We start from the raw sequence: 212,298 nt of genomic DNA on the forward strand, positions 1-212,298 counted from the left end.
GAACTTGCAATCCAATGCAAAGCATGGTGGTGAGTTTGTGACATGGGAGCTGTAACTTGTCAAACTCATCTCATCTCATATGGGGCTACTAAACTTGTTAGATAGCAATAACTTTTAATCCCTGCTGAACTGGGCAGGATTCCAGTTCTCTTCATTATTATTTTAAGTCTCCTAAGTGGTGTTTTTCTTAAACCCCCACCTTCTGAAATCATGTCAATACATCAGGATCTCAAGCTTTCATTTTAAAGTAGGAAGTTTCTAGCCCTCCTGGTTGAGGAGAAAAACATGAAAATGCCAAGTTCCCCCTAAAGGCTTAAAAACCACAACAAAATAACAACAGGTTTATTATTGTTCTTAATTGCTCGTCACGTTTAAGGCAATCTCATAATTTCTTGGGGCCTAGCTCCTGATTTTTTCAATGGTTGTGGCCGGCAGTGCTCTGTCGCTTACTATTACTGTCTGATAGTGCAGCCCTTTGCACTAAGGTCTGCTGTTGCCTGTGCACCAGTGAGGCAGGCGCATAGGTTAAACTCGCTCATGAGCTTGTCAATCTGTTTAATCCCCCCACCAGCAACGGCAAGGCCGGTACAGAGGCCTCCCCCCTCCTGCCAGCCCTAACCCCAGCAGCAGGAGAGGAAGTAGAAAAAACTACATTACCCAAGCTGCCTCCGCCGCCCTGTGGCTTCCCGCGGCCTCTCACATGACCGCCGGGCGGCTGCAGCATGGCGGAAGCAGAGGAGAAGGTAAAGGCTGTGCCAGCGCAGCGCGCGCTGACATCTGCACAGTGGGAGCCCCAGTCTTTGCTCCCGGCGGAGGAGTTAAACTAGGGGAGCGGAGAAACCACCGTGTTTTCTAGCCCATGAAGGGGAACAGAGAGGCTTCTGGGGGGCAGCAGCAGGGGGTGGGGATTAGGGGGAGGGCTGTGGGGGGCAGCGGGAGGGGGTTGGGATTGGGGGAGGGTTGTAGGGGGCAGAGGCGGCATGGGGATGGGGGGAGAGAGAGGGGGGAGGGTTGTGGGGGGTGGGAGAGGGTTGGGGGAGGGCTGTGGGGAGCAGAGGCAGTGGGAGGGGTGGGGATAGAGGGGCAGAGGCAGCAGGAGGGGTGGAGTTTGGGGGAGGGTTGTGGGGGGCAGAGGCGGCGTGAGATGGGGAGGGTTGTTGGGGAGCAGAGGCGGCATGCGATGGGGGAGGCTTGTGGGGGGCAGAGGTAGCAGGAGGGGGTGGGGATTAGGGGAGGAGTAGGAGCTGCAGGAGTAGAATTGGGAATGGATGTTTGTGGAAAGCAGAACTGGAGGGCTTTGTGGGCAGAAGGGTGATGTAGAGGGTTCGTGCACAATTTTGCTGCCTATTCTGTATCTACTCTTTTTGAAGATGCCAGCACAATGTGATCCTGAAGGCATTTAAAGCTGAGGCTGAAACCCTGTTAATCTCTGTCAGAGGTTCAGAATCAATATTGTAGTCTCATTCATTTTCACATATGCATAAAAATAGCTTAAAGTCCTGAATTAATGAGCATGAAATCACCAGCCCCACTAGTTTGACTTCTATAAAGCTATTGGATATTAAATATCACTCATTTATTAGTTATATCAAATTCTTATTGAGTTTGGTGGCTATGATTTTGTCAAAGTTAAGTTCTTAGTAATATTTTATGAGGAGAGAATATTACCGTTTCTTAAATTATTTTAAAGAGATTATTATTGGTGAATTCTGGGTTGGACCTATTCTTAAATGTTATATACCAACAATTTGTTTTAAATTACTTTTATAATTGGTCATATTACCCTATATGAGAAAATCCTCTTCTTGGGAATTGTATTGTACAGGGAAACCTGTCTTTAGAGTTTGTCCAAAATTTAATCTCTTTCATGGTCATTCCATGGTATAGACTAGAGCTGTGCTTCCTTTAAATGTTTTATCTTTTTTTTTAAAGCAACTTTTATATTCTGAGGGCAAAGAAGGAGGTGTGTTAAATCTTCGAATGACAAAACAAATCTTTGATAGTCATTAAGGTCTTGATCTGGTGTAGTGCACTATATTGGCAGATCCAAGAATTTAGGAAGATCCAATAAAGGATTGGACATTTTATATGTATAACAGGAATATCCAGAGTTATCTTAATAGATAACTTTTGGGGGGGGGGGAAGGGGAAAAAGATACTAAACTTCATGCCTTAGAATTTAAGGCAGTCTCTAACTATTGGATATCCGGGTGAAACCTAATGGGGCGGGGAGGGGTGGCGGCAGATTATCCCATGCCTGCCTATTGCAGGGTTCTTGCACTTTAGAATTATCTGGTAGTGGCAGACTGGGATTCTGGACTAGATGGATTTCAGGTCTTATCCGTAATGGCAATTCAAATGTTTCGATCCCTCTGCATGCCTGGAGCCCCTTTGAAGTGAGTCCAGGGGTCAGCATGTGCTGAGCTCCTGGCAAGATTGAGGCTGAAGAGCCTCATTCTGCAGTTCTATGAGTGAAGCAGTTTTAGAATTTAGTATGTGACTCAATAAAAAGTGGTAATCATTACAGTATTAGCCTTTCAAATAGTGTAATAGGCAGTATTCTATGTGTAGGGTCCAGTCCTGTCAACATTTAAGTGTATAGTCGGTGGGATTACTCCTGTGTAAAGTTATGCATTTAAATGTGGGCAGGAGTGGGGCCTAGTTTTAATGTAATATTTTACAATAAACCCTGGCAGGTAGGCTTTAAGGCAGGATCTTTGGAATCTGGGGGCAGATGTAATAATGTCAGGGTAACGTGTGAACGCACAGCTGATTGTTACATGCAGACTGCTTCACTTCAGAGGAAGATCAAGAATGCAGAGGTGGAAGAAAGAAATAAGTCCATCTGAATTGGTTGGGAGAGAGATTCTCTTCTGGAAAATGGGGAACAAGTATGGGGGAGAGTGGGATATTCTCTGGAAGGCAGCTGAAGTTTTGGTTGTTCTAGACCACCTTTTAATATACTTGTTACATATAGTACTTTTCAGCTCAAAAGGACTCTGTCTATGGAACATTCTTTGGGGTTGGTTCCTGTATGTGAGACAAGAATAAAATAGGTTTAAGAAAAAGTTTCCCAGCCCAAGTATAGCAGTTTCATATGCTATAAATATAATTTGTTTAAAGCCTTCAGAAATTTGGCTTTTCCATATCTTCTCCACTGCCACACACACGCTTTCTATCAGTATGTAGGGCATAATAAAGCTTAGGAGAAGTATTTTTCCCAGGATTTACTTCCTAACTATGGAGAAATTTAAATCCTCTGAAGGAGGCAGGTCCTACTGTTGGTATTTATCAGATATGCACCTCTTCTACAATGTTGTGGATTTTGTTGGTCGAGGCAGTTTTTTTTTGTGTTCTTTCCATTGTCTTTGTCACTAAAATCTATAATTAGTGCACCTCATGAAGGCACAGTCAAATATAAAAGTATCATTAAAAATCCTTACTTTTTAAATTAATGAAAACCTTTTGATTATTAAAACACTCTGATTTAATTCTTTGCATTTCTCTCCTTTTGGACTATCATATGAGAGTGGTCGTTTCACTTTTGCTTATGGTCAATTTCGCATGTAGAAGATGCTGTGACTTATGTTTGGGTTTCCCTACACTGGAGAGGAACTATAAATAGTGTGTGTATGCAGGTGAACTTTCATTGGAATTTAGGTTTTGTGATTTTTCTTCCGTACCTATCTAAGTTACAGGCCTAAAGTCAGTTGACAGCATCTGTTTTTAGTGTAAAGGGAAAACCCTCCCACAACAATGTGAATGGAAGACTGCATTTGGTGAGATGCATTGCCAGGCTTGGCAAATCAGAGATTAACTATACAGGTTAGGAACACTTTTAAATTTCCCCAGTTTTCTCATCTGTGTATCATTTCTCCATTCTTAGGCTTCTTGAAAACCAGCATCTGCCAATTGGCTGAAATATACAACACCACTGCTGATTCCCCCCCCCCCCCCCCCTCGAGTGTGACAGTTGATAGTTATTAGTTCACTGTTTTGGGATTCTGGTCACCTACTAGTCACTCAGCAGGGATTTTCTGTTCACAGTTAGGAGACTATTTTAAAAATAAAAAATAGAATTCAGGATAATCCTCTTGGTTCATACATTTGAAAAAACCCATCCCAACAAAACCACATTGTAGTCATGACTGTGGTTACTATTCCAATTTTACTTGTGGGAATGGGAGAAGTCAGGCAGAAAGCTTTTCAGAGTAGCTCCCTTGCATCGTGAGTTAGCAGGGTACCTGTCAATTCTAAACACCCAAAAACACTGCCAGCGTCCTATCAGGTGATGCAGAGTCTGTTCATTAGCTTCCCAAATCAAGATTTCCTTTTTAATTTTGAACTATGACTTGAACAGAGAATAAACAGTTGCACCCGTTTAAGGACAATATTTTAGAGATGGGCCTGTCTGTAGTGAATAAAGCTTGGAAAGGCAGATGACTGTAAGCATGGTAATGCCTTGTATGGAGTCACTAACAGTAAATGGAAATGTGACTTTTTTCCCCTCTCTAAACGGTTTTGCTTGGTTACTAAAAGTGATCTTCAATCATGCAGAGAAGGCATTTGTTATGTGCTTAGAGGTTACAATAAGCACATTTTTATAGCACAAAAATAAATAAATGTGACCAACAAACTAAAGATGAAACACTGGTAATCATCAGTATTAGATTTTCTTTCCACTTCATCTCTCTTCTCATTGTCTGTAACTTTGTCTCTCGTGAATGCTGTACCTAAATATCTTGTCAAAATATTACTTCATAAGATTTGAAATACTTCTTCTCTTTTGTTCGTTCTTTGTTTATATCATGGGCTGTTGTTAAAATGCTTACGTTCACTGTCAGCATATTAGTTGTAACCTTTTATTGCTATTGATAACTATAAATACGTTAAGTAAATCTTCGTTTTGCTGACCTTTTTGAGGAGACATGGCATCAGCAGATTTCACCAGTGGACAGGTGAGAGATTAGCAAGAGTAGGCTCTTCTCTTTTTTTTTTTTTTTTTTTTGGTAGGATGGTAAGATTCATTGTCTTGAAAGGCAGATGTTTTAAAGGCACAGTTTCTTTGAAGGTTTGAGCAAGCACTCTGTCTGAATTGTGCATAAGTGGAAGAGGAGTTGTTATTTAATATGCATCATCATTAGAATTCTCTGGGAAGCTGTTTTAAAGAGTTAACCAGTTCAAAATAAGCCAATGAATTAATGGGCGAATAGTGGCTAAATACAGAAGTTGGCCTGTGGATCACTTGAGCATGCAGTTCTGTCCCGTGGGCCGAGATGCTGGAGATTGCTTTGCAAGATTGATTGCCCACTGCTGGTGAGGGAAAGCCTTTCACAGGTACCTGACTATTGCTTAGAGTCTTAGATGATGCACGTTTCTGGAATGATGTGGTATTAGTTACTGTCTGCTTTAGGGTAGCCAACAGTAGCATCACAGCCAACCAGTGCCACTGACTGTCAGTGTGGTACCAGATTACAAGTCCTAAACACAGAATGGGTATGGATAAACAAGAAAATCAGAAAAGATAATCATTTATCTGTAACACATTCAGAATCACTTGAAACTCTATTGACCTTTTGCCTCTAATAAAAAGACTTGTAGAATTAAAGAAGTAAAGATAATTATCATTTCTCTGCACACACGTTAAATTTTTTTCTTCATGCTTTTTTTATCGCTTTCAGGAAATCAGATCTAACGAAGAATCTACGGATGATTCTGAGGTAAGACTGTGTACAGGGGCCTCATGGTTGTAGTGTTTAAACTGCATTGTTATCAATATGCAGGGTTTTTTGGGGTCTTGTTTTTTTTGTTCGTTTGTTTCTATTTTGGCAGCCGCTTATTTACAAGAGAAGCTGTGCTTGTGTTCTAACAGGTAGTTTGAGCTGCGGGCAGATTAATAGTGAAAGTGCATCCTTTTAAAAAAAATAAAAATGCAACTTGATATTAAAGCCTGGGATCACAAGATTTTAATAAAGTGAATCATGTTAGAAGGTAAAACTTAAATTCATGCATTTCTGCTTTGAACAAATGAAAATGTGATTGACAATGTCATTTCTATATATTTAATGATTTCACAGCCTGAATTTAGTCTTAGTTTATTCAGCACATGTTTGCCAGATTGTATTTTGAAAAAAGATTGGCCTATTGACTTAAAATGTTTGCACCATCCAAAAAATTTAAGTATTCAGGCGGTGTTATTGGGTGAGCAAAAGAAAGGGAGCTGAAATGAATCCAAGTCTTTCCTCCTTACGCCAGTTCAGTACATCCAAACTTAGTTCTTGGGTGCGACTGCGGAAGTCCAATGTACAGTACTTCAATTTTTGCATTGTATGTAAACACAAGGGTCAAACTGGGGGCAGGGGAGGGGAGTGGAATAGGTGGCAGTGCTCTCCCAATAGGGTGGTGGACAGATGCTATCATGTAAGGCATTGCCTCGGCATGTAGACTAGAACAAGGGTGACCGTCACCCATTATCAATTAGATAGCTTAAAGTGGCTCCCAAAGCTCAAAACTAGAATGAAATGGTGATGATAGAAACATTGCTCTTCACCTAGGGGTGTTAACTGCACTGGAGATTGGTATCTAGGGTTCAGGCATTGGCTGTGATTAGGCTGTCTAGTCCCCTAGTGGATTTTGCTGGTGGTCCTGACTCCCCTCTTGGGTGAGTTTGTAGTTTGTAGTCCGGGGGGGGGGGGGGGGTGTGAGAGCGAGAGCTTGAGTCCCCTGTGCTGGGTTGAACTCTCCTTCCCTTGGTGATTGTGGTGGCTGTATTTATCCTGGGCTGGATTTTCTCCTTCTTTCCTGGCTGCAGGGGTTGCTATGATATTTTCACTCCTTGGCCTCAGCAACCTCCTACCTCCTCCTGCTGTCCCACCCCCTCTGCCTGCAGTTTCAGCTGTTGCAACCCCAGCTTGCAGCTACTGTTGAAGCAGCTACCTGAGCCAGGGCTTTCATGACTCAGTCTTGGGCAGCAACACTCTGGAATCTTGTCACCCCTGGGTCTGATTGGCCTGTGATAGTGATGGGGATAGGCAGTGATGAGCTGCCAAAATCTTAACAACCGATTCTCTCCTCACCCCACGAGGGGGTCATGGCCCACCCCTGGCCCCCCGGGGATGCCTGCCCCATCCAACCCCCCGTGTTCCTTGACCCCCCCCCGACCCCTGCCCCATCCACCCCCCTCCCCTGTGCCCTGACTGCCCCCAGAACTGGGCTGGAGGGTCTCGTCGGCCACTGTAGTGGGTGCCCACCCCGCCCCTAAGAGCCAGAGGGACCTGCCGGGGGGGCGAGGTGGGGAGTCCTGGCGGTGCTTACCTGGGGCAGCTCCGAGGAAGCATCCAGCAGGTCCCTCTGGCTCCTAGGGGTGGGGGAGCAGGGGGAGCGGCTGCTCCCCCCACTGATCACATCAAAAGTGGCACCTTAGGCGCCGACTCCGTGGGTGCTCCAGGGCTGGAGCACCTACGGGGAAAATTTGGTGGGTGCAGAGCACCCACCAGCAGCTCCCTGCCCTGCGCCCAGCCCCGGCTCACCTCACCTCTGCTCCGCCTCCTCCCCTGAGCGCGCCGCCCCGCTCTGCTTCTCCGCCCCCTCCCCCGGCTTACCGCGAATCAGCTGTCTGTGCGGGAAGCCTGGGAGGGCTGAGATGTAGGCGGCGGCTTCACGCTCAGGCCCAGGGAGGCGGAGGTGAGCTGGGGCGGGGAGCGGTTCCCCTGTGCCGTGCCCCACCCCACCCCCCGGGTTACCTGCTGCGGCGCGGGCGGCCCTCCTCGTGCCCCCCCGCCCCAGCTCACCTCCGCTCTGCCTCTGCCTCTGCCTCCGCCTCCCTGGGCCTGAGCGCGAAGCCGCCGCCTGCTTCTCAGCCCTCCCAGGCTTCCTGCACAAACAGCTGATTCGTGGGAAGCCAGGCATGAGGTGGGGGGGCGCGGAGAAGCAGAGCGGGGCGTCATGTTCAGGGGAGGAGGCAGAGGCGAGCTGGGGCCAGGCGCGGGGCGGAGAGCTGCTGGTGGGTGCTCTGCACCCATCAAATTTTCCCTGTGGGTGCTCCAGTCCCGGAGCACCCATGGAGTCGACGCCTAAGGCGCCACTTTCGGCCAGTTGTTAAATTTAGAAGCCCTTTTAGAACCGGTTCTAAAATTTAACAGATTTAAAATTTTAGAACAGGCTTCTAAATTTGACAACCGGTTCTAATGAACCGGTGCGAACCGGCTCCAGCTCACCACTAGGGATAGGGCTGCATGGGATGTACCTCAGCTATGTGCTGATGCCACCCATTATGTACAACAGTAACCTGCTCTCCATTGCTGTCTTCAGATTCCGTGACTTCTTTGACCTCTGTTTCATAATCGTAGCCTTACTAATTGTTGAAGGTGGAGCTGGGCAAAAAACAGGCTGCAATTTTTGTCTATATTTTCAGTTTTTCCCCTTAGTTAACTTTGGTCCAAAAAATTGTCAAAATTACTCATGTCAAAATCTTTCAACCAGCTTGTGACAGTGCACCTTTATGTTAGTCTATAAATACACAGAGTAATACGCACCTACTTTTCAGTCCTATTGAGAAGGTATGACAGGACCTAAAGGATCAAATCCTAATTCTGGTTCCTACTCAAGATAGTGAAGAACTACTCAAGATAGTTAAGTCCAAAGCAGACTGTGAAGAGTTACAAAAAGATCTCCTAAAACTGGGTGACTGGGCAAGAAAATGGCAGATGAAATTTGTATTGATAAATGCGAAATAGTGCTCATTGGACAACATCGTCCCAACGATACGAATAAAATGATAGGGTCCAAATTAGCTGTTACACTCAAGAAAGAGGTACTGGAGTAATTGTGGATAGTTCTTGGAAAACGTCCACTCAATGTGCAGCGGCAGTCAAAAAATGTCAAAAAAGAATGTTGGGAATCATTAAGAAAGGAGTAGATAGTAAGATAGAGGCAATATGATCTTTTCTATATAAATCCATGGTACGCCCACATCTAGAATACTGCATGCAGATGTGGTCGCCCCATCTCAAAAAGAGATATTGTGATTGGAAAAGGGCAACAAAAATGATTTGGGATATGAGGAGAGATTAATAAGACTGTGACTTTTCAGCTTGGAAAAGAGATGATTAAGGGGGGATACGATAGAGGTCTATAAAATCAGGACTGGTGTGGAGAAAGTAAATAAGGAAGTGTTATTTACTCCTTCTCATAATGCAAGAACTTGGGGTCACCAAATGAAATTAATAAGCAGTGGGTTTAAAACAAACAAAAGGAAGTATTTCTTCACACAACGCATAGTCAACCTGTGGAACTCCTTGCCAGAGGATGTTGTGAAGGCCAAGACTATAACAGGGTTCAGAAAAGAATTAGATAAATTCATGGAGGATAGGACCATTAATGACTGATAGCCAGGATGGGCAGGGATAGTATCCATAGCTTCAGTTTGCCAGAAGCTGGGACTGGGTGACAGGGGCTGGATCACTTGGTGATTACCTGTTCTGTTCATTCCCTCTGGGGTACCTGGCACTGGCCATTGTCGGAAGACAGGATACTGGGCTAGGTGGACCTTTGGTCCAACCCAGTCTGGACATTATTATTCTTTTGTTCTATAAGGACACGTGATGTGTTGTCTTTAAATATTTAGCTGTTACAACAAGCCTGGAAACAATATCTAAAATGTGCTGGAGTGAACTAGTGAAACATATCCATGTTTCCTGAAGGTCCACATCTTTGACTAAACCGTTTTCTATGATCATTCAGGCATAATTATCAAATGATATATGGTGGCCCTTCAGATGCATGAAGACTACGTGTGGTGAATTGCTGCTTTAATTCTCTTGATGTGAAATGTATATGGTCATGGATTAGTTTGTCCATATCACTGTGTTTTCACTCTTTTTTTTTTTTTTATACTAAACATAATACATTATGAGATTAGGAGTTGGTATTGATAGGCAGTGTTATGTAGTGGTTATAGCAGAGGACTGGACTCACTGAACCCATGGCAAGATTTACCTATGTGACTAGGGCAAACTATTTTAATTCTCTGTGCCTTGGTTTATACATAAGTGTAAAATGTATAACATGTATTACATTGATTTATTATAGGCAGTTACCACTATATTCATAACAAAATTAATGGCAGACAATTGATGTTAGCTTCAATCCCTTTGAGATTCTTGGACATAAGGGGCAATTGCAAATGATGAGCATTGTTGTCGGAGGAAGTAAGGTGTAATTGCCCATGTTAAGCTTTAAGTTCTTGCAAAAATTTTCTTCTGTAGTGTGGAAAGGGTGAATGAATAATCATAGAATCACAGAGTTAGAAGGGACCGCATGTCCCTCTTTGAACAATACCTTCACCTTCCCACTCTGAATTGAGTGCACACAAGGAAAAAACTCTCTTCTGTTAGTCCTTACTGTGACTTCACAGCACCATCTTGCTGTCTTTTTTTCTATTAGATTGTAAGCTTGTTGAGACAGGGACTCTCTCCATTCTGTGTGTCTGTCAAAACTGAGCACATTGTCTGCTCTTAACAAGTGATAATATAATGCTAATAATTTTCCCACTTGCATAGTCTGCTTTGAGTTACCTGTTCCTTTATGAATGTTAAGATGTTGTTTGTACGGAATCAATGATAGAGCGTCACAATGCATCTCAGACGTGTGATATTTTGCAAAAGTGACTGTTTTGCCTATATGATGTCGCGCAGCTCTTCATTGCAAATCTGGTTTCCACTGGTCCCGTAAGTTGAATTCCTGAGGCCATTTAAATGTGTTTATTGTTTTCCAGTTGTTTAAATTAGAATGTCTAAAGCACATAGGTATAAGTTAGTAGAGGTCGTGCATATCTTTGTATGTTCAGCAAACCTTTCAGTGATGATGGTGGTAGTTGTTTGTGTCACCACTATGCAATTGTAGCAGATCTTTCTTGGTAACTACACTACAGTTTGCTCTCTCTTTCATATCCTTACATATGATATGGGGTATTATGAGCTTTTACTTATCATGTAGACAGGCTACTATTTATTCTCCCATGATATGGTGAGCAAACAATATATCTAAAATGGTATTTTAATTCTCGGGGGAGCGGGGAGGAAGTACTTTAGCTGCAAAGTATTTTCACAGCAATCTTGAAGCACTGACATCTATTTTTTTAAACTTCTGTCATTTTTTAAAATGGCACATGTGATGTACATCATTTTCCCCAACCCATAAAACAATCAGGTGTGCTACATTTTAGATCGAACAGGTTTATTTCACAGAAAAGTTCTAGATACGATGCTACTTCATGGGTGTATTTAACATTATTTTACAGCACCTAGAGTTGCGTATTAGGGCTGTCACATTTGATGAGGCCTTAAAAAGCAAACAAACAAAAAAGAGTATACTGACCTTTGACTGTTCATAAACCGTGGAGAAGAAAGTCTGAATAAATTATGTACAGCATGAAGCGAAATTTCTCTGTTCTTAATATTACTCTTCCTTTCTGCAGTGTACCTGTAAGTGGTTACTTCTACAACTGAGCTTGCTTTTTCCAACCAAATCTTGATTAGATTTTGGTATCTAATTGGCAAAAATCTTCTCACGTGTTTGTTAGCTTTATATCAATGCTTCTTAACAGATCTGTGGTACAAAGTTGAGAGGTAAATGTACATTTTCCTCGACTTTTTGAGTTGAGTATGATACTCAGCTAGGATGTCCCTTGGCTTTGCAGTTTAGTTCTCTATTAGCAAATCCTGTTACACTGAATGATGTAATGTACCATTTTAAAAAAAAAGAGACTGTGATACTGCACTAGTTCTCCCTGATAGCTTATAGTGCAGAACCCACACATGGATCTCTTTTGGATCTTCTCTTCTAAGTAGAGAGTCTTTTTACACTTGTTTTTGAAACTTCCAAAAACTGCTTTTGTGCAATGTGCCTACTTGAACTTTGTTTATATTCAGTTCCCTGATGTTTATCACTCTGGACCTCAATACTGTTTTGCATTGTATCACTATAGCCAACCAGTAACAAGGCTTGATAGCTGAACTACCTCATAGTATCTGCATAATGTGACATAGTCGTGGGGCAATCTATGGCATTGTTGTGAAATCTTGTGAGCGAATGTGGATTTTACTTCTGCCACCAGTGTATGTCTGGTGCACAAAATAATTATACTTATCCAGTACTTACATATATTTTTCCATCAGTATAGATTATCACTGGTCTGCACAAGGGAAGTAGCAGATTTGTCAGTTAACTTGATGATACACACATTATAGAGGTGGGCAGAATGATTTGGAGCACCATACTGCAGCTTAAGAGACCTTCAGTTCCTGTCTTAACCACAAACTTTCACTGTGACCTTGGGCAAGCACTTCAACTACATTCCATCTGTTCCCCTCTGTAAAATGAGAATAATAATTTCCAGCCTTATAGGGGTGTTGTAAGGATTAAAAAAATCCAGTGATCATTGTGAGTTGCTCAGATACTGCTGTGATGAAGATCATATAAGTATTTCAATATCTGAGATTAGGAGCTTCCTGTTGACCTATTGAAGTTTGGATATGTTGTTGTTTTTTTTAAAGTGTATTCAGACTCGTATCCAATCTTATTTTTAAAGGAATTGTTGTTGCAATAGTGTTATAAACCTTTGACTGCATTTTGTGCATGCCTGCTAATATTTACATGTCTTCCCATTAAACTCAGAAAATGGATAGCTAATGAGGGCTGCTGATGTACCTCTGTACTGAACTTCTTAGGGCATGGCTACCCTTACAGATGTAGAGCGCTGTGAGTTAAACCAGCTCTCGGAAACAGCAGCAGGGAAAGCGCTGCCATGTGTTCACACTGTCAGCTGCAAGTGCAGTGGCATGGCCACATTTGCAGCACTTGGAGAGGCATTGGAAGTGGTGCATTATGGGCAGCTATTCCACAGAGCACCTCTTCCCATTCTGGCACTGTGGTTTGTGGGAATGGGAAGGGGGGGTGCGGGGCATCCTGGGTCCTGCCCCAATGCCCCGTGATGCATCACTTTGCATCCCAGCAATCCCTGAGCTTCCCTCCACATTTGGCACCATAGAATCATAGAATAACAGAGTTGGAAGGGACCTCTGGAGGCCATCTAGTCCAACCCCCTGCCCAGAGCAGGACCAATCCCAACTAAATCATCCCAGCCAGGGCTTTGTCAAGCCTGACCTTAAAAACTTCTAAGGAAGGGGATTCCACCACCTCCCTAGGTGACGCATTCCAGTGTTTCACCACCCTCCTAGTGAAAAAGTTTTTCCTAATATCCAACCTAAACCTCCCCCACTGCAACTTGAGACCATTATTCCTTGTCCTGTCATCTGCTATCACTGAGAATAGTCTAGATCCATCGTCTTTGGATCCACCTTTCAGGTAGTTAAAAGCAGCTATCAAATCCCCCCTCATTCTTCTCTTCCGTAGACTAAACAATCCCAGTTCCCTCAGCCTCTCCTCATAACTCATGTGTTCCAGTCCCCTAATCATTTTTGTTGCCCTTTGCTGGACTCTCTCCAATTTCTCCACATCCTTCTTGTAGTGTGGGGCCCAAAACTGGACACAGTACTCCAGATGAGGCCTCACCAATGTCGAATAGAGGGGAACGATCACGTCCCTCGATCTGCTGGCAATGCCCCTACCTATACACCCCAAAATGCCATTGGCCTTCTTGGCAACAAGGGCACACTGTTGACTCATATCCAGCTTCTCGTCCACTGTCACCTCTAGGTCCTTCTCTGCAGAACTGCTGCCTAGCCATTCAGTCCCTAGTCTGTAGCGGTGCATTGGATTCTTCCGTCCTAAGTGCAGGACTCTGCACTTGTCCTTGTTGAACCTCATCAGATTTCTTTTGGCCCAATCCTCCAATTTGTCTAGGTCCCTCTGTATCCTATCCCTACCCTCCAGCGTATCTACCTCTCCTCCCAGTTTAGTGTCATCTGCAAACTTGCTGAGGGTGCAATCCACACCATCCTCCAGATCATTTATGAAGATATTGAACAAAACCGGCCCCAGGACCGACCCTTGGGGCACTCCGCTAGATACCGGCTGCCAACTAGACATGGAGCCATTGATCACTACCCGTTGAGCCCGACAATCTAGCCAACTTTCTACCCACCTTGTAGTGCATCAATCCAGCCCATACTTCTTTAACTTGCTGACACGAATACTGTGGGAGACCGTGTCAAAAGCTTTGCTAAAGTCAAGGAGTAACACGTCCACTGCTTTCCCTTCATCCACAGAACCAGTTTTCTCATCATAGAAGGCAATTAGATTAGTCAGGCATGACCATCTTTCAACGGTTTTTGTACTGCATGCTCTGTCTTTCCTTTCGGTCTGCGGGACTGGATCCCAAACTTGTGAGGAATATGCTGATAGGTCTCGCCAGCACGTCACGAATTGCAGTCAGGTTACTCCTTAAGCTACAAAGTGACAGTGAGGAGTCCAACGAGATTGCTTGTGGCATTTACGGATATGCTCACCACAGTGGAATGCCGCTTTTGGACTCGGGAAACAAGCACTGAGTGGTGGGATCACACCATCATGCAAGTCTGGGATGATGAGCAGTGGCTGCAGAACTTTTGGATGAGGAAAGCCACTTTCATGGGACTGTGTGCTGAGCCCCTGCGACGCAAGGACACGAGATTGAGAGCTGCCTTGCTGATGGAGAAGCGCGTGGCTATTGCAGTCTGGAAGCTGGCAACTCCAGACAGCTACCTATAAGTCACTAACCAATTCAGAGTGGGAAAGTCGACCGTTGGAATCATGTTGATGCAAGTTTGCAGGGCCATTAATCGCATCCTGCTCAGAAGAACCACGACTCTGGGCAATGTGCGTGACTTGGCTGGCTTTGCACAAACGGGTTTCCCTAACTGCAGAGGAGCGATAGATGGGATGCATATTCCAATTTTGGCACCAGACCACCTAGCCTCCGAGTATGTAAATCGGAAGGGGTATTTCTCGATGGTTCTCCAGGTGCTTGTGGATCACCGTGGGCGTTTCATGGACATTAATGCAGGCTGGGCTGGAAAGGTGCATGATGCAAGCATCTTTCAGAACACAGGCCTGTTCAGGAAGGTGCAAGCCAGGACTTTCTTCGCAGACCAGAAGATCATTGTAGGGGAAGTCGAAATGCCCATTATGATCCTTGGAGACCCCGCTTACCCTTTAATGCCATGTCTCATGAAACCATACACAGGGAGCCTTGACAGCAGCAAGGAGCGGTTCAACAACAGGCTGAGCTGGTGCAGAATGACTGTTGAGTGTGCTTTTGGCCGTTTAAAGGGCCGCTGGCGCTGTCTGTATGGGAAGCTGGACCTGGCCGATGACAACATCCCCACAGATATAGCTGCATGCTGTACCCTCCATAACATTTATGAAGGGAAGGGTGAAAGCTTCACTCAGGCATGGACCATGGAGGTTCAGCACCTGGAGGCTGAATTTGAATAGCCAGAGACCAGGGCTATTAGAGGGGTCCAGTGCAGGGCTGTAAGGATTAGGGATGCCTTGAGGGAGCAATTTGATGCTGAAAGCCACCAGTAATGTTTGGTGCCCTGCATGGGAGTGAAGTGCAGTTGTTCCAATGCTAGTGGGCATCTGTGTTTGCTACGTATGATGCACTGACTTGCGTGCCTGTTGCTTTCCTGGGCTACGCTATCTTTTACTTAATGCAATAAAGAATGTTTGCAAAGCCAAAATATTAATTTATTGAAAAGAAACACATGGGAAAACACATGGCATGACATAGCTGTGCTGTGTGGGAGGAGGGAAGGTAATGGGGGGGAATGGGACAATCACAGATTTGCGTATGTCCTGTTATCATATTCAGCCTTCCTGTCCGGAGTGCCGCGCAATGAGTGCTGCACTTCAGGCTGGCTAAAATGCATGATGATGGGGGTTGAGTGCAGTGGGTAAGAGTCGTAATTTGCAGGGCTGGGTGGTGAACCTACAGGTGTTGGAGACCGCTGGTGGTGATAAGAAACCGGATGTTGGAGAAAGTGGGTTGGCGGTGACATGGGGACACAAGGGAAAGAGTTTTGGGACAAGGGCTGCGGGATGAGCGGGGGCGGCGGGCATGGATCTGCTCCATCTGGAGTGCTATGAGCGCCTGCATCGAGTCCGCTTGGCATTCCATAACGCTCAGGACCTGCTCCGTGGTTTGTTGCCGGTGATCCCCATTCTGCTGGCGGAGCCTCCTTTCGGTCTACCACCCCTCCTGTACTTTTTGATTTTCAATAAGGGACTGCTGGATGACTTCATGCAGAAGGTCTTCCTTGCTTCTTTGTGGACGCTTCCCGATTCTTTGCAGCCTTTCGGCCGTTGATAACAAGGACTGCTGGGATCTCAAGGCTGCATCTGTAAAGCCAAAATGCAACCCTTAACAGAGGCATTGTTCACACTAGACAGAGCAATGATTTGGCTGAACTTAAAGGCAAGCACAGTGCACACAATAGCAGAAAGTGCCCATCCCAAAGCAAGCGCACATAACCCACAAGGGCCCTGAAATAGCAAGTAAGCAGAGGGGCAAGGGGGACTGATTGTTTCAGGGCCGTACTGTCCTCTGGGGTTCTGTGCCTTGGGGAGAGCCAACAGCTGCAGGGGGCCCCTATACTGAACAGTGTCCCCACATTTTCCACAGGATGAGTTCATCCTGGAAGATATCTCGCTGCTGAGAGTGACTTGGGAAGCAAGGGAGGGTCTTCTACTACAATGCAGCTTCCGCCCTGGCCCTTATGCCACTTGCTTGTGTGCAGCAGTGGTCCCCCCACCCCTCATGGCACAGTGGTGCGGACATGTTAGCCTGACTGGGATAAGGAGCATAGAGCTCTGCCAAGGAACCTCCGCAAGCGGATTGCCCAGCTTCTGCATGAGACCTTCGATGAGATCACTGAGGCCGATTACCGCGATGTGAGAGAGCACATCAATGCCTTATTCTGCATCTAGGCATGCACGCAGCCCTGACCCTTCTTTCTGCAACCCTCCTCGCCCCAAGAGCCCGCGCCGAAGAACTCCCTTCCCAAAATAAAAGCTGTGTACCAGGCACCTCCTCTGCTGCTTGTTCTTCCGCAAGCACCGTCCGCTTCTGACTGGCTTGAGAACAGCACCTGGCTGCATGCATCTAAGGATGCTGGGCCGTCCTCTGACTCTGGGCCCCACTCCTCCTCAGCACCCATCACTCCCGCTTTTCTCCTCCTACCTTGTTGAACTCTGGGCTGCTACGGCCTCTGAAGTGTCCATGGTGCTCTTTGGAGTGGAGGTGGGGTCGCCCCCAAGTATTGTATCCAGTTCTTTGTAGAAACGGCAGGTCATGGGGGCAGCACCAGAGCGACGGTTTGCCTCCTGCGCTTTGTGGTAGGCATTCCGCAGCATCTTCTCGTTAACCCCGCACTGCAGAGCGTCCTGACCGTGGCCCCTTTCTATCATGGCCCTGGATCTCTGCCTGTAGGTATTGTAATTCCTACTGCTGGAGCGCAGCTGGGACTGGACAGCTTCCTCCCCCCAAACACTGATGTGGTCCAGCACCTCGCCATTGCTCCATACGGGGGATCACCTGGCACGTGGAGGCATGGTCACCTGGAAAGTTGTGCTGAGAGCACTCCATGCCTGCTGAGCAACCAGGAAGGGGATTTTCAAAATTCCCAGAGAATTTAAAAGGTGGGTCTGACAGTTGATCACCTGAGGGCACAGCAGTAGAGTTCAAAGTGGCTAGAACAGGGATTATGGGACACTTCAGGAGGCTGATCAGAGCACATTAAAAAACCAGGGCGTCCACACTGGCACTGCGGCCTTCAGCCGGGGCGCAGCAAGTGTTATGCTTCTCGTTGAGATGGATTACCAGGGGTGCTCCAGCCGCGGAGTCCGGGTGCTCTATGTGCCTTGCCAGTGTGGACACCTCAGGAGTTAGGGCACCCGGAGGGAGGGATAGCTCAGTGGTTTGAGCATTGGCCTGCTAAACCCATGGTTGTGAGCTCAATCCTTGAGGGGGCCATTTAGGGATCTGGGGCAAAAATTGGGGATTGGTCCTGCTTTGAGCAGGGGGTTGGACTAGATGACTTCGTGAGGTCCCTTCCAACCCTGATATTCTATGATTCTACTGCATTCCAACTTGCAAGTATAGCCAAGGCCTTAGTCTCCTAGATTACTCTGAACTGATCCAGACCTAATTACAAATGTTTCAAGGAAACACAGTATTTCCTAACCCTGCTGCGTTCCCCACCAAAATATTCCCTAAGCACAGGGCATCAGGCACAGATGGGCTCTTCCACTATTGTTGTCGTTAAAGCGACACCATCAACTTGACAAAAAATGAATTAAAAATAGATTCAAATACTACATCAGACTACATTGCGTCTTTGCCGTTTCTTGTATTTCAGCTCCTTTTGTCTGACAATTTACTGTGTCCCCTTTGGCAAGCCACTTCGCCTCTCCTACTCCATCTGTAAAAGGGGGTTATATTAGGGTATGTCTACACTACCCATGTTACAGCATGGCTGTGGCAGCGCTGTGACATGGGCAGTGCAGACATGCTTTATCGCTGGGGTAGAGCTCTCCTGGCAATAAAGCACTCTCTATACTGGCACTTTTCAGTACTAAAACTTTCATTGCTCCGATGTGTTTTTTCACACCCCTGAATGACAAAAGTTTTAGTGCTGAAAGTGGCAGCGTAGACATAGCCTTAGTCTTCCTTTTTTCTCCTCCAGTTCTTTGAGATCTACAAATGAAAAAGTACTGTATATGAACTTCTTTAAAAGTTTTTATATTTTCTTTTTCTCTTTCTCTCTCTCACACGCTCACTAGCCAGAGAGAGCTCACTTCTTCCTGCATACCTAAAGTGAAACGAGCCATTTAAATAGGGTGCGGAGAAAGGGAAGGTATGCAATAAAAAAACAACTCTGTTAATGAGAAAATGTATCATGCAAATAATTTATCAATTTGAGTCAGTGGGATGAGCATTGTAAATAATGTATTGACGTTTAAATGGAATCTTTTCATACATTAATTTTAAAAACATGTTTTCAGTGACTAGTGACTAAGATTATAATATGCATCGTTCTAGGATTGACTTCCAAGAAAAATGGGTTACTGGTTTTACTGCTATATTCTTCTAATATCTGCTGTTCTTGTGTGCAAAATTAGATACTTCACTTAATGAGCTATTAATATTAAATAGAAGTGCCAGTTCTCCTGTGTGTTTTGGAATATATAAAAGGTAAAAATACTGCCTTGCATGTTACATAAATTAAATGCAATTGAAAAGCTACTGTGTCAACAGTGTGTGCAGATGTGGCCTTCCCAAAATACTAATTCATTGATGTGGATGGAGCAACACTGAATTTTCTTTTTCAATAATTTCCTAACCAGTTTCACATTTCAGCGAGTTGATAAAAGAAACTTCAAAAATGACTGTTCCCAAAATTGCACTGTAGGGTATTCATATGCAGTAGATCACAAAATGGCAACAGTTAGTGCCCAAGTAGTGTTCATAGGGGAAACAAATGGTTCTGTTGAAATTCCTTACTCAGCAAAGGGGAAATACAAATGGAAAGGTGTAGTTTCATTCAGATTTGAATTGTCTTAGGCTTTTCCTTCCCTATTGGAACTTGTCTGGGATATCAAAAATAAAACAAGCCATTTTATGTCACTCTTATGTAATTAGAGTAACTAGGATTATTGTGTGCAGTTGAAGTGGTTTTATAATTCCCACTGGCTTGGTGTACACAAAACTTCAAGTGAGGAAAAAAAAATAGCTGAAGTGAAACCAAATACTATTGTGGACTATATTTTTTTTACATGTCACTTATGAGGATTGTTCATGTGCAGTATGTCTTCTGTACTTCTGCTTCACAACTTGGCTTATGTCCAGAGTTGTAGGGGTGAATCTGGAATTGGTGTTCCACACATATTGTGAGACTTTCTTTATATCATGGCAGTCCTGAAAAGAAAATTGCGGTGTGCTTTTTCTTTTCATCTGTGTATTATTTCATCCTGGGAATGCAACCATCTTAATATTTATTCATGGGCAGCCATATCATTGTAATTCCTTGCTTTAGTATACCTACATTTTCCCAAAGAAGCCAAAGGATTAAATAAATCCTCATCAGATCCATAAGAAGAAAAGATTTCGCACACCAATTTTCCTGACAACCTGATCCATATTTGCCAAAGATTAGCATGTTGTTGGTGATTTGGCTTATGAAGAACCATACTGGGGTTGCACAGGAGGTGATTCACTTCATTTCCTTACTCAGAAAAGCAGTGTATCTTCACCATAAAACTGTAGAGGTCAATATTTTTGGCAGCATAAAATACAAGGGTGACTTCATGGGTTGGTAACCTCAATCTGAGCACCTCCATTCCATTTTATAGCAGTAGCCATATTAATACAAAATTATTCTTCTACAGGTCAGAAGCTTGCAAGGGTTTTTAATATTTATTTCAAATTCATTTTTAACCAGCTTAGTCCACATGGGGAAAAAAGGTGCTGTGTTGTCAGCCCTGGAGAGAGGGAGAGAAAGTTGTCTTTTCTTTGCCTGTGGAGTAGGTATAACTGGGGCAGTAGCATACGTTTCTTCACACTGTCTTGCCAGTGGTTCTCAACACTTGCCTAAAGAATCCCTTCTGCTGTTAAGAGGAGGCTTAATGTTCAGGGGCACTCATTCCTTTGTATCTTTGCTGAAGCTGCCATCGAGGTTGTTAGTTGCGGTGGAGTTCTTCTGTGACGTGGCCATCTGTCAGCTAGGAACTGGCTTGATACCACAAATTCATTTTGGTAAACCAACAGCCATCAGATGGTAATAACTTTTTGCCAGTATCAGCCTGATCTGAATTTGAACTGATGATTCAGATGAAAGTCTCTGTATGCTATTGCTAATCCCTTAACTCGCCCAGTCATTCCTTCCCTGCTTTTTTAAAATTTTCTAATCACGACAGTTTGATTTTTCGTCTCTCCTCCCCCACGTCTGACCAAAAGAAATTATTTCTTTCTTTGAAATAGGTTTACCAGTGTGAATGGGTTTTGCATAGTCTCATATCAGTGTTACTCCCCAGTATATCTGCAGGCTGGTCCCCCACTACCTCTCAACATTTTACCTTCAACTTGATGAGCAATAGAATAGCTTACTTTAGAGCTTATTCCAGTTTGTTGCTTGGCTGTCCAGCAAATTAGGGTTCTGAACATGAAAGGCCACTAAATGTCTATTTTTCCTGTCTAAAATTCTTTTATTTATGTACATCATAGCAATATTTCTCTGACTGAATTGAGAAAAATTGACAAATCATTATCCTAATCCTGACAACACAGCTTCACCCTTCATAAGCAGAGAAAGCCCCTCGGTCTTTTGGACAGGAACAAAAAGTCTAGAAGCTTTATCCTAACACAGGACAGGTGATTAAAAGGGTGATACGTAGTGATTTAGCTAGCAAGCATACATCTTGACAAGCTGGAAATCATACCTCCAGCATGAAGTGTCCACGTACCCTGAGTTGCAAAGAACCTCAAAACCATGTTGCACATCCCAGTACTGTTTTTGAGGCGATCACTTATGACTGCAACATGTTAGTGCAACAAAATGCTTTATACCTAGCAATTAATTTCCAAATCCCTTTACAAACATCAATATGCAAAGATTAGTGCCACATCACTATATAACTGTGTGTGGCATCCTCACCTCTGGTCAGTTTTGTTCAATTTTTGAATTCAGTAGCCAAACTGTCAATTATTATAGGGGAACAGGTGCAATACCCTCACCCACATCATCTGATTCCTTACCTAGAGGAGTAAAAATGCTATCGTAAGAACATAAGAACGGCCATATTGGGTCAGGCCAAAGGTTCATCTAGCCCGGTATCCTGTTTTCCGACAGTGCCTAATGCTAGGTGCCCCAGAGGCAATGAGCAGGTAATCATCAAGTGACCTATTCCCTGTCTCTCATTCCCAGCTTTTGGCAAACAGAGGCTAGGGACACCATCTCTGCTCATCCTGGCTAATAGCCATGAACTTATCCTCCATGAACTTATCTAGTTCTTTTTTGAACCCTATGATAGTCTTGGCCTTCACAACATCCTCTGGCAAAGAATTCCACAGATTGACTGTGTGAGTGTTGTGTGAAGAAATACCAGGGGTGAAAGTGCGGTACTGGCCCATATACAGCCCAGGTTAAAGTGCTGCCACGGCAGCACTTTAATGTCGTTACCCTTTCCCTCTCACACTTATCCCTCGGTGGCCCTGCCAGTAGGGGGAGGCAAAAGGGGCAATGATGGAGGAGGCAAAAGGGATAACTTTTTTTTGGCCGCCTATGGGGGGGCGGGGCCAAAATGGGCAGCTGCCCTGGGGCTGGCAATTTAAAAGGGCCCGGGGCTCGTGGCTGTCGCCACTACTACCACAGCAGCGTCCGGAGTCCCGGACCCTTTTAAATCGGCGGCAGGAGCCAGGCAGCATGGATGGGCTGGCTGGGGGAGGCTGAGATACAGCGTGGTCTCGTGGACTGAGAGCAGTGGATTCATTTCAGTTCTGGTACTGACTCCCTCTGTGGATGTGGTCAAGACATGTAGTCCAGCATTTTCAAATCTGATAGACTCATAGATAGTAAGGTCAGAAGGGACCATTATGATCATCTAGTCTGACCTCCTGCACAATGCAGGCCACAGAATCTTACCCACCCACTCCTGCAATAAACCTCTCACCTATATCTGAGCTATTGAAGTCCTCAAATCATGGTTTAAAGACTTCAAGGTTCAGCGAATCCTCCAGCAAGTGACCTGTGCCCCATGCTACAGAGGAAGGCGAAAACCCCCCAGGGCCTCTTCCAATCTCCCCTGGAAGAAAATTCCTTCCCGACCCCAAATATGGCGATCAGCTGAACCCTGAGCATGTGGGCAAGATTCACCAGCCAGATATCCAGGAAAGAATTCTATGTAGTAACTCAGATCCCACCCCATCAAGCATCCCATCACAGGCCATTGGGCCTATTTACCATGAATAGTTAAAGATCAGTTAATTGCCAAAATCATGTTATCCCATCATCTCATCTCCTCCATAAACTTACCGAGTTTAATCTTGAAGCCAGATAGGTCTTTTGTCCCCACTACTTCCCTTGGAAGGCTGTTCCAGAACTTCACTCCTCTGATGGTTAGAAACCTTCGTCTAATTTCAAGTCTAAACTTCCCAATGACCAGTTTATATCCATTTGTTCTTGTCTCCACATTGGTACTAAGCTTAAATAATTCCTCTCCCTCCCTGGTATTTATCCCTCTGATATATTTATAGAGAGCAATCATATCTCCCCTCAACCTTCTTTTGGTTAGGCTAAACAAGCCAAGCTCCTTGAGTCTCCTTTCATAAGGCAGGTTTTCCATACCTCGGATCATCCTAGTAGCCCTTCTCTGTACCTGTTCCAGTTTGAATTCATCCTTCTTAAACATGGGAGACCAGAACTGCACACAGTATTCCAGGTGAGGTCTCACCAGTGCCTTGTACAACGGTACTAACACCTCCTTATCTCTACTGGAAATACCTCACCTGATGCATCCCAAGACCGCATTAGCTTTTTTCACAGCCATATCAGTCATCCTGTGGTCAACCAATACTCCAAGGTCCTTGTCCTCCTCCGTTACTTCTAATTGATGCGTCCCCAGCTTATAACTAAAATTCTTGTTATTAATCCCTAAATGCATGACCATACACTTCTCACTATTAAATTTCATCCTATTACTATTATTCCAGTTTACAAGGTCATCCAGATCCTCCTGTATGATATCCTGGTCCTTCTCTAAATTGGCAATACCTCCCAGTTTTGTATCATCCGCAAACTTTATTAGCGCACACCCACTTTTTGTGCCGAGGTCAGTAATAAAAAGATTGGTCCCAAAACTGATATCTGAGGAACTCCACTGGTAACCTCCCTCCAGCCTGACAGTTCACCTTTCAGTATGACCCATTGTAGTTTCCCCTTTAACCAATTCCTTATCAACCTTTCAATTTTCATATTGATCCCCATCTTTTCCAATTTAACTAATAATTCCCCATGTGGCACCGTATCAAATGCCTTACTGAAACCTAGGTAAATTAGGTCTACTGCGTTTCCTTTGTCTAAAAAATCTGTTACTTTCTCAAAGGAGGAGATCAGGTTGGTTTGGCACAATCTACCTTTTGTAAAACCATGTTGTATTTTTGTCCCATTTACCATTGACCTCAATGTCTTTAGCTACTTTCTCCTTCAAAATTTTTTCCAAGACCTTGCATACTACGGATGTCAAAATAACAGGCCTGTAGTTACCCGGATCACTTTTTTTTTTCCTTTCTTAAAAATAGGAACTATGTTAGCAATTCTCCAGTCATATGGTACAACCCCTGAGTTTACAGATTCATTAAAAATTCTTGCTAATGGGCTTGCAATTTCATGTGCCAATTTCTTTAATATTCTTGGATGAAGATTACCTGGGCCCCCTGATTTAGTCTCATTAAGCTGTTTGAATTTTGCTCCTACCTCAGATATGGTAATATCTACCTCCATATCCTCATTCCCATTTGTCATGCTACCGTTATCCCTAAGATCCTCATTAGCCTCATTAAAGACTGAGGCAAAGTATTTGTTTAGTTATTGGGCCATGCCTAGATTATCCTTAACCTCCACTCCATCCTCAGTGTTTAGCGGTCCCACTTCTTCTTTCTTTGTTTTCTTCTTACTTATATGGCTATAGAACCTTTTACTATTGGTTTTAATTCCCTTTGCAAGGTCCAACTCTACTTGACTTTTAGCTTTTCTCACTTTGTCCCTACATGTTCTGAGCTCAGTAAGGTAGCTTTCCTTGCTGATCCCTTCCTTCTTCCACTCCCTGTATGCTTTCTGCTTTTTCTTAATCACCTCTCTGAGATGCTTGCTCATCCAGCATCGTCTACAACTCCTGCCTATGAATTTTTTCCCCTTTTTTGGGATGCAGGCTTCCGATAGCTTCTGCAGCTTTGACTTGAAGTAATCCCAGGCCTCCTCTGCCTTTAGATCCATAAATTCTTCAGTCCAATACACTTCCCTAACTAATTTCCTTAATTTTTGAAAGTCAGCCCTTTTGAAATAAAAAACCCTAGTCGCAGATTTATTTTTGTTTATCCTTCCATTCAGTTTGAACTGAATTAGCTCATGATCACTTGAACCAAGGTTGTCCCCTACAACCATTTCTTCTATGAGGTCCTCACTACTCACCAAAACCAAATCTAAAATGGCATCCCCTCTTGTCGGTTCAGCAACTTCTTGATGAAGGAATCCATCAGCTATTGCATCTAGGAAAATCTGAGCCCTATTATTATTACTCGCACTTGTCCTCCAGGATATATTTGGGAAGTTAAAGTCTCCCATGATCATGCAGTTTCCATTCGTATTTACTTCATTAAAAACATTAAAGAGGGCTCTGTCCATATCCAAATTAGATCCTGGCGGTCTACAGCACACCCGATAGATACCCATATGTAGTGGTGACGTGCACAATCCTTTGTCCAGCTCTGAGTTTGCTGCCACATTTTGTGGTGGCCTGGAGTCCTTTCAGTTTTTGCAGTAAAAAACTGTTTTGCAGGCCTATCCCGCCTAGGCTAACGCTGTGCCATTAATACTGTTGGCAGAGCTGGTATCTGAATTCCTATGAATGTTGCTCTTAGAAGTGGTACATGTGATTATAAGACCCTACTCCTTCCAAATCAGCTGTGGGAATTTTTTCAAAGACCCACGCAAACCTACTCAATGCTTTCCCTAGAAGCGAGCATACAGAAATTATTTATACATTTGTGACTACTCAAATTAATATGCCTGATACGGGACCTTGAGCTGACCAAAAAGTAAGGTATTGCCTAGATAACTGAATTCTGCTAGATACGTTTAGCTGAACATTGTACTTCCATATAGAGAGGAAGGCAAGTAATTCTCCCTGGATACTGTGTAAAAGTACAGAAGTCTTGTAATCTTTTGTAATCTGTTGAAGAATTCTTGTGACAAATGAAGCTCCTGTGAGCCAGGTCACAAAGGCTATGTTTTATGCACTCTGCATAACCATAAGAAGCTCTCTGAACCTTTGTGCTAAACTGAGAAGAAGTGGGGAGAATAATTGAAGGTGGTAATTCTGTGGTACAGTGATCACTATTTTAAAAGTCCAAAACTTGTCTACGGATGTCTTTATTCCTCGATATTGTCCTCTTTTTGGTTTTAATAGGATTGCAGTGCCTAACTCTTCCTTCATATTCTTTAAGCATTAATTAATCAAATGTTCTGTATGAAATCATCTTTTGATTGACTCCTATTTAGCTTGAAACATGGCATTTTACTGAAGTTTCTCATTCCGATGTTGTGAAATCGGAAGTTATCTGAAAGATAGTCTGGTGAGAGTTGGCGGTGAGAAATTACTTTTTCCTTGTCTGGGGTGCCCTGCTAAAAAGTGTGTGTCACAGCAAAGCATTTTAGCAAGTAATTTTAAGCATGTGCATTGTCACATTATAGTCACTTCAGTGAGATGAGTTGTGTGCTTAGTTATGCATGTGTTTTAAATCCATTCGGATCAAGGCCTAGAACTGTAGGGGCCACTGTATTATTTGGGATCCATTAGACGCTATGCAACAAAGAGAAGGGTGTTGATTAAGTTTATTTCCGTGAAAGGCTTTATTTGCAACATGTAGGTAGGCTTTGAAACTCATAATGACAAATCATACAGGAAGGATGGGAACTTCATTGTCAATGTCCAATACACAATTAGGGTATCCATAACCAGTAGAGCATATAGTCCATGTGACACACTATCCTGTGGGCAAACCCTATGCTGCAGGAATGAATATTCACTAATGTAGTAACTCAAGAAACTGCCCACAGATTCTCTCTTGAGATCATCTTTGTGAGGACCTTATGTCAGTTTTCACTGAATATTGGGTTCTATTGCAGTCCTTCTTGTAGGCATTGCTGGGAAAGACTGATTCAGAGTATCTCAAGAGAGTTAGGTAATGAATCTAGTATTGAGAAATCTGAGTGATGTCTTTCTTTAACTAAACTGGCCTTTTAAAGACTTACTGACACCTTTTTAGCTTGCTGTAGTTTGATATAGTTTGGCTCGTGAAGAGTTGGTCGTCCACTATATACAGACAGATTTGAAGAATGGAAAGAGGGGCATCTTCCCATTTCACTTAAGGAGCTCCATATTAACAAAGGATACAGCTCTAAAGAGAAGTTCTCTTTTGGTCTTATTAGTTAATTGTGTTTGTTTCGTGTATGGCTTTCAGTAGGAAATATTCAAAGATAACTGGAAAAGATCTTTATAGCATATACTGGGTGTTTTCATTCTCAGAATTAGAAAATCTAAGGGAAATGGAACAGCGGAAAAACCAATGGAAAATATTTTTTAAAATGGTGTTCCCTGTGGTTTACAAATTGGTAATTAGTTAAGCTGTAGCATGGCTGTTCCAGCTTTTTTTGTTTTACTTCAACCAAGATTTCAATATCTCATTTGCAGAGCGCTTCAACATTTTTCTTCTACTAGTACATTTTTTTTTTTTTTTTTTTTTACCTTCTAACTTTGGGTATTTTCAAGTGCTGTTTGAATAATACTAAACAAATGCATTTGACAAAAATTTCAAAACTCTGATGTAAGTGTTCCGAAGTATTAGTTCTCTGGGTAACAAAAATGTGAAAAACATGTTAAGCTACAATACAAGTAACCATGATATAAAATTTATTTGCAAATGTTTGAGAGTCCTAGGATGGTTTAAAGGACTTGTCTTTTAATTAAAAGTGCCATACACTTAGTAAAAATCCATGTTAGTTGAGAAATTGATTTTTTTTTTTTTTTTTTTTTTTTTTTTTTGGGAAAGATGAGTTTTCTTGTATGGGGTAAATGTCACTCTGTTCATATCTTAGCTTTGCTGCAAGTCAGGACTTGTACTATTCCACCAGGTTGTCATAGAAACGCAGCTAACTGTCATCTCAACTCAGGCTGCTGATGGTTTTATTTGTAGGTTTGCAGGATTATTAAAATTTAACAAAAAATATTGATTTGCTTTTTATTAATGCTGGCTTGTGTTTACCTTAGAAGTTCAGGCTGCATAAAAGCTTTTCCTGATAAGAAAATATTTGTAAGATGTTAAGCTCAAGTACATTAAATGTGTTTGACATTTTCTCTCTCATTTAGAATGTGATAGTCTGTGGCAATAGAGTAAACTTGTATTTTTTTTACAAATCATTTTTCATTACCTTTTTTTACAGTGAGGCAGAAATTTTTCAAATTCACCTTTCCCCTGACTTTTACTTTACATAAAAGATACCTGTCAGGAAAGCATGAAGTGGGCACATCATTGTGGCTAATGTTTGAAGTTTTCATTTTATATACATTTTTGTGAAGCTTGGCAGAATGCTTCAGTGCACTGAGTTTTTTGAAAGAATATATATTTTTATATACATGTGCAGGAGCAATTATTTAGTTTTCACTCCTAAATAAGACAGGCAAAACTTATTTACAGTAACACTCTCTAATGGCCCGTGGATGAATGCTTTTATGCAAAATACTTGAGAGACTAGAATTAACTTTTCACATTGGTGTCCAGACTTCAGCAACATGTGGAATCTTATTACAAAGGCTATTTGCCTAGAATTGAATTTTTACTTCACATATTTATGTCAGGATGCACAGATCACTGATGCATTTCAAGTGTAGTCTTTGTAATGATGTAAGAAATACAGTAATGTATTAATTGTTGTAAAATATATAAATAAAAAGCACTACTTTTTTCTTGCTTTTTACAATTTTCATCTGTTAAGGATTTGGAAGCACAGGTAACTTAGCAGACTCTTATATACAGCTCTCTAATTTGACATTGTCATTCTGACTGGTAACAACTTTGTTCAGTGTTGGATTTACTGAATAAAATTTTCTTGCTGGACATTTTGACATTTCACTTCAGACAACTGTGTCATGGCTGTTGACATCCCTATATTAATTCCTTTTGTATTCAGCCATAAAACTCTCTAACAAATTTTAAAAGAACCCTTTATTCTAGCATGTATACAGTAAGTTGGTGGTATGAAATATTGAATTTCTACCAGAGTTTCATATTTTTATTGTGTTTTCTGGAAGAGAACATATATCATGATAACATGTGAGATAATAGTTTAAACAGTCTCAGTAGTTTAGTATATTAAGTAATCATATTGGCTTTTAATATAGCAAAAGACTAGTTTGTTTTTACTTGAAGAAAGGCTTAAATAAAATTGTTGGTTTTTTGTTTCTCCACTGGGAGTTAGCCTTTATACTCATTAGGCAGGAAAAAAGAGCACATCTATAGCACCTTTTGTCTCAGGCTCTCATTATGCTTTAGGAATATTAATTGAACCTCCTACACCCCTTTTTGAAGTCCATATTAGAATCATTTCACCCATCAGTGGGGTGGAACACCGGATCTGTTTTAACAGTGCACAGCAATGATACACATCAATTTTAGGACAGAAAGTGAAAAAGAATACTATATCCAATATGTATACACTAAATACTTACTTTTGATAGTGGTGTTCTCATTCTAATTGAGAATAGGGGGGTGTCATTGTAGATATATTACTTCATAGTGAGGATGCTTTGGAACATATAGTATCAAATGAAGCTATTAAATATAAAATGTATCCATCTGAAATATATATAAAACTGCAGTGTAGCATTTTGGTATAAACAAACACCCTAATACTGTATTGCACCTTGAACATTCATTTATAGCAGGAACGCAAATAGATTGACTGTTTGTTTTGATCAGCTAGCTTTCTTTCTCTCTCTCTCTCTCTCATCTAACCCTTCACTTTGTGTCAGTTTTATGTGCCTTTCCTCAGTCCTGAATGGTGGTTGGATGACTACATAGTTTGTTTAAAGGGTAACAACAGGATAGGTTTGAGGTCCTAGAAACGTGCTAGATCACAGTTTATCCATGTGAAAGTTACTATGTCCAGGTCTGTTTCTCAAACAGTTTTGCAGCAACATTTTTACTTTTTGTTTGAACATAAACCCCATTGACATGTCTTATACAGGTAACACATTCCTAGTAGATATTTTTATTTTTATTTACAGCGTTTTGTGTCTGTCCTTCCTACCGAGGTGCAGCATCTTGTAAAGGTCTTCAAGTTTCTTGTAATGTGCATGCTTCAACTCGGAGCTAAAAGTGGCTACAGCTGCATATTTTATTTTTATCAACTTTGCCATATCCATACTTTTTTTTTCTTAATTGGGAATGAGTAACTTTATTTAACAAAGTACCCATGTACATTTTCCATGCTTGTTATAAATCAACTAAGTGCCTCTTACAGTTAAACTGTATCAATTTATTTATTTACAGTACTGTATTTAGTTGCACCCAGAACTCTGGTACCAATAATTGGAATGTTACGTATAGTGGCTGTTGTTGAGAGATCATAGAGAACCATCTATGGCTGTTGCTGTGTGATAGTATTTGGGGATCTGTAAGTATTTGGTATGTTAAATTAAACTTAAAAAAAACTCTATCTTTTCCCTCCCTCTTCCCCAAACTCTTAATAACATAGGAAGATGAGAGTGAAGAAGAACCCAAGCTGAAGTATGAAAGGCTTTCTAATGGAGTGACTGAAATTCTCCAAAAGGATGCAGCCAGTTGCATGACCGTGCATGAAAAGGTACCTTTTTCTTTTTTCTGGGTGGGGATATGAAGTAACTGTTTACTTGTTTTTAAAATATCTGTCTGTTTATATGTTATCTCTCTCAAAAAAGTTAGAGATTTATGTTAAGGAACTGACAAATCTGAAGATCGTCTCAGCTAAGTACAGTGCAAGCAACTGTAATATGAGTTGTCTTAATAGTAACCTCTTGTTGGACAGTGTTTCTCTCTCTCTCTCAGGTGGTAAGAGGTAAGAATTCCGTATTTTGTAAGGTGGAATGTTTATATGAGTTACTGTGAGATTTAGTTCTAATTAAAAACTGTATCATAGGCTAGGATCAAGATGCAGTCCCAAACATACTTTATCAAGTAAAGAACTCAGCACCTTTTGAATCATTCCAAACAAATTCAATCCTGCCAGGGGCTGATTTAGTTGGACAGGGTATCCATCTGTGGAAGACAATTGAGGTTTTATTAATAAAACAGGAAAGTAATTAAAATACATTTATTCCTGATCCTTTACAAGTAGCCTAGGCTCAGTAAACTCAGACCGGGGGTGGGACTCAAAACCTGTACTAATAACAGTCTAAAAGACGCAGGAGCAAAAGAACACTGAAGGTAGAGGGGCTTGCACTGATGGGAATAAAAGTACAGGTTTGTGAGATGAAGATGGAGTGGCAACTTCAGCTACGATTTTTGTAACTATGTGTCTGTTCATCAACTAAACAGTTTTTTTTCTTTTTCTGAATTTACTTGTTTTTAATATTAAAATATTAAAGACCAGGAGCTGTACATTTGAAAGTGTATGACTGTAATGACTCCTATCAAAAACGTGTTGTAATATATTACAAAATATAATATATACAGTTGTATTTTTTTAATTTATAATTTTCTGGCAGACCATAATGGCTGCTTACCAGCTACCATTGGGGTGTCTGTGATATGTTGTTTTGTTATCCATTCAAGATTACGACTTGTGCAGAGTGTATTTTTTCTTCAGAATACTGGTGCAGCTGCTCAAGAGGCCCATTTTAGGGTAGTTAAAGTTCATGTTTTAAATTTAAGTTAAATTTAACTGTATGAATGAAAAACAGTGAGTCTCTCTTTTAAACATTAAAGACTTAAAATCAAACAGATATTTTGAAAATTGGAAAGAAATTCCTCCTAGTCTGGGATCATTTTTCAGTCTTAAGTGAATTTTTAAACTCAACTGATTAAATAGAATTTTATATATGGAAATTTCCAGAATACCAACCTTAACTATAGGGTCACAAAGCATGACACTACAGTAAGGCTGTTTTAAGTATCCAAACGCTCTTAGATTTCTAGCAAACTAGATACACTATTTATGAGGAGGATCAATATTATTAGAAGCTAGGGGATTGGTCTTTTGGGAATTGGTCTGTTACAACAGAGAGCCTAAAAGCAAAGGTAGAGCGTAAGCTCCTTTTTTTTTTTTTTTTTTTTCCCCCCCTTCCGGGGGTGGGGGAAAGTTAAGGGAAACCATACAAAAGGGTTGACACAAATGAAATTATAGTCGTATTATACACATACTTCTAATTAGAACAATTTGACTTTGTTGGGAGTCCCAAATTCTGGCTTATATAGTCAGAGTAATTTCTCCCCGGAATTATTTTTTCTTTCAATGCTATAGCATCATATTTTCACCAGGCTTGCTGTCTGCACTGGATGACTAATCGTCCTGGCACCTGGTGCATTCAAGCAGGCCTGTGCAGTGGAATAGTCATACCTAGTTATGTCTGCACACCTGATGTTTTATTAACCAGTATTGATTTTTTTACCCGGAGGACTTTTTTCTTCCTGAAAAAAGGCAACCTTGCAGGAGTGAAAGGCATTGCAGGGGATGAATTTCTAATGAAACCCTTCTTTCCCTTTTTTTTTGACTCCTCTTTAATGTAGCTTCATATTTTAAGTGCCTGAACTGAAATTTTATTTTAAGCAATTCCATTTTGATAAATCCTTTTAAGCCTTGACTTTCTGTAAGGTTATTTTTTAAAGATTGTGCTGCTTGAGTGACACGCTTAGTAGTGCTTGTAAATTTGAGCATTTCATTATTGGTTGCAATGAAGCATGCTCACATGCAGTGAAATACAGAGAATTTAGGAGCCTAGGCCATTTGAGTAATGTTAAATAGAAAAAAAAAAAAAGAAAGAAAAGAAAAGAAAAACCCATCTGTCATATATCAAGTAGTACTGAAGTTTCTGCTGGTTTGTTTAGGATTGGTTCACACAGTTCAACTAACAGTGGCTCTCCTGGAATCATTTGCCCTTTTACATCTATCAAATAAATGTGTAGTGCTGTTATGTGTATTTGTTGAGAAATAATTTGTCATAATAAGACTGTCATAGTATAAAATGGCTGGTGAATGCATGCATCATTAAATGTCAGAATATCACAGTGTCAAAGAAAATAAAGAATCAGGATAATATTAAGTGCATCAGATCTTTAAATAGCTTTCGATGTTATGGTATTCTGTGTAATAAGGGCCTAACAATTGGTAGCTTTGTTTTTAAATATTTATTGTATTGGCAAAGAAGAATTAAAAGTAAACAGCTTCTTAATAATTTCCATAGCTTTATTTTCAAGTGTGTGTTACCCTTGCTTTCACACTACATTTTTAATTTGCTGCCACAGTCCATCAGGCAATACGTACAGAGTGCAAACATACCATTAGTTGTCAGTAGATGAGGGTTCCCATGACTCATTCTGACAGCTAACTTGCACGATCACAATAATATGGGCTTCAAGCCCTGTTTTATTCTTTAGGTGCATCCAAAATAAGCTTCGTCCATAGAATAATTTCTTTTAGGGTGCTGTTAAAAATTAATCTACTGAATATCCTGGAGTTCTTTACCTGGTGGGATTTTTTTTTTTAAAGTTGCAATGTATTTATTTAATCAGTCTCTTTTTCTCTTTTTCTTATAACAGTTTTTGGCACTGGGCACACATTATGGCAAGGTTTATTTACTTGATGTCCAGGGAAACATCACCCAAAAGGTTGACATTGTAAGTGAAACATAATTTAGAAAATTTTATTGCGATGCAAAATATTATGTACCAAATAGTAAATAAGGTTATTGCTCTCAATACACCTGAAATTTGAAAAATACATTAAAAAAACTCCTACTGATATGAGAGGATGAATACAAAACATGGAAAAAAGACAGTATAACACATGGTCTTATATGGACACATCTAAGATTGTAGGATGTGTTCATCATTACTACAGACAAGGAAATACATATTTGTGATTGTAATTAACAATAATCATCTACCTCCTCTAGAGGCTCTTGACTTCCTTAAGGTATTAGCCGACTATTGTTGATTGTTAGTATGTGTGCTATCATCTTATCAAGATGCCAAAAGTAATTGAAAATTGATTGATTGCCTTGCTAGTTCAGTTTATCTACTGCAAATATATAAAGCTAATATTTTATGTGAATGTTTTGAGGCTTAGGCTCTTAAGGGATTGTATTGATTGAAGGAGAAGAGGCAGACTACTTTTTTAATTTTTTTTTATTGTTTCTGGAATCATTGAGGATGAATGAAATGTTGAATTTAAAGCTGTGTTCTAAGGTATTAAATGCACATTTTTAAAGTATGGAGGGTTTGAGTGTGTGTGTTACTTTCTTTTTGCTTTGTTTTATTTTAGTAAATTTTTTGTTTCTAGCATTGTCACAAATTCCAGTGGGCAGACCTCACTTTTTCAAAAGCAGCGTCAGCTCTTGTCAAAGTATCTATCACAAGATGGCGACATGTTTGCAAAATAGAACACATGTTCTGAAGCTGACACAGCTAGCTGCACATGAAAGGTGAAAGGTTATATTTTTATATTTGAAAAATCTAATTACACAATTGTTTCCAAAAAAATAAAAACCACCAAAAAAAAATCTCCTAGGAACAGCCTTTGAAGGAAATTTTTATACTATAGTGGTCAGATTGACAGTGACCTTACTTGAGATTCGTGAAAGTCAAGTTAACTTTTTGTGCTCCATCAGCCCGACAGCATTTAATAGATTCGTAGATTCCAAGGCCAGAAGGGACCATTGTGATCATCTAATCTGACCTTCTGTGTAACACAAGCCATAGAACTTCCCCAAAATACTTTCATGGGAAGAAGGGCTTTGCCGGCTTCCTTCCATGTTCTGATTACTTTACACAGGTGCTATTTGCCAAAGACACACACTTGTAATTTTACTCCAATCTGATTTATTTGAGGCAGATCAGAATTTTATCTATCTAAAACCCAATTTCTTCATTTCTAAGGTATGCATTAAGGGACTGATCCAAAATCTATTAAAATCAGTTAGTGTCTTTCCCCTAGATTCAGGCCTGAAATGCATCTGCCTGATAGTTATATTTACCCCACAGATAGACTCTGTGCGTTACATGCCTGAAACACTTTCTCTTGTTGCAGGTCTCCTCTTCACCCCCAGTCCTACAACTAGTGATCACTAATGCCCCAATCCTACAAGGTGATCCACATGCCTGCATAAAGCCCCATTGATTTCAGTAGGGTGCACTGCATGGGCATAAGGGCTCATCTGCACAGATCCCAGGCAGAGTCAGAACCTAAGAATAAGATGGATGCCCTATCAGGAAACAGAGGCAAAAAAACCCCAGTCCCTCAATGTGTATGTATGTTGTTTGCTTTATAACATACAATGCTAGCCACAGCTACTGTTTTATGTTGGTTATAGTAAAGTTAAGGTAGGTTACTTAAGCATTTCTATTCTAAAATCCCTTTTTTTCAACTTGCTTATAATTCTCCTAAAATTTTACTATTCCAGGTTGAAGTTTTCCAGGTCTTGTTTATTTGTAAGGATGATTGGTTCTGTTGCTCTTGGGGTCGAGCACAGTATATGTGTGTGTGGGGAAAATAAACTGTGCCTGTTCAGTTTTATTATCTTTAATTTTTTTCAACTTTTTTTTCAGCAGCTGTAATGCATCAGTAGTTTAGAATAGAAAGCTGAAGTTAAGTAAGGTTTAGGAAGATGAGGGGTCTTTTAAGATTCTGATTAAAATTGTTCTTGATATGACAGAGTGATGAGGGTTCAAAATTGTAGTGTAATATAATGCATTTTATTAATCACCAGGCATTCTAAAGCAAAGAGGGCTGCATGTGTGTGAACTGTCGCAGTTCTGAAGTACCCTTCCCAAGCTTACTGTACAATCCCTTGAATGCTGTTTCCCAAGATGGAGAGCGGCAACTACTGAGGCAGTTTGTCCTCATTGATGTGCCTCTTTCCATGCCAATATCACTGCCATCCGGCCTAAACTGTGTCTGAAGTCACTAGATAACAGAACAGAGAGACACAACCATCAGATGGGGAAGGAGCCATGACAGCCTTCCTTCCCCTTTCTTTTTCCCTTTGTCTACCATTTTGTCCTGCACAGGGTTGTGAAGAGAAAAAAAATCTTCTCAGGAAGGAGAGAGTCACACAGTATCCCCCAATCATACCCTTCAAAAGCCTAAGATTTTTTTTAAATGCTCTGCAGTTAGGAGAGCTAGTTAACTTTGGTTCTTGCTGGGTTCTGTCTCCAAGGAGTAAATCGGCTGAAGGCCTGTTACAGTGAATGGTAGAAGTTATTATTTGAAGAAAAGGATTGTTCAGGTAAGTAGGATAAGGTTTCTCATGAAAGAAATGTTACTTCAGATTGTTGCAATCTTGGAATCATTTGCAGCCCTGGCAAATTAAGAACTTCAAGACTAAAATTTCACACACCTTTTTAAAAAGTTCATTTTTTTTTTTAAGCATAGCTTCAGATTTCTCCTTTTAGTATAGTTAAAAGGACACCAACAATTCAAAGTCTGTCTGTTTAAAAGAAATGAGTTAAGTAATTTCAGGTACCATCCATGCCCTTAAATGTCTCTGCCATTTTTGTGGTTTTACAGCCAATGTTTTACTGTATCTTAAAAATATTCTTCTCTTTCACTGTCACTGTGTGAAAGACCTACACAAACAGGGAAAATTGATTATCAGGAGAGACCGTGAAAATGACCATAGACAAAATATTGCCAAATGCAAAAAATAAATTGGGGGAAGGGGGGAAAAAAAACCCACCTCACCCACCTTGTGTCTCTAGATTAAAGTAATTGTTTTTTTTTTTTTATTGGACCAACTTCTGTTGGTGAGAGAGACAAGATTTTGAGATAACGCATTATCTCATTTATAGTGATCTTAGGTTTTAATGGTAATGATAGTAGGTAAAGATATTTCAGACAGACTTGACTATATTGCTTTAGGACCAAAAAGCCCTCAACCCCGTCCTTTAGTTTAACTAAGCTAACCACTGTTAGGAAAACTCATTCCTGGGTTGAAAGAGGAAAAAGTAGTCCAGAGGGTGTTGCCACTTAGGCCTGGTCTACACTACGGGGTTAGGTCGAATTTAGCTGCATTAGGTCGATTTTAAAATGAATGCGTCCACACAACCAACCCCATTCCGTCGACTTAAAATTGACTTCTGTAATTCTCCCCGGCGAGGGGAGTAGCGCTAAAATCGACCTTGCTGGGTCGAATTTGGGGTAGTGCAGACGCAAATTGACGGTATTTGCCTCTGGGAGCTATCCCAGAGTGCTCCATAGTGACCGCTCTGGACAGCACTTTGAACTCCGATGCACTAGCCAGGTACACAGGAAAAGCCCTGGGAACTTCTGAATTTCATTTCCTGTTTGGTCAGTGTGGCGAACTCAGCAGCACAGGTGACCATGCAGTCCCCCCAGAATCTCAAATGAGCTCCAGGATGGACCGAAAGGGAGACACTGGATCTAATTGCTGTGTGGGGAGAAGCATCTGTGCAGGCAGAACTCTGATCAAAAAGAAGAAATGCTAATATATTTGCCAAAATCGCACAGGGCATGGTGGAGAGAGGCTACAACAGGGACACACAGCAGTGCCGCAGGAAAGTTAAGGAGCTGAGGCAAGCCTACCAAAAGACAAAGGAGGCAAATTGGTCGCTCCAGGTCAGAGCCCCATACATGCCGCTTCTATGATCAGCTGCATGCCATTTAGGAGGGGACCCTACCACTACCTCATCACTGTCCGTGGACACCTGCAAGGGGGGAGTCTCACGCAACACGGAGGAGGATTTTGTGGATGAGGAGGAGGAGGAGAATGCGCAGCAGGCAAGCGGTGAATCTGTTCTCCCCGGCAGCCAGGACCTTTTCATCACCCTGGAGCCAATACCCTCCGAAGGCAGGATCCCCGACCCTGAAGCCCTGAAGAAGGCAGCTCTGGTGAGTGCATATTTGTAACTACAGTACAGGGTTTAAAAGCAATAGTGTTTAATGTTTGATTTGCCCTGAAGAATTGGGATGCATTCGCGGCCAGTACAGCTACTGGAAAAGTCTGTTCACATGTCTGGGGATGGAGCGGGAATCCTCCAAGGACATCTCCATGAAGCTCTCCTAGAGGTACTCTGAAAGTATTCTGGAATCATTGCAGAACAAAGCATGGCAGCAAATGGTCCTGGGTTTTGGTCACATTTGAATGGACGTGCAGATCCCTTTGAAAATCTTAAACAGAGTCTGCGGATGCCCAGGGTGCACAGATCATAGAATATCCGGGTTGGAAGGGACCTCAGGAGGTCATCTAGTCCAACCCCCTGCTCAAAGCAGGACCAATCCCCATTTTTTGCCCTGATCCCTAAGTGGTCCCCTCAAGGACTGAACTCGCAACCCTGGGTTTAGCAGGCCAGTGCTCAAATCACTGAGCTCAAGCAACATTCGGTCTATATCTTTCTGCGTTAGCCTCAGGAGTGATAACATTCATGGTCACCTGCTTGAAATAGGGGAATTTTTGTAAGGGAACAGTAAAAGGATCCCGTTCATGCTGGGCTGTTTGTGCTTGGCTAAAAGGGATCATCCCAGAGAATAGCCACACGGTGGGGTGGGAGGAGGTGTGTGCTGCACATCCACCCGAAAACCGCAGCCCCTCCTTTTAAATGTGAAACTGAACCCATTGCTTGCTATGGGAAAGGATGGCACTGCAGTTTGAAACCATTCCCACATGTTATGCATAAGAAGCCAACCCCGCGTACCCTTTGCCTTACCATGGATGCATGGAAACCGAATTCTGTTGCCCAGCCATGTGTGGTGTGTCACCATACCAGCAGGCGCTCAATATAAAAGGCAAAATGCGACCCTGTACCTAAAGCACATGTGCTGACTGCTGTGAATTGTTTGATTCACTGTGAAAGAGTCTCCCTTTTGTTCTCAGAAATGCATCATCTTAAATTTTACTCTCCCTTTATATTTCCCCCGGTGCAAATGTTTCTAGGCTCCCCCTATCATCTCCGTCCCTGAGGTTATTGCAGATTAGAAGGCAAAAAAAATGCACTCACGATGACTTGTGTTCCGAGCTCATGCAGTCCTCCTGCAACAGCAGCGGCATGCAACAACCATGCTTGCTGTGGTATGGTGTCTGCAGGAGAGCAGAGTTGCAGCGGAAGCGGTGGATGACGACGGATGCCACAAGAATAGATATTTATACAGAACGACGAGAGGACGGATGCCACAAGAATAGATATTTATACAGAACGACGAGAGGACCTGCAAGGTGGATTCATGGCATCAGGAGAGCAGAGTTGCAGCGGAAGCGGTGGATGATGATGGTTAGCAGTTGTACTGCTCCGTCTGCTGACAGCAACACCCAGGACACAACAGGAGTGGTGACGCTGAGCTGAGCGGGCTCCATGCTTGCACGGAAAAAAGGCACAAAATGATTATCTGCCGTTGCTTTCATGGAGGGAGGGGTGACTACTGACATGTACCCAAAACCACCCACGACAATGTTTTTGCCCCATCAGGCATTGGGAGCTTAACCCAGAGTTCCAATGGGCAGCGGAGACTGCGGGAACTGTGGGATAGCTACCAACAGTGCACCGTTTCGTAAGTCGATGCTAGCCACGGTACTGAGGACGCACTCCGCCGACTTAATGCGCTTAGTGTGGACATACGCAATCAACAGTATAAAATCAATTTCTAAAAATAGACTTCTATAAAATCAACCTAATTTCGTAGTGTAGACATACCCTCAGACTCCTCTGAAAACTGACAGGTAATTTATGTGATTGTTATGCAAAATAAATGAGAAGTTTCCTCACAGTTTTCCCTTGGTACTCTCCATTTTCCCAGTCCCTTTTTTTTCCCTTTCTCTCCTTCCCAACCTCAGGAATATATGCATATGGGAACCTAATTATCTACATTCCGCTTTTTTCTGTTTCATAGTGATTAAAATTGATGTTGATACAAAATGTGAGGCTGATCTTGGAAGACTGGACTCTTGCAGTATGGTTTCTTCTGTTCGTTTAGCTTTGTCAAACTTGCATGAGATGTGGAAAGTACCTTTGCAGAATCTCTACTGACTAATGTTGATTATGTGCTTTCGGTTGAAAACTGAAGTAATTCGGTACCTTCCTATAATACTTTGCAAATTAAAACCAGGCAGCTCTAGAAAGTAGCTGGGCTCTTTGCATTCTTCCTTTATGTGTTTTTTTTTTTTTTTTTTTAAAAACTCCTACGGCTCTTGATTCTGTAAGGTGCTGAGTGGGGAAGAAACTTTCCTTCTCGGCAGGTTATCCCATAAACCATGAATGTTGGCTCTGATTCTGTGGAGACTTAAACATGTACTGTACTTTATGCTCTGGGAGTAATCCCATGGAAGTCAATGGGAATACTTAGTGTGTGTAATTTTTAAACATGTGCATAATAATCTTTGCAGGATTAGGGCTGGAGTTTTCTACACCATCTTCCTGAAGCATCTGGTACTAACCACTGTTGGTGATGGGATACCTTGAGGTGAACAGGTGGTCTATTCAAGTTTGCAATTCCTGTGTTCCCAGAAAAATGAGTAGAGGGAATCCAGTAGGCCCCAACAGGTTTGGAGGCCTTCAGCCAGGGGGGATTAAAGGAGAGGTGTTTTCTTGGTTTAGGCCCTGCATTTTGGTGATCTCATAATTGCTATGCTAATATCCTGGTACAGACCCCTTCTCCTCACCTAGGATGCCTTTGCTTTCACCAACATGGCTGTTTTTGTTGGTGACAAGCACTTATGATTAACTGATATGCATCCTCAAATCACATGCATTTGACAAACTGGTGTTCTTTTGTATTAAGGCTCAGTGCATTGAGTGATATGAAATGCGTCAACCACTTTGAAAATTGTGACTAAAAGGCCAAAAAAACCCCAAACACTGATAACTCCACTGACAAAGGATTGTGCAGAAGTGATTTACAGCGTGTTAATTCCAAATGCCTCTACATCTTTGTTTTTGTCTTAGACTGCCTACAATTGATTAATATAATTATTGCCTCAACTGACATCTTGTGGATTAAGGACTTATAGCTATGAGGAAAGCTGTGCAAACATTTAGTTAAGTAACAAATCAAAAACCCTTTTGGGGGCAAAAATAGATGCCCCCTTTCCCAGGTGTTTTAATAAACATCATGTTTAAAACACATATGGTAACTAGTCTTGGCTTGTGCCAATGAAGTCCTATGCCTAGCCTGTATTTCCCCCTCTAAGAGCCACTTTATAAGTAGGGTTGGTTTTTAATATTATTTCAGAGGTGGTGCATGAATGCAGAAAACAAATTTAAATAATGTTTTAAGGCAGTCTTTTGGTAGGAAGAATTGAAATCTTTTTAGCATGTAACATTTTGGAGACCATCAAGACTGGAGAAATTTTTTAAAAAGCATGAAATATTTAAGAGACACCCCTTTTGTTGTAGAATTTTATAAATGCATATTTCACATCCCTTCCAGGCTGGGTCTTTTTATATATATAAAATGTAATTATTTTTAGGTCACCTCTATAAGACATCATATCTATATAGATATAGATATATATATAAAAATTGTTAGGTCAAGACATCATATATATATGATGTCTTGACCTAACAATGATTTTTAATTAATCAAGGTGGCAGAACAAAATAGTAAATATATTGTCTCTTGCAATATTGAAAATTCAAAGGTGATTTTGTTTTAGTTATAGAATAGTTACACTTAGTCCTGCTAAACTTTCAGCATCTCCTGGCCAATAGCTGGTTGTCCTCCTTGCTTTGAGGTATGTCAAATGTCCTGCCAACATACCTGATGTCTCAGTAGGTTGTGAACAAATGCTGCTAAGGCTTTTGAGGATAACGTGAGGCTTCAGTTGTCTTGACACAGCTTTGAAAGAACTTCCTATCAACAGAGAACCCAACTTCAGCAATGAAACAGCAGTGTTTGCTGTGTTCTAGATGCAATTGCTAGGGATGAAATAGAACCCAACCAATGGCGGTAAGGGACATAATGCAGCATTTTTCTCTGAGTAAGATAACTTTTAACATTTGATTGTATAATCATAGAATCATGGAAGGGACCTCGACAGTCCCCTGCACCATGGCAGGACTAAGTATTATCTGGACCTTCCCTGACAGGTCTTTGTCTAACCTGCTCTTAAAAATCTCCAATGATGGTGATTCCACAACCTCCCTAGGCAATTTATTCCAGTGCTTAACCACCCTGACAGGAAGTTTTTCCTAATGTCCAACCTAAACTGCCCTTGCTGCAATTTAAGCCCATTGCTTCTTATCCTATCTTCAGATGTTAAGGATTAAAAATTTTTCTCCCTCTTCCTTCTAACAACAATTTTCAAGTACATAAAAGGTTATGTTCCCTCTCAGTCTTTTCTTCTCCAGACTGAACAAACCCAATTTTTTCAATCTTCCTTCATAGGCAGGGGTGAAAGTAACTTACCGGTACACCGGAATCCTGAGCAGGGGCGGGGCCTCAACCAGAAGACGTGGGACCTTTCAAGATTTGAAGGCCCTGGGGCTCTGGCTGTGGCCTTTAAATCACCCTGGAGCTACCAGCTGCAGAGGCGGCTGGGAGCTCAGGGGCGAATTAAAGGGCTCTGGGCCCTCTAAATTACCGCAGGAGCCCTGGCACTGCTACCCTGGGGCGGCAGGGCTCCGGCAGTGATTTAAAGGGCCCGGGGCTCCCCGCAGCGGTTGGAGCCCTGGACCCTTTAAATCACCGCCGGGGAAGCCGGTCCAGTCCAGCACGGTGTACCAGCCCGTACCAGCTTACTTTCACCTCTGCTCATAGGTCATATTTTCTAGACCTTTAATCATTTTTTTTTTTTGCTCTTTTCTGGACTTTCTCTACATTTGTCCTGAAATGTGACATGCAGAACTAGGCATAATACTCTTGTTGAGGCCTAATCAGCGCAGAGTAGAGTGGAAGAATTACTTCTCGTGTCTTGCTTGCAACACTCCTGCTAATACAGCCCAGAATGATGTTTTGCTTTTTTTGCAACAGTGTTACATAGTTGACTCCTATTTAGCTTGTGATCCACTGTGATCCCCAGATCCCTTTCTGCAGTACTCCTTCCTAGGCAGTCATTTCCCAAGAAGATATTACTCTGAATGGAACTCTTATATTGTTTTAGTTTTAAACTCGCAAAGTGTCACTTGTTTTGATAAGCTACTTAAAATTTTCTGTTCATTACTTTATCATTTTAGTTGGCATTGTCAGGCTGTGAAAGAAGATTTAGTGGTGCAATGAAATGAAACAAAAGAATTTAAGGTAAAGACCAATTAGCTGGAAAACCTCTTTTGTAAAGGTCTCACCAGAATTTCCTGGCTACTTTGCAATGCATAGCAGTGTACATATGGATGTGTGCTTAATCTGTCCTTCCAAAAAAGAGGGTGATCTGCCTTTTTATTTTTTAAGGAAAATTAATACAAGTATTGTATTTAAACAAGATTACAGTTGTGACATAAACTAATTGCCCTTCCAGGACTCAACTTTATTTCCTCTCTAATGTGAATTAAGGGCAAGCATCTGGCTCAAGCTGAGTTTTCTATTTTCTTATTCCTCAGACATCACAGCTTTAAGTCCCTATCCTGCTCCAATTTAAAGCAGTGGGAAAACTCTTAGAAATTTGAGTGATTGAGGATTGGCCCTTAATGTAGGGGATGTTCTTGTTGGATTTTAAAGAAAATCTTTTTGGACTTTGATCTTAAGACTATCAATTGTATGATAACTAGGGCTATATGAATAATATAGAACATCTATTTAAAACACTTCTGTAGTGACTTCAGATGATTCAAGTTTGCTAAAAACCTAGGAGTGACTTATATACCTTTTTATGAGTATAGGTTTTTTCCAGTGCTAGAAAGAGATAGGGAAAGATCATAGTTTGTTCTTATTGGTATTACCTAGTGCCTAGGAGCCCTAGTTATGACCAAGGACCCCATTGTGCAAGGTGCTGTACAAATAAAGAACAAAAAGATGGTCCCTGGCCCAAATTTGGACGTTTTATCACTGGTGAACTCTAATATTTTTCAAGTGGTCTGGGGAGCTGTTGAAACTTCTCAGTCTTCAAGTGATTCTTCCTGATAGTTTGGCCCACTACAGAACCCTTCTAGGACAGAAGTCATTACCACCCTGCCCTTTTCATATTACTAGATAGGAGGGGGATCTTAGCTGGATGAGGCAGAACAGGTGATGTCCACTGGACTGTTCTAGGGTTTAAAGAGGTTCTTTTGACCAATGAAGGTAAAAACAAAAAAGCCCTTATGGGTATTCTGCGTATCATCTTCATGTAATTCACACGTACTTTTGGAATAAATGTTGGAAGTAGGAGAAGCAAAGAGATTAGACTGACATGGGGGTGGTTGCAGGCTGCGGGAAGGATTTATTATGGATGTAAAAATCTTATGTCCAAGAAAAGGAGATAAACTGTACCAATACAAAAGAAGTTGGAACCTTGGCATCAGAGTGTTTTTTCATTTTTTTCCACCCATAATCTCATCATTGTTTGTTCATTTGTTTGTTAGTTAGTAGGAGCCAAATCAGGGGAGGGTCTGTGCTATAGTTGCTGCAGGCAAGGTTTTAAATTAGGATTGGCAGAAGAACTGTTCCTTGAGAGTATCTCCGACTTAAGGTGGGGTCCACAATGTGAGAAAGTGTCGGAACCACAGTTTTATGGCATTTGTAATTTGAAGCCAATGTGCAGTATTCCTATACTAGTATGGATTAAAACAAAGAGCCTTATAAGGAAGCCAGATTACGATCAGCAGGATTCTTTAGGGTTTTTTAATGTAATTTGACTGACATAGTCAATTCTATGTTCTTTTTATTATTATTGCTGTTATATGCTTAGTTTTTAGTAGTTCACAAATTTAAGTAAAATAACAAAAAGTGAAGTGTATCTTTTGTTCAAATACATAGCTTGCAGCTTACAATAATTGTACTGTTTTTAGTATATAAAGATGTCAAATAGCGTCATCTGGGTTTTTTGCCAACTATTAAAAAGTCTAATAGTGTGCCTACATTCATCTCTTAAATACTGTTGGCCATCATGTGTCAGCTTTTTTGTGGTGTCCAGATTTTTGCTAACAATCATAAGTAGTAGCACGTATTTTACTAGTTAAATTAATCTAAATCAGATTGTGAAGTCTGTCTCCTCTCCCATTGATTCCATTCTACCATATTTTCCTCCTTTTATAGTTTTAACACTCCTCTCACAGTGTCTGTCTATACAGTCTGCACACCTTCTCCTAAAATGATTATCCTCCTCCTAAGACTAAATTGCCTTTTCTCAAGGTTCCTCCCCCACTCTGAACTCTAGGGTACAGATGTGGGGACCTGCATGAAAAACCTCCTAAGCTTATCTTTACCAGCTTAGGTCAAAACTTCCCCAAGGTACAAAATATTCCACCCTTTTGTCCTTGGATTGGCCGCTACCACCACCAAACAAATACTGGTTACTGGGGAAGAGCTGTTTGGACACGTCTTTCCCCCCAAAATACTTCCCAAAACCTTGCACCCCGCTTCCTGGACAAGGTTTGGTAAAAAGCCTCACCAATTTGCCTAGGTGACTACAGACCCAGACCCTTGGATCTTAAGAACAATGAACAATCCTCCCAACACTTGCACCCCCCCTTTCCAGGGAAATGTTGGATAAAAAGCCTCACCAATTTGCATAGGTGACCACAGACCCAAACCCTTGGATCTGAGAACAATGAAAAAGCATTCAGTTTTCTTACAAAAAGATTTTTAATAGAAATAGAAGTAAATAGAAATAAAAAAAAAAATCCCCCCTGTAAAGTCAGGATGGTAGATACCTTACAGGGTAATTAGATTCAAAACATAGAGAACCCCTCTAGGCAAAAACCTTAAGTTACAAAAAAGATACACAGACAGAAATAGTTATTCTATTCAGCACAATTCTTTTCTCAGCCATTTAAAGAAATCATAATCTAACACGTACCTAGCTAGATTACTTACTAAAAGTTCTAAGGCTTCATTCCTGGTCTATCCCTGGCAAAGACAAAAAATAGACAGACACACATACCCTTTGTTTCTCTCCCTCCTCCCAGCTTTTGAAAGTATCTTGTCTCCTCATTGGTCATTTTGGTCAGGTGCCAGCGAGGTTACCTTTAGCTTCTTAACCCTTTACAGGTGAGAGGAGATTTCCTCTGGCCAGGAGGGATTTTAAAGGGGTTTACCCTTCCCTTTATATTTGACACCTTTCTACAGCTATTTGGTTACTGCTCAAACACGCATCACCCCATACTTCTCCTGACACAGTGTCATCTTCCTGGAGCCTCAATCTGACTGAGTCATGACTTTTCTATTGGGTCAGTTTCTTGTATTGGTTGTATAGCAGTTGAACTCTCTTTGCCATTTCTTGATCCAGTCGGAGGCGCTGTATTAGAGCTACCTAGCATGCAGCTCAACGTGGTTGAATAGGACTGCCAGGGGAACTTGCTTATGCCACTTCTTAATAAGCTGGCAGCTCCTACTTAATGACTTTGGTCTTCTGTTTGGTAGTATAGGAGGAGCTCTGGGTGGTGATGGTGGAAAATGTATTAAATCCAGTTTCCTTTTAAGGATTACCCCAGAAATACAGTTAATTCTCATATTATGAGAGAATGCTAAATTTTAAGTAGATTACAGATGCTATCTTAAATATAGATAGCATAAATATAGATAGATAAATCAATTAGAAGGGAACTCTCTCGCGCGCTCTCTCTCTTTCTCTGTTTTTTTGGTATGTGCTAGCAAAGCATATAGTAACTCAAAAAATGTTTAACCCAATAGAAGACTTTTACTACTGTTCTACTAAGTAAATTTACATATTTCCTTTTCAGCCTCTTGATCTTTCCTTTCCTTAGAACAAAAATAACAGTGACCGGTTGTACGCAAAGCACAATAACCATCAGACCTATTTGTTAGTGCTCTTTTGTTTTATCACTATCCAGGTTCACTGCATAAGTTATCTGGATTTATGCTGCATCCTGTGACACTTGAAAAACATTGTACTTAACTTTTAGTTATTAAAATTATAGGCAGTTTTTCAGAGACCAGTTGCCAAATACAACATTTTTCAATGATAGGAGAAAGTTAAGTTTGAAATTATAAATTAGTTGTTATTTTTTGAAGAAACTTACACAAAGAATATTTATACTTTCCTTTCAGTTTTGATTTTAGAGGGAAAAGTATTTCCAGAGGGTACTAATCTACCTTTTTAAAATCCCTTTATTTAAAGTAAATACTACAATTGAAAATGTTGTTTTTAAGGTAAAAGATAACTATGAATGCATCTTTACACTCCCTTCTCCTTATGCTTTCCAAATAAGCTTAGTTCCTAAAAAATATAAGCTGCTAATAGGTTGCTGTACATCTATCAATTGTTAATATTTGAGAGACCACCACTTCCCAGCATAACTCCTTTCTAAATTTAAGAATTGGCTGGCAAAAGGCATTTGTTTAATGAGTGACCATCTCCTCTCTCCACTCCTGTTCGAACCCCGATGCACCTCCCCTGCTGAGCTCCGTCTTGGCCAGTGGAATGGTCCAGCTACAGCATTCCCTGTAGTCGGAGTTCAGCCATGTTAGGACTCGCACAGTGCTGTCTTTTAACAAAGAGAAGACTTATTACATAGATGTGCATTTTCTAAATCCTAACAACCTTTAAAAGCATAGGGAGGATTTGGACAGGATTGGTTCTTAAGAAGCTAGTATACTGCTGATTTCCAGAACTGTTTTCCTTTTGTTAAACTGCATCTTATATTGGAGACAGCCATTTTCCTGCCTAGATAAGACAGGGTCCTGTGTGTCTATACACCAAAATCAGAAGTTTCCTTGTCAGAATTATTCAGAGTTCTGGCATTAATAAAATATTATTTGCATTAGGAAATGTTTTCCTACTTAGAAAGTAAAAATCAACTGAATCCTTCCTGGAGGACAGTGCTTGTTATCTAAGGTGACATTAATGATGGGGCTGAAGCCCTTTGTTTCCATTTAAAAAAAAAAAAAAAGAGGACTGTTCTTTTAGGAGTAAAAAAATGACATAACAGGGACATAACACGATGAACAAAACATGAAGGGAAAACTAAGATTTTATTCCCACAGGGGGTAAGGTATTGTTGATCATGAACTTTGCACATCTAATTCAGTTTCCCTTCTGCAAGATGACTTATTTATTTAAAAAGACATGACAGGGTGTATGGTTGTTTTTTATTGTAGCCCCGATAGAATGCTAAACTCAGACAATTCAGATTGGTCGTAGGTGTTAATGCCCTGAACATGACTTGTATAGCAACAGTAGCTACTTTCAAGTTGGTCCTTGACTGTGGCACTCAGGAGGAGGCTAATCCCTTCCACCCCTGTGTTCCCGAAAGGAAATAAAGAGGAGAGAAAAGTTTTGAAAATTTGTATCTTTTCATTTCACTATTCTGAAATGCAATCCTTTGTCTCAAAACTACAGACCAGCTGGTATGGATTACTAAGAGTAAGCAGGCACTATATGACACTGGAGTTTTGAAGATAGAAAAATAGATGATACATATGTTGGGTGGGGAAAGGGGAAACAAATGGAGAATGAGTTTTTGTGGTTTGTCAGTGCTAAATAAAGTATAGTGGAGGTCCTTTCCCTACTATGCCTGATATTGAAATAGAACCTCTTTATATGTAAATGCATTGGAGAAATTATTTGGGATCAATTCAGCTTTACATTTAGTTTTCTCTGTCACAGTTAAGATACTGCACATGATGATATGCCACTTTCAATAGGCTACAGTGCGCTATATGATTCAGAGTCTCGTCTCTTATGTGAGTGCTCTCTCACTCTTCACCACCTTTTTGGTCTGCAAATGTAGCTTAGTATCCTTCTGAGAATGAGAAACGTGGCTTGATCATCACTTAGGATCTCTCTGCCAGACATGGTGTATGCTTTTCGGATATGACTACAAACCAAAGGAAACTCCAGAATTGCCCCTCTGGTGACCAAACAATGTAGAATTTCTATGGACTCAACAAGCAGGAAGCTTGAAATTTGTTTTCACGTGTCCTTTTAGTGCTTATTTGTGCAAATATCTAACTGCCAATAACTGAAAATATATATGGGAAATTGCATTTTATTTGTAGCCAGTGACCTGAGTTTCAGGTTGGATTGACTCAGTGCTTGGATATTTTTTATTTTGAAATACATCAGGAGGATTTCTATTTATTTTCCTTTCAGATAAGAGAGAGACTTCATTCCTGTATAGTAGATCTGCTTCTGCCTGATTCAGTGCTTATAACTCTCATTGACTTCCGTGACAATTGGAGCAGGCCCCTAATCTACAACTCACCTTTAGAAAATGACTTACACAGATCGTTGCCCTTAAACCTATCCTCCTATATTTTAATGGTTACATTAGAGACTTGTTTTGGGTTTTTTTTTTTTCTTTGCTGGGTCTCAAAACTTCCTGTTGGTGAAGATCTTGAAGCCCTCTGTGTAGTTGGCAATGTCAGTGCGATACTGCACCCTCTCTAACCTCCAGTTCATATATCACTAAATCTTGGAAAATCTGAGCTAGCTAAACTAAAAATGACTATGGTTTCAGTCTGTCCCCAGTCCTGTGAGGTGCGGAACATCCTCAAGTCCTGCTGAAGTTGGTTAGTTTTGAGGGCACTCAGCACTTCACAGGAGGCGCTCGGCACTTTTCAGGCTCCGGCCATAATTCTCTATGGATCGCTCTAATGGGGCAAAATATTCTGTGCTTTCCAGTGACTTCATTCTGATTTTTTTTTTTAAAGGTGGGTGTTAAAGCTTCAATTTCTCCATTTTTTTGTGTTTTATACCTTTATCGGAGATGCATGTCTGACAAAAGTGCATTTTTGTTGTCATTTTGCTTTTTGTGGGAGGTAACATAGCTATTCTCCTTCCTCAAATGTGGGCATGCCACATGTAAACCAGTTGGCTGAAGATTCAGTTTATTCAAAAGCGATCATTGAAAGGTGTATCTTCCAAAATTGTTTGGGGTTTCTTCCAAAACTCTTGTTGTTTTGGTACATTTTTACATTCTGATCAGGAAAGGGCATCTTTCTCTCTCCTACCTCCATTGCTATCTACTAACATAAAATATCATAAAATATCGGGGAACTAGTACTAAGCCACTTGTTGATTCTTCCAGTGGTTCAGACATTTAAAACTTAGAAATATTTCAAACTCCTTTCCCCAGACTTCCAGTTTCTAATTTGGGTTTTGTTTTTTTTTTAGAAAGTTGGGAAGGAGGAGGATTTTCTATATAACCCTTCTGTTTTAAACTGCTTTTTCATAGAACTGGAAGGGACCTAAAGAGGTCATGTAGGCCAGTTCCCTGCACTTGTGGCAGGACTAATTATCTAGACCGTTCCTGACAGGTGTTTGTCTAACCTGCTCTTAAAAATCTCCAATGATGGAGAATAACAGAAACCATCACAGAAAAAAAATCTCTAGTTTTTCTTGTATGCTGTGAGCTGGGATTAGGTGCAATTGATGCAGTTCCTGAGGTGGGTGTAGGGAGAGATGAGTGTTTTGTGTTGCTGAAATGATCCATAAGCAGGGATGGCAAGCTCTGTAAGGGAGTTCTTTCTACTTTCTTTTGCCCAAACAAGGGGAAAGAGTAGATACACTGGGAAACCTTCAGAGTAGCAAGATTGGCAAGAGATTGAGCAGTCTACTAAGGAAAGGAGTAAAAGCCCCATTACTTGGTGACATTTTAAGACTAGACTAGACAGAGCACCCGAAAAATAATAGCTGGAGAAAAATTCTGCACTGTGATGTGAACTTTGACCTCATACATCTCTACCATCAGTTACTTCTCAAATTATGGATAAACTGTGATTCATAGGACTTCTCAGACTTTCCACCCCCGTGGTAAAATGCTAGACAATTCTATGGAATACTTAAATGGGGTAAGGATTGCAAACGTAATCATTAGCCCATTTCTCCAAGTAACTTGAGTCCTCCTCAGAGGTATTAGAGCTGAGCTTCTGCTAGTTCACAAAGTGCAGTTCCTAATTCAAGAGCAGATCAGGAAATTAACATTCTGAGATGAAGACTTACTAAAGTTGACCATAATGGGATACCATTATTCTAATGAAAATAATTGGAAGAAAGCAGATTCAGGACTGTTCCTAACTTTTATGGATTTATAACTTTCTGCTCTATATTGGGTCGTCTTACCTGCTCATATCCTTGATAGCCAGTAACTTCCACTCAGATGTTACCAAAGTCCCACATCCCCTCACCACACCTCTGTTTTGAGGCCTTGCTTCCTCTGGTGACTTCTCTGTATAATAAATAGGATAGCCAAGAAGTAGAGCTAGATTTAGTGGATTTAATCTTCAAACCAACCTGGTGGCACTGAAGTTAGACCATGGATGGGAAATCAGGGCTTATAGGTTGGATGTCTTTATCTGACGCAGCGCTTCTGGAAAGATGTGGATTTATGCAGTTGTATAGGTCACATGGGCCTAAGGCCATCAGTGTTATAATAGATGAAGGACTTCATTTTGGATCTGTCAGAAATAAGATGGAAGCCGAACTCTGCTAGAAATCAAGCGTCAAGCTCTCCAAGTGGATTTATTTCTGATAGTAGTGCTTTGTTTTGTCATTCCTAGGCAGACATACTGATTGTCTAAATCTGCTCCAGATTTAGAGAGATCCCTTGTTTAATTTTAATTTGGATAGTTTTTTGTGCCCGTGTTTGACAAAATTAAGGAATTCACTGAAATGGAAAATATTGAAATCACTATAGGTTTTTCTGTCCGTCTCACTCTCCCCTAACCCATACTGAGATTTAGACAAACATTTTCCTATTCATCCTGTCTTAGATTTAGGCAAACATTCATGATCTTTTTTTCCCTCTGTCTGCAGATAATTCCCCTCCCTACAGAAGAAATAATGGCTTATATTGAGTTATTCAAAACCCCAAACACTGCTACTTTTTTTTCCTTCTAACAATACAATTTATGAGTTTTTATTTGGAGAATGAAGATGCAAGAACTTTACAAGAAACACACTTGAGCAAATAGTCTCACTTTTTTACAATACCTTAATTCCAGTATTATTGGATATGGGTTTAATACATTTATTTCAGATTAAAATTTGAATCTGAAAAATTCAACATACTACTTTCTACCAGTAAAGAACTTCTTATATTTGTAAACCTCATATTTCAAAGTTCATGTCACTGCATGAACTTTCTCAGATTCTATCAATTGATCGATTTATTGATTGAATGCAAGGTTCTACCTTTGCTGTAAATTATATTGAAGCCCTGACGTGGCATCAGGATTCACTAGTGTGGTTGCCTGTTCCTGTGCAGAGTCACAGAAGTCAATTTTCAGAGTAGCAGCCGAGTTAGTCTGTATCCACAAAAAGAAGAGGAGTACTTGTGGCACCTTAGAGACTAACAAATTTATTTGAGCATAAGCTTTCGTGAGCTACAGCTCACTTCATCGGATGCATTCGATGAAGTGAGCTGTAGCTCACGAAAGCTTATGCTCAAATAAATTTGTTAGTCTCTAAGGTGCCACAAGTACTCCTCTTCTTTTTACAGAAGTCAATGACACTCTAGCTACGTAATATTTGCTCTAGATAGCCCAGTGCATCAAGACTTCAGTGCGGGTGTATAAAATGCATGGCTTTGGATTTTTCTTCTTCTAACACAAGTTTTTCAGTACAAGACATTTGGGTGGTATGCGTATATCCTTGGGTTCAGCTCAACTTACTTAGAAAAAGTTGACAACATTCCAAACTCTGGGATTAAATACTGATCTGGTGGGGGAAAGCATTATTTCTCACTTTAACACACGGGGTGCTTGGTCTCTTTCTTGGAATGGCGAGAGAGTCGTCCAGATTTCCTCCCTTTTCTCCTCCACAATCACTTCACAACCTGGAAAGGCACCCAAAAGGGGGGAGCTTTCTGACAAGGTACACTTAATGGAGTTCCTTCCGTAGCTCTCCATTAAGGTTACGTAATTTGGTCAAATTGCGCCAGTAGAGAGAAGTAATACTTAGCACTTATACAGCCATATTTATGTTTAAGCTGCTTACAGGCATGATCTAACTAATCTTTACAACACATTAGTTGAAGTGCATATCAGTCTCCTTTATGAATGGGGAAACCAAGGCAGTACCGTGAAATGCCCTACCAGAGCTAGCTTTTTCACCCTGCACAGTGCACAAGGTTTGTATTTCTGGACAAGTATTTCTGGATGCTTAATGGCATCATAACTACAGATGCATTTTGAGGGGGGGTGGGGGGGTTCCTTATTAATCATTTACATTGTGCTAGTGCCTACAGGCCTCAACCAAGTTTGGAAACTATTACAACACAAGTAATGGTTGCTATCCCAAAGAGCTTAGTGTGAAAGTGGGTTGGCAGTTACCAGATTAAGAATTAGGATTTCTGTAAATTGCAGGAAATGTATCCATAGTTGGTATTATATAGGCATCCTAGTGCCATGGTGATAGCCACAAATATAAATTATTAAAGTAATCAAAAGGCACCAGCAGGAGACAAATTGATTTTTGTTTTTGAAGATTAAATCTCAGCAACTAGTTGAGGGTTGGCTGCGGATACAGGAACTGACCGTTTTTTTGGAGGGGGGTGGTTTGCCCGTTTAATGGTCTTGTGTTAGCTCTGTAGTTGATGCTTGGACCCAGAAATGATAATCCTCTTGCATTGCAGAAAGAACTATGAATACTTTTCTTTTGGAAGTGTTTATATGGTACTGAACCTTGGGTTAGGTTGTGTTTTTGTTAAGCTATGAGTGGCTTAAGAAAAATATTTTTAAAAGACTGAACGGAAATGCCACTTATCTCTGGTGTATTATCAATGGAGGCCTCTTAAAGCTCATTTTACTTTACCATAAGTATGATCGAACACTAGATTGCTTTTCACACCCATAATATGTGTATTGCTTGCTCAGTACCCGTGGCTAAAAGGCATGAAGTCACAGACAACTATTAAAACGTTTAGATTCTAGCTTGTAAATATTGCATGTCTCACAGAATTCAAGTGAAAGCCAGTCTTATGTTTTTTTATTCATTCCACTTCATATCCATGGGGATGCAGCATTTGTGAAAGAATCAATTATCCATTTGTTAGTCAGAGGAGCTTTACAAATTATACATTAGCAGATTGATTTCTCAGGTTCACCATTGAGGGACTGATAGTATAAGGTGGGATGATGATGAGTGTCAAGGGAGAAGGAGTTGCCACAAAGAACACAATTAAAAGAGGCTTTCTGAATGGCCGTGAATTTATTCCTAATTGAAGAGCTGACATAATCCATACTAAGTGTGTTTATTTCAGGCATTTTACATTAGGTAATTGATTATCACATGAGGAGCATTTGTTGGCAGTTACTTGACTTTCTTTCCTTCAAATTTATGCTTTTCAAAAGCCTATATTATATAGAAGATGCCCACTGGCCTTTTTTCCTTTTCCTAAACTTTTTTTTCCCATTAAGGTAACATTTTTTTTGTTCCATCGTGTCAGCTTGGCATTTATTGATTTTGAACAGTCAAACTTACTTACATTGTCCAGCATTCCAAACATGTCTCCATCAGAAGGAAAACTGCAGCTAATGGAAATTCAGCTGAAGACTCTTCCTCCTCCTGCATGGCAACTAGCACACTTTCTTTATGAAATTCTGATTTTTGTTTTGGGGTTAATCATTTTAGTCGAGTTCTTCATAACTGGAGTGGATCCTCCTTCCTGCCAGAGTTAAAACACACTGCTTTTTGTTCCATGTTTTTAAATGTTTGGTTTAACATCACTTGTACAGTACCATAAGTACGCTTGGTGTTTCACAAACAAATAAGTCATGGTTCCTGTACCAAAGGGTTTACAACCTGAGGACTTGATTCTGTAAACACTTACTATCTGTCGTACTTCAAAAGCCTTGTGCCCAGTATGTTTGCGGTATAGGGCCCGAGCCCTAATAGAATACCTTTACTATTCACTGAATAATATTGGTATTACTAGTTTGTGGATTTGAACCTTGCTTCCATTGCTTATAATGTTTGGATTTATAAAAATAAGAAGCAGCTTATAGATTACTATTTTAATTTTCTTCTCTTTTGAAATCCATCCACTTAAAAAAAAAATACCATAGAGCCCACTTGGTAGTCTAATCTTCCTTTCAGATTTTAATGAGGTAGCAAATAAATGTCTATTTCCTACCACTGACTAGCTCCTCCTCTTTAACCTTTATGTTGAGCAAAGGTGACAGATTCTGTATAGGGAGTTTGTTCCCTTTCTGCTTTAAAAACTTGTCATTAATGCCAGACCAATAACACTGCTGCATTCACCAGTTGAAATCAGGCTTAAACAAGTAAAGGACGGGAGCTGTACCTATGTGGTGATGGCTGAGTAAATAAAGACATGTGCATACAGTGTTTTTATTTTATTTCCTGGTCTTTTACATTTGTGACTTTTTTTACTCCACTATAAAATTTAATGAAAAAACTTAGGAGCAAGAGGGGAAAAATGTACAACTTTGTGCATTTCTTGTTTCCTGAAAAACCAACATTCTCTACAAACTGTTGACGGAATATGAATATGGCTAAATGCAAGTTGAGCCTTGGTTGGTTGGTACATTAATACAGTTTATAAGGCTTCTGATTTAAAAAAGATGAGTTGGAGTTACTTTTAGAAGTGCATCAGTTTAGATAACATATGAAGCCTTTTGCTATCTAGTCTGAATTCAAGAAGTGCTAGGTAACTCTAGGTTAGTTTTGGATGGTTGACAAGTAGAACATAGCTTTGGCAATTGCAGCTTTGACTATTAATGGTTCTGGATTCTCAAGTTCCCTGTGTTTTGTGTAGGATATAAAATTTTTTAAACTCATGGGTAATTCTTTATTTTAAGAAGTGTGTTTAATAGTCAAACATGAGTATTTAAAAAGAATACAACATTTTGAGGTTCCATGTTTATCACCGCTCACTGACCTCAAGGTTACAGTTGTTGAGATTACAAGTAAGGAGAATTTTCCAATGGCCGGCACCACAAATTTAACTTGAGCTTTGAAAAAATCAGTCCACGTTCTTTCTGCTTTGTGCATCATCGCCAGTTATAATGTTTTTGCAGTTGAAACTTAGCTGCCAGTTTGGTTGACAAGCAGCAAGTATATCTGATTTTGATTACATCCACTTTGATCTTCTGTCCCTGTAGTCTCTCTGTAGTGCAAATAACAATAACATTTTTTGTCATGAAAGCAAACTGATAATAAAAGACACACAAAGCAGGCATGTTGAGTAATAAGATGCTGGTTTTACACAATAACACCCTTAACCATAACCTCACTTTTATTTTCAAATGTTAATGGCTCCAAAGCACAGTGTAAAAATGTGAAGATGTGGAGAACATTGCTTAAGCGAAAGAAGAGTCCAAATGCTGCAAAGTAACCTTGCAAACTTCTACTCACACAAGGCGCTTACGTTAAAGATATTTGGCTTGCTAGCCACCTATTTGGTGCCCTCTAAGCATGCCTTTGAAAGCATGCCTTGCATCCACCCAAATGTGTCACAAGTGTTTTAGCTACCAGTTTGCTTTGAGCAAAACTGATTAATGTGTGATACTCCACCCTACCTTATTCTACCCCTGCCATGCTCGTGTGGGTGGAAATTGCTGACACCATAGCTATGCAGAGAATTGTTTCCTTACCATCCCACAATGCACTTGTCACTGCTTATGTAACATATCGGGGCTGTTTTCTGGACTCCACTGCCGAGAGCAGATATGTACCTGTAAAAATAGAGCTGTGCACACTGTGGGGTTCGGTCACATGCTGTTTTCATATAGTCAGATGCCTCTGAATCTGTTGGTGGCATGTCCAGGAGAAGACCAGGTGCTGCCAGCTGTCATGAGGCAGAGATGCGGGCACAGTTGGCAATGTAGGAAGATAGGAGGTACTGGGACAGCTGAATTCATTCGTTACAATTTAATCTATAACCAGGTGCCTGGCAATGGCTAAGGTGGATATTCTATCATCAAAGAGATAAGGGGATTGAAGGTCCTTTGTAAGAAAGCTGTGACAATAACAGTAGGTCCAGTTCAGGACAGAAAATGTGCCCCTTTCACAACACACTGGACTGAATCTTCAGTACCTACTTCCAGAAAGCCAGAGATGTTTCTGGGTAGCACAGAACATGGAGGAGGCCTGAAGTGGCATTTCTTAGGCCTTGTCTTTAAGCAGAGGAAAAGATGACTGCTCTTCTCTTGCTGGTAACTGAGCAAGAGAGGTTTAGAAAAGCAGTCTCAAGGCTGAGTTAAGAGAGGAGAGGATGTTCCTACACTACTTGTGAAGATGCCAGAGACCAAGGGTTTGCTGCAGTGGTTCTTCACTCCCCACACTTGGGACAATCAGCTATGTGCGATACTTGAGGATAACTTTCACCAGCTAGAGCACAGCTTAGGGCCTGGACCACAACAACACAGGTGGGAGCAAGTTGTTATCGAGACCTGCAATGAGTGGTAGTGGCTGCATAATGTAAGATAAAGGAGACTTTTTTGTGTGCTGAGAGAGCCCCGGCATTCCCGTGCCAGTCCACCAGAGTGAGACCGCAGCTCCCCGTGGAAAAGAGTGGCAATTTGCCCAGTAGTAGTTGGCTCCCTGGAATAGTTGCCCATTGATTTGAGCACCAGTTTGGGTTTAGGAAGCCCATGGGGAGTGACGTGGTGGAAGTTTGTATGGCAATATATAGTGTGCTGCAGGAGGAGATGTTCAAGGTGGCCAGTGTGCCAGAGATCATTCAGAGTTTTGAAACAGTTGGGATTCTTGAACTTAGCTGGAGCTGTTGATGGAACCCCTGTGTCCATTCTGTATCCCCACCCTTCCCTAGCCCAGTTGTATATTAAGAGAAATGGGTGCTCCTCAAAGGTGGGTGATGTGGCCTTCACAGGTCAAAATGGCTGATGGACATGTACATAAGGTAGGCAGGCAAAGGATATAATGTGAGAGTTTTTGAAAACTGAGGCAGTAAGGGACTCTGATCTCACCTGACAACATTGACATTAATGGTGTGTTTATCCCCATTGTGAATAGTTGCATGTCCCTTAATGAAACCATTCCCAGATTACATAAATCTGGAGAGATACTGATTCAACTCTGTACTCAGCAGATGCAGGATAGTGATGAAATTTTTGGGAGACTGAGTTGACAGTGGAGATGACTCTCCTTGAATGACCACGTTAGTGATTAATGTAGCAATTATCATACTTCCCTGTAGTATTTTGCAGAACATATATGAAACCAAAGGTCGTGTCTTCTATGCACACAGGAGCGAGGAGGTAGAGAGGCTTGCAGCAACCTATGCATAGCTGGATGGATAAGTTATTGAATCTGAGGCTGTTACTTAGAGCAGCCTACGATAGGAATGCTGACCTAACCATAAATACTCTGTGCAGGTGATTTCCAAGGTAATGATAGAGAATTGGGGATAGGGTAGTGAACTGAATGTCCCAGAGTTTGATTCCTTTTCCTCATAATTCCTTTAAGCTTCCCAAAGGCTCCCAGAAGGCCTTAAGATATCTCCTGTAGACTGCTGAGCTAGGAACTGTGATATAAGACAGTGTAATTATAACAGCAAGTGTGGACACACAACAACACTGTATCTGAAATAGCATGACTGGCATTAGACACACTACATTACTGCTATCCTGGTAGTGCAATTACAAATGGTTTCCCTTTTCTAGTGTAGACACTGCTAAGAGTTAGGTTATTTTTTTTTTTCTTTTCACAAGTGAGTACAATATACTATTCCTTTTTACATCAAGTTCAGCATTATAGTAAGTGTTTGAGTGTATTTTGTGTGTGGGCTATTTTAAATTTTCATGACAATTTTGAAAAATCTTTTCAAACATGTAAGGGATCTTGAAAATGGTAGGTGAAGATCCTCAGGTGACACGAGCAGAAATGAGACATTTTATTTGTAACTTTGGCAGTACATGGGATTGTGATTGGCATAGTGCACAAGCAAGTTTTAGATACTTGAGTATAGTCAGATGTGCTCTTATTTGTTGGATTGAAATACTCTGGAGCATATGTATGGGGTTAAATATTTGTACTCAAATGATGTTTAACAAGTACTTCTGAAGGGAAGGGCAGACGCTTCTGTTAAATTACTTGCAAAGTGGTGCTGTGTAATCTCATGGGCTGCAGATAACCATTTTGTTCTATCATAAATGAATGGTGAAGATAATAACATCACCATGACTTAATCGTGAAGGCCTCTTCCAAAATTATTTAGTAATGACAAGGTTTAGGTGAAGTAGTTTTGTGTTGTTTTGCTTAAATACCTTCTTCTAAGATAGCGTGAAAGGTAAAACTGAAAAAAGTTAAAACAGAGATTTCTAGGGAGAAAATAATTTCTATTATCACCGTGGACCAAACTGGAACAACTGAAAATTCTTACGATGTAACATTCTTCAACATGTTCTTTAAAAATGTGCTCGAAGCCAAGAGAGACTCATAATGAGTATGTTGTACAGGTTCAGAACTATGTACAGGTATCTCATTTTACATATATCTCAAGTCCCTGCAGTAGGTAATAAGGAAAAATGTCAGGTTTCTGGGTTAGGCACAAGGCTAGAAACAAAAATGTATTTTAGCACTGGGGTAGAAAGACCTTCTTTTTTATGTTTGTTGAACTCATGTAGCTAAAACACTGGAGAGATTTTATTGCTTAAATTCTTGCGGGGGAAAGCAAGGTATTTGACCATTGATGCAACTTTTTCCTCAAAGTTTACATATTCTTTTTATAGAGCCCAGTGAAGATAAATCAGATCAGCCTGGATGAAAGTGGAGAACATATGGGCATCTGCTCGGAAGATGGCAAGGTACAACTAAACCACTTAAATATTTAAAGAGACACCAGGCAGTGTTTGTATACTAAACTTTAGATCCACATGATAGCTGTGCAGTAAATACCTATGTTAGAAGTCATTTGATCTTCCATTTCCGGAATTGGGCTCACCTATGAATACTCATAATTAAAGTCAAATATATTTTGCACAAACGTGCCTTAGGAAAAGTAATTACAAGAATGTCAATAATGTAACTGGTATTAAGCTGATTAACAGCTGTTGTAGGAGGACATGTCACCTTAATCATTACTGCTGTGCCAGTTATACTTCAGTGACTAGTCTGCTGCTCCTGCAAGACAGTAGTTTAATGCCTTTCTGCTATAAATCCACAAAATTGGATTTTGTGGCATGATTTCGGTGGGCTGCTAGTTTTCATTTTCACACGTTATGAATGTTTCTCTTGAATTATAGAATCTTTTGATAAGCAATCATAGTTTATCAGAAGAATAAAGTGTCTTACAATGGCCACATTAAATAAATGCAAAATCAATATATGTACAGTCCTAAAAAACTGGCACCTACTTCCTAGACTGTGGACATATATCATTCGTACAGTGTATAACTAACAATTATCATTGCTTCCCTGAAATGTTGAGCTATGACATTCAGTGGTTTTAGTGATTGATTTTCCACTTATTAGAATGTCTTTTTTGTTTTTTAAGTCACTGGCAGTCTCTTCTAATGTTGGTTTGCAGGGATAAAATTCTAATGCACATGGTGTATTTAAACTTCTTGAAAATAATACTGCTAGTAGACACAGTGCATTAAAAATCAGTTCTTAATATCTGTCTCACTTGCTGAGTATAACATGGTTTTCCCTAATCTAATTTGATGGGGTTTGGTGATCCTAATCCACTGATCCATTAAGGATCAGTAAATTAAAACTAATGTTGGCTCTTGTGATAGGAAAAAGAGGAAACAAATCCATTTAATTTCTATTTACTTAAAAAAAAATGAGTTTTGCTTCTCATGCATGGAACCAGCTTATATATCCAAGCCTAGTGTTTCTCAAAGATATCTTGATGTTAGTATCTTGACCCAGTAATTGGGATACTAGTGCCTATCAAAAAGGGCTGTGGAATTTTACAGCCTGTGAGAAACTCAGGAAGGGTGATGTAATCTAAGCAAGATAATGGAAGGGTCAGTAATTGTTTAAGGGTAATCCTATATGTTGTGCTAGTATGGTTGGGTTTGAATGTTTTTGAAAAGAAAAAAGAACACCCATTTGTAAGGACTCCTGTGATACGGCTGTAAATTAGAGTTGAAATAAGAATATAACAGAATGCGGCCTCAAATCATACAAATGTGATTCACTGAATTAATTTCAATAATTATAAATTAAATTTTAGGAATCTGCAGACATACACATACTGTAGTCTGAATATTGGGTAAACAATTATTTTCTAATGTGTATTGTAACACAAGGCTTTATTTAGAAAATGTTTATTACTTTGGAAAATGAATTATGTTTTAACCAGGAATCTAGGTCAAGCTTTTGGTCCTGTGACTCCAAATGGTCATTGGCAGATAAAATTATGTAACACATAAAAGACAGTATAAGCCTCTGTCTCACAATCCAGTTCTGCTTCTGGCACGTTTCTAGTTAAGTGTTGAAATATGGAGCAATGTGCATAGGAAAAAAAATAAATCAAACCACAGACCATCTATTCAACTTGCTTTGCCTCTTTCTCACCATTTTACTTAACACTACTCTTGTCCCTCAGCAGTGAGGCAGTATGGAAAATACGACTACAACTATTATTATTATTTTATTTTTGTGACAGTAGGTTTTAGAATCTTCAACCAAAGTTAGGGGCCATACATGTAGCAAAAAATAGTCCCTCCTCAGAAGGCTTTGCTATCTAAGTTCCTGATCCTACAAAGGCTTAGACACATGCTTAACTTTACGCACTGAGAGTCGTCCCATTGACTTCAATGGGACTGCTATCATTGTGCAAAATTAAGCACATATGCAATTGTTTACAGGATCATAGGTAAGTAGACAAAACAGACAAAGGTGTGTCCGCCTTGTCTTTTACTTCGATAGTAAGCTCTTTGAGGTCAGGAGTTTCTTTTTGTTACTTGTTTGTACAATGCTTGTCATAATGTAAGCCCGGTCCATAGCTGGGGCTCCTATGCACTTTATTATCACATTATTATCATTGTTTTCTCTATTTTACGTATGGGGAACTGAGGCACAGAGAGATGAAAGTGACTTGCCTAAGGACACATTGGAAGTCTGTAGCAGAACTGGAAATTCATTTTAGTTTTCCTGAGTCTTAGTTTCCTGAGTCAGCCAAGCTTCAGCTAGTTTCCCATAGCACCAACCTTTATAGGAGACCTGGCTAGAAAGTGTTTATAGAGCTCCATCTTCTCCCGATTGCTAATTGTGTAGGTACAAAACATATATGCAGATGATAAAATCAATAAACATATTTACCAAAAAGTTTGATTCTGTTGAATCAGCTTCAGTTATAGAAGAGAATGCAACAAAGAACAATTTCTGTGGATTTTGAACCAGCTATGGAATCTCTATAGATTTTGAACCATCTACAGTGCCTCAAGTATTCTTTATGAATTAATGAACAGGTATAGTCTTATAGGCAGTCCCCGGTAAAGATCTTTGCATAAGGTGAAGAATGTGTTTTCTCCAGAGAGGCGTCAATCTGCACAGAATAGAGGAGTACGATTCATTTTCTGAAGGAAGATTTTGAGATGAGCTGCTTTGTCACTTATGTATTCCTCTAAATGACACACTTTATTTTTCTTCACCATTTTTCCTTCCTTATTTCTCCCACCCTCAACCTGGCATTGGGCCAACCTTTGTGACTGAGGAAGGGCATGGGCACTGGCCCTGAGTTAGTCATAGAAGTCAGGGGAGAGCAATGAAATATTTCCAGGCCCACCTGACCTGGTATCAGTGAGCATTCTAGAGCTAGAGTCTCAGACTTGAAACCCATACATAAACCAACGAACAATTACATCTGGAAGCACTGGGTTGTCAATCCAGTCCTTTTTACCCATTTAAGTATAAGGGATACTTAAGGCCCAGAAAGTGAGTCTAAAATCAGATACAGAGATACTGTGTGTCTATAAAATCAGATACAGAGGATCTGTGAAACATAATGGCCTCCCATTGTGGGATGCCTTTTAGACTACCTAAAAATGTGATAAACTGAGTGGAGATAGAAGGTAGAACTGGATAAATCCAATATAGCTTTGTCATTTGAAAAGAATCACTTTCTCTTTGTAGAATAAAAGACATTAAGGAGTAATAAACTGATCTGTGGTGTCCCCTGAGTAAATATAATACACGTTTTATAATGTGGGGTTATTTTCCCTTTAATTTACTGGATCCATTTTACTTCCAAATTCTGAAAGAATATAAATGTTGAAAACATGTATCACTGTGTGCATGGGCAACACAGTGCTACATATTTATTGGAGCTGTTATAATTCTAGCAGCTACTGCTGATGTTAATTTTGGTTATTCAGTTTTAATTCATTTTAGAAGCATGCTGGTGTGTGGGTTGTTTTTTTTTTTTTTAAATAAATATATAGGATGATTTTTCAGATGGATAGATTCTCATGTTTTAACCTCTTATTTTTCCTCCCTTCTCCTTGGTCTCCTTCCCTTCCTCTGCCTGCATCTGATTATTTTGTTTACTCTGTTGAATCTGAACGCTATGCCAATTGACCAAAGATACCTCCTGCCCAAAATAACCTCCATCCCCAAAGATTATTGTAGCTGTAGAGTCAATCTCAGTTTGAATATCACCTAGTCGTCTCTACCAGTGGTCCCCAAACTGTGGGGCATATCCCCTCAGGGGCACAGAGGAATGTTCGGGGGAGGGAGGGGTGCGCAGCGGGGCCCAGGCCAGCCCCCACAGGGGGTGGGAGGGAGCACCACCCAGTCCTGCTCTGTGCCAAGCCACAGCCCCGCTCTGCCCCCATCCCAGCTCCGGCCCTAGCCGCAGCTCCACTCTGCCTTCTGCTCCGCCCCCAGGCCAGCTCTGCCCTCATTCCCTCTCCGTCCCCCAGCTATGCCTTCAGTCCAAGCTCCTCTGCTGAGGAAGCCTTGGCTGTGCAGTAACGGATTGGGGTCGTGGACAGATTGTGTTATTGGTGAGGGGGAGCGTAACAGGAAAAGTTTGAGCACCGCTGGTCTGTACAGTTCACTGGCTGACTTCCACCATCACAGACTTGTGGTGCTTCTCACTGTCTCCAAATAATGTCCAAGCCTCCGGAGCAGTAGCTTGGCCCCAGTTAATACGTGACACACTCTTTTTAAGGCTGGTTGTTATTATAGACTGCATATGCAGTAATGAGTAATGCACTGACTTGGCAACTCTGCTGAGGAAACAGGAGACAATTTGGGTAGGGAGAGGATGAGATGCCATTAGTTCACTTAGTCTGTTAAACGTACAATTAAATCAAGGTCTGCTTAGCTCCTCAACCAACTACTGGTTCATATGGCACTGTTTTCAACCCATCTTGCAGTTATTTAAAGCACAGTTGACTGCATATGGGTGCACAAATACAGTATAGCTGAGGTTCAGTTCGCAATGGAACTGATACTCAGACCCAATATATTGAGCGCTATGTGTACTCTCATGCTCTATTTCCAGGTACTCTCTAGGGACCTTATCACTGTAATATCTGAGGCTATGTCTGCACTACAAGCCAGAGGTATAATTCCCCTGCTCGTGTACATGTGCTTACGCTAGCTGTCATTGAGCTAGTGCACGAATAAATAGCAGCATAGCCGCAGTAGCACGGGTAGAAGAGCGCAGGCACGGCTGAGCTGTGCCAAGTACAACCTCCCCTGAAATGGGTGGATATGTTCTCTGCATGGCTCAGCCTTGCCTCTGCTGCTGCTGACTGTACTATCGCAGCTGTGCTGTTTTTTATATTCATGCTATCTTGATGAGAGCTAGCTCAAGTGTATGTACAGGAGCGAGGGAATCACACCTCTAGCTCTTAGTGTTGTCTCGTAGCATGAGTAGATCTTCCTGGGGACATACTGAACTGAAGTTCCTTTGGCCCGTCACTGGTGGCTGTCCAGCTTTATTCTAAAAATCCTATTACTTTTTTCTGAAAGATTCCTAAGGGGCAACGACAGTCATAAAAGACGGAATTGGAAAAAGCCAGTGAGAGAACTGAGTCCATTTCCTTGAAAATGCAGAATAAAATCTGCTGATAGGGTTATGTGTCTTGGAAAACTAGGGTCTGATGTCCAAGTCTGTATGTACGCTGTTGCTGCTCGTTTGCCTACACAGTGATTGTTAAATATTGCTGTTGTTTGCTCCCTGTTTGCAAGATAACCACATCCTGAGCTAAATAAACTTGGACTAAGTTAATTAGCCCGAACAGTGTATAAGAAAATGCCATGGTCCAGAAGAGCATCTCTTGAACAGAGCGATAAATATATTTTTACTGGAGAGCTCAGAGGCTCATTCTACTGTTGGCATATGTGTCCTGAGCATCTCCTTCAGCCCTCCACTTGAAATGTATGGGGGTCTCAAGTGTGTATAATGCTTGCTAGAAGCACAGAGGAGAGTCCGTTACAGCTTCTGGCCCCCAACTCTACAGAGACTAAATACAGGTTTCAGAGTAGCAGCCGTGTTAGTCTTTACCCGCAAAAAGAAAAGGAGTACTTGTGGCACCTTAGAGACTAACAAATAAGCATCCCCAAGTACACATGCACCTTTCTTCTCTTTCTCTAGAGAGGCCGGGATAGTACCACTTACACAGACTTAAGATAATGTTTTTGAAATGTTTTCATTTTCCATTCATTCCATTTTGTGTTGTCTTTATCCACATTTCTCCAGGAATATTTTTCACTTTCATTCACATGGTCATTGACACAATTATTTAGATAAATCTTTTATCTTGCTGTTTTGTTCTTTCTTCATTAAAAAAATCATTTATGTTGCATTCATGGCTTTGATTATTCTCATCTATTTAAAGAGAAGAAAACATTTTTCTGTTTTTAAAACCTATCAAACATCTTTAAAGTTATGAATGTAGTTTTGTTTGTTGCCATTGTATTTAGTGTGCTTGGCTCTGATTGAAGGAGAACATTTATAGTATATAGTTGCAACTGCAGTGGTGACTATTAAATAGCATTTATCAACAGTTACTTCAGCACACTAGAAGAGGAGAGGTAACTTTTCACAGAAGGAATTCCTAAGTGTAAGGAGAAAAAGCATAGTGCTGCCGGATGCTTTTAGAAAAGACCATGAAAATTGTGGTGTTTAGGGCATGTCTAAGCTACACAATTAGGTTGACTTAAGTTTGGTTGACCTACAACCACCACAGTAATTAAATCAGCTGTTCATGTTCACGCTACCCGCCTTCTGCTGGCAGTGCGCGTCCTCAGCAGGAGCACTTGCACCAACTTAAGGGGGGCATTGTCTGGGCTGACAGCCCAAACAGTCTGCTGGAGCCCTGCCACCCTGGAGTGCTGGGCCTGTCAGCCTGTTGCCCTGGGATGACCTCTGGAGCCGGGCTGCCCAGGCTGGCAGGGCTGACAGCTCGGGCTGTTAAAGGCCGCAGCAGTCAATATAAGCAATGCAGTGTTTACATGGGCGTTGTGTTGACCGAACGACATTGACCTAAGAGCTATGCCTCTTGCAGAGGTGGAGTTATTAGGTCGGTGTAGTGGGCAACTTACGTCGGTGGGAGCAAAGTTGTCGTGTAGACGCTTACAGAGTTAGGTTGACATAAGTTGCCTTATGTCAACCTAACTCTATAGTGTACACTAGGCCTTAGATTTCATGCTAGTTTTGCTTTATAGTCCAGAGGAGATTTTTAAGACTTGAAGGATTCTAAGAAGCATCTCTGAAGCTGAATTGTATTAACCTTTTTTTTTTAAAAAAAAAAGGCACTTAGCTTTTCAGAAAAGAAAAGCTTTTAATATATGTTCCATTGGGTTTTATTAAGAATATGTGAATGCTTTTCATATCTATTAGATTAGTATCTGTTTTAACAGAAGTGATCAGCCTAAAGCAAAAAGAACTCTTATTTCTTGTGGTGCTTGTAAAACCTAATTGCAAAGAAGCACTCTGGTACTGTTTAGTTTCGTAAGATACCTTAATGGAATCCAAGGAAGTTTCAGATGACCCTGAATTGTTAAGTGTACTGCATTGTTTTAATAAGCATGTTAGGGATTAGCATTTTCATTCACCTCCCAGCGTGAGTGATTATTATGTGATTTTGATTTTAACTGTCTCTTTAGGTGCAGGTATTTGGATTGTATTCAGGAGAAGAATTTCATGAAACATTTGACTGTCCTATCAAAGTAAGTACTTATTTAATCCTTAACAAGTACATTATTATTGCTTTTAATAAAATAAGGGTTACACTGATTCTGTTGCTAAAAAATACTAGTTCTTTGCCTTAATGTTATTTAAATCTCTAGAAAATAGTTATCTATCCCAGTCCAAAAGCTTTTGAGCTGGTTAGGTTGGGGGAAAGCTGATCTAGATTTTGTACAGTCTAGAGTATTATTGATGTTTTTTAAAATACAAAAAGCAAAGCATGAGGGGGAAATTGTAAGGTTTCAGTTGTTTCCTGTCTTAGCCTATTCCTCTCTTTGTAGATCTGTGATTATAAATTTTGATGGTTCTGATAAGTGCTAGGTCAGTATTTTTGAATGGATTAGAATCTTAAATCTATCCTGGAATCAAGTGGTGGGTGGTGATTTCCCTTACTACAGAGGGATCATCATTAGGACACCATCAGTTATGCCCCCTTATCGTAGACCAATTGGCTGTCGTCAGAGAATAGCAATAGTAGGGTTGCGTGAAGAGCCAGGTGGCTTTTTCTTGGCGGGAAAGAGGGCAGTTCTTTTGGTGTATGATTTTCTTTTATGGAAGAGAACCGTGATAACATTTTTCCAACAATACTGAGTTTTGGCCTCTTGGGAGGTACCAAGCCATCTTAATGCAGAAAGACCCATTTTTCATCTCTATACCTGGTAAAAGAGGTACAGCTGTAACAATCCATAATGGGTAAAGGTTGCATAGTGTGACAGTTGATACAGCATCAGTGTTGCAATTTAACAAATAAACAAATACTTCAACCATTATACTTTTTCTCCCCCTTTAAACACAGATTGTTGCTGTCCACCCTCAGTTTGTAAGATCCCATTGCAAACAGTTTGTAACGGGAGGAAAAAAGGTAAGCTATCTCAATATTATAGATGACTTTTTACATCTTGTCTTCCCTTCCTCTTACATTTATGGATTCCTCTGTTAAAATGAATAAATATAAATATATTAAAAAACCCCACTTACTAAATGTATCTAGTTGAAAACCTAGAAGAGAAAAGCTATTTTTTCCTTCTCTTTATCCATTCTTTCAGAAAAACAAAAAAAAATACATAAGATTAAGTCTTGGAGGGAAAAATTAGCATTTTTTTAAATGTGAAGGACATTTTAATTATTTAAAAGCCAGGACTAAGAGAAATAATAATAAAAATAGTTTTGTGTTCTGACAAAATGTTGATGAGAATAACTGGACTTCATGGGCCAATTTCTCTTCATACCTCCAACCCTTTCACATGAAAAATGAATTTGGCTCATAGTGTTATCTTTTGTGGTATATATTATTTTCTGGCTCTGTCCCTTTCCTGGGTCATAATACATTTGTCCTTTAAGTCAGTCTTGGGTTTTCATTTTTGTGCTTTAATGGAGTACGTAATCACTTGTGAGAGAGAATTTAGGCCCCTTAGTGGTAAACTTTGTGTGTCAAGGATTGACTTTTTGTCTCTTTTGTAGCCGTTGGTTCCAGGCAATTTGGTCTTTCTAAAGTTAATACTAAGATGTTTCATTCCTCACCTACCAAATAATGTAATTTTGACTGCCAACATCATTGTCCATAAATTCCAGAATTGACCCTATATCATTCAGTGTACATCTTAAGGTAAAACAGGAAAAAAAATATTAACAGTGCAACATGTGGTGATATTAGTTACATTCATGTAGCCATTTATTGTGACCCTTTCTTTTGAATTAAAAAATGAACATTGACAGTTTTAGATTCATCAAACCGAATGAACTGTATCTGCTTTGCCAGATGGCACAGCAATTCCAGTGCTACTAATAACCTCTTTTCCATCCGCAGTACAATGTATTACTACTAGTCATTATTTAAAATAAATAAAATAGCTATGATGTGAATGGTTAAGCCAGCTTTAGCTGGCTGGCCAGAGCTGGTATTGCACTTTAGAATAGTGATTTCCAAACAGCACCCTCTACCCTAGCAATGCAACCTTAATCCCAGGTTGGTGCAGAGTGAAGGTTGGTGGTGTGGAGGGCTTGGAGAATGAGCCCCCTCCGCACTTAGCGTGCAATGGCAGCTCGTGTTCCACAGGGCTGGGCCTGGCTTCCCACTCAGGGAATTGCAACTTAGCGCATAGGGTCATAGTGTCACTGCAGGTTTGGCATGGATGCCCTTCCAGCCAAGTTCAAGTGAATGGTGCTGCAACCCTGTGCTCCCTGTCACAACGCCCAGAGCGGAGAGCCGGAGCCAGGCCCAGCCCAACAGGGTCAGTGTGTGAGGTGGGCTTGGTCTCCAACCCTCTCTTCCCCCTGCCCTCCTGGGCCTCCCCTCTACACTGGGCCCACAAACCATCTAGAACCTTCATGTGACCCACTGGTCACAACCCACCATTTAGAAACCACTGCTTTAGATAATGCACATCAATGGATGTCTCTCCCGGCAACGAAGTTGTCAAGCCTTTGAGTGGTGGTAATGGTGATGCGGAGAGAGAAACTAAGAATTCATCAAATCAGGAAGCTCTGTCAGGTGGTAAAATAACTTGGATTCATCTGATGCTGAACGGAAAAAAACATCAGGGATTTAACACATCTCTTTGGTTATCTTTGATTACTTGACAGGCTGTTTTATATTCTGCCCTCGGGGAGATGGTATACTGATTCCTAATGCATGCCCATTTCCCCACTCTTCATTTTTTGCTGAGAAAAAACTTTCCTCTTCAGGAAAGTTTAACTGATATCTTAGCGTATGATATTTAACATTATAATAATAAAAAAAACCTAGAAATTTGTAATTTTATTCTATTAGAATATTTATTTTTTTAAAACCCTGTAATTAAACTTAAGATTGTGGCCCAGTACAAAAAATGCAGTCACATTGTGCACTTAGTCTTTGCAAAATCATACCCAGATCTGTAATGAGATCTGAACAGACAGGCCCCTACACAATTGGGTTAGAGCGGAGATGGCATGCAATACCAACACTATTAGGTTCTGCTGAAACTAATGGGACTACCCTTTCATTTACCCCCACCCTCCAAATCTAGCCTTTCAGATGTGAAGAAAACCATTTTAATATGACCAAATGCGGTGTTACCTGTCTGAGTAGCATCTTGAAATAATAGCTTTGAAAATCATGAAATGCCCCCATCCATCCCTGCAGGATTTTAACTCTGGTACCTAATAATAGTTTATATGCTAACATTTTTAACTGTTTCACTACTGATCATTTGAGCAGAGATCCAGCTATTGAAGAAGGACTCTACATAGAGTACTCCCACTTTTTTCATTCTCTTCTAGTTGCATTATACATAGTCTTGAAAGGATTAGGTTTCTATCAGTAAATGTGGATAAATGTTGTTTTCACCATACACACACAAAATGAAAATATTTCCATAGAGAATTGAAATTTACAGGTAGGCAAAGTAAGAAAAATGATGCTTGAGAACCTATTAGATTTTGACTTCAGGCCATTTATTTTGTATATTTTAACATCTAATTCAGACAATTTGTGTTTTAATAGTTATAAAGTTTTAACTTTTTGAATCTCAGTGTCTGCTGTCATTAAATAATTGTCTGACCGCTACCCATTGACTGACTACCCGTTCATCATTTCCCTCAACTGTGAAAATTTAAATAGATGAAAATAGAAAAATAGAAAAGAATGCTTACAACCCATAATATTGCACAGCTGTGAAAATTTAAATTGATAAAAAAATACAAAAATGCCTAATATTATAAATTATAAAACCATAAAAATCCAATTCTGCCAAGCCTGATTATTCATATAGTCATTTCAGAAAGAGTGAAGGCTGTTTACCATTTGAATGCTTGCACCTATTTAAGGTGTCTGCAAGCCAGTGCGCCGAAGCCAGATATTTTTCCCATAATCGTATCGGTGGGGCTGAGCGTGTGCCCTGTGTATGGTCATGCTGCTAGCCAAGGGCATAAACGAATGAATTGTCCTGAACACTCTCAGTTCCTTCTCACTATCTGCGGACAGTAGTTGGAGCATGTGTCCTTGTTGTACTCTTTCCCGTTTTGCCTTTAGATAAAATGTTTCTAGATTTTATTGTTGTATTGGTACTCATTTTAGGAACATTTTTGTTTCATTTTGTTTGAGCTTTAAGCTTGAACTGGGGCATGCCTAAGGCCCCGGGTTTTAAGCTCTGTTCTGAATGTAAAAAATCTGTACCTGTCAGTGATCCTCACTCCCGCTGTTTTAAGTGTCTGGAGAAGGACCTGTGAGGCATAAGTGCCCTATCTGTAGGGGGGTTAAGGACTAAGAGGTGGAGGGACATTTGACTAACACATCCTAATGAAGGCAGGTTGGTGCCCATCCTTGGCACCTAGGTGTTGGTACACAGGGGTTCAGACTCTACTCCATCTCTGAGCATACCACCAGGTTTGGTGACATCTCTGTGTTGTTGAGAAGATACGATTCTCTGTCTCTATTACTGCACAAGCAGCAGCAGAAGTTGAACGCTTCAACCTCTTCTAACCAGAAGAGGCCCTCTTCTTTGAATGCTAAGCCTCTGACAGAATCAGACAAGAAGATGGATACCAAGTTTAGAGCTAAGCCAACTCCAGATAGGTGCTCCCTGGTACCACATTCATTGTCTATGATGTAGAATCATTCACTCCACTGCTACATGAGATACTGTGGAGACTGACTCCATTGCTGGGACCTCCTGTGGCAGGGGTTCTCAGCCTTTTTCTTTCTGAGGCCCCCCCTCCCCACCCCCCAACATGCTATAAAAACTCCATGGCCCGCCTGGTCCACAACAACTCTTTTTCTGCATATCCAGTAGATTAAAAGTCATGGCTGGCATTAGGGAATAGCAAGCAGGGCAATTGCCTGGGGCTTCATGCCACAGGTGGCCCGCAAAGCTAAGTTGCTCAAGCTTCAGCTTCAGCCCAGGGCAGTGGGGCTTGGGCTTCAGCTCTAGGCCCCAGTGAGTCTACCACCAGCCCCGCTCTCTGGTTTATTTTGGCGGACCCCCTGAAACCTGCTTTCCCCCGCCCCCCCGCCCACCATGGGCCTTGGACCCCTGGTTGAGAACCACTGTCCTGTGGCATCAATGTCATCTATGATGCATCTTAAGTTCTCTGTACCAAAGATGCCTGAGACATTTGCGGCGGTCAGGGGCTTCCTTTGCCTATCATTTATGGACTCACCACTAATGCAGAATGAGGTTCAGGGACCAACAATTCCTGCTACCTGAGCCTTTGGTACCAGGATCATCCTCTGCACCTATTCACTCAGCGCTGTTATAAACTGGGCACTTGTTGGTGTTTTTGGGGACCAGATGCTCTTCAGTGCAACAGGGCAGACATTTGGTACCTTCAACAGCAAAGCCACCAGTGCTTCCTGCAGTACCATCTATTTCCCGTCAGACCAGGTCCTGGTCTTCTGCTACTCTCCCCAGAGCCACACCACCTTGGCCTTCAGACTGTTTACTATTTAGAGTCAAAGATGGCATCTTACATTCATTACAGAAGGTTTTATGCTTCTCCCCATTCATCCTTGCACAAGTCAAGTTCTCAGCATAGTTATTTGTCATAGAAGCAGGTTCAGGGAGACGATGTCTCAAGGCTGGGCTCTGGTATCATATGAGGTACAACAGTGGCCCTTTTGGAATCCTTTCCTTAAATCCTCATCTCCTAGCAGCTGCATTTCTAAGTCAAAGTCACTGTCAAGGCACCTGGTATGTGTCCTGGTACTCCGCAAGCAAGGAACCTTATTCCTCCTGTGCCTGCCCCTTCTGGTACAGAGGTTCAGGGGTCAGCAGAACAGATTAATGCAGATTAAGGAAGCTTAACACTTCCTTAGCTTCCCTGCATGAGGTCGTCATCTCTGAATCATCCTCTCCAATTCCTCATGATTATAAGACATACCAGGAACTTTAAGTAGGGTAGCCACCTCCCTGGGTTTACAGGTGAAACAAGTTCAGGATAATTCACACAAGTTAGTGGATATTTTGCATACTGCAGGACCTGCTACAGTGGCTTTACCTATTAGAAGGTCATCTTGGAGCCTTACAAAAACCTTTGGCAAACTTCCTCCTCTCTGATGCCCACTGCTGAAAGGACTGAGAAAAGATATCCGTTTCCTTCCCAGAAGCATGAGTGTTTGTTTTTATTTGCACCCAATCTGAGGGCCTCTGGTAATGACTGCTGTGAATGAAAAGGTGAAATGGGGATGACCTATATCTGCTCCCAAATACAAAGATGCAAAGAAATTGGATTTGTTTGGGAGAAAGATGTATTCTTCATCAGGATTGCAGTTTAAAATTGCAAACCATCAAGCTTTGTTGGCTCACTGTGACTACTCTAACTGGGCTTCCATCTTGAAATTTATGGACAAATTGCCAGATGATGCTAAAGTGGAGTCCAGAATACAGCTGACTCTTGGCTGCTCAGTGGCTAACTCCCCAGGAAGCTGTTTCCTTGAAGTTTAGAATGTTCTCTTAACTAGCATGAATGCTTAGCTTAGAAAATGGAGGAGGTTCTCTGTGGTCTCAATAGAAAAGTAACTCTCCTTCACAGGCTCCCATACAGTGTATTCTGGTTTACCTGCTTCACCTGAAGGAAAAAAGAAATCTGCCAGTTCCCTGAAAGTTAATCTGGCAGCTTTCTCAGCATTTCATCCTCCTATAGAAGGAAGGTCTGTTTTTTCCAGCCCTATGACTGTTAGATTCTTAGAAGGATTGGACAGGCTCTTCCTTCCTATAAAAGACCATACCGTCCCAGGATCTAAATTTGGTACTGGAGTTTTAATAGGGCCCCCTTTTTTAAGCTTGTAGATACTTGCACCATTTTTCGTGTCTCAAAGAACGTGGCATTCCCAGTGGCTATTATTTTGGCCAGGAGCAGCAGAACTTCCAGCTTTGGTTGCATATACGGTTTTTAAAAATAAAAATACAGTTAGTTTGTGTCCCCACCCTACATTTCTCACTAAAGTAGTGTTTGACTTTTCATCCAAATCAGCCTATATAGTTACTAACCTTTTTTTCCCCGAAACCTCACTCTCATAAAGAGGAGTAAAAATGCCATACTTTGAACGTCCAGAAGGCATTAGCCTTTTAACAGGTCAGGATTAAGCAGTTTCAAGTGTCTCCACAATCATTTGTCTCCTTTGCTGACAGGATGAAGGGACAACCGATCGCTGTGTGGAGGCTCGCCTATATCCATCTGTGTTATCTGGCTAAGGTTCTACCGCCTCAAAGAGTTTTAGCACACTCTACGAGAGCACAAGCAGCCTTGACTGCTTTCTTAGGTCACATACTCCTTAGTGACATTTGCAGGGCTGTGACTTGTTTCTTTGTTCATACCTTCACCACTCATTATGTTCTGTCCCAGGCCTCAAGGGATGATGCTAGATTTAGGAGAGTGGTTCTTGTTTATGTAGACTCTGATACCTTCCTCCATGTGGAACTTCTTGTGCGTCACCTGATGTGGAATGGACATGTGCAAGCACTCAAAGAAGAAAAAAGTTACATAACTGTTCGATAACGGTTGTGCTTCGAGATTTGCATGACCCCTCCATGACCCACTCTCCTTCCCCTCTATTCTGGAGTCTCAAAAAATACAGGTTTTGGGTGTGAAGGAATTGGAGGGCGGGGTCAAGGTGGCTCCATCTCTTTATACCCTCAGCTAGGAACACAAATGTGCACAGGGTGCGTGCACCGCCTGATGGATACTGCTATGAGAAAAAGATCTCTGGCTTTGGGTCCTCTGGCATACACACAACTGAAGTAGAATGGACATGTGCAACATATCTTGAAGAACAACAGTTATTGAACAAATATGTAATTATTTTTTGTTTTTTCCTTGAATGTTTTGCTTGCATTGGTCTATCCCACTATCCACTATTTTAGTAGCGTTTCAGAGTAGCAGCCGTGTTAGTCTGTATTCGCAAAAAGAAAAGGAGTACTTGTGGCACCTTAGAGACTAACCAATTTATTTGAGCATAAGCTTTCGTGAGCTACAGCTCACTTCATTGGATGCATACTGTGGAAAGTGTAGAAGATCTTATTATATACACACAAAGCATGAAAAAATACCTCCTCCCACCCCACTCTCCTGCTGGTAATAGCTTATCTAAAGTGATCACTCTCCTTACAATGCGTATGATAATCAAGGTGGGCCATTTCCAGCACAAATCCAGGGTTTAACAAGAACGTCTGGGGGGGAGGGTAGGAAAAAACAAGGGGAAATAGGCTACCTTGCATAATGACTAAGCCACTCCCAGTCTCTATTCAAGCCTAAGTTAATTGTATCCAATTTGCAAATGAATTCCAATTCAGCAGTTTCTCGCTGGAGTCTGGATTTGAAGTTTTTTTGTTGTAAAATAGCGACTTTCATGTCTGTAATCGCGTGACCAGAGAGAAACCTACTGACCGCTATTCCTACCTACATGCCTGCAGCTTTCACCCTGACCACACCACACGACCCATCGTCTACAGCCAAGCTCTGCAATACAACCGCGTTTGCTCCAACCCCTCAGACAGAGACAGACACCTACAAGATCTCTATCAAGCATTCTTACAACTACAGTACCCACCTGCGGAAGTGAAGAAACAGATTGATAGAGCCAGAAGAGTTCCCAGAAGTCACCTACTACAGGACAGGCCTAACAAAGAAAATAACAGAACGCCACTAGCCGTCACCTTCAGCCCCCAACTAAAACCCCTCCAACGCATTATTAAGGATCTACAACCTATCCTGAAGGATGACCCAACACTCTCACAAATCTTGGGAGACAGGCCAGTCCTTGCCTACAGACAGCCCCCCAACCTGAAGCAAATACTCACCAGCAACCACATACCACACAACAGGAACCCAGGAACCTATCCTTGCAACAAAGCCCGTTGCCAACTGTGTCCACATATCTATTCAGGGGACACCATCACAGAGCCTAATAACATCAGCCACGCTATCAGAGGCTCGTTCACCTGCACATCCACCAATGTGATATATGCCATCATGTGCCAGCAATGCCCCTCTGCCATGTACATTGGTCAAACTGGACAGTCTCTACGTAAAAGAGTAAATGGACACAAATCAGATGTCAAGAATTATAACATTCATAAACCAGTCGGAGAACACTTCAGTCTCTCTGGTCACGCGATTACAGACATGAAAGTCGCTATTTTACAACAAAAAAACTTCAAATCCAGACTCCAGCGAGAAACTGCTGAATTGGAATTCATTTGCAAATTGGATACAATTAACTTAGGCTTGAATAGAGACTGGGAGTGGCTTAGTCATTATGCAAGGTAGCCTATTTCCCCTTGTTTTTTCCTACCCTCCCCCCCAGACGTTCTTGTTAAACCCTGGATTTGTGCTGGAAATGGTCCACCTTGATTATCATACACATTGTAAGGAGAGTGATCACTTTAGATAAGCTGTTACCAGCAGGAGAGTGGGGTGGGAGGAGGTATTTTTTCATGCTTTGTGTGTATATAATAAGATCTTCTACACTTTCCACAGTATGCATCCGATGAAGTGAGCTGTAGCTCACGAAAGCTTATGCTCAAATAAATTGGTTAGTCTCTAAGGTGCCACAAGTACTCCTTTTCTTTTAGTAGCGTTTGCGGCCCCTAATCTAGAAAGCACTTAAACATGCGTTTTATTGCATCCCCTTTTGTTAATTTTAATATACCTGCTTCAGTGTTGCCCTTAATACCCTGAATCAGGGCTATGTTTATTAATTACCTCCTCCTCAATGCTATTTGCTTTGAGACAAATCAGTCCTTCATAAAGGATATGGCATATATCATCTCATAATGTCCAAGGAGGTGGTATCATCCATTATGTGAATATTGTGGGCAAAGTATATGAAAAAACATCTAAGGGCTTGGCTACACTTGCAAGTTAGAGCACATTAAATCAGCCATGGGCGCCCTAACTCGGAGGTGTTCACACTGGCAAGGCACTTAGAGCGCCTGGACTCTGCAGCTGGAGCACTCCTGGATATCCACCTCCATGAGACGCATAGAGCTTGCTGTGCCCGGGCTGGAGCACCGGGGTGTCAGTGTGGATGACATGTTGCATTACTGCACTGTGATTGGCCTCCGGAAACGTCCCATAATCCCTTGAAGTCAAGTGGCCTCTCTGGTCATTGTTTTGAACTGGGCTGCAGGCATGCGGATATTCCCTTTCAAAGCTCCGTTTCTGGCAGCTGGGACACAAAGCAAACCATTACTGTGGAATGCTCCTGCTGCAGAGGCAGGCGTTTGTGTGTGTGTGTGAGAGAGAGAGAGAAAGAGGGGGGCAGGGGGTGGGAGCTGATTTCGGGGTTTCCCCCTTCCCCCCCGCTGCTGTCTGAACTTACAAGACAGCATGCTGACACACTCTGCCCCCCAAAACACAGTCTCTCCCCCCACATACACACAACACACTCCCTGTCACACTCCACCCATCCATTTGAAAAGCATGCTGCAGCCACTTGCACACTGGGATAGCTACCACAATGCACTGCTCTCTGTGGCGTTGCAAGAGCTGCTAATGTGGCCACGCCACTGTGCTTGCAGCGAACAGTGTGAACACATGGTAGCGCTTTCCCTGCTGCTGTCTCTGAGGGCTGGTTTAACTCCTGGCGCGCTACATCTGCAAGTGTAGCCATAGCCTAAGTAGTGTGCTGGGTGTAAGGGTATATAATTATAAAATCTTGATCCCAGCCTTGAGTGGCTCTTCGGAATCTGTGTGGTTCTGTGGATGAATATATTTTAAAAACACCATTGTACTCAATAAACAACAATGGCTCCTTTAGGAGCCATTAAAGTGATTAGACATTGAAAAATTTTATTTATGTTGTACAAGCTCTGCAAAGCTACTAAACTTAATATGTTCTGTAGACACTTCAGAGGTTTTTAAAAGAGAAAGCATTGTGCTGTGGTCAAATTAAAATGCAAAGCCAATCTTTTACTTACACAAATTATATCCTACACTGTTAAACCTATTTATCTGAATAAGAAATGCAAAATTATTGAAAATGTGGATAAAATAATTGCCCCATATTGTCGGCCAGGAACAGCTTTTTAGAAATAAATGTTTTTTCTTCTCCTGAAAAGTGTAGGTGTATTATGGAAGTGCAGTGATACGAACTCAACTAGAGGCAATAGGTATGGTACTAAATACATTGTCCTTTCTTAACTGTGCAATTAAGTACAGTACCATTTTGAATGGAGCACTTGGCAGATGATGGTAACCCTGAAATAATAATAATAATAATATATTGTAAATAACAGGGCATCCCTGGCCAGAGCAGGCCGTAGAGCTTCAAGGCATGGGGAAAAGACAAATACTGTGCTATTGGAGGCAGTAAACTTCTGCCTGAAAAAAAGGTCTAATCTTTAAAAATAACAGGGTGAAAGCTAGCTAATGAGGGTGGTAAAGCTGAAATAAAGGTATTCTTCACTTAACCCTTAGAATGCTGGCATTTACTAACCTATTGGTTAGGTGTACAACACAAGTATCCCCTGTATTTGGAGCGTTAGAGGCAAAATGAACTGGGAAGGAAGATTAAAGATATGTAAGTTCCGAAATCAAGTTATTGGATATTATCTCTTGTTCAAAGATAATTTAAATTGCTCTGCTCTTCTGAAATCTTTCTCTTGGTAAAGCCATTGATGACACTTTACACTTCGTGCTTTGACCAATATCAAAAAGTGATTAGTGAAGGCACTTTTCAGGATATTGCTAGGATATTGGTTAGTTACTGATGCCTTCCACTGTTACACGGGATCAATTTAGGTATGTTTGTTAATTAAGATTTTGTGGGCCTATCTTACTAGATGGTGTGGACACTTAGCACATTCCAGCTGATGCTCAAGCCTGTTGAAATCAGTAAGAAATAAGGGTGTTCATCACCTCATGGGATCAGGCACTTGATTCTAGGGCTTACATTTTTCAGAGTGACTAGAGATTTTGAGTGCCACAATTTTTGGGTGCCCAACAGGAAACACCTTTTAAAGGAATGTAATTTTTAGGCTAAGGGTGCTGAGTTCTTTCTGGAAATGAACATTTTTCTTAGGATGTCTTAAGTTGAGCGCTCAAAATTGCTAGTCAGTTTTTAAAAAATTAGGCATAGATTTCTGTTGTTAGAGAGGCTGGAGGTACAAGGAATAATTTTCAAACATGGATGTCCCCAATACATTTTCTAAGCATATATGTATGATATAGTATTTTTTAAAGAGCATCTAATTTAGATGCCCAAGTTTGAACACTAGACCCTTTATCTTGCATGTCGTAACAATAGCGAAAAGTCTTTGGTATTTTGGCAAACTCTTAGTTTAAACCCCTAACCTAATTTTTTCAGTACTAGAATTCCAGGGCAGCATTCATAGTCTCCACTGCTTGACACATCACAAACAAGTTATTCTAAATTCTGTTTCACTTCCAATTTATGGCAGTCTCTAATACAGAAATAGAGTAGAGATCTTGAACAATTCACAGATGGGAAGAGAAATAGCATTCTACTCATAAAGCTGCAGCTGCTGCTACCAGCATAGCAGTGAAATTTGTATGTTAAAGTCAGGTCTGCCACAGAATGTCTCAGATTTTTTTTATTTTTAATTGTCTGATTTTTTTTTTTAGTGTCAGCAGATACACTTTAACTTTGCTTTTTGAGTGAGCAGATGACCTTTACCTCTGAACCCTACAATATGTACTTCATAATCGCTGGCTGGACTACTTTGACAAATTATTAAATTGTCAGGATGCTGTTTGCAGCAGAGTCCATTTTTAGAAACCAGATAGTCAGCTGTTTGGCATTGCGTTGTGTAGAAGAAGAGTGCCAGACAAGAAAGGCAGATTGCTTTGTAAGCTGTAAAATGTCAGTCAGTAAATACTGAGAGGTCCAGTTTAAGTGAAGTAAGAGCAAGTACTATGGCAATCTGTGTCCAGGCATTGGGTAATTTACCTTAAACAGGGTACAGGCTGAAGCATTCGCCAAGCCAAAGTAATTTCTAGCTATGACTTGCTCACAAGGATGTAGGATGTTTTGAATATACTTGATATATGTAGTGATATTCAATAGATGAGTGCTCTAATTGTAGTGATGTCTTCTTCATTTAGTAAACAGATAGTCTAATACATATGTCACCTGATGGGCTTTTTCCCCCAATCAACACCATATGCATCTTGTTCAGTCAGAGAGAGAGAATTAGAATTCACTTGTGTAGTATATGGAAGTAAATCATATTTATAATCCATATATTTATGTGTAGAAACATACAGTGTGTATATATAAAAATATTTAACAGCTGTACCTGAGATTCTAAACATAAAGTATCAAAATACATGAAGTGTAGAAAGGTATACATACGTTTAACAAGATAATTAACTTCTTAGAATGGGAAGTTTGGATTTTCAGGTTAAATCATGCTGTTGGCAGTTTGTGTGCTGGTGATAAGTAGAATCCATCAGTTAAAGCAGTTAAGATTTAATCCAGTAGAAATAGTCTCCCTGAATCCTTCTGGGTTTGAAGCTATGGAATTTATTCACAGTTATGTTGTTGTTAGTTATAGTTTATTTGGGAGAAACGGCCCTCTATTTATTGGCCACAGCCTCTGCTGCCTTCTTTGAATCCACCCACCTCATTACCATTTGTAACAGGAGTATTTATTTGTGCTATACATATATATAACATTGACTAATTCTGCATTCCTGGCTAAATACAAATCTTAATGTACAGTATTAGGTTGGGTTAGTAATGTGTATCTGTACCTTGGGTTTGTCACTTAACCTCTCTGATTTGATATGGGAAAAAAAAAATGGGCGCGTTGCTTCCCCACATCCACTGCAGTAGTGTCCAATATCATGTGCAAATGTTAAAACTCTTCAGTATCTTCAAGAAGAAATAACTACATAAGTTGAACATGTTATTTTTATGTGATCTAGATACAGGTAATATTCCACATTTTGCATGTAGAAATTAGCTGTAAAGAACAATTTGTTCCCTTTGAAACTTTTGGTTTTTGTGGGGAAAGTGTATTTTTCATTTCATTGTTGTAAAAATAGTATTTGGTAGCTGGAAAAAATCAGTTTAGATTTCATCCCATTGACACTGCTATTGCTGTAGTCTTTGGTATCTTTATTCAGATGATTGAGGATTCCTATTCATAGTTTAAAGACTGGGATTACATGTAATTAGGATTAGTGCTAATTAGGCTCCATTAGGTCAAAACACTAGTCTATTCTCTTTAGTGGCTGCACTCCACAGAAGAGTTCTGAGCTCTCTCCAAGAAGGATGATATATTAATAGTGCAAGATCCACAGAGTGGTGGTCAATAATCCAGTTGAATTACATTGACTCAGTTTTAACATCAACAAGTCCTCTGCTCAATCCTGTTGAACAAGCTACCAACGAATACGTTTCAGCAGGCTTCTCCTACTGTTGTCACAGTTAGAAGTGCAGGGGTTGACTATAGGCATGTGTGTGCTTATTCAACATTTAGAAAATTCCTGAGGAGTCTTTCATTAAAACACCATAAAACAAATAAAGTGGTGAGAAACCAAGAAGACTCCAAAGTGGCAAAGCTTTGCCCACCCCTTCTCTCTAATAGTGAGGAAAGTGGGGTCAAGGCCTGTATCTAGTGTGATGATGTCAGAGAAGGTTTAGGTTGGTTTGTTTTATTGCAGCCATATTATAATGTGATACATTATACAAGCAGGAGATATTGGGATATGCATCTTAAACACTGCTATACTGTAACAAAGAACTAGAGAGATCTATCAGTACAAAACAGAGAGAAGAATGAAGGATATTGTAGAGAATGCAAGGAAGTGATTTTGCTGCTGTTGCTGAAAAATAAATACTGAGAGTGCCAGCTGCCAGAAAGTGGATTTATGGAAAGTAAAGCCCTAAAATACCTTCCCCAACCAGAAAGAGAGAGGGCAGGGGAAACCCTGTCTTGGAAACTTTTTTTTTCTCTCTACGTACATTGCTCCCATTGAGTTTAAATTGTTTTTGGTTTTGTGAAGATGACAATTCAATATTATAGCTGTGTGGAAAATGAACTAAATAAATTAACCAACTGTTTTTAAGAGAAATATGCTCAATGGATTACAAACTTCTAAAATGCTTTGTAGAACATTCATGTTCAGTGAGTCTCAAGGTGGCTGTATTGTGAGGAAAAGAGAAATAGATTTTATTAAATGTCAGTAAAATAGGGTGTATAGTTTTATTGCAGTTAAATTAGTATAACATTTTTGAGAGAAGAATGTTGTCTTATTGAAGCCACTAGATTAGGAGTTCTTTCTGTTGGCACCAGTATTAGTTACTGTTGTACTTTTGGAAATGGAAGGCTGACCTTGTGATTAGGACACTGGTTTGAGATTTAGGAGACTGGGTTCAACTCCCTCCTCGCTACAGACTCCCTATGTGACATGGAACAAGTCACTTAATCTCTGGCCCCAGTTCAGGGAAACACCATACTTATGTGCTGTCCGGTATGGGGATGTTTTCCTGAGTGGGGTCTCTGTTTCTTCATCTGCAAAATGGGGATAGCAATTCTTCTTTTCTCCCGGCCTTTGTCTGTGTCGACTCTGATCCTGCAAACACTTGTTTTGCATTTCATGGGGAAACTATTTATGTGCGTAAAGGTAGGCACATGTGTAAGTGTTTGGGGCTTACACCTATAAATTATTCAGGGCAGGGGTTGTCTGTTGTGGTGGGGTGAGATTTCAAAACAGCAATATGGCGCAATATGTAGATGTTCCTTCCCCCGACTCCCCGCACAAAAATATTCTTCACTATAGGCAGGTGGGTTTAAATAGGTATTAAGAATCCATAAAGGACATTGTCTACCATAATATAATAATTCTAAATTGGTGTGTATTGTGGGTCTAAATAATGTAACGTTGCCTATCCTATATAATGCTTTAGGAAACAGTTGACATTCAAATAGAATTTAGTTGAACTTCAAAGCTATCTTTAATACTTTTTCTACTAAATTTATATTATTGAGGAAAGTTTAGCACCATTTGAATGAACTAGTGTAAGCAAAAATTTTCACATTTATTTTGGAAATCTTAAATTTCTCGAGTATTAATTTAAGGCCTAATTTTCAGAGGTGCTGGGCATCCACAGTTCGCTTGGAGTTGAGGGGTTCTCAGAACCACTGGAAATCATTTGTTATAATGGCTATCAGTTCTTTGCTGCTGTTTTAATTTAATTCCTTGTTACAAACCTCATCTTTTTTTCCAGTGCTTTTGGCCAACAATAGGTAACATATAGGACCAAACAGTGGGGTGTATGCTCTCTTAAACCCTGATTTGGGCATATTTTTGTAAATATATTTAGTTTGTTCTTATTCAGCAGCTTGTATATGTAAATATCATACATTCTGAAAGTGCCAGGAATTTATCCTGAACGAATAAACACTTGAAAACTTGTACCAAAAGTACACGCGTTTCCTGTTAATTGTTCATTATTCTCTAATCTTAAAAGTTTGTCAACTCACTGTGGGAGCCTTAACAAAACCACATATAATAGAGAGGAGGTTTAAAAGTGTTTTTCCAAGGGAACTCGGTGAATACTTATGAATAACAAATATATTTTCAATGATCACAATCTGTTCACAAAGAGAAAGGGGTTAAATTTGCAATCAATATTGTTCACTATAAATGTAGCCACTTTTAATACTGGTGTGAATAATAAAGTTAACACTTCTGTCTAGTTAAGTAAATATCACCCACTTGAAGTACTTTAACTTAAAAGAATTAAAACAAACACTTGAAGAATAACTTTATTTTTTTTCCATCAAGCCTTTCTTTAATATTATGTAAATTAGCAAAAATCATTTCCAATTCTATGTAGCCACCAATAGGAACAATTTCTAAGTTCCCTGTATTAAAGTTCTCTTGTCATTATTTTTCAGTTCAGCTTAATTTTATATTAAAGCAAACAAGCCAAATGATTCATGCCACTTAAAGTTCTTTTGTTTGTGACTTGTTCGTAGATTATATGAACAAAGAAACAATTATCCATAGACATTGACAGGTGTTACTGAAATCATCTCATTTTGATGGGGGAGAAATTGCAAAGCGTGTGTTAAGTTAGAAAGTGTTCTCTCTGCAGTGCATTTGACATGTAAAACTTGCTGATAAAACTTCCATTTTCTGCCTCCAATTAAACTTTTTCTGGGAATATCTGTCTTTTGGTGCCATCTTGTGGTCATACAAAAGACATGCAATCTGTGTAGCTGTCACCTGAAGCCTTATTTATAAGTGTGTTTTTTTAAACAATCATCTCTGATCATCCAAATCATTTATGCATTTAGAGAAGAAAATGTTCCATCTGTAGGCAAGTTTGTCTGTAATAGTTTCTTGCATTTGAATTGTTTCCTTGGTATCTTAATATCTTGGTATCAATACATGCATAAGTGGTTTCAGGGAATAACTTTACACATGAGTAGGCTGGTTATATGCACATGAGCTACTCATTGAAGTAGTTGAGTTACTCATGTGGATAAGTGTTGGCAGGATTGGGGCCTTCAACTGTAAGCTTTCCGGGGCAGGGGCTTTGGCTTTTTCATGTGTTGCTAATAAGCTGACCACACCCCAGAAATGTTAATACCATATTAAATAAAAATGTGTTTGGGAGTACAGTGGAATAGATTAACACTTGGATTGTCCTGGAAACAATCTTCATTTAGTTGACCATTATTTCTCTTTTGCTGTGAAGTACTTACCAGTTTCAGAAATTTATTTAAAATTACTGTATATGGTTTTTAAATATAATAGAAACCTTTCTTATAGGCAGAAGGCAGGGTTCCTGTCCCAAAGAGTTTGCAATCTAATCTGCATGGGTGGCCTCTTATGCCTATGTAGAGCCCCCATTGAAATAAAGGTGGTTCTGCATGGCTGTAAGGGATCCGATCGTGGGATGGAGCCTACATATCATGGCTTGACTGGTGCTAGTTATACCGTACATGCAGAAAGCTATGTCTAATCTCCTATTACGTGAAAGGAGCAGTGGTCCCATGGTTAAATTGATGGACTGGAGTCAGAAGATCTGGATTCTATTCTCAGTTTTCTCGCTTACCTGCAGCCACGTGAGCAAATCACTTCACATCCCTCTGTGCCTTGGTTTCCCCACCTTTATAATGTGTGTAATTATGCCCTCCTTTTCAAAGCCATTTCATAAGTGCCATATAAGAGCTTATTATTATTGTTAATGTAGATTTAATTCTGAAATAATAAATGTATTGCTTTGACATTGGAAACTATTTAAAATATTTGACCTTATTGCTTCTCTTTTTGTTTGGTTGGATGACACTTTTTTCTTTTTCAATTCAAACACAAAGATTAGAAATACTAATCAAAAAAAGTTTTATTTTATATATAGCAATACTTCACAAACTATGCTTTTGTTACACTCCTCCACAGTTGCTATTATATGAGAAGACTTGGATGAACAGATGGAAGCCTTCTGTTTTACACGAAGGAGAAGGAAACATAAGAAATGTAAAATGGAGAGGACACTTAATTGCTTGGGCCAATAATATGGTAAGTATTTACTATTGTATCTGCCATCTCTGGTAAATATACATGGAAAGTTACCTGGTATTGTTGCATCAAATTTGGCCGATACTTGAAGCATTTTAAAGTGTCAGTTTGTCAGAATGCTCCTTTTATAAAATACTCTACTATATTAAAACATTTGTCTCCATTATTCAGAATATTAATGCAATCAAACATTGAGAAGAATGTATTTTTGAGGTGTGTTTTTCTCTCTCTGTCCTCAGTACACTCACTGTTGCTGTATTCTTCTGAAGGACTGTAGACACTTACACCTGTGCAAACCCCTATTAGAGATGCACCCTGCCCCTGTGGAAAGCAGCGTTAACACCAGTGCTGCTTGCACTGGGCAGCCGCCATACTGAATCACATTATTGGAGCCCTGATGAATGGTGTCTACATTGAGGTTTGCACCTGTGTAGGGTGACCAGACAGCAAATGTGATAAATTGTGACAGGGGGTGGGGAGCAATAGGAGCCTATAAAAGAAAAAGACCTATAAAATCGGGACATCTGGTCACCCTACACCCGTGTAACAACATCAGTGTAGTTCCATGGGTGCAATCTTTTTTTTAAAAAAAAAATCCTTATTTGGATAGGCCCTTGGGAATCCCCCTTGGAAAATACTTAGCAGAAAATCGACTCTTTTTACTAAAAGTATAATTCATAGATTAAGACCTAAAGGAACCACTGTAGTCATCTAGTCTGACCATCTGGATAACACAGACTATGGAATTTCACCCATATTTGCAGATCAAACTACAAGGTCAGGGCCTAAATTGAGTAAAAACACCAAAGCCCAATAGTGATGAGTAAAAAACACCAAAGCCCAGTGTGGGTAGCATTTTCAAAAGCAACTAAGTCTCATTTTCAAATGTGACTTAGGCACTTAGGAACCCGTCACTTATGAAAATGGGACTTTAGCCCTTTTGAATGTTACCCTTTTTCTATTAGTTATTTTTTGAAGCTGAAGTATTCAAGGAATTTTTTTCAGTAGTTGCTCTGTTCTATTTTTAGAATTAATTTATATATAATCAACAGGCATTGCCTGCCAAATCTGCTGCATGGATCTACTGGTGACATGCTTCTTCTGGACAACTCTGCCATTGGAGAATGCAGCTTCAATGGCTGTTTCATCTTCCTGCATGACCACAGCTGAAGAGCCATTCTTTTCAGAGCCATGCAATTAAAATATTTATTCTATGAGAATCTGCTGGGAGTAGATATGACAGTTGAAGAGAGGTGTCTCTAGAGAGTATCACATAGGAACATGGAATACTAATAACATGCTGAAAGCCATCTGTCAGAGACAAAAAAGTCACAGCCAGGCTTTTTCTTATGTTGAAAGTGAAACGATGCTTGCCCCCCAGAAGATTAATATATTTGACTCTTGACCCTTTGTTTTTCTCTTAGCCTTTTTAATTTATAATGTACTCCTTATCCAGTGCAGTTAGTGTTCCGTACTGTTGAGACCACTTTAAAGAATGCCTTTTGTGTCCTCATAACTGTCTGTATGCTACCATTTAGCTATGTTGGTCTTATTCTCTCCTCAAGTTCCTTTTGACATGTTGTGTACAAATCTTTTGGGCCTCTGATATTCTGAAATAGCCATCAGGTTGAATCTATAATTGTAAGGCCTGATTCTGCCATAAGACATGTTTGTTGTTTGTTCCCCTCTGTGCCTGAGCCACAGACAGCATGAGCTAGTTACAGGGCTTACAATTAAGGGACACAGGGTGTATCTACTGGGAACCTCCAAAGCTAAAAGCATGAGCCTTTTCAGTTTGAGCTAAAAGACTAAGGACTTGTCTACACAATGCTTTAGTCTGCGCCAGAGGGGTGTAAATGTTAGCCTGCATTAGCATGCGGTGCACTAAGTGGTTCTGTTTCTATGTTAACACGTGCTAGGGAATTTTTAATGCTCCCCAACACAGCTCAGCAAGATTTTGAAGGTGGGACTGGTTTTAGAGATGCTGGAGCAGGGGATTGGCCATCCTTTGTAGCATCATCATCTGCTCTGCCTGCAGATAAACCCAAAGAGATCTCATTGGGAGAGGTAATGCTGCTTAAAACAGCATTAACCTCTGTGGAGACTCCTCCTTGGCTGTAAGCGAACAGCTGTGGAGAGGTTCAACTGATAGCATCTTTTACCTGTATCTGGACATTCTCTCCCCAAAAATGTTCTGACAAATCTGCAAACCTCACCAGGCTCCTCCTTCTAGAGTGGGTAATTGCTAGCAAACTTAATAAAAGAAACACTGCAGCTTTCTAGTATGTACTTTCTATTTCTTTTGATTGTTTTCTTTTAATTTTGAGTTTAGTTTGCTTTAAAAAACATTGTCTTCTACTTCAGACATGCTGATGCTCTTCTTTTTTTGTCTCCTGACTCCATCTGCACATCCAGCCCCTGCCTTCTCTCTGTTCCTTCCCACAATTTCACAAGATCCTTCTGCTCTGGAGCTCCTTCTGTCTCAGATGTTGCTATCTGGTGCTTTTTCTCTTCCTCTTTACTGTGTCTCTATATCCTATCCTATCACTTATTAAATGGGTTAAAATATGTCTCCCTTGCTTGTACCTCTTGAATTTCTCTTCTCCTGGGTTATATTGGTCTTAATATTGAACACTTACATTTTTCTGCCATACATTCTTTCGACACAGCTGTTTGCTGTAACTTATACTATAGATTGAACATGCTGTCATGTAACGCCGAACACCACAATGTTTTGAGATGCAGTTTGTAGGAGAGATGGCATAGTAAGTAAGACTGGATTGTATTTAACTTCCAGGGTGTGAAGATACTTGACATGATCTCCAAGCAAAGAATTACCAATGTGCCTCGTGATGATATAAGCCTTCGCCCAGATATGTATCCCTGCAGCCTTTGCTGGAAGGATAGTTTAACACTGATTATTGGCTGGGGAACTTCAGTAAAGGTATAATTACCTGCCCTTGTAATAAATGCTTGCTGTTATCACGGATAGAAAAACAAAGGATTAGTTTTGAAAAGCAAAGACAATTGAAAAGAATGGAATTTGGTTTGACAACTGTGTGCAGAACTCCTGCTGCCGTAGAAATATCATTGGGCTGACCCTCATGAGGAGGAGTAATGACAGACACCCAATGGTCAGACAGATTTCTCTGCACATACAGTGTGTGTAATCCCCGGGGAGTTTTTTCTTTTCTGTGCCTTTAAGAGATTACCTCTTTTGAAAGCACCTAGAGAGTTGTCGAATTCATTTATTTTTATTAGCATAAGCAGGAACAGCTTGTCATGAGGTGGGGTTTTTGTGACTGCTGAAATGGATACACAATTTCCTTCAGCCATGGAAATGGAGAGGAATATTTTTCTTTCAATCCTGTTTTAGCAGGGAGCTGGCATTTTAAACACACGCACTGGAGATGTGTATTATTTGCTGAGACTCGTGCCTGATAAATTTGTTACAAGAATGTTAGATGCTTTCTAATAACAGACTGCTACATTAGTGCTCAGTGGCAAATTTAAAAATGGCTGGTCTGAGCAAATGGTATGGGGGAGGATATAATGAGATGGGAAACATCTTTTTTTTTTTTTTTTTTTTTTTAAAAAAAGCTTTTTTGTGACATTTAAATCTTGGAAGAGTTTTCTATACTATGAGGTTTGTTTAAAAGTTTTGCCCCTGTTTTTATACATTTGCAAGTTTCATAACATTCATACACCTAGACCAAGACTGCTTTGTAAATCAGCTAAACAAATGTACAGGGCCTGGTTCTGCCACACTTACTCAGAATGAGCAGTACTTTAGTTCCATTGAAAAGCTTGAGGAATCACTCAATGGAAGAAGGATGTGACACAGAAACCAAGCCCATAGTTACTAATATATACGAACCACAGCAACCAGATTTTAAATTGTCATTTTTCCTTCCTCTTCCAACGTTTATTTGTGTGACTGTGGGTTACAGTAGCACTTTCCTGCAGCTCCATCAGTTTTTAATGGTCTCCTAAATGATAATGGTAAATAGTAATTGCCCAGCTTACAGCAATGCAAAGCCAAGGCTATGCTAAAGTTCTAATAATGCATATGTCTCTAAGTGTTTCAGAATGCAAAATAGTTTGAGATGAATAGTACTGAATAAAATCTTTGTTTTCTAGATATGTTCGGTAAAGGAGCGGCATGCCAGTGAAATGCGAGACCTGCCCAGCCGCTATGTAGAAATAAGTATGACCCCACAAACTCTCTCTTTTTAAAAATATCAGAGAAGGTTTTCACAGCTAAATTTCAATATTACATAATTTTGGAAGGCTTGTTTTCTCATTTCAGAATGAATCCGTGGCTCATTCAGTGGTAGCAATTTGAAATAACACAAAGTCGTCCTTCTTTTTAATCTGTGAAGTTTGCCTAATTCTGTCTTGGGAACGCTCATGAGTCTGAAACTTCTTCGTGTTGTGGCCCTTTTCTTAAAACAGAGATTGTTTGTGCCATAGCTCCTAACTTCCCAATCCCACATCTTCTCAAGTAACTGTGTGCTGCTTGATTGCCTTGCTCACCACCTTCCCTCCATTTTCTCTCTCTTGGGCATGGTGTTGTGCAGCCTCTACTGCTCCAATGTCCTCAGGTTTCTTTGTAGTTTGCTTTGCCTCCCTGGTTTTTGCTACCCTTTCAGTTCTGGTCATGTGTGTAACTTTGGTCACCATTGAATATACAGGGAAAAAACCCCTGACAAACAGATACAAGAAGCAGGGTACAAAGCAGGTTGTGGGAGGGGTTGTTTTGTTCAATTAAAAAATAAAAAGCCCCCAGAGTCCCTGGAAGATATTCCTATTCTGGACTGTGACTAGCAGGAAGTGTAACCTCTTGAAAGAGTGAAAGCTCTCACCCCATTGTGACGAAAACAACGGATACGTGGAACCTGTGGATACGTGGAAGCAGTGCATGGACCACACTTTGAGAACCTCTGCTCTTACCTGGTTCTCTGTTATGAGGACATGGGATTAGACAAAATTGGTTGCCATACAAAATTGGTTTCCAGCCAGGCCCTGTTTGAAAATAGTAAAATTCCTATTGATTTCCATCGGGCAGGATTTCGCTCTCTGTTGTCTAACTTCATGACACTGAACCAAGTGATTCCACAGGAAATAAATTTATACTATTCATTTTGATAGTGATTTCAGGCAAATGTCATAATTTCATAAATTACTGTATTTAGTGACTAGCACTGATTGGGCTAGATCCATAGGAGAAAATCTGAAAATTAACTGGGATGATCCTCAGACTCCATCTGGACATGCAAGAAGTTTGGATATTTTGAGAGGAAGGAATACCTGAAAATTAACTGGATTACAAAGTACGTTGATTGAGCACTGTTCTGTTTTTCCTACAGAATCATCTGAATGGAGAACTATATAATTTATGAGAGAATCATAAGTAGAAGGAGAAGTTTAGCCTTCTGTTCCACTCTCAGGTCATCTGCATTTTTCAGTACCCAAAAGCTTGTTGGGTTTCCCCTTTAGAAAATAATAAAATGGGATGATTTATATAATAAGTGATCAAAAACAGCTTTTAGTTTTTCAGGAGAGACTCTAATACATACGCAGGTAGTTCACTTTACTTGACTCTGTGTGGAACTTCATTTAAAAAAAAAATGTAAGGCTTTATCAAATTGCATAGACACATGTCTGAAGGCTAGCGATTTTTGTGGAGGGAACTTCTTGATCTTACCTCTTTCAGCCCCGTGTCTTCAGTGTATATTTGAGGATCAGTGTTTTATCTCACTTACCTGTTAAGAATCTGCTTGAGATTTTCCTTTCTGGTTTCAGGTCACAGCACTGAGACAGCTCTGCTGAATGCTCTGAACAGCACTCTTAAAATATGGGCATAAGGTTGGGGAGCATCATTTGTTCAAGTCTCAATAGAGATTACAATAGCTTTTGATACCTTTTAGAAGATCTTTCTAAAGAATTTTGTATCATACAGTGGCATCAGTTTCAGTTTTACTGTAGTTTAAACTTTACTTTGAGGTATTAGATAATGAGATCTGGTAATCTCAGTGGACAGCACAGCTACCAGTATGGTTTTTGGCAGAAAACATTAGTATGTCAAGTAAGATACTGTACTCTTACTGTATGTGCATTTAGTATACAGAACTTAAAGCAAATGAAATTCAGTGAGCAAGAAACTACCACCAGTGGTTGAATGACAAGTTTCATCATAACATCCGGGCATCTTACTTTGTAAAAAGTCAAACAACCAAACACAATAACTGTTATCATGTTGAGGCTTTGAGGTATTTTTTGTTTTTTTCCAAACTTCACATGATGAATGAATCCCAGAGGTGGACTATGAAGCATCACACTTGGATCTTTGCTCTTCAAGATACTTATAGGACAGATAACAGTTCCTCCTTGAAGGTTAAGAGTGCTCAGCTTTGCACCACTCTAGAGTCATGTTCCTAGTGCATCAGAAGTTCATGTGTTTATAACAGTACAGACTGTATTGGCATCAAGAGAGTATAAACATTTTACAGTGGCTTACAGCTTGGTGAATAGGAAACTGAACAACTCCTGCTCCTTAAATTTTACATTGGAAAGAAAAGGTGCCAAGTATTATAAAGCAAGTTCTCTCTCGCCATCTCATTCTGTGATGGTTTGTTTCCTCGTGGTAGTACAGTCAGGAAATTAAATGTGGCATCTATCTTGCTTCTAAACCAGGCTATCCCATACCATGAGAGAAAAATTATACTAAACTGTTCTAACTGTACTTGTTTTAAAATGCTGATGCCTTGTTTATGCCTAAGAGAAATTAAATCAAACATCTGGACAGGGTTCAGATGTTAAGGCATATGTTACAGCAGTAACTTGGTATCTTTCAAGTCTAGTAGCAATGATGTTGTAATAATTTTACCTTTTTTGTCTTTTTTTCTTTTATATGCTACAATTCCCTGCTTGCATGGTTCTTACATAAACTCCACAAATGTTGCTGCCAGGGTAACAGTTTGTTGGATGAGCTGATTGTATCAGTTCAGCTCTGTCAGCTACCACAGTGAAGTACCATATTGATTAGAAAGTATTGGTATTGAATTACAAGTTTAACTTGGACTAAAGACCACTGTGATATTTTAAAAGAATTTTTGATATCTGTGCTTACTCCATCTGATTTCAACGTTCTTGCTGTTTGTTATACTTCACTAAGCCATTCCTGTTGTTGTTTGCGTCTGCATTACTTTTTTTATTTAAAAAAAAAACATTAACGCTAATTTAGATTTTTAGTATATACATAAAAATATAGATTGATCTGCATGCTAAGGCTGCAGTTCAGGAAAGAACTTAAGCACTTGCTTAATTCCTCTAAATATGCATAAAGTTGAGCATGTGCTTATGCACTGACCTGAATAGGGATCCTTTCCTCAGCGAAGGCCTAAAAAGCAATATGAGAATCTTATTGTAAGGGGTAGGAAATAATTAATATTTTCCACTTACATAATGCCTTTCACCAAAGATCACACAGCATTTCACAAACCATTCCTTACCCATCCTGGCTAATAGCCATTAATGGACTTAACCTCCATGAATTTATCTAGTTCTCTTTTAAACCCTGTTATAGAACTAGCCTTCTCAACCTCCTCAGGCAAGGAGTTCCACAGATTGACTGTGCGCTGTGTGAAGAACTTCCTTTTATTTGTTTTAAACCTGCTGCCTATTAATTTCATTTGGTGGCCCCTAGTTCTTATATTATGGGAACAAGTAAATAACTTTTCCTTATTCACTTTCTCCACACTACTCATGATTTTATATACCTCTATCATATCCCCCCTTAGTCTCCTCTTTTCCAAGCTGAAAAGTCCTAGCCTCTCTAATCTCTTCCAAACCCCTAATCATTTTAGTTGCCCTTCTCTGAACCTTTTCTAATGCCAGCATATCTTTTTTGAGATGGGGAGACCACATCTGTATGCAGTATTCAAGATGTGGGCGTACCATGGATTTATATAAGGGCAATAAGATATTCTCCGTCTTATTGTCTATCCCTTTTTTAATGATTCCTAACATCCTGTTTGCTTTTTTGACTGCCGCTGCATGCTGCATGGATGTCTTCGGACAATTATCCACGATGACTCCAAGATCTCTTTCCTGATTATCTGTAGCTAAATTAGCCCCCATCATATTGTATGTATAGTTGGAGTTATTGTATTGGAGTAAAATGTAAGATGAAATCCTGGCCCCTTGTAGTCAGTGGCAGAGCTCCTAAAGACTTCATGGTGGCCAGACTTTCACCCCAGGGGACTTATTCAAAGTCCAGCTTCTAACCAACTATAACACCTCCAGATACTCGTTATTTCCATGTAGAAAATACTTAAGGCAGACTGCTAACTGGTATAAAATTGCATGTATAGTGGATGTGCTCCCCAGCGCACCTTTGTGTCCTAGGGAATGGTCACAGAACTACAGATCAATCCATACACGTTTCCTAGTGAAATTGCTACTGATGAATTTCAGCCACTGGAAAGTCAGATTTTGGATTTTGATTGAAGTGGACATCGTGACAACCAATTTGTTTTTTGGAAGAAGATGCTGAATATTTCAGTTTGGCTCATAGAGATACTGTACTCTAGCATTGTAAGAACTTAAAAAAAAAAAATCTTATTAGCATCCACAATCAGCAGAAAATTGTCACCAGTGGTTAAATGCCAACTTCTTTATATATTTATTTATGTAAACATTTAATCAGAGACCCCTGCACGTCTTAAGTCCTAAAAATAAATAAATATAATCTAACAGACAAAACACCATACTACCCATATAATAAACCCACATTGACTCATACTGCTATTACCCCTTTAGCCTCACATGATGACAAAAAAGGCCATATTCACAATTAGCAAAATGCCTGATGAAATAAGTGAGGCTAATACTGTGATCTGAAGGCTGCCATATTCCTCCCCTATTGGTTGCTGAAGTTGCCTATTCGTAATTTTGCATACACACACAATTTTCCCATTCAGTGTACTTTTGTGAAGGAAAGGTCACCTTTGAGGCCATCAATATTTTTAGCTTCTAAAATTCTGTCAATCTGTTGTTAAAAGATGACAAGGATTCTATGTGATTTCCTTGAAGACTGTATGTAGGGCCCTACCAAATTCATGGTCATAGGATTTTTTAAAAACCATAAATTTCATGATTTTAGCTATTTAAATCTGAAATTTCACATTGTTGTAATTGTAGGAGTTTGCCGAGGGGGGCGGGTGTCACAAGGTTATTGTAGCAGGGGGTTAGGTTACTGCTATCCTTACTTCTGCGCTGCTGCTGGTGGGGTGCTGCCTTCAGAGCTGGGCGCCCAGCTAACAGCTGCTGCTCTTCAGCCACCCGGCTCTAACAGCAACACATAAGTAAGGGTGGCAATACCACAACCCCCCTAAAATAACCTTGCGATTCCCCCCCTCCCGTGTAACTCCCTTTTGGGGTCAGGGCCCCCAATTTGAGAAACACTCGTTTCCCCCTTGAAATTTGTGTTCTTTTACCCCTATACTACACAGAAGACCAGATGCCTGACTAATCTAATTGCCTTCTATGACGAGATAACTGGCTCTGTGGATGAAGGGAAAGCAGTGGATGTGTTGTTCCTTGACTTTAGCAAAGCTTTTGACACGGTCTCCCACAGTATTCTTGCCAGCAAGTTAAAGAAGTATGGGCTGGATGAATGGACGATAAGGTGGATAGAAAGCTGGCTAGATTGTCGGGCTCAATGGGTAGTGATCAATGGCTCCATGTCTAGTTGGCAGCCGGTATCGAGTGGAGTGCCCCAAGGGTCGGTCCTGGGGCCGGTTTTGTTCAATATCTTCATAAATGATCTGGAGGATGGTGTGGATTGCACCCTCAGCAAGTTTGCAGATGACACTAAACTGGGAGGAGTGGTAGATACGTTGGAGGGTAGGGATAGGATACAGAGGGACCTAGACAAATTGGAGGATTGGGCCAAAAGAAATCTGATGATGTTCAACAAGGACAAGTACAGTCCTGCACTTAGGACGGAAGAATCCAATGCACCGCTACAGACTAGGGACCGAATGGCTCGGCAGCAGTTCTGCCGAAAAGGACCTAGGGGTTACAGTGGATGAGAAGCTGGATATGAGTCAACAGTGTGCCCTTGTTGCCAAGAAGGCCAATGGCATTTTGGGATGTATAAGTAGGGGCATTGCCAGCAGATCAAGGGACGTGATCGTTCCCCTCTGTTCGATATTCGTGAGGCCTCACCTGGAGTACTGTGTCCAGTTTTGGGCCCCACACTACAAGAAGGATGTGGAAAAATGGGAGAGAGTCCAGCAGAGGGCAACAAAAATGATTAGGGGACTGGAACACATGACTTATGAGGAGAGGCTGAGGGAACTGGGGATGTTTAGTCTTCAGAAGAGAAGAATGAGGGGGGATTTGATAGCTGCTTTCAACTACCTGAAAGGGGGTTCCAAAGAGGATGGCTCTAGACTGTTCTCAGTGGTAGATAATGACAGAACAAGGAGTAATGGTCTCAAGTTGCAATGGGGGAGGTTTAGGTTGGATATTAGGAAAAACTTTTTCACTGGAGGGTGGTGAAACACTGGAATGCGTTACCTAGGGAGGTGGTGGAATCTCCTTCCCTAGAAGTTTTTAAGGTCAGGCTTGACAAAGCCCTGGCTGGGATGATTTAGTCGGGGATCGGTCCTGCTTTGAGCAGGGGGTTGGACTAGATGACCACCTGAGGTCCCTTCCAACCCTGATATTCTATGATTCTATGAGATTTCACAATCCATGAGGTTTTTCATGGCAATGAATTTGGTAGAGCCCTAACTATAGGCCTCTGTCTGGAGAAATGTATGCTGTAAATGGTGGGAAATGTTCCCATTGATGACTTAATTGCTGTGAGATTATAAAAAGTGATGGGATGTTTTCAGCAGTAGTACAATATGTTGCTACATTTCACAAAGTAAAGTACTCGGCAGTATTGGGGAAGACGTAGATAAGGATTTGCTTAGTTCCATGAAACTGAAGTAAATGTTTCATAAATGCTATGTATTCTGGGTAGTACAGTTATACAGCCAGTCTTAATGCTGCTGACATTACACTATGTACTACATTTTTTAACATAGGGACCATCTTGCACTGCCAAGGTGATGGACTAGATGACCTAATTGTTCTCTTCCATTTCTAATTTGAGAGTCTGTAATAAGTAATGATGAGTGTTTTGTTTTAAGAGCAAGTTTTCCGTTTGATTCCACTCTACATCCGTATCCAGTAAGGTGACAGCTGTTAATCATGAAGGGTTTAACAGAGCCCCAGCTTTATCTAGCATAATATTTCTTGCTTTCTGATCACACCCATCTAATTCAGTGTTGACAGGTACTAACCAGCCCTAACCCTAGCTAATGAAATCATATTCTACATCAAAGTAGTGAAAATATTAATCCTTTGGTTTGTGTCTTTCAGGCCAGGTCAGGAGTGGTTGATTAGTGATTTTTTTTTTTTTATCTAGCCCCACTAGTTCTGAACCTTCCCATGTTACAACAGAAAGTTTTGAGACCACCTTCTCTCCCAATCTACCCATGTGTTGGTTGTGAGCCATGGAACCAGTTTGTAACTCTCCTTGGGGTTGTGAGCTCCAAGTGGAAAACCCATCTTGTGTATCCTGTGCAAAATCTTGTACTGATGCCAAGTCTGGGGTACACACAGAATCTGACATTTGATATCAGTTATATCCTATAAAGTGCTCCTCCTATGGAAACTCAAGTAAAATAATGTCTTATTAGAATGTCATTTGAATGCATTCTCAGTTAGTAGGTAGTCACTTTATTGCTCATGTAGGACATGATGTAATTTCAGGAGAAGAATTACAGTGAACTGTAGAGCACACTGCTGCCTTTGAGTACAAATTTAGGATTCCCACGTTGACTATTTCACTCTACTTGCACAAAAAGGCAGCGTTCCTGTTGAGCCCTTGCTTTCTGATGCATGGCCTCTCATGTACTGTTAAAAACTAGTTTCATTTCCTTCCTAATTTTGAATCACAATTGACATCTTTTAACCTAGAAATGTCTGGTAGTTTCTTCTGTTCAGGTTCCCTGCTGGCTGGAAATGCTTCCGTCCTTGAGATACTATCACTTTACAAAATAATACAAAGAAATTAGCTAACCTTTAGGTGAGTAATGAAAGAAAGAGAGCTTACTGTAAATATTGAAATACTTAAAATGTCCGGGCAGGTTCTTAGAAATGTGTCTTTCCAATCACAAACATTAATGTTAAAAAATCACATAAATATTTTTTATTTTACTTAATGCTTATATTTCAAGATTTTAGGCACTTTTAGCAATGTGCCTAAAAGAATGGATGTTAACTTTTTCTTGGTAAAATTCAACCCTGTGCAGATGATAGCACATCGCCTGTACATCACTTAAGCCCTCAAAAGAGAGCTTGAGAGACACTGAAGTGGTGCATAGGTCTTTTGCTGGCCCCTCTATACAAGGGTGAATTTACCCTCTGTGACTAAATGATCACTTTTATTTTCTGTTGGATGCAATTGTATGAATCTGAAAACAGCTCAGATCAGCATGTGATATTTTGTGACCTATTTTGTATTGCTTACATAGTCTAGGCAGAAACTGTGCTAATAGTTGAAGACCATCCTCGAACCTGTAACATAGGAAAGACTGGAGACGTTCTGTGCTCTCCTATATCAGTTCCCCCCAATATTAAGATATGGGAAGGTTAGGTTGTGAGTGAATTCCCTATGCCAGTTTAGTTTAGTCTTCTGCTTTCTCATCTCAGTAGATGATGGGTGAAATCCTGACTCCATTGAAATCAATGGCAAAAATCTCATTGACTCTTTGGGGTCAGGATTTCATCCAATATGCCTGTAGCATAACAAGGGAAACTATGTGCAACTAAATAAGTGAAACAAGCATTTTGGTTTTAGTTTTTGTCTACAGCAGAGGTTCCCAAACTTGTTCCGCCGCTTGTGCAGGGAAAGCCCCTGGCGGGCTGGGATGGTTTGTTTACCTGCCGTGTCCGCAGGTTTGGCCGATCGTGGCTCCCAGTGGCCGCGGTTCGCTGCTCCAGGCCAATGGAAGCTGCTGGAAGTGGCGCGGGCCAGCTCCCATTGGCCTAGAGCAGCGAACCGCGGCCACTCGGAGCCGCGATCGGTTGAACCTGCGGACGCGGCAGGTAAACAAACCGGCCCGGCCCGCCAGGGGCTTTCCCTGCACAAACGGCGGAACAAGTTTGGGAACCTCTGGTCTACAGCATTGTTGTGCATCTTTAAAACGTGAAATATTAACAGTTATGCACTTAAACCAGTTTTGTGTGATTAATTTGGTAAAAGACGCAGCACAGTATCTTGTCACCTCATTGCATTAGCCGTATTTTTTAAATGGACAAGATCAAGGATTTCAGCCTGCGTTTCACTTTTCAGTATTTTTTTTTTTTTTTTTGACAGACTAACATAGAGCAGAACTGATCTGAATCAGTGTGTCTTGCATCTTGGTTCCTGTAAGCCTTAATCATAAATACGTTTTACTTGGATGTGGTCTCATAATGCATATAGATGCTAGTTTTGGTTTAATAGTTTCATGATCCTGTTCAAATTAATAACAATTCTTGAACAGCTATTCGTTGGGTGGTTCTTTCTCTCATAACAAACTACCTGTAAGGTTAGGTTAATTTGGCTCACTACTTACCTTGTGTTCTGTATGGCTATAATGTTTGTAATCTGTTCAATAAAAGCCTTTTGATTAGCCGTTTCAAAGTCTTTTATCAGATAAACAAGAAGCATTTGTACTAGATGTTCTTTGTTCAAGGCTGTAGCAAGAGAACTATTGCATTGTATTTCAACAAGGTCTCTTGAGGAGGATGAGCTATAGAGAAGCTGACCTTGAAACCAGAAAAATTAAACTCTGAGAACAAAACTTACTGCAACATTCTGTTTCATCTTGCCCAACAGCTGTTTTGGTTTATCCCATCTTCACAGCTAGGTGGACAAATAGGGTAAAGTTTTCAAAAGTGCCGAATTGATTTAGGAACTGTAGTCCTATTTGAAAGTCAATGGAAATTAGATTATTTAGAATGTTCTACCCAGGCTCTTTCTAAAGATGTCACTAAGCACCATGTTCTTCACCCAAATTGAATCCTCAGTCTTCTTTAAATGTCTCTCAGAGCAGTAGACATCTTCTTTAGCCACCATTTGATAAGTTGTCAATAAATATTCCTCTGTCCTCCTCTTTTTTCGTTTTGTCCATTTTATTTTGTGTCTTCTTCAAGTTCTGCTTTGAGTATTCCTTTCAGTCCTTAAATGCTAAATTGAATGTCAGGAGCAAGATATATTATGTAGATAATGTTTCTGACATCAGCTGTTCTAAAATCAGCACTCAAAACGTGATATATTCCCAGCAGCATTGTCAATCTTGCAGGATGGAACAAAATAATTGCCTAGAGGATTAAAAATGTCAGCATATTCTACCCAGGGATATTGTTGATTGACTGTTTAACCTTATGTGACGCATTCATCCCACAATGATGTCACAGTGTCTGTTAATTTTTTTTATATGTATTTGCTTATTCCTTTAGAGACAAATGTTACATTTAACTCTTATTTCATACCAGTTTTTCTTACTTAATGGATGATTATTTCCCCTCTGTCCTCCCCATTTCTTTTACGATCATTTCTTTAGCTTCTTTTATCACTCAAGATTACAGTGCATTTCCTTCTTCTAATTAAATTAGTGGTAACTAATGGCAACACATTCATTATCTGTGCTCAGTTTCTTCTAAAATGGAAATGAAAATCACTGTGCCCGGGATCTACACATAGGGTTATATAAAATGCACCTTGCTAGTCCAAATGCAGTCACTTACAGATCTTCTCTGTGTATATTTATGTTACCTATATGGTGGGCAAGGATCAAAGAGAGAAAAAGCAGCAAAGTGCTCCCTGATGTTAAATGTACAAATGTAAACTGAGCAGAAGAAAAAAATATGTAATTTATTTCCATTTCAAGTGATGTATATGATGTGGTTCACTGTATACTGAAACAAAACTTTTTTTAAAAATAAACATTCAACTGTTTTTTGCAACCCCTTCCCCCAGCACAATTACAGTCAGCATTCAAATCCCCTGGGTTCAGGAGTGATCTTGGAAATTCATTTTCAGTTTTAAAAATCAGGCCAAAGAAGGAAATATCAGCAAACATTTTCTTTTTTTTTTCAAATCTTGATTCTGCTTATAAAAATCACAGCGATAGCATATGATGGAGCCCCAAAATGTTTCTTTTCCTAACCCTTAATTTAGTTTCATTTGCAAGTTGCAATTTTCTGTCACCCAGTGAGTCTAACAAGGAGTACTGTAGGCTTGTTATATACCGTGGGCCTGATTTATTTGAGATGCTGAGCATGTACAGCTGGCCACCTCTGAAAATCAGATCCATGTTTTTCTGAGAGAGTGGATCATGCTCTTATATAAATCTGTGTCTTTCCTGTGTTGCAGTTTTCCAGTTCGATACTGAATTCTACATCAGTGGACTTGCACCTCTCTGCGACCAGCTTGTTGTACTTTCATACGTAAAGGAGGTTTCTGAGAAAACGGTAATTACTTTGGTGTTACAGATGCACAGGAGTGCAAAACCTCCTCAGGTTTAAGTTAGACACAATGATTATCTGTGAAATGATTCTTCATTAGCTTAGTCTGTAATGAACAATGGATACAATATCCTTGACTTATAAAATAAGGTCTACAGAGGTTATGTTGAAGTCTAGTGTATTTACCTTTTAGAGGTCCTGCTGTCTGGTCTCCTTTGTTCCTTGGGGGGAACAAAGAAAGCCTCTCTCTCAATCTTTTCTGGTGTTTGTGTATGAGAAGGAATGAAGGATACATCCAGCTGAAAGGAGGGGCAACTTGCTGACACTGCATTTTCAGGAATGAGAGAGTGAAGTTGATCAGCTCTAACAATAGGAGTCAGTGTATTCGGGGCAGTGGAAATTACTGGAAGAGTGGTTGATTGTTTCCTTCACCTCTGAGATATCTGGTTTGTGCACTGTATATTTTTGTAAATACATAGCACTTGGAATTAATATCGCTACCAGGAGGGAAACAACCATGCCTGCCTCTTATATTTGTTTCAGAATAGACAGTAAAAAGTGGGGAAAGGAAAGCCCTTGAAGCCCCAATATAAGAGTGGCAGATGTTCTTGATCATCTCTTTGATAGCGTGCCTGCGTTAGACAGTCATCGCTATAGTAACCTTAAGCAACTGGGTGCACATGTTGCTAGGCAATGAAGTGCTGTAGGCTCAAACTAATGCTCAAACCTATTGAAATCAATAGGGTTAGCTTCTAGCCCTATTGCAGGATGTCAGATTAGTATTTTTTTATTTATTTATTTTAAGGCAAAAAAATAAAAATGCCACAGCAGCTTCTTCCGAGAGAGTTAGTACAGTAATTCCTCTGATGTGAGAGAGTCTTTTGAAAGGAAGCAAGGTAACAAATGAAAAGGGAAATGGGAGAGTGAAATGCTAGTAAGCAAGGAAATTGGAAGTCGTCATTAATGAAAAAGTAGTATTGGAAAAGAGCTGGGATAAAGCAAGAGTTAAATGGGAACGGTGAAAGAAATTCTGACTGCTTCAGGGAACAGGGAGGGAAAGAGAATTTCAGGTCAAGCAATAATAGATCATAGCGGAGAGATTTTGAATGTGTTTGCATTTGCTTTGTGTTTTTGTGAAAGATGCCAAGCTGATAAAACTGAACCCATCTAATTGTCCAAAGCAAACATACAAAGGGTGAGCAAATGCTGTGAAAGTTTCCTCTTGCTGTCCTGCCTATATACCTCTGCTATGACCTGGAGAGGGACATGTCTTTAAGTAGTTCAGCCTCAAGGACCTATCAGTTTGGTCTCTCTGCTGTGATTGCCAGCAAGGGTGACAGTTACCATCAGTGATGATCTCCGTGTTGTAGAATTCTGTTTGTTGTGAACTAATGAGCCCACCAACTCATTTCAGGACTGGCAAATAACTTTCAGTCATTCCAAACTAGGATTAGATTTGAACCAGTGACTTCACCTGACCACTTCTTAGCCCTGGTCTACACTACAAACTTGCGTTGGTATAAACATGTTGCTCAGGGGTGTAGAAAATCCACCCTCTGAGCAGTGCAGTTATACTGACCGAACTGCCGATGTAGACAGTGCTGCATCAGCAGGAGGGCTTCTCCTATTGACACAGCTACCACCTTTCTGGGATGTGGAGTACCTGCGCTGATGGGAGAGCACAGGTAGCAGCTTCACTAAGTACTCCATTATTGAGTTTGATTCATAACTACTTTTTTTTTTTTTTTTTTTAAGTGACAGTGCTGGGGCCTTGGCACAATTAAAAATACAAGGCTGTAAAGCCAGCAGTTTCACTTGATCCCAAAATCAGAAAATAACTAACCACACGTGAAAGTCCAGTCCCAAACTTTATGCCACTTGACCCACAAATACTCAGAACAGACTCGCTACGTTCCAATTACTCGAGCTCATCAGTGTATCAAGAATTCTGGATTACTTTCAGATTAATATGCTCCTACTTTGACTGGATGCTTAAAGGATAAATTTAGACTGAAATCCACCCTGCTTCAAAAAAAACCTGGGACTGGCCCCAGTATACAGTTAAGCCCAGAATCAGGTTGCTGCAACCTGCTCCTTTGTGGAGCTGTCTCTCTGAAGGGATTGGACACAGCCGAAGATCTAGCCCACTAGTTAATTTTTTTAATTGAAAACTCAGATTCTCAAAGTCCATTGGTTGATAAATATACTAGGTGACCATCATTATGATGCCATTAGAAATATGAGTAGTGCTGTTAAATCACAAATTTACACATTAGTAACTTTTGTTATCATGTAGAAGTAAGCTACTTTTCAAATCTCAAAAATCAGGAATTTTATTTGCTAGATGGAACCAAATGAGGTTGGATGCACCCCCATAAACAAGTGGTAGAGCCCACTTAAAAATCTGTTTAATCAGTCTGAGATAATCCATTTAATTTTGAATTCTAGAAAATTAATTCCATACTCTGAGTGAGTGCTGTGTATTTGGTTAAGGTACAGTGTATTAATTCATACATACCAAACAATTTTTAATCTTTGATGTAAGTGCAAATCTCTGTTTGGCCTTAACTGTGGAATCACTAACATGCAATTATAACTTATGTACCTAACACAATGTAAAATTCTAATTGTGTAGTCATTTGTGACGTGCATTTTGCTCTGTGTTGGTTACATAACTTAAGGGCAAACCAAAGAAAGAATAGGAACATTACCATGTGATTTATGTACAAAAACTAATCAACAGCACACAAATTATGAATTGCAAAATTTACAGTTGAACACACAATTTGAAGTTCATATCTGGTGAATATTTGAGCTAAAATCATTTTTCATGAAACTGTTTGCAAAAAGTGAACATGAAAGAGTAGTGAGACATGGCTAAATTGAAATTTGCTTTCAAATTTGAATGAATATTTGTGGAAAGTTTTTTCCACTCTCATCTCTGCTCCATTCACAGTGTAGAAATTTCACTCCACTCTTCTCAAATGGTGACATAATTATATAAATCTACAAAACACAGTGAAGGAAGATTTCAGCTGTTTGTTTCTTGTGGGCATAACCACTTCATAGCTACAGAGAACTGGGAATTTAAGTCTGATACTGACAATTTGGGCATGTCTGTTGTCGACAATGGATATCCTTCTGGAAGACTCAGTGGCAGAAGTTGGTATTTAAATCTTGTTCTCAGGTGACCATCAGTTGATATAAAGAAGACAAATTGCATAACCTATTTTTGTGGTTGAATTTTTCCCAGGAAATGGAATGTTGTGCAAGACCTAGACTGGATATTATTCAACCCCTACCTGAGTCTTGTGAAGAGATCTCCTCTGATGCTCTGACTGTTCGAGGATTCCAAGAAAACGAATGTAGAGATTATCATTTAGGTGAAAAGTTTCAGTATCTCTTATTAGGGGTTTTTGTTTTTTTGTTGGGTTTTTTTTTGGGGCGGGGGGGGTGGTAAAGAAACAGCCTTGACTAATTACTCTCACAAAAGTCAGACCATTAAATTGCTACCATATCCTCTAGTGCCTCTGTCAATATCTATCTATGGCAATTGTTCTGTGTACTGCAAAAACATGACTTAATGCAATGCTAAGGTTGCTAAGTTAAAATTACAAAATGTCAAGATATTAAAAAATTAAAGTTCCAACATAACATTACCTGGGCTGTGTTGCATTTGCTTGGTTGCCTTGGATATCCTGAAGGTATTATATGTTGAGAATATTTAATTATGTAGATTACATATATTAAGTTACACATTTAACCACAAAATAATGCCATCTGTACCAATGCTGCCAATGAGGTTTGTCCGCAACATCTGGGTTAACCTCTACTAACTAATTTTGTCATATAATTTCTGCATTGGTACAGAACCACCAACAGTGGACTCCTGGTCCATGACTGGTGCCTCTATTCTATGCAGGATATAGGATGCCATCAATGAAGACTTAGAGGGTAGCATAATTAATGCTGGTCAACAGTCTTAATAGAAAAATAGGACTTGTCATACAAATTGATATAGTTTATTGTTGAGATTGCACGTTTGGTTGATTAATGGGAACTGCACTAACAGTTTACTTAAATTTTTGTAAGGCACTTGACTTAGTACCACAAGGCATTCTCTGGCTAACCGAGGTACTTCTGTGGCCCTCGTTACCATAGAATCTGTGTTCCTCGCAATCTTTAATGTATTGATCCTCCAGAGGGGATTGGTTTAAATCAATGCAATTTAAATCACCTATTTTAATCATTATTTAGATCAGCAAGCAGGAAATCTGGATTTAAATCATTGGTCTTAATTGTGTGTTGCATTGGTACTTTTAAGTTATTTTCCTTAAGAAAGGTTGATTTCACATTAATTGGTAACTATTAAAAACATGTTTATTTGCAACTAAATATAGTCTTTACCCCAAATTTGGTATTTCTTCTTGCTAACTAGGAGAATACACTATATCTATGCAGATTTATATAGCTTAATTTACCTTTATTCAGATTATAATTTTTTTATTATGTTAGAAAATGGTGAATCGTGTCAAACTCTGTGTGGAAGGAAATTCAAATTCAATTAAAAATACACTAAAGCAGCATTTTAGTTTTTTATTAAATAAAACTACCTTAAGTGCTGGATACATAAGAAAAACAAAGCTTATCAAAAAGCATATTAAACATGTTTTGCATTTAAAGCTAACTGACTTACTTAAACAAAGGAAGTATTGTCTGTAGTAAATGAATTGAACTGACAGTTTCTGGTCACCATATTCTTCTGGATTTTAGAACTAGTAGATCTTATCCTCTTGCACCCATATTTTTTTCGTAGAGATTGGAAGAGGGAAAACAAGCTTTCCTGCTTTTTCAACTCCCAATTGGTTCCTTAGCTTTGAATGAACTAGTCATTAAACTGTGAACTAGTTGAATAAACTGAAATAAAGAAAATGTCTGTGCACTTGTAGAAGGGACTAATGTCAGAAGCTTGTTTAGCACTTCAACAGACTCTTCTTCCGGGTATTTATCCAGTGATTTCTACCAGTTCAGTTGTGTGGCTTTTTTTAAAACTTGGCAGCAAGCATGTACATCTTAATATTTTTGTGTTTCATTTAAACCATTTAAATTATTTTAGTAGATTATAATAAGTTTAGGACTTAATGTAGGCTCTTCTTCGAGTGATTGCACATGTCCACTCTATTTCACGTGTATGTGTGCCCAGTGCACCAGAGCCAGAGAAGATATTTTTCTTGTAGCAGATCCATCAGGGCAGTGCATTTGCCTTTACCACCTGGTGCAACTGATCAGTGTAATAAAGGACTCCCTCATTTCCATCAGTGATTTGTAGTTTGAGCATGTGGACTTGTTTACTGAAGTCTTTCCCCGCTGTCATTAGTCCAACTCTTTCTTGCCCTGTTCAATCCAGTTGTAAACCTGGTATGTTCTTCCCAGTACTGGCATCATCTGGCAGACATTTTCAGTCTCTGGCACAGAGTGGCACAGCACTACTGTGACTGTCAGAGTACTCTGGATATGACTTGGAGTCCAAGGTTACCTCGTATGCACCACTTTTCCATGACAGGAAGCCGCATCAGTCATCGCCACCAGCAGGAAGAGCTTAGTACCTATCTGACTGGAAGATGTTCCAGAGACCAGTACCCATGGAACAGTTATGGCTGGGGTCCTGTGCCACCCCACTGACTTTTTGGAATCCCTGTGGTATATCTCCCATTTCAAAATCTTCTACTGTTCCTCCTGCTGCAAAGTCACCTAATAGGTCCTGAGCCATTATGAAGACAATCAGGCTCCTATCTCTGCATTCCTCCCACCGACAGGGGGCGGATCAGTGTTTTCTGACCTTATAACCATGAGACCCTTAAGGGGTTTGGTCAGGCTTTACATCTCTAATAGCAGATCCCACTTGTCTCTGGGACTTCATTTTGGTATTGGCAATGCTAATGGGTCTGCCTTTTGAGCTAATGGCCATCACTTCTTTGTTACATCTGTCTATGATGGTAATGGTGGCCATTACCTCCATGGGGAGGGTGACAGAGTTACATGCCGTGGTTGCTGACCCTCCATAAATATACTTTGTCCCTACAAAAAAAACATGTATGTCCTCATTCAAAGTCCTTCACTGAGTATTTCGGAAGTTCCACTTTAATCAAGCCGTATACTAACCATCCTTTTTTCCTAAGCCATGTTCTCATAAGAATGAAGAGAGGCTTCATACCTTGGATATCAGAAGGGCATTAGTGTTTTACTTGAACAGAGCTAGATCTTTCAGAAGATCTAACCAGCTGTTTGTTTCAGTTATAGAGGGGATGGAAGGCCTCCCAGTTTCTATGCAGAGGATATAATGGTGGATTTCATCCTGCATAAGTTTGTGCTATGACATGGCCATAGTACATCCACCAAGCAGGTTTGTAGCTCACTCCACAGGATCCCTAACAGCTTCTGCGGCTTTTATGGCTCGGGTACCTCTAAGAGACATTTGTAAAGCTGCAACGTGGTCATTGGTGCATACTTTTACAAAGCACTATGCTATAGCCTTGCAATCCAGAAACCATGTCAGATTTGGTTGAGTAGTTCTTCAGTTGTCGTTCAGCTAGACTCCCAAACCTTCTTCTAGTCTTAAATGCTTGTGAGTCACCTGAAGTGGAATGGACACATGCAATCACTCAAAGAAGAAAAAACGGTTGCTAACCTGTTGTGTAACTGTTGTTCTTTGAGATATTTTGCACATGTCCATTCCTCAGCCCACCCTCCTTCCCTTCTATCTAGGAGTCTATCTAGTCAAAAGGAACTGAGAGGGACCAGGGACAGCTCTGTTCTTTATACCATCAGCTGGCAATGTGAGCATGTGAAGGCGCATGCACTGTCTGGACTAAGGAAAGAACAACTCCGGCTCTGGTGCACTGGGTGCACGCACACATGCATGCAGTGCATCTCAAAGAACAATAGTTACAGAATAGGATAGTAACCGTTTTTGTGATAATTTCAAATTTAATTTTAAATAAGTTTATTTAAAAATGCATTTAACTTAAATAATATATTATTTAAATATATGATTTATATTATTTTTGAAAACAGTGTAGGTTTTTATCCATCGTGTTATCTGCATGTCGCTTCTGTGAGGTAGGGAAGTGCTGTTATCCGAATATTACATAACGGGAACTGAGGCACAGAGACACTAAGGGCCAGCTATTTAAAGTTATTCAGGCATCTAAATGCACTGAATTTCAGTGGGAGTTAAATAGCTAGGCACTTCTGAAAATCCTAGGGTGAGCCTATCTGTATCTATAGGCACCTAAATAACTTTAAAAATCTCCTCCCCGGTGACTTGCCCAAGGTCATATATGAGATCTGTGGTGGAGTAGGGAATTGAACCTGGGTTTCCCAAGTCTTAGGGTATGTCTACACTAATCGCCGGATCGGTGGGCAGCGATCGATCCAGCGGGGGTTGATTTATCGCGTCTCATCTAGACATGATAAATCGACCCCCAAGCACTCTCCCGTCGACTCCTGTACTCCACCGCTGTGAGAGGTGCAGGCAGAGTTGACGGGGGAGCGGCAGCAGTTGACTCACTGTGAAGACACCACGGTAAGTTGATCTAAGTATGTCGACTTCAGCTACATTATTCCCGTAGCTGAAGTTGCGTAACTTTGATCGATTTCCCCTCCCCCCCACCCCCCCCCGCAAGTGTAGACCAGGGTTTAAAATAGCACCCTAACCATTGGGCTATCTTCTTCTGATTAAAAGAATTAGCACTGTACAAAAACAATGCAGCATACAGTAAGGGTATTAAAAACTGACTGATAGATCTCAAAAAAGTAATTATTGAGGTGGAATCATCATCCAGTTGGGTTGTTTATCATGAGATTCTGTTGCCATGTGTTCTTGGCCCAGTGCTAACCAATATTTTTATCAGTGATCCAGAAGAAAATATATGATCTTTACTGGCAATGTTTGAAGATGACATACAGATTGGTGGAGTGGTAAATAATAAATACAGGTAGATTATACAGAATGATGTGGATCACTTGTGCTCATTTAAACATGTGTTTTAAGGTCAAATTCACAACAGGCATCTAGGAAAAAAAAACTTAGGCCTTGTCCCCAGGATGAAGGATATCACCTGCAAAGCAGCGCCTCTGATGAGGATGTGGGGGTCATGATGGGTAACCAGCTGAATGTGAGCTCTCAGTGTGATATTGTGGCTAAGAGGACTAAAAGTGATCCTTGGAGAATATGGAGTAGGAGTAGGGAGGTAGCATTACTTGGTATATGGCATTAGTAAGCCCATTCCTGGAATACTGTGCTCAGTTCTAGTGTCTGCACTTTAAAAAGGATATTTATAAATTGGCAGGGGTTCAGAAAAAGAGCTACAAGGCCTAATAACGGTCTGGAAAACCTGCTTTACAGCATGAGGTTGAAGAAGCGTAATCTTTTTAATTTCTCAAAATGAAGATTGTGATTTGATCACAGTCTATAATAGGGTAGATTTTCAAAGGCACTGGGATCCTAACTTCTGCTGACCTAGCCTGTGCCTTTGAAAATCTACCCCTACGTACCTATACAGAGAGGAGATTTGATAGCAGAAGACTCTTTAATCCAGCAGACAGAGGAATGACAAGATCCAGTGGTTGGAAGCTGGAGCTAGACAAATTCAGACTAGAAGTAAGGCACAAATTTTTAACAGTGAAGGCAGTTTTATCATTGGAACAACTTACCTAAAGATGTGGTGGATTCTCCATTGCCTGAAGTCTTCAAATCAAGATTGGTTGTCTTCCTAAATAGGTATTTTCTAGTTCAAACAAAAGTTATGGGCTTGATGCAGAAACAATTGGGTGAAATTATATAGCCTATGTTATGCGGGAGAATCATAATCAGTGCTTGCTTTGTGCCAGGGCTTGCCAGGGCTGATCCCCGGCATCTCTAGGCTTCCTGCATCGGTTATAAATGTTAAAAAATTGTTAGAGTCCCAGCTCCTCTTTCATTACAAATTAAGTACTGATCATAATGGTCCCTTCTGGAGTCTCAAAGCCGAGTCTGATTTAAAATCTTACCCAGCAGCAAGCATCTCATACAGTCAACTTCAAATCAAACTAGGCCTTCCAAACGTGAATGCACATCCATACCCTTAAGTAATTGCAAATGCAGTATACCCTCTGCCAGACTTCAAACCATTGTGTTCCCATCAAGAGAATTGGGGCTGCTTTATACCTATGCCCAAACACAAAGCTGGTCCACACTATGGTGCTCCACTTTTCAATTAATATTCTGATTCATCTACCATGTATGAACTTTTTGATGGTTTAGAATATACTGAGTACAATAAATTGTTTTTTGTGTGTGTGTGTGTGTGTGTATATATATATATAGATAGATAGCGTTAGGGCAAATTTCATCCCTGTGTCTACAAAATATTGAGAAGATTTTTTTTTTTCAGGCTTTGGGGAAAGAAATGCACTTTTGAGCAGTCATCTTCTATGCAAGATTTTACCTTTTTGAGTGAATTTTTACTTCAAGCTTAATCAAACTAAGGGTTTAAATGATTGGTGAATGCCTATAAATTACAGCATTGCAAATGCATTGCTGTAATGATGTACCAAGTCCCCCGGGATTATGACATCTATCACTTATGCTTTTGATGGCCTTGACTTTGATGGGGAAGGTGGGTTTATTGCAGACTTAGTAGTATAATAGTCCTCTGACAGTATAACTGTGTGTTCTAAACCAATATAAAGTTTATACATAAAGGATGAATCAGAATTTTCAATAAGCTGTGGTGAGTTTAGAAAGCTGTTTTGCTGTTTAAACCAGTTTTAATTTATTGGAGCATACAGCACCAAGTCATCATATTCTGCAGAAGCGGCTTGCTGTCTTGGTTGCATCTCTATTTATTTTTTTCTCCCAAAGATGAACTAAAATGCAAGGCTTTTCCTTAGGAAAATAAAATAATAAAATGTCATGTGTTTGCAGAGCATTCAGAGGGTGAATCGCTGTTTTACATTATTAGTCCAAGAGATATTGTTGTGGCTAAAGAGCGGGACCAAGATGACCACATTGACTGGCTTCTTGAAAAGAAGAAATATGAAGTAATTTTTATCACTTTAATTTCTTATGTTTGAAAGTGGTGTTCTCCATAGTAACGTTGCCATCCCATGTGAATGATTAGGCCTTATTTTAAGCTTAGTTCCTGATCCTGTAATCACATAAGCATATGTGTAGCTTTACTCACACGTGCAGTCCCATTGTGTAAATCTTTGCAAGATTGGAGCTTAAATGTGTAGTTTATGGAAAGGGTGTGTCTGTGTCTGACTCGGAATGTTTTAGATGTCACTAAAATTAGTAATGCTATTTGACTTTGAAGAAATGAACTGGGAATCAGATATTTTTTGGGTCCATCCAAACTGATTAAGGAAAAGAGGTTCACTTTAGGTGCATCAGAAGTCACCATTCTGAGACATTAGATATTGAAAGAGGTAACACACAGATGTAGTTTCTTTTATATGTGGCACAGTTTTTAAAGTATTAAATAATTTAGGACCAAATATACAATTTTTGCTGCCTAAAGTAGCCAGACTCTGAAAATTGCTGAACACCAGCAGTGGTAATTGACTACACTAAGGTGCTCAGCTTCTTTGAAAAATCTGGTCATTTATTTAGGTGCCTAAATAGTGATTTTAGGCACCTAGTATTGGTTCCACAATTTGCAATGTGTCTTTAAGTGGAACCTTATAGGCAATATTAATGCAATACCAAGGTTTTCTGATTTCCTGTAGTGAAACAGTTAGAGGACTTTGTAGGCTGTTTAAAGACATTTGCAAAGGTTAATTTAAATTTACTAATGAGCTGAATGCATGCGTTTTAAAGTCAAATTCAAAACAGACGTCTGGGAAAAAAGAACATAAGTCTCGTCCACGTTCAGCACGTATTTCTGTGGTTAACTAAATTTTGATATCCCCGATGCAGATTATCTTGAAAACATCCATGAGGATTTTTTTCTCCTGAGGAATAAATTCAAAATGGTGAATGCAGTTCTGTAGTTATGCAAAACGCTGCAGTGGGTTCCACAAGACTCAAGTACCTTTCAAGTGATAGCTTGTGTGTCTTGGGGTATGTCTACACTACGGAATTAGGTCGAATTTATACAAGTCGATTTTTTAGAAAGCGATTTTATACAGTCGATTGAGTGTCCACCAACACTAATGCACTAAGCGCATTAAGTCGGTGGAGTGGGTCCACAGTACCAAGGCTAGCGTCGACTTTCGGAGCGTTGCACTGTGGGTAGCTATCCCACAGGTCCCTCAGTCTCCGCTGCCCATTGGAATTCTGGGTTAAGCTCCAAATGCCTGATGCGGCAAAAACATTGTCGCTGGTGATTTGGGGTACATGTCGTCAGTCGCCCCTCCGTGAAAGCAATGGCAGATAATCATTTTGTGCCTTTTTTCCGTGCAGGTGCCATACTGCTTTCAGCAGACAGTGCAGTAGGACTGCTAACCGTTGTCATCCACTGCTTCCACTGGCACTCTGCTCTCCTGGTGGTCTTGCAGGGCCGCTGCTGCTGCAATTCTACTCAGCTGCTCTTGTCTTGCCATACCACAGCAAGCGTGCAGCCCGCTCAGCTGTTGTGTCGTGGCAGCAAACGGTGCAGTAGGTCTGCAAAACTGGTCATCCAACCACCGCTTCCCCTGTAACTCTGCTTTCCTGCAGAAGCCATACCACGGCAAGCATGAAGCCCGGTCAGATCACCACTGCAGTTATGAGCATTGTAAACACCTTGCGCATTATCATGCAGTATATGCAGAACCAGAACCTGCAAAAGCAGGCGAGGAGGCGATGGCAGCGCGGTGACGAGAACGATGAGGACATGGACACAGACTTCTCTCAAAGCACGGGCCCCTGCAATTTGGACATCCTGGTGGCAATGGGGCAGGCTTATGCCATGGAACGCTGATTCTGGGCCCATGAAACAAGCACAGACCTGTGGGACCGCGTAGTGTTGTAGGTCTGGGATGATTCCCAGTAGCTGCGAAACTTTCGCATGCATAAGGGCACTTTCATGGAACTTCGTGACTTGTTTTCCCCTGCCCTTTTCCCCTGCCCTGAAGCGCAAGAATACCAAGATGAGAGCAGCCCTCACAGTTCAGAAGCGAGTGGCGATAGCCCTCTGGAAGCTTGCAGTGCCGGACAGCTACTGGTCAGTCGGGGATCAATTTGGAGTGGCAAATCTACTGTGGGGGCTGCTGTGATCCAAGTAGCCAACGCAATCAGTGAGCTGCTGCTATCAAGGGCAGTGGCTCTGGGAAATGTGCAGGTCATAGTGGATGGCTTTGCTGCAATGGGATTCGTTAACTGTGGTGGGGCGATAGACGGAACGCATATCCCTATCTTGGGACCAGACCACCAAGGCTGCCAGTACATAAAGGGGTACTTTTCAATAGTGCTGCAAGCACTGGTGGATCACAAGGGATGTTTCACCGACATCAACGTGGGATGGCCAGGAAAGATACATGACACTCGCATCTTCAGGAACTCTGGTCTGTATGAACAGCTGCAGCAAGGGACTTACTTTCCAGACCAGAAAATAACTGTTGGGGATGTTGATACGCCTATAGTTATCCTTGGGGACCCAGCCTACCCCTTAATGCCATGGCTCATGAAGCCATACACAGGCACCCTGGACAGTAGTAAGGAACTGTTCAACTATAGGCTGAGCAAGTGCAGAATGGTGGTAGAATGTGCCTTTGGACGTTTAAAAGCTCGCTGGCGCAGTTTACTGACTCAGTTAGACCTCAGCGAAACCAATATTCCCATTGTTATTACTGCTTGCTGTGTGCTCCACAATATCTGTGAGAGTAAGGAGGAGACGTTTATGGTGGGGTGAGAAGTTGAGGCAAGTGGCCTGGCAGGTGATTACGCACAGCCAGACACCAGGGTGGTTAGAAGAGTACAGCAGGGCATGCTGTGCATCAGAGAAGCTTTGAAAACCAGTTTAATGGCTGACCAGGCTACGGTGTGACAGTTTTGTTTGTTTCTCCTTGATGAAAACCCACCCCCTTGGTTCACTCTACTTCCCTGTAAGTCAACCGCCCTCCCCTCACCCCTTTGATCACCGCTTGCAGAGGCAATGAAGTCTTTGTTTCAAATTCATGCATTCTTTATTAATTCATCACACAAACGGGATAACTGCCAAGGTAGCCCGGGAGGGGTGGCGGAGGAGGGAAGCACCAGGTGGGGTGGGGGAGGAGGGAAGGACAAGGCCACACATCACTTCAAAATTTATTGAATGCCAGCCTTCTGTTGCTTGGGCAGTCCTCTGGGTTGGAGTGGTTGGGTGCCCGGAGGGCTCTTTCCGCCCCCCGCATTCTTGGGCATCTGGTTGAGGAGACCATGGAACTTGGAGAGGAGGGCGGTTGGTTACACAGGGACTGCAGAAGCGGTCTGTGCCTTTCCTGCACCTCAACCATATGCTCCGGAGCATATCAGTTTGATCCTCCAGTAGCCTCAGCATTGCATCCTGCCTCCTCTCATCATGCTGCCGCCACCTTTCCTTTTGATCCCGCCACCTGTCCTCTCGTGCATCCCTCCTGTCCTTGCGTTCATTTTGTGCTTTCCTGGACTCTGCCATTGTCTGCCTCCACGCATTCTGCTGGGCTCTTTCAGTTTGGTGGACTGCATGAGCTCAGAGAACATTTCATCGTGAGTGCGTTTTTTTCGCCGCCTTCTCTGCGCTAGCCTCTGGGACGGAAATGCTAGTGGCAGCGTTGAAACATTTGCAGCTGTGGGAGGAAAAAAAGGGAGAGTAAAATTGAAAAAGACACATTGGCCATTTAAAAGGAGGGGCTGATGTTTTCGGGTTAACATGCAGCACAAACCCAACTAAACCCCCCACCACACCCAATTCTCTGGGATGATGGCTTCACCCCTCCCCCCACCCCATGGCTAACAGCGGTGATGATTTCTTTTCAGCCACAGGCAAAAAGCCCAGCAGGAACGGCCATCTCTGAATGTCCCCTGAATAAAATTCCCCTATTTCAACCAGGTGACCATGAATGATATCACTCTCCTGAGGATAACAGAGAGAGATAAAGAACAGATGTTGCTTGAATGCCAGCAAACACCAGGACCACACGCTGCCGTGCTTTCTTATGCAATGATTCCAGACTACATGCTACTGGCCTGCCATGGTAAAGTGTCCTACCATGGAGGATGCAATAAGGCTGCCCTCCCCAGAAACCTTTTGCAAAGGCTTTGGGAGTACCTCCAGGACAGCTTCATTGAGATGTCTGTGGAGGATTTTCACTCCATCCCCAGACACGTTAACAGACTTTTCCAGTAGCTGTATTGGCCGCGAATGCATCCCAAGTCTTCAGGGCAAATTAATCATTAAACACGCATGCTTTTAAACCGTGTATTATATTTACAAAGGTACACTCACCAGAGGTACCTACTCTGCCTTTAAGGTCCGGGAGCCCAGGTTGGGAGGGTACTGTTTCCAGGGTGATAAACAGTTCCTGGCTGTCAGGGAGAACGGTTTTTCTGCTTGCCTAGTGTACGCTATCTTCAACCTCCCCCTCCTCCTCATCATCTTCCTCCCCAAAATCCTCATCCCTGTTGCATGAGATTCCCTTGCAGGAGTCCACGTACAGGTGTGGGGTAGTTGTTTCTCCTTGATGAAAACCCACCCCCTTGGTTCACTCTACTAGAATTGCATGCAGCTCATCATAGAAGCGGCACGTCTGGGGCTCTGACCCCGAGCAGGCGTTTGCCTCTTGGGTTTTTTGGTAGGCTTGCCTGAGCTCCTTAAGTTTCACACGGCACTGCTGCGGGTCCTTGTGATAGCCTCTGTCCTTCATGTCCTTGGAGATTTTTTCAAATATTTTGGCATTTCATCTTTTGGAATGGAGTTCTGATAGCACAGATTCGTCTCCCCAAACGGCGATCAGATCCAGTACCTCCTGTTCGGTCCATGCTGGAGCTCTTTTGCGATTCTGGGACTCCATGGTCACCTTTGCTGATGAGATCTGCATGGTCACCTGTGCTGATCAGCTTGCCACACTGGCCAAACAGGAAATGAAATTCAAAAGTTTGTGGGGCTTTTCCTGTCTGCCTGGCCAGTGCATCTGAGCTGAGAGTGCTGTCCAGAGCAGTCACAATGGAGCACTCTGGGATAGCTCCCGGAGGCCAGTACCGTCAAATTGCGTCCACACTAACCCAAATTCGACCCACCGATGTCGATTTCAGTGCTAATCTCATCGGGGAGGAGTACAGAAATCGATTTTAAGAGCCCATTAAGTCGACAAAAATGGCTTCGTTGTGTGGACGGGTGCAGGGTTAAATCGATTTAATGCTGCTAAATTCGACCTAAACTTGTAGTGTAGAGCAGGTCTTGGTGAAAGCCCTCCGAGGCTAATAACTAGTGACTGGCTCGTGTTGTAATCTAAATTAAGCTTTCACTTTTTTCATTTTGCTTTTAAAAAGCCATGTCTGTTTCTGCACATTTGAATTAAAGGAAGAACTACAAATTAAACTTAATGAAAAAACCATTCTGACTGGAGAAGGTATTCTGGTTGAGTATAATAAAGAAAATTATATCTTTTTCTCAAACAGATTTTTTATATAGGTTTTGCTAGCGGATTTTTGTTTGAATATTAACCAGTGGTATTGCATTATATATTGTTATAGTCCTGAAATTTGATCCTAATATACTAATGTGGAGTGAACCCAGATGGAAACAAAAGCAGTTTTCTTTTTGGTTGACTGCTTTTGTTTGAGTATGAATTCTAAGCTGTTCATCCAACCATGGCATTAAAAATTCTAGTGCTTCAAACACAAGGCACAATAAAAAGGGTTTGATATATGCAGTTCTAGAGCTTTCTGTGTAGAAGTTTTGTATATCTGGCTTGTATGTCACTTTTCTATCGTATGAATATAGGAGGCTTTGATGGCAGCTGAGATCAGTCAGAAGACCATAAAAAAACATAGGATTTTGGTAAGTTTAAAAACTACAAAATAAAAAAAAAAATTTTTTTTGCTCTTTAGAACACTGCATGGTGTTTCCTATTCCTCATAGGAATGTTGGTTATTATATTCATCTGGCCACATTATTCCAGACAATAGTTATACACTTTCCAACCAGCGTTCAGATTCCTGAGGTCAGTCCCAAAGCACAGAATGGTGAACTTAAAAATTGTACTACTGATTTTTTTTTTAACCTGCTGTTATTTTGGGTAACACCTAATATTATAATACCTGAAAGCCATTAGAGAAAAACTAATTTCTTTTTCAGCTTTATTTTCTGTGTAAGACAACACCTTCTTGGCTAGGATTATCAAAGGGACCTAAGGAAGGTGGTAGACACTAAATCCTGTTGAAATTCAGCAGGAAATGGGCACTAACTCCCATAAGCTATTTTAAAAATCCCTGCCTTTTACATAGTAGCCACAGTTTATCCCTGTATAGTTATTTTCCCAGTTGCTTGTGTGGCCTTACACACAGCAATAAGGGGAATAGAGATATTTTGTAAAATAGGAAAATATTGTGAATCATCAAAAACCCGTCCAATCAAAAAGTCCTTTTTTTTAATTGACTTTGATATTGAGTTGATGGCTTACCTTTTAAAGGTGAAATGTGGTATTTAAAGAATAAGCACAAAGCATTGATTGAGATTTTTAATTCATAGTTACATTGCAAGTGTACCCTGAAATTTACAAATAAATTCATTTTAGAAATAGGCTGAAAGTGTTTTACTGGTCCCAGCCTGAGTGCAAAAGTCTGTTTTCCTCTTTAAGAGCTGATGGTATCACCAGAATGTAACAGTTCAGTTCCTTGCATGCTTTAGTTGCCTGTGCCCCTTTCAGAAGAAATATAGAAACCGGAAAGCAGGTCCTGGCCGGAAAGTAAAAGGGGAAATGCTCTACTAATATATGGCTTGTAAAATGTGTTCAGTTAGGATGAAATCCAATTAATGCACATACAGCCACAGTTATTAGCTTGTTGGGCCTGATCCAAATCCCACTGAAATTAATGGAAGAATTCCAGTTGACTTCACTGGGCTTTGGATCAGGCCCACAGCCAGTAAAGTCCACAGGGATTAAGTGGCAAAATATAGCCAACATACACATTTAAACAGGGGACAGGGTCATGTAACAGTAAGCTCCTCCCAAGGATTCTATAGGTTGTCAGAATGGCTACACCCCTTACCAGCACCACTTACACAGGATGCTAGGGCCACCTGATCTGCATAAGTACAAATCCAGTCCCCATACTCTTTCCCATACTGGCTTCTACTTACCACTCCAATCTAAGCACGACTATAGTAGAATCCCTTACATAGTTCCTTCACTAGTTAGGACCCTAAGCCCCTTTCCGTGCTATTGCTTGATGTAAGTTGTTCAGTGAGCCTTGTGTGTAGTCCCATCAGCTTCACCTGTGTAAAGCTATGATGATATCATCTCTGAGCATTGATGTGATCACATCAGGTAATAAATGGATGCTTTTTTTTAATGGCTGAAGTATCAAGTAGTGTCTTAGTTGAGGCACAGCAGATAATTTACAGCTGAGTAATGGGGTAAACTCTTGAGACAGGATTTATTATGTAAATGCAGACAGACCTCTAAAGTAGCTTGAATAGCACTGTGATTTAGTGCTTTTCATATAATAAAGCCTGTAACCTAGTTTCCTTTCCCTACTTCTGTGCAATAAAATGAGCAGCTTGTTAAATTATCAGTAATTCCTCTACTTTATGAAGCATTGCTTGGAGTTATGTTCTTGGCAGATGCGCTGCTTTTTTTCTTCCCCCAGACACCAAATCTATCTTTTTGTTGATGCAGAAAGTGTCCTGTGTCAGGGTCAACATTTTATCATCCTTGATCTAAGTGACTCAAATGTTGAATGTCTAGATACACATTTTGAGCCCCACTGAAGACTTGGGAAGTAGTATATTCTGCTAAGTATCAGAGAAGTCATGAGAAATTATTTAAAAGAGTGTCATATGTTCAAGAGATGAGATTTTAAAGTGAGTATTTCAGTGTGATTTATGCACAGGTGCTTATTTCTAAGTGGGAACGGGGCTTAGGAGGCGCTATCCCTGAGAAATAAGCACTGATGATTGACCTAACAAGCCACTGAATGTGAACAGAGCTGAAAGGTTTATTACAGCAGTTAAACACTTGATTCTTCAAGAATGTTTGACTTTGGAACTTTTATTGCTAGTTTGTCACATTTTTACATTTTTCCCTTTATTTTAGGACATAGGCTTAGCCTATATAAATCATCTAGTGGAGAAAGGAGAGTATGACTTGGCTGCCAGGTAACATATTTAGGAATGTCTTTGCTGTGCATATGATTATGTATAATGCATGTGTGAAATAGATAAAGCAATCCTTGATTCATAGGAATCCAGTGATATTTGTTTTACCCTTGTCCTTTAATTTATAAAGATAGAAACAACTGCAAGTTTGCTACTTTGATTTGTTATCTTTCTAGTCACATAAATCATTTTAGTGGTTAGAAACATACTACACATATTTTAGGATTTAATTCTTCTAGACCACATTATATCCTTGCTATTTAAACTGTCATTTGAATCCACTTGATTTGTATCTTAGACTTATCAGTGTTCAGTATTGTTACATGCTCAGAAAATAATTCACAATAATAATTATACTTTACACTTCATTTAGACTAAAAATTTCAAATCTGTCTACATGAAGTGAGGTGCCTAAATCCATATTTAAGCACTTAAAGAATTCTGGTTTTTAGAACTGCTGAACACCAGAAAACTCCATTGAAATGAATGGAAGCTGCAGTTGCTCAGAATCTCTACTAATTGAGAACTTGCCTATATATGGGGCTGATAAAGGTAGTTTCCTTCATGCTAATGGGTGACCGCAAACAGCAGATTTGTTACCTGTATTGATGACATCCAAATAATGGAATACAGTAGTAGAATAATCTTGAGTTTTTTGATTATGTGGGGAATAAAGTTCAGGTCCTGGATCAGCAGTGGTTGGAACCAGAGCTGGGATGGCACATTTTGCTGCTGGAAAAGAGGATGTGAATACCACACCTGTTACGCTAGTGACCCTTTCTAGATGCCAAAGGAATCGTGTTGATATGCTCTGAAGAAAGCTGTGTCCAGAACACCTTGTTTGAACAATGACTGCTAAAACACAGGGCCTTGAAAGGTGCCTCGTTTGGAGGGTGGAGGGAGTAGAGGGAACATAGCCAACACACTCATGTTTTTGTTCATCCATACATATACATTCATTTGTAATTGCTGTCATTTTTCCCTCAGAAAATGTCAGAAAATACTTGGAAAAAACACAGAACTCTGGGAATTTGAAGTTTATAAATTTAAAGAAATAGGACAACTTAAGGTAGGTTAGCTCAGATTTCTTAACTGAGGTGTTTGTGTGGTCTGACCCATGTTTTTTTCTTTGGAGGCTGAAGTTGACCAAACATATGTGAGATCCATTGAGCTAAAATTTTATATATGTATCTAATACACAGTGCACCTGAGATGCAGTAGCCTGCTGCAAATTGGTTCTTAAAGTCAAAATGTAATCTATGAACAGCATAGGGTGACCAGACAGCAAGTGTGAAACATCAAGACGGGGTGGGGGTAATAGGAGCCTATATAAGAGAGAGACCCAAAAATCGGAACTGTCCCTATAAAATCAGGACATCTGGTAACCCTAGAACAGCAGGACAGCAGTTGCATGGTTCTCATACAGGTTAATACATATATGTGAAGCGGTGTTTGAAGTGTAGCACAGTTGTGTACCCACCAACATATTTTTAACTTTCTACGCCTTTTGCCCCCCCAACCCCTCTCCTCTCTTCTCCCCCCCCCCCCACACAGGGGTTTTTTATTTATGGAGAGTGGGATTTTCAAATGTGCCTAAAGTTGTTTTTTCAATTCCAGTTGATTTTCAAACCCTTAAGGACCTTTTGAAAATCCGGAGTGGAATTCCTTTGCCAGTTTACTATTGCTGGGTTTAATGTCCCCTTCACAAAATTCTGAGCCCCCTCTGTAGAGCAGCATTTTTCCGTAATGGTCACAGCACTAAAGAATAATTAACTTGTAAAGTAACAGATTCCCCCTCTATTCGACACTGAAAACAGTAGGGGGAGGGGAAGCATTCTGTCCCCTCTTCTGTCTTGCCAGTACTAGCATAGCAAACTACTGTAAGAGTATACATTCTCTGTAAGAGTCTCAGTTAATAAATTGCCCACAACATAAGGCTAAAGTGCAGTCACTCCCAAACAAGTAGAAAACATTATGCGCCCTCCCTTTGGTAACACATACGCATTTGTTTCTGAATTTTATGTCTTCCTATTCAAGCTCAATGAGCCAAAAAGGACATATTATTAAGATCTCACAGCATGCAGTTCTTTGCTGGTTTTGAGCTGTTTAGTTCTGTTCAAAGAGTGAAGGTGTTTCAACATTACAGTTTTTAGAAATGTATGGCTTTTTTTTGTAGAGTCATACTAGTAAGAGAAACAGCACCGTCTTTATAGGAGTTCTTAGTGGTTCAGTGCACACTTTGCCACATTGGAAGATGAAATCTCATGTTTGTCCATCTGTATTTCGATCCGGTAAGGGACCTGAGTGCATGTACAGGTGACATTGTGGTATGCTGCCCCCCCTCCCCCCCTTTGGTTTGATTTTTTTTAGGGGAGGGAGGACATGAGTGTCTAGAGTGGATGTTTTCTTGTATCCACTTATTTCATCCAGCAGACTGTAAAATATAAAAATATTTGCAGGTTTGCTGCAAAAACCTCTTTGTTAAATTATTGCCTTTCTAAACAGTTGGCTGTTTTCACCCTTCTGAAAGCAGACTGTAGAAAAACATAAGCTGTAATATGTTACATTATTTGACTTTAAGCTGCAATTCCAGCATATTCTTTTTTTCATTTCCCATTACAATTGTATATGGTCTTCCTCAGGTTTTTATGTTACCTGACTTCTACGAAAGGTTAATGAAGTCAGGCCAGTCCTAACTGGACTGTTTCCTGAAGTGGATTTCGAATTCTCTTGTGTCTCATTGAAATATTTGTCTATTAACTTCAGTCAGGATTTATGTATTATAATCCATAATCCAATCAATACATGTTGAATAAAATAGCTGATCCAAAATTTAACTATTTCTAATGTATTTTAGGGGGTTATGCTCATGGGTTGAGACAAAGGTGCTTTGCAACACTAAATAGGGAATGAAATCATCTTAGAAATATATGTATGGTCTACTTTCATGATATAATTACTAATTTTAAAAGGGGCATCTTTTAAAAATAAAATCCTTCCAGGTATAAGGTGCTGTCTGAAGTATAAGGTTCCGGGATTCCTCAACAGTGAAAGGGCTATAGCTATGAACACTGTAGTATTGAAGCCAGGCATTTAGCCACTCAACTTCCAGTGGAGTCCTGGCAAAGTACCCTTAATGTTTTAGCTGGCAATCTGTTTAGCTAACAGCTGATGCTGTTGTCCAGACAATTGATCTGATCCCAAGGGGCTTTAAGAATTTTCAGGACTGGACTCGATATGCTGATTGGCTCATTGTGCCTTTTTAGTGATGTCACGGCCATATATATTGATTCATGGCTGGGATCACCTCATGCACATGAAATAAGCTTCTATACCTATTACTGATTATTTGAAAACACTTTTAAAAGAGGGAATAAGGGGAGGAAGAATGTTTCTGTGTATTTTCCCCTTTTGCAAACTCCATTTCTGTAATGGGTCAAGTGGTGCAGGACTTAGCTACTAAGGCATCCAAGTCCCTCGGTCTCTTATTTTTAATCCTGCCATCCCCAAGTCCTTTACTTCCCTCCAAATTCCCCGCCTCAACTATGGCTCTTAAACAAATCCAAACAAAATAATGACATTAGGAACTTTAACTCAGCCTTTAGTTCAGCTTCTTAAGTGCATTTTAAAGCAACTCAGCTGCTGCTTTATCCCTGTTGGGTGCTGAGGCGAAACTGCAGGAGGAAGCAGCATTTTCCATTTGAAGCCCCTGTGCTAACAATGGTACTTCAAAGGGAAGAGTACTGCTTTCTCCCTGCTGCCTGGCCACAGCACTAGAGAAGTGTCTGGGCTGCCTTGCACTGAGGCTGTATTTAGGAATCTAAGGATTGCATTGAGATGTAGATCAGTTATTTTTGTTTTTAAGAGCCCTTGTTTAGGAGGCAGCTGAGGGGTAGAGAAGAACAGAATAGAAATATGAGAAGAGCAGTTAAAATCGCCTCTCCCCTCCCAGTCCCCACCCCGAGTACATCTCCTTTGTCATGCTACTTCCAAATCCCTTTTCTATTACAAAGGGTCTCTGTAGGAGTATGGGGGCTTGCCTGTGTAGGGCAGCTTGCAGGATGGAAGCCCAATTTGTTATACTTAATATTTCCAATTTAGATTTTCCAAAAGAAAGTGGGAGCTCCCAGTGGCCACTGGTAACAAAGGTCATCTAGAACAGTGGTTCTCATCCAGGAGTCTGGGGCCCACTGGGGGACTGCAAGCTGGTTTCAGGGGATCCACCAAGCAGGGCTGGCATTAGACTTGCTGGGGCCCAGGGCAGAAAGATGAATCCCCGCCGTATGGTTCTGAAGTCCGGAGCCCCGAGCCCTGCCACCCGGAGCTGATGCCAAAGCCCGAGCAACTAAGCTTTGCAGAACCCCCTGGTTGCTACCGCCTTGTCTGCAGTCACCGGTTCCCGGCCAATGGGAGTGCGGAGCCAGTGCTCAGGGCGGGGGCAGCATGCGAAGCCCAGTGGCCCCCCCGCCTAGGAGCCAGACCTGCTGTTGGCCGCTTCCGGGGCGCAGTGCAGTGTCAGAACAGGTAGGGAGTAGCCTGCCTTAGCTGGGCAGCACCACCAATGGGACTTCTAACAGCCTGGTCGGCGGTGCTGACCAGAGCCGCTGCGACCCAGTGCCTTACATTCTGTGCCCCAATACTGGGTCATGACCTGCAGTTTGAAAACCACTGCTGTAATGACAGGTTTCAGAGTAACAGCCGTGTTAGTCTGTATTCGCAAAAAAAAAAAGGAGTACTTGTGGCACCTTAGAGACTAACCAATTTATTTGAGCATGAGCTCCGATGAAGTGAGCTGTAGCTCACGAAAGCTCATGCTCAAATAAATTGGTTAGTCTCTAAGGTGCCACAAGTACTCCTTTTCTTTTCACTGCTGTAATAGATCCCATATCTCTGGCTGAGTTACTGAAGTCCTCAAATAATGATTTAAAGACTTTAAGTTACAGAGTATCCACCATTTACACTAGTTTAAACTTGCAGGTGACTCATGCCTCACACTGGAGAGGAAGGCAAAAAACGCTCAGGGTTTCTGTCAATCTGACCAAAGGGAAAATTCCTTCGTGCCCCAAATATGACGATCAGACCCTGAGCATGTGGGGAAGATCCATCTAGTGTCCCATCAACTGAAAATAAGCATTAGTGCTGTTTGGAGAATTGAAAAAAAAATTAAGTTTTGATGAAAAATGGCAATCAAAAAATGTCCCTGATTGTGTTTTTGTCCCATTTTCTGACCTAAGCAGATGTTTTAGCAGGTTGTAGGTGAACTTTTCTGGTGACTTGAAGGTACTTGGCCTTCAGCCATGTGTCTCACAGTCATAACACATCTAAAATGTGCACTGATAATCTGCTAATGTAAACCCTATTGCTATAATAATATCACTTTATGTTTAGATAGAACTGTAGTGCGTAATAATATGCTGTGCTGTAATTGCGTGATGTGAACTGATTTCACCCCTGAAACATGCTCCTGTCTCTTGATTGTTGGGATGTAATTTCTTACGTAGGACATCAGCTCAAACCATTCTATTCAATGTTTGATGGAAAGACCGTTTTTGAAGTTTTAACTTAGGTTTACAAGTTGTTTGGTGGTGGTTGTTTTTACTTATTCCCAGCTTAAACTTTGTTTGGACAGATGAGATGATACATTGGCACAATAAAATAAAATTACTTTTCAGATGAGTGATTTAATACCCTTTCAGTAAATGCGGTAGCACATTTAATCAAGTAGATTTTGTTGAGGTGCTAACTAGTAACTTGAACGTATAGGATTTGCCATTCAAATGGCTGAAGCCAATGAGGTCGGACTAAATGGATTGTGTACCCAAAAGTTATAAAACTACACAGAGATAATCCTCCATACTAACTCAACAATGAGATGCATCTGTGACACACTGCCCCTTTGCAACATGAAAAAAATCGTAGTGACACAGACCAGATTTACTCAGATCGGGGCTATTTTAAGGTAAACTACTTTGTAGGATACTACTTAACATCTGAATTTACAGTACGTTTAATGTTTACCAAGGGCTATTATTGCTTTTATACTTCAAATTGTTGGGAAATAATTCATTTTTGTGTATTCTGTCTGAGGATATTTAAGCACAGTAATTTATTTTAAATCCATGCTATTCTGTTTCCACCTGTAGGCAATTAGCCGTTATTTGCCGAGACGGGATCCAATTCTGAAGCCTCTCATCTATGAAATGGTCCTGCATGAGTTTTTGGAGAGTGACTATGAGGTACTGTGTTCTGAAACATCCATGTGTAATAGTCCTTACTAGAATATCATTAAAGAGCCATTTAGAAAATCGGTAGCAAATTCTACAGTAGTCAAATAGAACATTGATGCTCGGTTGAACAACAAAACAAAAATGAAAGCCAATAATATTTGCAATAAACATTGAAATACTTATCAGTGCACCTTGTTTAGAGACGCAAGTGTTGTCTGGTTAATAATAATCATTATTATTCATTTGTTTAACAACACAAACTTGTGCTAGGTGCCTTACAAAACATGTGAAGTCCAAAAGGGTTTACTGTCTAACTAATGACATGATATGATTTATGAAGACAAGAAAAACAAAGGTGGTGGAAAAGGGTAAATGGAGGATAAGGTAAGGATGCTAAATGGCCCACACATTGTGATTTGTGTATTCTGGAAGTAACCAGAATATCTCTTCAGTCTCAGTCCAGATAGTTCGGTGATTCTGAAAGGAAGCTATTTAACTACAGCCCATTGTTTAAAATGATATTAGTTATGATGGTATTCTGGCTGAGGGCTGGATCTTGAGAGGTGCTGACTGTCTTCAACTGAGGGCACTCAGTCCCTCACAGGAGGCACTCAGTACCTCATAAGATCAGACCCTTATGCCCCCAATCCTGCAACTTAATTATGCAGTGTGGAGTACTGTGACCATGCAGAGCCCCATTGACTTCAAGGGTGAGGGCTCAATGCAGAAACAGCAATCCGCTTGTGTGTAACAAGTTGTGGGATAGAGACCTTGCACGGTAAGCTGCCTGGGTCTGGGAATGTTTTGTGACGTGTTGGACTACATTTTCAGAAAGTTGCATGTGCACAAATCGCAGTGGAAGTGCACATAACTATACATGTCATTTTTTTCAGAGCACACTCTCAGTGGGTGTGTGTGCATACTATGGGTCTTTAAAATGAAGGTCTTATCTTTTTTTGCATGAAAATGTGGACTCTGCGTCACTGTCAGTAAGAGTATATCTGTGGAAGTCTGACCATATATCCTTATCTTTTTGGTTATTCCAGATTTAAAAGCAATGTTAATTACTTAAATGTATCTGTTTTGTCCAAAGTAGACTGCCTCCTATTACATCTTGAGAGATTCTGTTTTGGCATATTGGTGGAGAAACAGTATGTCGCTCATCCTACAAAGTCTTACGTCCACAAAGTTAAATATGTTCACAAATCTATCCAGAGTCAGTGCCTAAAAAAGCAAATCTTGTGCCCTCAATTTCATATTTTTGTGGATGCCAACAAGTGGGTGAAAAATGGCTGGTGCGATTTTAGAAGTCTAGCTGAGCCTTTGATGCTTTGAAATATTATGTAGGCAGTTCTTTCCATTTCTGTCAATCAATGATCACTTCCACTTCTAGGGTTTCGCAATGCTGATAAAAGAGTGGCCCGGAGATCTCTATAACAATGCGATCATAGTTCAAGTAGTAGTGGATCACCTGAAGAAAGATCCCCAGAATAGGACCTTGCTCAGAACTCTTGCAGAACTGTGAGTGCTCTTTAAACTCCTTTATACAAACTGAACTGTATAAGATTGTCTTTATTGAATGGTATAATATATTCTGTTAGTATTTGACTGCCTACCTTGATTGAAATTACCATCATCCATTTTTTGGAATATCAACCACTTTCAGTTCCAGCTTCTCTGTGTAGATGTATTGATTGCAATCCTTAGCAATTCTTTACTATTTCCTTTTCGTTCGATAAAATGAGTTAAGAATGAAGTCAAGAAATTCTGGTGCAAGATTGAATTTACCAGTTCCCTTGCCAAAACAAATAGCCCCCATCACTCTTCATGTTACTAGAACAGGCATCTTTTGTAACCAGTGTGTATTTCAAAAAGAGTGAAAAGCAGTCGCATTTCTTTGTCCTCCTATTTCAAAGGTACTAAATTCTGGGGAGACTAGCTTTGAAATGTGTGACTGGAAAATACGTTTTAACTTGATCTGGCATAGTGGTAGGGCTCTGCGCTATATGCCCAGTATGACTTCCTGGTTAAGAGGTGCTGCATGTTTAGCCTCTGAACAGAGGAACGTATGTCCCTACTGCTCAATGATGAACCCTCCCAACCTTTTAAGGAGTAGCACTGATGGCCTCTGCAGTGAGCTCTGTTTAGTTGACCTTAACCAAAAGGACAGGGCTGCTGTTGTGGGGCTTTGGAGTGACGAGAGGGGAAATTGGGGGCTTTTCTGGATGGAGGGGAGCAATGGGATGGAACCAAAATCGCATCTGGCTACTAATTTAATAAACAGTTGAAAATCATATTGCCCATGTTTTGTCTCAGTGAATTATTTAAACTATTAACATTTTTGTTCCTCAAAACAAGTAACATGTCGGTTTCCATCTTAGTGCATGATTTTCTTAAATTCAAATGTGGATGGCTTTATGTGTCACAACGTCATCTCTTTCAGATACACCTATGACCAACGCTATGGCAAAGCTCTTGAAATTTACCTAACACTGAGACATAAAGATGTTTTTCAGTTGATCCATAAACATAATCTTTTCAGTTCTATCAGAGACAAAATTGTTCTACTCATGGATTTTGATTCAGAGGTATGATGATTTTTAATGATACTTTCTCTTTCTGAGCCATAAATATTTCAGCAAGTCAGAAGTGAATGCCTGTTCAACAGAATGCTATAGAAGTGGGATGGTGTTCTATGGCTAAACGCATTTGGAGGTGACATGAAGGCACTTACTATATTTGCATCATCTGGAGTCAGGAAAACCAAAATAACTTCATACAACCCTGAGGGCAAAATCCTTCTCTCAAAATGCCATAGTGGATATTGGCTTCTGTGTTCTGCTTTTCCTTCAGCCACAGATCTCTTGTTGAGCATCACCCAGGGCTTTGACTGCTGTAAGACTGCGTTTCCAATCAAATTAGGAAGGTTAACGAGCCAAAAAGTAATAAACATTTGGGGAAGTGGATTTAACCTCACACACATTTTGGATAGTCTCGCCACTTTTCTTTATATGCAGCTGATTAATTTGCTTGCAAAAGTACAAGGTGATTATCCTAAATCCCTGACCTAAGTCAGTATTCTGTCCTGGAAGTTGGATAGAATACAGGCAGATGAAGTTTTCTTGGTGAATGAATGACATGATCTTTGGGGGATGGAATCTACCTCACCCATCGGCCGAACCTGCAGCCACCCTGCTGTTGCTGCTGCAGAGTTGAGGCTGAAACAGGGGCTTTGGTATGCTTGGTATCGTTCTTGGTATGCTGTCTTTACAAGTATTTACGTACAGTGAGTCTGTGATTTCACTTGAGAGATACAGCAGGTTATGTATGAAGATCAGGATTTTGACATGAGATTATTTCCTTTGTGGTGCCTGTGAGGGGAACAAAATTGGACCCATTTGGCCACACCCCTGATGTGTTCACACCTGCCCATGCACTGGTCTACATGAAGTTATCCCATTAATTTGTGCCAGGGCTGAGCCCCGGCACCTTTTGACTTGGCAGTTCATAGCCCTAGCACCCTTGGGTTTGATGCTTGAGCCCTGTCAGGAGTACTCTGTCAGGAGTACCACCTGCATGCCATACTGGGGTGTGGATTTCCTATGCATACCTTATCTGTAGCCAACCTGTCCCTTTGCAGTGTTACTACAATGGTTCTGCTGCATAGGGCTGCAGTCTTCTGGGGCCCATGATTTGATGGGCATACTTGACATGCATCATAGTAATTGCATGTAATATTGACTTCCATTCAAAGCTGGAGCTTATGACAAGTATTCTGCAGAATATCTGATAAATTCCAGTTCGAAGTAAATTAGTTTCTCCCTTTAAATACTGGTATTTTGCAGACTGCCATCCAAATGAATGCAAATGAAAAGTGTGTGTCTACAATATCCAGCTGGTCAATAAGACATCAATAAGAGTCTGTCTGGATATCATATGCTGCTTTTGCCTACCCATTCTCAGCTGTGGTGCTTTTGCATACCGATTCTTAGCTGTGCTCCTTTTACTTCATTTACAGAAAGCAGTGGACATGCTATTGGATAATGAAGATAAAATTTCAGTGAGTATAAATACTTCATTGAGTTGTCATCAGCTGACTGTCTGTACTACACATCTTCCTTTCAGTTCTAAAGGTGAGATAACTATCTCAGGGTTCCTAACCCATGTGTTTACTTTTTTTTTTTAGATCGACAAAGTTGTAGAAGAATTGGAAAACAGACCTGAGTTACAACACGTGGTAAATATTAGTGTGTGTTTGTTTATTTTTGAGCTGAATAAACTCGCTGCTGGAGCGCTCTCTTGGCATACCTTTATAAATACTGTTAGCTGTTGATATGCAGATCCATCTGTTACTGCAGTAGCAGGGAATAAAGGTACACAACATTGAAGTCTTTTAGTCAGTGATCAGCAACATGAGTGGATGAAAGACAGATTGGCTCCTCCTACCATTCTACTTTAACTTTGACCTAAAGACATTTGTAGAATAGTCAAATGATTTTTCTTTAAATGAATTCTTCTACCCTTTTGATGCCATACTGAGGGCATCACCTATGGTTCTGGACTGTAAAGCAGTCCAGTTTTGCTGTCAGTTTCCCTTGCATCCCTCCTCCTGTCCCTTACAGTAGAAGTGTTGCCCAGTGTGGTGCTTTCCTTCCAACTAATACAGTGGAATATGGGTGTAATTTACAGATGCATTTCCCTGCTTGATAAACAAAGTGAACCATTTGGATTTCCAAAGCAATAACTTCCATAAAGCGTATGACTTATTTCATTCAGAACTACATCATCGGCCTTAAACTGTATTAGGGAAAGGCCTTAAACTGTCCTGTTTAGTAACCGTTGCTGCTGTAGATAGGAGGGGGTCAAAGCTTTAACCTGATGGGGTCAACTGAGTTGTATAATGGAAATCTAATTATAGCAGACACATGTATTAAGTGTAGTTTGATGTCAAAGATCTTTATAAAGCAAAGACGATTAACTGCATGCCCAACAGCTAAGAGGCTGCATCACTTTCAAAGTGTTGTGTCTGCTTCCCTATGAATAAAAATAACCTTTAAAGTAATCCTCTCATAATTCCCTTTTTTCCAGAGGGGAGGAGCTTTACGCATTCTACTACTTGCGGTTAATTTATAGTTTGAAATACCTTATTTAATGCTTTACACATTACATGCATGTTGTATTTTTCATTTGATCTCTCTTGCAAAACTCGACCCATGATCATCCAATCAATTGAGTTTATCTAGAAAAATAGAAAGCTTCCTAGGTTTTTGCCAAAATAGAAAATGCAATAATTTTATGAATTAAAGAATGTCATGCTGAGTAACAAAGAAAGCACCTATCTCAAAGTACTGACAGAAATAGTTGCTTAGCAGAGCTGACCTGGGATATAGCCATAATGGGGGTACTGTAGGAAAAACCTAAAGATTTGTATTCTATCCTGAAATGCACATTTTGGTTCAATCTCAAGGAAGTTACTAATAAGGTTGGTCTGTGGTGAAAGTTTCACAGTGTAGCCATTATTTTATGAATATTTGGTTTTGATACTTTTTGTTCATGCAGTATTTGCATAAGCTTTTCAAAAGAGACCATCATAAAGGACAGAGGTACCATGAGAAACAGATCAGTCTCTACGCTGAATACGATCGTCCAAACCTGCTGCCATTTCTCAGAGACAGCACACATTGTCCATTAGAGAAGGTAAGCCAGAGATCCGAGAGATGTCTTTCTTGGCTTGGTATGTCAGCCGCTTGCTGCATTGCAAATTTCTTAATGTGTGTACCACTGCCCTCTACTGGATCAAAAGAGAACTGCTCAAGATACTGACAGCTAACAGAGTTTCTCCAGTACTCAAGAAACAGATGCTTATGTTTGTTGAAGTAAGAGGTGCCGAGTTCTGTTTTCCATGCTGCATATATATAGTTTAACTGTTGGCCTGTGTACAGTCATTATGTAGCTCTGGCTTGTCGTAAGAAATCAAGAATCATATTGCAAAGTTTAGGTCTTAGTTTTATTGCTTGAAAGCAGGGCATATACAGCTGTAGTTTTAGTAATTTAGTTGCATGTATTTAATTAGCTATTATAAATCTGTAAAGGTCTATTTAACATGTATTAGGGAGAGGGGAATGGCGTTAATAAACAAAAAGTTCATTTCAATGTTTAAATTGAGATCCAGTCTGTGATTTTCCCCTCTCTCCCTCCCCCTCCCCCCCAACACACACACCCAGCTCAGTATTTCACTTCCTGATTAAAGGCTGGTGCCAGAGGGTATTATTTTGATATCAGTGGCAGGACTCGGAGCAGAGGCAGGGAGAAAACTGACAGTCCCAGCCTAGGATTAAGCCTGGGTTGTATGACTGTCATTAACTGAAGATGAGCAGCGGGGAATGTCATTTGTGTTGAGCTTTAGTTCTCAACTCCCCTAAAAGACACACAATCATCCTGTGATCTACCAAATTGCACAATCCTTTAGCCACAAAGAATTGTGGGAGTTGTCACGGGAAGAAACATTGGAAGAGGGGGCAGGGTGTGGGGTGCCGAGAGTGTTGGCTGGTGCTGCAGCATGCCTCACTCAACTTAATCATGCCTCAGTTTTATGTGTTTGTTTTATTTTGTTTTTCCAAAAGATTCATGTGGCCTGTGAGAGACAATATGGCCTCGTGATTACATCAAGAGAGTGGGAGACAGGAGGTTCTGTTCCCAAATTACTTTGGCCCTGGTCCTGCAAACTCATGTGCACACACACAACTTTACACACATCAGAAATCTCATGTAGTTTAATGGGACTCCTCAAATGAGTAAAGCTGCTTGCAGGATCCGGGCCTTTGTAGCATTAGTTATATCATATCTCTTCTCTGTGGCTCACTTGGCTGATTTGTAAAATGAGTACGGTACTTGTCTACTTCATACGTATACTAGAATCTGAAAGCCCGTGCTATCACAGGATGTACTTGTTGATGTTGTTTGTAAAAAAGCCAAAAATGGCTGACAACTTAAAAAATTGGATGGTAACAGACCGCACGTCCCAATGATGATTTGACTTTGGTGATGTTCTAAACAAAAAAGAGCTTTCAACCGAGCTCATAGCTGTTTCCATTGCTTCACACTGATTCAACAGACAGAGTGATGTTTGGGGTTACTGCATGAGCTGATTGTGGTAGTGGTGTGGGTGGTTCTGTTGATTTATGCATGGGTTGTGTTGTGCTGGGAGAATTGTGTGGATTTGTGCAGATGGCAAATGAGGCCGGGGTGCCGCAGTCAAGGACTGTGTGATTGGGATTACCGTATATGCTGATTATGTGGTCGTTGTGTTGATTTGTGTTGAGGAGGTTGTGCTGGTAGATTTGTATTGGTGGAGGTTGGGCAAATGGGTGAGGTAGCTGGGTCAAGTAATCCATCATCTGTACACTCTGCCTTATATACCCAATGAAATTGTTGCATGCATATTAGCTGTGGAGTAAGATTGACGATTGGTTCAGTTACCTCTGATGTCGCAATAGTCTAGGACCTTTGGCATGGCATAGAAACATGTCTTACTGAAGCTAAACAACACATGGATGTAATTCCTACGGTCAAAATGGTGAGAACTTAAAAATTGGATGGTTACAGACTGCAAAACCCAGTGATGATTCAGTCTGGTGATATTCTGAACAAAAGGAGCTCACAGCCATGCTTGTAGCTGCTTCCATCACTTCACACTGACTCTATCAAAATTTAGGCTTCAGAGTGACACACAAAGTGACCTTTCTGGAATCTTCGTTTTTGCACGTGTAATCTAAATAATATGTTAAAATAACATTACTAAGGTTACAAAATCAAGTGCTCAAAAGTAAGGAAATGCTTCTGTTAAATGTGTCTATGCAACCTTAATTTGGTCCCCTTATGCATATGCGTTATGATGCAGTCATTTCATGAAATGATCACATACCATTTCACAGGGAGACTCTGAAATCCTGCTTCTATTTCTGGAGGAGTGTGTTCTCTATTTCCCCACAAGTGTGACCCCCCCCTTCTGCTCTGTTGACTCCAAACTGTACTCTCCACTCTCAATTTTAGTCTTCCTGTTCTCCTTGTCCAGTTCTTGCTAAATTCTGCCCTCCACTGGCCTCTAGTTGCACACGTGTTTATGTTCCCTGTCCCCACTGGCTGCCTGTCCCCCTCCATGGTCTCCTGATCTCTTGCTCCTCCCCCCACCCCATCTTTTTGTCCAAGTCTTTTTGCCCATCTACTCCCAGTTGTCCTTCACACCTTGACTCCTCGTCAGAACTCTCCCCTTCTCTCCCCGCCGCTTCCGCCCCTGTCAAACTGATTCCCATTTTCCTTGCCCAGCCATTCCAGTGTGCTCTGAGGTCAGACTAGATTATCTAATGGTCCCCTCTGACCTAAAAATCAGCGAAGTCTCTGGACCCCTGCAGCTCTTGCTCCCAGTCTTTTCCCATCCATCTCCCTGTCTTTGCCCAGTCAGTCCCAGTCATCTCCCCTTCCCAACTCCCAGTTCCCCATTTTTTCCCCACCCCCTGAAGTGTCCAGTCCCAGCCATGCATTCCCCGTCTCAGGGTCCTAATCCACCTTCTCTGCCCCCCTCCATGTGGTTCTTCTCCCCTTCTGCCTTAGTGTTGCTTGGGGTCATTTAAAGCACAGAGAGACAGGTTCCCTGATCTCAGTGCCTGTGCTCAGCTCCAGCATGGCCTGCAGCAGTCTAGAGATGCAGTTGCAGGTGAAGTGCTTCTCTGCCCCAGGCTGGGGAATGCCCAGTGTGGGCAGAATGTTTATCTGTGAAGCTCTAGCAAGTCTCTACTGAGCATGTGTGAACAGCAGTTTTTCAAGGGCTTATAATTTAGCCAAATATGGTCATATTTTCACTGGGATGGCAAAAGGCACATCCATGACACAAAGCTCACTCTCTTGCCAAATTTCAAGTCCTTGCTTCAAAGTATGGGGCCCCTAGAACATTTTAAAGAGAAGATTGCTAGAATTTTTAACATGAGCAAAGCAACATTTTTCCAAAACCTTGACCTTGACTGAATCATTTTGGCTTAAATTAATATATATATATATTAAAATTTGGCTGAAATGAATTATATGTATATATGGGAAATTTCAGCCCAAGCTCTTAAAATTTGACAAAGTTTTATACGCAAAACAGGGTCTTAAAATGGCAAGTGTTGAGCAACCTTAATAAATAGGTGGGGCTACCAGCCCTCTTTATAATGAGTGCAAGTTATTGTTGTTCCATTATGGCTCGGTGTATTATAATTTATTTTAGAGAAAGAAGTTTGAAGAAGAAAATCTCTTGCTAAATTAATCTTGAACAGATTCCCTGAAGTAAAGTTAAAAATTGTGAGCGACAGTAATTGGTTTTTCTCCGGTTTGATTTACATCAGCAGCATCTTCACAGGGCCAGATTTTTATGATGATGTTAGGCACATATTGCCTTATTTTTGAGATAAGCATCTGAGATTCAGATTTCACCTATAGTTTTATCGTTGACTTTGAATAATGTACAACATATGATTTACAAGTGTTTCATTGTTGTAAGTGCAGTGATCATGAATATACAGAAACTTTGCAGACACATGTAGGTGTACAATGGCTGCAACTATTTTTCCAAAATTCAAACAAATAATTACAATACAATCCAGTTAATTACAATATACCAACAAACTCCTATTATGCTAATCTGCCTAGCAGAAGGATATAGGCTTGGGCATAAGACTCAGTGTTACTCTGTTGTTGATACTGGCTCCCTTGTATTGCATCCAGGCTCAAGAGTTTGCTGACGTCTATTACACTGATTTCATAGTTATCCTTTACATCTAGCTGTTAAGCGAAAAAGTTTTTCATAGGAAAATAACTGGCACAAGAGTTCATAACAATGCCAGATGAACCATTTCACCCTGTACAGTTCTTGTTAGTTCCAGCTCAGGTGGTAACTAGGGAATTTCTCATGACTGGCATCCCCCTTTGTTCTGTTCCACCCCCTTTTATATTTTTGGCACAAGGCAGGAAACCTTTCTCTCTCTCTGGGTTCCCACCCTTCCTTCTAAATGGAAAAGCACCAGGTTTAAGATGGATTCCAGTATCATGTGACATGTTCACATGTCCTGAGAGACTTCATTACCCACTGGCTGGCGCACAGGAATGCTTACAAGTAAACAGAGCCATTTACAACTAGTTGTCCTAGTTAATGGGAGTCATCAAGATTCCAAGCCACCATTAATGGCCCACACTTTGCATAGTTACAATAGGACTTCAGAGTAATACTTCATATTTCTAGCTTTAGATACAAGAGTGATACATACATACAAATAGGATGAACATAGTAGATTATAAGCTTTGTAATGATACCTTACAAGAGACCTTTTGCATGAATCATATTCCAGTTACATTATATTCACACTCATTAGCATATTTCCATAAACATGGAGTGTAACGTCACAGTAATGATTACATTATTTGTACATTTTTAAACAAAATATTTTACGAGGTCTCCTTTCATTTAATTGACATTATAAACTCATAAGTCAGTGCTGTACTTGCTTTACTTTTTTTCACATTTCACAGTGACAACCCTCTTTTCTTCCTTCACATCAGAGACTTCGGGAAATGTTCTCTCAGGGCCTGTTTTCACTACTGTGGAGATGGACACTGCTGCAATCGATGTAACAGGTATCGATTTAATGGGTCTAATGAAGACCTGCTAAATAGACAGCAGAGTGCTCACTGGTCAACCCCGGAACTCCAGCTCTCCGAGAAGAGTAAGGGAAGTCGACTGGAGAGCATCTCTTGTCAACACAGTACAGTGAAGACACCTGGGTAAGTCGACCTAAGCTACGTCGACTCCAGTTACATTATTCACATAGCTGGGGTAGTGTAACTTAGGTTGACTTACCCCGGTAGTGAAGACAGGCCCTTAGAGTAGCATCCCTGTAGGGTTGGTTTAAGTTGTTGCACAAAAATTGCCACATTAGGTTGTCTCAGACTGGTTTGTCAATCTAAAAGACTAATTACACTCACAATATGGTCTTCTGTCTGTGGGTCTTGAAGTGCCTTAGTATAAAAAATAAATTAAATTTAAATAATTTTTTTTAAACCTAACTGTTCTTTTAAGTCTGTCACGGCCTGGTGCATTATTGCAGGAGTCCTGGATCTGTCTGTGAAGTTATATTTGATAGGTGCTGTAGTTCTTCAATACTTTAGCATGAATTTTTAAGTGGGCTACAACTGAGCTTCTACTTGTATGCACACAAATCATTTTCACATACGATTTTGTGTACCACCACTTACAGATGCAAATGATAGAGTTTACATTCATAGATTTCAGAGTAACAGCCGTGTTAGTCTGTATTCATAAAAAGAAAAAAGAAAAGGAGTACTTGTGGCACCTTAGAGACTTGTGGCAGTCTGCAGTTTCCACGATATGCTATGCATCCGATGAAGTGAGCTGTAGCTCACGAAAGCTCATGCTCAAATAAACTGGTTAGTCTCTAAGGTGCCACAAGTACTCCTTTTCTTTTTTCTTTTTACATTCATAGAATGTGCAAGGCCCATTTGTGCTTCAATTTTGGGGGGCAAATGACTTTTTTTCATGTATAGTCTGTCCTCTGTATGCACTAGTGATGCTGCAAAAAAAACGGTACACAGATTTTGCAGGTGCACAACTGAAGCCATGTTGATCTGCTTCTTGGCTGCAGGTGGAGCACGGTGTGACTTGGGAGGATTGTGGAATGGGCAGTGCAAGAGTGGATTTTAAGTGTGAGAAAAGAAAAGAACACTGCATTAGAATGAAAGTCCCTTATACTCCACAGATCTTGTTTACATTTACTAAATACATTTTCAGCAAGAAAGTGGAGAGGGAAAAGAGAAAAATTGCCAAAGCAGTTTACAAATAACGTTATTGAATTTACCATCACTCTCTAGCCCTTCCACACTGCTAAGAAATAATGAGAGGAACAAAAATTTACAATTTGCCAATGTTTTCTGCTCCAATTAACCAGCTGTCCAGTATAAATTCTATAGAACCATATTCTAGATGCATAAATCCACTCTCTCACGATCAATCAATGGTAAACTGGCCAGGAAGAAATTATTTTCTTACTTATAAACCTTTCTGAGAGGGGAAAACAGCACTATTATTGAAGTGCAATTTCACAGATGTAGTCGTATCAGAGAAACTGCAAGAGAAGAATTTACGTTCTCTGCTTCCCTCTACAGGGAGCATTATAGATGCAGTAATATTGAAGACCTAGCTATTTTTACTTTATACTTCCTTTCACGTGGAAAAAGACTAGTCAGCTGTGGTTATACCCTTATTCACTTGTTTGGGTTTTTGTCTGTAGATAGTGTGGAGAATTTCTTGATCTGACTTTGTGTGCGACAGGAGGTCCTTTTCTCTCTGTTCTGTGTTTCAATCCATACAGAGCTATGTGAGAGGGGGAGGGAGACTTAATCCACCCCTGTATCTGTCTTTAATCATGTATCATTCTTCTTTTGATCTCCATTAATCAAATTCCCTGCTGGTATAAATTGGTGTAGCTACATTCAGATCAGCATTGCTGCACCGGGGTACCACCGCAAAGATGTTGACTTTCATCCTCTGATCTTACTGATGTCTGAATGAACGCCTACTAATGTATCTTCTAACCTTTGCCCTACTTTCCCTGGGTGGGTGGAAGAAAACCTTATTTTCAAAAACTTGACTCTTATTATAGCTTAGTCTGTTAATACAGATCACTTGATATGTTTCCTCTTTTGCCTTCTTCCCCATCCTTTTTCCTTGTACTATATGTAACTTCTTTAGAGTACCTGCAAATGTGGTCTCTTCATTCTGCCTGCTGGCAAGTTTCAGGGTGACTTTCTCCAGTTCAGGATGTGGAAGAGGAAGAGCTACTTTCTCTGTTAGGTTCTGGCCAGAGGACACTTACAGTCGACTTCATCCTGGCCAACTTTCTTCCCAATGGCCTGTAGTTCCCAAACTTGGAACATTGGTGGTCTGTGGAGAGTTTGCTGGTCATATGGTACAGGATCTCCTACTTGTGTCCAGCTGCTAAATCACATAAAAGCAGCTAAAATATTTTTAGTATTACTTTTCCATGTAGGCCATTACTGTAGTTGCCTTTAGGATGTTATGTGATTGGAATGGAAGGGGAGAGAGTCTATGAGACAATCCCTCTACTAAGATGTGACCTATGCTATGGAAAAATCTCTCCTGTAATCTGTTGCATATGGTCCCTGCTTGCCCCAGAAATGTGAGCCCTGAGGATATTTGTCAGTCTAAGTCCTGGGTATAACCCAAACTGTAGCATTAAGAAACCTACCCCTTCCACCTCCAGATAAATAAAAACAAATCAGAGGGAAAGATGTTCCAAAAAGTCTCTTCTTTTAATTAATTCTGAAGGCTCTGCCAATGTATATTAATGGAGCTGTTCTCTTGTCCAGATGAGTAATGCATCTTGATAGAAAAGTATCTTTTGGCCTTTGTAACATTTATTGATAATAAATATTATGGCATGGTACCCCATATTCTTTTTTTTTTCCCCTCTGAAAATTAAGGCTCTTGAGATCTGTCAACAGAGGAACTTCGTAGAAGAGATGGTCTATCTGCTGAGTAAGTAACTTTCATTGTAATAAATTGCAACATAATTTTAATCTTGTCATAAAGTTTGTGCTGTGAAAATATGCACAAAGCATTAAGTCCTGTCATTTTACACACTTATTATCCCAGAAACAAAGTTGGTGTGTAGTCAATAAAACTACCTTACATATCTATTTGCTACAAGGGGACAGGCAATTTTTGATTTAGTCCCAAGTGGAGCACAGGATCAGGTCCTAAAGGTAAATATAGCTGAACCATTAGGTAGTAGCAAGCAAAATATATTTAAATTTAACATCCTTGTAAGGGGGAAAATACCAAAGAAACCCACCACAGAAGCATTTAACTTCAAAAAGGGAAACTACACAAAAATGAGGAGGCCAGTTAAGCAGAAATTAAAAGAAACAGTCACGAGAGTGAAATGTCTGCAAGAGGGATAGAAACTATTTTAAAACACCATAAGAGGCTCAAACTAAATATATGCCCTAAATTTAAAAAAAAAAAAAAAAAAAAAGGACCAGAAAGAAATAGTGCCACCAAAGCTAAACAGAGTAAAAGAGGTCGTTAGAGGCAAAAAGGCATCCTTTAAAAATTGGAAGTGAAATCCTATGGAGGAAAATAGAAAGGACCATAAACTCTGGCAGGTCAAGTGTAAAAGTATAATTAGGCAGGCCAAAAAGGAATTTGAGGAGCAACTAACAAAAGATACAAAAACTAATAGCAAATTTATTTTTAAGTACATCAGAAGCAGGAAGCCTATGAAACGATCAGTGGGGCCACTTGATGATCAACGTGCTGAGGGAGCACTCAAGGAAGACAGCCTCATTGCAGAGAAGCTAAATGAATTCTTCACAGCAGTTTTCACTGCAGAGGATGTGAGGTAGATTCCCACACCTGAGCCATCCTTTTTAGCATTTTAGAATAAATCTGAGGAATCGTGCCAGATTGAAGTGTCAGTAGAGGAGATGATGGAACAAATTGATTAAATTTAAACAGTAATAAGTCATCAGGACCAGATGGTATTCACCCAAGAGTTCAGAAAAAACTCAGATATGAAATTGCAGAGCTAATAGCTGTGGTATGTAACCTCTCACTTAAATCAGCCTCGTACCAGAGGACTGGAGGATAGCTAATGTAACATTGATTTTTAAAAAGGCTCCAGAGGCAATCCTGGCAATTATAGGCCAGTTAGCCTAACTTCAATACCAAGAAAGTTGTTTGAAACTATAGTAAAGAACAGAATTATCAGACACATAGAGGAACATAATATGTCAGGGAAGAGTTAATGCAGCTTTTGTAAAGGGAAGTCATGCTTCACCAGTCTATTAAAATTCTTTGAGGGGGTCAACAAACGTGTGGACAAAGGTGATCCACTGAATATAGTTTACATTTTTAGAATGCCTTTGACAAGGTCACACACTAAAGGCTCCTAAGCAAATTAAGGATTTGTGGGATAAGAGGAAAGGTCTCTCGTGGATCAATAGCTCGTTAAGATAGGAAACAAGGGGTAGGAATAAATAGTCAGTTTTCACAAAGGAGAGAGGTAAATAGTGAGGTGTCCCATCCCGTCCCCCCACTAAGACCTGTGCTGTTCAACATATTCATAAATGATTCGGAAAACAGGGTGAACAGTAAGATGGCAGTTTGCAGATGATAGAAATTACTCAAGATAGTACCAAAGCAGACTGTGAAGAGTTACAAAGGAATCTCGCAAAACTGGGTAACAAAGTGGCAGATGAAATTCAGTGTTGATACGTGCAAAGTAATGCACATTGGAGAATATAATTCCAACTATACTTACGAAAAGATGGGGTGTAAGTTAGCTGTTACCACTCAAAAAAGAGATCTTGGAGTCATCATGGATAGTTCTCTGAAAACATCCGCTCAAGGTGCAGTGGCAGTTAAAGCTAACAGAATGTTAGGAGCCATTAGGAAGGGTATAAATAAGACAGAAAATATCATAATACCACTATATAAATCTCTGGCAAACCCCATCTTGAAAACTACATGCAGTTCTTGTTGCCCCATCTCAAAATAGATATATTAAGTTAGAGAATGACAACAAAGATGATTAGGGATATGGAGCAGCTTCCATATGAGCAGAGAGTAGAAAGACTGGGACTGTTCATCTTCAAAAAGAGATGACTAAGGGGGGATATGATAGAGCAGCGATTCTCAACCAGGGGTCCACAAGCCCTTTCAGGGGTCCGCGGAGCCCCGCAACTGAAACCCGGTTCCCCCGATCCCCAGCTGGGAGCGGCACGTGGCTGAAGCCGGCAGGGCTCCCCCTGCCAGCCAGAAGCCGCATGGGGCTGAAGCTGGTAACCCCCCTCCCTCCCACCCGCAGCCGGGAGCAGCACGGGGCTGAAGCTGGCACCCCTGTGACATTCCCCTCTGGTGTTATCTGGACCGGTGATCTGCTAGGTCACTCCAATCCTTTACTCTGAGAGCCAGCCTTACCCTGCTCAGCTGTGAGAACCCCCACTCCTGGTTGTTCACACACAGCCTCTGGCATGTGAGCTGCTCCTTGGATTGTGCAACCAAATGACACGAGCCAATATCTCCAGTCCCAGACACAGCCCTAGGAACCTCTGTCTTGCAGTGTCCAGTTATGCCCACTGGATGCTGTAAGCCTATATGAGTTTGTCAATTTAACAAAGAAATTGATATGTACCTGGCTTGTATCCCAAGGGGAGTCTCTGACGTGCTTCAAACCAAACGCACTGCTTCAGGTAGAATGAATAAACAGGTTTATTAACTACAAAGATACATTTTAAGTGATTATAAGTCAAAGCATAACAAGTCAGATTTGGTCAAATGAAATAAAAGCAAAACACATTCCAAGCTGATCTTAACACTTTCAGTGCCCTTACAAACTTAGATGCTTCTCACCGCAGGCTGGATGGTTGCCCTTCAGCCAGGCTCTCCCCTTTGATCCGTGCTTCAGTCACTTGGTGTAGTGTCTGTAGATGTAGGTGGAAGAGAGAGGAAGAGCATGGCAAACATCTCTCCCTTTCATCATGTCCTTTCTTCCCTCTTGGCTTTGCCTCCCCACCCCCCTTCAGAGTCAGGTGAACATTACCTCATCGCAGTTCCAAACTGACCAAAGGAAGGGGGGTGACTCACTCAAGAGTCCAGCGGATCCTTTGTTATTGCCTAGGCCAGTGTCCTTTGTTCCTGTGAGGCTGGGATGGGTTTGTCCCATACATGCCCTGATGAGGTGTGAACTGCCCCTCTGCTTTTGAAGAGTTTTTGCCTGGGCTTGCTTTAAGGCGCAAGGGTACATTTTCAGCCTCATAACTATATACATGAAATTACAACTTATAACATTACTATAACAACGATTGCTATAACATCACTATAACAATGCTTGGTGCATCATGAGCCTTCCGAAGACACCTGACATGACACACTTTGCATTGGATATCACACAGTCATTTTACAAGGATGAACATGGGGGTGCTGGGTGTTCCCCTGAGGTACAGATTGTCACAGCCTCCCCCCCATCCCTGGCCTCAGTCAGTGTGCCCCCCGCCCTCAGCCAGTAGCGGCACAAGGCTGAAGCTGGCAGCCCCTGTTCTCCCCCCACCAGGAGCAGCATGAGGCTGAAGCCGGGAACCGCAGCACGCCTCCCCCCCGCCCGCTGAAGTTGGGAGCCGTACTGGGAGTCCCCGCCCCCCCCGGCCCTAAACCTCCGACTGCTAGAAACTGGGAATGTTGATAGACCACTTGATAACTGCCCTGTTCTGTTCATTCCTTCTGAAGCATCTGGCACTGGCCACTGTCAAAAGGATACTGAGCTATATGGGCTGTTTATGTGAACCAGTATGGCCATTCTTATGGTTTAAGAAAACACTGGATTATTTATTGTGTGTGTTTATATCAAGAAATGAATGCCTGCTTTTAAAAATTATCTATATTTTAAAAATATAAAAATATATAAAATGAGGGCTGTCAAGTGATTAACAAAATTAATCATTATTAATAACGCAATTAAAAAATTAATCACGATTAATCGCACTGGTAAACAATAATAGAATACAATTTATTTAAATATTTTTGGATGTTTTCTACATTTCAAATTTATTGATTTCAGTTATAATACAGAATACAAAGTGTATAGTGCTCACTTTGTATTTATTTTTGATTACAAGTATTTGCACTGTAAAAAAACAAAAGAAATAGTATTTTTCAATTCACCTAATACAAGTACTGTAGTGCAATCTCTCTATCATTAAAGTTGAACTTGCAAATGTAGAATTATGTTCCAAAAAACTGCATTCAAAAATTAAACAGTGTAAAATTTTAGAGCCTGCCAGTCCGCTCAGTCTTACTTCTTGTTCAGCCGATCACTCAAACAAACAAGTTTGTTTACATTTGCAGGAGATAATGCTGCCTGCTATTTGTTTACAATGTCAACTAAAAGTGAGAACAGATGTTCTCATGGCACTGTTATAGCCAGTGTCGCAAAATATTTACATGCCAGATGCACTAAAGATTCATATGTCCCTTCATGCTTCAACCACCATTCCAGGGAACATGCGTCCATGCTGATGGATGGGTTCTGCTCGATAACAATCGAAAGCAGTTTTTGGTGGTTCGGGTTCTGTAGTTTCCGCATTGGAGTGTTGTTCTTTTAAGACTTCTGAAAGCATGCTCCACACCTCGTCCCTCTCAGATTTTGTAAGGTACTTCAGATTCTTAAACCTTGGGTCGAGTGCTGTAGCTATCTTTAGAAATCTCACATTGGTACCTTCTTTGCGTTTTGTCAAATCTGCAAGTGTTCTTAATACGAACAAAATGTGCTGGGTCATCATCCAAGACTCATATAACATGAAATATATGGGAGAATGCGGGTAAAACAGAGCAGAGGACATTCAGTTCTCCCCCAAGGAGTTCAGTCTCAAATTTAATTAACCCATTATTTATTTAAGGAGCGTAATCAGTATGGAAGCATGTCCTTTGGAATGGTGTGCAAAGCATGAAGGGGTATACAAACGTTTAGCATATCTGGCATGTAAATACCTTGCAAAAGTGCCATGCAAATGCCTGTTCTCACTTTCTGGTGACATTGTGAATAAGAAGAGGACAGCAGTATCTCCTGTAAATGAAAACAAACTTGTTTGTCTTAGTGATTGGCTGAACAAGAAGTAGGACTGAGTGGACTTGTAGGCTCTGAAGTTTCACATTGTTTTGTTTTTGAGTGCAGTTATGTAACAAAAAAAATCTACATTTGTAAGTTGCACTTTCACGACAGAGATTGTAATACAGTAGTTGTAAGAGGTGAATTGAAAAATACTATTTCTTTTGTTTATCATTTTTACAGTGCAAATATTTGTAATTAAAAATAATATACACTTTGATTTCAGTTACAACATAGAATACAATATATATGAAAATAGAGAAAAATATCCAAAATATTTAATACATTTCAATTGATATTCTGTTGTTTAACAGTACAATTAAAACTGTGATTAATCGCAATTAATTTTGTTAATCACATGAGTTAACTGCGATTAATACACAGCCCTATATAAAATATAATATAAAATAAGAGAAGATCCAGGAAAAGAGAAGTTCTGTCTGATTTTTTTTCCCCAAACTCTTTCCAGTTTTGCTTACAGTCTTGGAACTTCAAATTCTCCCTGTCCTGCAAAAAAAAAAAAACCTGGCCCTTTTTGTTTTATATATATTTTTAAGTACTCTGTTGTGTAATGTAATTCTCTCAGCACAGTAGGGAACCCTCTTCAGGATGAGAGGAATTGTAACATAAAGCCCTGGAGTCTGTGTGTATTAAAGCTGTGGTGGGCAGAACTGACAATAGAACAGGAAATTTACCTAATGGGTCTCATTTAATATGAAAAATGTTCTGTATGTATGTTGGAAGTTAGGAGGAATTCTTGCTTTCAGAAAAGAACTAATAGGTTTAATCAATACAAGAGATGGTTCAGTCCACTGTAATCCAAGTATTTGATAGTCATTACAGTTTAGTGTTATTTAGTGTATCTGAATTTCTTAATTCTTAAAAATTCTGAATTCTTAATCCCTCTTTTCAAGAAGGGAGAAGCAATGGAAAAGGATGGAGAGTAGGAATGGGGGAAGGCTATATGATGTCCCTTTAGAGCAGAAACATGTAGTGCAAGCCCTATGCAAATTGTTGCCCCGTTAAGCTCACTAGTAGACAGCAACAGTGTTCAGTGGAATTAAAGTAGATAATTTCAGCCATGGTAAATCCGTGATAATGTGTGGGTTTAAAAAAAAAATCATCATTCACAGACCTTTCACAATTCTTGTTAACCATAGACACTGAAGGTCCAATTTTCAGAAGGGGTGAGTACCCAGAACTCCCTGTGAAATCATGGGGGAAAAAGGGGCTATGAATGTTCAGCATCTTCGGAAGATCAGGTCCATTTAAAGAGAAAAAGAGAGAGAGTGTGTGTGCGTGTGTGTGTGTGTGTGTGTATATGTATGTATATATATTTATATATATATATAAAAAAACAAAATTAGACTCATTCTGCCTCAGATGTACCTGCCATGCAGGAGAAAGAATTAACATTACTTTGCTTAACCGGCCTCTGTGTAGTTATAACAAAATTTTAAGGCCCTGATTCATCAAAGCACTAAAGCATGTGCCACAATCCTATTTACTGTAATGGGACTTGAGCAGAAGCTTTAATTAAGCACATGCTTAAATACATTCTTGAATAATGAGGGACTTGAGCATGTGGTTAAAGTGAGCCCGTGCTTAAGTGCTTGGCTGAATTGGGATCTAAGACTTCACCCTTTTGTTCATGAACCAGGAACAGTATAAACAGTACAGATGCTTATCACAGGGTGCTTTCTGCACATTTTTGTTTTGTGTTTTTATAACTCCCATATTCCTTTTTTCTTCTAGGCAGAATGGGGAATAGCCGTAGTGCATTGAAGATGATAATGGAAGAATTGAATGATGTAGATAAGGCTATTGAATTTGCCAAGGAACAAGATGATGGAGAACTATGGGAAGACCTCATTTTATATTCTATCGACAAACCACGTAAGCAGAATAAGCTCCAGGCAGCTTTGTATATATGTTTGGTGAAATACAGTAAGCTCGGGGGAGGGAGCATTGAATTATCCATGTGCATGGCAAAAAGAATATTTTCAGATTCTTTTTGGAGCCATGCCAGGTTACCTAGTGCAAGAGGTTGTATTGCAATGTAATCATTTTTAATATTGGTGTGCTGAGGAAAAAATCCTCTCATATTACAGTATCTGGAGGTGAGAAAGGGCAAGTATTTAAACATCTGTTGCCATCCTACAACTTTTAGTAAATGCGTTGTTACCGACAGAAATTCATGAAATATTATATTTCTTTTAAGTTGGTTTGAACTGAGGGTATATTTTGTTATATATAAGTTGATCTTCAGGCTACATTGACAGAAAAATTGAGCTATTGTAGAAGTTTTTGTATAGTGTATGTGTCATATTGCAAATTTCTGAAAATAAAGATCAGCCTAGATCTTTCTGCCCTTTCACCAGATTAAATGTGTTGAATTCTTTACTTTTTCTGGTGAAAACAAAAGATCTTTTAATATTATTGTGTGGGCTCTTTTTTCCCATTTGCCCTGGCCTGAGCATCTGCGCTGGGTTTACAGCTCCAGCTAGGTTGCGGCCGGAATGTCAACACAATATCGTTTTTTATTAGAGAGCAGATTCAGGAGAGAATATAGCATGGGGAATTTAAATCACTTGGAAAATCTTTAAAGCTACCTACAATATATGACTGTGTCCTCTTTTGGAATTTCTAAAGCCAAGGCTATAAAACTACCTTGATTAGGCACCCCTTTTCCTAGGCACCGAATGGCTTATGAGATTACTGTTGGGATACAGAGCTTTTCACCACTTGGCCACTAGTTCAGACTAGTACCAGGTAACCAGAAGTCATTACCATTTCTTAACCTGCAAGAGATGAGTTTCCAAGTCCAATACTTGATGGGCAGAAAACCATCCTCAAGTATGTTACTAATTAGCACCATTACTGAGGAGAGAAGTTTTTTTAAAGATTAAATGTTCAAGAGTTAAACACCTGAATTGTACCAGCCCCCTTTGCCTGTGTATGCAGCCACTCAAGTGGACCTGCACAATTCCTGGGCAGAGGGAAGATGCTAGATCTTGAGTTGCTCTCCTTCCCAGAGCTCCATCTGGGCAGCTGATTGGCCAAAGAGCAAAAGGCACTCCTCAGCACTGCATGAAACATCATTTCTCTCCTGTGGGAAAAGCCTACTTGAGGTTCAGAGAAGTGCTTGAAAAATATTTAATTCTTGTGCTTCCAAAGTAATCATGCATTGAAATTAACCTTCTGGTTCAATGTGTTCAAGTGCCCAAAAACATTCAGCCATTGGCATACTATAATTTCAAATCTGTGTGTTATTTTTGTTCTCTTTTGAAGACTTGGCCCCTTAAGTACTCTCGGTTTCCTTTTCAGAGGCTCAAAGATTTTTGTTCGTCAGCCAATAACAGTATGTCCTCTTTCCTGCCTCAAGAGAGATGTATGCAAGAAATATATGAATGTGACTTAACATTGCCTTTTAAGGAAAGAGCTGTCATAAAATTAGCAGAAGGCTATTGGCTGTTATCAGAGCACTCTAGTATTGGGAGTCTTACTGGGGTTTCATCTTACAACTTTTTTACACCTTTTTTATACAGCTTTTATTACTGGTTTGTTAAACAACATTGGTACCCATGTTGACCCCATTCTTCTGATTCACCGCATTAAGGAAGGCATGGAGATTCCTAATCTGAGAGATTCACTGGTGAAAATTCTCCAGGATTACAATTTGCAGGTAAATGCAGCTCACGTGCTCTCTGTATCTCTGCTTCTGTGGTATTCCGCCTCAGAGGAACTGAAAAACCACTTTGTCATTCAACAGCCGGAGATGGCCACAGACTAAATCAGACAATCACAACTTCTTATATCAAGATGCTTGGGTTGTGGCACTGCATTATTTTGACTCAGGCTGTGTCTACACTATGACCTAGGGGTGTAATTCTCCTGCTCATGTACACATACGCTCGCTCTCATTGAGCTAGTGTGAGTATAAATAGCAGCATAGCCACAGTCGCACTGGTAGAAGGGAACAGAGGCATGGCTGGGCCATGCCTCGTAGAAACCCACTGGTTCCAAGAGGGTTTCTATGTACTCTGCAGGGCTCAGTCATCCCTCCGCTGCCATCACCCATGTTACCGCAGCTACGTTGCTATCGAATATGCGTACAGAAGCAGCGGAATCACACCCCTAGCTCATAGCACAGACATAGTCAATGTCCCCATGTATTGATACAAAATCTTGACAAAAAATATTAGAAGCAGAATTGGAGGGGGGGTTTTGGACTATTTTATACAATACTGTCTTCCATTACATCATGTCTGGGGACTCCTCCTGGGACCAGCAATTTTTTTGCTCTGTCCAAGACAAAGTGGAGCATGAGAAACGTCAGTGAGACCTGTGCTAGATTCTAATGCTACCCATTAAGTATCACATGCTAAATAAAAGGAAGTGAATTTTGCAAACCAAGTCAGTTTCCCTCAGTGTCTTGTGCCATGCACATTATTTTGTAGACAAGGAAATTCTCATTGTGGGATACGGAAATTCAGGTACACCCCCCAAAATATTTGCACACACATACAGAAGTAACCATTCAATTGGTTTGATTGCTGTTTATAATAGCCAAAAAAGGTACCCAAGAAATCTATCATTGTTTAAAATAACAATGTAACAAAAGTAAAGTCCTAGAAATACTGTGTCCCAAACATAACCCAGTAGCTGGATTATACCAAAATTCTGCCACTCAAACCATCACTCCCATCCTCCCTTGCCCTCTGAGGACACCTGGGCAGAAAGATGGGCCCTATAGGGTGCCATGAAGGTCATCAGTCCCTGTTTATTTCAGTCCAAGGTTAGAGGCTTGTTCCGCAGGCCTGTCAAGAAGTTTTACTACCACACCCTTGCCTGATATATCGAATGGGGATCCAGCTTGATTATTTCTGCTGACTGCAGGCTGTGGTAAAACGGCATAAGGAGAGGTGCCTTTCAAGTAGGCAGGTTCTAAGTCTTTGAAATCTCCTCCTTGTTTACCATATAAATTTTAGATAATGATTTTCAAAAATTAAGGGAGCTTTTTAAGCAGTGAATTCTCTCTGCTTTTAGTTGCACTGTCATTAAATGAAAGTGATTACAGCATATGTTTGTATATTTAATTATATAGTCACGATCTGTAGTGATTTGCACTGATTTCATCAGATATAATAAATTTTTAAGTAAATAGCTTCTAAATGCTACACTAGATGCAACATTCATGTATCAGGTTTCAGAGTAGCAGCCTTGTTAGTCTGTATCCGCAAAAAGAAAAGGAGGACTTGTGGCACCTTAGAGACTAACAAATTTATTTGAGCATGAGCTTTCGTGAGCTATAGCTCACTTCATCGGATGCATTCAGTGGAAAATACAGTGGGGAGATTTATATACACAGAGAACATGAAACAATGGGTGTTACCATACACACTGTAAGGAGAGTGGTCAGGTAAGGTGAGCTATTACCAGCAGGAGAGCCGGGGGGAAAAAACCTTTTGTAGTGATGATCAAGGTGGGCCATTTCCAGCAGTTGACAAGAACGTCTGAGGAACAGCTGGGGGGGGGGATAAATATGGGGAAATAGTTTTACTTTGTGTAATGACCCATCAACTCCCAGTCTTTATTCAAGCCTAAGTTAATTGTATCCAGTTTGCAAATTAATTCCAATTCAGCAGTCTCTCGTTGGAGTCTGTTTCTGAAGTTTTTTTTGTTGAAGAATTGCCACTTTTAGGTCTGTAATTGAGTGACCAGAGAGATTGAAGTGTTCTCCGACTGGTTTTTTAATGTTATAATTCTTGACGTCTGATTTGTGTCCATTTATTCTTTTACGTAGAGACTGTCCAGTTTGGCCAATGTACATGGCAGAGGGGCATTGCTGGCACATGATGGCATATATCACATTGGTAGATGTGCAGGTGAACGAGCCTCTGATAGTGTGGCTGATGTGATTAGGCCCTGTGATGGTGTCCCCTGAATAGATATGTGGACACAGTTGGCAATGGGCTTTGTTGCAAGGATAGGTTCCTGGATTAGTGGTTCTGTTGTGTGGTTGCTGATGAGTATTTGCTTCAGGTTGGGGGGCTGCCTGTAAGCAAAGACTGGCCTGTCTCCCAAGATCTGTGAGAATAATGGGTCGTCCTTCAGGATAGGGTTGTAGAATATGCAAATGGATATCTAAAATAATCTATTAGCCTTTGTCAAGGTTCCTTCCCCACTCTGAACTCTAGGGTACAGATGTGAGGACCTGCATGAAAAACCCCCTAAGCTTATTTTTACCAGCTTAGGTTAAAACTTCCCCAAGGTACAAACTATTTTACCTTTTGCCCTTTAACTTTATTGCTGCCACCACCAAGCGTCTAACAAATGTATAACAGGGAAAGAGTTCACTTGGAAACGTGTTTTCCCCCCCAAAATCCTCCCAAGCCCTATACCCCCTTTCCTGGGAAAGGCTTGATAAAAATCCTCACCAATTTGCATAGGTGAACACAGACCCAAACCCTTGGATCTTAAGAACAATGAAAAAGCAATCTTAAAAGAAGAATTTTAATTGCAGAAAAAGTAAAAGAATCACCTCTGTAAAATCAGGATGGTAAATACCTTACAGGGTAATCAGATTCAAAACACAGAGAATCCCTCTAGGCAAAACCTTAAGTTACAAAAAGACACAAAAACAGGAATATACATTCCATTCAGCACAGTTTATTTTATCAGCCATTTAAACAATACAGAATCTAACACATATCTAGCTAGATTGCTAGATAGAATGCTCTGTGGTTTTTAAGTGATTTCATTTTGAATAGATCCAGATAGCTCTAGGACTAAAATATATATCTTATAGAGCAGTGGCTCTCAACCAGAGGTCTGGGGCCCCCTGGGCGGGGAAGTGAGCAGGTTTTAGGGGGGCCATCAAGCAGGGCCAGCATTAGACTCGCTGGGGCCCAGGGTAGAAAGCCGAAGCACCACTGCATAGCGCTGAAGCCCAGGGCCCTGACCTCCGCCACCTGGGGCTGAAGCCTAAGCCTGAGCAATGTAGCTTCACAGGAGCCCCTGTGGCATGGGGCCCAAGGTAATTGCCCTGCTTGTTACCCCTAATACAGGCCCTAGTTTTATATGCAGAAAACCAGTTGTTGTGGCAGAGGTGAGCCGAGGAGTTTTTTATAGCAAGTTGTGGAGGCCTCAGAAAGAAAAAGATTGGGAACCTCTGTCATAGAGCTAATAGAAGTTAGGGGGGCTTAATGAAATTTATGCTTGGTTTGCAATTACAGCTGTATAGCAAAAAATAATAATATAGGGACTAGTTCTCCTTACAAAAGAATCTATAAGCTACTGCTTGAAATAAGACTGCTGCTAAAATGTCATTGATGGTGTAAAATGCACCTTTTCAAACAAGGTCTGGATTCCATATGTTAAATTTTCCATTGCTATAAACTGATGTATCTCCATTGGCTTCAATTAAACTATGCTGATTTATACAGCTGAGGATCTTGCCTCATGTATTTGACTCTTCAAATTTGTGTAGCAAACTAAATTACCTGTTTGCCATTCCTTATTATTAATACTAATGCTCAGGTCTTTATGCCATTTTTCATCTTTTCATCTAAAAGCACGTTAATGATCTTTACTCACAATTATATCTCATTTTCCAAATGGGAAAGTGCATCTCCAACTTTGATTATGAGTTAGAGGGCCAAAATTGGTCCCATTTCCCCAAAGCTCTTATGGCAACCAAGCTATCCGACAGTTTTCTGTTCTGAACTGCCCTAAAGCATGAGAGATTTAAGTCTCACTCCCTCTGTCATCCGATGAGGAAAGGCAGTGTTTCAAGTCATCACTAGTGGCCACCGCAAGCCCAGTGCTAGGGCTTCAGCCCTTCAAACATCATCCATGGATCAGGGAGGAAATGTACACACCACCTGAGCTAAAGAAAAAGCAAAGCTCCAGTTTGGGTGTTCAGAGATGTTTGTTAAGAGTAAAAGCTAAGGCTGAATGGGTTTGACTACAGAGAGTCATCAAGTCATGTACGAAAGATAAGGAATTGTGATGGTCGACTCACTTCAGCCATTTTAGAACAGGCTGCTGCAGTCACCATCTCCTCACCCTGCTTTCAACTTTACAATGTCTTCCAGGGAAGGTGGCACCAGCTTGTTCAATAAAATGAATCAGGATGGCAGCATCGTCCAGAGTCTGCTGGATCAGTTGCCTCCATGGGAAGATCACTTCAAGATGCTTCTTAGTTGTCCGCCACTTGCAGTCCCTCTTCCACTTAAGGGGCAGGAAGTTCCGTAGAGCCACCTACATCAACCAAAAAGAGATCTAGATCGCAGTCCATAAATTGAAGTCTTGGAAGACACCAAGAGTTTGTAGCATTACTCCTAAGTATCTGAAGACAGGTGACAGTATTGTGCTGTAACTGCAAAGACTCTCCCAGACCACCAGGCATACTAATATCATCCCCAGTGACTGGAAGAAGGGGGGTTATTCTACCTCTGTTCAAAAAGGGTGATGAGGCTGAATGTAGCAGCTATAGAAGTATTACGCTATTGTCAGTTCCAGGGAGAGTCTTCACTTCCATGTTAATGTATTGAATCAACAATGCACTTGGTGTCAAAGTCCAGGATACTCAGTGTGTCTGTAGATCTGGTTGTTCCACTGTCAACCAGATTGTTACCTTAAGACATCATTTTGAGAAGATAGCTGCATTTAATAAGTCATGCACAACGCTATTTACATAGATATCCTTCAGACCTTTGTTTCAGTGCATTGAGCAAGCTTGTGGGATCTGAAGAGACATCTCAGCATCCCTGGGAAGATAGTGTCATTGATAGACAAGCTCTACAGTGAAACAGGAAGCTGTGTTCGAGTCAGTGGCAGATACATGGCATTGTTGCCTGTTTGCACGAGAGGTTGGCAACACTATATTCTGTCACCATTGTTGTTCGGTATCGGCATTGATTGGTTGATGGATAAACTTGAGGAGGCAGCTGTTGGTGGCATTGAACTGGACACCATTCTGCTTTGGGATCTCGAATACACCAATGACATAATCTCATTGGCGCAGTTTGGTGAATTGCCACAATTGATGGCTGATCCAGTCAGGCAAGAAGCAGCGTGCATGGGTCTGGTTGTTAATCCAGATAAAACTACATTTCTGGCCATTATCACCAAATTTAGCCTCCAGATTACAACTAATATTAACCTGTCTGGATAGGAAATGGAGCAGGTGGCAGCTGTCAAATATTTGGGCAGTACCCTAGACAGTACTGGAGGGTGCTCAAAAGATGTGGATGCTTATATAGCAGCAACTGCTGCCATGTTTCAGGCCTTTCAGCAACCTGTGTGAGGAACGTTGTGACATTGCTTGTTCCAAACCTGCAGATCCTATACCAGCTCTGTGGTGTGGAAGTGAGATGTGGGCACTGATCAAGGCTGAAGAACACCATATTGACGTTTGTTCTTGTTGTGTCAGTCAGCTGCCCCATATGAAGTGGCAGGACAAGATAAGGAAAGGCCCACATCCAAAGCCAAACCCAAGAACTGTTTTCATCATCATTTTCTTGGTATGGACATATTATAAGAATGGAAGATCAATGAATTCCAAGTTCTGTGTACCAAGGAATGCCACTACGCAGCTGGCGAGCCAGGGGCACCAAAAGCATAAGTGGCACAACAAGACTGTCAGTGACAGATATAAATCAGCCCACCTGAACTACCGTGCCAGAGATTGGTACAGGCAGCGCTCAATTTATACAGAGGCGACACATATTTGGGATTTTCCATGATAAGTGCTAAGAATCGGGTTTGACCAGCTTTGTTTGTTTGGAAACACAGATTCACCTCTCAACATGATCAACTCAGCCCTTCATGCTTAAATGATGAGGTAGATCAGTTGAATGCCATGCAGTTCACTGTGCGGCAGTCAAGAACACAGCTAAGGGGGCCAGCATCTTTATACCACACCATTATGTGGTGGTGGTAGAATGAGTAGTATTTTTTTTGGTAGTCTTCTTCATGGATAACTAAGGTTTGTGTTACCTGTAGGGGTGTGTGTGTCTGTCTGGCGTGTGGGCGTACACATGCTAAAAGACATGGCAAGAAGTAATATCTGAGCACTGTATCCATAATTAAGATTTGTGTTTATCATGAACATAAATATTTTGTAAGTGTTGAAGTTGAAAAATCCTCTTCTTGACTGCAGTATGTATGGTACTGGAAAAAGTGAGGATAGGTTAATTTGAGCTACTTTGTACAGATAAGCTAATATAATCCTTTGCATCTCTGGTATTTTTATGATGGTAATAGGACTCTATATTAGCCTGAGTGCCAAAAAAAAAAAAAAAAGGATAAATTAGTCTTTGTGGATGTGCTGACTTTGAGTTTCCTTAATTTCCTTTGAATCCTCATCCCCCATTCAATTCCCTCTCTGCTAGTATTTTCAAAATCTCAGCCAATTTCTCCTCGTTAGCCATATTTTGTATCTCCTACTCCAGTTTTGCCTTCCTTCTCTGTCAACATGCCTGTCTCTTTCTGCCCAATGCCACCTCGTTTCAGTATGACACAATCTCTGTCATCCTTCCATTCTATTTTAGTCCGTCATCTAAGAGAGTGAAGGACAGTCTCCCCCACCTCCAGAAAGGGAAGAATAATGCTGACTTCTCTCCTCTTTCTCCCCATCCAGCCTGAGAGAGGATGTTTGCTTCAGCTACAGTGCAGCCTTGTCTGATAAGACTTCCTCCCAAATTTTTCCACCCTTCTTATCACTAGTTAGCTTCACCCATGGGAGTGTGATGTATGCATTGATTTAAACAAGTCACAGATGGCCTTTGTACTTTAAGGACAGTGATGGTGTAGGCCTATACTGAGCAGCCTTAGATGATGTATACTGAAAAGGTCAGTGGCTGCTCCAACTGTTGGTATTACGGATTAAGATGAACGAGTGATAATTTACAGTGGGATTTATTTATTTATTTAGCCCTAGTTTTAGCGGTTTAAATGACTCTCTCCTACCTCATGGTCTCCACCACCAGCAGTGTTCAATCCTATCTTACCCATCTTTATGCATTTTTATGTAATAAACTCAGTCAGTTAGGTATGTTAAAACTTGTATTTATTTGCTAGTTAGTACTTTAGAGAGACAAGGTAAGTAAGATAATATCTTTTATTGGATCAACTTCTATTGGTGAGAGAGACAAGCTTTCGAGCTTACACAAAGCTGCTCTTCAGGTTCTTCCAGAAGTGGTAAATTGAATAAAATGTAGGCTAAAGCCACAACTTGGAAGTTCTTGTATTTTATATCTAACTCTTTAAATCTAACTCTTCACTGAGATGAATATTAAATCATAAATCAAGTAGGCCACTGACAACTGCATTTTAATTTATATTGCTATAAAATTGTGCATTCTATTAAAAGTGGGTCCACTCATGCATCAAAAGTGACAGGCTTATGAGCGGTGGTTTATCTAACAGAGAATAAATTGCTATCCTGCCGCCAGCATTTGAAATATAATTAAATCACAATCAGAACTCTGGCAGGCACACCAAATTACAGCAGGTTACATTGAAATTCTGACAATAAAGCAATAATTTACTATTTTTAATTCCTGGTTTGTTTTCAGCTGCTTTAAAACTTTCAGTCCTTTTTGGAAAACAGATAGCCAAAAACAATCTTTAGTTTTAAAGACTGTGTGTAGAATAATTTTGATAGCACGTCTTTAATAACTAACTTACACTTTTACTTGTATCATAGAGGATTTCCCTGCCAACCAACCCACAGTCATTTATTATATTGCAGCAACTCTTAAATTCTATTAGAGTACCAATGTCAAGTATTTTTCTATGGAATAAAGTATTTCATTGCTGTTAAAATCTTGTGTACACTGTAAATTCCCAGACCTGCACTTGGTTAAACCAAAGAACATGTAAGTATTCTAAAAGTACAAGAACATTTTTGTTATTAAAAATCCTCTGTTTAAAACTCAGGACATTCAAGTTTAAGGTTACTCTTTGAAGAACTTCAAACATTTGAAAATATGGACCTGCACAGCTGATGAGTCCAAACAACCTTAGCTCTGCACCTGTAGCAAACTCTCTTGACCCAAAATTCTCAAACTTCAGTCTGTTTCCTCCCTACTACAAATGATGGTGGAAGTTACAAGTGCCTAAATATAAGTTAGGTACATAACTTTAAACACTCATATCTGAACATTTTGACATAAGTTTTGTGGACCCATCTTTAGAATGTACAGAAATATGGTCCTTGCCTCAGTAAGTGTTCTGATGTAAAAAAGACCAATAAAAATATTCTTCTTATTCAGTCACTTGTTGCACAGTTTAAGCACATCTCTTTTTCCACATTGATAAAATAAGAGTCTCTTCAGCTTCAGGTTGTACTAAAGTGGAATTTAGTTTACATTAATCACGGAAGTGAGCAAATGTTGCATATGCATCATTGTGATAAATTTAAGATGGTACCTCTGATTTTAAAAATAGTTTTAATTCATATTCCCTTTTTTTCTACAAGTAGCAGAAGGATAGCTCAGAAGACATCCCTTACTCTAAGATCTTTTTTGTTTATATCAAATATATAACCAATTTTTTTTAGTATTTTTAATAACTCTTGACTACTCAGGTACTTGATGACTATACTCAGGTACTGTGACCTTTTTTTCTTATCTCTATTGACTGAACTTAAGTTCTCTATCATGACTGGTTGAATGCTGATTAAAAATCCATCTGGAAAATTTATGTTGAATGTTTTCTGTTTATTTCAGTCCACCTCATTCTTATTTTGTCCTAAATACAATATAAATAAGCTGCTGATTCTCAGAGTGACCACTAGGGGGCACACACAACTTGCACACAGCCTACCTGTGTCTATTGATAACAATATCTACATGATGTGTGTTTTGTTGTGACAGATCTTCTTTCTTCCTTGATTTCATTCAGAAATTTAAACTCATTTAGGCCCCAATTCAGGAAAGAATTTAAGGACGTGCTCGTTGATTTTCATGGCATTTAAGTATGCCCTTAAATTTAAGCACATGCTTAAGTGCTTTCCTGAATAGGGATGGACTTGAGGATATCTTTATGTATTTTGCTGAATCAGGCCTTATCAATTAAATGGAAGTTTGTGTGGCTGGTCACCAAATTATCTGATAGTATCTGCCCAAATGCAGTGTAATGTGACCAAAACAGAGGATGAAAGTTTCATTATTTTCAAAGGGCTTGGTTCATGAGGTTATTTATTAAATAAAGTGAAAGGTACTGTGTCAGTGTCACATTTTTCTCCTTGTTTCATTCTCCTGATTTTTTTTCCCTTTTAATAATCTCACCCTTTTCTAGAAAGGAAGTTAGGGTTCCTGGGACATTTGCTGCAGAGGAACAATCATTTTTTGTCTAAGAGAATTTGATCCTGCTGCATTTATGGTTTCTTTGTAAATTTCCCCCCTATTTCACTATTAGTGAGTTAGGTCCCATTAGACAAGATTGGCTACCTATATGCCCTTTTCGTCCTAATAATGGCAAATGATTCTTTTAAAAGATTCATTTTTTCCATTGCTTCTCTTTTCTGTACGTAGTTATTAAATTATCCAGTTAGTCTTTAAACTCCCTGAATCTGTGTCAGTGGAATTTTGAGCTCTGACCTAGGACCTCTTTGCACTGTAATTTTTTTCTTGCCTATTCTATTGAATTATTAGCAGAATAAGGTTTGACAGTGAGTCTTCTACAGGTTTTCCATAGCCATAAATGTGTCTACTGGTTCATCTATTCTAAAGCTTCTCTTTCTCAACACTTATATACGGCCTATATTTTTAAGTACCAAATAGTTTGATTTTTTTCTTCTGATTTAATTGGTTTTACTCATTTCTATTACATAAACAAATGTGAAATGTAACTCCTTTAAAGTCCTGTTTTCAATAATTGCTTCTGGCAATGAGAATGGACTACATACAGTGGTTTAGACCTCCTAAGGCATTGTCATTCACACACCTGAAATATAAGTGATGAATCCCTATGTGGTATCCCTTGAAGACTTGAAGACTTCTAACATTTAAATCCCTTGAAGACTTCTAACATTTAAAATAGGGGAACGCTCCTATTCTGCAAATTTGTTTCATCCGGCTGTTCTGTCATAAAAGCTTCCAGACATTTTTTAAAAGTCATTTTAAAAGTGTAAGCCACTACTCTATAGTTTAAGTGGAATTTGTCTTTCACTGTGGTCCTTTTTGGATGAAGAGGGGGCAGAACCCATGGGGTCAGAATCAGATGTCTCCTGAGAAATAAAGCAGGTATTAAAAAGTTAGTGTTACTGTTTTTAACTTTGTATGCATTGTAGAACTGAATTCAGTTCATTGTGTTTTGAGGTTGTATGATTTAATATTTTGATGTATTTAGTGCTGGAGAATATGACTGTCACCCACTGGCATGCCCAATTTAAAATGTTCAGAGATTTATTGTCTATGAATTAATAAAATGTACTTCAGATGTATAATTAGCTAATTTTTGGGAAGTCCTACATACTGTAATTCATTTGCAACCTGTGAGTGTGGTGATTTCAGTTTTTCGAAACTGTTTACTTAGCTGTAATTCAGTCTGCTATGATATATTCTTTCAATTAGTTATACAGCTGAGTGTTCCAGATTATTTTATTCACTTTTTCTTTGAGTACAGATAATCAGAAGTGGTGGTGCAATCATTCTCCTCTTACAGCACATTTTGTTTGTAGGATTGTCAAACTAAAAACTGTGACCGAGAGTGCTGTTTGAAAACTGGTTTCATGGAAATTAATTATTTCAAACCATCCACACAGTATAGAAAAATGGGAACCTGGGACTTATTCAGGGTTGTTATATTTGCATAAACATGCTTCATGTGGAAATTTAAATGTCTTCCTTGGTTCTGCATCGTTAGGGACTGTTTAATACTGTACATAATTCAACGTCATTGATTCCAAGCTTGCATTTTACAGTATTGCTGAACAATAATGTCCATCTAATGAAGTGCATTAGAGAAATGCAGAAGGACTGAGACTTTCACTAAGAAAATATGAAAGCTAAAGCTTTGATTAATTTTCTTGGCACCTAAAGCTTCTGTATAAATGACTTGTCAGTGTGAAATACATTTGAACAAAAATAAACTTGGAAGGATCTTAGTTGTAAGTGTTTTGGAAATGTTTAGTACATGTAATGTGTTCCCAAGTGCCTTTTCTTGGAGGACGTAGAAGGAATCACTGTAACATGATGGTTCTCTTTTTCCTCTTTCCATTTTTAGGTTTTTGGGGGTTTTTTGTTTTAAGTATACATACAAATTGGCTGGGATGAGGGCATTAAACTGGCAAGGAAGTTGCCCCTGGGAGGAGAGAGACCAGGATCTTGGGAAAGGAGTAATGAACGTGGGTATAGGATGGAGGATATAAGTGATTGGTTGGAAGTGGTGGGGCACTGTAGGAAAATGCCTGTCCCTCCCCCTTTTTGTGGGGGTGAGAAGTGAGGAGGTGTGGGAGGAGCAAGGAAGATAGTGGGAAGGCTACAGCTTTTATGGTAGTGTATTTTGAAAGAATTCTGCTCTCTGTGAGAAGACAACAAATTCTTACTTGGAATCAGGCTTGGTGATTACAAAGGTGCCCCATGATGCAGCTTCTAGTAGTTTTCTGGGGCATGAAGACATCTTGGGATTATCTTGGGGCCATGAGGTTTGATTTCTGCTGTCAATTATAAAAGGCAGAGGACTGAGAGAGCCAGCAGTAGACAATGTGCAGCTCTCCATTTGGTGTGGGTGATTGCTCCTGGTTCAGAAGTGTTGGCTCATCTGTCTGAATCAGAGCATGCCTGCAGCTTCCAGATTTGAAATGGGGCTGTCAGTATTTTCAATAGGATTTATTATCCCTTCTTAGCAAACTCGTCTTTCTTATGGAAGTGAGGTGCCTTTATCTTGGTAATATACGAACTCGAGTCTTGAAATTTGGAGCATAAGTGCAAATTCATCCACTGATTGTCCATATGGATTCCATTCTTGGAGGACATGTACCCCAATTATACAAGATTGGTTTCTTTTGGCCAGTAGTGTCCGCTGGGGCTGTGCCTGCATCTTAGATATCCTTGTGCCCTCCCCATCACCAGCAAGGGCCAAAGGACCAAGCAGGCCCAACTATCCTTCTTACCGCCTGCGGCAATGAGACTGAACCCTCTGCAGCATCCACCTTTTCTCTGCACAGTGTGCCAGTGTGTGTTAATTAGAACCACAATTACTGATCTACAAAGCTAAATGGAAGAGGTTCTCTATTTCGGCATGTCAGTACCAGCTTTCTCTCTTGACGTCTCCAATTTCAGCAATATTGGACTATTTGCTTGTCCTGAAACAAATCTGGACTTTCCAGCAGCTCCATAAGGGTCCACTTAGTAGCAATATCTGCATATCACCCTCCTATCCATACTATTTTTTTCCACGCTCCAGGGCTAGATTCCCCAAGGACATCATTCATGTTTTTCCTTCTTTGTGGGAGCCCCTTTCCTCTTCGGAAACCTCAGTATAGTATTAGCAAGGTGATGGGTCCTCCTTTTGATCCTTTAGCAACCTGTTCCTTATATCGCCTGTCTATGAAGGCTGTTGTTAATGACTATTACATTAGCGTGAAGGGTAGGGAAGATAACAGGTACTCATTATACAGTTTCATAAGGACAGGGTGGCTCTCAGACTTCACCTCAAGTTTCTGCCCAAGGTTGTGGCAGAGTTCCATATAAACCAATCCATTCACCTCCCATTTTCTTTCCGAAGCCTCATTCCACCCCAGAGGAAGCTAAACTTCACACTTGATGTAATAAGGGCATTGTCATCTTACATCAACAGGACAAAATCATTCAGGAATACACCCAGGTTGTTGATGGCCTTGCTCAGCCCTTTATGCCCTTGGAGGAGGGTGGGGAGCAAGGACATGCAGGGTGCAGTCATGGCTCCAGCTGACACCGCTGACCAAATTAATCGATTTTGTGCTCATGGGAAGTGTGCACATGAAGAAGGGAATCCATGTGGACAAACATGCTGAAGAAAATTTTCCTTAATGATGAGTTGTCCCCTTGCTGATACCTTCAATCGTTCATCTTGAGTGGCTCACTTAACCTGTCTTGCCAGCTAGAAGAGCTGAATTCATAGATTATAAGGCCAGAAGGGACCAATGTGATTCTAGAAGCATAGAAAAGAGTGGCTGGAAGGGACCTTAATAGGTCATGTAGTCCAGCGCCCTACCCCCAGCCTCACCCCGACTGCACTGAGGCAGGACCAAGTATACCTAGACCATTTCTGACAGGTGTTTGTCTAACCTGTTCTTAAACCCCCCCAACTTTCCTCTGAAAGCCTATTCTAGTATGTAACTCTGCTTATAGTTAGCAAGTTTTTCCTATTATCTAACCCAAATCTCCCTTGCTGCAGATTAAGCCCATTATTCTTGTTCTACCTTCACAAAGAACAATTGATCACCTTCCTCTTTATAACAACCTTATACATATTTGAAAACTGTTAAGTCCCCCCATAGTTTTCTTTTCTCAAGGCTAAACACGGCCAGTTTTTTAAACCTTTCCTCACAGGTCAGGTTTTCTAAACCTTTTATCCTTTTGTAGCTCTCTTCTGGAATCTCTCCAATTTGTTCACATCTTTCCTAATGCACTCCAGTTTGTCCACAGTACTCCAGCTGAGGCCTCATGAATGCCGAGTAGAGCAGGACAACTGCCTCCCATGTCTTACATATGAAACTCTTGTGACTGCACCCTAGAATGAAATTAGCCTTTTTTGCAAGTGCATCACATTGTTGACTCACATTTGTCATCCACTATAACTCCCAGATCCTTTTCAGCAGTACTCCCACCAAGCCAGTTATTCCCCATTTTGTAGTTAAGCATTTGATTTTTTTTCCTTTCTAACTGAGAGTATGTCTACACTACGGAATAAGGTCGAATTTATAGAAGTCGGTTTTTTAGAAATCGGTTTTATATATTCGAGTGTGTGTGTCCCCACAGAAGTGCATTAAGTGCATTAACTCGGCGGAGTGCTTCCACAGTACCGAGGCTAGAGTCGACTTACAGAACGTTGCACTGTGGGTAGCTATCCCACAGTTCCCGCAGTCTCCGCTGCCCATTGGAATTCTGGGTTGAGATCCCAATGCCTGATGGGGCTGAAACATTGTCGCGGGTGGTTCTGGGTACATATCGTCAGTCCCCCCTTCCCTCCCTCCCTCCCTCCGTGAAAGCAAGGGTAGACAATCGTTTCGCGCCTTTTTTCCTGAGTTACCTGTGCGGACGCCATACCACCGCAAGCATGGAGCCCGCTCAGGTAACCGTCACCGTATGTCTCCTGGGTGCTGGCAGACGCGGTACGGCATTGCTACACAGTAGCAGCAACCCATTGCCTTCTGGCAGCAGACGGTACAATACGACTGGTAGCCGTCCTCGTCATGTCCGAGGTACTCCTGGTCGCCTGTGTGAGGTTGATCAGGAGCGCCTGGGCAGACATGGGCGCAGGGACTAAATTTTTAGTGACTTGACCAGGTCATTCTCTTAAGTCCGGCAGTCAGTCCTATTGAACCGTCTTATGGTGAGCAGGCAGGCAATATGTCCTTCTGCACCGTCTGCTGCCAGCCAAAGATGTAAAAGATAGATGGAGTGGATCAAAACAAGAAATAGACCAGATTTGTTTTGTACTCATTTGCCTCCGCCCCCCGTCTAGGGCACTCATTCCTCTAGGTCACACTGCAGTCACTCACAGAGAAGGTGCAGCGAGGTAAATCTAGCCATGTATCAATCAGAGGCCAGGCTAACCTCCTTGTTCCAATAAGAACAATAACTTAGGTGCACCACTTCTTATTGGAACCCTCCGTGAAGTCAACCCTGTAAGCCGTGTCCTCAGTCGCCCCTCCCTGCGTCAGAGCAACGGCAAACAATCGTGCGTCTGAGTTGAGAGTGCTGTCCAGAGCAGTCAGAATGGAGCACTCTGATTGGGCTAAAACATTGTCGCGGGTGGTTCTGGGTACATATTGTCCGGCCCCTGTTCCCTCCCTCCCTCCCTCCGTGAAGGCAAGGGCAGACAATCGTTTCGCGCCTTCTTTCCTGAGTTACCTGTGCGGACGCCATACCACCGCAAGCATGGAACCCGCTCAGGTAACCGTCACCATATGTCTCCTGGGTGCTGGCAGACGCGGTACTGCATTGCTACACAGTAGCAGCAACCCGTTGCCTTCTGGCAGCAGACGGTACAGTACGACTGGTAGCCATCCTCGTCATGTCCGAGGTGTTCCTGGTCGCCTGTGTGAGGTCGATCAGGAGCGCCTGGGCAGACATGGGCGCAGGGACTAAATTTTTAGTGATTTGACCAGGTCATTCTCTTTAGTCCTGCAGTCAGTCCTATTGAACCGTCTAATCGTGAGCAGGCAGGCAATATGGATTGCTAGCAGTCCTATTGCACCGTCTTCTGCCGAGCAGCCATGAGATGTGGATGGCATGCAGTCCTTCTGCACCGTCTGCTGCCAGCCAAAGATGTAAAAGATAGATGGAGTGGATCAAAACAAGAAATAGACCAGATTTGTTTTGTACTCATTTGCCTTCTCCCCTGTCTAGGGGACTCATTCCTCTAGGTCACACTGCAGTCACTCACAGAGAAGGTGCAGCGAGGTAAATCTAGCCATATATCAATCAGAGGCCAGGCTAACCTCCTTGTTCCAATAAGAACAATAACTTAGGTGCACCATTTCTTATTGGAACCCTCCGTGAAGTCCTGCCTGAACTACTCCTTGATGTAAAGCCACCCCCTTTGTGGATTTTAGCCCCCTGAAGCCAACCCTGTAAGCCGTGTCGTCAGTCGCCCCTCCCTCCGTCAGAGCAACGGCAGACAATCATTCCGCGCCTTTTTTCTGTGCGGACGCCATACCAAGGCAAGCATGGAGTCCGCTCAGCTCACTTTGGCAATTAGGAGCACATTAAACACCACACGCATTATCCAGCAGTATATGCAGCACCAGAACCTGGCAAAGCGCTACCGGGCGAGGAGGCGACGTCAGCGCGGTCACGTGAGTGATCAGGACATGGACACAGATTTCTGTGAAAGCATGGGCCCTGCCAATGCATGCATCATGGTGCTAATGGGGCAGGTTCATGCTGTGGAACGCCGATTCTGGGCTCGGGAAACAAGTACAGACTGGTGGGACCGCATAGTGTTGCAGGTCTGGAACGATTCCCAGTGGCTGCGAAACTTTCGCATGTGGAAGGGCACTTTCATGGAACTTGCTTTCCCCTGCCCTGAAGCGCATGAATACCAAGATGAGAGCAGCCCTCACAGTTGAGAAGCGAGTGGCGATAGCCCTGTGGAAGCTTGCAACGCCAGACAGCTACCGGTCAGTTGGGAATCAATTTGGAGTGGGCAAATCTACTGTGGGGGCTGCTGTGATGCAAGTAGCCCACGCAATCAAAGATCTGCTGATATCAAGGTTAGTGACCCTGGGAAATGTGCAGGTCATAGTGGATGGCTTTGCTGCAATGGGATTCCCTAACTGTGGTGGGGCCATAGACGGAACCCATATCCCTATCTTGGCACCGGAGCACCAAGCCGGCGAGTACATAAACCGCAAGGGGTACTTTTCAATAGTGCTGCAAGCTCTGGTGGATCACAAGGGACGTTTCACCAACATCAACGTGGGATGGCCGGGAAAGGTACATGACGCTCGCATCTTCAGGAACTCTGATCTGTTTCAAAAGCTTCAAGAAGGGACTTTATTCCCAGACCAGAAAATAACTGTTGGTGATGTTGAAATGCCTATATGTATCCTTGGGGCCCCAGCCTACCCCTTAATGCCATGGCTCATGAAGCCGTACACAGGCAGCCTGGACAGCAGTCAGGAGCTGTTCAACTACAGGCTGAGCAAGTGCAGAATGGTGGTAGAATGTGCATTTGGACATTTAAGGGCGCGCTGGCGCAGTTTACTGACTCACTTAGACCTCAGCGAAACCAATATTCCCACTGTTATTACTGCTTGCTGTGTGCTCCACAATATCTGTGAGAGTAAGGGGGAGACGTTTATGGCGGGGTGGGAGGTTGAGGCAAATCGCCTGGCTGCTGGTTACGCGCAGCCAGACACCAGGGCGGTTAGAAGAGCACAGGAGGGTGCGGTACGCATCAGAGAGGCTTTGAAAACCAGTTTCATGACTGGCCAGGCTACGGTGTGAAAGTTCTGTTTGTTTCTCCTTGATGAAACCCCCCGCCCCTTGGTTCACTCTACTTCCCTGTAAGCTAACCACCCTCCCCTCCTCCCTTTATTGCCTCTGCAAGCGGTGATCAAAGTCATTGTTGCTTCACATTCATGCATTCTTTATTCATTCATCACACAAATAGGGGGATGACTACCAAGGTAGCCCAGGAGGGGTGGTGGAGGAGGGAAGGAAAATGCCACACAGCACTTTAAAAGTTTACAACTTTAAAATTTATTGAATGACAGCCTTCTTTTTTTTGGGCAGTCCTCTGTGGTGGAGTGGCTGGTTGGCCGGTGGCCCCCCCCCACCGCGTTCTTGGGCGTCTGGGTGTGGAGGCTATGGAACTTGGGGAGGAGGGCGGTTGGTTACACAGGGGCTGTAGTGGCGGTCTGTGCTCCAGCTGCCTTTGCTGCAGCTCAACCATACACTGGAGCATACTGGTTTGGTCCTCCAGCAACCTCAGCATTGAATCCTGCCTCCTCTCATCACGCTGCCGCCACATTCAAGCTTCAGCCCTCTCTTCAGCCCGCCACTTACTCTCTTCAGCCCGCCACCTCTCCTCCTGGTCATTTTGTGCTTTCCTGCAGTCTGACATTATTTGCCTCCACGCATTCGTCTGTGCTCTGTCAGTGTGGGAGGACAGCATGAGCTCGGAGAACATTTCATCTCGAGTGCGTTTTTTTTTCTTTCTAATCTTCACTAGCCTCTGGGAAGGAGAAGATCCTGTGATCATTGAAACACATGCAGCTGGTGGAGAAAAGAAAAGGAACAGTGGTATTTAAAAAGACACATTTTATAAAACACTGGCTACACTCTTTCAGGGTAAACCTTGCTGTTAACATTACATACATAGCACATGTGCTTTCGTTACAAGGTCGCATTTTGCCTCCCCCCACCGCGTGGCTACCCCCTCAACCCTCCCCCCTCCCTGTGGCTAACAGTGGGGAACATTTCTGTTCAGCCGCAGGCAAACAGCCCAGCAGGAATGGGCTCCTCTGAGTGTCCCCTGAAGAAAAGCACCCTATTTCAACCAGGTGACCATGGATTATATCTCACTCTCCTGAGGATAACACAGAGAGATAAAGAACGGATGTTGCTTGAACGCCAGCAAACATACACTGCAATGCTTTGTTGTACAATGATTCCCGAGTACGTGTTACTGGCCTGGAGTGGTAAAGTGTCCTACCATGAAGGACGCAATAAGTCTGCCCTCCCCAGAAACCTTTTGCAAAGGCTTTGGGAGTATATCCAGGGGAGCCGCGAATGCCAGGGCAAAGTAATCCTTTCACATGCTTGCTTTTAAACCATGTATAGTATTTTAAAAGGTACACTCACTGGAGGTCCCTTCTCCGCCTGCTGGGTCCAGGAGGCAGCCTTGGGTGGGTTCAGGGGGTACTGGCTCCAGGTCCAGGATGAGAAACAGTTCCTGGCTGTCGGGAAAACTGGTTTCTCCGCTTGCTTGCTGTGAGCTATCTACAATCTCATCATCATCATCATCTTCGTCCCCAAAACCTGCTTCCGTATTGCCTCCATCTCCATTGAAGGAGTCAAACAACACGGCTGGGGTAGTGGTGGCTGAACCCCCTAAAATGGCATGCAGCTCATCATAGAAGCGGCATGTTTGGGGCTCTGACCCAGAGCGGCCGTTCGCCTCTCTGGTTTTCTGGTAGGCTTGCCTCAGCTCCTTCAGTTTCACGCGGCACTGCTTCGGGTCCCTGTTATGGCCTCTGTCCTTCATGCCCTGGGAGATTTTGACAAAGGTTTTGGCATTTCGAAAACTGGAACGGAGTTCTGATAGCACGGATTCCTCTCCCCATACAGCGATCAGATCCCGTACCTCCCGTTCGGTCCATGCTGGAGCTCTTTTGCGATTCTGAGACTCCATCATGGTCACCTCTGCTGATGAGCTCTGCATGGTCACCTGCAGCTTGCCACGCTGGCCAAACAGGAAATGAGATTCAAAAGTTCGCGGTTCTTTTCCTGTCTACCTGGCCAGTGCATCTGAGTTGAGAGTGCTGTCCAGAGCGGTCAAAACGGAGCACTCTGGGATAGCTCCCGGAGGCCAATACCGTCGAATTGTGTCCACAGTACCCCAAATTCGACCCGGCAAGGCCGATTTAAACGCTAATCCACTTGTCAGGGGTGGAGTAAGGAAATCGATTTTAAGAGCCCTTTAAGTCGAAATAAAGGGCTTCATCGTGTGGACGGGTGCAGGTTTACATCGATTTAATGCTGCTAAATTCGACCTAAAGTCCTAGTGTAGACCAGGGCTAACTGTAGTACTTTGCACTTCTCTGTCTTGAATTTCATCTTGTTGATTTCAGACCAATTCTCCAATTTATCAAGGTTGTTTTGGAATTCTAATCCTGTCTTAAAAAATGCTAGTAACCCCTCCCAGCTTGGAGTAATCAACAGATTTTATAAGCATGTGCTCCGCTCCGTAATCCAAGTAATTAATGAAAATACTGAATAGTATTGGACCCAGGACAGACCCGGCAGGATCCCACTAGATTCATCACCCCAGTTAGACAGTGAACCAGTGATAACTACTCTCAGTATGGTCTTTCAAGGAGTTTTGCACCTACTTTATAGTAATCTCATCTAGACCACATTTCTGTAGTTTGTTTATGAGAATGTCATAGGAGACTGTCAGAAGCCTTACTAAAACCAAGATGTACTACCTCTACTGCTTCCCCCCATCCATTAGGCCAGTAACCCTTTCAGAGAAGGAAATCAGGTTGATTTTGGCATGATTTGTTCTTGACAAATCCATGTTCGCTATTACCTATAATGCTTTTATCCTCTAGGTGCTTACAATTTGGTTGTTTAATAATTTGTTCCAATATCTTTCCAGCTATTGAACTTAGGCTGATGAGTACATTTAAAAGATAAGTACTATATTAACTCTTCTTCATTCCTCTGGCACCTTACCCTTCCTTCTTAAGGTCTCAAAGATAATTGCTAACGGTTCCAAGATTGTTTCAGCTAGTTTCTTAAGTACTTTAGGGTGAATTTCATCAGGTTTCACTGACTTGAATACATCTAACTTATGTAAATATTCTTTAACCCGTTCTTTCTCTCTTTAACCTAATGTTTCTTTCCCCTTGTTAATATTAATTGTGTTAAGTATCTAGTCACAATTTACATTTTTAGTGAAGACTGAAGCAAAGTAGGCATTAAACACCTCAGCCTTCGTGATGTCATCTATTAGTAGTTCTCTGTCCATACTAAGTAGATGACCTACATTTTTATTGGTCTTTCTCTCACTGCTAATGTATTTATACAACCTCTTATTACATTTTATGTCCCTTGGTAAGTCTAACACATTTTGTGCTTTAGCCTTTCAGATTTTGTTCCTGCCTATTTGTGCTACTCTTTCATACTCATCCTTAGAAATTTTTCTACGTTTACATTTTTTGTAGGACCCCTTTTTGATGTGCAGGTCATTAAAGAGTTTCTGATGCAGCCATAGTGGCCTCTTAGTATTCTACATATCTTTCCTTCATGTTGGGATAGTTTGCTGTTGTGCCTTTGAGAAATTTCCAGCTCTCCTAAGCTCCTTTTTCCCTTAGATTTTCTTCCATTGGGACCTTACCATAAGCAAGTTCATCCATTGTAGTGAATTGAGTGGGTATTTAAAAATTTTTACCCCCTCCCCTCCTTTCTAATTAAGTTTGTCTTTTGAAACTTCATAACTTTGCTTGTGGTTTGGTTATGGTTAAAAATTTTGCTTGCTTAGATATTTTTTGGGAGAGGGTAATCAAACATTTCTTAGGCCTTGTCTATACTTACCGGGGGTTCGACGTGCAGCGATCGATGCATTGTCCGTCAATTTAGTGGGTCTAGTGAAGACCCGGTAAATCAACTGCAGTCTCCCATCGACTCCTGTACTCCACCTGAATGAGAAGCACAAGGGGAGTCGACAGGAGAGTGTTTCCAATTGACATTGCATAGTGTGGATCCCGCAGTAAGTAGATCTAAGTAGGTCGACCTCAGCTACGTTATTCACATAGCTTAAGTCGTGTAACTTAGATCGATCTCCCCCCGTAGTGTAGAAAAGCCTTAGTTTCACAGGGAATCCCAAGGTTTAGAATTTGCGAAGCATTGATATAGGGAATGCTTTAAGTACTGAGGTGGCATTTCTTGTTAGTCAAATGAGAAGTTTTTAAGGTTGGCCTCATCATGTATGATAAGGTCTGAGTGCAGTTTTCTCCATCTGCATGTATGGTAATTGACTTCACAATCTTATCTGGTTGTGTACTTTGTGATAGATTTTGCTACGTGAGGGATGCAAGAAGATACTTGTTGCAGACTCGTTGTCCCTATTGAAGAAAATGCACCGAACTCAAATGAAAGGCATCCGTGTGGATGGTGGGTACAAACAAAATGCAGTAGCCTTCAAAACTGTTGAGCAATATTCTTTGCTTTTGAACTATGGGTGCCTAACCAAGGACCATATTGGAAGCTTGCCAAGGGCCTGGGCCTCATACCTAATTTACAGAAAATGGAATGGGATGCTGCTAGCCCTCATCTTTAATGAGGAATTGCTAGCATCTGGAAACTACAGGTCCCAGTTTCAGGTACTTTATCTTGATCCAAGTAGTCTCTGTTCTGATCAAGATAAAAAGTATTGCCTACTGGGACCTGTCGGCTACACAAATGTTCCCTTAATCAGAATATGTAACCTAAACAAGAAATTACAACACAGCTTTTAAAGATACCTGAAACGATTTCAAAAGCACCAATGATAAAAAAAAAAAAAAATCAGCAGTTGTGTAACTTCAAGGAAATGCAATGATAATTCCAACACGAGAGAGCCTGACATTTGTAAAGTCAGAGGATCAGAGCGTCTGACACAGCATACTGTACACGGGGAAAAAACTGCCCTATTTTTTTTAACCTCTTTCAGAGCTCTTCCTGTAGGTTTGCAGCTCTGATCTGACTGTCAATCTAGGTGTTTAAATGGTCCATTCTCCACAGAATTTGAGCACCTTACTGCATATTTTCATGCTGACAATAAGGCTGCTTCTGTTTCATACTTAAATTTTTAATAGACTGCATAGAGCATTATAAATAAATAATTCTTCAAAATGCAGCATTGAATGCTGGAATTTCTTTAGTAAAGACAGGGCCATATCTGCTTGAGGCATGATGATAACACAATGTTTTTTGTCATTATTTTTAAAATATTTGTTTTCTTACAGAGGAGAATATCTGTGAATCGTGTCTTTCCCCTATACTTCCTTCAGGTAAGACGTTTGGTAGGAAAGAGACCTTGTGAGAGAGAATCCTTTTTTTGGAAATATAAATCAAAAATTATTATTCATGGAATAAACCTGTTACTATCTGAGCATTTGAAAAAAATATCGCTTCATTCAGTGCTAAGATATTTTCACTTCTCTTATAACAGACTGCAGTTTTAAAACATTTTCTGAGATTAGCCCTGAAAATAGAAATTCAGCAAAGCATTATTTATAAAAGATACATGTTTTGGGAGGGCGCTATAACACAAAAAATATGTATAGTTGTTTTTTTTTCACTTGTTCCTCAGCATGAGAAGGTTATAGCTTGATTAAATAGAATAAGTTGGCCTGAGCCCTCCAACTGAGAATACTTATGGCTGAGTATTTGAATAAGATTACTTTCTTCTTAGTGATAAAGACAGCTACTGAGCAGTGGCACAGAGCATTCGAGGAAGCATTTTCATTTCAGTTTTGTTTTTTCTTCATCATTTGCCAAATTGATGTTGACATAGCATAGAAGAGAAAGTAGAACTGAAATGGTTTTGTCAGACCATGAGCTAGCTTCACAATGTAGCTGTACTGTTTACCTCCACCAACATCAAACCTAGCGCAGGCCTCTGGTGGTAGAAAATCTGGACGAGGAGGATGTTCCAGTGATGGTTGGCCGCCTGTTTTTAATGCATTAAAAACTGCATATTAATGACTGGTGAGGTGATTCTTGTGTGTATTTGTGGACAATATATAGAATCATAGAATATCATGACTGGAAGGGACCTCAGGAGGTCATCTAGTCCAACACCCTGCTCAAAGCAGGACCAGTCCCCAACTAAATCATCCCAACCAGGGCTTTGTCTTATATGTGCTATAAGAGTTATTCAGAGGCTTATAACTTGGGCGAATTTTCATGGGAACATCAAAAAGCACATCTGACTGCAGAGCAGGCCCTTGCCAAATTTCAAGTCCTGGCTCCAAACCGTGGAGGTGCTAGAGCTTCTCAACAAACAGTTGTAGAAATTTTTCTTAACGTGGGCAAAACAACGTATTTTCCCTTACCTTGTTCTCAGAAATGGTTGAACTGTTTTAGCTGACCTTCCCTCCCCACACCAAAAAAAAAATAAAAACCAACTAAATCATCCCAACCAGGGCTTTGTCTTATATGTGCTATAAGAGTTATTCAGAGGCTTATAACTTGGGCGAATTTTCATGGGAACATCAAAAAGCACATCTGACTGCAGAGCAGGCCCTTGCCAAATTTCAAGTCCTGGCTCCAAACCGTGGAGGTGCTAGAGCTTCTCAACAAACAGTTGTAGAAATTTTTCTTAACGTGGGCAAAACAACGTATTTTCCCTTACCTTGTTCTCAGAAATGGTTGAACTGTTTTAGCTGACCTTCCCTCCCCACACCAAAAAAAAAATAAAAAAAATCAGCCTTAGGCAGACCTGTAGTATAGAAAATTTCAGCCCAAATGTATCAAGTTTAGCAAAGTTATAAGCACTAGAAAATGGTGTTTCATGATGGAAAGTGTTCGGCAGTGTTAACTGTGGCGCTACTTGTGCCACCTATAATAATCTGTAGAATTGTTGGAATACGTTAAGCTGAAGGATGCGACTTAAATGTAAGATGTTACTATTATTCTGCATAAATAATGGAATATGTCAGTATCTTTCGCATAGGTAAGGTAAATTTATTATAACCATCAGCTCCCTTGTTTCCCTATCTCATTGTAATGTATTTATTTTCTTCCCCTCAGATGCATCCAAATCCTTCAGTGTGACAGTGTTCCATTGCAGGCATATGTTTCACAAGGAGTGCCTCCCTGCGCCTAGCACAGTAAGCAACCATCTTAATCTCTGTGGATATGAGAGATCACCTTCATCAAGGATAAAAGGACAAATGATTTGCTTTTGCCATCCACAGAGAAGGGCGCATGCTTGTCGGGGATTATAAAATTATTATTACAGTTATTCCTGACTGTATCTCAGTATGTATCTAGGAGAATGGTGGCTAACCCAACTGCAATCAAAATACATACAATTTAAATGAAACATGCTGCTCTCAGACAAGACAAATATTTTGATTTTTCTCAAATCTGAATATGAAATGCATTTTACAGACTTAGTGAATGAGCCATTTGATTTTTTAAAACCTTTCTATAGCAGCTCTCTAAGACGTGTTTTAATTTAATTAAATTCCAGAATAAAACAATTTCTTAAGAAACTTAATTTCACTGATTTTAGAGGGAAAACATCTTCATGTTTTAGTGAATAAATATTTAAATAATTTTTTTTTTTATATTCACTTTTCTGCTGAGAATTTTTTTCTTTATCTGTTGAATTAAATTGTTTGGCTGTAAAGTGAAAACACAATAAATAACTTTTATATATAATAAATAAATTGGACAGGGATTTAGAAATAAAAGCATCAGAAAGTTAATAAAACAGGAAAAACAATTGGAATTTAAGATTTTTTTTACTTAAATCTGTTTTGTTGTAAAGTTTTATAGAACTACTTCCTCTAGCAAATGTAACAAACTAAACAAGGGATCTTAATATTCGCACACCAAAAATTATATATTTAAGTATTTATCAGAGAGATCTTTATTTTACTAGCGTGTTCCCATAATAATAAAGCCTCTTAATTTTTTCTCTTAAAAGCAATTATTTCTTTGCAATTTGGTGTTGGACCAGACAATATTTATTAGCAATAATTACTATGAACTAGATTATCTGAAGAATAGTCAAATTTTGGCTGAAAGACCAGGATGCCAAAAGCCAGTCTGAAATTTTGGTCCTGGAAAGAGAGGGGTAGATAATATTTTGCGGGGATTTGTTTTAAAAAAATTGACCTTTATTGTAATTGGTGCTGTAGGAGTCTTAATATTCTTGTGTTTAGCTGTTGGTCCTCAGAGTTTCTGCTGAGCAGTTGCTGTTTGGTGCCGTACCGGTTATAGTTATAGGAAGCCTGTTTGATGCATATAGGCATAGTGGGGCATATTGGAGGAAGAATAATGCAAAAATAAGGAACATATGAGGGTAAAAGTAGAAGTTTAAAAATGTTTGATTTGGGTAGCAAAACATAGAGACTCTGGCCCAGATCCTCAGCTAGTACAAATCAGCCTAGCTCCCTTGAAATCAATGAAGCTATACCAATCCACACCATCTGGGGATGTGGCTCAGAAATCTACTCACAGCCAGATCCACCAGCACAGATCTTCCAAAGAGCAAGGACAGCATGCCAAGTAATTTGTGCTGGTTTTGTTCCACATAGCTATGCACATAAGTATTTAATCCTCATACAGGCAGAATTTGGCTTCAGTACATGTTTGTTTTTGTGTGTGTGTGTGTGTGTGTGTGTGTGTGTGTGTCTTTTAGAGCACCTGCAAAGACAAGGAGAAATATACTGCTTCTTGGCTCCAAGCATAATTATAATATGCATAATACATTCTGTTATACTGCCTTCCTATGTATAAGTGTGAATGTGCACAGGAGGTATGCGCTCACTACAGAGCTGTAGAATTCATGGAGTGACTTACATTTACCTTCCAAAAATCCTGAGGTAAATTTTCATATGATAGTTGTTTTGTTGCAGAATACAGGGTAGTATCTAACTAACGTACCTTTCTTTTAAATTTCCAGATGTCCCCATTGCAGTTCTGCAACATCTGCAGTGCTAAGCACAGAGGACCAGGCAGTGCGATCTTGGAAATGAAAAAATAGCATTCCCCATATACTCTCACGCATGTCTATGACAACCGTTTTGTGGCACTAAGCAGTGCCATTGATGATGATGCTGTTAAGAGATTGTATATAATTCTGAGTGTGATTTAAAACAAATTTCTAAAAATTATCCAATTTACTGAAATTTCCTTCTATATCTTCAGAAAGAAAAGTGGCAAAAACAATATATATTCACCTGATATATCTTTGTTACACAATGCAGATTTCACCAGTCATATGCTTGTTCTTCAATAAGTAATGAAAATATAAACCTAAATAGAAACAATTAAATTTGGAGATTATTCTTGGCACATTGTATTACAGAATACATGTACCACAGTTTGAAACCAAATCGGAAACTACAGTTAGAAATTTGTATGCGAGGTCAGTATGTGTAGTTCTCATTGATTTCAGTGGGACTGCTCAAATACTTAAAGTTAGGAAGTTAGTGCCTTCCTGAATTGATACCTAAATAAATAAGTTATTAATAAGTTCCAGTGACTACATTTTCACCCATCTTGTTAGAAACTGGTTATTTTATATAATTTGCAGACATGACCTCCATGGTGCTTTCGTTTGTATAGATATTTACTATGTTAAGCAAATCCTTCTTCTTTTTTTTTTTTTTTTTTTTTTTAACTGGAAAGTTTTTAAGTGTTACCAGTGAGCGCCTTTAGTCTGTTGCTTAAAAACTATAACTACGGTATATCTCTTGAGTTGCTCAAATATAGAAAAACATCTGGGCTTTACAAGAAAATATCTCCAAGAGCTTCCTGTGACATCATAAACCAAAAGAGAGAAGGTCAAATAACTATAGTTTACGATGATGCAGTGATTTTTTTCTTGTTTCCCTGATGCTCAGCTTTTATTATTGACATGCAACATATAGATCCAAGGGGGATCAATCTTCAAAAGATGAAAAAATTATATAGATACCACCTCTTCAGCATTATTGCCACCTTTCTGGTATATGTAAAATATGCATGCAGTATATATGAGCTCTTCAACTGATCACTCTTGTCTATCTTCTTTCACCTTCATAAGTGACAGAGTCAGCTCCTCAGCTGATGTAAATTGGCATCACACCCTTGAGATCAATGGAGCAATGCTAATTTACATCATCTGAGGATGTGGCCCAGAGTATTTAACAAATCAGTGCTTCATTTTTTGTTGACCCCTGTTGATGCTTTACAGGTACATTATAAATGGGCTTTGTTACGTCTGGTGATAGTAATGCTGTGTATCAATTAATATTGGAAATAAAATTGTAAGTGTTGCATTATGCAACATGGTGTCATATGGATCAGAATTTTATCATAATTTAAAGCAAAGAAGTTGTTTGTTTACTTCAACTTGGTCTTAAATTCCCTAAGGCTTAGTAGTGTTCAGTGACTTGAATTGCTAGCCTGCTACCACTTGTGACCATGCATACCTTATAGACTTACACATACTGTACATTTTGCAAGTAATTTTAAATCCCTGCATAGATCTCCAGTCAGAATGTTCTCTAAGCCCAAAGCTTCTTTCACTTTTATTTCGTTCAGGGACCACCCTTTTCATGTTCCAGAGCTATAAATGTGCTAATTTTGATTCAATAAGAAGTGCCCATTGGGTCCCCACCAGACCACGATTTGGGTTGCTTCCTTTCTCTGACATAAGAGTCCTTCCCCTGTTGGGGGTGTATAAGAATCTCTCCAAAAAGAAGTCCTCTTACCCTTCTCTAAGGGCAAGGAGGAACAAAGTAAAGAAAGGGGGGAAAAGAGGTGCTTAGCCTCATGGCCCATATCTCTGTCATCCCTCTTGGTCCCGGATTGTCTGTAGGCTTTTTATTGTCCTAATCAGGGTTAGAGTCCTTCTTTAAACAACACCTCTTCCCCGGTGGGGCCCCCCCCGCCTTTTTTTGGGGGGGAGGCATGCTAACATTTGGTCTCTACCTGATACAGGGAGTCTCAGGGGCAGCTGGGGCAGCAACTGTCTCCCTCTTGCTTGATCTCTCTCCCTCTAATCACCTGTGTCTGAGGCATAGCAGTCTTCCCCAGTTACTGTCTCTTCTTGTGGCAGGCTTTTACTTTTTAAGGTTCCTCCCTCCAGGCAGAACAAGCCTTGCAGGTTAGTGCTGGCTGAACCCAAAAGAGCTCATTACCTTCTTCCTTCATAAGGTGAAGGGTGTCCCCTGACATGCACGTAATTTTTTCTGAAAAGCTTTTTAAATCATAGGATGCATCCCAGGTTCATGTCTAAAACAGTGATTTTCAACCTGTGGTCCGCAGACCCCTGGGGGTCCGCAGACTGTGTCTAAGATTTCCAAAGGGTTCTGCACCTTCATTCTAAAATTTTCAGGGGTCTGCAAATGAAAAAAAGGTTGAAAACCACTGGTCTAAAATATTCAGCTACCCAGGTGCTTTTCTTTTAAAAATCAGGTTTGGGCTGAGAAGTAGCCATAAAAAGTTACAGAACATTTCAGCAGAGACTAGAATAGTGTTTACTGAAGCTCCAATGGAATTCGATGAGCTGTTAATTTATCAACATGCCTGCAGTTCCCACTTCAGGCCAAGGTAAGCTAACTTATAAAGGTACATAGGAATGATCCAGTACAACAATTCCAATCTAGTCCTTTATCATTCAACAGTAACCAATGCCAGGTGCTTCAGAAGAAAGTGTCAGGCCTTGTAATGCACCTAATTTTGCAGTACTGCACTGTGGGTAGATAAGGATGGCTCAGCCAATTTCACTTAAGTGGGCTGTCCAGGTAAATGTATTTCAATAATGATCAGGCTTCACTTAACTTTTTCAGTCTTCCTGTTTTATTTTGAGAACTACGCATTTGTTTTGGGATATCAGCAGTTTAAAGCCTTGCTCATCCTCAGTTGCATGCAGATATCTCCCAGTGAAGTCAGTGATTGGATTCTGGGGTGAAATCCTGGTTCCAGTGAAGTAAATGGGAGTTTTGCCATTGACTTCAAAATTTCACCCTAGGACTTCAAAGTCGCTATAAATGGCAGCATGGGGCTTCATATCTATTGTTAGTTCACTGACTCCATATCAGATGTGTTCTTTTCATAAATAAAGAGGTTTTGGTACTTGCCAGCCCTGGACTGTACAGGTCAAGCTGGGGTCTTTCCTTCCCCATGTCATCACTAAAGATAAAGGCTTGATGCTGTGCGGTGCCCAATGCTCTTCATCTTACTACACCTTCAGTGGTATCTGTACAGTCCTATTGTCCTCGGTGTAGTACACAGGTGTAGCTCTGTAGAACTTAGTAAGCGTTCTGTTTCTATACAAGGAGCAGCTCAGCCAGCTATTTTGGCTACAGTGCCAACAGAAGTAAAAGGCAGTTACTTTAGATCACTGAAGTCCGCAGCTGTGACTCTAAATGTGCACAAGGGCAGTAAATAAGATATGTTCAATTTTTAGTCACTTTTCAGAGCAGACTCATACTTCTAAAATTCAAAAATGACGGTCCCTTCACATCCACTTTGACCTAGATCCCGGTCATATTTGAAATAAATATTATCATGGATGCTCACTGCAAATTTACAAATTTTTCAAACAAATGAAGACAGACAGCTAAGCAAGGTATGTTTTGTAATAATAAATATGTACTAGCAATATGATACCTCACTGCAATGTTTCCTGTTAAACTTTGGTTGATGTTGATATTTTGTGGAGATTATATAGCATGGCCTAGTGAGTTTCCGCTTAACAAAGTTCATTATTATCCACCTCGCACTGCAGAATATTCCACTAAGCTCTTTGGGACTATCTTTTTGTTCTGTGTGTGTACAGTTGTGTGTACAGTGCCTTGCACAGTCGGGTCCTGGTCCATGACTAGGCCTCCTAGGTGCTACCACAATACAGAGGATACTTTAATTTATTTAATTAAATGAAAGGTTTCATTTGAATTTCCAGCTTTTTACGATATGTTGCTTACCTGTAGATATTGCTAAATTCACCGTTTCAGCACCTAATTTGTTCAGTGTGGATTTTTGCAATGCCTTAAAGGAATAGGGCTAGTGTGTGTGTGTGTGTGTGTGTATGTATGTGTATATATATATATTTATTTAATTTCACCCAGTTATTAGGGCACCTGTTTCAAAGCTTCCCCCATTCTCCCCAATGACCACAAAAGTATAAAACAATCACTCAGAAAGAATCATGCAGCTCAAATACCCATTTTCTTTGTCTTGTCAGGCTATGATGGAAACTGAAACATTCCCTTCCTCTGCCCCCAAAAGTTAATTGCCCCACCTATGAAAGGGATTGATTCCCAAACTGATAGCTGGGATGAAGCAAAATGGGGAGTGGGATCAGAAAAAAGTAAAAAATAGTGTCAGTGGAAATAAATAGGCCTTGCAGCCTACCCTAAAGGTAGGCCAAGAGAAATTCTGTCAGACCATCTTGAAGCAAGACTTCTTGGCCTTTAGCCAAGGTCCCTGTCTCATCATGGTCCTGAGAGCCACTGAAAGCAGGATAGGGCCGATTTTAATCACTTACACCAATTTAAATGAAATCAGAATCAGGCTAGTATGGTGAGATTTGACTTCTCAAGTGCTTAGAACCTTGATTATGAAGTCATTTATATAATAATATTAAAATCAAAATTTGTCCACAAAATTTTAGCGCTAATCAGAACATGTTGGATTACATGAAATTTTGTCAAAATACAGCATTTTGTCAAAGCCAGAATGTTTTGCAGAGACTTACCGGTTTCAAGAGAGCTTTTGCTGGGAAGATGCTCTATGTACTAGGCTCTCTGGTCACCAGTGAGTGCGAGCCACTGTTTTGGCACACAATCTATTTTGCAAAAGTGTTTGAAGGATTAGAACAAAACAAACTTTGAAATCCTGAGAGCTGTTGAGAAACATAATTGTTGTTTTCCAGAGAGCTCTACCAAAGAGTTTTACATACAAGTTCTTAAAATTCTTTGATTTCTTTTACAATAGAAATATATGTGCAACAAGACCAATACAGCATCATTTTTTTTCATTATAGAAGCCAGAATCACATTCATATGTTGTGGCATTATGTGTGCTCTCTGCATTGTATTGAAATGAATTGTTTTAATATAAGCATTCTGGTACGCTTTAAGTATGTTTAGCCAGACATTGCCCCACTCCTCTGGGGTTGTTTTTATACCCAGGTCCTGTGCTCATATGTTGTGTGTCTCATGCTCTGGATTTCATAGTCCCAGAAATTTGCTTGTGAGTGCAGCATCTTATGTGGCCCTTTGTCAGATTCCAGCTTGCATGTCCAGCACTATCACATCCAGAAAAATTAGAAAATAGTATCCAAGTGAAGTCTGTCTTTATCCCAATTCAACTTTCTTTGATATTAATGTACTTTGGTATCCCTTTCTATAGTATCTAAGTGCTCAACCCAGTTATATTGATCTGTTCAGCATTGTCCATAGAGGACTTCATAATGGATTCTCCTCTTCACCTTTCCCTGATTCTTGGAATCTCTGCTTTCTGATTTTGTTTTATTTTCTCTCCTGCTGCTATTTCTATGTTTCCTCTTAATTTGGGAAAGGCTTTGGCAATTAAGCATGTCTTTCAATGTGCTTTGGAGATTATCAGGTTTTGGGTTAGTCTGCTTTCTTCTGGTAACTTGTTCCATAGCCAGTTTCTGTAAAGTACCATTTTATGCTGTTAATTTAACACTTTAGCACTTCCACCTTCCAAGAGGAATGATCCCCGCTGGGGGTAGTTGTTCCAGTACAGCTAACATTCCAATAGGGAGAACCCCAAAGTAATGAGATTTCAGCAAAACAACCCATGCTTCACAGAATAACTCACAAGCCATAAAGGGGGCCGTTCTCTGAAGTGCTCTTCATTAATGGGGACGCGCATCATATAATTTTAAACTTTTTCAACAAACATAAACACTGGACATTTTATTGTCCATGACATTCCCTTCCCAAGGCAAGGAATAGAACCCGGAAATCCTGATTTCCCCCCCCTTCCTCCCCTGAATATTTTAGTGCTATATATTAAATTGTGGTTACCCATTGGTGAAGTGTGGAACATCATCCTTTATGGCTGGTCCAGCTAAAGAATAACTGTTACTCCTTTAGCTCAAGTGGTAGAGGTCTGTGCTGGAAAACTGAAGGTCCATGGTCCGAGTTCTGCTGGTGATGTATGTTGAGGGGGCCCTTATGGGTGCACAGAATAGAATTTGTTTTTCCAGTTTGTTGTTTAAAAAGTTGGAATATTTGATTGACAGAATGAGACTTTTTTAAAAAGAAGTTTTATGTTAATCCATTTTATTCTGTCCACTATGATGCAACATTCAACGCAACACAGGTGTTCCATATTGCAGACATTTGTCTCACACTTCAATGGCTTATGTGACCTATTGGCAGGTTTGAAGGTAGAGAGCTATGTCCCTGTGTCATGTGACAGTGGTAGAGAGGCCCAGATCCTCAAAGGCATTTAGGTGCCTATCTCACTGTTTTCCATGTGACTGTTCCTCACACTGAACATGGAACTTGAATGGAATAAGGAAAACAGTGTTATCCCTACCCTTTTCCCTCTTTCTGTTATACCATACAGCTTTGGCTTGGATCCTTCCAGGGCCCTGTTCAGCATGGCTTTTCACTGAACAGTTATAAATGATGCACATATCCTCATACCCTGTATCCATCCTAAATATACTTTCTTGAGGCAGATCTCTCCCGAATGCAGAATCTAAATCAATTACTTTACTCCTCGTAGAATTTAAATGTGATTTATAAAGGGGATAATATAATATTTGGGGAGCAAGCCATTATAATTAGAGATTTTGCCCCAACTTTCCTTATTGTTTGCATCTCTTGCTTTTTGTAACTCCCATGGACTATTGGCATGAAAGATTAATTTTCTTTTGGCACAAGATAAATCCTTAGATGCTGCTTTTTTTGCTGTTTAAGTCAGTGCTTGTTTCCTATTGCTATAATCCAAAGTTAAATTATACTGAAGAAAAATCTGAAAAGTTTGACCTCAACACATACAGAAAAATGGGATTCCTGAAATTCAGGGAATTATTGGATAAGTGATTCGTACCCAGTGACAATACCACCTCAATTTGGATAACAGGAAAACATGGTTTAAAGGAGTGTGGACAAATGGGGCTTTACTATAGGTTTTTGTTATTATTTGTACTACAGCAGCTTCCTAAACACAGGCTGAGGGGAAAAATATTATTCCAGTTTTACAGATGGGGAACTGCGGCACAGAGAGATTAAATGACTTGCCCAACATCATGCAACAAATCAGTGGCAAAGCCAGGAACTGAATCCAGATATCCTGATTCCCAGTCCCATTATTATTGCTTGTTTATTTGTATTGTGGTAGCGCCTAGGAGCCCCAGTCATGCCCCATTGTGCTAGGTGCTGTACAAACAACAAAAAGATGGCCCCTGCCCCATAGAGGTTACAATCTAAGTGTTTTAGCTACAAAACAAATCTCCACCCCCACCCCCACCCCCACCCCAATATCTGTCTGCATACATGACTTGAAAAATCCACTCACTCCACCAGGAAGAAGTGGGAAACATTCCTCAAAAGTTCAGACAGCAGTAGAGTTTAAAATTACTGGATTCTAGTCTGTTTCAGTGCTGCTTCCTGTAGCATTCTGGACACCAATTAAATAGACCAGAATCTGGTCAGTTTTTGTCTGAGCAATTGAAGAGGAACATAGTCATATAGGTTAAGAAAAGACTTTCTGCACTGCCGTCTCCCACTACATCCAGCAGCCTCTGCTGCTGATTATGTTTCTGACCAGGTCAGTGATGGAGCAGGAAGAGCCTGTAACGTGCCAGACTTTGGGTAATTTCACAGTAGCTTGGAATAGTTGTTAGCAATAGAGGTGTGTTGGAATGAATGGAAAGGTTGGAATGACTGGCAGGATGGGGAAATGGAAGAGCTCTTTTCTCCTATTCTTGGTTAACCTATGGTCCAAGGAGGATTTATTCCATTAGCTGATGTGAGGAGAATACATTGGAACCTCAGAGTTACAAACTAACCAGTCAACCACGCACCTCATTTGGAACCGGAAGTATACAATCAAGCAGCAGAGGAGACCAAAAAAGGCAAATACAGCACAGTATTGTGTTAAACATAAACTACTAAAAAAGATTTGGCATGATAAGGAAACTGTTTCTATGCTTGTTTCATTAAATTAAGATTAAAATTAAGCAGTATTTTTCTTCTGCAAAGTTGTATTAAGTCAATGTTCAGTTGTAAACTTTTGAAAGAACCACCACAACGTTTTGTTCAGAGTTACGAACAACCTCCATTCCCGAGGCGTTCGAAACTCTGATGTTCTACTGCATTATCTGTCCTTGTGTACACTGACTGCAAAGCCTGCTCAGCATCAGGTCAATTGGCTCGAGGGTTCCAATGGTGTTTAAACATGAAACAAATTTTCAAATGTGGACAAGTCTTCTAAGGTGGGAAGGGGCCATCAGGTTGGGTGGGAAGAAGAGGCAGTGTTGCCATATTTGATAACAGGGGCAGGGGAAAGACAGCAAGTTGTGAGAGGCAAGAAGAGAAAAAGAAGGAAGCTCCCTTTCTTTCCTATCTGCCTAGAGGCAGAGGGATAACTTTAACTTCAGCAAAGGCTGATTTGAATGATGGGTATTGAGAGTTGATATCAGGAGCTGCACAGAGGAAGAAGCCCTTTGCAGTGCACAGTGGGAAATTTTATTGATTGTACAAAACTCAGGAACTAGGCTACATATTCTTGAGTGTCATCTGATGACCATTATCTATTAACCATAGAGCAACCTCCTGACAATGGGGCAGCGCCACTACACCAGGTTCCAGAGACTGTGCTCTATTGAAAAGTGCAATTCTCCTTCTTCCTAGCAGCTGACAGTGGGAAAGGCTGCTTTTGGGCAGGTGTTTGTTCATTAGTAACATATTTAAAAGGGATGCCACAAACTTGCCTCCGCCCCAGTTCTGACTTGCATTTGAATTAATATATCCTGCCAGATTCTCCTGTTATTCTTAATGAATTTCTCTCTTGCCAAGAATAAATTGCTGCCATGTTCACTGAAATACAGCAATGATAGAATGTGCCCTGCCTACCAGAACACTCCCTAGTGTTTTGTAGTGGTGAACTCCTGCTACATACAACGGAGAAACAATGAGTAGCATGCTCAGGAGTTTGCTAGCACACAGATGGGCCCCGTACTCATACATATTTAGCACTGGTGTCCAATAGCAATGCACAGATGGAGAAATAAACTTCTCTATTTTTTCCACTCAGTTTTACTTCTGCTAAAGTAACAGGTTTGCCAAATGGAAAATGGAGTAGGTAAGAAGGGAATGGAGTTTTATTTGCATGTTTGTGAGACCAATTAACATAAAATGTTATTTTCAAATATAGTCGCTAGCTTTTAGTGTACATCTCTAAGTAACATTAACCCTGCGTGTGCTTGTTTTCAAATCCTCATTTTAGTCCTCCAACCATTGTATCTGATGACCTCTGTCTCTCTGACTCCCTAACCACTGGCCAGTCCATCTCTCTGCTTTGTTCCACTCTGCCTCCATGATGATTTCCCCTCTGCCTCCTTCCATGTGTAATCCCAGCAGACCGGCTTTCCCATGCAGGTTTCTAGCCTGATGTTTAAGGTGAGACTTAGTAGCAGAGAGGCATGTCCTGTGGGCAGAGCAATCTGGAAACCAAGGACTCTAAATTGGTGCAAAAGGCATGTTGTCAGATCCTGTTAGCTAATAAGTGCTAATTAACAAATTCTAACAGGTTAGTGTAGACAAGCCACACTGACCTTAGCACATGTTAAGATGGTTGAGGTAAAGCCTGTGTGGAGATTAGGGTTTAACTCAACCACTTTAGCACATGTTGAAGTCCACTCAGGCTATTCAAAAGTGTTAGCCATTTGTCGCTTGGCTGTTACACTATTAAGCTCTTCAGGGCACAGACAGTGTGTTTGTACAATGCCCAATACAATGGGATTCTGTTCTCAGTAATATAAATAATAATAGTGATGTCATTAAATTTTGTTTAGTTCCAGTATTGTGGTTTGTGGGATCCTGTGTTGGGGAGAAGGTGGTTGTAAAAATGTCTACACCAATATTTTGTTGTGCCTGCTCATCTGAATTCATGCTAGTTTGCCATACTTTAACTGTAGCCATTACAGTATTGTGTATGCTTTTTTCCAAAGCATTCATAATTTAGCAGGCAGTCTCTGCATTTTTAAAACATAATGAATTGATGATCCAAGTCTCATTTATTTATCAGACAGGTCTCTGTAAAGTTGCTGGCCGGAGGAGGGTAGTTGGGGGGGGGGGTAAGAACCCCTATAGTAGGAGCCAAAATTACCTGACCCAAAACATTTGGGATAATGGGCAGCACTAATTGTTACACACAGTGGGGATGGGCAGGGGAGTTCAAAAACCAAAAGACAAACCAAAAAACCCACAACATAATCTTTTTTATTATTATTATTATTTGTGATTTTTGGGGGGGAAGGCTCAATCATGATTGGGGAGGCGCTGATGTATGGATTTTGAGTTGGCAATACTGTATAAGGCTCCTTTATACTGGTTTAACTGAACCCACAATTGGGAATGCACTTGTATAACTATTTCAGTAGAAATACCCCAGCCAACAAGGGTGTGCTAGTAAACTGTGTGTAGACCAGGCTGTTGTGCATTTGTTTTGTGCCAGCAATCATATGCTGCCTTGAACAGAATCCACTTTCAGTTTAAACAATATCTTATGGAGCTCCTTTAGACTTTCATAAAAGCACAGGACTTGCTTCACTCACTGACATGAAGACTCCACCCTATGATTCATTTTCCTGTTTAAAAATAAATGAAGTTATGGTGACCTGGCCAAATCCTTGATGAATAGCTTGCCTGGCATGTGAGCTGCCATCCGTGCTTGCTAACTGTTATGCAGTGCAAGAAGCCACTAGTGATTACAGAGGCGTTAAAGGTTTTGTCTACACTAGGAAATTTCACAGAAAATCACCACTGGTGTTAGCACCTCTGCAACTGCATGAGTGTACTAGCCCTGCTGCATCCAATGTTTCAATGCTTTTCACACCACATCAATGATGCCATAAACCCTCCGAAAGCCATGAGAGCTTTGAATACAGTAGGTGGAAATCTTTTGCCAGATTTCCCTAGCAGAGACACAGCTCTAGGCTATAATCCCCCAAACACTGACTTCAGTGGGACCACTCACATGTTTAAAGGTAAGAGTGTTTGCAGTATGGGTGCCACAGAAATTTGTGGTGAAATCCTGGCTTCACTGAAATCAATGAGAGTTTTGCCACTGACTTCAATGGGGCCAGGATTTCACTCCAGATGAGGCCATTAATAGCTTGAATACTAGTATAAAATCCACTGGATTTTAGTTTTTCCTTTTGAGTGGCTGTGATTGTCTATAACTGCCTGTATTCATTCAGCGCACAAAGTTACTTTAGTAGCTCTGCAGTGTGGTCATTTATCGCATTCACTGCAAACATTTTATGAATTTCCTCCATCATTCTAGGGAATAGTAAACCCATTGTTGTTAAACTAATATCTACTTCCAAATCATTAAAAAAAAAAAAAAAAAAAAAACCCCAACAGAGATACAAGGGATTTTAGATACTCTTTATATCGAAAAAGAGTTTATAACCTCAGGTGTTGTAATGCCCTTTAAATGGGTAGATATTTGTTTCTAAATGGTTCCATGTGCTTCATTTCAGTTTTACATAGTGATACTAATACTGTGGATTTAAAAAGGCAAATCTAGTTGTGTTACAAAATGAGTTTAGGTAAAGGAAATAAACTAAAGTAACTAGTTTCTTTCTTAGATAAATGTTCTTAGTTTCTATCTCCCCCTTCCCCCCCAGGTCTAGGCTGGGAAGGAGGGTCTCAGAGGGTTCCTACCTGACCCTGGGCTCCATTCCAGCTTCCCAGGATCCTGATCCCGGCAGTATGGCCGTTCCTTCAGCCCCGCTGGGTCCTGCTGTTGTCTCCATAACCCCTCCCTCCCCCTTGGCATGTGGGAGTTTACACAGGGAAGAGCCCCCACACTATTTCCATTGCAGGGTGCTATCCCACCCCCGTTTCTACCACCCCTGACTGGTGTTTGTCTCACCTGTTCTTAAAACTGTCTAATAATGGTGATTCCACAATCTTCCTTGGAAACCTATCCTTATAGTTAGATAGTTAGAAATCTCCCTTGCTGCAGATTAAGTCCATTACTACTTGTTCTGCCTTTGGTGGACATGGAGAACAACTGATCACTGTTCTTCTTATAACAGTCTTAACATATTTGAAGACTCTGATCCAGTCCCCACTCAGTCATTTTTTCTCAAGACCAAAAATACCCACTTTTTTTTTAACCTGTCCCTATAGGTCAGGTTTTCTAATCCTTTTTTAATTTTTGTAGCTCTCCTCTGGACTCTTTCCAATTTGTCCACATCTTTCCTAAACTGTGGCGCACAGAAATGGACACAGTACTCCAGCTGAGGCCTCACCATTGCCGAGTAGAACAGGACAATTACCTCCTGTGTCTTACATATAACACTCCGGTTAATACACCCCAGCATCTTGATGACTCATACTCCATTTGTGATCCGCTTGATGACAGAGTGAAAGTTATAGAGGAAGTATCTTTTCAACATTGATTTGGCCATGGCTCATAAAGCATTTTACCAGAGCATCCACTATCTTCTTTACCAGTCAATTATAGAAACCTACAAGTTTGAGAAGAAGAAACCTATTAAGTCATCTAGTCCATCTCCCGACACAGCAGGTTTAGAGCCCTGTCCAATCTAATTTTAAATATTTCCAAGGAGTAGCGCTTCCCTCATCTCCCTTGGGTGACTATTGCAGTTTAATCGATCTTGCTATTAGATGCTTTCCTGAGCATAGAAGTTTCTCTTAATTTCTAGGCACCTTAACTTAAAATAAATGATTGCTTCAAGGATTTTCATTCTCATTGTCTAAATGTATTCAACATCTGCTGGAACTGTTAGTAAAACTGCCAGAATCAAGGTCAGAAACTTTTACATTCTTCACTTGAGATCACTCTTACCAGGAAAATACATTTTCCCCCCATGGAATGTGCTGTTGGGCAGAGGATGAGATTGTGTGTTAGAGATCTATCTATTGCCAAGAACTAAATCCATTCAAAAATCCATAAAAATGGATTGACTGAATTACAGAATGTGGAATGAGTTACATGAAAACAATATATGGCAGATTTGCAAGACATTTTCTGTACAATATGTAAGAGTAAATCTCCACAAACATGTTTATATAATTTTGCATGATTAAACAGTCACCGTTTGCTTACAGGTTTGAGATTTTATGGTGGTGTTTATTCATTTTTGTGTACATTGTTTTGTTGTTACAGGCCCTATTTGTATGGGGCAGTTGTGTAGAACAAGAATTTTGCAACCATTACCTCAAGGTATTGCTATGGGGCAGAACTGAGGTTGCTAAGACAACTATTTTTGAATAGTTGCTTTTCCTTTAAGTTTAACTTTAAAGTTCTTGTCATGGGGTGTATAGGCCACATGCTACTCTGGCCACTATGGGTATGTTTACACTACAGCTAAACCCTGCAGCTGACCTGTGTTAGCTGACTGGGGCTCAGGCTGTGGGGCTGTAAAATTACAGTGTAGATGTTTTGGGCTCAGGCTGCAGCCTGTGCTCTGGGACCCCATGAGGGAGAGGTCTTACTACACTGTGCCTGTTTCAGTGGAACCTGGGCTTATGGAGTTGATATTTCAAAGCCTGTGCTTAAACGTCTACATTGCATTGTAAACCTGGGTTTACTTGCTGGACCCAAGTCTCACAGTCGTGCTAATGTGTCCATTCTGCACTGCACAGACCTTTTGACTTGGGCCTGCAGCTTGACCACATCTACACTGCAAAATGACAGAGCTTGGCTCCTAATCGCTGCAGAGTACTAAGCCTGTGTCCTCAGTGTGTGCTGACCTGACTCAGACTGATTTTTGTGTGGATGGAAGGGGGGCTGGGACTCCAATCTGAGCCAAAGCCTAAGCTTAGTGTGCAGTGTAGCCGTGCCCTAAGGAGTTAATAGGGATACTAGCTATCTCCTCTGCTGGGGATAATTGCTGAATTTGTAACAGCTGAGGGAATGAAAAAAACTTCAGAACAGAGGACGGGCCGGGCTGCCAGAGAGGCTACAGAGAGGGGACTCCTTCAGCAACAGACTGGCAAGAAGCCACCCAGGAAGTTGGACTTCAAGTGGGAGAATCAGAATGTGAGTCTGGGGAAAGCCTACAGGAGAAGCAAGATAGAAAGCAGCTCAGGGAAGTGGCAAGGGATTGGGAGGAACTGGTTCATACAGGGATCCCTGGGCTGGAACCCAGAGGAGTGGGTGGATCTGGTTTTTCCTACAGGAGAGGGGACAGTAAAGACTTCAGAAGAAAGGGGTCATGGGACTGTCAGACCTTTGCTAGGGTCACTGTTCTCAGGAGGCAGAAAACCAGGTACAGAACTGAATGATTGCTGGTGGGAAACTGAGTCAGACTTGCTGCAACACTGCACGTGGCTATGAGAGGGCGGCAGCTGGGCAAGGCAGCCCTGGACATTGCTGTTCAGCTCTGAAAAGTGACTGGAAAAATGGTACTTTCTTATTCAATAGATCTGCTCCCTGTGTGCTTTCACTTGTATCTGCTTATTTTACTGACAAAAATAAGGTTGTTTTTGTCCGCTTTTACCACACTGATGGATACAGCATAAAAATGTAGATAGATAGACCTGCAGAGCAAATTCTGCTAAGAGAGTGAGCTAGATTTGTGTGCATCAGCAACAGAATTGTTGACTCAATTCCAAATGTTACACCTGTGCAAACCCACAGATGGGCGTGGTGTTGCACAGATGTCACTGAGGGAACAATTTCAAGACAGTGGAGTACCATGGGTTTCACTGAGTGGGAAAACTTGGCCTCCAGGTCTTTTTCCACTGGTGAGATGTGCAAATAGAAAAGAGATCAGCTCGTTTCTAAGATGGTTGGTTGATTTTGCAGAGTTTGTGGTGGTACCAGAGTGGCATGAGACATTGTCACAAGCCTGCACTTAAACACAAACAGCCTTAGGCCTTGAGTACACATACAATTTGTATCACTATAATAGCCTTCTAGTGTGGATGCAGTTATACTAAAATAAAGGCACTTTTAAATATAGCATATTCTCCTGTGGGAAGGGGAATAAACTACACAGGTATTAGGCACCTTTATATTGGTTTAACTGTATACATATTAAGGGTTGTATTGGTATAACTATTTCAGTAAAACTCCCGCACTCCTGACGTAATTACATCAGTAAATATCTGCGTGTAGTCCAGGCTTCAGTTGTTAATATTCAGTGATGCAATACAAGGAAACTCCATTTGGGGTTTCTGGCAACAGAGCACTGTTGCAAGATTCTAATAATGGGATACAGGATCACCAGAACTCTTCCATGAGATTTTAGTTATGTTCTTATTTTCTTGTAAATGTCATTTTGCTAGGAATGTGGTTGAGCTTGAATGTTGCTGACAGAAGTAATTCTCTCTGTTCGTTTTGTTAGTTAGTTAGTTGGCAGTGGGAATTCTAAGTGTTCTTTTGAAACAATCTCTTTCCTATCAATAACTGCAGACTGAAGCAGCTGCTGAAAATAACACGCAGTCTTGCACTGCAGGGATTTCCAGGAGCTTTGCATTCCAATACATTATTTCCTACCATGAGCAACTCTGAGAACTTGCTGAAAAGTAACACTTTTCAATGTCTCCTACAACAAAAGTCTTATTGTTTTTAAAACATCTATAACACAATATAGGGTCACACTTTCTATAAAGGACACACTCATCAATGGTTTATAAAGAATTAATAAACAATCAATAGATATTTTAATAATAGTTATTCAGTTGTGTTAGAGTCCAGCAGGTCAATAGGTGGCCAGAAACCATCCATACCACCATTTCCTAATGTGGCTATAATCGTTTAGAACAGAGGTTCTCAAACTGTGGTCCATGGACCACCAGTGGTCCGCAAGCTCTATTCAGTTGGTCCGCGGATAGTTCCCTCTAAGGTGCACACCTGGGCGGCAGCACACAAGAGAATGACGGGCCACTCACCTAATTAATGGAGCCGTGCAGGCGTGGCTCCACTAATTAGGTGCCTGGACCCTGGAGAAGATGCACATGTAAGGTGAGGTGGTGGCCTTAGGAGGAGTAGGGGGTAGGTTGGAGGGGGCAGTGGGGTGAGAAGATGGGGTGGGGGGAATTTGGGACGTGCAGGGCTGCGGTGGCCAGAGAAAGAGGCAACTTTCCCCAGCTCCTGAGCTGTGGCTGCCAGGGAGAGACAGCCCTCCTTCCCAGCCTCAGCTCTGTGGCTGCTTTGGCAGGAGAGAGACCCTCCTCCTTCCCAGCCCCAGCTTGGGGGCTGCCGTGACGGTTGAGAGAGGGCACATCCATTGCATTAGAAAGGTAAGACTACTAATATTAAAATATGAGTTGTGTGCTTTTATTTGTAAAACAAAAAAAGTTAATCATTATTAAGGTTTTTTAATATAACACTTTTATCCAAAGCACTTGACGATAGTTAAGTAACAGTACAAAAAAGATTTGGAAAGCTCATTAAGTGGTCCACCGAGACCCTCAGCAATTTTCAAGTGGTCCATGAAAAAAAAAAAAAAAAGATTTAGAACCACTGGTTTAGAAAACCATTCAGTCAGAATATCTAGTTCTGTTGACAGAAAAATGCTTCATGAAATTGGACCAATTTTGCTAGAATTTATTTTCAGAAGGAAATTGGCGGTGGGGTGGGGGAAGGGAGAGTTCCAACAATGTCAAAAATGAGATCACATTTCTTTTCTTTTAAAACCACTTTTTGTTTTGAATTTTACTTTTTATTATATATTATAATGAGCAAAATGAAACAATAAACCTATAAATAAAACATTTCGATCAACCTGAATTGAATTTTTTTTCAGAATTTTCCATCATTGTACATTTTTGGTTTTTGCTCCAATTCGGAACAAAGACATATTTTTAAATCTCAAAATCCTTTGCTAAATGGAGCTTCTTTCCTCCACGCAGCTCTGCTTATAACACCTATTAATTATTTATTGAAGCTTATTATAAACTATAAACATATCCTTGATAGGAAGTGCCACTAATATAGTTTCTTGAATTGTAGATTTTATTCCACTGGGAATTGTTCTCCACCTTTTATTTGGGTTCTGATCTTTGAGCTAACAGTTGGAATAGTTTTTTCTAATGTTCTGATAATAATCCCTGGTTGTGTAAGATTCCTCCAAAGATTAAGCAAATAGAAATGATGGAAATGTACATCCATGGCTGTGCAGAGTGGGTTGATTGATGGCAGATCTGTGTTTTCTCTGGATTAACTGGTAACTGACAGTTCTCAATCTCTGATTCAAGTGCATCAGTTTTGAAATAATGGTTTGTGAGATACAAAAGTTTGGAAATGTGTTGGCAGCCACTGTACTATATATATTAAATACATTCATACTAATAGTTATCAATTAACAATATCCTGTCATATCCTGAACAAACCTTACGGAATTAAGATAAACTTTATTGAATTACATTAAACCTTATTAAATTGGGGTTAATGTCTCTGGGGTGGAATGTATGAAAAATGTAATTGTGTATGTGGTGTTGTGGCTTTGTATGTACCTCCTGTAGTAGGGAAGGGGGCATGGTAATTTACTTCCTCCTTTATCGACCCTTTGAAGCCACCCCCTTGGGGAGATAGGCATGTACTAGTTCAAACTGGATTCTTCAGAGACCAACAGACAAAGGAAAGATTTTTGAATAAAAAGCCTGAGTTTAGGCTGGCTCAGGGACTTCTTTTTGACGCAGCAAAAGGACAGGACCCTTGGGCCATGGAGGGCCCCAATCCTTAATGGAGGATAGGAAGGATTTGGCCTACTGAGGCCTCATACAACAACTGGGTGCTTGTTGAGAGCTGAAGCTATGATGAATTTGTGACCACAAAAAAAAACGCATGTATGAACCGTAGGTTCTTTTATTGTTTTCTCTGTAATGGTTTACCTTAAGAATAAAGTAGATTTGCTTCGAAAGAACATTGTGGTAACTTGTAGCAGTAGCAATCCCTCTGTTATCAGTCACTGAAGAGAAAGCAAGCAGGTCTATATAGGCAGACTGTTTGTGCTGGGAATAACACAGTGAAGGCAAGAGAATTGTCCTGCCTGGAAATACCCCAGTCAGAAGCAAGAGAGATTTGAGTCTCCATCCACGAGAGGCAACAGCTGGAAGTTGAGTGTGTGTGCCCTTACTGGACTGCTGAGAAGAAATACAGGTGCAGTTGCCCAGAACTGTGGTACACACTACCAACCATGATTAGCTACATACATTGTGCATTCTCATCTACGTGCTGTTTAAAACTTGGGTCAACAGTGGACTTGAGCCATAAGTCACAGAGGTCAGAATGAAAAGGAGTACTTGTGGCACTTAGAGACTAACCAATTTATTTGAGCATAAGCTTTCATGAGCTACAGCTCACTTCATCGGATGCATACTGTGGAAAATACAGAAGATGTTTTTATACACACAAACCATGAAAAAATGGGTGTTCATCACTACAAAGGGTCAGAAAAGAGGTCAGAATGTGTGTTTCCATTGACTTCAATGGGCTTTGGATCAAACCCTATCTGCAGATTAAAACTGTCCATAACAAAGTCTCTCTGAGTCTTGCATAACTCAAGATAGCTAGGTTAAATAGGAAAGAAACAAGGACAAAAAAAAAATCTAATGAACTCTATTTACATCCTTTGGGAAAATGCCTGTGGCTATTTAAAAAAAAAAAAGAGCCAGTATTGTTCTGATTTGTCATCTTTTGTTGTCTTGTCTAGTTTGGAGTTATGTCAAATCTTGTCCAGTGCTGTCTTATCTTGCTCCATTCAGCATTATGTATAGAATCTCTTAGGACTAATAAATGACCACTCCTAATATCTTCCTCCAGTGACAAATGTTCTAGCATAGTAATAAATTCTATAGTCTGATTTAATTTGATATTATATTAAAATGTTAGGATTTTACTAAACACCAAAGAGAGATACTTATCTGTTATGAATACAGAGACATAAATTTTTCACCTCATCTATGATCAATGACCAATGTAATCTTTATGCCATTGTTGCTATGCTCTCAATAGACACAAAACAGTGCAAAACAAATTCTGAATCTCAATCCTTCCTGCCCCATCAAATGTCATTTAGGTCATGAAGAAGGCTACACTATGCCTGTCTATTCTGCGCCACTCTTTGCATGTCATCTGTAAATTATAAACAAAAAATAAATGTTTGAAATTATAATTATGAACAGTATTCATCTAATTTCTGACATCAACATCATGATTGTTCTCTCTGCAGTTGACTTGCATCACATAATTTTGTCCATCTGTCTGAACTATTCTAGTTTAATTGCATATTGCTGCACCATTTGACATTAATCCCACTCTCTTCTCCCCCCTGCCCCCGTCCCCACCCCCAACACAGTTTCAGCCTTCTCTTTTTGGCACCAAACCACATTTATCTGGTTTGATTCCTGTTGTAAACACCCCAGTTCATTACCTTCAACAGTTATTTTAGAAACTATGGCAAGGATTTACAATGACTCTTGATTCACTACACTATTTATATGCTCCTCTTTCACTTACATCATGTCACCTGCAGTTATAGTTCAAACTTTCCTTTTATAATGGACAAGAAACAAAACTGTATTTTGGTCTTCAACATAGCTTTAAAATAAAAACCCACTGTGGTGAAAAAGTATAAAAATTTATAGATGCAACTAATCTTAAAATGTAGTAAGAAAGTAAAGGGGGAAAGTCCATTTAGCAGCTAGGTTAGCATAGTTCCTGGTTATAAGTTAGCTGGCTCCTCCTGCCTCATATTATAGACTCTCTATCTAATAACAAGTAGTACTTTGAACTTCCATAGCAGCTATTCCTTTTAATCTGGTTTTCGTTGTAGCTTTCAGAGTACAACTGTTTATTAATGCAGTGAAAACATTCACATACCAGGAAATATTGCTTGCCTTGCTCTTTGTACTGATCTAGTGACCAAAAGCCCCAATCAGAATTAGGGTCCCTTTGTACAAACACATAGGAAGGCAAATTCTCTGATGCAAAGAACTCACATTCTGAGGTCCCAAGCCAAAGCCCATTGAAGTCAATGGGAGCCTTTCCATTCACTTCAGTGGGCTTTGGAATAGGATCCAAAGTCCTTTAAAACGCTCCATACAGGTTCAGAAGATCCACCAACATGAGCTCATTGCAGGATCAGGTCCTCAAGACCCGATGAGTGAGTGTGTTAAACACTAGGGGGGATGATAAGAGAAACAGAAAAGAACAAGTGGTTCCATAAATAAGCTATGTGCGCAACTCGATTGCTCTGTATTATTGTCATTTACTATAAAATACAATTAAATATCAGCACACCCCATTCCCAGCAATTCCAGCAGGCCTTCTACCTAGCCATTACCAGTTGGCATTTTCCTGTAGATAGCATAGTAGAAGTGAAACTTGACGTGAACAGGGCTCCAAATGGCTGCCATGATCTGACTGAAGGACCTGGACAATAGATTTGTGCAGACTCTTGGACTCTGCTGGGCTTAATTCTATAGTTCTTAACTCCTGTTGAATCCTGATACAGGACTGAAGGATTTTGCCTTCACACCTTTTGCTATTTTTCCTCTTGTATTTTTTTTTTTAGCATGATTGAGTTAGTCATACTGCTCCTGAAAGATACATACAATATCTCACTTATCAACATGATGGTCAGTAGCTACTTTTCATAACCTTTATCTGCACCATGAAGTAGGTGTCACTATGCGGGTAGAGTCCATTTCTCCTATTTCCTGTTTAATACTGTTCCTCTCTCTGCTTAGAATTTCAGAACCCCTTTATAAAAATAGTTTAAAAAGGAAATAAATATTCCAAAAGAGCTGTGCACTCTATCTTGTCAACGGATGCATCCCATTGCCTGGGATAGTGTAATACAAAAGCCCTATGACCTCTGTGAACAGATTTCATAATGGAGCCCTTGTTGTTAGCAGTTCCCATCTCTGAATCAATATAATGAGTAAAACTATGATAAAATTTCATAAGACATATATAAAATACATAAATATTTAAGTATTATATAAACTCTATTTCATGTATACAGCAGTATTTGGATGAGTTATGTAGTATAACTGAAAAATATTTATTTACTTTACAACAGGCTGGCTCATTATCATTATTGCTTCATTATTTCCCTGTACTCCCCTGTCTGTCTATATTCATTTGTTGTCTTATACTTAGATTGTAAGCTTTTTGGGCCAGAGACTCTGTGTTGTACAGTACCTAGCACAATGGGTACCGGGTCAATGACTGGAACTCTTAGGAGCTACGGCAATACAAATAATAAATCCTGACCATTGTGCTTTGTGGTGGTGTTTTTTTAACTGGATATATCAAATCATTAATTTACTTTTTTGTTATATTACAATAATTTGTAGTGTTATTGATTACCATGATGCTTGCATGTTGTTGTAAGATGCTTGCATGTATTACCGGTATATTTAATTTTGGGTACTAGGGCCTTGATCCTGCTCCCACTGAAGTCAATGGTTTTTTTTTTTCTGCAATTTTTTTTAATAGGTCACGATCTGGCCATAGATTTGTAATAATTTGGCTCAGCGTAATTAAGATGTTTTAAATGGTTTTGGCACTTCATTGTTGATTCAGCTGCTGTCACTGTTGAGCTGTTAATAGTTCCTATCTTCAAATACAATGAAGATGATTTAAATGTAATGGTGCAAGAATGATCTGGAAATGGGAATAAAGCTATGTTTACCCTAGAATAATAGCCTCAGATGTAGCTGCATCAGTGTATACCCCTAGTACAGACATAGTTTGCACCAATGCATCATACCCCAGTTTCACTTGGTGCAGCTACTCATGTGGGTAAGATGGCAGTATAGACAAAGTTTGAGTCAGCAGACCTAGGGTGAAATCCTGAACTCACTGAAGTCAAAGGGTGCTTTGTCCTTGACTACAGTGGAGCCAGGATTTCACCCCTGGTTTCTTTGTCCATTGTACCATTGAATCACAGGGTTTAATCTCAGTTGCTGAAAAAAGACCATGGTTTGTCCTTATCTACATTTGCAGCTGAACCACATTTAGTACCAGTTCACCCGCACGCACTGCTGACACAGTTAGCACAAATGGTTCAGTTTCTTAACATGTGGAAGGCCCTTGTGGGTACCTCTATGCAGCTCACAGCAGTGAGCCTCCCAGGCTACTGCACTAAAAATAGCTGTGTAGGCATTGTAATTCCAGCTGGAATTCAGGCTCTGAAGCCCACCTCCTCCCCTAGGCCTCAGAGCCTGAGCTCCAGACTGAGCCCCAACTTCAAAACAATGTCTAACCAGCTATTATTAGCACTGTAGCATGAACCCCACTAGCCTAACTCTGTCAATCTGAACTAGGAGGCTTGTTGCTGCAGGCTGTGTAGACATACCCTGTATCATACTGAAAAATAGGAAGAGTGATATTTAACCTCCTTTGTAAAGCACTTATATAAATCTCCATAGATCTCCGAGCACTGGGGATTATTGTCCTTAAAAAAAAAAAAAAAAAAAAAGAACATTTGCACTTCAGAATTTATACTATAAAGGAAAGTGTGTGTGTGTGTGTGTGTGTGTGTGTGTGTGAATGTTTGTGTTTTAATTCCAGAATCATTTCATCTTGTTTGATATACGACTATCATTTAAAAATATTACTTATGAAAACTGGCAGAAATTCACACAGAGAAGGACTAAAGGAAACTCACTCCACACTTCAACGGATAGAAACAGCAGGAGCCAAAAGCGTTGCCAGGTAAGTTTCAGTGTGTATTGAAACATTTGTTTTCCTACATGTATCCCTGTTCTAACATGAAACTGCTCACTAATACCCTATCATCCCTTCTGAGCTCCCTGGTAAATTGTATTTGCCAATTAACACCCAGTTTATCCTTACAGCCTAGTGGCTGTATCACTTCCTTGAACTATTAACTCTGCATTTATGCTATTAACCCTCTTAAAGCCCCATTTACACCAATAAAGTCAATGGGAATTTTTTCCATTGACTTCAAAGAGAGTGGGATTGGGTCTTCAGTTTTAAAAAACCTGAACAAGTTTAGAAGAAAACTGAAAAGGTAAAAGAAAATGTATATTAGATATAATTTTAGAACAATGCTATACTCAGATAAAATATTTCAGTGCACACTGGAAGTGTACTTGAAAACAGTTTTTAGTCTCCTGCTTTTACCACTCATTAAAGATAAAGTCCCATCCAATGGAAATTATGCCTAAAGCACATAATCAAGAATCCAGAAATCAGAGCTCTTTCTCAACCTGTTATAGATCTCCTGTGTGATCCAGTGCCTCCATTTTCCCAGTATAATGGGATTAATAGTACTTTCCTATTTCACAAGGACGCCGTGAAGCTTAATTCACTGATATTTGTGAAGTACTATATCTTTGGGGAGACTATAAAGGTGCAATGCATTATTGTTCATTATAAAAATTATTGAGCAGGCATTTAAAATGTCTTTGTGTGTATAATCATGTAATTGTTCAAGGTTTAATTATGAATTTACTAGAGTTTTCCTTTTAAAAGGACTGTTTGGAATAGACATATGGTTAGAAAATGTAATTATTATGTAACTGTATTTTTTCCTCTTGTGCTGTGCATGACTTCTGTGGTATCTTGGAGAGAACAGTAATGATGTGTGAAAAACTCCTCAATACGAGATTTGAAAGGGGGAGAAAAATGTCAAAACTGAATTTAGATGATGTACAGTTATAACTTTTACCATGATTACTGTTGAAGAAAGATGTGGAGATAGGGTTCTAAAATGAGACTTGTAAAACGTTATTAACTGAACAGATTTTTGCAGAGAGAGAGAGTGAGAAAGTCATTGTGTCTCACATGATAACTACAAGGAAGCCAGATATAGTTGTAGAAGTTGGTTCCTATAGTGATACTTATTGGAACTGCTTTTATTTGATAGAGTAAAAGGTATTTTAGATGCTAATGGTTGTAGCAGTAGAGAAAAATGTTTTCAGCAATAGCCATTGGATATGCAAAGCTATTTAATATGATATACACCAGTGGTTCTCAAACTTTTTTTGTGTGTGGAGCACTTGAAAATTGCTGAGGGTCTTGGCAGACCATGTAATGAGCTTTCCAAATGTTGTTTGTACTGTTAGCTAACTATTGTAAAATGCATTGGATAAAAGCGCTATATTAAAAAAAACCTTAAAAAACATTTTTTTGTTCTATAAATAAAAGCACACAACTCCATGTTTTAATATCAGTAGTCTTACCTTTCTAATATGATGGATGTGCCCTCTCTCCCACACCGCGGCAATCCCCGAGCTAGGGCTGGGAAGGAGCGGGGCGGGGGTCTCTCTCCCCTGCCACAGCAGCCACAGAGCTGAGGCTGGGAAGGAGGGCCATCTCTTTCTGGCCGCCACAGTCCTAGACCTGGGGAAAGTCGCCTCTTTCTCTGGCCTCTGCAGCCCTGCTCATCCCAAATTCCACCCCACTCCCTCTTCTCAACCCACTGCCCCCTCCCACCTACCCCCTATTCCTCCTAAGGTCACCACCTCACCTTACATGTGCATCTTCTCCAAGGTCCAGGCACCTAATTAGAGGAGCCACGCCTGCATGGTTCCACTAATTAGGTGGGTGGCCCTTCATTCTCTCATGTGCAGCCACCCAGGCGTGCACCTTAGAGGGAGCTAACCACGGACCACCTGAATGGAGCCCGTGGACCACAGTTTGAGAACCTCTACTATACACTAAAAGAAAAGGAGGACTTGTGGCACCTTAGAGACTAACATATTTATTTGAGCATAAGCTTTTGTGAGCTACAGCTCACTTCGTCGGATGCATTCAATGGAAAATACAGTGGGGAGATTTATATACACAGAGAACATGAAACAATGGGTGTAACCATACACACTGTAACGAGAGTGATCAGGTAAGGTGAGCTATTACCAGCAAGAGAACGGGGGGGGGGGGGGAACCTTTTGTAGTGATAATCAAGGTGGGCCATTTCCAGCAGTTGAAAAGAACGTCTGAGGAACAGTGGGGGGGGGGGGAGGAATAAACATGGGGAAATAGTTTTACTTTGTGTAATGACCCATCCACTCCCAGTCTTTATTCAAGCCTAAGTTAATTGTATCCAGTTTTCAAATTAATTCCAATTCAGCAGTCTCTCGTTGGAGTCTGTTTTTGAAGTTTTTTGTTGGTGAAGAATTGCCACTTTTAGGTGTGTAATCGAGTGACCAAAGAGATTGAAATGTTCTCCAACTGGTTTTTGAATGTTATAATTCTTGACGTCCTCCTCTTCTTTTTGCGGATACAGACTAACACAGCTGCTACTCTGAAATCTACTGTACACTGTATACATTTGAGATGGGGTGATCCAGATCAGAAATTGTTAGAAGGTGTACCAGAGAGTCTTGCTAGGAGAAGGATGTGTATTAGCTTTTCTCCAGCTCCTACTGTTTGAGGGGCATGGATCAGCATTCATGGGGATCCTGTCTGTACCCAACCCAAGCTGGGGAAGCTAATGATCCAACTAGCGGACCAAATTCGGTGATGAATCCTGGTCACGTTCCACCTGAGGCACGTTGTGCATACACTAAGGCCTGCTCTACACTGGGGGGCATCGATCTAAGTTACGCAAATTCAGCTACATGAATAATGTAGTTGAAGTCAACGTACTTAGACCTACTTACTGTGTGTCTTCACTGCGGTGAGTCGACTGCTGCCGTTCCCCTGTCGACTCTGCCTGTGCCTCTTGCGGGGCTGGAGTGCAGGAGTCGATGGGAGAACACTCAGGGGTCAATCGCTGCCCCCCGATCCGACAGATAGTATAGACATGCCCGAAGACAAAGACTGTTTGTTTATAGCTCTTTTAAGAGCTGCAGAGATAAGCTTCTCAGCAAACATCCAATAAACTGGGACAATAACTTTAAAATGTCAAAGGAGAAACTAGCCACACTGAACAGCAGTCTATTGATTCAGTCAGACCATCAGCAAATATAGCTGCATTGGTCGGCCTTGGCGCCTGCTCCAGCTCCCCAGCAGGAGCTCGAGGGCTGGATTAAAACATGTGAAGGGCTGGATGCGGCCCCCGGGCTGTAGTTTTCCCACCACTGCACTAGATTGTGTTGCGTCTCATTATTAAATTATCATTGCTGTGGTCAGAAGTCACACTGAGTGCTCAACGGAGGGAGCTAGTAGTGGTCCTAGAACCATCAGTGGTAGTCTGGGCAGTACAGCTTCCCCACATCTGTGAACCAATTTGTGGTCTCCCAATGATACCTGTAGCTATAGGGGCAGATCCTCAGCTGGTGTAAACTGTCATAGCTCCACTGAAGTCAATGAGGCTGAGGTCAATGAACATCTTGACCCAAGGTTTTTCAAAACCCCCAAACCCAACTCAGGGTGGCTATGAAAAGACTATAAATAACTTGTGGATCTTTAGGAAAATCAATATCAAGCTTTCAACCCTAGCAATCAGTCTACAGTGGTTTGCATCTGTTATACTGTCAAGGCTATCTTCAGAAGGAAAGGGACTATAAGCTTACTTTTGCTTAGTTAAAGTTGAGATTCTCCTTTTCTAAGGCCCTCCCGATTAGGGGGCCCACAGTGGCAAGCATGTGGTTTTACAAAGGTGGTTTTACACTGTATAAATGTGTATTATTAATAATAATTAATAATAGAGTGCAGGAGAAAAGAAAACCTCATATTGTATCTTTGTTACCAAATACAAGAGCAAAGAGTCACTCTATGCAACTAATTAGCATCATATGCTTTTTACAGAATGCATAAGTAACCTGGGGAACTCTCTGCTGCAATATATCACTGAAGCAAAGGGCTTGGTAAGATTGTAAAAAGAATTAAACATACATATAAATATATATACATATATACACACACAAAAGAGTATCTTGAGTTATATTAAATAGGATAACATTTACAAGGAATATAAGCCCTTATGGTTCTGGACATAAACCGACCACTGACTACTGGGGGTTAGCAAGAAATGTCCCTGATAGACATGTTAGCACATAATTACTGTGATGAAGTGGCTAGTGTTCATTTTTCAGTTTCTGAGTCATCTTCAGTTTCTGCAGTTTTGTTCACCAATTGCGTTCAGATGGATGAATTAGTAATTTGCACTTTCTAATTAATGTGCATCTGGCTTCAAAAACAAGTACCAATGGAATTATTCCCCATGAAGCGGATGTAGTTCCAGAGCCCCCACTCGAAAATAGCAGGAGACTGTTTATTAGGAATAGGGGAATCTTCTGAAAAAAGAAGTTAGTTTTTTCTATCTCAGTAGATCCATAACACAGTAAAGCATTCTTCCACCAGGTCCTCTGCCCTTTGGAATGTTTATTCAAAGGTTGGGTTTCACTGGTTCTGGCCTGAGGGTTTCTGCACTAGCAGGATGCAATCGTAGCCTGTTGTCAAGCAATTTGGGCCTAACTTTAAAAAATTGGTCCTGTTAGAAACCGAAGGTGTCAGCAATGTCATACAACATTCTGCGTTTTTTCCTAAAATATTTCATATATTTTTCCTTAAAATCAGACATCTTAGCACATAGCCAAACTATGGAGTTCTGAACGATCAATCAAATTGTCAACATCCTATCCAGCATTCATTACGAATCCTTTGATGTGTATTATGCAGCCTTTTTAGAGTAAGGGCTTGTCTACACTGGCAAGTGTTGTCTCCGAAAACTGCCTTTTGGTGACAAAACAGTGATAGCGTACACACTGCAATGGGACTTTTGTCTAGAAAAATGTCCAGTTGTGGTGACAAAAAACTTTCACCCCTGCAAGAGACTTTTGTCTTTTCCCCTCCCTTTATTGTCGACAAACAGCCAGTAGACAGTAGACAGCGCGCCTTTTTATCCCAATTTTATTGGCTTCCAGAAAGTGTCCCACAATTCCCATGCTGCCACTCTGCTCAGAGGTTTGAACTCCGCTGCCCTGCAGCCAACCCGCCCCTCCCTGTTGCAAGCCCAGGGAATTTTAAATCTCATTTCCTGCTTGCCGGCTTCCCATGTGAGCTTTCCAGGTTGCTTCCCAGGTAAGCATGGCTGGCTATTGCACCAAACGTGCTCCCGCTTGGACCACTGCTGAGTCGTTGGATCTGATCAGTATATGGGGAGAGGAGTCTGTTCAGTTGCAGCTGCAAGTTACCCATAGGAATTGGGACACATATGGGCAAATTTCTTGAGGCTTGTGCGAAAAGGGCTATGATCAGGACATGCAGCAGTGCACAATGAAGATAAAGGAGCTGAGGCAGGCATACCATAAGGTGCAGGAGGCAAACCATTGCGCCTTAGACCTGCCGCTTCTTTAAGGAGCTGAATGCTATCCTTGGTGGTGACCCCACCTCGATCGCTGATAGCCCCATGGACACTTCGGAGGCAGCAGAAAGGGGGGATAACCCAGAGGCTGAAATTCTGGATGAAGAAGTGGAGCTAGAAGAGGATGTGGTGCTCCCAGCAGGGGTGCCTGGTGGGGCAGGCAGCCACGAACTTTTTTTCACTCCAAAAGTGCTCTGCAGGGAGCAGATGAAATGCTAGGTAAATTGCTGTGGCTTGTGTAGGGAATCGAAAAGTGGGAGGCAGGTAGTGCTGTATGTGAGCTGGACATTGCCCTGTGTAGCTAATCTGCATGGCCAAGCAGGGTGTCGATGGACATTGAGACCTGCAGGGAATCCTCCAGAGAGAGGCTCTGGAAAGTTTCCAAGAGGTACTTGTTAATCCTCTGCCGCAAATTCCAAGGGATTGAAGCCTTGTTAGTTCCCCCATTGTAGGAAACTGTACTATGCCACTTGGTAATCACTGGACCTGGGACCAAAGTGGCACGTAGCTGAGCTGCATATAGACCGGGTTGAAAGCCTCAAGCATGCAGTAGTTGTGCTCTGGTTTCCCTGCTCACCCACAACAGTGAGATGTCAGCAAGCAGGTTGGCCATCTGTGAAAAAGTGTGTGATAATTTTAGAATGAGTTCCCTGCAAAGCTGCCCTGCAAGCCGTGACCGTTTTGTCCGTATGCACAACCACCTTTCCGACACTCACCATGACTGGGGTGCTCACGGATCTGTGTGCCTACCTAGAGTCAGTGAGCAAGTGATTGTTACTTTGCAAAAGGCCCTTGTACTGAAATATTTCAATCGTTTGCTGGAATGTAACAATCCCTCGTCTGTGCACCGTCCACAGTAGTGGAGACCTTGAGGAACACTCCACACACCCCTGCCGACCGGCTTCAGCAGATAAGGAAGAATCCGAGATGCAGCAAAGAAGATATGCTCTGGGAGGTGCTGCAGCGCAATGAGAGACAGACCAGGGAATGCAAAGAGTGCTGGGAAGCCAACGCAGCATTTGCTAGGCAAGCAACAGAGCAGATGATAAAAGTGATGGAGGATCAGACAGATGCTCAGACTTTGATACAGCTGCAGACTGAGCAGATCCGTGGTCGACCTCCTCTGCAGCACATATACAAGTCTTTGCCAACCCCACCCCTCTCCATGCCCACACATTCCTTTTCCCTTCACAGCAGTCCTGAGTTTCCCCATCACTTCACCCCCTCTCACAGGTTGCACAATGATAGCTGGCGCTACACACAGTTGTGAGGTTTTACCCTTTTTAACAATAAATAAAGGCTAAGGTACTTAATGGTACAGCATTTTTATTTTGTGTTCTACAAAAGCGTATAGCAATCAATTCAATCTGGGGAACAGGCTTCTAAAGCATTTTGTTGCAGCTTGGGCCCCAAAATTGTATATGGATGCACCAGGGAAGCAACTCCAAAGCAGACGTGTTAGTGCCCCTCATTGTCAAAGTGGTTCCTCAAAGCCTCTCTGATGTTAATAGCAGCCCTCTGGGCTCCTCTGACAGCCCTTGCATCTGGATGTTTAAACTGTGTAGCTAAGCACTCTGCCTCAGTGCTCCGCACCTGAGCAAACATTTCACCCTTAGATTCACACAGATTATGCAAAGTGCAGCAAGCAACTATGACCACAGGAATATTATCCTCGGGTCAGGTGCCTGCCATTGAGACACTTCCAGCGACCTTTCAAATGGCCAAAGGCACATTCGACTACCATGCGGCACCTGCTCCGCCTGTTGTTAAAATGCTTCCTGCTGCTGTCCAGGTGCCCTGTGTAAGGTTTCATGAGCCAAGGCTGTAAGGGGTAAGCCGGGTCTCCCAGGATTACTGTGGGCATTTCCACATCCCCCCCACTGTGATCTTCTGTTCTGGAAAGAAAGTCCCCGCTTGCAGCTTTCCTTACAGGCCACTGTTCCTGAAGATGCGTGCATCAAGCACCTTTCCAGACCAGCCTGCATTGGTGTCCGCCGCAGTTAGGGAAACCCACCTCTGCAAAGCCATTCGCTACCTCATGCGCATTTCCCAGAGTCACGGTCCTATGCAGCAGGATGCAATTTATTGCCCTGCATGCTTGGAGTAACACAGCCCCAACAGTGGACTTCCCCACTCCAGGTTGGTTTTCAACTGACCGGTAGAAGTCTGGATTCGCCAGCTTCCACACAGCGATTGCAACATGATTCTCTACCGAAAGGGCAGCTCTCATTCTGGTGTCCTTGTGCTGCAGGTCGGGGGCCAGCTCAACACGTAGCTCCATGAAGGTTGCTTTTCGCATCCTAAAGTTCTGTACCCACTGGTCGTCATGCCACACCTGCATGACAATGCGATCCCAGCAGTCAGTGCTTGTTTCCCTAGCCCAAAAAGACGGTCTACTGTATGCAGCTGCTCTGTGAATGCCAAAAGCACTGATAAGTTGCTGCTGTCCATATCACACTCGTGTACCTGCAGTTCATCCTCTGTCAATAACTTTGCGAGTAACTCTCCTGCCATGCACGATGTTCTCACGGCAGTTAACAACGCATAGGAGAGATGTGCGGGATCCATCCTCTCTCACTGCAGATGCTGGGGCGCACTACAAAGACTGACAGTTGGAAAAACCGTGTGAAAGGAAAGCCAGAACGGCACGAAAGGAAGTCAGAAAGCATTGGAGGGCTGGGACACAAAGCGGTGCATGACGGGACAGTTTGCACATCCCAGGATGCGCCGCGCTTCGTTTCCGCCTTCCCACAACACCATGCGACAGATGGTGTTGCCAGGCACTGTGGGATACATACCCACAGTGCATTGCTCATGCTGTCGACAATGGTGCTCCGAATGTGGACACGATCTGTCGACATGGAGCAAATGTAGACTCGCTTTGGCATCTTTGATTTTGTCTATTTTGTGTGTGTGTGTGTGTGTGTGTGTCAACGTTAGTTTCATCAACAAAACTTTCTAGTGTAGACAAGCCCTAAGGTACTGGTACTATCTGAATGATCAAATCTAAAGCACTCTTATTGCCCAAGGGAATTTCCTAACCCCCTCATTTTTATTAAAATATATTTTTAATGAAATTTCAAGTACGTATTTTAAGAAGTAAAACTATCTGATATTAGCATAGTAATAAAACACCTCAGGACATATTAATGGGTCTTTGTTGGACTTCATGTTCTGGCACAGGTCTCAGTCTTGTGTCTCATGCCGGATTGTATTTGGAGGCGTTCACATTAATGCTACAATGTTTTCATCCACGTATTCTTTCTCGTCTGGCTAGAGTGATGGTTTTATTTTATTTGAGGCCAAATCCTGTAGCCCATACTCTTCAGAAGGGGTGAGATACACCTCTGTGCAGAAGGCAGAGACACATTCTATGCACCTCGGTGCAGGGGTAAATTTCACCCAGGAAGAATCCCATAGAAATAGAAACCAATGGAACTCCTCATGTAAGTAAGAGCTGCAAGACCCTTTAGTAGTAATTCTTCTCAAATAGGAACATTATAGATGGAATTTCCAAAAGCACTCAGAGTTGGCTTAACTCTGCTCTCATTGAAGCTAATTGTAAAATGACTTCAGTGGGAACTGACTTAGGCCAATGCTGAGTGATCTAGAAAATCCTGCTCAAATTCATAGCTTTATGTATCTCACTGCAGGAGGATAATTTCAAATGATTATTTAATTAAGTTTAATTAAAATGGTACACACAGCACTTTTAGGACAAAATATACAGCTGTGTGGGAAACTATTTTCCTATCCCACAAATATCATCAAAAGTTTGATGTTTTTCCCCATCTTGAATCAGGATGTAAAGTGTAAATTTCAAAAATATTTCTGATGCAAAACTGATATTTCCCCCACAATTCAGGACGAAACATTTCATTTTGCTAATTTCAAAATGTTTAGTTTCAGTTTCAATCTTTTTTTCTTTTTAAACCTTTTTTGGGGTCTAATTAGCTTAAATTTTGAAACAAAAAGTTGTTTTGAACCAGTAAACTGGAATTTTTAGTTTAAAAAAATGTCAAAAGAACAAACGTCTGAACAATTTCAAAACTTTTATTTTCAACACTTTTTGAGTCAAGAAATTTGTTTAAAGTGCCCCGTTTCGCTTTCAGTTTTGATGAACTGGCAGTTTTTGATTTGCAAAAAAAATTGTTGAAAAATTCCCAATCAGTTCTAATAAAATTCCTCCCACTTATATAATCAGTATTGTGCTCTAGAACTTATATACTGGTTCAATGTATACTTGCACACTAAAACAGAGATATGACTCTGAAGTTGTAGGGAGTGAAGTAAAATGACCTATAAGTGGAGAAAAGTATTAAAATTTGGCTGAAATTATAATTATTTTAATTAAAAGGAATTGCCTAAATCCTTAAATAATCAGAAATTTCATAGACTGATTCCCAGGTAATTAGCCCATCTATTCCTTAATATTTCAGTTTCTTTCGTTATAATTTCTGTTGGGTTCATTCAAGTTTACTGTCTATAGCTGTACCTCCCTGTGCTGTGATCCTGGCAAGATGGGTCAGTAGGTTCATGGCATAACCGCAAGAAGCATCCAGATGCTGCAGGAAGTAGTATTTATGATTCCGCAAGTAGCACCCTTCCCTTTGAGTCAATGCTGAACAAGTCTGCTAGTATAATGCTAGGGAGCAGTGGAGATGCTGTTTGGCAGACAAAGTTTAGAATTGAAGTAATCTGCACTTGTGGTCATTAAACATCTTGTGTTGCTTTTCATAACTGCTAATCTAATTGTCACAACAGGAATCTAACTCATGTAACTATATTCTACCTATCAAACCCCCCAATTTCAATGCAGCTTCAATTCCCAGGTAATCCTGCAGTTTCATTTGGATACAGTATTCTTTATTTCCTGTCTCAAATTGTCATCTTGCACTGCTGTAGTCAGTTAAGCACAGTCCTGGTGTTGAGTAACATGACGAATCCATATCCTTTACTCACCTCTCCCTGAAGTGTTGTGAAGCTCAGTATATCCGTGTCTGTAATATGGTTTGAGATCTTGGATGAAAGGCATTACCGAAATGAAAAATGATATTCTGTGTGGAAAAATATACATTTAAATGGGGTCTGCTGCAAAATGTAAAGTTAGAGTGCTGCGGTATTTTCCATCTCTCATGTGATATTAGAAAACTGATCACTATGGACTAGATTCTCTCATTACATCAGCTGATTTTACACCAGCTGAGAATCTGGCCCTATATTTATGAGAATAATTGTTTAATTAGAAATCCTATTTTTGTTGAATTAAGAAAGAAGTAGGTTATGTAAGTGTCTGTGACCTCCTTTTTGAGGAATCCGTGATTGTCACCTAGCAAGACTTATTTTAATTTAATGGATGCATTTTTATTAAAATTCCCATGGAAACATTTTTAAAAAGCAAATAAACATCCTGTGCCACATTTGCAACCTAAACATTTATCATTTTGTTTTAGTGTGTCTGAGAGCTAAAATATAAAACTGATTGGAAACACAAATAAAATTGAGTCGTATTTTCATTGTCCAAACTGAGATAAATGCCAGAGTAAACAGTATAAATGGTAAACAAACAAACAAAAAAACCCCACAGACAAAAACCAGTCGATTTAGATTTTTCAAATTCTTTCTCTTTCTCTTTCAAAGGAGTTAGTAACCTAAAGAAGGAAGGTCGCTTTCTTTTTTTAAAAATATTACTTTACCCTGACACTGTCCCATTAAAGAAGAATCGCAATGGCAGTTGTATATTGAAGGCAGTGCTCTCACATAGCCCTGAGAGTATAAATATCACAATCCAGTGGCTGGCTGGTAATTAATTTTCAAATCATAGGTAATGGAGATGGCAAAATGCACTTTAATGAACTGTACACTGAGGAGGACACATTCTGCCTGCTCTCCAACACCACAGAAGTGCCTGGAGGCAGGAAAACCAATGCAGTTCTGCTATCCGAAAAGGAAAGAAGTCTGTGCAGGTATGCCCCCCATTGCATACTATCATGCTCCTGGCAAACCAGCATGGAGAGTTGTTTCATGATCTGTACTGTGGGACCCCGAGGCCAAACGCCTTTCCTCTCATGGCAGAGAACTGGTCACAGAAGCAGCATACTAGCAGCTGCAGAGTGGCACTCCACATACCCCCATCCTTGGTATTGCATGAACAGCCTGATCGAGCGCAATGGGAATCATTCCATTGGTTTCAATAAGCATTCGATGTGGAACTAAGACGGTTTACTTGTTCATAACGTCTGAATGCACTTACTCTCCATGGTAGCCCTATGCTGTACCTAGCTGTTACGACTAAATAAGCAAAATACGCAGTTCAAGTTAAAGCAAGCTCCATTAGTTGATGTATTATTAGAGCTGTACAATCCTTTTACAAACTCAAAACCAAACAAAAACAAACTTTATGGAAGATGTTAAAAATTACTTCAGAGTTGTTTGGAAGATCTGAGTACATTGGGATTTTGTTTTGATCCCTGCATCTGGCTAACATTAGTAGACTGTGATGTACTGCATAAAATATACTTGGTTTCTGCTGGTGTATTGTGTGGATTTTTTTTAAAGGTAATTTGCTTTTCAGGGCATGGACTATGTTTACCTCTGAGTCTAGAAAGCCTTAGCTCCTAAAAAGACAGTAAATAATAAATGGGCTGTTATCTATACATCCAAAATGCCTAATCTTACTCCCATTGAAGTTAATGGGAGCTTTATCATGGAAGTTGGATCTTGATGGATATTGAGAAAATATGCAGTTACTGGGACATGGATGATCTTACTACTTCTGTGGCTAGGAGTCTGTAGTTAATGATGTTTGATTATGGCATTTACCTCTGCATTTCTGTATTTGTTTTCTGGTGATGGTAACCACCTGGCTTGTATTTTTGTAAAAATTTGAAAAATCAATGAAAAGTATTACAAATGTAGAACATACAGACAAAGACACACGGATGCAGAGCCTGGAGCACAGTAATGCTCGCCGTATGCCACTGTGTTGCTGTGCTCTGGTTGCAGGTCAGGCAAGCATGTGCTTAATTCAGTACTGATAGATTTAAGCAAGTCTTACCAGGGAGGGTTGGGACCAGTGTTTAAGTGCTTTCCTGGACTGGGGCTTCTCTGACTTTAAAAGCCAAGTTTGCTTGATGTTTAGGTCAATGGTGGGCTGTTTTAAGGATTGTTTGGGTAACTGGTTCAGGGCAGGATAAATATTTTTTGTGGGTTTGGCAGAAGAGACTCAGGTTCTATTCTTAGCTCTGCCACATATTTGATTTTGACCTTGGGCAAGATACTCAGGCCCCAATTTTCAACAAGTGGCCTTTAGTTCTGAGAACTTTATTTTTTTTAATGTTGGTTACACTACATAGAGGAAAAAAAATTCAAACCTGGTTGACCCAAGTTAGTTATCTTAGGTGTCTAAGTATGGAGATGTTGCCTGATATTCAGATATGCAGAGCACAGGCAATGGGAGCATAACTCATGTCGCTGAATACACCCAATCGGAGTACTGAGTGCTCCGCACTTCTGAAAATGAGGCCACTAGATGCCATTGGGTGGCTAAATATAGATTTAGCTGCCTCACTATGGGAATCCAAGCTTGACAATGTTGAGCTATAAGACTGAGCACCCACAACTTCATTGGATATCAATGGCCAATACTCAGCACTTCTGAAAATTGGGTCCTATGGTGTCTTGCTCTGGGTGGCCAAAAAGTGGAGACACCCAAAATGAGTGACACCTTGAAAAAGAGAATCCTTTGGCTCATAGATAGATACTAAGGTCAGAAGGGACTATTATGATCATCTAGTCCGACCACAGAATCTCACCCACCCACTCCTGCGAAAAACCTCTCACCTATGCCTGAGCTATTGAAGTCCTCAAATCGTGGTTTAAAGACTTCAAGGAGCAGAGAATCCTCCAGCAAGTGACCCATGCCCCATGCTACAGAGGAAGGCGAAAAACCTCCCGGGCCTCTTCCAATCTGCCCTGGAGGAAAATTCCTTCCTGACCCCAAATATGCTCAGCTAAACCCTGAGCACATGGGCAAGATTCACCAGCCAAATATTACAGACAATTCTTTCCTGGGTAACTCAGATCCCGCCCCATCTAACATCCCATCACAGGCCATTAGGCCTATTTACCATGAATATTTAAAGATCAATTAGTTACCAAAATCATGTTATCCCATCATACCATCTCCTCCATAAACTTATCGAGTTTAATCTTAAAGCCAGATAGATCTTTTGCCCCCACTGCTTCCCTTGGAAGGCTATTCCAAAATTTCACTCCTCTGATGGTTAGAAACCTTCGTCTAATTTCAAGTCTAAACTTCCCAATGACCAGTTTATATCCATTTGTTCTTGTGTCCACATTGGTACTGAGCTTAAATAATTCCTCTCCCTCTCCGGTATTTATCCCTCTGATATATTTATAGAGAGCAATCATATCTCCCCTCAACCTTCTTTTAGTTAGGCTAAATAAGCCAAGCTCCTTGAGTCTCCTTTCATAAGACAAGTTTTCCATTCCTCGGATCATCTTAGTAGCCCTTCTCTGTACCTTTTCCAGTTTGAATTCATCCTTCTTAAACAGAACTGCACACACTATTCCAGGTGAGGTCTCACCAGTGCCTTGTATAACGGTAGTAAAACCTCCTTATCTCTACTGGAAACACCTCTCCTGATGCATCCCAAGACCGCATTAGCTTTTTTTTTCATGGCCATATCACATTGGCGGCTCATAGTCATCCTGTGATCAACCAATACTCCAAGGTCCTTCTCCTCCTCTGTTACTTCCAACTGATGCTGTCCCCAGCTTATAACTAAAATTCTTGTTATTAATCCCTAAATGCGTGACCTTACACTTCTCACTATTAAATTTCATCCTATTACTACTATTCCAGTTTACAAGGTCATCCAGCTCCTCCTGTAGGATATCCCTGTCCTTCTCTAAATTGGCAATACCTCCCAGCTTTGTACCATCCGCAAACTTTATTAGCACACTCCCACTTTTTGTGCTGAGGTCAGTAATAAAAAGATTAAATAAGATTGGTCCCAAAACTGATCCTTGAGGAACTCCACTGGTAACATCCCTCCAGCCTGGCAGTTGATCTTTCTGTCTCAGTTTCTCCATCTGTAAAAGGGGGATAATATTCAGCTGCCCCAGAAGGGTGTTGAGATGAGTTAAACAATCTCTGTAAAGTGTTTTGCTCTCATTCAGTGGAAGGTGATATTATTATACTATATGGTGTTGTCAGACGCTAC

At 40.7% G+C, this 212,298-nt stretch overlaps 2 protein-coding genes across 9 annotated transcripts; one reads left to right on the forward strand and one right to left on the reverse strand.

Moving 5' to 3' along the window:
• Window positions 1–678: 678 nt before the first annotated feature.
• Window positions 679–175,918, forward strand: VPS41 (VPS41 subunit of HOPS complex). Of its 8 annotated transcripts, none has more exons than XM_074945316.1 (31): window positions 3,693–3,825; window positions 4,924–4,958; window positions 5,682–5,720; window positions 30,058–30,102; window positions 30,528–30,635; window positions 33,566–33,643; window positions 59,724–59,798; window positions 67,066–67,128; window positions 67,944–68,009; window positions 85,508–85,627; window positions 88,425–88,571; window positions 89,768–89,834; window positions 101,112–101,209; window positions 104,457–104,586; window positions 111,171–111,286; window positions 117,130–117,186; window positions 119,444–119,505; window positions 120,493–120,574; window positions 125,649–125,741; window positions 127,126–127,253; window positions 128,176–128,320; window positions 129,751–129,792; window positions 129,919–129,969; window positions 131,292–131,429; window positions 139,281–139,335; window positions 146,219–146,359; window positions 148,012–148,148; window positions 169,932–170,031; window positions 170,865–170,909; window positions 172,654–172,733; window positions 174,539–175,918. In XM_074945316.1, exons 2-31 carry the CDS (start codon window positions 4,929–4,931, stop codon window positions 174,617–174,619), a joined length of 2,619 nt encoding a protein of 872 aa, XP_074801417.1. In that variant the 5' UTR covers window positions 3,693–3,825; window positions 4,924–4,928; the 3' UTR covers window positions 174,620–175,918. The 8 variants fall into 8 exon arrangements, with proteins under 8 accessions (XP_074801419.1, XP_074801421.1, XP_074801417.1 ...); XM_074945317.1 differs by having other exon boundaries at window positions 4,927–4,958; XM_074945318.1 differs by lacking the exons at window positions 3,693–3,825; window positions 4,924–4,958 and adding an exon at window positions 679–743.
• LOC141982867 (uncharacterized) lies at window positions 165,985–167,398 on the reverse strand. The gene is made up of 2 exons (XM_074945328.1): window positions 166,996–167,398; window positions 165,985–166,407 (listed from the first exon to the last, which is right to left on the reverse strand). Exons 1-2 carry the CDS (start codon window positions 167,396–167,398, stop codon window positions 166,163–166,165), a joined length of 648 nt encoding a protein of 215 aa, XP_074801429.1. The 3' UTR covers window positions 165,985–166,162.
• Window positions 175,919–212,298: the final 36,380 nt, after the last annotated feature.

The sequence above is a fragment of the Natator depressus genome, chromosome 2 (genome assembly GCF_965152275.1).
Source record: "Natator depressus isolate rNatDep1 chromosome 2, rNatDep2.hap1, whole genome shotgun sequence".
Taxonomy (NCBI): Eukaryota; Metazoa; Chordata; order Testudines; family Cheloniidae; genus Natator; species Natator depressus.

Coding starts and splice junctions, on each gene's coding strand:
- VPS41 (XM_074945316.1), top strand. CDS start 4,929: ATGGCATCAGCAGATTTCACCAGTGGACAG. Junction 4,959..5,681: donor CAGATTTCACCAGTGGACAG/GTGAGAGATTAG, acceptor TATCGCTTTCAG/GAAATCAGATCTAACGAAGA. Junction 33,644..59,723: donor TCACCCAAAAGGTTGACATT/GTAAGTGAAACA, acceptor TTCTTTTTATAG/AGCCCAGTGAAGATAAATCA.
- LOC141982867 (XM_074945328.1), bottom strand. CDS start 167,398: ATGAAGGACAGAGGCCATAACAGGGACCCGAAGCAGTGCCGCGTGAAA. Junction 166,408..166,995: donor AGGCGGAGAAGGGACCTCCA/GTGAGTGTACCT, acceptor TTTCTCCACCAG/CTGCATGTGTTTCAATGATC.